Source organism: Euleptes europaea, chromosome 11 (assembly GCF_029931775.1).
Source record: "Euleptes europaea isolate rEulEur1 chromosome 11, rEulEur1.hap1, whole genome shotgun sequence".
Lineage (NCBI taxonomy): Eukaryota > Metazoa > Chordata > Lepidosauria > Squamata > Sphaerodactylidae > Euleptes > Euleptes europaea.
Genome location: NC_079322.1, coordinates 73,446,084 through 73,732,735, shown reverse-complemented (window position 1 = coordinate 73,732,735; position 286,652 = coordinate 73,446,084). Strand labels below are relative to the sequence as shown.

The window sequence follows — 286,652 nt, the reverse complement described above, 5'->3', positions numbered from 1 at the left end:
GTCTGGAACGCGCTACTAATTACCAAGCATAAGAGTCAAAATCCACTTGAAAACTACTGTTGAAGAGCGTTGAAAGTGGACTGAAAGTGCATTATTCAGCATGTGTGAAAGCGCCCTTAATCTGGAGAACACGGTTGGTTTCCCCACTCCTACACTTGAAGCCTGCTGGGTGACCTTGAGCCAGTCACAGTTCTCTGAGAACTCTCTCAGCCCACGCAGAGGCAGGCAACGGCAAACCACCTCCGGATGTCTCTCGCCTTGCAAACCCTACGGGGCCGCCGTAAGTCAGCTGTGACTTGACGGCACACACACAATGCCAAAATGACTTAACAGGGACAATCTAAACATTGCTTCATAAACCTCCAAGGCATCTGTAGGGACTCTAGCAATACCAGCAAACACGAGGATATTTATTCAAGCCTATTTTGAGAGGTTGGGGCAGGAAAGGAAGAGAAGATGCATCACGCCGGCAATCTGAAATGGACATCTGAAGCTAAACATGCCGTTCTTTTCGCTTGTTGTGGCTTCGTATTTGGAAAAGAAAAAAAAAGAAAGAATCCTATTTGGAAAAAAACACAAACCCACACAACTTGGAGTGGGAACAGAAACTTAACTGTGTCACAGCACATTTTTGAGTTTTAAGGAAGAGACAAAACAAGGTATATACTTCAAAAGAATCCAGCAAAGATGACAACGTTAATCTAAATTGGGGGAGGTGGCCTGGGACTTGCACCCGTCCTCCGCAACGTCACATCAAAAATTCTGACTGCCTTCGACGGGAAAATAATTAGAAATGCATCTGAAAATGGCTTCAACGTCTGATATCATGACTATTAACAATCCGATCCATTTGGTTGCCCAGAAAGACACTTGATGGTACAGCTGCAGGGCAGAGGCCAGGTGTCTGTGGGGGAGCAGTTAAAGAGTGCTGGATTTAGACCACAGAGACTTGGATTCAAATCCCCACTCAGATATGAAGTTCACTGGGCGACTGTGGTCTATTTCTCAGCCTGACCTACCTCGCAGGGCTAGTTTCACGAAAAAAAGAGGGTGAGAAACAACTCATGTTCAGGTGTAACAACAAACTATGGTTTGCAAGCCGCATTTTTTAACAAACTACAGTCTGAACACAATACAGTTCACTCTAATCTGGTGAACTGGGTTGGTTTCCCCGCTCCTCCACATGAAGCCTGCTGAGTGACCTTGGGCTAGTCGCATTTCTCTCCGAACTCTCTCAGCCTGACCTACTTTACAAGGTGGCTGTTGTGGGGAGAGGAAAGGATTGTGATTATAAGCCATTTTGAGACTCCTAAATGGTAGAGAAAAGCCACCTCTTCTTCTTCCTTTTATAGGTGACAAGAAGAAAGAGGAGGAAGAGGAGTTGGTTTTTATATGCCGACATTCTCTACCACTTAAGGAAGAATCAAACCGGCTTGCAATCCCCTTCCCTTCCTCTCCCCTCCCCACAACAGAAGAATTTTCTAACAGTTAGAGCGGTTCCTCAGTGGAACAGGCTTCCTTGGGAGGTGGTAAGCGCTCCTTCCCTGAAGGTTTTTAAGAAGAGGCTAAGTGGCCATCTGTCAGCAATGCTGATTCTATGACCTTAGGCAGATGATGAGACGGAGGGCATCTTGGGCATCTTCTGAGCTTGGAGTATGGGCCACTGGGAGTGTGTGGGGGAGGCAGTTGTGAATTTCCTGCATTATGAAAGGGGTTGGACTAGATGACCCTGGTGGACCCTTCCATCTCTATGATTCTATAGTTCCCAACTCATCCGGTGGTTGTCTAAGGCCTAGGGATGACACATATAAGAACATAAGAAAGACCATGCTGGGTCAGACAGCAGTCTGTTCCCACAATGGCCAACCAGGTGCCTCTAGGAAGCCCACAAACAAGACCACTGCAGCAGCATTATCCTGCCTGTGTTCCACAGCACCTAATACAATAGGCATGGCTCCTCTGATCCTGGAGAGAACAGGGATGCATCATGACTAGCATCCATTTGGACTAGTAGCCATGAATAGCCCTCTCCTCCGGTGAACATGTCCACTCCCCTCTTCAAGCCTTCCAAGTTGGTGGCCATCACCACATCCTGGGGCAGGGAGTTCCACCATTTCACTATGCGTTGTGTGAAGAAAGACTTCCTTTTATCTGTTTTGAATCGCTCAACCTCCAGCTTCAGCAGATGACCCTGCATTCTGGTATGAAGAGAGCGGGAGAAAAGCTTCTCCCTGCCCACTCTCTCCATACCATGCATCATTTTATAGACCTCTATCATGTCTCCCCTTAACCGCCTTCTTTCCAAGCTAAACAGCCCTAAACTAAGCCCTAAGCCCTACACATACGGAGCAATCCTGCCATTGGGCAACAGGAACGTCCATAGTCCCGGAAGAGGCACTCATACTTCCCCTTCTGGTTGCAAGCAATCATGGTTGGGGAAACGGTTGTGCAAACCGGCCTTACGCGACCTTTGTTTACAGCACCAAGATGCAAGTTAGCCCGCTCTCCGTACCAAACTCCTAACTCGGTCGGTCCGGGTTGCAAAAGTCGCCCAAATTCAGCGCCACTCAAAACGGGGCTTTCCTTTGCGTTCCAAGCAGTGCTGAAGCAACAAACGGGGCCTGGAGAATTTAATGAGTAATTTCTTTTTTAAAGGATTCCGCCGGGGGGGGGGGGGGATTCTTCTTTAAAAAGATTCCATTGCACTAACTTTCAGCAAGTTTCCGGGAGGCCTGCCAGGCAAAGCACAGGAGGTTTTGTGTGTGTGTGTGTGTGTTTAATGCATTGCAGAACGGTTCCAAAATATTATTGTCAGTGTTATTTTCTAGAGCTCCAGGGGCCCGTGGTGGGGAAACACTCCCACATGCAACAACCAAATCATGTGAAATGTTTCCAAATCCAAGACTCAGGAAGAAGTTTATGTATTTCCGCCCAGAAGGAGAGAAGGAAACGGCTTGGTTTGAAGGAGGTTTGGGGAGGGGCTGTGGCTCAGTGGTAGAGCATCTGCTTGGCATGCAGAAGGTCCCAGGTTGAGTCCCCGGCATCTCCAGTTAAAGGGACTAAGCAAGTAGGGGATGTGAAAGACCTTTCTCTGCCTGAGACCCTGGAGAGCCATGGAGAGGTGCTGTGGCTCAGTGGTAGAGCATCCGCTTGGCATGCAGAAGGTCCCAGTTTCAATCCCCGGCATCTCCAGTTAAAGGGACCAGGCAAGGAGGTGATGTGAAAGACCTTTCTCTGCCTGAGACCCTGGAGAGCCGCTGCCAGTCTGAGTAGACAATACTGACTTTGATGGCCAAGGGTCTGATTCAGTATAAGGCTGCTTCATGTGTTCATGTGTGAGATCGGTAGGGTTGCCAGGTCCCTCTTTGCCACCGGCAGGAGGTTTTTGGGGCGGATCCTGAGGAGGGTGGGGTTTGGAGAGGGGAGGGACTTCAATGCCATAGAGTCAAATTGCAAGAGTGGCTATTTTCTCCAGGTGAACTGCTCTCTACCAGCTGGAGATCAGCTGTAATAGCAGGAGATCTCCAGCTAACACCTGGAGGTTGAGCTGAGAGAAAGTATAGTAAGGGCTCTATAAATGACATACAAACTCTTATTCTATAAGCCAGTGAATTTAGTGACAAAAGTGAAAAAATTACATACAATCTAATAAAGGAAACTTATGAAAATAACTATGAGTACATGTGAGGCAATACAATAAGTTTATAGAATAAGAGTTTGTATGTCATTTATAGAGCCCTTACTATACTTTCTCTCAGCTTGACTTTTATAGTAAACGTGCCTTTTTTGCTCCAGCCAACACCTGGAGGTTTACTGATACAAAGCTAGTAAATCCCTAAGGAAATAATTTCAGTACACAGCCACTGATCGTTTTAACTTATGCAAATTTACTTATATTTTTTCACAATATGCACATGTATATGCGTAGCACTCTTCTCACTAACCCCGGGGGTTTGTATGTTCTGAGATGAATGTATTATTTGAAGAAAATTGTTTATGTACATAGAGTTTTAAGCCTATAATTTTCAACACGTTTAGGCTATTTGCAGCTCAGAACTTTAGTGAGAGGAGTGCTACGCATATACATGTGCATATTGTGAAAAAATATAAGTAAATTTGCATAAGTTAAAACGATCAGTGGCTGTGTACTGAAATTATTTCCTTAGGGATTTACTAACACCTGGAGGTTGGCAATCCTAGAGATCAGTCCAATCGCCTAGAGGATTAATAACAACATTTCAGAGTGTCCAGGGTTGTGCATCGAAACACAGATGGGGGTTAAGTATTGAAAATTAATTGGCGTGCATTGCAGTGCCGTTATGTCCATCTTCGGGGGGTTCCACATCTTGTAATCCATTGCAAAGTTTTGCTTGCTTCCTCTAAAAGGGAAGATCACAGGGCTGGAAAAGGGTACAGAAACGAGCAACTGAAGCAGTCTAAGTCAGGGGTCCGCAACCTTTTTGAGCCCGCGGGCAACCTTTGGAATTTTGACACAGGGTGGTGGGTGCAGCCACAGAATGGCTGCTGGAGGAGGCGGCGCTAGCCACAAAACGATTGCCACAGCTTAGCTTCAGTCTCACAGTGAAAATCCTTGTGCGGTGGTGGCGGCTGCAGCCAAAGCAACCTTTTAAAAAAATCTACACAGCCCATCAAATGCCTCGCTGGGAAAAAGCACCGCCTGGCCCCATCCACTTACTAAAAACACTTGGTGGGCGCCAGAAAAGGTGCCCGCAGGCTCCATGGTGCACCTAGTCAGTCAGTCATTTATTGGTGCAGCACACAGCCGGACACATACAAATAAAAAATAACCAGCAGTTGTCTAAAATCCCACTGACATTAAAACCTGAAATTCCAAGTATAAAATATACAGTAGACTACATAAAATCCTAAGAGGACACTACTATGTACATAGATAAGACAGGTCATCCCAACAATTTGTGCTTAATTTTGGACACGGCGGTGCAAAATTTAGCAGTGTCCACAGCAACCCTTGGGTTTTCATCTAAGAGCCGCTTCCTTGCCCACTCTGACTCTGCATCATCTGGGAGCGGCACCATGGGAACCATGTTGGAAGAAGAAGAGTTGGTTTTTATATGTTGGGGACCCCTGGTCTAAGTGGTTGGAACGCCACCCCTCAGAGCACGGGCTGGGATCCTCAGGAGAGCCTAACTAAACGTTACAAACAACAAGAGTTCGCCACTGGGATGTGCAAGTATACTGTAGCTGCTATTTCCTGCTGGAAACTGCGGGTAAATGCGCCGCAGGGCCTGATTTGGATCGGGACCGCTGTGAAGGAGAAGGAGGAATCCCTGCTTGTGCTGTGTTGCCTGTGCTGTTTTCAGTGGCTGAAACAGCCCGGGGGTGGGCTGCAGTGTTGGGTAGGGAACAATTTGCCCCACTGGGGCCCAGCATGCGCACTGAATGGTTGCACATGCTGGCTCCCCACCGAGAAAACAATGCTCCCACTTGTGGCCCCTGGGGCTGTTTCAGCCACTGAAAACAGCACAGGGGAGAAGGCAGGAATTCTTCATTCTCCCATGCAGCGGTCCCAATCCGAGTTGGGCCCTGCTGCAAGTTTAGAATCATAGAATTATAGAGTTGGAAGGGACCACAAGGGTCATCTAGTCCAACCCCCTGCACAATGCAGCAAATTCACAACTACCTACCCCTCCACATCCCCATGCATAAACGACCTTTATCTACTTTTTCCAATGCCAGTATATGTTTGTACACTCATGCAACTTCAATCTTTCTACATTTTTAAGGTACCGCCCACACCGCGCAAGGGCACACATTTCTATCACATATGACTCTGTAGTTTTCCTTGTCCCCTTCCCAAGAATGACACAGGAAATTTTCAAAATCAAAGGGTAGAGTGATTCAGGCCAGGGAACCCTCAGTGGAAACCACGAAGCCAGTGATTTCACTGTGTGGGAGGAAAAGGAAGGCAGAGAAACTTTCTCCTTAAAGACTGAGAGCGCTGCTTTAGCTCATAGACTGGCATTGTTGGGAATGGGGAATACGCCCGTAAATACAAGCAGTTGACAATGTGCACATTAAAGCTACTTACAGCACTATCCTAAACAGAGTTCCACCTTTCTAAGTCCAATTCACTTCAATAGACTTAGTTAGAAGGGGGTATGTAACTCTGTTTAGGATTGCTGCTAATTTATTAAGTAACTCAAGAATGCCATTTAACATAAAAATGTTTTTAAAAATTCATACGTTCCAGTAACCCAAAGGTTTATCTGTCTTCCCAGTGCCTTTGCACTCAACTGGATAGAAATGCTGGAAGCAGATTTACACCTCACTGAGAAACTGGGTAAAACGCTGGCTTCACATTTCCCCTTTTAGCTGCACAAGGAAAAGGACCGCAGGCTTAGACTTCGCTTTACAATGAAAATCCAGATCCTGGTTTACCACCAAGTGTCAGGCACTGCAGAGGTGTGAACCCAGAGCCAGTGGCTCCAGAACCTAGCCCTGCATGCCACCTGAGCAATGTTACCCACACCAAAGCTCCTTTTTCAAGGTAGCCAGCTGAAGCAGCATGCCCTCCTAGACTGATGCAATCAGAACTGCTGGGATCAGGTGACTGAAGGGTCCAACCAGAGCTAGCTTGGAGGCATTAAACCCCTTAATCTTCTACAAGCAAAACCTGTGCATAGTGTACACTGCATAGAGTTCTAAACTGCAGCACACAACGCTACCTTATCCCAGGTATCTTGGTTTTTGCCATCTGAAAGGTAGATAAGAAATAACCAGAAAGCACACATTTTGTAGTACACAAAACTAAGTGTGTTATTTGGACAGAGAGAGTTCTCATAGACGGGGTCCCCAAACCTTTTGATCCGGTGGGCACATTTGGTATTCTGACGCGGCATGGTGGGCACAGCAACAAAACGGCTGCCACAAGACGATTGCCACAGCTTAACTTCAGTAAGACTGTACATCCTTGTTCTGTGGTGGCAGCTGGTGCCAAAGCAACGTTTTAAAAAATTGGCATAGCCAATCAAATCGCCAATAGTCAATCAGAAGCCTTGCTGCGCAAAAGCCCTACCTGGCCCCGCCCACTTCCTAAAAACACTTGGCGGGATCCAGAAAAGGGGCTGGCATGCGCCATGGCATCCACAGACAGCATTTTGGGGACCCCTGTCATAGACTCACACAACAGGAGCATGTTTAGATACTGAGTTGTAATACCGAACTCTTCCAACAATGCATTAGCATCCCAAGCATTATAGGATGCTAATTACGGACATTTAAACAGCAAACATATCCTCACAAATATATTCTATACACCTACAGTATACCCAGGAATTTTCATTTTCAATGTCTTACCCCAAAGTCTTCATTCAACACATCCTAAGTAAAACCTGGAGTGAGTAAAAAGCATTTTACTCATTCCAAATGAGCAAATATTTCAGAGGAGGTACAGGGTGTTTTCAACAGCCAATCTAGTTTTGGTGTGGGATTGGAAGCGTTGCTGTATTTCCTAATGCCTGAAGTTGGAATGTAAAACCTCAACTAGCTGGAATATATACATTCAACTTTAAAGAGTTGCTCTTTTCTGTTTTTCGTCCAGCACGAACAAACATTCCCAGGAAACACTTTCCAGACTCTTCGCTGGGGCTTATGAAAGCGCTTTAAGATTTGCCTCGTCCATATTCCAGTGCGTGGGCTCCACTTATTAAGGCTGCAATTCAATAAACATGTGCAGAATTGTGCGGGGGGCCATACCAAGACTTATCCGTTCACCCATTTTTATCCTACCCTTCCTCCAAGAAGCTCAGTTTATGGTTCTCTCCCCCCCCCCCAACACATGCCATTTTGTCGTCACATCAACCTTGTGAGGCAGATTAAGCTGAGAGTGTGAGGCCCCAGGTCGCCTGGTGAACCTCATGGTTAAGTGGGGATTAGAACTCAGGTCTCCCACACTAAGCACCATATAGTACTAGCTATGCCACTGACAGCCATCAAATAGGGTTATTACACCAGTGTCACTCAGAGGCCATTTATGCAGGGTCGATTTGGAAGCTCGCTCAAAGCTCCTTTTTTAAATCCCACCTTTAAAATGCCTATTCACGGTCCCTATGCAAGAGGAGAAAGTCAAACAAATTCCACCACCCCCTACTCACCTGCTCCTTCGTTTGCACAGCCATTACTAATTGTCGTTTGCATAGCTAACCTGGCGGCTGTGATACTTCATGCTTCCTTGAGTGGATGCTTCGAGGCAGGGATGGAGCAAAGAAAAAAGGATACCTTTTATCCCACTACCCTCTTTTCTCTCCCTTTAAGGAGACTCAAAGTGGCCTACAATCACCTTCCCTTCCCCACAACAGACACCCTGTGAGGTAGGTGGGGCTGAGAGAGTGTGACTAGCCCATGGTCGCCCAGCTGGCTTCATGGTAGGAATGGAGAAACCAACCTGGTTCACCAGATTAGAGTCCGCTGCTCATGTGGAGGAGTGGGGAATCAAACTCGGTCCTCCAGATTAGAGTCCACCGCTCCTAACTACTACACCACGTTGGCCGCAGAAAGAAAAAGAAAGAACATATATTTTACCCTCCTCTTGCCCCTCTTCATCTGGTCGGTTAATGCCGGCTTTCAACTAGCAGGACCTGGGTTCAAATCCTCCTCAGTCAGGCTACTGGAGTCCCTTCTCACTGAAAGGCTTAGGATTCCCATTTGGATTTTAATTCAGTAAAATGTGTGAAAATCTATTCCGGGAATCTATTTCCTGGGGCACCTACTCTCAAACCTAAAGCAAGAATCGTGCGCTTTTAAGATGTAGAGGTAATTCAGCCAAAGCCTGCTTGACGTCGCATGGAAAAAAAGAACAAAAAGCCCCCACTGTATTTCCAGAAAATTCTCCAACTCTTTTATTTCCGCACGTAAAAAAAAAAACCCGAAACAAAACACCTCCCTTCAACTCCTCGATCGATACTCGTCGCTCAGAGCCGTGTTCCAATTTGCCCGACACAATCTTCCTTAACGAGCTCCTCCGTGTCACATTGGGCTGGTTAAAGCGGCAGCTTCTAATTGGCAGCCGAGGTCAAACACGCCAGATGCATATCGAGCGAGCCCTAACCCCGCGCATGCCGAGGGCACGTCCAGTTCTTGCAGAGACGGGATTTGGTTTTCAACTTGTTCGCGCTTGCACTAAAAAAAATAAAAATAAAAAATACAAACCTGACAAATCTGAAGAAGAGATGCCATCTGAAGAAGAGATGCCATCTGAAGAAGAGATGCACCTGTCTAAGCCCACTGATAACCTGTCTAAGCCCACTGATGCCATCTGAAGAAGAGATGCCATCTGAAGAAGAGATGCCATCTGAAGAGGAGATGCACCTGTCTAAGCCCACTGATAACTTCAGAAGGGCGTAACTCTGCTTTGGAGGGCACCGTAGGGTATAGATGAGGAAGTCTTGTTAGGCCAGTCCACGAGATGAGAAGGTGCAGAAAAGAGCAACCAAAAGGATCAGGGGGCTGGAGCAGCTGCCCTATGAGGAGCGGTTAAGACACTTAAGGCTGCTTAGCCTGGGAAGAAGGCGGTTAAGGGGAGGCATGATAGAGGTCTACAAAGTGATGGTTTGGAGAGAGTGGACAGGGAGAAGCTTTTCTCCCTCTCTCATAATACTAGACCGCGGGGTCATCTGCTGAAGCTGGAGAGTGAGAGATTCAAAACAGATAAAAGGAAGCATTTCTTCACACAACGCATAGTGAACTGGTGGAACTCCCTGCCCCAGGACGTGGTGATGGCTGCCAACTTGGAAAGCTTGAAGAGGGGAGTGGACATGTTCATGGAGAAGAGGGCTATCCATGGCTATTAGTTAAAATGGATACTAGTCATGCTGCATACCTATTCTCTCTAGTATCAGAGGAGCATGCCTATAATTTTGGGTGCGGTGAAGCACAGGCAGGACGGTGCTGCTGCAGTCGTCTTGTTTGGCGGCTTCCTCGAGGCACCCGGTTGGCCACTGTGTGGACAGACTGCTGGACTTGATGGACCTTGGTCTGATCCAGCAGGGCCTTTCTTATGTAGGAGCTATATGGTAGGTGTTGGCCTAGGATTGGACCTCAGGGGTCACCCGATTCTCAGGACCTGCAGGATTCTGGATGCAGGTATCCATATGGATTAATGTTCCTGCAGTACCCTCTGTTTCATATTATTTATTTACTTTATATCCTGCCTTTCTCCCCAATGGGGAACCTAAGCAGCTTACATCATTCTCCTCACTTCCATTTCATCCCCACAACAACCCTGTGAGGTAGGTTAGGCTGAGAGTGTATGAATGGCCTACGGTCACCCAGCATGCTCCCATGGCGCAGTGGAGATTTGAACCTGGGTTTTCCAGATCCTAGTTTGACACTTTAACCACAACACCGCGCTGCTTGGTCTCTTCTGACCAATAATCTCAGTGGCGTGGAGATAGCAGAGCACAATTTGAGTAAGCACACCTTGGAAGTGCCATGCATGTACAAATACCACGATTACTCATGCACAAGCGGAGAACTGATCCCCCCCCCACACACACATCCCATTCCTAAATTAAAAGAGAGCGAGCGTCGTCTAGCAATTTGCTTCCTAGGCTGGGGCAACAGGAAGCCAGATGAGGCGACCAACCGGAAGTGCACATGACTACCAAAAAGGAAGTCACGTTGTCGTCTGTTGGCAAGAGTCAGATGCCGGGGTTGTGAAGGCAATGATGAGCCTGTGCACAACTGTGGAGAACCGCGACTTAAACGCTTTGGCTAGCCTGAGTTCGCTGCCTTTGGCATACATCTCCTCCAGTTTTCGTTTTATTTTTTTTATATTTTTTTATAAATTTGTATAACAAAACATAAAAAACAAACAAATACAATGAAATTAACATAACAAAAAATACAAAAAGAAAAAGCAAAATACAGAAGGGTATCTATATATCTTAATTATTACATTCATGATTGCTTAATTATAAAATTCAAAAAAGATACCCCTCCCCCCTCCACCCACCTAAAAAAGTGACCCTTCACCCGACTTCCAAAGAAGTGTCTAAACAGTATTTATTATACTTAACAACACAAAAATATAATATAATATTACTAAAACTAATTTCTATAACTCGTTAATTAATACTGTAAAATCCATTTTTGCCCTTGGCATACATCTCCTCCAGTTTTCGTTTTATTTTTTTTATAAATTTTTATAACAAAACATAAAAAACAAACAAATACAATGAAATTAACATAAAAAATACAAAAAGAAAAAGCAAAATACAGAAGGGTATCTATATATCTTAATTATTACATTCATGATTGCTTAATTATAAAATTCAAAAAAGATACCCCTCCCCCCTCCACCCACCTAAAAAAGTGACCCTTCACCCGACTTCCAAAGAAGTGTCTAAACAGTATTTATTATAATATTGTCGAAGGCTTTCACGGTCAGAGTTCATTGGTCCTTGTAGGTTATCCGGGCTGTGTAACCGTGGTCTTGGAATTTTCTTTCCTGACGTTTCGCCAGCAACTGTGGCAGGCATATACAGGACAATACTTTTGCAGGACAATACTCAGCTCAAACCCAACCCCTTTCTGACTATATATTACTCTTCCTACACCCTTGACACTGAGAGACACTGTCCTTCAGTGTTACTACTCTGAAGATGCCTGCCACAGTTGCTGGCGAAACGTCAGGAAAGAAAATTCCAAGACCACGGTTACACAGCCCGGATAACCTACAAGAACCAGTATTTATTATACTTAACAACACAAAAATATAATATAATATTACTAAAACTAATTTCTATAACTCATTAATTAATACTGTAAAATCCATTTTTGCCCTTGGCATACATCTCCTCCAGTTTTCGTTTTATTAACTCTTAAAGACAGGTCTCCGCAAATCGCGAAGTCAGCCACGGTGCAGCCCTTCTCCCAAACTGCCCACAAATTACAGAAGCCATGGGACAGGAGAATACCCTGTCGTGCCGGGGAGCTGGAGAGGTGCGAGGTGACATGTGGGAACTCCGAAGGAGGAGGAGGAGAAGAAGAAAGAAGCGTGGTGTAGTGGTTAAGAGCGGTGGTTTGGAGCGGTGGACTCTGATCTGGAGAACCGGGTTTGATTCCCCACTCCTCCGCATGAGCGGCGGATGCTAATCTGGTGAACTGGATTTGGTTTCCCCGTTCCTCCACCTGAAGCCAGCTGGAGGACGCTGGGCTAGTCACACTCTCTCAGCCCCACCTACCTCCCAGGGTGTCTGTTGTGGGGAGGGGAAGGGAAGGTGACTGTAAGCCACTTTGATTCTCCCTTAAGTGGTTGAGAAAGTCGGCATATGAAAACCAACCCTTCTTCTTCTCCTACAACTGATCTGCAGTCTTCAGAGATCCGGTCCCCTGGAGGAAAAGGCTGCTTTTGGAGGTGGATTCTATGGCACTGTAAGCCTCTGTGGTCCCTCCCCACCACAAACCCTATTTCTTCCCAGGCTTTACCCCCAAAATCGCCAGGAATTTGGCAACCCAGAGTTGGCAACCCTATTTGGGAGAAGATCATGGTCTTGCTTCCAGTGGGTCTCTGGAGAGGGCATGGAGAGCCAGCGTGGTGTAGTGGTTAAGAACGGTTGACCCTAACCTAAAGAACTGGGTTCGATTCCCCACTCCTCCACATGAGCGGTGGACTCTAATCTGGGGAACCAGGTTGGTTTCCCCAAGCCTTCACATGAAGCCTGCTGGGTGACCTTGGGCCAGTCACAGTTCTCTCTGAACTCACAATTTATCTGTTGTGTGTGTGTGTGTGTGTGTGTGTGTGAGATTGTAAACTGGTTTGATTCTCCTTAAAAGGTAGAGAAAAGCAGGGTATAAAAGCCAACTCTTCTTCTTTTCCCCAGCAAAAGCGCCTGAGCCTTTAAACCACTGGTTCCCAACCGGGGGTCCTCGGACCCTCAGGGGTCCGCGAGAACTAAATTAAGGTCCGCGAAACAAAGTTATAAACCCATTTTCAATTAAAAGTTCTCTATTATAAAAAATATATTCAAATATTATTCTAAGTTTAATGTTTAACTAACAGTTATGATTAAAGTTTATTTTCAAATTCTCTGCATTTTTATTTTGAACCTTGGGGTCCCTGCACCGAACCAAAAAAGTCCTAGTGGTCCCTGGTCAAAAAAAGGTTGGGAACTGCTGCTTTAAACAGATGAACAACAGGCAGAAATTCAGCAGGGCGCCATCCCGTCGCTTCAACTACACGCCGAGGAGAAAAGCTTGAATCCCCGCCTGTTGTGAGCTGTTAAAGACCAAAGATCCTATGGGGCGCCCCTCAGAAGGAATGCCGGTGCGCTCAGATCAGTTACTATGGAGTCAGAATAATCATGTATATGTTGTGAGAGAGAAGTAGATTTTCCAGGCTGATTTCCCATAGCAACCAAAATAATCTAAAGCAGGGATTCTCAAGGCAGGACTGATTCATACAGCTCTTGGGGTGGGTGGGGGGTCTTACAATGTAAGGTCAGTGGATGTGGCTTGACTTTTTCTCTCCTACAGGCGTTAAACGAAGAGGACATTTGAGGTGGCCCCTTCACCACAGAAGAGCTTCTGAAGACAAGTCAAGCGGTGGCAGAACCCGTGCACCTCACAAGGAGAAACGCCAGGGATCAAACCCAAAGATCATCCCTTCTTTTTGGCCATTTATGCTTGGTAATTAGCAGCAAGTTCCAGACTGAAGTGCCCCGCATATTATTTTGACTTTTTCACACTGAACCCTCATTCAGGAAGTGTGAAGCCGGCGCATACCTGCTTCGTGTTTCTTAAGAGCCCCTTTAACGCAACCTTTTGTGCCTGCTCTGCCCCAGCCGCGAAGAATCCCCTCAAGGAAACATGCAAAATCACAGCCACACGTCAGCTTTGCACACGGTGGCTGCTAATGACGATGCAAAAAGGAACGAAGGAGCAGGCGAGTGAGGGGGTGGAATTTCTCCTTTTGCTTCGGGACTGTGAATAGGCATTTTAAAGGTCGCATTTTTAAAAAGAGCTTTGAGCGAGCATCAAAATTGATCCTGCATAAATGGCCATTGTTTTTGCAAAACAGTGGTCTTTTATGCATGGCTGTTTCCCTCGCCGTCACCTCTCCGACGACTTCGAGTCTTTGCGTTGATTATGCGTGCCGTTTCCAACAGTCAGAGGTCGCCTCGCTCTCCCCCTGCATTTCCCCGCGTTTTCAGAGACCTGTTTTATCTCAAATTTGAAAACGCGGGCAAAACGCGGGGAAATGCAGGGGGAGAGCGAGGCGACCTCTGATGCTTCTCCCATAATACTAGAATGCGGGGGCACTCAGTGCAGTTGATGGGGGAAAGGTACAGGACACACACAAGGAAACATTTCTTTACTCAATGATTAATTAAATAGTCGGATTCGCTGCCAAGGGAGGCAGTGATGGCCACTAGCACAGATGTTTTTAAAAGGGGGTTAACAGATCCATGGCTGATGTCCATCAATGGCTACTAGCCCTGGTGACTGAAGGGAACCTCCATATCCAGAGGCAGCAAACGTCTGAATCCCCGTACTAGGAGGCGACACCAGGGGAAGGCTTCAGCCCCTGTGCCCTGTTGTTGGCCCTCCAGAGGAAGTGGTTGTCTACTGTGTGAGACAGGATGCTGGACTAGATGGACCACTGGTCTGATCTCCACCCCCGTTCCTAGTTTTATAAACCAACATTCGACAAGCCAACAACCAAGCTGCATCATTTTTCATGGAAGTGGGCTTACGTTGAAGCCATTTCTGCATTTCATGGCACTGTAAGTGTTACAGCATGCACACGATCATGTTCAAATGCACTTGCCAGGTGGGCTGGCCGTTCATGTTAGTCTGCCAAGAGTTCCCTCACCCATGCCATCAATCACTGACATGCTCATGTTACAGGCAAACAGTCCAGGATATATGGTAAGAGCTTTGAAACATGACTAGGTGCTCATGAAACGCTTACGGGCTCTGTCTCCGGCCAGCATCCTGCGCAAAATGAGGCCTCAACTGTAATAAAAGCCTAGACCATGTAGACTGGAACGCAAGTCAAATGATGTCCGCGTGCGCACATGGGTACCAGACTCATGCGCAGGGTTTATTTCTACTGGCTTCTTTGTATTCAAAACCCCAGCCTTAATGTCTAACAGCCCAGAAAGCAGAACCTTATGGCTGAACTACACATTACACTTATAAAAGGTCCACCCAGGGGCTATCAAGCTGGCTTTTCCTAGAAGCTCTCAGATGCTAACTAAATTGTCAGGTGTATGAACTGGGTTGGGGCAGGGGTATTAGAAGACAACAGGCTTAGCCCACCCCTTTCCTGACCTGAAATGATCTCAGGAGACACTATTGGCCCTGTTCAGAAAACTCACATATTGCTAGGGTTGCCAACCTCCAGGTGGGGGCTGGAGATCTCCTGGGATTACAAGAATCATAGAGCTGGAAGGGACCACCAGGGTCATCTAGTCCAACCTCCTGCATAATATAGGAAATTCACAACTACCTCCCCCTCACACCCCCAATAACCCAATGGCCAGAAGATGGCCAAGGTGCCCTCCCTCTCATGATTTGCCTAAGGTCATAGAATCAGCACTGTTGACAGATGGCCATCTTGCCTCTTCTTAAAAACCTCCAGGGAATGAGAGCTTACCACCTCCCGAGGAAGCCTGTTCCACTGAGGAACCGCTCTAACTGTTAGAAATTTCTTCCTAATGTCTAGACGGAGTCTCTTTTGATTTACCGTAATTTCAACCCATTGGTTCTGGTCCGACCTTCTGCAGCAACAGAAAACAACTCGGCACCAGCCCTTCAAGTACTTGAACATGGTCATTATATCACCTCTGTCTTCTCCTCTGCAGGCTCAACATACCCATACAACTGATCTCCATACTACAGAGGTCAGTTTCCCTGGAGAAAATGGATCCAGCAACATCCCAGTGGCAGTCTAGGGAGAGGAGTGAAGGCAAACTCAGTCCTTCAATCAAAAAAAGTAGGGTTCCCAACTCTGGATTGGGAGTTTCCCTCCTGAATCTACAGCCCCATCTATTCCATTGGATGCTCTTGACTCCCTCAAGTAACTCGTCCATGTCCTCCAGGACTACTGCAACCAAAAATCTTCTATGGAAGACTGAGGTGAGGTGACATTCCCAGATTCACTATTAAAGGCAACTTTCACTCTTATATCTGGTTTCCCATCCAAGTGCTAACTAGGGCCAACCCTGCTTAGCTTCCAAGATCTGACAAAATCAGGCTAGCCTGGGCTATCTAGGTCAAGGCATGCTGAGATTCTAGGTATATAATTTAACTTTATAATAGTGTTTTTTACTGGGGAGGGAGTTCTGCTTCTGAATGACCTGTCGGCCATAATAAAGATTGATCAACCGGCTGACTGACTTTTCAAGGAATTAAATAAGGCCTTTTTTTATTTAATATTGGGTTTTTTCTTCTTTCCTTGGGTTGAAACTGGGGAGGGGGGAATTGCAATGTGATAGACTGCATGTTGTTTTTTTTCTCACTTAAAAAATGTGTTCAAAAAGTATTTCTTTAAAAAAATTAAGCATGCAGTTTAGCATACATTTCAAATGGTATATGCATGATATATAAAAACAGATATAACTAAGGCCTGTGGGGTGATGTAACACAGCCTGCGCTTAACCACAGGAGGAGGATCTATCTTATTTATCTTGGCTAGGGCTTTGCATCTCCTATGTTCTCTAGAAAGCTGCACCCGTCTTAGAAGGCTATGAGGGTGGTCCATATGATGGACCCATATAAGCCCACCTGACTTTCACATGGGACCATGGACTGCCTGGAAAACATGTTATTTACCAGAACTCCACAGATATGTTCCTGCTGTCTTCTCTCTCTCTCATATACGACCTGGACCACCAACAGACCGGGAAACGTAGTTACTCAAATTCACCTCCCGTTTGGACACTGGCTGCTGGCCATTTTCATAGAATTATAGTGTTGGAAGGGACCACCAGGGTCATCTAGTCCAACCCCCTGCACAATGTAGGATATTCACAACTGCCTCCCCACCGCATCCCCAGTGACCCCTACTCCATGCCCAGAAGATGCCCAAGATGCCCTCCCTCTCATCATCTGCCTAAGGTCATAGAATCAGCATTGCTGACAGATGGCCATCTAGCCTCTGCTTAAAAACCTCCAGGGAAGGACAGCTCCCCAGCTCCCGAGGAAGCCTGTTCCACTGAGGAACTGCTCTAACTGTTAGAAACTTCTTTTTAATGTCTAGACAGAAACTCTTTTGATTTAATTTCAACCCATTGGTTCTAATCCGACCTTCTGGGGCAACAGAAAACAACTTGGCCCCATTTTTATTACGAGGGGTGATTATTGATTATAGGGGGGTTGTGTCCAGCTTATTCTCAGGGGGGAGCAGAGATGGGGCCAGTTCAAAGCATCTACGGAACTATTATGATCACGGAAAACTGTGAGAGAGTATGGAAGGGACCCTGGCTCAGGGGCAGAGCGCCTGCATGGCCCGCAGAAGGTCCCAGGTTCAATTCCCAGCATTTCCAGTTAAAAGGATCTGGTAGCAGGTGACGTGATGCAGAAGGTGGGTAAGGCCTTTTATGCAAGGACGTTTCCCAGCGGTCACCCCCGCTGACTGCTTCGGGGCTTCCTTTTGATTATGCGTGCCTTTTCTGACCGTCAGAGGTTGCCTCGCTCTCCCCTCGGGTTTTGCCCGCATTTTCCAGAGTCTGGAAAACACGGGCAGAAAAATTAAAAAGGAAGCCCCGAAGCAGTCGGCAGGGGTAACCATGGAAAAACGTCCCTGCATAAAAGGCCTAAGTTTCTCCAACACGATCACTGCTTGTCTAGTACGTTACACTCTTCCTGCCAGGAGCTTGGAGAGGCATACGTGGTTCTCCCTTTCCAATTTTATCCTCAGAACAACCCTGTGAGGTAGGCGAGGCTGAGGAAGACAGCGAGTGTGTGCGTGGATTCTGTACGCTACTGATAAATCCCCTTTGGGCTTGCAAAAGAAAGTGGGTGATGCTTATTCAAAATTTAGGGCCATACAGATTTGCCTGTGAGGTAGGACAGGGGAAAAACGAGAGAGAGAGAGAGAATGAGAATGATCCGACTGTGTATGGAAGAAACAGGCTCATGTGTTTACTGGCGCAATTTACTTCTGCGTATTTAAAATATTATTTTCCATTGTTTCATCTGCTGCTCCTTCTATGCAATCTGGGTGGATGAGAACCCTGCAAATTACTCCTTCCAAAATCTTAGGCGGTTCTTTGCATTCGTTTCTCTCTCTCTAATCCTAGAAAGCTTCCTATATCCTGTTCCTCAGAGCTGCGCTTTGCGATAGCCAAGCTATATATCAGCCACCCAGCGTTTTACACGTTTGGAAATCCCCTGTCACTTTGCAAATCCAACCTCCGCCGGCCATTTACTAAAGAAACCAGATACTCCCGTCAGCCCAAGGAATGATCTCACCCATTCTCAGATCTTTCTGCCTGGCAATTTCATGACTCACGGAAAACAAGTCTGGTTGCTCGGGTAACTGGAAAAAAAGGAAGCACGTCCCTGTTGCACAAGACGACGTGTCCCACGTTTCGTGGAAAGCCAACAGGCCGGCCCACATTCTGCAGGGAAGTTCTCCTGCACAGCCACGCTGCGGCTCACTTTCATTTCCAATGGCTAAGCCTTGGCAACGAGAAAGGAAGGGAGACGGGTTTCTTGGCAGCGCCTCTCACGTGGTCATCTACGGCGAGCAGAAATCACCCCCAAGTAACCAGCCGTGAAAAAATTTTTACAGCTAGTTTTTTAAAGCCAAAATATCGACAAAGTCGATGAGACGACAAGAGTCACTGGAAAAGACAGTCACGCTAGGAAAAGTTGAGGGCAGCAGGAAAAGAGGAAGACCCAACAAGAGAGGGATTGACTCAATAAAGGAAGCCACGGCCTTCAATTTTGCAAGATCTGAACAAGGCTGTCAAAGATAGGACATTTTGGAGGACTTTCATTCATAGGGTCGCCATGAGTTGGAAGCGACTTGACGGCACTTAACACACACATTCTTTTAAAATCATGATTCATTATTGTAAGCTGCATTACAGAGGAAAACCCAACAAGAGATGGATGGACTCAATAAAGGAAGCCACGGCCTTCAATTTGCAAGATCTGAACAAGGCTGTCAAAGATAGGACATTTTGGAGGACTTTCATTCATAGGGTCGCCATGAGTCGGAAGCGACTTGACGGCACTCAACACACACACACACATCGACAAAGTGAACACATGAAGCTGCCTTCTACTGAATCAGACCCTTGGGCCATTAAAGCCAGTATTGTCTACTCAGACCGGCAGCGGCTCTCCAGGGTCGCAGGCAGGGGTCTTTCCCGTCACCTCCTTGCCTGGTCCCTTTAACTGGAGATGCCGGGGATTGAACCTGGGACCTGCTGCATGGCAGGCAGGTGCTCTCCAAACTGAGCCACAGGCCCTCCCCTAAGCGGCTGGCGAACCTTTCTCTGGTCTAGTCGTGTTTCGTAGACTAGTTTCAGGGCAAGGCAGGGCCAACCACAAAATGTCAGGGATCGTGGTTCTATACAATTCGAACAGTAACTCTTCAACATTTCAGGCAGCAGCTCTGTTTAACAGGAAGCTTTTAAATCTACACAGCCAATCAGAATCCCTGCTGGGCAAAAGACCCACCTGGCCCCAAGCACTTGGGGACCACCACGTTGGGGATCCCTGCTCTATTGCACGTGACCTCCCACGGTTGGGCCACCCACACAACCGGCAAATGCCTCCGTGGGGTTTGCGGCAACAGCTCCCACACCAACTACGTGTGGCCAGAAACCACGACACTGGCACCAAAATGTAGCATCCGGGGGGGGGGGGTAGGGGAGGGTCTTCTTTCCAGCGTGCCCAAATCCTTCCATGGAAGCAGCCATGAAAAAAGCCCTGCCTTGGTTCAAATGTGCAGCATTGGCACGTCTCCATGGTAACGGCCAGGGCTTCAAACTAGGTCAAAACCACCTGCGGATTGTGCAAACTAGTGTAGGACGTACAGGTGCGAAGCCATCTCTGCGTGAGGCGACCAGCAATACTCCGAATTATGCTCCGCTTCAATAAAAGATCTCCAAGTGGGGAGCATCAAACTGGTACTTAAAGCTCTTCATAGGGGTGCAAGAAAACCACAGAAAAGATGCAAACTCTTTTTCCTATTATCAGTCTTGGCACCGATCCAGGCGTTCAGCACAAAATGCAAGTCAGAATCCTTCCTAGGATATACCAATTTAGGCTCCAGGTAGGGCACCTGTATATATATATTTAATCCTCCCCCAAGTTAAAATCCCCCACATGTAGAAAACTAGCCCAGAATGAGGAGCTGTCTCATTTATGCGCTAGTTTTCTCAAAGCAAGAAGTCATTTTGTCACACAGGGAAGCATTCTTAACTACCACTCCATGGCTGCAGTCTGAAGCACACCGCAGTGGACGGCGTTGCGGACCAGAACACAGCGCAACCTGCGTTTAGACCCTTACTTCTACCACAGAAGCCCACTGGGTGACTTTGGGCCTGTCAGAAACTCTCAGCCTGGCCTACCTTGCAGGGTTGTACTGAGATAACGAAGGAGAGGAGAACGACGTTCCAATGCAACCCTGAGTCCCAACTGGGGAGAAAAGCGGGGTATAAACAAAGGTCATTTATGCATGGGTAGTTTCACTCACATTCACCCCGTTTCGGTTTTCCCTTGCAGTTATGCATGAGTTTTCCATCCATTCGAGATGACCTTGCTGCCAGCCTTCACAAACCCGGGACTTCCCGTTCCTCTGTTAACCCGATTCTTCCCTCTCCCCTGAGCTCAGCCCAAGTGAAATCCCCATGCATAATGCAAAGTGCAGGACACGCAAGCTGGGTTTCCCTCATAGCCAATTACAAAGCAGCGTGTAAAGAGGCGGAGATTCAAATGCTTCCTGGGAGCTCTTTCTGAGCAGAAGAAAGGATTTTTTAAAACAAGGTTTGGATCCCCCCCCCTTCAGATTGCTCCCTTTTTGTTTTGGGGTTTTTGTTGTTCTTAAAAAGCTTTTTTAGGTGGCAACTGGGTTTGGGGGGGATTTTCTCTCACAGTAACCCAATTACAAAGCAGCATTTAAAGGGGCGGGACATGATTTGAGCATGAAGACTGCTGGTGTGTAGATTTCCAACAGGAAGGTATGGGTCCAGCGAGTGGCGAACCTCCGGTAAAACTCCCGTGCGTAAATGACCAAAGAAATGGAAAAGGAATGCAATGAAGTGTCACAGTTCAAATTGGGACTTGAGCAAAGGGTTGCGGGAAGCTGCCCCTCTGCCCCCCCCCCCGAGGTCTGATTGCCCCTAGGCCATTTATTCATGGAAGGTTTTGCATTGGATTTGCCACTCTTTAGATGCACTTTTTCCCCATCCATATTCTCAAAACTCAACAATAAGCTGCCATGCAGAGTTTTGAGAATTCGGATGGGGAAAATGTGCATCCATAGAGTGACAAATCCAATACAGACCCAGCCACTCCCTCTCGAGCCTGACAATGGGAGAGATCTTTGCCCTTCTGTTTTCCAGCTGGGACTTCGATGCCGACCGCGGGAGACTCTCTTCCATCATCAGGCATTTCTTGCCGGACCAACCCCACAGTTCCTTGCACCAAGCATGCTACAAAAGCACCTCCGGCAGCTGGCCAATTTTGGTGTTGTTCTCTTTCCCCCGAGAGGTGCAAGAAAAAAGTTGCAGGCCAGTTGCCAGACAAACAGAAACGGAGCCGGCGAAGGCATTTCTTGACAGGAGGAGAGAAAGGTGGGGAGGGGAAGAATGTGCCTGTTAAATTCCTGCGCATCAGGTGATCGTCAGAAGTGCGGCAGGCCGGTAAACAAAAAGGCGGCTGAGAGTTCACCTGGCTCGGCTGCCAGGTAGACTTTGTCCCACACACCACGCCCTGGCCCACAGCCCAGTTTCAGAGGAGACTCCACCCCGGATGGCTTTCTCCCTGTTACCTTCTTGCCTTCTCGGAAGCGGCTACTCTGTGTTATCCCCACCCCACCCCAGTTCTAGAAGACGAGCACGCTGAACGTAACATAAGGACATAAGAAAAGCCACGCTAGATCAGACCAAGGCCCATCAAGTCCAGCAGTCCATTCACACAGTGGCCAACCAGGTGCCTCCAGGAGGCCCACAAACAAGACGACTGCAGCAGCACCATCCTGCCTGTGTTCCACAGCACCTCATATAACAGGCATACTCCTATGATTCTCAGAGACTAGGTATGCATCATGGCCAGTATCCATGAGAATATAAGAAAAGCCCCGCTGGATCAGACCCAGGCCCATCAAGTCCAGCAGTCTGTTCGCACAGTGGCCAACCAGGTGCCTCTAGGAAGCCCACAAGCAAGACGACTGCAGCAGCATTGTCCTGCCTGTGTCCCACAGCACCTCATAGAATAGGAATGCTCCTCTGATCCTGGAGAGAACAGGTATGCATCATGACCAGTATCCATAAGAGCATGAGAAAAGCCCTGCTGGATCAGACCAAAGTCCATCAAGTCCAGCAGTCTGTTCGCACAGTGGCCAACCAGGTGCCTCCAGAAGTCCTCAAACAAGACAACTGCAGCAGCATTATCCTGCCCATATTCCACAGCACCTAATATAACAGGCCTGCTCCTCCGATCCTGGAGAGAATAGGTATGCATGACTAGTATCCATTTTTACTAGTTGCCCGGCTTTGCTGGAGAGGGCGGGATATAAGTTTAATAAAATAAAAAATGAAGAGGGACAAACCCCTCCTGGGTGACTTCAGAGGCGCCTTGCTTATTCATTCATTCATTCATTGATAACATTTTTGTGCTGCCTTCCCACACAACCATGGGTCCCCAAGGCAGTGAAACAATCGAAACTCTGAAACATGCTTATATGACAATTAAAACCAACCATGACCAAAACACATGAACAGGAAGGAGGGTCAGAGGGGGAACACCAAACCAAACAGAAGAGCGTTCACCCACTGGCGGGAGGGAATTCCACAGTAATGGTGCCACGTCCGCCGCTCACGTCCAGGAGTGGGGAATCAAACACGGTTCTCCAGATCAGAGTCCTCTGCTCCAAACCACTGCACCACACTGGCTGGCATGGGGGCTTAAGTTTCTGTGTATTTATTTGTAAGGCTTTCCTTGCTGGAACTCAAAACTCACTTGTTCACCTCCGCCAATCTACACCGAATCCATGCATTAATCTTAGTGTCACGGGCCTAACTTTGTTGGCTATTGTACCAGTAAACAGGCTGAGGAGGAGGAGGGAGGAAGCAACAGCATCCTTCGGTTATGCATCTGCCGTGCCAAGACTGCTTAAACTGGGCAACGGTAGCATTTGAATAGCGGCAGCAGCGAATTCTTGGCCCGCAGCACAAGCTCGGCTTTGCAATTTGTACGGCAGACAGACATACCAGAAAATTTAGAACTGGCTCGAGGCATCTGCCTTATCTCTCCCTTCAGCATCACCAAAAGGCTTTTTAAAAACGCAGGATATGTAAATTTATTCCAAGTGTTACATCAAGCAGAACACAAAACATTTCCAAAATTGTTGTTCAAACTGTGCCAGGGCTTTGGGGAGGGAGGGGGTGCTGTCAATGTCACAGACACTAGCCAGGCGGCACCTGCGGCAACTGGTTCTCTCTGGTTTCAGCTCTGCTACGCTGCAAATTTGCAAGGCTCTTTTTTCATGGCTCGGACTGGGGAGGGTGGGGGGGAAAGCAATTACAAGATATATCAAGGGTGCCAAAATGCTGGTCTTCTCCCTAATATTGAGAGGATCCATATTCATTGGGAAGAATCCCTGAAGCCGTAAAAGAATCAGTCTGCGTCCCATTGCAATAACAGGTGTGAAAACCAGACAGCCGATGTTGGCCACTTGGCCGTGGAATCAGGCTCAGCTCTCGCGGCTCCAAAATACACCGTAGGCCTTTGATGTTGCCTTGGGCTTATTCTGAACTGGCCATTTCAGCCTGCCTTACTTACAGAGAAACAACAGAGGTTAGTAGGAAATCCACAAAGAGGCCTCTGTCGGGGGATCAGTGGTCCACATATCACTTTCTGGGAAAAGCAAATCGCGTGTCTGGAGTTTCTGAGCAAAGAAAATAACCGAGATGAAACCCATATTTCCTCCTCGGGCTCCTATAATCTATTTTCCATACACATGGGGCACAGAAAAGACATTCAGTCCGCTCCTTTCTGAAGAGGAAAGTTTGTAATTTAATAGTACACGGGAATTTTTGTAGCGGCAAACACCCCAGGAATAGAAACTGCACAGTCAAATTCCAAAGGAGATTTGTTCAAACTTTGTAGACTTAACCTGGGTGAAGGGGGAAAGAATGCTTTTCAGCCTTACTCTGGGGGAACACCAGATGCCCTACCCCATACCCACTGGAACCCGGCAAATGTCTCTACGGAGCGGGGCGGCAAGATCACACCTGCCTTCCCCTTAGCACAGCCCCCCCCCCAACCATTTTGAGCCTGTGGACATCTCTGGAATTCAGACAAAGTGGCTGCCACAGCTTACCAGTCTACCTTCCATCTGCCAACTTGGAAGGCTTTAAGAGGGGAGTGGATATGTTTGTGGAGGAGACGGGTATTCGTGGCTACTTGCAAAAATGGATACCAGTCACGATGCATAGCTATTCTCTCCAGGACCAGATGAGCATGCCCATTATATTAGGTGCTGCGGAACGCAGGCAGGATAATGCGGCTGCAGTGGTCTTGCTTGTGGGCTTCCTAGAGGCACCTGGTTGGCCACTGTGCGAACAGGCTGCTGGACTTGATGGACCTTGGTCTGATCCAGCATGGCCTTTCTTATGTTCTTATGGCTACTGGCCATGATGCATACCTATTCTTATTGCTACTGGTCACGACGCATACCTATTCTAATGGCTACTGGTCACGATGCATACCTATTCTTATGGCTACTGGTCATGATGCATACCTATTCTTATGGCTACTGGTCATGATGCATACCTATTCTTATGGCTACTGGTCATGATGCATACCAGACTGGATTGCGCTACATCAAAGTGCCGGGGACCGTGCCTTCAAGCCAACAACTCCCTGCAAATAGAACACTAGCCTGGCAGGCAGAAAGCTTTTCTTTCTCTGTTTGCTGTGCTCTACTCACAGACTTTTTAAACCCAGGGGGAGCGTTCCAAAGCATGTCCCTCTGTCTGCCGTCATGGTGAGGGGTCTGGAGACCAAGTCCTATGAGGACAGATTGAAGGAGCTGGGTATGTTTAGCCTGGAGAGGAGAAGACAGAGAGGGGACACGATAGCCATCTTCAAGTACTTTAAGGGCTGCCATATAGAGAAGGGTGCCGAGTTGTTTTCTGTTGCCCCAGAAGGTGGGACCAGAACCAACGGGTTGAAATTAAATCAAAAGAGTTTCCGTCTAGAGATTAGGAAGAATTTTCTAACAGTTACAGCAGTTCCTCAGAGGCACAGGCTTCCTCGGGAGGCGGTAAGCTCTCCTTCCCTGGAGGTTTTTAAGCAGAGGCTAGATGGCCATCTGTCTGCAATGCTGATTATAAGACCTTAGGCAGATGATGAGAGGGGAGGCATCTTGGCCATCTTCTGTGCATGGAGTAGGGGTCACTGGGTGTGTGTGTGGGGGGAGGCAGTTGAGAATTTCCTGCGTTGTGCAGGGGGTTGGACTAGATGACTCTGGTGGTCCCAGAGTTGCTACAGGCCAGTAGAGCACAACATGCAGAGGAAGCTGTGGGCAGGCTCTCACACCCACGAAACAGCCCAGCCAACACCGGCCGTCACTACGGAACAAAATCAGGCTCTGTCTGACAGCTCACATGAGGGCCCGCATTCCATGCGCTTCCACCTCAGCTGGCAGCAAGAAGCAAAACAGTTTCCCTCTTTTTGCAAAGTTTCAAGTTCCATCAGTCTTCTGCTCCCGGTCTCTGCCAGAGTGGATACCCCCCCCTTCCGTCCCTCCTCGGGGGCTCCAACCCGCCTTGGATATAAAGCCTCCCCTTTCAGCCCTGGCGCGTGCGGCGAAGTCGTGGGATTCCAAGTACTGAAAACCAAGACGCGGGGGCGAACGACCCCCAAAGACACCACCGCAACTTTAATAAAGAGAGAGACGGATAAAGAGGGCTTTGAAAAGCACAGCTGAACAGCGGCTCATTCAACGGTCTGTCCATGAAAACTGCCCCCGGATGCAATGTCCTTGATTTCAGCCGTGGCCTCCACCGAAGGGCTCTGTCCTGTCTGGGGCTGCCAACCTCCAGGTGGGAAACAAAGCAGACACCACCATGCCAGTACAATAAGGTTAGGAAATAGGTACAGGAGCGACACAAAACGAATGCAAGGTGCAAAAATAGTGTATTCAAAAGCTACTAACAAGTCACAAAGTGATAAACAATCTGTACAAAAAATCCTATATAAGTTCAAGTTCCTTTTCATCTGAAACATATCATTTGAACATCATATCCAAGAAGAAATACTTTTGATACTTTGAAATTGAACTTCTATAGGATTTTTTGTACAGATTGTTTATCACTTTGTGACTTGTTAAGATTTAGTAGCTTTTGAATACACTTACATTTGCACCTTACATTTGTTTTGTGTCGCTCCTGTATCTATTTCCTAACCTCCAGGTGGGGGCTGGAGATTCCCCAGAATGACAACTGAACTCCAGACAACACAGATCAGTTCCCTTGCAGATAACGGCTGCTTTGGAGATTGGAGTGTATGGCATTACACCCCGCTGAGGTCCCTCCACTCCTTAAGTCCCGCCCTTCCTAAGCTCCTCCACCAAATCTTCAGGAATTTCCCAATCTAGAGTTGGCAACCCTAGTTCTAGCCAAATGCTCTTGCAGTGCTGAATCTGTCCACCAAGCAAAGCAGCAAATGTATTTATTTATAAATGACTGAAAGTCCAGCTGCCCCCGTCCCGGACTAGTCACAGCTCTCTTAGAGCTCTCTCAGCCCCACCTACCTCACGGGGTGTCTGTGGGGAGGGGAAGGGAAGGTGATTGCAAGCTGGTTTGGTTCTCCCTTAAGTGGTAGAGAAAGTTGGCATATAAAAACCAACTCTTCTTCTTCATCATCATCCCTAGGGCTCAGAGCAAGTTCCACTCAATGGCCTCAAATGGGATGCTCTGCAGAACTGGCCCCATTCCCTTCCTCCCTGCGACACTGTCTGGAGGGAATACCACAGTCCAGAATCCCCCTGGTCCTAGGAACCTTGTGATCACCAGGAAGCCAGCCACTGCCTGCTAGAAAGCACTAAGATCTGCTTCCCTCCCCTGGTTTGGGCATTTGCAGAACAGAGAGTTCTCTCTTTGCTGTGCTTGACTTCCTCCTTACATCTATTGTGCTAGACATTTGCTACTTCTCAAGCCACAGTTGGGGGGTGGACCAGGCCAACCTGGGGAGGGGCCGTGGTTCAGTGGTAGAGCATCTACTTGGCATGCAGACGGTCCCAGGTTCAATCCTCAGCATCTCCTGTTAAAGGGACCAGGCAGGTAGGTGATGTGAAAGACCCCTGCCTGAGACCCTGGAGAACCGCTGCCGGTCTGAGTAGACAATACTGACTTTGATGGACCCAAGGGTCTGACTCAGTATAAGGCAGCTTCACGCATTCATAACCTTTCTGTCCAAAGGCATCCTTCCATCCTCCCCTCCAGCCCTTCCAGGCTGACACGGTGCGGTGCTGCAATTTCGTAGCTCTTGAAACCACACTATGTCAGCTACCGCCACAGAAACACAGCGCTGCACTGGACGGCGGCTGAACAATCAGCAGAATCAAGCGAGAAAGCCATTCTTGGCTTCTAGCCCTTCCTGGCTGACACAGAGCATCGCTGTGGTTCCCCAGCTCGAGACCACGCTATGTCAGCTACCGCCAGAGAAAGAGGACATACAGCCATCCTAGCGCTGCACTGAATGGCAGCTGAACAAACAGCAGAATCAAGCAAGAAAGCTTTTGAGAGCCAGCGTGGTACAGTGGTCAAGAGCGGCGGACTCTAATCTGGAGAACTAGGTTTGATTCCCCACTCCTCCAAATGAAGCCTGCTGGGTGACCTTGGGCTAGTCACAGTTTTCTCAGAACTTTCTCTCAGGCCCCAATATCTCACAAGGGGCACTTTCACACATGCCAAATAATGCACTTTCAACCCACTTTCAGTACACTGTAACGATCATTTGCAAGTGCATTTTGCCAGTTTACACAGTAAAATCTAGGTTCAAAGTGCATTGAAAGTGGATTGAATGTGCATTATTGGGCATGTGTGAAAATGCCCGGTGTCTGTTGTGGAGAGGGGAAGGGAAGGTGATTGTAAGCCACTTTGAGATGCCTTAAAGATAGAGAAAAGCGGGGTATAAGAACCAACTCGTCTTCTTTTTCTTGGTCTCTGCTACTTTGGGTTGCAGACGAAGGGACCCATCCCAGAAAGAAAGAGAAAAAAGCCCTCCTTGCATGTGAAAACCTAGCAGATCACTGAAAGGGTAAGGCTGAACCCTTGTCCTGACACACTGTCTTTCTATGGGCAAGGAAGTCTCCCCCCCCCCCCATGGTAGAGAGTTCAAATACGTGATCACAACACACACCTACAGACTGCACAAAGACTGGCCTGCATCAGGAACCATTTAGGTGTCTCTCTGGGTGCCCGCCAACACCTTCCCTGGAGCATGCCCAGTGCTCTTAGAAAGTGGGTGGGGCTAGGTGGGAATGAAGCAAGGAAAACAATGCTCCCCTCTGACGCAATAAGCCGAATGCAGCTGCATGGGTGGATCTCTTGCAGAAGTTTCCATCCTTCTAGAGAATCTTTACAGGGCTGGTACCAAAATCCCAGGAGAGGTCTTCCCAGACTCCCTGTGAGAGCAGCTTGACCCAAAGCTTCAGACGCCGAACCAGAGGTCTGTCGCGCCTAACCCAAGATCTTTGCGACTTAAAAGCCTCCTTGTATACTGGAAACCCCTTAAGGAAAAAAAAAACCAAAATCTGGCTGACTCTAAGTGCGGGTTACTTCACAGGAGGCAGAACTTGAACACATGAAGCTGCCTCATACTGAATCAGACCCTTGGTCAGTATTGTCTACTCAGACGGGCAGCGGCTCTCCAGGGTCTCAGGCAGAGGTCTTTCCCATCACCTACTTGCCTGATCCCTTTTTACTGAAGATGCTGGGGATTGAACCTGGAACCTTCTGCATGCCAAGCAGATGCTCTACTACTGAGTCACAGTCCCTCCCCTAATAAAGTGTCCCATGACTATGAACACATGAAGCTGCCTTATACTGAATCAGACCCATGGTCCATCCAAGTCAGTATTGTCTACTCAGACCGGCAGCGGCTCTCCAGGATCTCAGGCAGGGGTCCTTCACATCATCTACTTGCCTGATCCCTTTTTACTGAAGATGCCAGGGATTGAACCTGGAACCTTCTGCATGCCAAGCAGATGCTCTACTACTGAGCCACAGTCTCTCCCCTAATAAAGTGTCCCATGACTATGAACACATGAAGCTGCCTTATACTGAATCAGACCCATGGTCCATCCGAGTCAGTATTGTCTACTCAGACCGGCAGCGGCTCTCCAGGGTCTCAGGCAGAGGTCTTCCGCATCACCTACTTGCCTAGTCCCTTTAACTAGAGACGCCAGGGGATTGAACCTGGGACCTTCGGCATGCCAAGCAGAGGCTCTACCACTGAGCCACAGCTCCTCCCCATATAAACTAAAAAATGAATGGCCACCTGTATCCAAGACACTCTGCCATTGGTACGGCTGCTGTGATGTCACAGAATGTTTCCCCTCCCGCTCTAGGCCTTTGTAGTCTCTCAAACCAGGGCAGAAGGCTGACCTAGCTAGTTCCGTCAGTCTGAACACTTGACAATCATATTTATTTATTGACGGTGTTTCTTGTCTGCCTTTCTCGCTGAGATTCCACCCAACCTTTAGGAGCGAGACTGACCCCCAGTCATTCCTCCCATCTGTCTAGACATATCCCTTCCACCCGCCATTCTCCCCTTTGCCCCTTCCTGGCTGACATATTTTTTCACACATCAGCCAGTGTGGTGTAGTGGTTAGAGTGTTGGATTAAGATCCGGGAGATGCAGGTTCAAACCCCTACTCTGCCACGGGAGCTTGCTGGGTGACCTTCATCCAGTCAAACACTCTTGGCCTTGCCTACCTCACAGGGTTGTTGTGAGGATAAGATGGAGAAGGGGCGGATGCTGTAAGCCAGTTTGGGACCCTGTTGGGTAGAGGGGTGAGGGACTGTGGCTCAGTGGTAGAGCCTCTGCTTGGCACGCAGAAGGTCCCAGGTTCAATCCCCGGCATCTCCAGTTAAAGGGTCTAGGCAAGAAGGAGATGTGAAAGACCCCTGCCTGAGACACTGGACAGCCGTTGCCGGTCTGAGTAGACAATACTGACTTTATTGTCGAAGGCTTTCACGGTCAGAGTTCATTGGTTCTTGTAGGTTATTCGGGCTGTGTAACCGTGGTCTTGGTATTTTCTTTCCTGACGTTTCGCCAGCAGCTGTGGCAGGCATCTTCAGAGGAGTAACACTGAAGGACAATGTCTCTCAGTGTCAAGTGTGTAGGAAGAGTAATATATAGTCAGAAAGGGGTTGGGTTGAGCTGAATCACTGTCCTGCAAAAAGTATCAAAGGTAATGTGCTAATCATTGTCCTGTAAGTATCAAGATAATGTGCTAATGAGGGTGTGGTATGTTAATATGGAACCATTGTATCCTGAAGTGATCTGTTAATGTGTGAAATCCAAAGCTAATCTGCATGGCTATTGTGGACTGTAGTCTTTGTTGGTCTGGAGGTTTTCAGGACAGGAAGCCAAGCCTTATTCATTCTTAAACTCTCCTCTTTTCTGTTAAAGTTGTGCTGATGTTTATGAATTTCAATGGCTTCTCTGTGCAACCTGACAAAATAGTTGGTAGAATTGTCCAGTCTTTCAGTGTCTTGGAATAAGACCCTGTGTCCTGTTTGTGTCAGTCCATGTTCAGCCACTGCTGATTTCTCAGGTTGGCCCAGTCTGAAGTATCTTTCATGTTCTTTTATCCTTGTTTGTATGCTGCGTTTTGTGGTCCCGATGTAAACTTCTCCACAGCTGCAAGGTATACGATATACTCCTGCAGAGGTGAGGGGGTCTCTTTTGTCTTTTGCTGATCGTAGCATCTGTTGTATTTTCTTGGTGGGTTTAAACACTGTTTGTAGGTTATGTTTTTTCAAAAGTTTCTCCATCCTATCAGTGACTCCTTTAATAAATGGCAAGAATACCTTTCCTATGGGAGACTGTTTTTCCTGAGTTTTCTGATTTTTGTTTGGTTTAATGGCCCTTCTGATTTCATTTCTGGAATAGCCGTTTGCTAGCAGTACGTGATTTAGATGATTAGTTTCTTCCTTGAGAAACTGTGGTTCACAGATCCGTCTTGCATGGTCCATTAATGTTTTGATTATTCCTCTTTTCTGTCGGGGGTGGTGGTTGGAGTTTTTGTGTAAGTAGCGATCTGTGTCAGTTGGTTTCCAGTAGACCTTACTCTTCCCACACACTTGATGCTGAGAGACACTGTCCTTCAGTGTTACTCCTCTGAAGATGCCTGCCACGGCTGCTGGCGAAACATCAGGAAAGAAAATACCAAGACCACGGTCACACAGCCCGGATAGCCTACAAGAACCAATACTGACTTTGATGGACCAAGGGTCTGATTCAGTATAAGGCAGCTTCATGTGTTCAAAAGTGGTTTATAAATGATGTACCTAAATAAAATAAATACTTAAATAAATTTGTGGGGATCCCTATCACACAACATATGGTGACGATAGCCCCTAAACCAGGAAGATTTGAGAAAGGAATCTTAAAATGGGTGGCAGGCAGGTCTATCAACAGGGATTAGCCATAAGGGCTAAATGTTGAGGGGCAGAACACCTTTTAATATTTTATTTACTTCATTTATACTCTGCCTTTCTGCCTGATGTGGCCCGAAGCAGCTTACATTGTTCTCTTCTCCTCCATTTTATCCTTACAACCACCCTGTGAAGTAGGTTAGGCCAAGAGTGTGTGGCCCAAGGTCACCCAGCCAGTTTCCATGCCAGACTGGAGATTCGAACCTGGGTCTCTCGGGAAAACTGGGTCTCGGAACAGCTCATGACGAGCAACACAGTTTCGGCACCGCCAAACACCCAGTTTATGAAAGATAGCTGTCTGACTCCGTTGCACAAAAAATCCTGGATTAGATGAACTCTTGGCGTGTTCCAGTAGAGTAACTCTTATGAGAGCCAGCAGGGTGTAGGGGCCAGGGTATCCTTCTAGGGCCCGGGACCCTAGAGGTCAAACAGTCCTTAAACATGGGGGCCAACTACGCACTATCAACATAATTTACCTAGCAGGGTTCTTGTGAGGATAAAAGACAGGAATGGGAACCATGTTCTTCACCCTCCGTGGAGGATGGTCAGGGTAAAAATGCAACTGATAATAATGTCCTTAACCATCTACCTTGGAACTGGCCTACCACGTCAAATTCAAGAGTGAGTTTGGGCCTTGATCCCCACAAGCAAACAGCATTAGATGTTCCTCCAGGGGTTATTTTGGAATGTGCATCCTGCCGATGCCCTGTTCACATGCTCTTGGCATCCATGGGTATGAGATTTAGAATCATAGAGTTGGAAGGGACAACCAGGGTCATCTAGTCCAACCCCCTGCACAATGCAGGAAATTCACAACTACCTCCCACACACACCGCCAGTGACCCCTACGCCATGCCCAGAAGATGGCCAAGGTGCCCTCCCTCTCATGATCTGCCTAAGGCCATAGAATCAGCATTGCTGACAGATGGCCGTCGAGCCTCTGCTTAAAAACCTCCAGGGAAGGAGAGCTCGCCACCTCCCGAGGAAGCCTGCTCCATTGAGGAACCGCTCCAACTGTTAGAAAGTTCTTCCTAACGTCTAGACGGAAACTCTTTTGATTTAATTTCAACCCGCTGGTTCTGGTCCGACCTTCTGGGGCAACAGAAAACAACTCGGCATCCTCCTCTATATGACAGCCCTTCAAGTACTTGAAGATGGGTATCTGGGTCCTGGAACTGCTCATGCCCAGTTTATTATCACAAGGAGGACCAGGTACCAGGAGAACTTGTGTAGTACCCCACAATTCTCTGCTCTGCTGTCAAGAGAAGACATAATTATGTTCTATATGGTAGTGACAAAGGCATCCCGTGGAAGGGTCCCTTCCACAAACAGCCCAAAGGCCATAGTTTTATCTAGACATTTATGCCCTTGGTTTCCTTCCTTTCATTCTCCACGAAAGGCACAACTGGGCAAAGACTTTCCCCCTTCGCTTCTAGCTCTAGTTGCACAGACTGTGGCAACCTTGATGAGATTTTGAAACTTGGCCTCACAAGTCAGCTCAAAGGTGATTCACCCTCTGGGCAAAATGTACCCATTACTAGATCGATGCCAGGTACACAACGGATCGAACCTGTCCATCCAGCCTTCTGTAGTGAGGCAAAAAGCTGCCTCTTGGCCAACAGTGTGGGGTTGGCAAATTTTCCACTACAATTTTCCCCCTTCAGAAAAATATGTTCATTTCATAAAATTAATTAGTAACATCATGAACACAACCAATACCAATCCAGCTGGGCAGATTTGAGTGCATAATTTAACCTTTTTAGGTAGCTATCCCTAAGAGAGCCAGCGTGGTGTAGTGGTTAAGAGCGGTGGTTTGGAGTGGAGGAGTCTGACCTGGAGAACCGGGTTTGGTTCCCCACTCCTCCACATGAGTCGCGGAGGCTAATCTGGGGAACCGGGTTGGTTTCCCCACTCCTCCACATGAAGCCAGCTGGGTGACCTTGGGCTAGTCACAGCTCTCTTAGAGCTCTCTCAGCCCCACCTACCTCCCAGGGTGTCTGTTGCGGGGAGGGGAAGGGAAGGTGATTGTAAGCCGGTTTGAGTCTCCCTTAACTGGTAGAGAAAGACAGCATATAAAAACCAACTCTTCTTCTTGTGTGTGTATGTGTATATGCTTTTACATAGATAAAGAAATATATAAACCATTTATGCTCGCATAATGTGTATGTATTAAATGTGTTCCAATTATATTTTTCTCCTCAAAAATGTCCATACTCCAAAATATCAAAACTTTGAGAAGTAGTGTGGTATAGTGATTAGCATAAGATCTGGAAGACCCAAGTTCAAATCCCCACTTCGCTGAGTGACTTTGGGCCCGTCACTATCTATCAACCTTACCCACCTCACAGGATTATCGTAGTACAGTGGTTAGAGTGTCAGACTAGGGTTTTCCCAAGAAACCCAGGTTCGAATCCCCATTCTGCCATGGAAGCTGGGTGGCCTGGGGCTAGTCACGCCCACTCAACTTAACCTTCCTTACAGGGTTGTGGTGAGGATTAAACGGAGGGAAATGATTCCAGCTGCATTGGGTCCCACTGGGAAGAAAAGCGGCGTATAAAAGTAGTAAAATAAAATAAAAATAAATAAGCAGCGTCACTGTAAGGCTGAAATGAGGACGCTCTTCTGAACTCCTTGTAGGAAGGGTGGGATAAAAATGTGTGCAGAGACAGAACTACCCTGGGCTACTAGAAGGGGAAAAAAGCATTGAGCGATTGATAAAGCACGCTGAACTAACACAGCACACTTTTAAAAATTCAGCTTACTAAAGATAAGTAAAGCAAACACAGCACACTAAGTCAGATGGAAAACTGATCGGCACTGGAAACTTTCCCAATCCACATTTTCCAGACCAGCCGCACGGATGCACGGTGGAAGAAAATGGCAGGCTGCATCCACCCAACTTCCAGAGTGACTTGGAGCATGGAACCGGTATATCCACACTGCCTATGCCAGCCCTACCGCCTCGCCTATTTTACCTCCTGCCCTCTGCAACAGCCTACGTGTTCGCCTCTTCCGTCTCAGCTCTTCTTAAAACTGCCTTTGGTTGCAAAGCTCTCTTTCACGGCTTTGTAATCTGCCTGCCTCTCGGCTGTTTGCAGTTGTTGGAAGGTATCGAGATTCTTACGGGGAAAGGCCTTCTAAGGGTCTGTCATGAGGCTTGGTTATAGCACATACATGTGAGAAGATACATCCCCTTTTAATCGGCCTCACACTTTACAGCAATAACAAGGCGCAATATTTCCAGCAATGAAGCGCACAAGGAGGCCCTGCCAAACCTCCTTTCCAGCTTGACGTTCTGGGAGAAAAGAACAGTTCTACAACTCTGCATTAGAAACTAGCGGTGCATAGTGCCAACTGGCCAACACCAGTGAGGTCAAGAACCGATTTCTCCTCCCTTTCCGTCTTCAGAGTTCTAGATTTTATAAAAAGGGAGGGTCTATTAAGTAATTTCATCTTCAACGTTGTCTCAAAACCCAGAACCAACAACAATCACTGTTGGAGGATTTCTTTTTCTTAATGATTTATTTTATTCTCAGTTCACAAATTCCACCCCAACAACTACTACCAATGCTAATTTTTTAAAATCTGCACAGCCATGCAGAATAGAACCACATCAATATAAACCATGCGTTATAACTGTTAAGAAATACAGTCAGCCATCTACACCATTTCTAACTCTTTCCACGGATTCTGCGTACCAAACAGCGGCTGGAGAGAGTGACAGCTATAAAGCAATTAGCGCATGCTAAATTGCCCAGAAACTGCAAACTTGCACACGCTAATGAGCCAGTCATGGAGTTCCTGCCAGATTCCATCCAGTTCCCCTGTCAGCATGACGTTCGACTCCTTCCGCCCTCAAGTTTATGAGCAAAGTCATACCAAGAATAAGACTGGGTGTGCGTGGGGGGAGGAGAGATCCCACAACAAGAATTCCCCAGAGGCACCACGCAGAAGAAAAGCCATCAAGTTAATCCTGCACTCCTAGAATCACAGAGTTGGAAGGGACCACCAGGGTCATCTAGTCCAACCCCCTGCACAATGCAGGAAATTCACAACTACCTCCCCCCACACACACCCCTAGTGACCCTTAATGATTGTTTGCAAGTGGATTTTGCCAGTTCACACAATAAATCCACCTTCAAAGTGCATTGAAAGTGGATTGAAAGCGCATTATTTGGGCTGTGTAAATAGCACCATAGAGTTGGAAGGGACCACCAGGGTCATCTAGTCCAACCCCCTGCACAACACAGGAAATTCAAAACTGCCTCCTCCCCCAACACCCCAGTGACCCCTACTCCATGCCCAGAAGATGGCTGAGATGCCCTCTCATCATCTGCAGAAGGTCATAGAATCAGCATTGCTGACAGATGGCCATCTAGCCTCTGCTTAAAAACCTCCAGGGAGGGAGCGCTTACCACCTCCCGAGGAAGCCTCTTCCACCGAAGAACCACTCTGTCAGGTAGTTCTTCCTAATGTTTAGCCAAAAACTCTTTTGATTTAGTTTCAACCCGTTTGTTCTGGTCCAACCTATTTTTCTAGTACTAAATTTCCCATGCATACCTGAATTTAACGCAGCGTTGGATCTAGCCTATCGATTTTTTGCATAATCCCAAAACATATCTAAACTGCTTTGGGCCCTCATTAGGGAGAAAGGCTAAAGTAAATTTAAATAAATAAATACAAATGTAGAGGTTGCTAGCAACGTCAGAAAGGCACTCTGTGCATCCACAGAGGCACAGCTGTTGTTACTAGATCTCCATGGTTGAGCTTACACATTTAGAACAGGTTCTGGGTTTTCAGGACATGATGAACTTTGACCTAAATTAAATCAGAATCGCTCCCAAAATGAAAACTCCTATCCTTTCAACCTCAGGCCAATTGCTTGGAGTTCAGCCACACCACTTCCAGAAAGGAAACAACCTTAAAGTCTAACAGTATATACTGCAGCATATGCAAATTAACAGGGCTGAATTTTTTACTTCCTCTTAACAATAACAGGAGAATATTAAGCAATTAAGCATTTAAAAGCTGATTAAATATAATAAATTGCTGAAGTTCAAGATAGCCCTAGATAATCCTTGCTGTTAATTTCTGATTGGCAAACACTGGCTGTGGTTATTCTACAAGGGGGGGGAACCTCTGCACATGCACAAGAGCCTCCTTTTTAAATATGCCTGTTCTGGAGCTGAGCCCGGAACTTCTGGGTGAGAATTTCTACAGGTCCTTCAGTTCCTTACAACTGACTGAGCAGCCGATGTGGTAGAGAGGTTAAAATGAAGACCAGGATCTGGGAGACCTGGGTTCGAATCCCCTCTCTGCCATGAACCTCGCTGGGTCACCTTGGGCCAGTCGCACGCTCTCTGCCCCTCTCTCTCAGCCTAACCTACCTCAGAGGGTTGTTGCTATGAAGCCAAAACGGAGGACAGGAGAACCACGTCCATCACCCTGAGCTCCTCGGAAGGAGAGTTGTATAAAAACATTGTGTGTCATACTTTATTCAGTAATAAACAGGACTCTCGCGATGCCTTAAAGGCCAACAAAGTTTTCTTCCAGCGAAAATGTCTGCAGTTCTCCAAATGAAAAAGATGGCTCCAGCCTGCTATAGCTTGTACCAGGGGGAAAAACCACAAGTACTCAAAGTTGCGCAAAACTCCCACTCATTTTTGCAGCAACAGACACGGCTACCCCTCTGGAACTGAATTCTACGTATGTTCGTTCTTGTGTGTGCTTCTGTGTTATAACTATTGCACTAAAACTTGATAGAAAAAGGAGCCCAATTCAAGACCTGGCTGGGGTTAAGTTGAGCTGAATGTACCCAGTGACGGTCCCGAAACATCCTAGCTGCACACCCGCGAGTCCCACAGAGTTCTTTCGCAGAAGGGCAAGAATCCAGCAGCACCTTCAAGACTAACAAAATTTCTGGCAGGATATGAGCTTCCCTGAGCCATAGCTTCCTTCTTCAGGTATGCACGGCAGGTTTCGCCTTGGATATGGCACATTTCCCCCATCCAAATTCTCAAAACTTGACAGTGAGCCCCCAGGCAGAGTTTGGGGAATTTGGATGTGCATCTAGAGCAGTGGTTCCCAACCTTTTTTTGACCAGGGACCACTAGGACTTTTTTGTTCGGTGCAGGGACTCCAAGGTTCAAAATAAAAATTCTGACAATTTGAAAATAAACTTTAATCATAACTGTTAGTTAAACATTAAACTTAGAATAATATTTGAATATATATTTTTATAATAGAGAACTTTTAATTGAAAATAGTAATTTATTATGGGTTTATAACTTTGTTTCGCGGACCTTAATTTAGTTCTCGCGGACCCCTGGGGGTCCACAGACCCCTGGTTGGGAACCAGTGATCTAGAGAGTGGCAAACCCTCCCATGCGTAAATGGCGACAGAGTTCTTTCGGCGTATGTGTTACAACTGTTACAACAATGTGTTACAAATGTGTTACAACAGCGATGATCTATCCGCACGATGCTGACAACCCCGCTTTTACTCCGACTTTGGTTTATTTGGTATTTCGTTCCTCGAAAGTAACCAGATCCAGGGGCCGGGCGGGGGTTTGAGAGACCACGGAATACCTGGCAAGGTCTTAATTTGGGAAGGGGGGGAATGAAAGGGGCAAGGAAGCTCCAGGTTCTTCTTCTTGAAGAGCCAGCGCAGGAGGACAGGAAACGGAGAGCGGGGAGGAAGAAGAAAGTTTTGCACGCAGAAGGCGGCGTTGCCAGCAACAGGTTTTGCTCCGGCGAGCAGCAATGCAAACAGCAGCAATGCAAAACTAAAAATAAAGATAAAGCAACCCGTTTGGAAGGCGATCGTGGGAAGTTAATAATCGTGGGGGTTAATAAGACCCCCCCCCATTAAAGGAACCCCCGGGGAGGGGGGCTTACCTTGCAGACGCCGCCGCCTCTTAGCTCGCCCGCTCCATCGCCGCCGCTCCTCTCGCCGCCGAAGGGGGAAACGACCCCAAATCGCCGGAGAATCCTTCCCCCCTTTGCAAAAAAAAGCCAAAACCCCAAATGGGGGGGGCAGCCGCTCCTGCTTCGGATCCGGACCGTGCCTTGCAGGCCGTGCCCCCACAAGCGTCCCCAAACCTGAAGACGATCTTTCCTCTCCCACCCCCTTCCCAAAATTAACGGGGTGGGGTGGGGGGAGCAACAGACTGCGCCCCTTTCCTGGCTCGCCACCAGCCTTCAACCCCAGATCCTTTTTTGCAATGGCATCCGGAGGGGTGGGTGGGTCCGGGCGAAGGAAAGCAGCGCAGCCAAAAGGAAAAGGACCTTTTTACGCGCACCCTCTTCTTCTTCTCCTCCTCCTCCTCCTGGTCGGGCGGGCTGGGCTGGCAGCTGCGGCGCGGCGCTGGGCAAAGGGCCCGGGGACAAAAGCCAGAGGAAGGGATGACGGCAAAGGCCGGGCCGGCCAATGGGGAGGCGGCGCGCCGGAGCCCGGACAGCTCGCGCCGGAGCCCGGACAGCTCGCGCCGGAGCAGGGGCGCGCGCCTGGACCACCGACCCGCGTTTGCAGGCGCCGGCAGGGAGGAGCCGCGCACGCAGCCTCCCCCCGGCCCTGGGAGGGGGTCTTCCCACCTACTACAGAGACGGACGACTGCGCTTCTTCTTTTTTTGGGTGGGGACACACACACAATCCGGATTCCTAATGCGGATCCCAAGCGGAATTCGATAGCGGGGCACTTTTCAGACGTGCCAAATCACGCGCTTTCAGTCCGGTTCCAATGCGCTTTAGCGATCGCTTGCAAGTAGTGGATCTTGCCCCCCCCCCCAAAAAAGGCCCTGCCCTGGATGGCCCAGGCTAGCCTGATCTGGTCAGATCTCAGAAGCTAAGCAGGGTCAGCCCTGGTTAGTATTTGGATGGGAGACCTCCAAGGAATATCAGGGCTGCTGTGCAGAGGAAGGCACCGGCAAGCCACCTCTGCTAGTCTCTTGCCATGAAAACCCCATAAAGGGGTCGCCATAAGTCGGCTCCGACTTGAAGGCACTTTACACACACACACACACCCCCAAAGAAAACACGGGTAGAAACGATCAGGTCATTTGTCAGTATAGTTTTGCTGCTGCAAGAATTGTAATAGCTCAAGTTTGGAAGCAAATAAATAAACCTTCAATTAGGGGCTGGAGAGAAAAATTACGGGTGTTATATGAGGAGGGCCAAATTAACAGGATTCCTACACGGAAAAGATGGAAGAATTTAAAAAAAACATGGGCGAAGGCCGTCACATATTGGGATAAACTGGCAAATATGGATTTTACTAAATTAGTTGGTGAGTTATAGAAACAGGTTTTGTATATTCTTTATATTATTGTTAATAATGATATTCTTGAAACTGTTTAGACACTTCTTCAGAAGTCCGGTGATGGGTCACTTTTTATGGTGGGTGGAGGGGCAAAAGAGTTATTTGAATTCTTTAATTTTCTAACTTAGATTGTATTAATGTAGATTATTTTACTGATACTCTGTTGTATTTTCCTTTATATTTTTATTATGTTTTTTTTGTCTGTTTTACTTTATGTTATAAAAATAAAAAAATTATAGAAGGCAAAAAAAAAAGCAAGTGGATTTTGCCATTTCACACAGGCCATTTATGCAGGGTCAATTTTGAAACTCGCTCAATGCTCTTTTCTTTTTTTAAATGTGACCTTTAAAATGCCTCTTCACAGTCCCGATGCAAAAGGAGAAATTCCGCCCCCACTCGCCTGCTCCTTGTTTGCACGTGTGTGTGTGTGTAAAGTGCCGTCAAGTCGCAGCCGACTTATGGCGACCCCTTTTGGGGTTTTCATGGCAAGTGACTAACAGTGGGGGGTTGCCATTCCCTGCCTCTGAGTAGCAACCCTGGACTTCCTTGGTGGTCTCCCATCCAAATACTAACCAGGGCTTGACCCTGCTTAGCTTCTGAGATCTGACGAGATCAGGCTAGCCTGGGCCATCCAGGTTAAGGCTCTTGTTTGCATAGCCATTAGCAACCGCCAGTTACATAGCTAATGCGAGGCTGTGATTTTGCATGCTTCCTTGACGGGATTTGTCGAGGCGGGGTGGAGCAGACACAAAAGGTCGCGTTAAAAGAGGCTCTTAAGTAGTGTGAAGCAGGTCTGCGCCGGCTTTGCAGTCACTTCCTAAACAACGGTTCACCATGAAGGACTAAAAAAAATATGCAGGGCACTTCAGCCTGGAACGCACTGCTAATTACCAAGCATAAATGGCCTGTGGGGGGGAGGGATTTGGATTCTGAATCCGGATTCCAAGCGGAATCCTATAGGAGTTCCTCCTTCCTGGATTTTATTCCCCTATACAACTTTTCAAGGCCATTTATGCATGAGAGGTTTTTGCCTTGGGTTTGCAGCTCTCTAGGTGCACATTTCCCCCATCTGAATTGTCAAAACTCTGCATGGGGGCTTGTTTTTGAGTTTAGAGAATCTGGATGGGGAAAATGTGAATCAGCCCTTGAGCATGCCTGACAAGTGCTCGTCCAGTTGCTTGAAGATTGCCAGAGAGGGGGAGCTCACCACCCACCCTACGCAGCTGATTCCACTGCTGAACTACTCTCATTGTAAAAAAAATCCTAATATCCAAACAGTACCTTTCTACCCTAACCCCATTATTGCAAGTCTTATCCTCTGCTGCCAACAGGAACAGCTCTCTGCCCTCCTGCATTCTGTTAGCCTTGCATGAGTAACCCCATTTTAAAATTTTAAATGGCTATCTCCTGCCTAGCAATGCCAACTATAATGCCCCCCTTTTGTAGGGTCTCGTTTGCCTTTAAACTTTACATAGTTTCAAAGGGGGGGGAGTTGGTCAAATTGTAGGGTTGCCAACCTCCAAGTACTAGCTGGAGATCTCCTTCTGTTACAACTGATCTCCAGCCGATAGAGATCACTTCACCTGGAGAAAATAGCGGCTTTGGCAATTGGACTCTATGGCATTGAAGGCCCCTTGCCAAACCCCACCCCACTCAGGCTCCGCCCCAAAAATCTCCAGGTATTTCCCAACCCGGAGCTGGCAACCCTACAAATCGCTGGCATTTCAACCACTTTCTGTAGCTGTGCTTTTAGCAGTGGTTTTATCTGGGAAAGGACTGTGGCTCAGCGGTAGAGCATCTGCTTGGCATGCAGAAGGTCCCAGGTTCAATCCCCGGCATCTCCAGTTAAAGGGGCTAGGCAAGTAGGTGATGTGAAAGACCCCTGCCTGAGACCCTGGAGAGCCGCTGCTGGTCTGAGTAGACAATACTGACTTTGATGGACCGAGGCTCTGATTCATGTGTTCAACCAGTAAGTGAATAAGCAGAGGACCACAATCGGCCACAAGCAGAATGCGCTGTTTTCCTTCTGGTCAGTTGGCAATTCCAGATAGGGCTTTATAACAGCAGGAGCTTTTCTGAAGTAAAAAAGCCATTTCCCGCCCCGGTCGGCAAACTTCCTGCCCTTATCATCTAGCCAAGTATCAGGCTAGGATTGCAAGATGCGAGTTTACTTCTCGCTGAGATTTACTACTTTGAACTGAAAGCTGAAAATTCAGAGAAAATGCCTGGAATATCCAAGGTTGGGGGGGGGGACCTTCCCCTCCCCCTGCGGTTACAGCTTTAGAGGAAGTACAGCTTGTGCTTCCTTTCCTGTCACTTCTGTGGAATGCGAAAAGCCATTTACTGTTGTTTGCACATAAACCGTGTGCATAGAGCGCATGGGAAAAGAAACTCCAAACTGGAAGGTGGGAAGGCATACTCTGCCCAAGGTTGCCAGTGGGTGCTCGTAGAAAGAAAGTAAAAAACCCGGAAGGCAGAATACTACTATTCTCTCATGGCTTAATCCCAGCCTAATTTGGGATTACCATAGATTTGTTAGAGAAATCCGAGTTCATATCTGCATGTGCCACATGGTCGGAGCATAGGATTGACAACTGCCAGGTACTGGCTGGAGATCTCCTGCTATTACAATTGATCTCTAGCCGATAGAGATCAGTTCACCTGGAGAAAATGTCCGTTTTGGCAATTGGACGCTGTGGCATTGAACATAAGAACATAAGAAAGGCCCTGCTGAATCAGACCAAGGCCCATCAAGTCCAGCAGTCTGTTCACACAGTGGCCAACCAGGTGCCTCTAGGAAGCCCACAAGCAAGACGACTGCAGCAGCATCGTCCTGCCTGTGTTCCATAGCAACTCATATAATAGGCCTGCTCCTCTTATCCTGGAGAGAATAGGGATGCATCATGACTAGTATCTATTTTGACTAGTAGTCATGAATACCTGTCTCCTCCATGAACATGTCCACTCCTCTTCAAGCCTTCTAAATTGGCAGTCATCACCACATCTTGGGGCAGGGAGTTCCACAATTTAACTACTGAAGTCCCTCCCCTCTCCAAGCCCTGCCCTCCTCAGGCTCCGCCCCCAAAATCTCCAGGTATTTCCCAACCCAGACCTGGCAACCCAATTGGAGCAGGAGTCCCATCAGTTTTTCTGTTCCGACTCAATCTCAAACTGCAACATATAACTGGGTCATTGTAAGCCCCCTCCAGCCTCATCAGCCCCACCCCTGGTCTGCAATGCTAGACTACACTACAGGGTTGTTGTCGTTGTAATCCTTTCAGAATTGGCCCACCAGCCCTGCAATATGGGCACAAGATATGTCAGCTACACAAACACGCCCATCTGTAATATGGGGATTTTAAAAGGGAGATGTTTCAGAACTCAAAACAGTTCTAAAAGTTTGTTCACTTTCTCATAGAAAATAACTTATCTAAGTTTGTAAACAATTAGAAACCATTTATTGACATTTTGAATAATATGGAAAAAAATTGACGATTTTGAAGAGTATGGGTTTGAAGAATAGTAGAATAAGAATGTAGGCATGATAGGAGAAAGTTTGATTTTTTAGTTGTAAGGATAATTTAAAAATAATTTTGTATATGTAGCTAGAGAACAGGTTGTAATTTCTTAATTAGATTTATATTCGATACAAACGAAAATGGAAATATCTTTTTGTCTCTGTGTTTGTATTTTTATTTTTTCGCTTTCTTTCCTTTTCCTTTTGTTTATTGTCTTGATGTAATTTTGTTAACAATCTAGGGGAATAAACCATTCTAAATGTTTGTTCACTTTCTCAAACAACTCCAAAGGTTGGTGAGGCAGGACTTCCCTTTGAAGGCGCTATGCTGGTTTCTCCTCAGACGGCTTTGCTCTTCTCTGTGCCTGGCTAGCATTTGGATGGGAGACCTCCAAGGAATACCAGGAGCATGATGTGGAAGCAGGCCATGGCAAACCACCTGGGGTTGCCATAAATTAGCTGTGACCCGATCGGCAAAACAACAGGTATTTCGTAGCTTGTGTTGGTGGCATAGAAGTTTTGTCGGAAGGAAGAAAAAAAAACCAAGAAAATTACAGCCTTAATATTCCCAACAAAGAATCATGTCTGTCAAAATCCTAAGGTCTTGTTTCGAGACATGCCATGGCCAGTGGTCAAGGGAAGTCAATGATTGGAATCTCTGCTCTAGCCTCAGACTTTTAATCAAGGGGTTAATCATCTAACACTATTTGAGTCTGGAAACTTATTTTTAGCTGCCAGTGATCTGTTTTTATGGGCTATGTTTTTATGCCGGGCTGTGTTTTTTTAATGCTGGATTTTAATTAATATATCTTTTAATGTTTCATTTTTTTCATTTTAAGTCTGCAAGCTTCCTCGGGCAGGTTCCTGAAGAGGCAGAATTAATACTTTCTAAACCAATAAACCTCTGGTTCCCAACTTTTCAACTCGGGCTGTCCCTTTAATATCTGCAAGCAACTTCCAGGTGATGTTGTTTAACTTCATGACTTGAAAAGCTTTACCAGCCCATTTCTATGCATTAAACCTCTGTTAAAGGGACTGAACTCTTTTTCCTGCCCAGTTGGTATATCTGTCTAAAAAAAAAAGATCCTGGTAGTCTGGAGATCAGTTTTAATAGTGGGAGATGCCCAGGTGCCACCAGGAGGTTGGCGACTGTACAGGTAGGGAATGGAGAAGTCCCGGCATTACAACTGATCTCCAGACCACAGATAACAGTTCCCCTGGAGAAAATGGCAGCTTTGGAGGGTGGACTCAATGGCATTGAAGTCCCTCCCCTCCCCAAACCCCGCCCTCCTCAGGCTCCACCCCCAAAATATCCAGGTATTTTCCAATCTGGAGCTGGCAACCCTCACTCTACATGCAGTGGTTCCCAAAGTGGGCAGTGTCACCCCCTGGGGGGCGATGGGATTACCTAGGGGGGCACTAAGAGGCAAGGGGGAAGCAGGGGGGCGCTAGAGGTGGGCCCCTTCAACTGTGTTGTTGGATAGGGTAGGAGGACACCGAGGCTGAGTTTGTGGAACCAAGGGGGTGGTGCCCCAAAAAGTTTGGGAACCACTGCTCTACAGCATTAGATCCTGCTAGGTCCTTCCCCAGAGTCCACCCTAGGGTTGCCAGGTCCCTCTTCTCCACCGGTGGGAGGTTTTTGGGGCGGAACCTGAGGAGGGCAGGGTTTGGGGAAGGGAGGGACTTCAATGCCATAGAGTCCAATTGCCAAAGCAGCCCTTTTCTCCAGGGGAACTGATCTCTATCAGCTGTAGATCAGTAGTAATAGCAGGAGATCTCCAGCTAGTACCTGCATGTTATGATTTATCCTGCATAATATTGCACAGACAATGATTATATAATTGCATGTTAACTATATGCCTAAATTGAACGAAGACATACTTTGCATTTATTGAATGCTTGTTTTTCTGCTATTTTGTATTTGCTAACTAACTGTATAGCAGGCTAACCTTTATTTACCAGTACCTGCATGTTGGCAAACCTACTCCACCCCCAAAATCTCCAGGAATTTCCCAACTCAGAGTTGGCAACCCTAGCTCCGGTTGGCAGCCCAATTTAAACGAGATGCCCTGCAAGCGCCGTGCCCCACAAGTGAGCGCTTTGGCCTCAGTCAGCGTCCCATTTAAACTGGGCCGAAAGTTCTTTCACCCCCCCAGGAGGAAGTGAGGACGTATGGCTCCCGAGATAAGAGATTTATGCCCGCTGTCTGTCGAACAGCGTGGGCCACTTTCCATGCGAGGCCCTTTATGAAAACGAAATTTGTGCGTAAGCGGCCTGTCGGCTTGGGATTGTTTCTGTGATTTTTCCGCCCCTCGGCTGCGCTCCCCCTCCCCTCGCCGTCCTCTGTGCAGAGGAAAAGCTGCACATTTCCTGCGTAAAGATAATTTTAAAGTCCGGGGGGGGGGGGTTGGTTGGTTGATCAGTAGGTTGTAAACGAGTCAGGTGCTTTAATTAGAACGAGGCTGGTTTGAAAGGAGGCGGAGTCCAGGCCCGGAGGGTGTTGTGCAATAGACAGAAGTTTAAAAAAAATGAAATGGAATAAAATACAAAGAATACAGGGGCAGGCTGGTTTCACTTTCAAACCCCAAGGCCCGATCTTCGTATGACAGCAACCGATCTGCATCTTAAAGTCCAGATCTGCCCCATTCACATGCATAATGAAGTGTGGGGGTAAAACTTAGAGGGGCAGGTAGATAGGGGTGCAATTAGGGATGCCAACCTGCAGGTGGGGTAGGGTTGCCAGGTCTCTCTTCGCCACCAGCGGGAGGGTTTTGGGGTGGAGCCTGAGGAGGGCGGGGTTTGGGGAGGGTGGGGGACTTCAATGCCATAGAGTCCAATTGCCAAAGCAGCCATTTTCTCCAGGGGAACTGATCTCTATCAGCTGGAGATCAGTTGTAATGGTAGGAGATCTCCAGCTAGCACCTGGAGATTGGCAACCCTACATAGTCTATTTGCAAAATCGGCCATTTTTCTCCAGGGGAACTGATCTCTATCGGCTGGAGAACTTTCAGACGCTTCAGAAAGTTGTCCACATTATTGCAAGCTTATAAGCTTTATTCCCAAAAGGGTTCTATTGGCACACGGAAACATTGAAAGCTTGAAAAAGATTGTGAAATGGGGATTTTACCGGAAGCCCATTGCGGTTGAATAGTACTCCGTTGCCCTGTGATACTTACCAATTTTGGATGTTGGACTATTGCCTATGCATCATCATTTTTGTATTGTTGGATTTCTGACTGAATTGAAGATGCTTTTATTGACACCTAGACTTACCTTTGGGAAATTGTAACTGTACACCTATACTTACCTTGTGACTTTGATATTGTACTGCGGTCAGTCTTTGTCAGTTGCTCTGTTGAGCACGTTTTGTTGTTTGTGTTTTGTATATACAGGTCATTCCCCTGAATAGACCATTTTGCATTACACTTCAGTTTGTGCTTGTATTGCCAGCTTCGCAAGTGCATAATTTTGATTGCTAACCTCCAGGCACTAGCTGGAGATCTCCTGCTATTACAACTGATCTCCAGCCGACAGAGATCAGTTCACCTGGAGAAAACGGCCGCTTTGGCCATTGGACTCTATGGCATTGAAGTCCCTCCCCTCCCCAAACCCCGCCCTCCTCAGGCTCCACCCCAAAAACCTCCCACCAGTGGCGAAAAGGGACTTGGCAACCCTGCTGCTATTACATCTGATCTCCAGGCAACAGAGATCATTTCACCTGGAATAAAGGACCACTTTGGAAGGTGGAGTCTATGGCATTATACCCTTTGAAGTCCCTCCCTTCCCAAACCCCGCCTTCCTCAGGCTCCACCCCCAAATCTCTAGGTGTTTCCCAACCCAGAGCTGGCAACCCTAATTCTGACCCTCCGGACATTATTCCTCCAGGCCACTTTGCTTCCAATGTGAAAGGCCTGTCGATAGGGTTGCCACCAGGCCTGGAGGAAAAGGCCCTGTCCCTTTAACAGAGGCCTAATGGGATGTTGCTTATCAAGTGATGCCATTGACCTCCACACCATGAAAAGCACCCGCTGCCCATTTCCACACATTAAAGTTCTGTCAAAGGGGCAAGACTATCCCCCTGTTGGCAAACGTACCAGCTGGGAGGAACATCACTGGGAAAACAGGCTGTGGGGTGTAAAGGGTGGTCAGGAAGGGAGCTCAGCAGCCCTGTTTGTATACCCATTAAGCCATATTTCCACATGGACAGAAGGGGCCCACGTTTACAGGTGCCTGTCAGCTCTGCTGCCTTCCTAGGCGTGCCATCCTGCAGGTGGGACCTAGGGATCCGCCAGAATTACACCTCATCTCCAGACTAAAGAGATCAGTTCCCCAGGAGAAAATGGATGCTTGGGGAGGGCGGACTGTATGGCATTGTGCCCCATTGAGGTGGCACCTGGCAACCCTATGCCATCCCTTGAGCTTTTGCCTTTTGCCTGAGCTCTCCTGATGCCAACCCTGGGCATCACCATTGTCGGACTCGAATCTTCCTCCAAGAACTTCAGAACTCTCCATTTATTTATTTTTTGTTAGGGGATGTGATGCCATTGAGTCCAAACTCTGAAGCTGCCGTTTTCTCCAGGGAAATTTATCTCTGTGGTCTGGAGATCAGTCATAATTCCAAGAGAACACCCGATCCCATATAGTGGTCAGGAACCCTACAATATATGCAGTATGCATTGCTCACAGTACAAGAGGAGAAACTTATGACATCTGAAAAGTAGAAAGATGGATATAATTCACAGTGGATTGCGAAACATTCAATACCTTTACAGCCAGAGAAAAGGTGGAAGCCATGTTCTTACAGGGCAGCCGGAATGTACACAGCCCCAATTTTAGGTTTGTAGCATTACAGTTCTCACAAACCGCAATAGTCACTACGAAAGAGAAGTGCATAGGGAAATAATCTGAAACTCAGTAAGCATCCTTCAGCGCCACTTACTGGTTGTTTATCTTTTGACAACATGGTTTATCTTGGAGCCGCTGAGAGATTTCCCCCATGTCTTTATTTTGCTGCAATTTAATTTCACGGGATGGCAAAGTAGCTACCTGCACGTTTTCCTCACACACTCCAGCTCCGGTCAGCAACTAATTTTCAGCCGTGGTCACATTTCCAACTATGCAAAGGCCTCCTTCGCTTCCTCTCCCCAATGAGATTCTGGCAACGACTTCCGCTTGTTCCTTGCTCTTTTCCACCCATCCGTTTTGACAAGTCACACTTGGCAATGAACAGGTGAGGTGTCTAAGAAGGGGAAGGCTTTGCCCTGGACTTTCTTTCTGCACACGCTGCAAAAGGTTTTTGGTTTTTTTAAAGAGCCCTTTGCTAGAGGTTTTAAAGCAGAGGCTAGATGGCCATCTGTCAGCAATGCTGATTCTATGACCTTAAGCAGATCATGAGAGGGAGGGCATCTTGGCCATCTTCTGGGCATGGAGTGGGAGGTCACTGGGGGTGTGGGGAGGAGGTAGTTGTGAATTTCCTGCATTGTGCAGGGGGTTGGACTAGATGACCCTGGTGGTCCCTTCCAACTCTATGATTCTATGATAATACATAGTTTACATGGGTTGGCTTGCATAGCCTATTGGGTTGCATAACCCAGTATATTAGTAAGCGGGGGAGGGGGGTTCTTGGGATGAGGGATTGTGCTGGAGGGCAGATGGGAAGTCTTCAACTTTCCCTGCAAGACAGGGTAAATCAAAACGTATTTCCATGCAGGAAGATGTCTGTGAAATGGACTTTATAGAAGTTTCCATAAAATGTTTGTTGCCCATGAATGCAAACTAGTGTTGCTATGTTCCCCCGTGGCACTCCAGAGGCTGGTGAGAGTTTTTTGTTTTTTTTAAATCGCTATCAATGATGGTATGATATCTAAGAATTATCTAAGTATATCTAAGAATTACTGAAAATTCTATGATAAAACCATAGATACTCTCTAGAAAGGACTGATGTTACTTCTGGGCTTTCCCAGAAGTAACATCAGTCCTTTCTAGAGATAATCTATGGTTTTATCATAGAATTTTCAATAATTCTTAGAGAAGACTGACATTATTTCTGGGTTTTTCTGGGAGTGACGTCATGCCATCACTGATAGCGATTTAAAAGAATGCTTTTACCATAGTTTTGCTAGCAATTCCTAGAAAGGCATCACTCCAGGGTTTTTCTGGAAGTGATGTTGCACTGTCACTGATGGCCGCCCCCATGTCCTGCCCCACCCAATCTCCCACTTCTTCCAAAGAAGATCCAACCTTTCCCATGTATAAAAATAATGCCATTTATTTACAAAATTTGTATGCTGCCTTTCTGCCCAATCAGGGCCACCAACGCAGCTAACAGTTAAAACAAAACATTATAAAAACATATCATAAAAACAATTAAAACCAAAACTAAAATAAATATTAACAGCACATAGAAGAAGAAGAAGATGAAGAAGAGATGAATGTATATGCCAACTTTCTCTACCACTTAAGGGAGAATCAAACTGGTTTACAATCACTTTACGCTCCCCTCCCCACAACAGACACCTCTGAGGTAGGTGGGGCTGAGAGAGCTCTAAGAGAAATGCGACTAGTCCAATCTCACCCAGCTGGCTTCATGTGGAGGAGCGGGGAAACCAACCCAGTTCACCAGATTAGCCTCCGCCGCTCATGTGGAGGAGTGGGGAATCAAACCCGGTTCTTCAGATCAGAGTCCAGTGCTCCAAACCACCGTTCATAACCACTACACCACGCTGGCTCTCAGTAATTAACAGTAATTAAAACATGGAGCTAGAAGAAGAGAGAATTGAGGGAACACCAGACAAGACAAAAAAAATTCTTCACCTGCTGGCAGAAGGCAATGATAGAAGGGGACAGGCGAGTCTACCTGGGGAGAGAGTTCCCGAACTTCGGTGCCACTACTAAGAAGGCCCTCTCCCCAGTTGCCACCCGCCTAATCTAAGAAGGCGGGGGCACCCAAAGCAGGGTTTCATAGGTTCATATGGGAGTTTTCCATTTAAAAAATATGCCCAAGGCAGGTCACAACAGAAAGAAATGGTCCTTTGGGTAAGTTGGGCCCAAACCATTTAGGTTTTAAAGGTTAAACAAAAAAACAGCACTTTGGCTCAGAAACAGACTGGAAGGCAGTGCAGTTTGTTCAAGAGAGGTATTATTGGCCCCCATTATCAATCTGGCTGCCACATTTTGAACCACCTAGTGTCTTCCAGACTGTCTTCAAGGGCAGCTCCACGTATAGCACATTACAGTAGTCAAACCTGGATGTTACGAAAGAATATGTAACTGTGGCCAAGTCTACTTCGCAGCCTAAGCTGTATGAACTTTAGTGTTCACAAATATGATCAACAGCATTGGTTCTTGTAGGTTATCCGGGCTGTGTAACCGTGGTCTTGGTATTTTCTTTCCTGACGTTTCGCCAGCAGCTGTGGCCGGCATCTTCAGAGGAGTAACACTGAAGGACAGTGTCTCTCAGTGTCAAGTGTGTAGGAAGAGTCAGAGAGGGGTTGGGTTTGAGCTGAGTATTGTCCTGCAGACGTAATGTGCTAATCATTGTCCTGTAAGTATCAAGATAATGTACTAATGAGAGTGTGGTATGTTAATATGGAAGCAGTCCGTTGAGACTCAATCCACAGGATATATTAGTCAGTTTTGATGTTGTATCCCTCTTTACCAAGGTTCCAGTAAAAGACACAATCTCATTGATTAACCAGATTTTTCCAGAAGATATAACAGCCTTATTTCACCATTGTTTGACCACAAGTTATTTCCTATGGGATCAAGAATTTTATGAACAGATTGATGGAGTAGCTATGGGAAGTCCGCTCAGTCCAGTAATAGCAAATTTTTACATGGAATATTTTGAAAAGACAGCATTAGAATCGGCACCTTACAAACCTACAGTCTGGTTCAGATTCGTAGATGATACATTTACCATTTGGAGCCAGGTTGAAGAAAAATTAATGGACTTTCTAAACCATCTTAATAATATCCATCCAAACATTCAGTTTACCATAGAAAAGGAAACTGAGGGTAAACTCCCATTTCTTGATACCCTTGTCATCCGTAAAACAAACTTTCAGTTAGGTCACAAGGTCTACCGGAAACCAACTCACACAGATCGCTACTTACACAAAAACTCCAACCACCACCCCCGACAGAAAAGAGGAATAATCAAAACATTAATGGACCGTGCAAGACGGATCTGTGAACCACAGTTTCTCAAGGAAGAAACTAATCATTTAAATCACGCACTGCTAGCAAACGGCTATTCCAAGAATGAAATCAGAAGGGCCATTAAACCAAACAAAAATCAGAAAACTCAGGAAAAACAGTCTCCCATAGGAAAGGTATTCTTGCCATTTATTAAAGGAGTCACTGATAGGATGGAGAAACGTTTGAAAAACATAACCTACAAACAGTGTTTAAACCCACCAAGAAAATACAACAAATGCTACGATCAGCAAAAGACAAAAGAGACCCCCTCCAAAAGAGACCCCCTCACCTCTGCAGGAGTATATCGTATACCTTGCAGCTGTGGAGAAGTTTACATCGGGACCACAAAACGCAGCATACAAACAAGGATAAAAGAACATGAAAGATACTGCAGACTTGGCCAACCTGAGAAATCAGCAGTGGCTGAACATGGACTGACCCAAACAGGACACAGGGTCTTATTCCAAGACACTGAAAGACTGGACAATTCTACCCACTATTTTGTCAGACTTTAACAGAAAAGAAGAGAGTTTAAGAATGAATAAGTTTTGGCTTCCTGCCCTGAAAAACCTCCAGACTAACAAAGGCTACAGTCAACAATAGCCATGCAGATTAGCTTTGGATTTCACACATTACCAGATCATTTCAGGATACAATGCTTCTGTATTAACATACCACACTCTCATTAGTACATTATCTTGATACTTACAGGACAATGATTAGCACATTACGTCTGCAGAACAGTACTCAGCTCAAACCCCTCTGACTCTTCCTACACACTTGACCCTGAGAGACACTGTCCTTCAGTGTTACTCCTCTGAAGATGCCTGCCACAGCTGCTGGCGAAACGTCAGGAAAGAAAATACGAAGACCATGGTCACACAGCCCGGATAACCTACAAGAACCAATGAACTCTGACCGTGAAAGCCTTCGACAATGATCATCAGCAATTTATGTGATCACACTGGATTCCTTTCCCCCAAGATATCACAGCACCAAGGTTGTTCACAACTACTGAGATCGCCCGTTTCAGAGATTATATTTGTTCACATAAGCACGTAGGATCTGGCAAAACCTGAAACTGCCAAAGTTGGGTCGAGTGAATCATCTGAAAGGTGTTTATACCCAGCAGGAGTTTAAACTGTTTGGGAACAGCAATGAAGGAAAAGAAAACAGGCCCAGGTGAAAGAGTTAAATATCCTCTCTCCTACCAACACTGGATTTTTTTTTTTTAAGGGGGGAAAACAGGAGAAAGGGATTACAGAACTGCTCAGAATGTGTCATTCCATACACACCTGAACCCAGAGACACACAGAGAGAGATCACACAAATGAAACGTGCTTTTGCCCAGTTCCGGTTGTTTTATTATAAGAACAATTACGAAATCCAATCGCAGATGACGCTGGGGCGAGAGCCAGCCAGCTTGTGAGTTAAAACGATTAGCTCCCTGGCGAACAATAGGAGCATGGTCAAATATTTAAAAATAGCTCTGTGGCAAATAGGAAGCCAACAGGAATAGAGGAAACATCATTTTCTTTTCTTTTTAAAAATGATTGTATACACTTGGTGGCATTTTTGCAAGACTGTGGAAGTTACAGCACACTCTTAAGAACACTGTCCTGGGAGTAAGTCCCCTTGAATAGATCCAAGGAGGGTTCTAAGTAGACCTGCTTAGGATCACACTATTAGTGATATACAATATTGATTCATACAATCATAGAGTTGGAAGGGGCCATACATCTAGTCCAACCTCCTGCTTAATGCAAGATCAGCTTAGAGCATCCCTGAAAAGTGTTATCCAGCTTATCCCCGAGTGGGGATTCGAACCTGGGTTTCCAAGGTCCTAGACCGATACCTTAACCCCCCCACCATCCATAGCACTGCACTAATTTTAACTTTTAACTGTGTTTTTTAATTTTAAGCAGCTTTTAATGACATGTACTGGCTCTTAACTGTGTTTGTGTTTTTGTTTTGACTGGTTGGATCCTTACGATGTCCGATCTGGTAATTTTGATTCATTCATTAGCTACCATGAGTTTGCGGAGATTAGGCGGGGTATAAATATTGCCCTGACATGGGTGGCCCAGGCTAGCCTGATCTTGTCAGCTCTCAGACGCTCAGCAGGGTCGGCCCAGGTTAGTACTTGGATGGGAGACCACCAAGGAAGTCCAGGGTCGCAACGCAGGGTCAGGCAATGGCAAACCAACCTCTGCTCATCTCTTGCCTTGAAAACCCCATGAGGGGTCGCCATAAGTAAGCTGTGACTTGATAGCACTTTCCACCACCCATTATAGATATTTAAAATTAATAAATACATAAATTGTTCCTGCATTGCAAACAGTATCATAACGAAGTACTTTACTTCACGATATAGCTACTGCTGTCCTTAATGGTCTGTGACCATTAATGGTCTATATGAACGTGCATGGGCAACAATTCCCCTGGGACATTGTATTACATGTCTAACCATTACTAAATATAAAAACTTATTGTACCTCGTCAGTTCCTGAACCCTGTCAGCATGCATTAGCTCAGACTCCGAGTAACTGATGAGTCATCTTACACATTGCGTATTTTAATTATAGAAACAATAGGATGTAAATCAAGGAGACGCTCGAGTCTCAGCCGTTCTTTATGACTGCCTCTGGAATAAAGCTAGTTTCAGAGAGCAGGCTGCGTTGGTCTGCAGTAGAAAAGCTCGATTTGAGTCCAGCGGCACCAACTAAATTTTTGGGCTAAAAGCTTTCGAGAGTCAAAGCTCTTTCAATCAGATACCTGATGAAGGTCTCTAAGGTGCTACTGGGCTCATATCTGGAATAAAGCTGAAGTGCAGTTTCTCAAACTTTGTGAGCTACCCCCCCCCCCCAAATTAAAATTGGAGGCATATTTCACTCACACTCAAGAAGATTCACTTTTGGAGTGCGAAGGTAAAACCCCTGCTCTTGTTATCCTGGCGATATCACCAGATGGGCAATTGCTTAACTTCTGTAGCAGCCATGTTGTTCTGCGCCCACCATGCCATGTCCGAATTCCGAGTGTGCCCACAGTCTCAAAAAAGTTGGGGACCCCTGCTTTAAGGTGTCATTAGACTCCTTTTTTGTTTTTGCTACTACAGAATGCAAACCATGCTCTTGAAATTCAGTCCTGATTTGGATTGAATTTCCAAATTGGTATATTTCTGCAGTTAATCACTAGAGGGCTCCCTGATCTATAGAAACCTCCATCTCGTAGTTTGCAAAAGCTCAATTGGGCATCTCTTGTGTTTGCTCTTCAAAGAAAATTATAGAATTATAATTATAATAATTATAATAATTATAGAATTACTTTCTTTTAAAAAGTTCTCTTTTTTTTCCAGCACAGGACCTGTTTGTCTTTTACAAAAATTTGTGGAATGGATTAGGGGAGGGGCTGTGGCTCAGTGGTAGAGCCTCTCCTCTGCATGCAGAAGGTCCCAGGTTCGATCCCTGGCATCTCCAGTTAAAGGGACTAGGCAGGTAGGTGATGTGAAAGACCTGGTGGCAGCTGCCACTAAAACAATGTTATTTTAGTCTGCACAGCCAATCAGAAGCCTTGCTGCGCAGGAGCCACGCTTGACCCGGCCCTCTTTCTGAAAACATTTGGCAGGCACCAGAAAAGGTACTGGCGAGCACCACAGCACCACGTAGGGGACTCCCAATTTGCACCCTGGCTTGATGCATGATGTCCAGATTAATAGTGTGGGAGCTACCACAGAGTATGCGCATGAATGGGCATGCACGGTGGCACCTCCAAAAGGCTTTTGCCATGAATGCAGCTGCTGTGGTCTAGGGTCATTAAGGGTGTTTTGGTGATGTTCTGTCTGGTATTCTGACTCCTATGGATCCCATGTCCTAGATGAGAGTTTGAATTTACTTTTCTAGGCTATCTGAAGGCTGCAGCTAGTGTTGCCAGCTCTGGGTTGGGAAATACCAGGAGATTTTGGAGGCGGAGCCTGGGGAGGGCGGGGTTTAGGGAGGGGAGGGACCTCGGTAGGGTTTTTTAAGGCCATGCTGCCCACCTTCCAAAGCAGCCATTTTCTCCAGGAGGAGCATAATATCCAATTTAAATAAATAAATAATAAGCAATTTATGTAGTCTGGAGATCAGCTGTAATTCCAGATCTCTAGTCCCCACCTGGAGGTTGGCAACCCTAAACAGAACAATATCCCCCCTCCACAGAGAATTGAAACATGCATACCAACATGGTGTAGTGGTTAAGAGCTGTGGTTTGCAGCTGTGGACTCTGATCTGGAGAACCAGGTTCGATTCCCCACTCCTCCACATAAGCAGTGGACGCTAATTTGGATAACTGGGGTTGACTCCCCACTCCTCCACATGAAGCCAGCTGGGTGACCTTGGGCTAGTCACAGCTCTCTTTGAGCTCTCTCAGCTCCACCTACCCCACAGGGTGTCTGTTGTGGGGAGGGGAAAGGTGATAGTAAGCCGGTTTGATTTTTCCTTAAGTGGTAGAGAAAGTCGGCATATAAAAACCAACTCTCCTCCTCCTCCTCCTCCTCCTCCTCCTTCTTCCAAAGTGGCCATTTTCTTCGGGAGAAGCAGAGCATACGATTTAAATAAATAAATAAATAGATTGGCTATAATGTCAGATGTCCACCCCACCCCCCACCTGGAGGTTGGCAACCCTATCCAGGACAATATCCCCCTCTGCAGAAAACTGCAACATGCATACGGCAGGCTCAGACAAGCCAGCTGTGCTGTGCACAGACACCCACCCTCCCTAAAATAATTTTTTTTTTTTTTTTTTTTTTTTGCAACAATAAAACTAAGAGGCAAGGGACTCTCCCTAGAAAGGGGAAGCGGTGGTGGTAGTCATTATCTGATCCAGCACTTTTAACCATCCTATGGGTCTTCCTCCAACATCGGGGGGTTATGTCTGCAGCAATTACGGCAAGTGGCCCAGGAGAAAACAGGAAGTTGATCGTGTTTCAACAAGGCTTGGATCACGATGACAACGTAGGTTCTCACTATGGACTCTGCGCTTCCGTCGTCTGCCTCTTCCTTGCCAGGAACGAAAGCCCCATTTTGAGGGCTCTGATATGCAGCGCCAGAGGAAATCTGCGCAGTTGACCCTTTCGTTGCAGGAGCTCCCAAACAGCCCACCAGAAGGGGGGGGGCTAACTTTAGAGACATGGACTTTCTCGGCCGCTGGTTGAGGGCAAAGCGCTCAGCTAGACCCACTGAGATGATCTAGCGTCCTAGTCTTATTGCATGGCTAACGGGTTGTCTCCTGCTGTCTATCTGTGCTGGGTTTTTAAAAATTGTTGTTTGTTTATCCTGTAATCGACCTGTGGATGCCAGAAGTGTGTTTTTCCCTTGCAAATTTGAGTTGGTCCTTGCTTAGAAAGAGCAGACGTAGCCATTCTGAGAGCTGCTAACCTTGTAAGTGTCCTAACCTTGTAAGAAAGGTTTAACTCCAATTTTGCTGCGATCAGCCTTGATTTTTCTGCAAGCCCACCAGCAGTAGTCTTTTGCAGTCTTGCTACCTGAGAACGTTTCAACAAAGGCGCCAGGGGGTCAGATTTGGGACTTCAATGAAGTGATATGCTCTAGCCTTTATTTATATTTTTGTTAGTCTTTAAGGTGCTACTGGGCTCTTGCCCTTGACCTTTTAGACGGCCATGTGTCAGCAATGCTGATTCTTAATAATATTAATACATCCATGATTATAAAATTATATAGTTCAACAACCAAGATACCCTTCAACCCTCCACCCACCTTAAAAAAAAGTGACCCATCACCATATTAATAAGTATATAGATAGATACTCTTGTATTTTCTTTTTTAATTTTTTTTATTATTATTATTGTAATTTTTTTCTTTTTTATGTTATATATATATATATATATATATATATATATATATATATATATATATATATATATATATATATATATATATATATATATATATAAAGCAATGCTGATTCTGTGACCTAAGGCGGATGATGAGTGGGAGGTTGGACTAGATGAGTAGAGTCTAGTCTAGACTAGAGATCTATAAAAAAGCAATGCTGATTCTGTGACCTAAGGCGGATGATGAGCGGGAGGTTGGACTAGATGAGTAGAGTCTAGTCTAGACTAGAGATCTATAAAAAAGCAATGCTGATTCTGTGACCTTAGGCGGATGATGAGCGGGAGGGCACCTTGGCCATCGTCTGGACATGGCGCAGGGGTCCCTGGGGTGTGCGGGGGGGGGGAGGCAGTTGTGAATGCCCTGCATCGCGCAGGGGGTTGGACTAGATGACCCCCGGGGGGGGTCCCTTCCAACTCTAGGGTCCCCCGCGCGCTCCAGCTTCGCGAGCATCGCGGCGCAACCGTGTGCGGGTGGCTGGGGGAGCGGCTCACCGCGGCCGGGCGGGGCGCTTGGGAAGCGAAACCGGTTCGAGGCCGCCTTCCCTCCCCGTCGGGGAAGTTGCGAAAGCGGCGGCGGGGCCAGGAAGGGAGGAGGCGGGCGGGCGGGCGGAGAGAAGGCGAGCCCCGGCCGGGCCATGGCGGAGAGCGAGGCGGCGGCGTCGTCGTCGGGGTCCGGGGGGTGTCCGTGGTGGGCGTCGGGGGTGCCGCTGACGGCGCTGAACTACGCGGTGCGGCGTCGGCTGGGGCTGTTCCTGAACCCGCGCGCGCCGGTGGCGGCCGACTGGACGGCGCTGGCCGAGCGGCTGGGCTACGAGTTCCTGGAGATCCGGGGGCTGGAGGGCGACGCCGACCCCACCGCCCGCCTCCTCGCCCACTGGCCCGCCCGACGCCCCGACCGCGCCACCGTCGCCCACCTGCTCGCCCACCTGCGCGCCCTCCGGCGCCACGACGCCCTCGACGACCTGGCGCCGCGCATGGGTGGGTGAGCGCGCCCCGGGGACGGGGGAGGGCGGCTGGCCCGGGGGGCTGCGGGGCGGGGGGCCCTGCGGAGGTCCCGGGATGCCACCCTCCCGACGGGGGCTGGGGGTCGCCCGCTGTTGATCTCCAGGCGACAGAAGCACAGAGTTGGGAGGGACTACCAGGGTCATCGAGTCCCACCCCCTGCGCAAATCCGGAATTTCGCGACCGCCTCCTCCACACACACCCAGCCACCCCTATTCCATGCCCAGAAGATGCCCATCATAGAATCATAGAGTTGGAAGGGACCACCAGGGTCATCTAGTCCAACCCCCCTGCACAATGCAGGAAATTCACAACTACCTCCCCCCCACACCCCCAGCGACCCCTACTCCATGCCCAGAAGATGGCCAAGGTGCCCTCCCTCTCATCATAGAATCATAGAGTCGGAAAGGACCACCAGGGCCATCTAGTCCAACCCCCCTGCACAATGCAGGAAATTCACAACTACCTCCCCCAGCGACCCCTACTCCATGCCCAGAAGATGGCCAAGATGCCCTCCCTCTCATCATAGAATCATAGAGTCGGAAGGGACCACCAGGGTCATCTAGTCCAACCCCCCTGCACAATGCAGGAAATTCACAACTACCTCCCCCAGCGACCCCTGCTCCATGCCCAGAAGATGGCCAAGGTGCCCTCCCTCTCATCATAGAATCATAGAGTCGGAAGGGACCACCAGGGCCATCTAGTCCAACCCCCCTGCACAATGCAGGAAATTCACAACTCCCTCCCCCAGCGACCCCTACTCCATGCCCAGAAGATGGCCAAGATGCCCTCCCTCTCATCATAGAATCATAGAGTCGGAAGGGACCACCAGGGCCATCTAGTCCAACCCCCCTGCACAATGCAGGAAATTCACAACTACCTCCCCCAGCGACCCCTACTCCATGCCCAGAAGATGGCCAAGGTGCCCTCCCTCTCATCATCTGTCTAAGGTCATAGAATCAGCGTTGCTGACAGATGGCCATCCAGCCTCGGCTTAAAAGCCTCCAGGGAAGGAGAGCCCACCGCCTCCCGAGGAAGCCAGTTCCACCAAGGAACCGCTCTGTTAGAAAGTTCTTCCTAATGTCAAGATGGAAACTCTTTTGATTTAATTTCACCTTCTGTATGGCATTATACCCTGCGGAGGTCTAGGGGTGCCAACCTCCAGATGGTGGCTAGAGATCTCCCGCGGTTGCAACTGATCTCCAGGTGACAGATTGGTTCCCCGGGAGAAAAGGGCTGCTTGGGGGGGGGGGCTCTGTGGCATTGTACGCCGCTGGCATCCCTCCCTTTCCCAGGCTCTGCCCCCAAATCTCCAGGAATTTTCCTACCTGGAGTTGGCAAGCCTAGCATGACTACATTGGTTAAGGGATGCTGGGTGCCAGGTGGGACCTGGGGATCCCCTGGAATTATAGCTCATCTTCAGACTACAGCGAACAGCACCCCCCGCCCCCAGAGAAAATGGATGCTTTGGAGGGGGAGGTCTCTGTGGTATTGTACCCTGCTGACGTCCCTCCCCTCCCCAAACTCTGCCCCAAAATCTCACATGTAGCTGCTTTATACTGAATCAGACCATCAAGGTCCGTCAAAGTCAGTATTGTCTACTCAAACTGGCAGCGGCTCTCCGGGGTCTCAGGCAGAGGTCTTTCACATCACCTACTGCCCTGTCCTTTCAACTGGATGTGCTGGGTATTGAACCTGCGACTTTCTGCATGCCAAGCAGGTGCTCTACCACTGAGCCACAGCCCCTCCCAAGAATTTTCCAACCTGGAGTTGGCAAGCCTAGCATCGCCACGTTGGTTTAGGGATGCTGGCCTCCAGGTGGGACCCGGGAATTCCCCCGGAATTATTGCTCATCTCTAGGCAACAGAGATCCGTACCCCTGGAGAAAATGGCTGCTTTGGAGGGCTTTGTGACTTGTACCCTGCTGGGGTCCCTCCCCAGAGCCCACCCTCCGTAAGCTCCATCCCCAAAATCTTCAGGTATTTCCCACCCCAGAGCTTGCAACGCTAGTCACCAGCACTGCCGGCCCTTCCTCTTTTTTATCCCCGGTAAAGCTCCCGTGCGTTCGGAAGCCCGACTGGACCAGACCAGGGGTCCGTCAAGGGCCACACTCTTTTTAGCCAGTGGGGAACCAGCTGCCCCAGAGGTCCAATGAATGGGGCGCAGAGACCCAGGCCTTCCCCCGAGGTTTATTTATTTCATTCATTTATGCCCCGCATTACATCATTCTGCTCTCCTTCGTTTTGTCCTTGCAACAACCCTGTGAGGTAGGTTAGGCAGAGAGAGTGTAACTGGCCCAAGGTCACCCATGGTACAAGTGGGGATTTGAACCCTGGGTCTCCCAGGTACTAAGCCAGACACTCTTAACCACTATACCATGCTTCTTCTCCATTGCCTCCTAGCGCTGGCATTATTTGCTTCATGTATATCTCGCCTTTCTCCTTGATGGGCACCTGAAGTGGCTTGCACGGTTCCTTCCTTTTATCCTCACAACCACCCTGTGAGGTAGGCTAGGCTGAGAGGAAGTAGCTGGGCCTCACTAGAAACCCTGGTCCCTCGCAGCTGCCCCACCCCTGGGTATGCTAACACCAGCCTTGGCCGTGGGTGCGGCTTGTTCTCTTTACACCAAGAGGGTGTTTTTCACGCGCTTCCCCATCTGAAAAGAATTTTTCATCATCTGCCCTCCAAGACGCCAGCTCCCTTTCTTTCCCTCCCTCTGTAGTTCCTCTGTCCCTCCAGTCTTGTCTCTCCCTCTCTAGTTCCTCTAGCACTACTAGTCACATGAAGATCTTGCCTCTCTGGGGCCCACCGTTCAGTGGTACAGCACCTGTTTTTGCACGCAGATGGGTCCCACCGTTTGTCCAAAATAGGAGGCTCTCTGGTCAGAAGGACTGAGCTGAAACCTCAACCCCTGGAAGAAGGCAAGGGACAAGCATCCCCAATTCTGCTACCTGCAGGGATGCAGATTTGCTTACTGTTATTATGTTCTACTTGCTAATTGTGGTAGAAACAAATGCCATTTATGCATGGCTGTTTGCCTCACTGTCACCCCTACAATGATTTTAGTTGTGATTATGCATGCCGTTTCCGACCTATGGGGCCTTCTTCAGTGGCCATACAGTTATCAGGATGTGTCTATCATCAATCAATGATAAAGCATATTGACAAAATAGGAAATAAATTACAAGACCTCAATGTGAGCCAATTTAAATGGTGAATATTCCAGGCTTTACACCAATAAGTGACATCAGGCCACACAATGTAGAAGACAATTACTTTTCAGCATACTTTTCAGCATATTACTTTACCATTTCTTTTCAGCATATGTGTATTTCAGGATTTGTTTCTAAAATATGGAAATGTATGTATGACCACTGAAGAAGGCCCCGTAGGCCGAAACGCGTTTGGTTGTCTGTTGGTGATTTACGTATATTTATGGTCATCATCCATGTTCGTAAATTAGCAATTTTTTTAGAGTCTTTTAACTGATCAGCCTAATTTTTGAGCCTAGTGTTTTTAATTGGGTGTACACTATATAATAAATAATATCAGTATTTTCTATAAATTTGCAGCTCAACTTTTAGGTTCTTTGTCTCCCCAGGGATACTTCCTGTGGACGCACCTTGAACGTCAAAGGAAGCATTCTCAGACATATCTCTTTTGTTTTCTTTTCTTTTTGTATGCAACTCTTGCAGAAGAGGATTGTAAGCGGTACCTGGAGAGGAAACGGCAGGAGGCCGAGCAGCCCCTTCAGGTCCCTGCGGTGGACAGCAGCCAACTGAGGACACTGGAATCACATGGCATCACCACACAAGATGACCCCTTGGGTAAGAAGACCGGGAGAGAAGTCTGATGATGGGCGAGCGGTTTGGATCGGGGGGCTCTGTAAGCAAAACATATTGAGGCCTGTTATCTGTTTTTCTGTGCCTACGGTAGCCACCTTCTTTCTTTGGCAGGGTTCCTGTGCCTTCCACAGCTGCAGGGTGGTAAACAGTTCAACAGGTGAAGCTTCTCCCTCCAGTTGTATCTGCATTCATTGCATCTGTTGAATTTGCCTGCTGTGCTCATGTTAAAGGCTCATAAGAACATAAGAAAGGCCCTGCTGGATCAGACCAAGGTCCATCAAGTCCAGCAGTCTGTTCACACAGTGGCCAACCAGGTGCCTTTAGGAAGCCCACAAACAAGACCACTGCAGCAGCATCTATCCTGCCTGTGTTCCACCGCACCCAAAATAATAGGCATGCTCCTCTGATACTAGAGAGAATAGGTATGCAGCATGACCAGTATCCATTCTTACTAATAGCCATGAATACCCCTCTCCTCCATGAATATGTCCATTCCCCTCTTAAAGCCCTCCAAGCTGGCAGCCATCACCACATCCTGGGGCAGGGAGTTCCACAATTTAACTATGCATTGTGTGAAAAAATATTTCCTTTTATCTGTTTTGAATCTCGCTCTCCAGCTTTAGCAGATGACCCTGTGTTCTAGTATTATGGGAGAGGGAGAAAAACTTCTCCCTGTCCACTCTCACCAAACCATGCATAATTTCCTTGTGATGTCACTCATTGTTGGTTGTGACAAGCGACTGCTATACCTGCATGCTACATGCATGTTCTGTACATGCATGTTCTGTATTTGCATTTAATTAGGACTCGGGGACTTTTGTATTTCTTCTCCGTGGGAGAGCGTCTGCTTTGCACGCAGAAGGTCCCAAGTTCAATCCCCAAAATCTCCAGCTAAAAGGAGGGCAGGAAGGGTTTCATCAATGTTTGGCTCTTGTGTCCCTTTCTTGCATGCCCAGGGCAGTGCCGATCACCACTTTGGGGTCAGGAAACAAGTTTCCTCCAGGCCAGATTGGCCAGGGATCCTGGAGGGTTTTTGTTGCCATCTTCTGGGCATGGAGTAGGAGTCACTGGGGGTGTGAGAAAAAGGTAGTTGTGGATTTCCTGCATTGTGTAGGGGGTTGGACTAGATGACCCTGGTGGCCCCTTCCAACTCTATGATTTACCATTGTAACGTGCCTCCCCCACATTCTGCTTTTATTTTTATTCTATTTATTTATTATCCTTTGAAATTGGGCCTGCTTAAGTCAGTGAGGTGTAGTGGTTAAGAGCAATGGTTTGGAGCAGTGGAGTCTGATCTGGAGAACCGGGCTTGATTCCCCACTCCTCCACATGAGCGGCTGAGGCTAATCTGGTGAACCGGGTTGGTTTCCCCACTCCTACACACAAAGCCAGGTGGGTGACCTTGGGCTAGTCACACTCTCTCAGCTCCATTTACCTCCCAGGGTATCTGTTGTGGGGAGGGGAAGGGAAGGTGATTGTAAGCTGGGTTGATTCTACCTTAAGTGGTAGAGAAAGTCAGCATATAAAAACCAACTCTTCTTCTTTTATTTTTATTCGCTTTTGCAGGGCAAAACCCAGAGCTGTTTGACGCCTTCATTTGTTACTGCCAGAAGGACATTGAGTTTGTGCAACAGATGATCCACGAACTGGAGAACACGGATCACAAGCTGAAGCTCTGCGTCTTCGACCGGGATGTTCTGCCGGGGTCATGCGTCTGGACCATCACCAGCGAACTGATAGAGAAGCGGTGAGTGACAGAAGATGGGTGGGAGAAGCTCGGGCGAATGAAAGGGTGTGATGGGGGGCAAAGAGAAGAGTGGATTGTAGCAAACAAAATATTGGTGCCTCTTTTTAAAGCTGGGAGAGGCAGCTGGGGGAAAACCTGCTGTGCCATTAATATCCCATTACTTGCATAGCAGCTGCTTCTTTTAACTTGTTAGCATCCTAACTTTACGTATGCGACGCTGATGGGTCCGAACTGGCTGAGACTGAAAGATCTTGGGGTTGTAGTGAACAGCTCGATGAAAATATCGACTCGGTGTGCAGCAGTGGCAAAAAAAGGGGAATCTCCATGCAAGGGATTATTAGGAAAGGCATTGAACATAAAATGGCCAACATTATACAGGTTGAGTATCCGGACTGCTTGGGACCAGAAGTGGTGTGTATTTTGGATATTTCCGTATTTTGGAATATTTTTTTAATTTTGCAAATATATAAGAAGAAGATGAAGAAGTGTTGGTTTTTATATGCCAGCTTTCTCTGCCACTTAAGGAAGAATTAAACCAGGTTACAATCACCTTCCCTTCCGCTCCCCACAACAGACGCCCTGTGAGGTAGGTGGGGCTGAGAGAGCTCTGAGAGCTGTGACTAGCCCAAGGTCACCCAGCTGGCTTCATGTGTAGGAGTGGGGAAACTAACCCGGTCCACCAGATTAGCCTCTGCTGCTCATGTGGAGGAGTGGGGAATCAAACCCGGTTCTCCAGATTAGAGTCTGCTGCTCCAAACCATTGCTCTTAACCACTACGCCACCCTGGCTCTCGGGGAGACAACTTGGGGATGGGACCCAGATCTAAACGCAAAATCCATTTATGTTTTATATATACTTTATACACGTGTGTGTGTGTGTGAAGTGCCGTCAAGTCGCAGCCAACTTATGGCGACCCCTTTTGGGGGTTTTCATGGCAAGAGACTCACAGAAGTGGTTTGCCATTGCCTTCCTCTGCACAGCAACCCTGGTATTCCTTGGTGGTCTCCCATCCAAATACTAACCAGGGCTGACCCTGCTTAGCTTCTGAGATCTGACGAGATCAGGCTAGCCTGGGCCATCCACATAGCCTGAATTTAATTTTACACAATATTTTAAATATTTCTATGTATATTGAGTCATCAATAGGGCTGCTGAGGGCATGTGAGTATTGTCTTCAAGCCAGTTCAAAACACCCGGTTTTCGGATCAGTCTGGATATCAGAGTCTGGATACGCAACCTGTAATGCCCCTCTGTAGATCTGTGGGGTGGCCTCATTTGGAATACTGTGTGCAGTTCTGATTGCTGTATCTCAAAAAAGACACTGCAGAGCTGGAGAAAGTACAGAAGAAGGCAACCAAGATGATTAAGGTGTTGGACACCTTTCCTATGGGGAAAGGCTGAAGAGTCTGGGACCTCTTAGTTTAGACTAAGGGGGGGGACATGATAGAGTTCTTAAAATAATGCATGGGGAAGAGAAAGTGGATTGGGGGAGTTTCCCTCCCCCCTCTCCTGTAATACAAGAACTCAGTGGTACCCAATAAAATTGGGAAACGGGTTCAGGGCATCAAATTAAATTGTGGAATTCACTGCTGGTGGATGCAGTGACGGCCACAAACATGGATGGCTTTAAAAGGAAATTAGACAAATTCATGGAGCAGAGGTCCATCAGTGGCTGGTCGCCCTGGTGTTTGAAGTGAGTAAAACCTCTGAATCCCAGTGCAAAGAGGCAAAATTGGGGGAAGGCTTCGGCCTCTGTGCCCTGCTTGTTGGCCCTCCAGAGCAACTGGTTGGCTGCTGTGTGAGACAGGATGCTGGACTAGATGGACCGCTGGGCTGATCCAGAAGGAGGAGAGGCTGTGGCTCAGCACCTACTTGCCATGCAGAAGGTCCCAGGTTCAATCCCTGACATCTCCAGTTAAAGGGACTAGGCAAGTAGGTGATGGGAAAGACCTCTGCCTGAGACCCTGGAGAGCCACTGCCGGTTTGAGTAGACAATACTGACTTGGATGGACCAAGGGTCTGATTCAGGATAAGGCAGCTTCATGTGTTCATGTATTCAAGGGCTTTTCTTAAGGCCAGGAACTGGGGCTGGTCTCCTGGGAGAGGGACTAGCAAATACCATAAAAATAATAAACGTGACCCCCAAATTGTAGGTTGGGGGTTCAAGGCAAAGGCTGATAACAGGGGCTTTCAAAACACCAGAGGCTGGCCGCTGCAGGTCACAGGGAAGGGGGAAAATAGACAACCTCTTATCTCCCCTCATGACCTCTGAATTCAGGAATTTGAGGCCCAGATCGAGTGGACCACACTCCAGAGTCTCAATATGGACCAGTCCCTGATCAGGTTTGTCTGAGGCCCATGCTTGGGGCATTCACTTCTCCCACCGCCTTCTCCCCGACAACCGACACGGTTAAAAGCTCTTTGATGTCCTCCTCTCTTCTGTCGAATTCCAGGTGCAGGAGAATGGTGGTTGTCATTTCAGACGATTACCTCGACAGCGAAGAGTGTGACTTCCAGACCAAGTTTGCCCTCAGCCTCTCCCCCGGTAAGATCCTAAAAACGCCAGGATGGCTCTTGCTGTGGAGGGGGTTACCGCGGAGCACCGTTTATTCCTGGGAGACGTTAGATGGTCGTTGTCTTATCCAGTATTATCCAGTATTCATGAATGAAGAGTGCCGTGGCTAGCACCTTCTTGGCACATGCAGTGTTCCAAATTCAATTCCTGGCATCTCTGCTTAAAGTAAGGGTCTCCAGCATTTTTGAGCTTGTGGGCATCTTTGAAATTCTGCCCGAGGAGGTGGAGCCAGCCGCAAAATGTTTTGAAGCTGCTGAATTTTTGGCTATGCCCTGAACGAGGTTTCTTTGTCATGCAGCGGTAAGACTGGAGAGCGCATTCACTTGGCACCCCTCATGCCTGCTGTCTTCACCCAGCTAACAGGACCCTCAAAGACTCATCTGTGGCCATTTGGCTAAACAAATTACCCACCCTTTGTTCTGGCTCAGAACTTTACCCTTCCCCCTGCTTATTTATTTATTTAAAACATTTCTGAGCCACCTTTCCACCCAAATAGAATCACAGAATCAAAGAGTTGGAAGGGGTCATACAGGCCATCTAGTCCAACCCCCTGCTTAATGCAGGATCAGCCTATAGCATCACTGGCAAGTGCTTGTCCAGCCTCTGCTTAAAGACCGACAGTGGGGGGGAGCTCACCACCTCCCTAGGTAGCTCATTCCACTGCTGAACTACTCTTACTGTAAAAGGTTTTTTCCTAATATTCAACTGGCACCTTTCCACCAGTAATTTAAACCCATTATTGCGAGTCCTCTCCTCTGCTGCCAACAGGAACAGCTCCCTGCCCTCCTCTAAGGGACAGCCCTTCAAATACTTGCAATCCTGTCCCCCCTCAACCTCCTCTTCGCCAGACTGAACATGCCCAACTCCCTCAGCCTTTCCCAATCGGGTTCCTGAGGCAGCTTAACTCCTCATCTGCTGATGGGCAGAAGATGCAGGATGGACAAAAGGAAGTACTTGTCAATACAATGAGTGATTACAATGGGGAATTTGCTGCCAGAGGATATAGCAATGTCACAGGAATAGACAGCTTTGAAAGAAGATTAGACAGATTTGAGGAGGATCTAGCCATGGTGAGTAAAGGCAACCTCCACTTCAGAGGCAGTCATCCTCTGAATCCCAGTGCTAGGGGATGTCATCTGGGGAAGGCCTTGGCCTCTGTGCCCTGTTGTTGGGCCTCCAGAGGAAATGGTTGGCCACTGTGTGAGACGGGATACTGGACTAGGTGGACCCTCACTGGTCTGATCCAGCAGGGCTCTTCTTACGTTCATATCAAGGGAAGGCCTTGGCCTCTACACCTTGCTAATGGACCTCAAAGGGAAATGCTTGGCTACTGTTTGAGGCAGGATGCTGGACTACATGGACCACTAGTCTGATCCAGCGGGGCTCTTCTGATGTTCTTGTCAAGGGAAGGCCTTGGCCTCTATTCTCTGTTGTTGGCCTTCCAGAGGAACTGGTTGGCCACTTTGGGAGGCAGGATGCTGGACACTAAGATGGACTGTTGGTCTGGTCCAGCAGGGCTCTTCTGATGTTCTTATCAGGGGAAGGCCTCGGCCTCTGTGCCCTGTTGCTGGCCCTCCAGAAGAACTGGTTAGCCGCTGTGTGAGACAGGATGCTGGACTAGATGGACCCTCACTGGTCTGATCCCGCAGGGCTCTTCTTATGTTCTTATGCAAAGGGTTTGGGGAGATCACGCTTCCCGCTGTTGTTCGATTCTCCCTAGATCCTGTTCCCTTAGCTGACTTTCTCTCTTGTTCAGGGGCTCGTATGAAGCGGCTGATTCCGGTGAAATGCAAGCACATGAAGAAGACGTTCCCGAGCATTTTGAAGTTCATTACAGTCTGCGACTACACCAACCAGCACACCCAGAAGTGGTTCTGGATACGGCTGGCCAAATCCCTCTTGCTGCCATGATGCAAAGCAGCAAGGTTGGGGGCTTTGGGGAAGCGGTACGTGGGTCCTCCATCACTCTGCAGCCTTTGGCAGGAAATGGACCAGCTTGTGTCAAATCCAAGTCCCTGAGTCAACTTTCTGTCTCGATGCATCAGAAAGGAATGTCTAGGAGATAATCATTTTTCATTGCTGCTTCTGGAATATGTGTCTCATTCGCATACTACCATTTCAGCTGGGAATTCATTTGAGTGGGAGAATGTTAAACGGTTGCGGCAAGAGAAACATCTCTTAGATTCTTCAAGGTGCTGGACGGTGTCTCTTTCCGAAGACCGCAGGAGCACTCTTTACCGGCCCTCACTTTCCATTTGACCAGCCCTGCCATCCTCTGTGTAACAACGGTGAGTTCCAGTGGCAGGAACGGGCCAAGGGTCTGCAACGGTCCAGATCTGAACATTATCTGTGTTTTAAGGGCTGCCAGTGGACAATCAATGGCAAGGGAATGGGCAGACCTCTGGATTCTGGACCTGTTGGCTATGGAGTCATGAGTTTCTGGGCAAGCCAAGGAATGTAATTACCCTCTGCTAGACGTTTACGAAAGAAGAAGAGTTGGTTTTTGTATGCCGACTTTCTCTACCTATTAAGGCTTACAATTGGCTTACAATCACCTTCCTCTCCCCACAACAGACACCCTGTGAAGTAGGTGGGACTGAGAGAATGTGAGTGGCCCAAGGTCACCCAGCTGGCTTCATGTGTAGGAGTGGGGAAACAAATCCAGTTCACCAGATTAACATCTGCTGCTCATGTGGAGGAGCAGGGAATCAAACTCGGTTCTCCAGATCAGACTCCACCACTCCAAAACACCACTCTTAACCACTACACCACGCTGGCTCTGCATTTGAGGTGGGCCTCTACTCAACCCTAGATACTTGCCACTGCGGGTATGTGGGTTTACAATTGGCAGCAAGGGCAAAATGCCCCAAGAATCAACTTGCTACTGCCCTGAGTTTAGATGGGGCAATTGCTGATTTAAATACAGGTTTACACTGACCCAGCAAGTTCAGATCCTGACCTGGAAGGGCCAGGATAGCCTGATCTCATCAGGTTTTTGAGAAGCTAAACAGGGTCAGCCCTGGTTAGTATTTGGATGGGAGACCATCAGGGAAGTCCAGGGTTGCTACACAGAGGCAGGCAATGGAAAACTACCTCTGAACATCTCTTGCCTTGAAAACCCCACAGGGTTGCCATACGTCAGCTGCGATTTGATGGCACTGTCCACCAGCCAAGGAAAAGCTGTGTCTCTAGCTAGAAGAAGAAGAAATGGTTTTTATATGCTGACTTTCTCTGCCACTTAAGGGAGATTCAAACTGGCTTACAATCACCTTCCCCTCCCCTCCCCACAACAGACACCCAGTGAGGTAGGTGGGGCTGAGAGAGCTGTGACTAGCCTTAGGTCACCCAGCTGGCTTCGTGTGGAGGAGTGGGGAAAGCAATCCAGTTCACCAGATTAGCCTCCGCCGCTCATGTGGAGGAGCGGGGAATCGAACCCGATTCTCCAGGTCAGAGTCCACCGCTCAAAACCACCTCTCTTAACCCCTACGCCACGCTGGCTAGTCTCCACCTGTGCTACGTGGGTAGATTAGGATGTAATAACCACCAGGGAGAATTCTGAACTTCAGGCTGACCAGTAGCAACAGCAAATAGTCCATCGTGGTCACTTTGGGCCAAACCTATGTGAGCTCAGCTCGACACGTTTCTGCCTACCGTCAGCAATCCAGAGCCACGGCCTGTCAGGACTTTTCCCTGTAAGCTGAAGAGGCCGTTCCACCTCACTAACCCGTTTCCTAGATGTGAGAGGACCAACTACCGTTCTTAGCACCTTCAAAGGAAGGGATGGATGGAAACGTATTTTTAAAGTAATTGATGACTATACATGCATTTTCCCCCACTTTTAAAATAAAAGGGTTTTTTTTCCCCCTAAAATCGCCTCTTGTGGTTCGGGAAGTGATTTCCAGCAGCTGTAAGAGAGGCACTGGTGTGTGCTTTCGAAGGGTGCCTTTTCACAGCAGTCCTGGTTAGGCAGTGTCTAGCTGGGGCAAGTGGAAACTAATATAGGCCATTACAAGCCAACTGCATGATAAAATGTCCAAAGGAGAGCCAGTAAGCTTAGCAGGTTCCCATAAACCTTCATTTAGGTCTAAAGAACATTTCAGGTTTTTTTTTTCCATTGGTCTCTGAATAATTGACTGATTTAAAGAGGCGATTCAAAACGATCGATATATTGAAAGAGAGAGAAAGAACGCTGAAATAATCCAGGCCTCTTTCCAGTGATTTGGAGCTGACATCAAAACTGGGAAAAACTGAAAGCAGACATGTTTTTCAAAATTAGAAGAGTTGGTTTTTATATGCCAACTTTCTCTACCACATAAGAGAGAATCAAACCGGCTTACAATCCCCTTCCCCTCTCCACAACAGACACCCTGTGAGGTAGGTGAGGCTGAGAGAGCTCTAAGAGAGCTGTGACTAGCCCACGGTCACCCAGCTGGCTTAATGTGTAGGAGTGGGGAAACCAACCCTGTTCACCAGCTTAGCGTCTGCTGCTCCTGTGGAGAAGTGGCGAATCAAACCCACTTCTCCAGATTAAAGTCCACCGCTCCAAACCACCTCTCTTAACCACTATACCACGCTGGCTCTCCTTAGAAACCTGGTTTGTTTTCGTTTGAACTTTGAAAAAAACCCTAATAATTGCTGTGAAAGTTAACCAGTTTTCACCTATCAGGGGTGATGTTATAACAATTTCTGATAAATGCTATTACAAAATAGATAGCAAAATCTGCAGTCAAGAAGCCGTGTGGGTTGCAACGGCACGTCACCTGCTGGATACTGTCAAATACCATGACTGTCAAGTCCTGTCAAATGTTAGCTGTTGATAAAAGTATTGTTGGATGTCGAGCATCAAAGCCGAAGACTAAATATTCACCAAATGCTCCAGAGACCCTTCAGAGAATATCCACCACCATCATACACAGAATACTTTTTTCCGCTGGCAAACTCGTTTTAGCTCTATTTCTGTTTCACTCAAAAACTGTTACTGTGCAAACCATAGCATAAAAACATAAGAAAAGCCCTACTGGATCAGATAAAGGCCCATCAAGTCCAGCAGTCTGTTCACGCAGTGACCAACCAGGTGCCTCTAGGAAGCCCCCAAACAAGACGACGGCAGCAGCATTGTCCTGCCTGTGTTCCACAGCACCCAAGATAATAGGCATGCTCCTCTGATACTGGAGAGAATAGGGATGCATCGTGACTAGTATCCATTTTAACTAGTAGCCATGAATACCCCTCTCCTCCATGAACATGTCCACTTCCCTCTTAAAGCCTTCCAAATTGGCAGCCCTTACCACATTTTGGGGCAGGGAGTTCCACCACTGAACACTGTGTTGTGTGAAAAAAATACTTCCTTTTATCTGTTTCGAATCTCTCACCCTCCAGCTTCAGCAGATGACCCCATATTCTAATGTTATATATATAGAGAAAAACTTCTCCCTGTCCACTCTGTCCAAACCCTGCATAATTTTATAGACCTCTAACATAGCACGGTCATTCAATTGGCTATGCAAAGGGAAACAATCTGTCTCTCCCATCCTAGTCTGAAACTCTAACCACTATACCTCACAAACCTTTGTGGAGTGGCTGTTTTTGAACGGTAGCGAGCAACTGGGCCTGCCAGTGGTTACCGATGAGTCTGCCCTCAGAGGCCAAAACATCTCTGGAAAGGACCCTGCCCCTCTCCCTACCTTTAACTGACAGAACCCCCCCCCCCAAATCTCCAGGTATTTCCCAACTCAGAGCTGGCAACCCTAATGTTGTGCCACATTAGCCTCACCACGGATCGGACCCTCAGTGGTTCTACTTAGGTTTTTATACTAACAAAATGATGTTCCCCCGTGGGCTAGTGAACACAGTCCAAGGCAGCCGGGGCAGCAAGGAAACGATGCCTGGATACAATCCTTTTTCATGCGGTTCTGCTCGCAAAGGAGGAAATAAGGCACCGACATCATGCCGAGCTGGTCTTCTGTCCTTTTAGCTTCGTATGTACTGCAACTCCTCCCCACCAGTAGCACTGCCCAGCGGGATTAAATTTTTTTGGATCGGACTCAATTTTGGGGTGTGCATAATCCCGTAAAAAAGTATTTTGATAGTTTGATGTCCCTTGTTTTCCGTTTTTTTTGGCAACCTTCCTGACGTTCGTCCCACGTGATTTCCTGCTTCTATTCTGCACGCTGCTTTCTTTCTCTCTGAATACCGTATGTTTGATTCTAATCCTTCCTTGGTTTGGCTATACACAGAAAACGTTTCTATTTTTAGCAACTGTCAGTCAGCGAAGTGACATGGTCCTTGGCCTTCCAGCTACATAAGAAGAAGGGTGTGTGTGTGTGTGTGTGTGTTATGTGCTGCTGAGGCATTTTTGTGGTGTATGGGTTTGTCCACTAGGCAATTAATAGGGCTGCCAACCTCCAGGTAGGGCCTGGAGATCTCCCAGAATTACAACTGATCTCCAGATGACAGAGATTAATTCCCCTGGAGATAGGGTTGCCTGACCTCTGCCGGGAGCAAAGGATCCCCCACTTTGGGGGTCCTCTCCTATTTCCCCCCATTGTTTCTATATTTTGTAATCCCATCGCATGGTCAGATAACTCATGCTGCCACACCGTTTGATTGTATATTTTATACCATGGCATTCAGCATGTTACTTCTGCACCATATCGCCCGGCATCAAATTAGTCTGGAGAAGAGGAGGTTGAGGGGGGACATGATTGCTCTTTTTCAGTATTTGAAGGGCTGTCACTTAGAGGAGGGCAGAGAGCTGTTCCTCTTGGCAGCAGAGTATAGGACTTGCAATAATGGATTTAAATTGGGGGCGGAAAGGTACCAGCTGGATATTAGGGGAAAAAAATTTACAATAAGAGTTGTTCGACAGTGGAATCAGCTGCCCAGGGAGGTGGTGAGCTCCCCCTCTCTGGCAGTCTTTAAGCAGAGGCTGGACAGACCCTTGTCAGGGATGCTCTAGGCTGATCCTGCATTGAGCAGGGGGTTGGACTAGATGGCCTCTAGATACCCTTCCAACTCTATGATTCTATAAATGCCCTAGCAGAACACACAGTGCAGTCTTTTAAAGGAGGCATTTCCCGAATACCAGGTGAAAGTCTCAATATAAAGCTTGCTGGTTATATGTTCAATTATAGAACGTCACCACATTCTAGCGCAGGTTTATCTCCATCTGAAATGTTAATGGGCAGGAAATTGAGGTCCAGGTTTGATTTGTTACACCCATACCTGACAGGACATCGGCATCATAAACAACAGCAATGGAAATGGCGACATGACAGACAAGGAAAGCAACATTTTATTATGATTGGCGATACAGTATCGCGATACAGTATCGCGATACAGTATCGCGATACAGTATCGCGATACAAAAAGCTTTGGCTCGGGCCCTTTGTGGATGTCTGCTACTGTGAGAACGGTTACGGGCCCCGTATCTTATTCTGTCACGTTACAAGACAGAATGATCGTGCGGAGACATGTGGATCAATTGAGAAGGCGTGTCGCCTTGTCTCCACGTGCGCCTAGCGTCACATCCGAGGAGCGAGCCATCGGCTCTTAACTGTCCGGGGTCTCTTTCAAACTTAGGAAGAAGAAGAAGAGTTGGTTTTTATTTGCCGTCTTTCTCTACCACTTAAGGAAGACTCAAACCAGCTTACAATCACCTTCCCTTCCCCTCCCCACAACAGACACCCTGTGAGGTAGGTGGGGCTGAGAGAGCTCTAAGAGAATGTGACTAGCCCAAAGTTACTCAGCTGGCTTCATGTGGAGTGGGGAATCAAACTTGGGTCTCCAGATTAGCCTTCACCAATCCAAACCACCACTCTTAACCACTACACCACACTGGCTCTCCAATGATACAGCTACCGTATCTGGGAGCACAATCACTAACAGTGAGAAGTTGGACAAAATGGTATCTCCTGTTGTTCAAAACGAGGGGGACTTTGATCATCCTGTATCTGCCATAGGGTTGCCAACCTCCAGGTACTTGGGCTGCAAATTTGTAGTTATTCAACAGTAAGCAGTCACTATGGCTCAAGAACGTTTTTAAAGTAATATCAACCAATAACACAAAAACATGAAAGGATTTGTAACTTAAATTCTATTGGTCATTTGTTACTTCACAAAGACTAGTAGTCCATCAATTAAATTATAATATTTCCAACACGGCTGCTATATTTTGTCTTGTTTGATTGTTGTTTGATTGAATATTTACTTTCTGTTGTTTAAAAATGCTATATGCGCAAATTTTAGCAGCTGTGTTATATTTTGCTTGTTTGTTGTTTGATTGAATATTTACTTTCTGTTATTTTGTTTAAAAATGCTATATATGCACATTTTAGCAGCCGTGTTGGAAATATTATAATTTAACTGATGGGCTACTAGTCTTTGTGAAGTAACAAATGATCAATACAATTTAAGTTACAAATCTTTTCATGTTTTTGTGTTATTGGTTGATATTTCTTTAAAAACGTTCTTGAGCCATAGTGACTGCTTACTGTTGAATAACCTCCAGGTACTAGCTGGAGATCTCCCACTATTACAACTGATCTCCCGCCAATAGAGATCAGTTCCCCTGGAGAAAAGGGCCACTTTGGCAATTGGACTCTATGGCATTGAAGGCCTTCACCTCCCCAAACCCTGCCCTCTTCAGGCTCCACCCCAAAAACCTCCCACCGGCGGCGAAGGGGGACCTGGCAACCCTAATCTGCCACTATTATAGATGCACTGAAAATGCCACCACCTGTGGAGCTGCCAATACGTCGTTCTACACGTCAGCAATTTTACGCCTACTCATTTGAAAGATTATGTAGTGTAGAGTTCTTCATGTTCTTCATATTAATATTATTGTTATTGTATTTTGGTTTGGGAGTGTAGTTAAAACTTAATGGGGGAGGAGGAGATTGTAAAGCATACAAGAAGACACTAGGGGGCGAATTTCTGCTTTGCATGTCCTTTTAGTTTTGGCGCTACAAACCAAGGGCGAAAACGCATGGTCCCTTTAGCCTCCTTTATTTCCTGTTTCAGCCAGGATTCAGCCAGGATTGAACACATGCGTTTCGCCAAACATGATTCGATCCTGGCTAAATCCTGGCAGAAACAGGGAATAAAGGAGGCTAAAGCGACCATGCGTTTTCGCCCCATGAGGCCGACTAAAGAAAGCCAAGTCAAGGCGAAAACGCACGGTCGCTTTAGCCTCCTTTATTCCCTGTTTCAGCCAGGATCGAACGCACTTTCGGGGAAACGCATGTGTTCACTCCTGGCTGAAACAGGGAATAAAGGAGGCTAAAGCGACCATGCGCTTTCGCCCTCAGAGAGCTAAATTAAAAACCTTCTTAAGTGGAACAGAAGCCGATGTGCCCTGTTTTTCACAATACTACACCCGACCCCTGCCGGGAGCAGGGGATTGGGTTGCCAACCTCCAGGTGGTGGCTGGAGATATCTCGCTATTACAACTGATCTCCAGGCGATACAAATCAGTTCCCCTGGAGAAAAGGGCCACTTTGGCAATTGGACTTTATGGCATTGAAGTCCCTACCCTCTCCAAACCCTCCCCTCCTCAGACTCCACCCTCAAAATCTCCAGGTATTTCCCAACCCGAAGCTGGCAACCCTAGCGGAGAATCTTCTGCACTGGGGACCCTCCTCTACTTTTTTGCATTGTTTCTAATTTTTGTAATCCCATCACATTGTTAGAGACCTAGGGTTGCCAGATCCCTCTTTGCCACCGGCGGGAGGTTTTTGGGGCAGAGCCTGAGGAGGGCGGGGCTTGGGGGAGGGACTTCAATGCCATAGAGTCCAATTGCCAAAGCGGGCATTTTCTCCAGGTGAACTGAACTCCATCGGCTGGAGATCAGTTGTAATAGCAGGAGATCTCCAGCTAGTACCTAGAGGTTTGCAACCCCAGAGACCTCATGCTGCCACACTTCCACAATGCATTGTTTTATACCATGTCATCTGCCTTGAGTCTGTATGCTTGCCAACTCCAGGTTGTGAAATTCCTGGAGATTTGGGCTGGAGCCTGGGGAGGGCAGGGGCCTCAGCAGGGATGTGATGCCATATAGTCCATCCTCCGAAGCTGCCATTTTCTCCAGGGGAACTGATCTCTCTAGTTTAGAGAACAGTTGTGATTCCGGGAGAACTCCAACCCCCAACTGGAGGTTGGCAACCTGACATCTCCGTGAGAAAGCCGTGCAACTAATAAATAAATAAATTTTAAAGAGTTTATTATTATACTTTAAGCATGGAGGTAAAGCACCTTTTGAGTCATCTTATTCCCCAGTCATGGGCATATTTATTATCCATCATATGTATTCCTTTTAAATTAATAATAATGGTTATGAATTAAACCTTTTATTCAGGTGGATACCTATGTCTGGTATGAGTTATGGCAGTGGCACAGAAAATAAAATATGGTCTTCAATGGAGAAATGCAAAGTATTCAGCTCTGGGTTTTATTTTTTTTCCTTAAAAGCTCACCTTTCATTTCCATATTGGGATGATTTCTTTCTTAGTCAGAGATTGCTAAATTCTTGTGGGACAAGATCCTGTGGATGTAAAGCTGTGGCTTTCGATTTTATAGGGCTTTTAAATTGATGTTTTAAGGGTTTATTTTATCTTAACCTCTTGTGTAAGCCAACCTGAGCCCGGCCTTGGCTGGGGAGGGTGGGTAGAAGCTTAATAAAACAAACAAACAAATAAGATCTCGGTTCATTTGTTTATTTCTTAAAACATTTCTATCCTGCTTTTCCTTATGGTTTAAGGCTGCTTATGATAACAGTTAAAACATTTTTCTGTTAGATCCAAAAATAAAATAGCAAACCCCCAGTTTCTCCTCATTGTTAGGTTCAAGTGGGTATGGCCCATCCTTGAGATTTCTGTGTACAATACATGGTATGTACATCTGTGGATTTATTTTGGGTGTTTCTTGGCACGGCAAGGGGGCAGGGTAGAGACTGTAGGGTTGGCAAAGATCTGCAAAAAAAGAAGAAGAAAAGAAACGGAAGAAAGGAACTGGCACACCAACCGCGAGAAGCAGTCTGTTTGGCGTGTTCTGCATGGCACAGAATAAGCGGCGCAGGAAATGCCTTTGGCAAAATGGATGTTCAGTTTCTGCTCCTGTTTTGGAAGCCTTGCGGCGTGAACCGGTGGCTGAGGCCACATCAGCAACGTGCGTGGGGTAGAGAAGCATTCGCAGGCCTGGCTCTTTGCAGCTCTAAACAGTGTGAGTGTTTGGAGGAGGTTGCAAAAAAAGCGCGTGCCCGCCAGCTCCTTGCACGCCGTGCAGGGCTACAGGCCGACTTCTGCTTAACAGGCCTGAAAAATCTTTCCTTCAATGGGCGAACGGGAGACAAACGTTACACTGTGACACGGTCAAGCGTCCTGCTTGCCAATGCCCACTCGCCCTTTTGTGAGCGGAACAGAAGAGGCATTGTGCGCTCGGTAAACCCTAATCGCAACAAACAATGCCAGCCTATGACCTCCTAAGTTCAACCCATGAGAGTTTTCCTGCACCTTTAAAAGTTTAATAGAAGGGGGAAGTTAGGGTTGCCAGGTCCCCTCTGGCCACCCGTTGGAGATGGGGGTTAGGGTTGCCAGCGTCAGGAAGGGAAACTCCTGGAGATTTGGGGGTGGAGGCTGGGGAGGACAGAGTCCACCCTCCAAAGCACCCATTTTCTCCAGGGGAACTGAATTCTTTAGTGTAGAGATGAGCTGTAATTCCAGGAGACCCCCAGGTGTAACCTGGAGACTGGCATTCATAAGAGTGCTCCTAGAGGATCAGGGGACAGAGAGCATGAGACAACACAGACGAGAGGCTCTCAGCTCAGCATTGAGAGCCAGTGTGGTGTAGGGGTTAAGAGCGGTGGTTTGGAGCAGTGGACTTTGATCTGGAGTACCGGTTTTGGTTCCCCACTCCTCCACATGAGCAGCAGATACTAATCTGGTGAACTGGATTTGGTTTCCCCACTCCTACACATGAAACCAGAGGGTGACTGTGGGCTAGTCACAGCTCTCTTAGAGCTCTCTCAACCCCACCTACCTCACAGGGTGCCTGTTGTGGGGAGGGGAAGGGAAGGTGATTTTAAGCCGGTTTGATTCTTCCTTAAGTGGTAGAGAAAGTTGGCATATAAAAACAAATTCTTCTTCTTCTTAGGCCCCATGGTGGGCTGGCTGGCTTTGCCCACACCCAGCAGCACATGGAGAACAAAGCACACTCATGCTGGATCCCCAAATGTACCCTGAAAAAGCCACCTCTTCATAAAGGGGAGAGCACCACGTGACACCCAAGTGTGCATGCCTTTGCACTTAGGGCCTTCCCGTCACATGATGCTATAATGCTCAGGTGTATATTATGATAGCTCACACATGCACTCTAATGCTCAGGGGTATGTTATGATAGCTCACACATGCACTGTAATGGCAAAAGTAGCTTTATGGGATTTGGGGGCTGGGGGCTGGCAACTTTCAATTACAGCAGATAGTCCAGAGGATAAAATTGTGTTTTGGTCAGTAACTTTCTGTTGGGGCAGACTTGCCAGCTAGCGTGCCACAGATGGTCCCATGAATGAGCATGGAACAAGGTAGTTGTGAGTTTCCTGCATTGTGCAGGGGGTTGGACTAATGACCCTGGTGGTCCCTTCCAACTCTATGATTCTATGAAGGTATAGTGGGAACTCTGGATTAAGGCACCTTGTCCAAGGGTGAGACTTTGCATATATGATTCCTCTTCTCTCTCTCCTTCCTTTTCTCTCTCTTTCCTCACCCAGGTCCACTGTTACCATATCACCCTCCCTCAGAGTTGCAGTAGTTAACTTTCCATTGGACTATCCTTTACATCCTAAGACCTACTGGGCCATTCCTGTAGCTAAGAGGAGACCACAGAATAACCATATAAGACCAGGGAGTGGCTGGATATGGTTGAAATGGGACAAACAAGCCTATGCCAGATTAGCTGGTCTTTCCAGCCATGCTAGGACTGCACAAACCAAGGGCAGTCTATGAAACAAAAACAGACAGACCAGGGAATGGAGCCAGGCTGCCCCACAAAAGAGCATTAGACAGCTATCATGTCTCTGCATAGGGCTGCCAACTTCCAGGCGGCGCTTGGAATTGCAACTGATCTCCAGATGACAGAGGTCGGTCGACCTGGAGCAAATGCCTACTTTGGAGGGTGGACCCTACGGCACTGTATCCTGCTGTGGTCCTTCCCCTCCCCAAACCCCTCCAAATAAGTGGGTTCTAGATCAAATTGAGCCTGAACTGTCCCTAGAAGCTAAAATGACCAGAACCAGTTATTTGTGTTTTCGGTGGTCCACGGTATCCATAAAACTCTTCTCCAATACCACATTTCAAAGGAATCAACTTTCTTCCTTTCACCTTTCTTCATTGTCCAACTTAAAACCTGTACATAGTTATGGGGAATACTATGGTATGAATTATCTCGATCTTGGTTGCCAGCAACACATCCTTAAGAATCTTTTCTAGCTCCTTCATGGCTGCCCTTCCCATTCACAATCTCCTTATGATTTCTTGGTTGCAGTCTCCCTTTTGGTTGATGATGGAGCCAAGCAATAGAAAATCCTTAACAATTTCAATTTCTTCATGAAAGTTTATGCCATAATAAATGTGTCACAGTGCCATCCTAAACACAATTATACTCTTCAAAATCTAGTGGATTTAGAAAGGTATAACTCTGTTCAGGATTCCATTGCCAGTCTCCAAAGATGCCGCAAGATCTTCTTAGCATAATATGGCACTGATAACATCAAAGTGATTGTATTAAAATTAAGCGAATTAGATAGGCTAATATTGTCGAAGGCTTTCACGGTCAGAGTTCATTGGTTCTTGTAGGTTATCCGGGCTGTGTAACCGTGGTCTTGGAATTTTCTTTCCTGACGTTTCGCCAGCAGCTGTGGCAGGCATCTTCAGATAGGCTAATGCTTATCCAATGTTTTTTGAATGGGCATTTGTTTTAGGGTGCTTTCGTACATACTGAATAATACACTTTCAATGCACTTTAATGCTCTGCAAGTGGATTTTGCCATTTCACACAGTCAAATCCAGCCGCAAAATGCATTGGAGGTGGATCGAAAGAGTATTATTTGGCATGTGTGAAAGCATTTTTTTTGCTAGCGAGCGTTTGACTTTTGGGATCAATGGCACAGCATCTGGTTTGCATGCAGAACATAAGAACATGAGAAAGGCCATGCTGGATCAGACCAAGGCCTATCAAGTCCAGCAGTCTGTTCACACAGTGGCCAACCAGGTGCCTTTAGGAAGCCCACAAACAAGACGACTGCAGCAGCATTGTCCTGCCTGTGTTCCACTGCACCCAAAATAATAGGCATGCGCCTCTGATCCTGGAGAGAATAGGTTCCAGGTGCAATCCCTGACATTTCCACATCTAGGATCTCGAGTATTATATACTGGGAAAGATACCCTGGAGGGATGCTGCCAGTCATAATAAGCAATACTGGTGCATATTGACCATACTGGTATATAGGTCAATGGGTAGACCCAGCATAAGGCAGCTTCACATATTCTCGTGCAATATGCCTCCATTTTTATTTAGTATATGTATGGATTTTAAAGCCACATTTCCTTTGCAAGTCTGCAATTCCACAGCTACGACTTAGTCAGAACCAGCGCAAAGTACCAACGCCCATCCCACCCTTTTGCCCCTCCTCCTTTAGCCGAGGCGGGCCATCACCCGTTATTGGCAAGGAGCTATCCAATGGCTAGCAAGACTCCCCTTGACGCCCGACCCCTCCACCAATCATCATCGGCGGAACAACACTCCCCCTCCCCCCCCCAAGGCGTATCCTTTCGCTGTCCGTTAGACCCGCGAGGGCGAAGCCAGCGACGGCCGCCATCTTGCGTGTGGCGACGTCCCCTCAGCCTCGTCCCCCCACTTAAAAAAAAAAATTAAAATAAAACCATGGACCGGAGGATGTCTTTCGGCGACGGGGAGGCCAACCCCAAACGTCCTCGATGTCGACAGTTCAACGTCTGAAAAATAATCTTTTATGTGAGAAGGAAGGAAGGGGGGGGGGAGAAGGAAGGAAGGAAGGGAAAGAGGAAGGCCGCACTCAAGATGGCGCCGGCGCCACCCCCGCCGCGTCCCGGGCGGGGAAGGGCACGCGGCCTGCGCGTGACGTCACCGCGCCGCTGGGCATGGGCAGGTGGGCAGGAGCAGGCGAAGTTTGGCCCCTGCGAGCCGGAGGGAGTGGAAGGCGGAGGTCGAGGCGGGCGCTGCTCCGGCGGCTGGGCGCGGGGCTCCGGCGTTGCCGTTCCCCTTCCTCCGGGCCTGCCTTTCCCCTGCGCCTGAGCCTGGGCTGCTGCCATGGCTGCCGAGGACTCCAGTGCCCTGCCCTGGTCCATCGACAGGGATGACTACGAGCTGCAGGAGGTGATTGGTGAGTGGGGGCCGGCACGTGGCCGGGGGGGGGGGGAAGAGAGAGAGCTCGGCCAAGAGCGGGGGGGTGGCGCCGATCGCCTCCTGCTCGCGTGTTCGGAGAGAGGGGCGTGTGCGCGCGTCTCCCTGCGCGAGTTCCCCTCTTGCCTTTTGCAGCCGGAGCGAATGCATGAGGGCGTGTGTGCACGCGCGTGTGAATGTGCGTGCGCGTGCCTCCTCTTTCTGCACGAGTTGGCTGTTTATTTTCACACATTTGTAGCCCGCCCTCCCCGGCAAGTCGGCTCAAGGCGGATAACAGCATTTAAAACCTGACGATCGTGTAATAGTAGAAAAGGGCAAGAGCCCAGTAGCACCTTAAAGACTAACAAAAATATATTTTCTGGGAGGGTATGAGCTTTCGTGAGCCACAGCTCACTTCTTCAGGTATCTTCAGAGTGGGTAGCCGTGTTAGTCTGTTTGCAGGAGTCAAAAAGGGCAAGAGTCCAGTAGCACCTTAAAGACTAACAAAAATATTTTCTGGTAGGGTATGAGCTTTCCTGAGCCACAGCTCACTTCTTCAGATGCTTCAGATTCTTCAGATACTGAAGAAGTGAGCTGTGGCTCACGAAAGCTCATACCCTACCAGAAAATATTTTTGTTAGTCTTTAAGGTGCTACTGGACTCTTGCCCTTTTCTACGACTGCAGACAAACACGGCTACCCACTGTAATAAAAATAAAATTTTACCTAAAAACTAGTAATCAAATTTTGCATCCCGAGCTAATCTTCAGATACTGAAGAAGTAGGGTATGAGCTTTCGTGAGCCACAGCTCACTTCTTCAGATACTGAAGAAGTGAGCTGTGGCTCACGAAAGCTCATACCCTGCCAGAAAATATTTTTGTTAGTCTTTAAGGTGCTACTGGACTCTTGCCCTTTTCTACTACTGCAGATAGACTAACACGGCTACCCACTGTGAATGATGGTCTACTACTACTACTAATACCAACAATAAAATTTTACCTAAAAACTAGTAATCAAATTTTGCATCCCAAGCTAATGCGTGAGGGGTGCGCGCGCGTCTCCCTCCTCTCTCTGCGCGAGTGCCCCTCTTGCTTTTATTTATGTATTTATTTATTTTCAAACTTGTAGTCCGCCCTCCCCAGCAAGCCGGCTCAGGGCGGAGAGCATCATTTGAAACCTAACAATCATGTAATAATGACAGCAATGCCATCCAACGAATAAAATTACACCGAAAAGCCAGTAATCAAATTTTGCAGCCTGAGCTAATGCACGAGGGGCGTGTGTGTATGTGAATGCTCGTGCGCGCGTCTCCCTCCTCTCCCTGCACGAGTTCCCCTCTTGCTTTTGCAGCCGAGCCAATGCAGGCTCTGGCACCAGGGGGGTGTGCCCGGTCTAGCATGGACGGCGGAGTGTGCATGACGGCAGAGGGTGCGTGCGTCTGTGTCTGCTGGAGTGTGCGCCGCATTTGTCTGGGAGGGGTGGGATCAAGGGGCCTAGTGTTGCACACTTGGCGAGTGTTGTGTGTGTGTGTGTGTGCGTGCTTGTGGCCGCTCCTGGTGGTGCTAGGGCTACCCCTCTTGTAGCTGTGCTCCGGGAGAGTGAGCACTTTGCAGCCAGGCTTTGCATGGCATTTGTGGGGTGTAGCATGGGGGGGGGGCGTAAGAGCATGTGCCTGCTCCTAGCCTAAAATCCTTTTTTGGGGGTTCAAATATCTGAATTACTTCGTTGTAGAGGTCCTTCACACCTTAGGCCTAGAAAGGAAGAAGTTTTGTGTGTCCCTAGAAGTGCCAGAGTCTAGCCCCCAAATTATGACATCCACACGTGAAAAGACCCCACTGTTGCATGAACACATGAAGCTGCCTTATACTGAATCTGACCCTTGGTCCATCAAAGTCAGTATTGTCTACTCAGGCTGGCTCTCCAGGGTCTCAGGCAGGGGTCTTTCCCGTCACCTGCTTGCCTAGTCCCTTTAACTGGATATGCTGGGGATTGAGCCTGGGACCTTCTGCATGCCAAGCAGAAGCTCTACCACTGAGTGCCTACGAAGATCCAACCATGGTGGCATGTGCATGTAACAGGGTGAGACGTATTTGTATGCTTGGGGTTGGTATGTTCCTCCATCTGTCAGCTCTTGGTGACAGGAAAATCTCTTCTGGCTGTGTCTAATGCTGATGATTAGTGGGCTAGGTGTGTGTGTACATGCCTGTTATACTTGAGGGGTGTGTACGCTTGTGTGTGTGCATACACAAACTTGCAGAGTTTGTTTTTGTGTATGCCTTTATGATTCCCCTGTAGAAGCATGCGTCTGTGCTTGAAAGTCCCCCTTGAAAGTCCCCCTTTAATGACATCATTTGCATTTTGGAGACATGTTCCTGGTATGTGTGTATGGCAATGCTATTGCTTTTTAGTAGTTACATTGTTCTTTGTGTGAGAGACAGATGTGCCTCCTGAGTTTTTGTGTATGTGGGTACGCATGCTCAGACCAGCATGCTTCTTCAGAGGGGTGTACATCTTACAACTGCATGCTTCGTAAGGGGTACATAAAACTTTGTGTGCACTTTTTTTTTTCAAATGTGTAGTCCGCCCTCCCCAGTGAGACGGCTCAGGGCAGATAACATCATTTAAAACCTAACAATCATAGAATTAATAATAATAAAATCAACAATAAAATTAAACCTTAAAACCAGTAATCAAAGATATCCCTCTTTGGATGCGGTTAAAATAGACTAGTCCTTGGCCTTCTTCTGAAACTAGGCATAGTTAAATTGTGGAACTCCCTGCCCCAGGATGTAGTGATGGCTGCTAACTTGGAAGGCTTTAAGACGGGAGGGGACATGTTCATGAAGGAGAGGGCTATTCATGACTGCTAGTCAAAATGGATACTAGTCATGATGCATACCTGTTCTCTCCAGGATCGGAGGAGCAGGCCTATATTAGGTGCTGTGGAACACAGGCAGGACAATGCTGCTGCAGCCGTCTTGTTTGGGGGCTTCCTCGAGGCACCTGGTTGGCCACAGTGTGAGCAGACTGCTGGACTTGATCTGATCCAGCAGGGCTTTTCTTATGTTCATCTGTAGGTATGCTGCCTCTTCTGTTGTACACCTTGGTGGGCAGTGTGTCCTTACAAAGATCTGGAGATCACCGGGATCTGTTAGGGTGCTGTTCATGGTTTTAGGGAATCTGTTCTTTGAGGGGAAGGTGGGTGGTGCTGCTGTGCATTGTCTGTATGGGAGACACAGATTTCTGCTGTCGGTTGAACGCTTCAGGGATGGGGAGGTTTGAATACCTGTGGTTTAAAGTCTTTGAGGCTCAGGGGGTGTGGCTCTGCTATCATTAAATTTTTTTGGAATTGGGTTCTTTTTGTGTGTCCTTGGAGTTTGTGTCTGGCCAAAAGCCATGAAAATCCCACACGTGCAGGGGAAATTTGACTGGCTGTTTCTGCACCTTTACTTGCTACAATACCCACTGTCTGCTTTTGTTCATCTGCTTCTTCAGATCTCGGGCACGAGTCTGGAGACTCAAGGAGAAGGCCAAACTTACTTTCTAGGCTTTGGGTGCTGCAGGTTTCCTGTATGAATGTTGCATTGAAGAGTTTGTTATGGGGTTGGAAGAGACCACGCAGTGGTGCGCATCACATGGTGCACCCGAAGAGCCTTGCTGGATCAGACCAGTGGTCCATCTAGTCTGGCATCCTGTCTGACACAGTGGCCAACCAGTTCCTGGCATTGGTATTCATACGTTTACTGCTCCTGAACATGGAGGTTACCTTTAGCCAAGATACCTAGTGGGCCCTGATAAACCTGTCCTCCATGAATCTGTTTAATTCCCTTTTGAAGCCATCTATGCCTGTGGCCATCATGACATTCTCTGGCAGTGAATTCCACATGTTAATGAGAGCCAGCATGGAGTAGTGGTTAAGAGCGGTGGATTCTAATCTGGAGAACCGGGTTTGATTCCCCACTCTTCCACATGAGTGGCAGACTCTAATCTGGTGAACCGGTTTGGTTTCCCCACTCCTATGCATGAAGCTAGTTGGGTGACCTTGGCCTAGTCACAGTATTCTCCGAACTCTCTCAGCCCTACCTACCTCACAAGGTGCCTGTTGCGGGGAGGGGGGAGGGGATTGTAAGCCCCTTTGAGGCTCCTTAAAGGTAGTGAAAAGCGGGGTGTAAAAACCAACTCTTCTTCTTAAACACTTGCTGTGTAAAGAAGTATTTCCTTTTGTCTGTCCGGAATCAACTGCCCATCAGCTTCACCAGATGCCCTCGAATTGTACCGTTTTGGGACAGGGAGAAAAAGTTATCTTTGTCAACTCTGCCCACCACTTGCGTTATTGTATAACCCTCTGTCATGTCCCCCTTTCGTTATCTCTTTTCTAAGCAGGGCTCCTGGGGCTGCATCCCAACACCTTCTGTGGTGCAGTGATCCCACGGGTCAGCCGTGTTTGGTGGCATTGGAAGGGCTGAGGTGAACTGGTTGGCCAGTCCTTAAGAGAGTTGTGATGAAGGGGTGGGGGGGAGATGCCAGAGGCGTAGGGAGCCTGGAAGGATCTGAGAGCAGGGTGGTAAAAGGTTTAGACAACCTGGAGACATTCAGAGAGCCATTCGTGGGTGGTTAGGAAAAGAGAGCAGAATTGAGGGGGAAATGAGGGCAAAAGTAGGCCCATAGGGGCAGCAAGTAAGAAAAGGAAGTATTTCTTCACACAACTCACAGTTAAATTGTGGAACTCCCTGCCCCAGGATATGGTGATGGCTGCCAACTTGGAAGGCTTTAAGAGAGGAGTGGACATGTTCATGGAGGAAAGGGCTATTCATGGCTACTAGTAAAAATGGATACTAGCCATGATGCATACCTATTCTCTCCAGGATCAGAGGAGCATGCCTATTATATTAAGTGCTGTGGTACACAGGCAGGATAATGCTGCTGCAGTGGTCTTGTTTGTGGGCTTCCTAGAGGCAGCAGGTTGGCCACTGTGTGAACAGACTGCTGGACTTGATGGGCCTTGGTCTGATCCAGCAGGGCTTTTCTTATGTTCTTAAGTAGTAAGCCCCTGGAATATAGCAAGGGTTTGTGGAGCTGCCATGGCAGAAGAACAGATGGGGGGTGCTCTTGTGGTTCCAGCTGTGCAAGGTACTTCCAGTTGTAAAGGATGACCAGGAGAGGACCCACAAGCCCTGCAAAGCCTGTCGATTGTCCTTCTGGATGGCTTTTCAGGTAAGGCGGAATCTGGAACCTCTGCCCAGCTGGGCTCCAGGACCTTGGAGGGACCGGACAAGTTCTGATCTCCTCCATTCTTGGAAGTCACACTGGTTTCTCAAGACTGGATCTGGGGTCCCGAATCTATCCCTTGGGCTTGGTTTGCTGGATCTTAGCAGGCATTCTCACACATCTCCTAGTGGAGGAGATGGCCACTGGAAAATAACAGTGGGGTCTTTTCCTGTGTGGACGTCATAATTTGGGGGCTGGACTCTTGCACTTCTGAGGACTTTTTGATTTCTTGTCCGGTGTTGGGCTCTTCTTTTCTTCCGTCACTGTTGCCCTTGTGTTGTGAGAGCCAGCATGGTGTAGTGGTTAAGAGTGGTGGACTCTAATCTGGAAAACTGGGTTCGATTCCCCACTCCACATGAGCGGCGGGTGCTAATCCGGTGAACTGGGTTGGTTTCCCTACTCCTACACATGAAGCCAGCTGGGTGACCTTGGGCTAGTCACAGCTCTCTCAGCCCGACCTACCTCACAGGGTGTCTGTTGTGGGGAGGGGAAGGAAAGGTGATTGTAAGCCAGTTTGATTCTTCTTTAAGTGGTAGAGAAAGTCGGCATATAAAAACCAACTCTTCCTCTTCTTCCACGGCAAGCAGTGGTTTGCCTGCAACCCTGGCCCTTTCTGCTTCCTTTACATGTAATAAATAAGCTGTCCTAGCACAGCAGGATAGTAGCCAGGCTTACAGATAAATCACAGGGAGGCGGCAGGGTTCAAATATAAATGCCAGCAAGGGCCTGACGACTTCATTTTTGTGTCCTCTAAACGGTTCCTGCACATGCTGTCAAGAGCCCCTGTCTGCTGTCAGGGATGAGTGAGTCACTTGTGGGTCAAACTCCCGGGTTGACAGCCATGATGAATCCCCTGCTTTCTCTTCTGGGCTAGCCATTGTCCCTTTCTCAGGTGATGCCCTGTGGGTATGAAGACTGAGGCATGCTATGTATCTGGTGCACCCGGTGAATGGGAGGTCAGCGCAAAGCAAAGTACACAAGCTTCCTAATGCAGGGGGAGGTTAGTGGAGTGGGAAAACAGTCTGGGTTATATTAGCTGGAGTTCTGGAAGTCCATCGCTTTTTTAAGGTCTGCCCTGCGAGCAGCTTTTTCCTTTGCCATGCCCAGGCTTCGTGCAGTGTGGCGATGCGGCATTCTGTGTGAAAGCTTGGGTACATATGCGCAACTGAGATTTGGCTCTCGAGGTTTATATTGCTCTCCTTAGGGGGGAGCGGGAAGTAGGATCTTGTTGAAAATCCTCCCCCCCCCAGTTGTGTACATTGTGTAAACAAAATGTGGGAGGAAGAATTTTTAAAAACTAGCTAATAGGTTTATAGTTTTTATGTAATCATGAAAAGGTATGCAGACTTTTTGGTTACACAGAACTCTTATCAGTTAGATCAGAAAGCTATTGAATTTTTGCTATGTGCAGAATGGGGCTTCTTTGTAATTCAGGGGTACAAAGATGCCCCTTATGCTTATAGTCTTCACCTTGGTATCAGGGCCTTCAAAGACTCATCTGTGGCTGTTTGACTAAACAAATTACCCACCCTTTGTTCAAGTTCAGAACTCCCCTCTCCCTGCTTATTTATTTAAAACATTTCTGTGCCATCTTTCCACCCAAATAGGGTTCCCGAGGCAGCTTAACTCTTCATCTGCTGATGGACAGTAGATTCAGGATGGACAAAAAGAAATACGTGTTCATACAACGAGTGATTAAAAGGTGGCGTTTGCTGCCAGAGGATGTAGTGATGCCACAGGAATAGACAGCTTTAAAAGAGGATTAGGCAGATTCAAGGAGAGGCTACTAGCCACAGGGAGCAAGGGGAACCGCCATGTTCAGAGGCAGTCAACCTCTGAATCGCAGTTCCAGGAGGCAACATTAGGGGAAGGCCTCGGCCTCTACACCCTGGTGCCGGACCTCCAGTAGAACTGGTTGGCCACTGTGTGAGACAGGATGCTGGACTAGATGAACCCTCACTGGTTTGATCCAGCAGGGCTCTTCTTACTCTCATATCGCTGACTAAACCTAAGCCTTAGTTTATATAAACTGTATTTGCTTGCGTGCATCTGTTGAGACAAATAACATGTCATTTTATCTGTGCCCTTCTCTGAAGTGCCACGTGCACCAATGGAGCTACATAAATAATAATTAATTTGCATTTCATAATGACGAGCCAAGCCGATGCCAAATTACAGCCTGTAGGTTTGCTACACTTGTTCTACAACATTGTGAAATTGTCTCCCTCAGTTCTTTTTTCTTTTCTTTTTTTAACAAGTGATTCACCCCTTAAATTGGGAGGGACGTTTGGAAATCATGACTGGAGAAATCATGAACTGCCGAGCGCGTCCTCCCTCGTCTATTAGAAAGTGTTTCCGTTGCCTTTTCAAATGTCTCTGCTGCGGTGAGAGCTGGAAACATTCTTTTTTAATAAGCCGGTCTCTTCGCAGCTCTAATGGGCTTCAGTGCAAAAGTGCCTTAGTTGTCACGAGAACCTTGTTCGATTAGCAGGAGCTGATTTCTAACCAGCAGTTCTCCCTCCCCCAATGTGCATTTTTTGGGGCTCCTCAAGAACATCGGTCCCCAACATTTTTGGTACGGTGACCCAGAAGTCCAAATTGGGAGCCAGCATGGTGTAGTGGTTAAGAGCGGTGGTTTGGAGCGGTGGACTCTAATCTGGTAAACCGGGTTTGATTCCCCCACTCCTCCACATGAGTGGTGGAGGCTAATCTGGTGAACTGGGTTTGGTTTCCCCACTCCTAAACATGAGACCAGCTGGGTGACCTCGGGCTAGTCACAGCTCTCTCAGCCACACCTATCTCACAGGGTGTCTGTTGAGGGGAGGGGAAGGGAAGGTGATTGTAAGCCGGTTTGATTCTGCCTTAAGTGGTAGAGAAAGTCGGCATATAAAAACCAACTCTTCTTCTTCATCTGTAGGAGTGAGGAAACCAACCTGGCCCACCAGATTAGAGTCTGCCGCTCATGTGGAGGAGTGAGGAATCAAACCCAGTCCTCCAGATTAGAGTCCACCACTCCAAACCACCCACCGCTCTTAACCACTACACCATGCTTCACCTACCTGTATCTATAAATCGGCCTTTGCTCAGGTGGTGTGAGACTGCAGAGTTCACAGCAGGAAGCAAGTATTCTGGGATGAGTGGGCGAGCTGCTTAGCCTTGCATTGGCATTGTGCCTGGTAGGAAATGTAGCGTGAACTGGTATAGTGAGGCTCTAGGTTTGTGAGACTGGCCCCGGGAGGCGATAACAGCATTCTTCTGCTGTACTGAAGGCCAGGCCAGGCTGCCCTTAGACTCGGCCAGGCGAGGGTTGGATGTCGAGCCAATGCAGTGAACCGGGACCACCCCGGAGTGAGTTTAGTCACCTGTGTTGTTTTGCCAAGCGATGAGAAGGATGAGAATCTCCCTACTCTCAGTCTGATACTCTAACCACTGCCCCACATCATTTTGTAGGGATGGTTTAGTTTTATAATGGGGTGGGAAGGGGGAAAGGATTAGCATTCTTGCTCGTTTTGATCATTTTAAACGAAAGTTCATAACTCTCTCTAGAACGTGACTTGTATGTTACCAATGCACTTGGTCAGGTTCAGAGATTTCTGCCAACCTAAGGAGCAATCCCTCTGGTAGGAAGGCCCTCTTCTGTCAGGGGCAGGACCCTTAGATTGGTAAAAGGCTCTACACTTGGGACTGGTAGGGCACGACCTAGAGTTCCCTGCATCTGGCTGCTCAAATTAAACATTCTTTCACAATTTTGGACTGACAGCATATTGTACTTTAAAATGTGTTGAAATCTGAATTGAATTATGACATCTTCTCATCCCCCCTCCCCAATTTGTTCCGGCACTGAAATATTGGCATCCCGGATGTGACTAAATGCATTGCAAAGAGTGTATGTAATTTATAGGAAGTGGAGGGTCAAGAGTCGCCTATGGATTTCTTCCTTCCCAACTGGAAGTTTTGTAACTCAGACAGAGGGGAGCAAACCACCCTTTGCCTTATTCCCTACCCTTGCAAATCAGGTGTGCGTCCTCCCAGTACCTCGTACAATCCAAAAACTTCCATTTGTGACTTCCAGGAATCTAGCAGAGCAAAAAGCATTAAAGCTTTTGAGCTTCCTTCGAGCTGGCAGTGGCTGTGCAAACCATGTTGACACAAGTCACAATTACAGAGGGGAAAAATTTCCTCGTGCTGCTCCTCCGCCTGAAAAGTACCCACGCAGCGATCTCGTGTTTACTCCACTGGGCACCGTGCCATCTCCGCGCCACTGTTTGCCAAACGCTTCAAAAAGAGGAAATCCCCTTGTGAAATGTCCTTGCTTTATCTAGGGCGCGAGAGGGGAAAAAATCTGTTACTCAGCACGGGTCTGAATCATACTGTTTTAAGAGGTATGCATTATATCTGTGACACGATCCTAGATTAGCCTGAAATGACGGACAGCTGAGAAGCCGCTGTGGACTTAGGTCCGAGATCCTCGGAGTGTGACGAGGACAACTGTTGAACAAAGGTGCAGATCAGCTTGTGTATGTTCGTCTCCCCCCCCCCCCCGGGTGGCCCAGTGCACATAGGGCATTGTGTGCATATGTGCTGTGATTCTCTGCCCTGAACTGTGCTTCCTGGGAAGGCCGGCGTTTGTTTTTAAGCAGCCCGCATTTCTGGTCCTTAAGCCTGTGCCCACAAGCCGTGGAATGATGCAGGATAGCAAAATGTTGGAGAAATGTATTTATTTGTTTACTTCGTTTATATCCCACCTTTCCCCCCAGTGGGGCCAAAATCCTTCTCCATTTTAGCCTCACAACCCTGTGAGATAAGAACATAAGAAAAGCCATGCTGGATCAGACCTAGGCCCATCAAGTCCTGCAGTCTGTTCACACAGTGGCCAACCAGGTGCCTCTAGGAAGCCCACAAGCAAGACATCCTGCCTGTGTTCCACAGCACCTAATAGGCATGCTTCTCTGGTACTAGAGAGAATGGGTATGCATCATGACTAGTATCCATTTTGACTAGTAGCCATGGGTAGCCCTCTCCTCCATGAACATGTCCCCTCTTAGAGCCTGGGGTAGGGAGTTCCACAATTTAACTAGTTTATGCTGAGAGCATGTGACTGGCCCAAGGTCACCCAGCAAGCGTCCATGGCAGAGCAGGGGTTCACACCTGTGCTAGCCCAGTGTTCTAACCGCTACACCACACTGGCTCAAATGGGATGCTTGGTTAGGAAGACAGGCTGTGACCAATGAGAGACGGCTCTGAGGTTCAGAGCAGGGTTTGGATCCAGTATGTTGGAATGAGCGCAGAGTTAGAAATAGGTTTCTATTTGGATTTTGGGAAACCCCCTTGACAAAGCACCAGATGCAACGTCATATAGTGGCAGTGTACGGTGTAAACTTGATAGCTCAAGGCAACTGCTGTTTGCTAGCGATGCCACAGCCACACATGCTTCAAATGTTATGCTTTCCTCACGTTGAAGTTGCTTTCAGAGGTGCGTAATGTTGAGGTGTCACAGAGGAAGGAGTCAAGATATCCCTTCTACACTCGCTGCAGTCTGAAGTCAAACTCGCACATCCGAGAGCAGGAATAGAAGGAACCGGTTAGCTAGCAACACCGCCTTCTGCAGACCATGAGATTTTGTGGCTCTGCTAGGGTAGCAATAGCATGTGCCGCAAGACCACACCGGTGGTGTATGCTGGGGAAGAGCAATGGGAGGTCACAGACAAAGATGCTCTTGGACGTTCATTCCTAGAGAGTCCAGTGGGAGGGGCCATGGCTCAGTGGCAGAGCATTGGCTTTGCTCGTAGAAGGTCCCTGATTCGATCCACAGCATCTCTTGTCAAAAGGTTCAGGTAGTCAGTGAGATGAGGAATATCTTTACCTGAGATCCTGGAGAGGAGGAGAAGAAGAGTTGTTTTTTATATGTTGACTTTCTCTACCACTTAAGGGAGAATCAAACCAGCTTACAATCTGTTGGTGGGGCTGAGAGCTCTAAGAGAGCTGTGACTAGCCCAAGGTCACCCAGCTGGCTTCGTGTGTAGGAGTTGGGAAACCAACCCGGTTCACCACATTAGCTTCCGTCGATCATGTGGAGGAGTGGGGAGTCAAACCCTGTTCTCCAGATCAGAGTCCGTCGCTCCAAACCACCACTCTTAACCACCACACTACACTGGCTCTCTGCCAGTCATAGTAGACAATGCTGGCTTCGATATATGCCAGTATTTCTCATGCGCTAGCTCTGAGAAGGACCTGGCAGGGAGGATGCTGGAATCAATTATCTCAAACAATGTAATTGTGACTGATTGACGGGAGATACACAAGAGCAGGTTTTTAAAGTCTGACTTGGCAGGCTTTTGAAATCTCTGCAGAACTAGTGCATTTCTTTCCCTGTCCCAGCCATGCTTTTATAGTTTTTATGTTAGGCATTTTAAATGAGATTTCTGCGTTCAGTTGAATTTCTTATTCAGTGGCTTGGGCCAAACAGTGAAGTGTAATATTCTGAGTAGCCTAAGACAGCGTACTGATACCTTTGTGTGTTGAGTCTGGGCTGGAATTCTACCAGACTTTCAACAGCGCAGTTCTATTCTAGTCTAAACCCAATTATTTCAACGGACATTTAACTCTGCATAGGATAGCATGGTAAGTATTTAAAAACTGGTCTCCTGCAATGTAATTGAAAATTCAAACTGGTTAAATATATGGATATGAGAAAGAAATGGAGAAAGTTTCTATTACTATTGTTAGGATTAACAAGATTCTCTTATTAGCTATTATACCTATGACTTTTCTCTTGTACAACAGTGTTGGACTGAGTGATTGTGCTTTTAATATGCTTATGGCAAAACATTAATGGAAAGCTAAGCCCATTAACATGGTCCTGTGCCATTTGTCTGAAGTTGGATTTTAATTTAGCTGAGCTGCTAAAAGAACAGTTATTTAATGGGAATAGCATAATGAAAACTGCAAGTGAGAAAGATGTACAAACAAGATGTACTGCAAGCGAGAAAGATGTACAAACAAGAATAAATACTAATTACCCAACATTAGATGATATCGAGAAGGCTTTTTGAAGAAGGACTTAAGGCAGCTGAACAAAAGAAGATTCAGACATCAGAAGAAGCCAAGAGAGAATTGGATGCAAGAAACAGGTTGAGGCTGAGGCGAAAAGAGAAACTAAAATAATTGAAGAAATAATAGATTGGGGTGTAAAAATTAGGGTAAAGGCACCCATAGAGTATAGAGACCGTTGCTAGAAAGGTTTCCCAGAAGATATAGCAAGATTAGAATTCTTCTGTCAGATGAGACCCACCAAACAACGCGATTGGTTGCCCAGTTTTGCACCCAGGTCTATAATCACAGAAAAATTAAAAAGGGCCTTTAATCCTGAAGAGTGGCTGAGACTTTAGTTCCTGAAATGACTTAATCTCTAGTATTTGCCCAGGAGAATGTCGAAGTGTTAAATGGCTGACAGATTTGTGCAGTTTTAGCTGGTATCTATTAGGACTATCCTGTGTTTATCAAGATCATTTGTATATAAATTTTATTCTTTCTGTAATTAATGTTTCCTTTATATACCTCCAGTCATGGACTGTAGTAATAAAGAAATGAACTGTGTATAGGGATGAAGCATATAGCTTTGGAATATGAAATAGAAAAACTGGACAATGCAAGTAGGCAAATCAATATAAAAGCTATCGAATTAAGAGTGAAAGTTAAGAGCAAAGGTCCCCAACCTTTTTGAGCCTATGGGCACCTTTAGTATTCTGACACTGGGCGGTGGGCACAACCACAAAATGGCTGCCACAGGAGGAGGAGCCACGCACACAGAGGAAGCCCAAGTGCAGGAGAGAAGAAGGGTAATTAGAAACACACTGGGAAAGAGGGGTGAAAGACAATAAAATATTGTGGCGGTAGCTGCCGCTGAAACCATGTTATTTTATTCTTCTTTGCCGATCTGAACTTCAGTGGCCAATCAGAAGCCCAGGTGGACAAGAGGCCTGCCTGGCCCCAACCCCCTTTCGAAAAACACTTGGTGGGCACCAAGGAAAGTGTTGGCGGGCTCCATGGCATCCACAGGCTCCGCGTTAGGTAGGGTTGCCAGCTCTGGGTTGGGAAATATCTGGAGATTTGGGGGCAGAGTCTGAGGTGGGCGGGGTTTAGAGAGGGGAGGGACTTCAATACTATAGAGTCCATTTGCCAAAGCGGCCATTTTCTCCAGGGGAACTGATCTCTGGCACCTGGAGATCAGTTGTAATAGCGGGAGATCTCCAGTTACCGCCTGGAGGTTGGCAACCCTAACGTTAGGGTCCTCTGGGTAAGAAGAATCTTTAAATATTGGATCTGGTTAAAATGAGAATTCTGACGCAGCAAGCGTCATTATGATATATAGGTATATTATTATGATATGAATATTGAGTAGGATGCGTAGAGAAGTGGCATAGAGATTGTGTAAATGTCTTTGAAAATTGTCCTGGGGTGGGGGGATACAGTGCTCCACAGAATATAGGGAAATTTTGCAGCTAAAGTAGATGATGAACTCTGATCTGTAATTTAACTCTAATCTGTAACTTAATCTGACTTTTACTTTCAGAAAAAAAGTAACTCAAAGTTTAAAATATAATTTAGGATAAGAAAAATTGGTATAACCTGGGCTTCCGATTTTGTTAGTGTCCTGACCTGGATGGCCCAGGCTAGCCTGATCTCGTCAGATCTCAGAAGCTAAACCGGGTCAGCCCTTGTTAGTATTTGGATGGGAGACCACCACGGAATACCAGGGTTGCTGTGCAGAGGAAGGCACTGGCAAACCGCCTCTGTTAGTCTCTTGCCTTGTAAACCACATAAGGGGTCGCCATAAGTCGGCTGCCACTTGACGGCACTTTACACACACACATTAGGGCTATGGAGGAAGCTGGTGAGTTAATTGAAACTACAGAGTTGGTGGCCACTTAGAGATTGACAGCTGTATGGAATTTTTTTTAAAATTAGCAGATCTAACATGGCTATTCCCCTGGAATTAAAGTAATTAATGGACATAAAGAAAACTGCTTAGGTCTCATCTGTTAATCAAGTTGCTTTTATTGCTCTAGAACAGGGGTGGGGAACCTTTTTCCTGCCAAGAGCCATTTGCACATTTATGACATAATTCAGGGGCCATACCAGGTGTAGATCTTCTGGTGGGGGGGGGAAGAGGCGAGGGTTGCCAGGTCTCCAGCCACCACCTGGAGGTTGGCAACCCCAGGGGAGGTCACACAGAGAAGGCCTGCGGGGTGCCCCCCTCCCCCCTCCCAGGCGGAAGGGCAGCCAGCAGTGGGCCCAAGCAAACAAGGTGCCAGGGAGGCGCAGCCCACAGTTGATCGGTAAGGGAGGAAGGAAAACAGAAAGAGGAAAAGGGAGGGAGGGAGAAAGGGAGAAAGAAATGGAAAGAGAGGGAGAAAGAAAGAAAAGGACGGAGGGAGACAAAGACAGAGACAGAAAAAGAGGGAGAAAGAGGGAGAGAAAGGAGAAAGAGTGACAGAAAAAGAGGAAGAAAAGAGAGAAAAGCCTTCCCCCCCCCACACACACACTCGCTGGCCCCACGCGACCGGGCCCTAGCCTCCCTTGCCCACACACACCCGGTGGCGCACAGAGCCCCGCGCGACCCGGCCCCAGTCTCCATGCCCTCTCCTCCCCAGAGTCCACAAAAGGCCCCCCCGCCGAAGCCCAATCGGCTCCTGCATGCATGCTCTGCTGCCGGGAGCAGCCAGCCTCTTTCCCCCTCCCTCTTGCTGCTCAACAGCCGACAGTCGGCGAGAGGAGATCCAAAGGGCGCCACAGCGCCGCTGTAAGCCGTGGTGCCAGAAACACCCTCTGGGAGGGCCGGCCTGCGCCCCGCCTCTGCAGCAGGGTCCCAGAGCTCCCGAGGGCCACAAAAAATGTCCTTGGGGGCCGCATATGGCCCCCGGGCCTGAGGTTCCCCACCCCTGCTCTAGAAGTACATAGAGAACAATATCCATAGTTGAGCAGAAGGGCTGGTGGGTAAGCTTGAAGAATTAAACTCGTCTTTATTATTGTGTCGCCTGATGGCTGCATATAGCTGTTCTAACATCTTACTTGTGCACGATGTGTGTATCGTAGGAACGTATATGCATTTCCTGGATTATTTGCTTCTTCCTGGTACGATTCCATAGAAATCTTGCATCTATTATTTATTCCATTCACATTTATTAACCTCCTGTGAATGGAATGAGAATCTTAGAGAAATATTAGGAGTGTGCAGAAGGAGAAACTGTTCTAGGATGTAATAATGTATTTATGGATAACCAACAGAGCAAAAAGAAATAGAGAAAGTGAAATCTTAGCACATTATTTTTAAAAAGGAGCAAGGTGTTTCTGATGGGATGACATGGAGGCTTTGGTGCATAGAAGACAGTGGCTTGAATCCAAATTTGTGCATGTTAGACTGTGCCAGGGTTTGAGAAGTCCCAGGTGCCCTGGAATCTAGAAATTTCATCATGGTTCTTAGTGTTTTCAGCAGTCTTTTGTTCTGAGTGCACCTGGTTGAAGTATAAAGCTTATTTAGGTGAGTGGTAGAGGTTAGCTTTTTGTTATGATGACAACCAGGGTTACCCTGTATTTATTTATACTCTACAACATTTGTAATAGCTTTTTAAAAAGACAAGAAATTGGAAGAGTTTACCATTAGGTTTTGTAGTAGCAATAATTAGAAGCTATGGTAATCTGTATATCTAATAGCGGGTGTGGCTGCCATCTGCAGATATCAAAATCTCCAGATCATGCCTTTTAAGTTTATGAAGAAACCCCGAAGGTATTGCAGACTGAGATGCTAATTTCAGCACGTCCAAATAACTGGGCATGGCATGCCACAGATGTGGTTATCCATTTGCCTTTTCAACAGAAATTACCTCTTGTCCAGTTAGATCTCTTGGGCACCTCATTGCTTACATTATATGTCTGTCCCATATCAAATCAATGCCTGCAACATCCCTTCTGCCATATTAGAGGAGACATATCAGTAGGAATTTTAGCTTTGGTTTTGACTAGATCTATAGAGCCAATTAGGGCCCTCGTGGTGCAGAGTGTTGAGCTGCAGTACTGCAGTCAAAAGCTCTGCTCACAACCCGAGTTCGATCTTGGCGGAAGTCGGTTTCAGGTAGCCGGCTCAAGGTTGACTCACCCTTCCATCCTTCCGAGGTGGGTCAAAGGAGTACCCAGCTTGCTGGGGGTAAAGGGAAGATGACTGGGGAAGGCACTGGCAAACCACCCCGTAAACAAAGTCTGCCTAGTAAACGTCGGGATGTGATGTCACCCCAAGGGTCAGTTATGGCCCAGTGCTTGCACAGCAGACTACCTTTACCTTTGTAGACCCGATTTGGTGAATTCATAACTCAATTTTTAAATTTGGATTAATGTGTGTAATTGTCATTTTATCTCACCTCCTGTTCACCAATCAATGAAACATACATGCCCTTGCTCACACAATTCCTGAGGATAATCGGCTGGAAAAAAGAAAGCAACTCATTAATTGCAACTTTGAAACTGCCAAGTTTGGCTAATACTGCATTGGCAGTGGCCTTAATTCATTGTTTTGTGAGGCAACAAATCTGTAGAAATGGAAAAACTTTCGGCAGAAAAATGAAGCCCTGGAACATGTTCTGCTTTATGTCTCTGGCCTGAAGAGCTGAATACTAAAAGACGTTTGGCATGATACAATTGGCTGTGCCAAAAGTATTACAAGAAATTCATGGAGAAGGAAAATTGCCCAGATCCGTGGCCAGGAGATTGAGTGGTAGTAGTGGGAAATGATGGTGAAATTGAGTTAATAATTGGTCTCTTGCTATATGATCTTTCTCAGATTGATTACAAAATGTTAGCGGGCTTTTTAGCTGTGCTTATATTAGATCAGACTACTGAATTCATTAGTCGATCAAACTGACTTTATTACTACTTGAAACCTGACTTGTAGCTGTAGTGCGATGTGTAGTTTTTTTGCATTCCTCTGTTTTACTGTTTCTCGATTCAATTAAAATGTTTGCTAGATCAGATGGAGACCTCTCCTCCCTCATTTACATAAGTTTAAATTTGGAGACGCTTCCTTGAAAAAAGATTAAAGAATGTACCTGTGTCGGAAAGCAAGGGTTTTGATCAAATTTTCATTTCTTTGGTTCACTAATGTTACAGTCTTGTGCTGAGTTACTTCAGTATAAGCTAACTGAAAGCTTGCTGGATTAAGTCAGGAGTAAAATCATAGAGTTGGAAAAAGCCGTACAGGCCATGTAGTCCAACCCCCTGCTTAATGCAGGATCAGTCTAGAGCAGTGGTTCCCAAACTTTTCGGGCCACTGCCCCCTTGGTTCCACAAACTCAACCCCAGCGCCCCCTACCCTATCCAACAACACAGTTGATGGGGTCCACCTCTAGCACCTCCCCTGCTGCCCCCTTGCCTCTTAATGCCCCCCTAGGTAATCCCACCGCCCCCCAGGGGGTGGTACTGTCTGTTTTGGGAACCACTAGCTTAGAGCATCCCCGACAAGTGCTTGTCCAGCCTCTACTTAAAGAGCGGCAGTGGGGGGGGGGTGTCACCAACTTCTTCCTGTTAACCCCCCCAAATATCCAGCGGGTACCTTTTCTCCCACAATTTAAACCCCTTATTGTGAGTTTTCTCCTCTGCTGCCAACAGGAAGAGCTCCCAGCCCTCCTGTAAGTGGCAGCCCTTCAAATACTTAAAGGGAGCAATCATGTCCCCCCCATGATTAACTCGGCACAAGATTGCACTGTGAGCTTAGGAAAGAGTTACCATACATAGCTGCTTCTTCAGCCTCCTTTGCTTTACTGCCTTTTGTTTGCTCTGTATCAGAACGTTTCATGCAGTGTAATCAGGTCACCAGGGTGAGTTTTCCAGGTCTTTTGGTTAGAAGGGTGGCTAACAGTATACACCCCTTCCCCAAACTGTCACTTAAGCTGAAACTTGGAGAAGATGAGAAATGCCTTAGAGAAGGTGAGAGTCCTTAATGTTGTTTCTTACCCCCCCCCCCAATCAAGTTGCTGCCAACTTATGCGGACTTTGTGGGGTTTTCAAAGCAAGAGTCGTTCAGAGGTGGTTTGCCATTGCCTGCCTCCGCGTAGCATCCCTGGATTCCTCGGTGGTCTCCCCTCCAATTACTAATTAAGGTTGCCGGCCCCCTGCCGGGGTGGGGGATCCCCTACTCTGGGGACCCTCCCCTGATGCTGACTGCTGGTTAGCGGGGGACTCACTGGCAGCGAAAGGAGGCCTAGGCCTGCATCAGTGGCAATGTGGTGATGTCACTTCCGGCACACACAGGAAGTGATGTCATCATGCTGCCGGGGACGCTCTGGTATTTGGGCAAAACTCTCTGATGAAAATGACTTCTACCATAGAGTTTTTGTCAAAATACCAAAATGTTGGCAGTGATGTAATGACGCTTCTGGAATGCGCTGGAAGGGACACTGCTACATTGCTGGTCATAGTGACCTAGGCCTGTCTTTGCTCTTGGTAAGACCCCCCCCCCTCAGTTGTCTGGGTACCTGGCATCCCTAGTACTAACTAGGGCTGACCCTGCTTTGCTTCCAAAATTGAACAAGATCGGGGTAGCCCAGGTCATCCAGGTTAGGGCATCTTCTCTCTGTGTGTGTTAAGTGCTGTCAAGTCGCTTCCGACTCATGGCGACCCTATGAATCAATGTCCTCCAGAACGTCCTATCTTTAATAGCCTTGCTCTACTCAATCACAAATGAGGGAAATTGTTTCCTCTCCCTCAAGGCCTATATTTTCTGAAGGACCTGGAAGAGGTCAGGGTGAAGGGAACACACTATGACCGTAGGCTGTTCATGAGAGGGAGGGCATCTTGGCCATATTCTGAGTAGGGGTCACTGTGTGTGTGGGGAAGGTAGTTGTGAATTTCCTGCATTGTGCAGGGGGTTAAACTAGATGACCCTGGTTGTCCCTTCCAACTCTATGATTCTATATTTGGGACCGGCTGTGGCTCAGTGGTAGAGCTTCTGCTTGGCATGCAGAAGGTCCCAGGTTCAGTCCCCAGCATCTCCAGTTAAAGGGACCAGGCAAGTAGGTGATGTGGAAGACCTCTGCCTGAGACCCTGGAGAGCTGCTGCTGGTCTGAGCAGACAAATACTGACTTTAATGGACCAAGGGCCTGATTCAGTATAAGGCAGCTTTATGTGTTCATATTCCTGTGTAGTAAAAATGGCTATTGGAACAAAAATGCACAAAGGTTTTTCTATCACTTTCCACACTCAAAAGTGTGCAAGCATGCTATGAAATCACCTATGAGGTTGTTACAGGCCTCCCTTTACCAGATCTCCCTTTAAGAACTTGTTCGTCATGTGTGAAGAAACGACAATCCTCTTACTATACTTACACCGCAGCAAAGCATACATCTTAGCTTTTAGTGCGATGGTTTCCCAACGAACCTAGATTCAAGTCACACTTTCCATGCAGCAGAGGAGTTTGTGTATCACAGGATTCTGGGCAGGTCTGAGGAGGAACACGTGGTTCATGCTGAGCTGTGGGCAGGCTTAGGGGCCTTATTGTTGACCCCCCCCCATGAGCTCCATCTCCTGTGGGTGTATGTTGCAAAAGGAAGCTGGCACCAGTGGGCAAATTGCCTTTCAAGGCAAGCTTGTCGGTTGTGACCTTATGTGGGGTTCCACAGTCAAGAGCTCGGGATGCCTCTGAGTTCCCAGTGCTCAGAGCAACCATGCTCCAAATATCAGCAAACGAAAATGCTCTCAGTAACTGTTGGTTAACATCCAGAGAAAAAGGATGAAGGGGGGATATAAGCTTTAGATATGGAAGCATAATTTTCCGTTAAATGTAACTTGGTAACATGAAGACTGAATGCTGTGAATTCGGCATTTGTTACCAGTTATCTTCTGCAAAGACAGCTGTGGTCCATTACAGAGGGACCACGTCCTGTCGCTCTGTCAGGGGGAATTTACACTGGATAGTTTGGGTGCCCTTTAAATTGCCTTGGAAAGGATCACGGCCAGGGGTATGGAAGGAATACAGTTCATTCCTTCCTGATGACAAATCTAATTTGAACGGAGCCCCGGGGCGCAGAGTGGTACACTGCAGTATTGCAGTCAAAAGCTCTGCTTACGACCTGAGTTCGATCCCAACGGAAGTCAGTTTCAGGGAAACGGCTCAAGGGTGACTCAGCCTTCCCTCCTTCTGAGGTCGGTAAAATGAGTACCCAGCTTGCTGGGGGTAAAGAGAAGATGACTGGGCACTGGCAAACCATCCCCTAAACATAGTCTGCCTAGGAAACGCCGGGATGTGACGAAACCCCATGGGTCAGTGGGTCACTAATGACCCGGTGCTTGTACAGAGGACAACTTTTACTACCTTTATCTTTTTTTAAAATAGTGTTGTAAGTAAATAAGCAAAATGTGCCAAGATTAATAAAGTTTTTAGTTTCACTCCTTTGCTGTTTTCCAAAGCTGCCAATGGAGGGAAAGAGAGGTTTTTATTTTTTGGTACGTAGGCCATTTCCAAGATGCTGGAAGTATTTTAATATTTTCATTGTTGAGCTTTATGGCAGTGCAGGGAACCCTAGTTCTTTGTTTAGAATAAATGTTTGCAAATTGTCTTCAAGCTAGTGGTTTTGCAAAGGATGTGGATTTCTTTTTTTTTCCTGGGCAAATACTGTAGCTCCAGAGGATAAAATGGAAGCGAATACGGTAAATGGGTTTTGGGGGTGGTGGTAAAAAAACAAAGGAAGAATTGTGACCATGGCAGAGCAAAGTGATGTGCTGGGCATCTCTGGTTGTCAGAACCTGCTGGAGCTTTGTTCCCTGGGCCTCAAGTTTGTTTCATTCATGAGGTCTAGGAACTTGAAATCTGGGTCAGGATGCCAAATTGTTTGCTAGGTGCACTGTTAAGTATCTTTCTTGGTTGTGGGAGGGCATGTGTATGTTGTATAATGTTCTTGCTTTCCCTTTTGCATTGACATGGAAGAAAAGCTCTCATTGTACTGGAAGGGCTGTCCTACCCGGCCTTTGGCATCTTCAAATAAGGATGAAAACATCTGCTGCCCTTAGGGCAGAAGGGCACATGAGATTGGCACCCGGAGTCCTTTTTTTTTTTTTTTAGCTGTCAAGTCACAGCTGATTTATGGCAATCCCATAGGGTTTTCAAGGCAAGAGATGCTCAGAAGTGGTTTGCCATTGCCTGCCTCTGCATAGCTATTCTGGGTTTCCTTGGTGGTCTCCCATCCCAGTACTAATCAGGGCCGATCGTAGCTTCCAAGTCCTGATGAGATTGGGCTAGCCTGGTTCAATTAGTGCCAGGAAGGGATTAGTTTCATTGCTGGCTTTTATATTCTCAGGGGGGTATTTTTTGGTTCCCTGTCCCAGCAGTGTCTGGAGCATCAAAATCTGCTTTGCACCCAGAATAGACTAATCTAATTAAGGCTTCCACACCTCCACAACAAGCAGGATACGAACTGCAGACTTCAAGCTTTTCGTTATGTCCTGAAACATATTTTTCCCTTTCCCCTGCCCTCTTTTCCATATTATTTTATACCGAACATCCAGAATGGTGATGAATTCTAGCTGTTGGTGATGTTTGCTCAGCACCTTGTGATATTTTGGCTAGTCCTAATAAATTAAAGCCTTGACCTGAATATGGTCCAGGCTAGCCCAATCTCATCAGATCTCAGAAGCGAAGCAGGGCTGGCCCTGTTTAGTATTTGGACCAAAGTCTCTTACAGACATTTAAAAAGCAGATATAAATAAAGTAGAATGGTTTTTTTTTTTTGGTAGAGCAATTCAGAGAGCCTTTAGCTGCTTCCTGTTCTGCATCTGAAGTTAGTGGTGAGTTTGGGGCTCTCTGCCGGTCTCAGGCGAGATGTAACGTATGCATAAAGGTTGAGTATCCCTTATCCAGACATCCGATATCCGGAGTGATCCAAAAACCGGACCTTTTGAGCCAGCGTGCAGGCATTACAGGCCCTCAGCAGTGCACCGATGGTTCAATGTACACAAAATTATTTAAAAATATTGTTTAAAATTACATTCAGGCTATATATAGATAGATAGATAGATAGATAGATAGATAGATAGATAGATAGATAGATAGATATCCTGAATGTAATTTTAAACAATATTTTATATATATATATATATATATATATATATATATATATATATATATATATATACACACATACACACATATATATATATATACACACACACACACACACACACACACACACACACATATATATATACATAAATTATATTATATATTTTTATATATATATATATATATTATATATATATATATATATAACATTATATATAAAAAACATAAATGAATTTTGTGATTGGACTTGGGTCCCATCCCCAAGCTATCTCATTATGTATATGCAAAAATTCCAAAATATTCCAAAATGCAGAAAGATCCGAAATTCAGGCCACTTCTGGTCCCAGGCAGTCTGGATAAGGAATACTCAACCTATACTGGATGTCTACTGATCTCCTCATTTATTGATTGATTAAAACATTTTGTACTCTACCTTTCCTCATGGTTCAAGGCCGCTCACGATAATAGTTTAAAGACATTTTCGTTAAAGATCCCCCCCCCCAAAAAGAACCTTCTCTTCCCCTCCCCACAACAGGCACCCTGTGAGGTAGGTGGGGCTGAGAGAGTGTGACTAGTCCTAAGTCACCCATCAGGCTTCCTGTGGAGGAGTGGGGAAACCAACCCGGTTCACCAGATTAGCCCCTGCCGCTCATGTGGAGGAGTGGGGGAATCAAACCCGGTTCTCCAGATCAGACTCCACCGCTCCAATCCACCGCTCTTAACCACTACACCACACTTTGAGATTTCAGGCAGGAGCTCTTTTAAAATAAACACGTGGTTTAAAAATATTCTCCCTGACTGTGTGCAGCTTGCCTTCAGTCATGTGCTTATAGGGTGTAATCTGCCTTGAGTCTCAGTGAGAGAGGTGAATTATAAATAATGTAATTTAGAATAAAATGGCAGAGAGCCTTGTGCTGTGGTAGCAGCTGCTGTTGAAGCTGCTTTTTGCAAAATCCGCACAGCCAAACAGGAGCCCTGCTGGCAAAAGCCATGCCCACTTCCTAAAAGCGACTGATGGGTGCTGTGGTGCCCGTGGGCTCCACGTTGGAGACCCCTGCCTTAACTTTTCCAAATCTTCGTTTTGCGTTTTTTTCTTGCTGCGTACATTATGCTGCTTTCACTCTCATCTCTTCCAGAGCGCTAAGGTGCTCTTCCCCCCACCCCTTGTCTTCCTCCTGCCCCTCCTGAGGAATTTCACAATTAAATCCCATAGCAACGCAGCCGGCTTCTGGAATTGCAGCTATGCCTTTATTACGTTTTTCTCAGGCAGCCTGGAAACCTGGCTCGGTTTGGCCTGTGAGAAGTCTGGCTTGGTAGCTGCAAATGACAAAGTGCACGTTTGGTTGAGCGCCTTGGTGCAACTCAGATATTTTTAAATTCGTTCTCCAGACGATGTGAATGGGAAAATGGGAGGATGGGGGCAGTTGATTGTAGGATCTTCTCATTTCCTCCTCTGGAGGAGTCTTCCATTCCAGGAGTATGTAAGGAGCAGTTTCAAGCCAGTCCTGACTATTGGACCATCTAACCCACCTAGCCTAGTGGCTTCCTAGTGGGAGAGCCGGCGTGGCATTGTGGTTAAGAGCGGTGGTTTGTAGCGGTGGACCCTGATCTAAAGAACCGGGTTTGATTCCCCACTCCATATGAGTGGCAGACGCTAATCTGGTGAGCTGGATTTGTTTCCCCACTCCTACGCATAAGGCCAGCTGGGTGACCTTGGGCTAGTCACAGTTCTTTCAGCCCCACCTACCTCACAGGGTGTCTGGGGAGGCAAAGGGAAGGTGATTGTAAGCCGGTTTGATTCTGCCTTAAGTGGTAGAGGAAGTCAGCATGTAAAAACCAACTCTTCTTCTTCTTCCAGATCGTGCTGGGAGAAATTTAAATTCTCTGTATAGTAAAAACAAACACCTCTCTCTCAAAGGAGGTTCCCCACTGGATCACTGTATGATTCACTGGCCTGACCTCTGTGTGATCAGCCTCCACGGGGGTGAGTGATTCTGCCCCCAATCTGGTAATGACTGGGTTACCTGCCTCGAAGAGGAGGCACACCCAGGACAGTGACGCACACTCTCAGAGAAAGGGGAAAGCCCTGCTGGATCCAACCCAAAGTATGTGTGTTTAGTCAGGCAAGGATCTTGGAAGCTCACAAGAGAATAATGCCCTCCCAGCTTTTTGTCCCCAGTGTCTGAGTTTCAGAGATACTGCCACCAAATATGGAGGCTCCATTTAGCCGTCGGTTCTAATAGCTGCTCATAGGCTTGTCCTCTGAATTTTGTAAGCTCTCCTTCCCTGGAGGTTTTTAAGCAGAGGCTAGATGGCCATCTGTCAGCAATGCTGATTCTGTGACCTTAGGCAGATCATGAGAAGGAGGGCATCTTCTGGGCATGGAGTAGGAGCCACTGGGTGTGTGTGTGGGAGAGGTGGTTGTGAATTTCCTGCATTGTGCAGGGGGTAGGACTAGATGACCCTGGTGGTCCCTTCCAACTCTATGATTCTATGTCCACTCCCTCTTTTAAATCAGTCTACACTGAGTGGCCATTGTAAGAAAATCCTTGTCCGTTTTTGGCGTGTGATCTTTATAAAAAAATCTCAAAACCAGAAGAAGTTTTACAAATTGATTTCATCACCTGGTGTAGTGTAGCGAAGCATTCAAGTGGGCACATTCGATCTCGGAGTTTAGGATTCCAGTATATTAGAGATGCAGTGCACTGTAGCGGGCCGAGCATCCGGGAGAATCCCTCTCTTGGCTGTGGAAGCTTGCACACGCTCAGCCTGACCTACCTCATAGGGTTGGTTGTGAAGATATGAATGGATTAGGGGAGAACGATGTAAAAAACGGATCCCATTTTGGGGAGAAAAACAGGGTATAAATAATAATACATTTTTAAAAAAGAAATAGACCAGCTTTCATAGAACTTTTTCACTCTGAAGTTTGGCACACTTTGGGCCCTTTGGGGTGAAATTAAATCAAAAGAGTTTCCATCTAGACATTAGGGAGAATTTTCTAACAGTTAGAGCGGTTCCTCAGTGGAACAGGCTTCCTCGGGAGGTGGTAAGTTCTCCTTCCCTGGAGGTTTTAAGCAGAGACTAGATGGCCATCTGTCAGCAATGCTGATTCTATGACCTTAGGCAGATGATGAGAGGGAGGGCATCTTGGCCATCTTCTGGGCATGGAGTAGGGGTCACTGGGGGTGTGGGGGAGGAGGCAGTTGTGAATTTCCTGCATTGTGCAGGGGGTTGGACTAGATGGCCCTTGGGGATCCCTTCCACTCTAGGATTCTAAGTCAGTCATTAAAATCATTTTCCAAATCTTTGATCCTGTTGACGCTCTTTGTTTTTTCCCCAGTTTGTTCTGTAACTTGTAATTGTCTTCAAGTTTTAATTTGGAGGCAAAAATGTTGCTCCAGGTACCAGAAGTCTGGACAACAGTGTTTTACTCAATCCTTCTTGAGGGCCATCTTGAAGTTGTGCATGTGTGTAAAGTGGTGTCAAGTTGCAACCCATTTATGGCGACCCCTTATGGGGTTTTCAGGACAAGAGACTAACAGAGGTGGTTTGCCATTGCCTTCCTCTGCATAGCACAGTCCAGAAAACCTTTACCACTTTTGTTTTTCTGCTTCGTCGAACCATTTTTCTATATTGCTGGTAAGAGAGAGGCTCTTAAGATGGTGCCTTTAACAAAACAATCAATAAAAGAGTCGCAATCTAAAAAAAGTTATTAAAGCCAGAAAAGTTATTAAAGCCAGACAACACAACAGCTGCAGGAAAAATTATTTAAATGACAGTTTTGTTCAGCAGCAGATGGAGGCACTGAAGTTAAAACCTTTCAACATATACAAGTGGCAGAAAAGAGCCACAAACAGGACAATCATTTTAATACCATTTCTCAGCCAGAAAAAAGAAGTAAATCAAACGATCCAGGAAAATAAAACCCTTTCCCCATCCTGTTGCTTCAAGCTTAGATGGAGCTAAAGGAAATACCAGAGGAATGCAGTTCCATGGACATCTTCAGAGGCCCTGCTTTGGGTGCTCCCGCCTTCTAAGATCAGGCAGGTGGCAGCCTGGGAGAGGGCCTTCTTGGTCTTGGCCCCCGAAACTGGAACACTTTCCCCAGGGACATCCGCCTGTCCCCTTCTGTTGGTGCCTTCATTCAGTGGTTGAAGCCTTTTTGTTTCGTTAATTAGTGTTTTTGTCTTTGTACATATTTTAGCACTGGTTTTAATAGTTTTAATGATGTGGGTTTTTTGCGGGGGTTGGTTCAAAACAGAATTTTTAAAATGTATGTTAAAATTTGCTAGCTGCCTCAGTGGCCCTTGTGAGGGCAGAAAGGTGGGATATATATTTTGTAAAATCAATCAGTCAATGTCCTTCACTGTTCCTGCTTTGCTTCAGTGAATTGGGGGGCAGGAGGGTTATTTGCAGGAGGGCTTTTGTATGTGGTTGTTCCTATAAACTGGCCTCTAGACCTCTTTTCCAGCCCTACTGTAACTTCCCTCTGTATCATACTGGTAGCATTGGGAGCTGGAGTGTGAGGCGGACGTAGGGTTGCCAGCTCTGGGTTAGGAAATACCTGGAGATTTGGGGGGCGGAGCCTGAGGAGGGTGGGGTTTGGAGAGGGATGGGACTTCAGTGGCATAGAGTCCAATTGCCAAAGCTGCCATTTTCTCCAAATGAGCTGATCTCTATCGGCTGGAGATCAGTTGTAATAGGCTCCTCAGTACATATCCTTTTGCATTGTCCTTACATGTACCAATTTAGGCTAAAATGGATTATACCATGTTTTAATAAATGGTCCGCATTTTCTTGAGCCACTTTGGAGCAAAAGGTTCAGTTCCTCTGAGGATTCTGACCCTCAGCGTACTTATTTTGTGGCTCGTGTTTTGGAGGCTGCCGAGAAGAGTCGATGGGAGGTGTTCTTAGAGATGGGTCTTATTTACGTTTTATGGGTTTATTGTTCAAGACCTCGGGTTCTAAGAACAGGGGGAAAGAGAGAGTAATAGCAGGATATCTCCAACCACCACCTGGAGGTTGGCAACTCTAGGCGGACGCAGGGGCTTTCGTGTGCTGGGACTCTGTGCTGCCACTGGAACCCTCTTGCTAGGGTGGGGTGGGGGGTCTTGCATGGCGTTGTACGAGCGTGAGGAAAGCAACCCTTGACTGGAGTCTTCTGTGCAGCTCGGTAACTCTCCGTAAATAGCTGCTTTGTTTGGATGGAGCAACGCTTTCTAATCTGGGTTCCCACCACTCGAGCTTGCCTGAGCAATGTCAGTGTAGCTGCTGTGATTCTCTCCTCCCCCCCCCCCAGTCCCCAAGAGATAAACTTTGCTGGGTCTTTGCAACCCAGCGAGATTCTATCAGTCTGATGGCTGCTCTGTATGCTGTGTTTTTGCCCCCGGGAACCCTTCCTACATATAAAATCTGTTCCAACTTTAGCCCTTTACAAAGGGTGCCCGTGTAGAAGAAGAAGAAGAGTTGGTTTTCTTATGCTGACTTTTTCTATCACTTAAGGGAGAATCAAACCGGCTTACAATCACCTTCCCTTCCCCTCCCCACAACAGACACCCTGTGAGGTAGGTGGGGCTGAGAGAGCTCTAAGAGAACTGTGACTGGACCAAGGTCACCCAGCTGGCTTCATGTGGAGGAGCGGGGAAACAAATCCAGTTCACCAGATTAGTGTCCGCTGCTCATGTGGAGGAGTGGGGAATCAAACCGGGTTCTCCAGATCAGAGTCCACCGCTCCAAACCACCACTCTTAACTACTACACCACGCTGGCTCTTGTGTAGGCACGCGAACTTGTGTTTAGTACCTTTTTATCCCGCTCTTCCTCCAAGAAGCAGAGAGTAACCCACATGGTTCTTGAGCCCTTCGTTTGATGCCTGCGACAGCCTTTTGAGGTAGGCTAGGCAGAGAGAAAATGACCGGCTGTCCCAAGGTCATACGGTCGTTTCATAGTGACTGGATATCTGGCCTCCCCAGGCATGTTCTCGAACCAATTCACCACACCAGCTCTCTGCTTTTCTTGGCAGAATATCCACAAGCAGTGGCTGGGAATGGATCAGGCCCTTTACACATGTGTCTGTTGCAAACAGAGGCTGACTTCGACAGACGGGCGTCAACGGCTCACCTCGTGCATGTAGCACGAGTGCATGTAGCCCCCCTGGGTGCCAGAGAGCACTGCAACCAGAAACGACCTGATGTTCGAATGTGTTTCTGACCGAGTGTCTTTTGTGTGTTTCTTTTTCCAGGCAGCGGAGCGACGGCGGTGGTACAGGCGGCCTATTGCAGCCCGAAGAAAGAGAAGGTGGCGATAAAGCGGATCAACCTCGAAAAATGTCAGACCAGTATGGATGAACTCCTGGTACAAAAATTCCCTCACTGTTCTTGTACAGCTGTTTAGAGGGTAGACACAGCCACGCTGGTTAGATCGCCGGTGGAGAGGACTCTACACGGGTGTTTTTTAGAATATTGTCTTGTGCGATAATCGTTCAAGACTACAGACCATAGTTTTGAGAAATGGTCCGGTGGGCTTCTTTGTGGCTGTTGGCAGGGTTAGGGCAGGACCACACCCTTGATTTGTGTGGAGGAAGGGACTTTGTGGCAGACAATTGTCGTTGTCATCCCCCATCTGGTCTCTTGCCCAACGTCATCTTATCTCCTTGCATGCTTGCTTGATTTCAGGGGCAGGGACCCAACTGTTGGAGTTGGGTTCTGCTGTGACTTGACAGTGTTCTGGTTCAAGCCCACTGAAGGTCCAATAACCGGTTCAGCATAGAACATAAGAAAGGCCCTGCTGGATCAGACCAAGGCTCATCAAGTCCAACAGTTCTGTTCCTGTGTTTGACACACCTGCTCTAGCCCAGTGTTTCAACCTTTTTACCCTTGTGGAACCCTTGAAATAATATGCATGTCTCACAGAACCCCTACGTATGCTTATATATGATTGACGTATGATAAGCCTATTCATCACTGTTTCTCGAGGAACCCCTAGTGATTTCTCGCGGAACCCTTGGGTTTCGGGGACCCCTGATTGAGAAATGCTGCTCTAGCGTCTCAAGTTGAGGTCTTCCCCATCATTTACTACCTGGTCCTTTTCGCTGGAGTTGTCCGGGCTTGAACCTGGGACCTTCTAGTTGCCAAGCAGATGCTCTGCACCTGAGCCACCGCCCCACCCGTTCCCACTTTATGCCTTTGTAGCCATCATGTCAAAAGCCCCAAGTGGCTTTCAAGGCCACAGTTTTGAAAAATGGGTCACATTGAACAAAGTGCAGAGATATGGGTCACATGAATACATGAAGCTGTCTTATACTGAATCAGACCCTTGGTCCATCAAGGTCAGTATTGTCTATTCAGACCGGCAGTGGCTCTCCAGGATCTCAGGCAGAGGTCTTTCACAGCACCTACTTGCCTAATCCCTTTAACTGGAGATGCCGGGGATTGAACCTGGGACCTTCTGCATGCCAAGCAGGTGCTCTACCACTGAGCTATGGCCCTTCCCTTCTCTTGAGAGGGCAGGGGGCAGCAAGACTGGAATGGAGGCATCTGGGACCTTCTGCATGCCAAGCAGGTGCTCTACCACTGAGCTATGGCCCTTCCCTTCTCTTGAGAGGGCAGGGGGCAGCAAGACTGGAATGGAGGCATCTGGATCTTTTTGTTCCTTCGCCATGTTATGTTTTAGTGCCTCCCGTGTACGTTCAGCCATGCCTTCGTTTACTCCTTGCCTGCTAAGGCAATAGCACAGATTATTGGTTTTTGAATGTTCGCCAACTTTGGGCTCAAAGGGCCATTCAGAAAACTCTGCCGTAGAAACCTCGACATGGCATTGTTAGATGAACCCCCACCTCTAATTAACATCTTAATCTCCAGCTGACCCATTCCTCCAAATACCTTGTGTTTCATCAGCTAATGAATGGTACGTCGATGAATGGCCATTTTTCCTCCTCTCACTGGGTTCCAATTAGTCGGCCTGATGGGCAGCTGGTCCTTGTTTACTGGCTTTTTGGTCAGGAAGCAAACTCATGCGCTCTCCTCCCCCTCCCCCCCCCCCCGGCTTAGCAGCTCAACCATAATTCTCAGTTTTTAACACCATCTCATGATTTCTGACACTTCTGGGTAGCAGTGTGTGTAAACAAGACCTTGGTGTACGTGTGGACCATAAGTTAAATATAAGCAGCCAGTGTGATGCAGCGACAAAAAAGGCTAATGCGATCTTGGGGTGCATCAACAGAGGCATAACATCTAAATCACAAGATGTCATAGTTTCGCTGTACTTTGCATAGGTCAGGCCGCACCTGGAGTACTGTGTGCAGTTCTGGAGGCCCCACTTCAAAAAGGATGTGGACAGAATTGAGCTGGTGCAGAGGAGAGCGACGAGGATGATTGGGGCCTGGAGACCAAGCCCTACGAAGAAAGGCTGAGGGAACTGGGAATGTTCAGTCTGGAGAAGAGGAGGTTGAGGGGGGACAGGATTGCTCTCTTTAAGTATTTGAAGGGCTGTCACTTAGAAGAGGGCAGGGAGCTGTTCCTGTTGGTGGCAGGGGATAGGACTCGCAATAATGGGTTTAAACTGTGGGAGGAAAGGTACCGGCTGGATATTAGGATTTGTTTTTTTTTTTACAGTAGGAGTTGTTCGACAGTGGAATCAGCTACCCAGGGAGGTGGTGAGCTCTCGCTCACTTTCAGTCTTTAAGCAGAGACTGGACAAGCATTTGTCAGGGATGTTCCAGGCTGTTCCTGCATTGAGCAGGGGGCTGGACTAGATGGCCTGTATGGCCCCTTCCAACTCTGTGATTCTATGATATACCCCAATGGTTCGCCTTAGGGGTCAGAGGTGTTTTGTTTGCAATGTAGCGTATAGTGTGTGCTTTGTCTTTTTTTTTTGTAATAACCAATTAAAAATATATTAAAGTTTGGGAACTGCTGCTCTAGATCTATTGATTTCTTTTAGAAACTGTAGCACTGATTTAAAAAAGAAGAAGAACGATACCAAATTTTAGTAGAATTAATCAACTTGGTATGAACAAAGAATGCAGGGCAATTGAGGGCTGGATTGGTGCCAGCCCTGTTACTCTGAGAGCTGTTGCCCCCGTGACTCCACTGATGAGGGGGAGACTCCAATGCCCACTTGCCCGTTCACAACAGACATTCCATTCAGTCTCTAAGCAACACAATCCTGGCTTTTGTGCAGCATCAAAAAGATCTGGTCCGGCTAGCTGGGTGGGGGGTTGTTGGGAATGGAGGACAGAAGGGGTGGGGGTGGGGGACCAACTTGAAGAACAGCATGTGAAAATCTTCCAGATTTCCAAAGTAGATGGACTTGTGAACCCCAGTCCCTGCAGTTAGACTTCCTTTCCCATCCATGCCATTAGATTTCATAGAATCATAGAGTTGGAAGGGACCACCAGGGTCATCTAGTCCAACCCCCTGCACAGTGTAGGAAATTCCAAACTACCTCTCTCCCCCACCCCCAGCGACCCCTACTTCATGCCCAGAAGATGGCCAAGATGCCTTCCCTCTCATGATCTGCCTAAGGTCATAGAATCACCATTGCTGACAGATGGCCATCTAACCTCTTCTTAAAAACCTCCATGGAAGGAGAGCTCACTGCCTCCTGAGGATGCCTGTTCCACTGAGGAACCGCTCTAACTGTTCCATCTTGACTAGTATCTATCCTGCTGTAAGACTCCCGGAAGATTGGATCGTGGTTTTTCTCTGCATTTCATCTGCCATGACCCTTTATTTCTGAAAACTTTGCCGAATTACTTAGGCTGCCCAAATCCCTTTCCAACCCGAGAGGGAAACCAATTCTGCGCTACCATCCTGCAGATCTAGTTAGATTAAAAACAGTACAAATCGTGGCAATTAAATTCAGCGGTAGGCTCGGATAGACTGAAGGTTAGATTTAGGGCCTGTTTGGTCCTCCAGTTAATTTCTAAACAGCCTCATGCGGTTGTTCGTTATTTCTTAACGTAATTGGATCTCATACTGCAGGCTGAGTTTTAAATAAGATAATTGTTTACATAGAACAGCGGTGTCGGAAATTATTTAGAGATGAATAGCTGTGTTAAATCTCTTGCAGCGAAAGCGGCCAGGAGGATTTTGTGGCCCCTTAAAGACAGGCAGGTTTTTATTTGAGCATAACCTTTTGCAAACTAGATCCTGCTTTGTCAGATTGATAAAGCATGCTATATAGTCCGTGCAGGTTTATGCCAGAAGTAAGTATTTAAGGGATTTGGTATGAAGATTTTCAGATTTTCTTTTTGGTTTTTGTTTGTAGGATTTGTTTCACTCTCAAAATATACTCCAGGGGCCGTGTGATCTCCTATGACTCTCACACCTTGTCATCGTGTGGCGGATTGCAACAGTGACATGTTTATAATTAACATTTCTTGATGAATGTCATCTTCATACACCAGGGCAGCGTGTTAAATTTAGAAGGCCAGGACTTGACCACACTGAGGATTCACGTGGAAGGAGGTGCAGCTGTGGCATGAGCTTAGAGCTACCCAAGGACACTTTGGCTGTTGGGCAGAGTAGGGAGAAAAAAGAACATAAGAACATGAGAAAGGCCATGTTGGATCAGACCAAGTCCCATCAAGTCCAGCAGTCTGTTCACACAGTGGCCAACCAGGTGCCTCTTGGAAGCCCACAGACAAGACGACTGCAGCAGCATTGTCCTGCCTGTCTTCCACAGCACCTAATCTAATAGGCATGCTCCTCTGATCCTGGAGAGAACAGGTATGCATCATGAATGGTATCCATTTTTACTAGTAGCCAAGAATATCCCTCTCCTCCATGAACATGTCCACTCCCCTCTTAAAGCCTTCCAAGTTGGCAGCCATCACCACATCTTGGGGCAGGGAGTTCCACAACTTAAATGTCTCCCAGAAATGGGGGAGCTATGTCAGACCTCTGTTGAAATCAGATTTGAAGCTGGGAGTGGTGGGTGAGACGGTGCTCCCCCCACTCCAATTCGTCGCTGCCAGAATCAGCATTGCAATCCAAAGAATTTGCAAACCCCCTCTTTCTATACTAGGTGGTGTTTAGGTCCAGCTGTTTGAAGAAAGGGATACATTGATTTTAAAACTCCGTCAGTGCCCTTTGGTGAGCCTCAATTAATTCTTTGGCTCCTCATTCAAGTATCTACCTTTGCATAGCCCTAAATAAATGTTTCTAGTTTTTAGTAGCTGTATAAAAAGGCACAGGGACCTAAAGTGTTTTCAGTTCAAGGATGGCTGTGAGTGGGGAGGTTAGTACTAGGGGGAGATCAGGGATTGCAGCTGCACAATAAGAACCTAAGAAGAGTCCTGCTGGATCAGACCAGCGGGCCATCTGGTCCAGCATCCTGTCTCACAGAGTGGCCAAGCAGCTCCTCTGGAGGTCCAACCACAGGATATAGGGGCTGAGGCCTTCCCATGGTATGAACATCAGAAGAGCCCTGCTGGATCACACAAGCGGTCTGTCTAGTCCAGCAACCCATCTCACGCAGTGGCCAACCAGTTCTTCTGGCGGGCCAGCAGCAGGGCATAGAGGCTGAGGCCTTCCCTTGATGGTTGCCTCATGGCAATGGGATTCAGAGGTTGACTGCCTCTGAATGTGGAGGTTCCCAAGTGAAGCCCCCTGGTTCATATTCTGTGTTGGCATAATGATTGTTTGGAAATGGTTGAATTAGAAAAACCTTTGCCTTTGGCTCTTAAGAGACAAAAGTAACATTAGGCCACTTGTAAACGATCTTTGCTGTTAGATTCAAATATTGTTATCATTTTGATAGTATCATATTTTGGAATCAGTTGATTGAGTGAATAGTTCTGTCATACTCGTAGTCCATGGAAATAAATAAATGGAAATAAATAAAGGCAGTATTATTTCAACATTCCCCCCTCCCCCTGCCCAATAGCCAAGTGTTGCTTAACTGAAGTATTTAGGGTAGGAAGAATCAGTTAAGCTTGCTTAATGTGATTTAAATAGTATATTCAAAGCTATTGAAAGATTTACTTGGAAAGAGGCATTGTGCTCTAATTGTTCGGGTGTTGGACGAGAATTGGGGAGACATGCATGTGAATTCCTGGTCATGAAACTCAGTGGGTGATCTTGGACCAGTCTTTCGTTCTCTGGGTTGGTGTGAGGGAAGGACGGAGGATGAGAAAACAATGTGTTGGGGGTGCCTGAGCTCCTCGAAGGAAGAGCGCGGGATTAAAAATGTGATAGAAGGATGTTTGGTAAATTTTACCAGAGCCAGCGGGGTGTAGTGGTTAAGAGCGGTGGTTTGGAGTGGTGGACTCTAATCCGGAGAACCGGGTTTGATTCCTCACTCCTCCACGTGAGCGGCGGACACTAATCTGGTGAACAGGGTTGGTTTCCCCACTCCTACACATGAAGCCAGCTGGGTGACCTTGGGCTAGTCACAGCTCTCTTAGAGCTCTCTCAGCCCCACCTACCTCACAGGGTGTCTGTTGTGGGGAGGGGAAGGTGATTGTAAGCAGGTTTGATTCTTCCTTAAGTGGTAGAGAAAGCCGGCACATAAAAAGCAACTCTTCTTCTTCTTGTTCTTCTTTATTGGAATATTTGTTGATATATTAAGGCATGTCAACGTTGTTTAAACTTTTAGAAAAAGTCAAGGCTGCAATCCTCTTGCTGAGAAGAGGGCCAATAAATAGCTTAAATAAAATTAAAGCGCTATTGCTCGACAGTAGGTTCCCCTGAAAATGGCGGCGTTTGCTTTTGAGCGAACTTGCTTGGGGACGTGCTCCTCAGCACTGAAAGTTGCTGACTAATTCTGGTGCAAACACAGAGGCGTGCCTGCCGTGTTACTGCTATGTGTACTTTGGTTTTTATTTGTCAATAGGGGGACAAGTTGGCTGAGCATGTATCATATATAGGCTTGCTTTGTAGGGATAGTCACCCCCAATTAATCTCCCAGGAAGCCTCTCGCCTAATCTCACAAGATGGGGATACCCAGCAGAGGCCTTGGAAGATGTCCATAGCTGTTAGGTAGGTTCGTATTGAAGTAAGGGGTGTTGTACTATAGTAATTGGGACAGACTGTTGAATGATATTTCAGCAGAGTTATAAGACATGTACTTGCTGTGGATGGTTTCTGGGCGTTATTCAGAGGGCTGTTATTGTCCCATCCAGGGACAACTTGTAGTAAAATCCTCGATGTGTGTTTAAGACTTCGGCTCTTTTTGTGAAATTCCGTTCATATGTTGCTGTGGTAATTAATAGGCATTTAAAAAAAAATAACACCACATAATTGCACTGTTCCATGGTGATTTTGTGAGGATCTGCAGAACTGTTTGCTTCAGAGTTTCTAGAAATGTCCAAGCACCTGTATGGAGATGATATGTAGAAGTCCTTGTGTAGCCATCTGTCTACCTGTCTCATTCCCCCCCTTCCTTTAAAGCAGGGGTGTCAAGCTTAATTGTGACGAGGGCCTGATATGACATAAATGTTACTTGGTCAAGCCGGGCCATGCCTCGCCAGCCCAGGCTGGGGTGGTGGTGGCTGTCTCTGATAGCTTGCGGGCCGGATAAGAGCTCTCCAGGGGCCGGATGTGACCCGTGGGCCTTATATTTGACACCCCAGCTTTCAAGAGCTTGGGATGGACTACATGGATATTCCGCCCAGGCCTGGATGGGACAGGCTAGCCTGATCTCGTCAGATCTCAGATCTTTAAGCAGGATCGGGCCCTGGTTAGTACTTGGATAGGAGGCCACCAAGGAAGTCCAAGGTTGCTCTGCAGAGGCAGTGGATGGAGAGCCACCTCTGTCCGCCTCTTGCCTTGAAAACCCTACCAAGTTGCCTTAAATTTGCTGCGACTTGACGACACTTCACACACACATACAAACACACACGGCTATTCCCTCCTTGATTTTATCCTCACACCAACTCTGTTGGTTGTGACAATATAAGAAGAAGAGTTGGTTTTTATACCCTGCTTTTCTCTAACTTTAAGGAGTCTCAAAGCTGTTTACAATGGCCTTCCCTTCCTCTCCCCACAACAGACCCTTTGTGAGGTAGGTGGGGCTGGGAGAGTTTGACGAGAACTGTGACTAGCCCAAGGTCACCCAGCAGGCTTCATGTGGAGGAGTGGGGAAACAAACCCAATTCTCCAGATTAAAGTCCGCCGCTCATGTGGAGGAGTGGGGACTCAAACCCTGTTCTCCAAATTAGAGTCCACCACTCTTAACAACTAGACCACTCTGGCTCTCATGGCTGACCCAAAGCCACCCAACGCCATGGCTGGCTGGGGTTCTTAACCCATCTTCCCTCAATCTCGGTTTGATGCTTTGACCTTTGCGCCGGTCTGATGAAGCCTCTCCTCATGGAGACCTCAGAAACGGAAGGCTGTGGCACCCTGGGGGTTTCGCTGTAGTGTTCTAAACTCCATTGCAGGGCTAGAGAAAAAATGCGCGATGGCGGCAGCATCTTCATCAATAATTCATATCCTGAGCACTCCATTTTAGAGAGAGCTTTTTTCTCCTCTCTCCCCCATCACGGAATCAACCTTGAACAAATTGCTAAGTGTTTCCTAATAGATTCTTTTTTTTTTTTTTTGCATGAGCACATGACTGCAATAATTAAGGGCTGAGTTCTCTCCTCCGCCTTCCCCCCCTCCGCAGCCAACTTAGCTTGACTTCTGGAAATCAGAGATAATTACGCCAGTTTATTTATATTCCCCCATCTTCAAAGTTCGAGGCATCTCTCAGAAACAAATATAAAACAGTAAAATTCCCAGTATAAAATAGTACACGAAAACCCCTCAATGGTCAATGTGCAGAAGAACTACAGTGATTCAAACGTCACTCCAATCACAGCAGCATTCTGAAAGCTTCAAGTGAGCGGGCTTTGCTTTGTTTTCCTCATTAAATTAATAGCTTTATGACAGGGTACTTCCTCCGGAAGCGTCTTTCACAACGGCGAAAAGGCTCTTTCCTTCTCCTATACCCATTCTCTGGGGTTCCCTCTGTGTATAGAAATGAAGTTAATATAAAATTTTAAGAACAACACATAGAAGCATAGAGTTGTAAGGGACCACCAGGGTCATCTAGTCCAGCGGTTCTCAACCTGGAGCCATATGCCCCCCCGGGGCCCCCCAGGATATTCCAAGGGGGCCACAGGTGAAAATTGCTGTGTGCATTTTGTGTGGCTGTTGATGCTTCTTTGTTCCTTGGCTATTTACAAACAAAACATTTAAATAGCTACCTTTCTACCTGTAGGACGGGGCCACAGGAAGGAAACAAGGTCGGAAGGGGGCCACGATCGGAAAAAGGTTGAGAACCACTAGTCCAACCTTCTGCACAATGCAGGAAATTCACAACTACTCCCCCCCAGTGACCCCTACTCCATGCCCAGAAGATGGCCAAGATGCCCTGCCTCTCATGATCTGCCAAAGGTCATAGAATCAGCATTGCTGACAGATGGCCATCTAGCCTCTGCTTAAAAACCTCCAGGGAAGGAGCGCTTACCACCTCCCCAGCAAGCCTGTTCCAATGAGGAACCGCTCTAACTGTTAGAAAATTCTTCCTAATGTCTAGACGGAAACTCTTTTGATTTAATTTCAACCTTCTGGTCTGACCTTCTGGGGCCACAGAAAACAACTCGGCACCATCCTCTATAATGACAGCCCTTCAAGTACTTGAAGATGGTTATCATATCCCCTCACAGTCTTCTCCTCTTCAGGTTAAACACATGATTGCACAGGCTATACACATGACTGCATGTAGTGGTACTGCATACAGTGGTAGTAGCAACAAAATGGAAATTGGATGAAGGTCCCAATATAGAAGAATGGAAGAATAAATTGGCAGAATATGCTGTGATGGCAAAACTAACTAATCTAGTAAATGAAAGACTGAGTGAAGATTTTTTTTTTAAATTGGAGGCTTTATTATGCTTATGTGAGAACAGCATAAGCTACGAGGAGTCTGATGTGGATAATATTAAAAATGTGTTATTAAAATGTATTTTTGTTTAAGCTCAACAGAAACCCAGAAATACGGAAATAGAGAACAAATATATTATACTCTAGAATGTTAGAGGTTGAACTGGGACATAAGGTATAATCACACCCAGGGTAGATATATAATTTATTATTTTTTTAATATAATTGAAGAGTAAATACTCTGGGCATGGAGTAGGGGTCACTGGGGGTGTGGGGGGGAGGTAGTTGTGAATTTCCTGCATTGTGCAGGGGGTTGGACTAGATGACCCTGGTGGTCCCTTCCAAGTCTATGATTCTGTGATTCTATGATTTGATGCATTATTGTAATCCCCCATCCCCCCTACCCCTCCTTTTTTATGTTTACTTCTTTATTCTCCTGGAAAAAAATAAAACTTATTTCCAATAAAGAACACATATAAAGAAGCTGGTATTTTGAAGGAGGAGAGGCGGGTGCCATCCTTGGACAGGTCAGTTTCCTGTATATTTGGAGAACTTTCCTCTGTGTGCAAGTGTTCAGTCATCCACTCCCGTGCTGAAGTAGCGCAGCCTAGCAAGGGCTGTACCACGTGACGGTGCTGACCTTGTGACTCTACTTTCACGGCCTGATCCTGAAATTGTGCTTTCTGTGGATCTGTTCATCTGGTACAGTTTGGCGTTATGTGGCACGCTGTTGTTAACCCTGCAATAATGGCAGTACGTTTTTTAATGTTTTCTCTAACTTTTTTCTTTCTCTCTCTCTAGAAAGAAATCCAAGCTATGAGTCAGTGCCACCATCCGAACATTGTATCTTATTATACATCGTTTGTAGTGAAAGACGAACTCTGGTTAGTGATGAAGCTTCTTAGCGGAGGTATGTTTAAAATAGTTCAACAGGAGATTTCCCGGGTTCTGGCATTCCCCGGTAAAAAGGAATGGGTGGTGAATATTAGACATGTCCTTGACTCCTTTTCTTTCTGCGGTAACTTGTGGTTTAAGTGGTGATACACAAGAGTATTTTCTCAGTTATTTATTTTGCAAATATCTAAAATTTCCTCTCTGCAGCTTCTGTTCCATGTTGCACTCCATTATGGAATGTCCCCCAACCCTCAGGAGTGGTCAGGGGTTGGGGGAGAGACATGCAAAGGGAATGTGGCAGAAAAAAGGTCCGGGGGGAAAGCTCTTTCCCGGTCAGATTTCTTAGTGTGGTTTTTATGGATAAAAGAGAGCCAGCGTGGTGTAGTGGTCAAGAGCGGTGGACTCTGATCTGGAGAACCAGGTTTGAGCGGCGGACTCTAACTTGGTGAGCTGGGCTGGGTTTCCCCACTCCTATACATGCAGCCAGCTGGGTGACCTTGGCCTAGTCATAGCTCTCAGAGCTCTCTCAGCCCCACCTACCTCGCAGGGTGTCTGTGGTGTGGAGGGGAAGGGAAGGTGAGTGTAAACCGGTTTGATTCTTCCTTAAGTGGTAGAGAAAGTCAGCACATAAAAACCAACTCTTCTTCTAAAAGCGAATGGCTGCAAAAGATGCCTGACTGACATTCATTCTTAAAAGGGATGATCTTTTGTTTCCTCTCTGAGCTGCGTGCTGCAATTTACAGACACTAATAATATGAAACAAAGCCCCAGCCTCACTCACCCAACTCCACAATGTTTATCTCTTGATGACTGTATTCAAGTGCCTGTGTGTTTGTATACTCAGAAAAGTATAAATGGAAGCAGCAGAGAGGAAAAACCAGGATAACAGGCAATAAGGGGTGTGGTTGGGTGAAAAGCAATGATGCTCTCTTTGCCTTTATCTCTAAAGCATCCCTCTCTCCCAAAAGGTACATTGTGTTACTGGAAATTAGGGACACATCTTCTTGTAGCTGCTTCTCCGGTGCAGTATTTAAATTTAATTGGTTGAAAGGCAGGATGTTAACTGACAAATACTATACCTCCACCTATGCGTGGACGCTGAAAGGCCTTCTTGGCATTCAGCCTGGGGGACTTCCACATCAGCTTTCCAAATAATCGAGTCTCCCAGATGTGGAAGGGTTTCTAGACTGGCCATAGCTTCAGATCTATCTCCTTTTGGGGAATGTAATTGCCCGTCTCCGAGGGAACTGCAGTACTTACTCATGCAGGACTCTTTCCCCGTGTGTCATGAATCAACTTTTTATTGACCTTTTCCTGCCCTTAGTTGTCTCATTCATTTTTTAACCTGACATTTAAAGAGGGAGGGGTTAAAAGTAGTTTTGAGGCCGTGACTCCTTTGTATTTATTACTCTCTTCTTTGCAAAGTTTTCCAGTCATAGCTGTGCCAGTAGATTCATAGCAGATTAGTTTAAGTCAGTGATTCTTTCCCTCCCCCCCAATTTCCCTTCCATGAGCCCTTTGCATACTGATCTGTCTGCAGAGGACCCCGGAAAATTATGGGGTGCATTCTGGAGGGGTGCGCTCCGCTCACATGGCTCTCTTGCCAGGCAAGGGAGCCAGCGTGGTGTAATGGTTAAAGTGGAAAAGCCGGATTGCTTTCTCCCCCGGCTCATTGTGGCTCTGGTATGTATCAATGCACGCCAGTTAGTCTACAGGGTTTTATTGATTTTAGCATCATTTTTTTTGTTTTTAATTATACTATGCTTAATTGAAATTTTATGTAATAATGTTGTTCTGATTAAGGATTGTTTGCTGCTTTGAGCCCAGCTGGGAAACAGTGAGTTATAAATCTAATAAATAATAATAGTCATTGGCATGGAAGGATTCCATGTAATCCAGTGCGATCTCTTATTAGTCTAGGCCAGATGGCGCAGCTAGGAGAGTTGCAAACAGAAACAACTTTGCACCTTACTTGATTGCTGAACTCCCTGCCCCAGATGTGGTGATGGCTGCCAACTTGGAGGGCTTTAAGAGGGGAGTGGACATGTTCATGGAGGAGAGGGCTATCCATGGCTACTAGTCAAAATGGATACTAGTCCTGGTGCATACCTAGTCTCTCCAGGATCAGAGGAGCATGCCTATTATATTATTTTATTTGGAACACAGGCAAAATGCTGCTGCTGCAGTCATCTTGTTTGTGGGCTTCCTAGAGGCACCTGGTTGGCTACTGAGTGAACATTGCTAGACTTGATGGACCTAGGTCTGATCCAGCAGGGCTTTTCTTACATTCTGTGGTGACTAAGCTTTCTGGGGCAGGGCCTGGAGTGATATAGTGGTTGGTATTTGACTAGGATCTTGGTGACTCAGGTTCAAATCCCCACTGCCACAGAGGTCACTGGGTGCCCTTGGGCTTGCATGTCTCTCCCTTTCTCCCCTCCCTCTCTCTGCCTGACCATCTTGGAGGGTGGTTGTCAGGATATGACGGAGGGGAGAAATCATCTGTGCCTCCCAGAGCTCCGTAGAGGAAGGGTAGGATGAAAATGTTCTACATAGACCTATCTCATTGCTGAAGTCACTCTCTTAATAATTGGACATATAACTTCTGTATACATGTGAGAAAACAACATACTTTCCAGGGGAGAGGCAATTAGCATGTCTTCTGGAAGGGATGGTTTCACACGCCGTCAGTTCTCTTTGGAAAGGTTATGTGAACAGTTCGTTTCAGGGGCTGGTTTTCCCTGAACAAAATCTTCTGGAATGTGCTCACAGCCAAACGTGAAGTTTGAATTAAGATTTACTATGCAATGACCATTGGAATGATGGGGGAAATGAAAAAGCTGCCCTCAGGAGCTGAGGGGGACAGTTCTTGAGAGTGGCTAGGAACCAGCTGCTCCAGTATTACTACCCTATAGTTTCCCTCAGTAATCAGCTAGTAAAGGCCACTTAAAATGGACCAAGATTCCTGCATGTAGCTGGTTACTTGGCGAACGTAACGACCCCTGCTGGACCAGGCCAGTGGTCCACCTAGTCCAGCATCCCATCTCACATAGTGGCCAACCAATTCCTCTGGAGGTACAGCAGCAGGGCGTAGAGGCCGAGGTCTTCATTAGAACATCAGAAGAGCCCTGCTGGATCCAACCAGCGGTCCATCTAGTCCAGCATCCTGCCTCACCCAGTGGCCAACCAGTTCCTCTGGAGGGCCCCCAACAGGGCGGAGGGGCCAAGGCCTTCATTAGAACGTTAGAATTCAGACCGGCAGCAGCTCTCCAGGGTCTCAGGCTGAGGTCTTTCATATCACCTACTTGCTTAGTCCCTTTAACTGGAGATGCCGTGGATTGAACCTGGGACCGTCTGCATGCCAAGCAGAAGCTCTACCACTGAGCCACAGCCTCTCCCTAAAATATCAAGGGCAATGAATATATGAAAACATGACTCTGGCTTATACTGAATCAGACCCTTAGTCCATCCAAGTCAGTATCGTCTACTCAGACCGGCAGCGGCTCTCCAAGGACTCAGGCAGAGGTCTTTCATATCATCTGCTTGCCTGGTCCCTTTAACTGGAGATGCCGGGGATTGAACCTGGGACCTTCTGCATGCCAAGCAGATGCTCTGCCACTGAGCCACAGCCCTTCCCCAGTGTCCAGACACCTTTGTATGCTAAGCTAGAGCTACCTTCCTAGGAAGCCCTGTGAATGTGAGGAATTCCTAGGAGAGCTTGGGATTTCTGGAAAGCCTCAGGGCATACCAGCGCTACAGGCAGCGCTATAGGTGGTATAGCCAAAGGACACTCGTACGCCCTGTTCTGAACGACCCTTCTTTTAAAGTTGGGATTGCGGTCCCGTCCCATTTTAAATTCTACGCGTGGTTTTTTGCATTCCTGTGGAATGGTCTGTGAACGTACACTTGGATTTTTTCCCCTTTCCCTCCTCCACCACTCTATTTCTGTTTCGTGCATATATGTCTGGGAATTGGAACCTAACTAGCAATTTTATTGATGCGCGAGGCAGCATAAATATGCCTTTTAAGCCGTTTCTGTGGGTGCTGGAGGCATAAACATTTATCTCTTGGCAAATGCTGGTGATTCAGATGGCATTTGCCACTGCTAGAAGGTGGCTTTTTAAACTCCCATTATCTCTTGGCAGCTTTTTAAAATAATGTTGGAGAATATTTTGGGGGCTCTTGTGCTACACTCTTGCTTTTGTCGTGTCGAAAGAGCCTTCTTGCTGGTGCTTCTGTTTCTCTTTAAAAGTCTCAATCTTAAAACTGAATGCTAAAAATACCTGGAGGAAGCCAGATTTGCTGCTAGACATATATCACAGGGTGTATAGCAATTCCCTTTGAAGCTTTGCCTCTTTTTCTTTGCTATAAAGACACATTTCTTCTTCTAAAGTGCTTCTTACGACGAGCTGATTGGTTTTAAATCTCTTACAGGCTTATTGAGCTTTTACCCTCCTATATATGACTTTTGAGTGGTGAAGGCAGGTGCATGGCTTGGGGACATTTGGGGGGAGCCAGCATAGTTTACACAAAGAAAGAAAACCAGGCTTCAAATCTCTGCCTGGCCATGAAGCTCAAGCACTACTTGAGCAAGTTGTCTTGGATTAACCTACCTGATAAAGTGGTTGTGAGTGTAAAATAGCTCCCACCCTGGCACTGGGCCTTGAGATTCTTGGAGGAAAGGTGCCAAAGAGAAGAAGGAGAAGAGTTGGTTTTTATATGCCGGCTTTCTGTACCTTTTTAAAAGGAGAATCAAACCGGCTTACAATCTCCTTCCCTTCCTGTCCCCACTACAGACACCTTGTGAGGTAGGTGGGGCTGAGAGAGTTCGGAGAGAACTGGGACTAGCCCAAGGGACAGGGAGTTCCACAATTCAACTATGCATTGTGTGAAGGAATAACTTCCTTTTATCTGTTTTGAATCTCTCCCGCTCCAGCTTCAGCAGATGACCCTGCATTCTGGTATTATGAGAGAAGGAGAAAATCTCCCTGCCCACTCTCTCCATACCATGCATAATCTTATAGACCTCTGTCATGTCTCCCCTTAACCGCCTTCATTGTTTTGCACGGCTCGCAGCAGAGTTTAAACAAGACCTTGAGCCTGTGCAAAACCATTCAGGAAACCTTTTGTTTGTTTTCCTTTTGTTGGGCCTAAGGCCTAGTCCAACGAGCCGGGGTGGTGGTGGTTGGGCTGGTTAAGGTTTAGCTCCCATAAACAGTGCACTGCACCGCGTGGCACAATTGTCTTTGCAGCCGAAGGAGGTTTCAAAATCGGTTTCTGACAGAGCATGAAGGTCAGTTGGTCGGGGAGAAAGTGAAAGATACAGTAAGTTAGTGCAAACCCCTTGTTTGGGCCTAAGTAGCCCTTTGGACAGCAGACTTCTTGAAATAAGGTAGATATTAGCTGTTCACGAGGGCTTTTGGTCATGGGTCAACATTGCGGTAGAGCAGGTTTGTGCTGGATAGGGCTGTTAGTTAGCTCTGTGCTAAAAGGCTACATATAATCTGCTGCAAAATACCAAATGAATTGGCTGGAACGACCTGCTCTGCTTAACTTTATTTTGCGTTATTTGCATACTTCAGAAATTGTGCAGCCCTGTTGTAGATTTTGACTTTGCACGCAGAATTTGGGAGCTTCTCTAAATGCATTAGAGATCCACGTGGGTTGCAGAAAAATTAAAAGCTTGGAAAAAATAACCAAGGATGGAGGGCTAGGGTTGCCAGATCCAGGTTAGGAAACTCCTGAAGAATTGGGGATGGAGCCTGGAGAGGACAGGGACTTCAGTACAATGCCATAGAGTCCACCCTCCAATGCATCCATTTTCTTCAGGGGAATTGATTTCTGTAGGCTGGAGAAGAGCTGAAATCCCAGGGGATCCCCAGGTCCCACCCTGGAGGCTGACGTCACTACTCATGAGGGGTTGTTAAAAGGATAAACGTGGGATTGGGACCCTGAACTCCTTAGAAGTGCAGGGAACAAAAGGCTTTATTTCTAAAGTACCCAACTACCATTGGGGGAAATACTGCCAGGACAACCCTACTTGTGTAAGCACTTTTTTGTTCGTTTGCTGTGTTATCCCACAGGTTCATGGTGAAAAAAACCCCATTACTGATGTTGCCATGGCAATGAGTTAGGTACGTTTTAGGTCAAGCAGGGCCCAAGAGGCCTGAACGGAAGGTGAGCATGGAACATGTCCCAGAATCCTTTGCGACACACCTGGTTCTGTGGGAACAATTGTCTGAAAGCTTTGGAAAGCAAAACTCTGGTTTAGACTGTGTGGCGTGGCCCTTTGTAAACTTGCAAATCAGTCACCTGTCATTCTGGATTAATTCAGGCTAAAATAAAAATGAATACTGTTAAGTCTTTTCAGTAGGTTAGATTTAAGGATTCTGAGACTTTCCAGACTCCTGCAGCAAGCCTGAACATGCTGTCAGTCTCTTTATTCTTGCTCCCCCATCCAGCCCACCATTTTAATCCGCTAAACAAAACGAACACTCTTAACTTTATTTTAAATTAAGTCAGCGTTGTAACATTTGTTGCTTTATATGCATCCTGAGGTGTTTTTTTAAGGGGCATTTCGATATAAAATGATATTAGGGCCGAATCTTGGCATGCAGTTGAGGCAGCGACTGGATTTTCTAAATCTTTCCGAAAAGCCATTTCTGTTGCCACTGCTTGGTTAGTAACTTAACCAACAGTAGCATTATCGGTAGCAGTGGGGCAAACTCGGGGATGCTCAGGCCTGAAACTTACCTGCTGAACTCTCCTCCCTAGTACACATGTGGCTTCTGGAGCGGTGGCCTCTGATCTGGAGAACCGGGTTTGAGTCCCCACTCTCCACATAAGCGGCTGACTCCAATCTGGTGAATCAGGTTGGTTTCCCCACTCCTCCACATGAATCCTGCTGAGTGCCCTTGGGCTAGTCACAGTTCTCTTAGATCTCTCTCAGCCTCACCTACCTCGCAAGGTGTCTCTTGTGGGGAGAGGAAGGGAAGGTGATTGTAAGCCGGCTTGATTCTCCTTAAAAAAGTAGAGAAAATCAGCATATACAAACCAACTCTCCTCCTCCTCATTATGGAACTCACAGCCACAAACTGTGGTGTTGGAAATAGGTCTAAAGTAGGTCTTTTTAAAAAAAACAAAAACTAGAATTCTAGCCTTTTATTGGCTGACTTTATACTTCTGGAAACAGAGGGCAAAGGGGGTTGGTTCACCAAAGAAGCTTCTCCCACATGGCTTCTCAGCCACCCAGTTATTACTGACAGTGTGAACCATGCAGACAAAATCAAGCAGTATTGTCCTGGGATAACAGTGTAAATCGATGCTGTCTCTCCCTTGTTTTGTTTACTGGTGCTTCTTCTCCCATCCATCTAGGCTCAGTTCTGGATGTCATTAAACATATTGTGGCAAAAGGAGAACACAAGAACGGAGTACTGGATGAGGCGACAATAGCCACGATCCTGAGAGAGGTATTGGAAGGGCTGGAATACCTGCATAAAAACGGACAGATCCACAGGTGAGTCGTGGTTGCGTTACAGTCGTGGTTCATTTTTGTGGCATTTCTGGAAGGCTCAGAGTGCTTTGGACTCTGTCTTTTTTGTGAGGGGTGGTCACATCTGTTCCCAGTCTGCATGTATGGAGCATTATCTGTGCCAGGTGTCATCTTTGCACTCCTCTTGCCAGCTTCAAGGTGGCAATCGGCTGGTTGCTGTTGGAAACAGGATGTTAAGAGTAGGAGCATGGTCTATGCTTCTGGGTAATGTTTCTGCTGTTTAAGGAAAATAAAAAATAAAGAGTGCATGTTAGTGTCTGAGAAATGTGACTTTAATTCAGCTTCAGAAAATCTTTGTGCCTTCAAAGAAGGTACAGAATTTTATTTTGAGCCACCGAAATAGAGTTCAGATACACATACACTATGAAGGTGTCTCATACTGATCCAGACCATTGGTCCATCAAGGTATTGTTGACTCAGTATTGTCTATTCAGGCTGGCAACGGCTTTACAGGTCTTAGGTCAAAGGTCTTTCACATCATCGACTACCTGATTCTTAACTGGAGATGCTGGGAATTGAATCATAAAGTTGGAAGGGACCACCAGGGTCATCTAGTCCAACCCCTTGCACAATGCAGGAAATTCACAACTACCTCCCCCCCCACACCCCCAGTGATCCCCTACTCCATGCCCAGAAGATGGCAACAAAAACCCTCCAGGATCCCTGGCCAATCTGGCCTGGAGGAAAATTGCTTCCTGACCCCAAAGTGGCGATGGGCATCACCTTGGGCATGTAAGAACCTGGAACCTTCTGCATGCCACACAGTTGCTCTGTCACTGAGCCACGGCCCCTCCCGTACTACATAGTACATGACCTTGAGGGATTTGGGATATAGTCAGTACCTGTTGCTGTGGTCCTGTTGGAACTTTTCCCAGCTGCGATAATGACTGCAAATATATGATGTGTTTGTCCACACAAGTGTGTCCTCAAAGTCAGCCATTGCTGTGTGTGGGGGGGAATGTATTTGGGGAGCTGACTCCAAGTTAATGTTAGTGGACTATTACATTTACTGTCAAGTTAAATATGGAACAAACTAAGAAGAGGGAGAGGCAGAGCAAGAGATTGGGGGGGGGGTTGCGGCTCATTGGAAGCAATAAGCTCCAAGAAGCGTATCCAGTTCAGCACAGTAAAATAATTGTTCCTTCTCATAAGCTTTGCTCCAGCTTGGAATATGTGAGTCATAGATCTCACCTTAAGTCGAAAAGCTAGCCTGGGACAATTCGTGGCGTGGCCAGGGTAAAGGAGGTTAGCACATCTGTCCAAATTTGGCACCGATCTTATTGGCTGAGCAGGAAGGGGAGTGACTTCCTGGATTCGAACCTTTTTAGTTATGATGCATGTTGGGCGTGTGATTTGAAAGGGGGGGGAGAGCTGAGCTGTTGCAGTTAGCAAATGAGCACGGGTCTTTAGGAAAGGCGTGCCTGGCAATTAGACACTGTAGAATAGATGGCGTTAATTTAAATGACTCCTTTTAAAGAGAGAGAAGCAATGTAAGTTAAACCACATGTGTGGACAGCTTGATGAATGTTGCTGCTTGGTTGCCAGAACACATGCCACATTTACTGCATTGGTTCCCCCCCCCACTTGCATTAGTGTTGAATCTTTTCCCACCCGTCCTCCGCCTTCAGAGCAGGTTTAAAGGAATGATGCTAACTGAAGCCAGCTGTAAGGTGTTTTATTTAGCATGGCATCTCCTAGGAACCCTGGGAATTGAAGTTCTTTGGGGGGTGGGGTAGAGGAAGGTAGAAATGGAGCAAGAAAGCTATTGGTGTCTTTTCCACCCCGGTCCCTATTTTGTCCCCTTACTCTAAGGAAGAGGGAGCTGCTCTTTTTCTCTCCTTTTGACTCCTTTTCCTAATTTCTAAAAAGGATGCAGTTGGGGGATTAGTTTTCACATTGTAAACTTGTCAGCTTTGTCCTCCACCCTGAGAACTTTCCCTTGTAATACTTGTTGTGATGCTTTTTCAGTGGCCGCTCTTAATTTATAGAATAGCCTTCCCGAAGTTGGCAGCAAGGCAGCCCATACTGGATTCAGAACCCAGCGCTGCCTGCATATCCCCCCCCCAATAATAATCATGAGGTTACACAATTTCTTCCTTCCGAGAAAGGGATTCACTGTAGAATTTCCATGAAACCTAGCCTGCAGGCCATGATTAAATCCAGCTCCGGGTGTCAGTTTTTGTACGTACCTGTGAAAGATGTGCAGCGCCGCCTAGGAACCAGAGAGTGCTAATTGATGGAGCGTAACGAGTTTCTTAAAGGCCCTAAAGCAGGGGTGGGGAATTTCCACTGAGGGCCATGCCTATTATATTAGATGCTATTGAACACAGGCAGGATAACACTGCTGCAGTTGTCTTGCTTGTGGGCTTCCTGGAGGCACCTGGTTGGCCACTGTGTGAACAGACTGCTGGACTTGATGGGCCTTGGTCTGATCCCGCAGGGCTTTTCTTATGTTCTTATGCTCTCAAAGGGGTGGATAAAGACCACTCTTGCTTTGCTTCTGAAACGTGCTTAAGCTGGGGTTTTGGATTGCCTACAGGTGAAGAGAGTTCCATAAACACATTGTAGCATCCAAAGACCATCATTCTGCATTCAACTAGTTCTTTAGCTTGTTGCCTGGTTGGTATTTGACAAGGTGCTTTTGCTCACTCATGAATGATAGTCGAGATGACAACCCCGAGCTGCTTCAGCTCTCTTCAGATGTCATGGTCAAGTATGTCCCTGATTTGCTTTTGGGCAGATGTGCCTCCTCCTTTCCAGATGTGATGCACCACAGCCGAAGTCTTCCTGGTTGATCCAACTCCAGTTTGTCCTGATGTCCAAATGCAGGCACTGTAAAAAAAAAAAGGGGGGGGGAATTAGGGTTCTGGCAGCTGGGATTCTAAATCAGAATTAAAATTTCTCTGGAACAGGGAAAGGGCCTGGGCTGTTAACACGATCACCCCTAAGCACCCTCTCCCCCCAGACAGAGCCAAGCAGTGTCTCCAGTTCACTGGGGAGCTGACGGCAAGGAAACGGGAGGAATTGCAGCTGGAGCACCACTGGTGGAAAACTCAGAACGAGGCTGATCGAACGCACCATAGAGCCTACTTTAGTCTTCTGTGGCGATGACGACAGCGAAAGGGCAATATTTTTCCACCACCACTGCATGTGTACATAATCATCCAGCTGAAGAGCCAGCGTGGTATAGTGGTTAAGAGCAGTGGACTCTGATCTGGAGAACCGGGTTTGATTCCCCACTCCTCCACATGAGCGGCGGAGGCTCATCTGGTGAACTGGGTTGGTTTCCCCACCCCTACACACGAAGCCAGCTGGGTGACCTTGGGCTAGTCACACTCAGCCCCACCTACCTCCCAGGGTGTCTGTTGTGGGGAGGGGAAGGGAAGGTGGCTGTAAGCCGGTTTGAGTCTCCCTTAACTGGTAGAGAAAGTGGCATATAAAAACAAACTCTTCTTCTTCTTCTGAACTATTATGGAACAGCCCTCCTCAGGGGAGGTGCACCTGGCCCCCTCATTGTCGATCTTCAGGACTTGCCTTGAGTGCATTACGCAGGCATCAAGCCGAGAAACCGCCAGTATGTTCTGTGACTAAGGGAAAAGGAGGTCACTCCTGGGGGGGGGGCGTGAGTGACAAGCCTGCTGGCTCAGATATATTGCACCTCTCCCAGTTGGGGACACTCGACTTGCTCATGCATTTGATCGTGGATTATCAGGTGTCGGGTTCCTCGACAGATGATTCCACGCAATCTGTAACCACAGCAAACCGGACAGTGTTGGGAAAGGACCAAGCCAAGTCCAGAGCTCAAGGAAGCCTTTTTCAGGTGGTGCTTTTTATGGCTTTCTGACAGGCAAATCATTGTCGGCTTAATTGCAGGCAAGGCCGCTCGTTCTCTGAGCTTATGACACACGCTTGTGTAACTGAATGTTTAGACAAGGTTAGAGGAGAAGCAATAATATATAAAGCGGCTTTAGATGGCTGTACGGCTTCAAGAGGACATACTTTTGACATGTCGGGCTTTTTTGGCACAAGAGACCTCCGGAGTTTGTTAACGTGCGGCTGAAATGCAAAGGCTCACTATACAGTGTGAAAGCAGATAATGTGCATTGAAATGTGAGCAAGTGTAAAGTGATGCATTGTACAAATCTATGGTGACAACACACTTAGAAGACTGTGTGAAGTTCTGGTCACCACACCTAAAAAAAGATGTTGCAGAGCTTGAGAAGGTGCAGAAAAGAACAACCAAAATGATCAGGGGGCTAGAGTAACTGCCCTATGAGGAGCTGTTAAAAAGGCTGTTTAGCTTGGAAAGAAGGCGGTTAAGGGGGGACATGATAGAGGTCTATAAAATTATGCATGGTATGGAGAGAGTGGGCAGGGAAAAGCTTTTCTCCCTCATAATACCAGAACGCGGGGTCATCTGCTGAAGCTGGAGGGTGAGAGATTCAAAACACATAAAAGGAAATATTTCTTCACACAATGCATAGTTGAATTGTGGAACTCCCTGCCCCAGGATGTGGTGATGGCTGCCAACTTGGAAGGCTTGAAGAGGAGAGTGGACATGTTCATGGAGGAGAGGGCTATTCATGGCTATTAGTCAAAATGGATTCTAGTCATGATGCATACCTCTTCTCTCCAGGATCAGAGGAGCATGCCTATTATCTTAGGTGCTGTGGAACACAGGCAGGACAATGCTGCTGCTGTGGTCTTGTTTGTGGGCTTCCTGGAGGCACCTGGTTGGCAACTTTGTAGACAGACTGCTGGACTTGATGGGCCTTGGTCTGATCCAGCAGGGCCTTTCTTATGTTCTTATGTTAAATGGGGGATGGGGGGGCTTGATTATGTCCTGCATCCGTGACTTCTGATTTCGCGGTGTGTTCGAGTTAGTTGTCCCAAGGCTGCAGAATACTCCCAGTGGTTTAGGAATGCCCTTTGTTGTCTTGTGGTCTCCTCTCAACGTTCCTCGGCAGCAAGCCCAGCCTTTCCAGCAAGCGTACTCTGGAGACTTTGCAGCCAGTCCCAAGTACGTCTGTTTGATACGTAAGTATGCAGTTGCAGTTTTCACACCTTCATGCTTTACGTACAATGGCCGTTAGCTTAGATTATTTCAAAGGGGTTGCCGTGTTCATCTGACGAAGCAAAATAAAAGCCCTTAATGACTAACCAATATGAGCTTCTGTAAGTCGTAGCTTACTGTGACTCCCAAATGCTCATATTGAAATAAATTGCAGTCTCTTAAGGTGCTGCTGGACTCCTGTTTCAATAGCTCAGAGCCAGACTTGACTTAGCGGGGCAGCTGCAGCTCTCTTGTTTTTTGTTTTGTTTTTAATTTTGCTCCATTTATATCCCACCTTTCTCCACAATAGGGGACCAACGTGGCTTTGTTCTCCCCTCCTCCATTTTTATCCTCACAACAACCCTGCAGAGGTAGGATAGGCTGAGAGTGTGTGACTGTCCCAAGGTCACCCAGCCAGCTTTCCCGGCAGAAGTGGGGGTTCGAGCCTGGGTCTCCCATTTCCCAGCGCTGGCTCTTACCATACTGGACTTTGTTAACACGTCTTCCCCATTCTCGTGTGCAGTGGCGGTGGAGATGCAAGAGCCGTGTCGGGCTCTGATATGCTGTGATTTCCTTGTATTTCAACCCTGTGAAATTTCATTGCATCTTAACTTTGTAAGTCAGGGATTCTCTAGGCTGATACTGCATTAATCAGGGGCCTGGGCTAGATAGCCTGTATGGCCCCTTCCAACTCTGAGGTGATATGATAACCATCTTCAAGTATTTGAAGGGCTGTCATATAGAGGATGGTGCCGAGTTGTCTTCTGTGGCCCCAGAAGGTCGGACCAGAACCAACGGGTTGAAATTAAATCAAAAGAGTTTCCGTCTAGACATTAGGAAGAATTTTCTAACAGTTTGAGCGGTTCCTCAGTGGAACAGGCTTCCTCAAGAGTTGGTAAGGGCTCCTTCCCAGGAGGTTTTCAAGCAGAGGCTAGATGGCCATCTGTCAGCAATGCTGATTCTATGACCTTAGTTCATGAGAGGGAGGGCATCTTGGCCATCTTCTGGGCATGGAGTAGGGGTCACTGGGTGTGTGTGGGGGAGGTAGTTGTGAATTTCCTGCATTATGTATGTGGGTGGACTAGATGACCCTGGTGGTCCCTTCCAACTGTATGATTCTATTATTCTATGAGTGAGCAGCTGCAGTACAAATGTGTCCAGCCCCCTTCATGAAAGACCGACCATAGGTTTGAACCCAGGTCATCCTAGCACACCCTCCACTGCATTACATCGGCTCGCCAGTTATGCGCCAGATAACTTCTGTACACGCCCCTAAATATGTGCCTTACATCCCATTTCCTTTCCCCCCCCTTCTCCCACGCTGTTTCCACTACATTTCTGGAATATAGTTTTGTTAAATGCACCCCCTTCTTTCCGTCTCTCTCGTTGCATGTCAGAAATTCCAAATCCAAACTGCGAAAACATGCCGGGGGGGGGGGGGGGGAATGTAATCTCTTGCATGGTCTCCCCAAGAGATTTTGAGGCCTCTGGCAGTGTGGAAACAGAGCCTGGCTGTTCCATAGGATACCGGCTTGAATTTCTGCGATGCTGAGTAATGCTTTGACAAAGATTACTTACAGATGTTGCGGCTTTAGAAATTTTTAGAGAGGAGAAAAATTCCATTTGGCACAGGATGGCCGTGGAGGCTATACGAGACTGTGGTTCTTTTGTCTCTGCGATCTTCCCATATGTCCTTCTCTCTCCCCCCCCCTCCTTTCTAGTATTGGGTTGTTTTTGCTTAAGGGAAATCGTAAGAGGGAGGAGGAGTCCAGCGGGAGTAGGTGAGAGGTTAGCGCAAGAATGCGTGGAGTCTGGTGTTGATTCAAGGCCAGGAGAAACTGGAATTGATTGAGGCTGGCTGCTGATTGACAAGTCCTTGCTGCTACCGATGGGGCATCTACAGAACAGTGCGCATACTATTTAATGATGGATGAGAGGTGTTAGTGGACGCTGGGATCTTGCCCGTCCCCTGAAGAGAATTCCCTCCCCCTTAAGCTTTAGGTGAAGGATAACTCAGCAGGGATATGAACCATGCCTTGAGTCTAACCTGGTTTCTTCTCTTGCTTGCTGGGCTCAAGCCCTGGTTTCAAACCTTGGCCAAAATTGTGGAACCCTGGTTAATCTAAACCTGGGGCACACATAACAAACGTAGCACAATTGGATTGCACTCTCCAGTGTGGTATAGTGTTGAAGACCGGTGGAGTCTGATCTGGATTCCCCTCTCCTCCACATGAGTGGTGGATGCCAATCTGGTGACCTGGATTTGTTTCCCCACTCCTACTCAAAGCCAGCAAAGTGACCTTGGGCTAGTCACAGCTCTCTTAGAGCTCTCTCAACCTCACCTACCTCAAAGGGTGTTGTGGGGAGGGGATTGTAAGCTGGTTTGATTCTTCCTTAAGTGGTAAAGAACGTCGGCATATAAAAACCAACTCTTCTTCCTCCTCCTCCTCCTTTTTTTCTTCTTCCTCTTCTTCCTCCTCCTCTTCCTCCTCCTCCTCCCATCTGTGGGATCAGTTGATCTGTGGGATCAATGCCCACCTGTAGTAAATTGCATGGAGACGCTTAAGATCAGAAATGCATGTGTAGGGAACAGGGGTGCGGTTTCTGGCCGTGGGTAGCCCCACCCTTCTAGAGGTGGGCCCTTGGCTGAAGGAGCCATTTGTCTGTTTCAGTAAAGCTCTTTTATGCGAATACGAGTCGGAGGGCTCCGCTTTGGGAGATGGTGCCCTCAAACCTTGGCCAACCCTTTTTTGCACACACACAGGTACAGTTCCCACTGGAGGGAACACTGAAACTCCTAGACCAGCGCATGGCCCAGTCAGCAGCGAACAAATCTCAAGGCTTGGAAGACGAAACGTCTTTGCCTCCTGGTGTTTTGTGGCGGGCAGGGACATCCTGGTGGTTTTGCTGTGCTGTGCTAGCTGATCCCCTAAGAGTTCTGAGGCATACAGTGGAAATTCCCTTTTTTTGTCCTGGAGAGGAACCAAACCCTCCCCTCCCCTGTTCGGTTATGAAACACAATGAAAACAAATAGAGCTATTATTCCCTGGACAAAAGCTTTTGCTACTCTTTGGCACGGGGTGGAAGGGGAGATAGATGGCCAAGAGACAAAGAATACAATGGAGTTTTCCCTGGGTAAGTAGGTTCTTTTAAGAAAGGCCATCTGAATGTAGCCTGCTTCATTTAACGTGTAAACAATTACTTTTGTTGTAAGTTCGAAGGCTCTCTTGGCCATACTTGGTCATAAATGTATCTATAAACTTGTGGTGAAAGATGAGAGGTTCATCTGCTTAGTATCCAGGTTAGCAGCAAAAAGCATCTTCAAGGCGCAGCGGGAAGCAGAATGGCTGGAAGAGTGGGGAGGGCCTCATAGCTCACCAGGGACGGGCCATAGCTCAGAGTTAGCACATCTGCTCGGCATGCAGAAGATCCCAAGCTCAGTCCCTGGCATCTCCAGTTAAAGGATCAGGTAGTAGGTGATGTGAAAGACCTCTGCTGGAGACCCTGGAGAGCAGTTGTCCATCTGAGTAGACAGTACTAACCGTGGTGGACCAGTGGTCTGATTCATGTGTGTGTTCACCGAATGAGCGCATGCATTGTGTACTGAAGGGGAATGTTGTTTTCTTGCCACTTGGATTTTTTCAAGGGCCAGCTCTTGCCCCCTTTTCCCCACCTAAGCCAACTGTTCCACCAGAAGCGGAATAATCTCCACAAAATATGCTCATACACACACACACCTCTGCATAATTGTATGTTTCTTGCAAAAGCAGAATTTTGACTGGCATATTCACAGCCTTTGCATTAAGAAACTAACATTTCATCTTGCAGCTGATTACCGTGGGAAAGAAGAATGCACAACTAGTCCTTACAGTTGTGTGTGTGTGTGTTTTGTCTTCTCCAGGGACGTGAAAGCTGGAAATATTCTTCTGGGAGAAGATGGCTCAGTCCAGATCGCAGGTAACTTAATAAAAATTTGCCTCCCTTGTATCAGTCTGAAAGCAAATCACCACCCTCATAGCAATGTGTATCAATGTCCCCTCTCTTCCCTGTGCCCCTCCCACCTCCCCTTGATCTGGATTTAAAGATGAGGGATGTGTATGCAACGTATTGTATCCAACCCAGGTGCTGTTTTGGGGTTGGTCAGTTCTTAAGCCTATTGCTGCAATACTTCCTTGGCATGTGGTAGAAAGTGCCATCAAGTGGTAGCTGACGTAGGGTGACTCTGTAGGGTTTTCAAGGCAAGAGACGGACGGAGGTGGTTTGCCATTGCCTGCCTCTGCGTAGCGATCCTGGACTTCCTTAGTGGTGTCCCATCCAAGTACTAGTCAGGGCTGATCCTGTTTAGCTTCTGAGATCTGACGAGATCAGGCTAGCCTGGGCCATCCAGGTCAAGACAAGAGACGAGCAGAGGTTGGTTTGCCATTGCCTGCCTCTGCCTAGCAACCCTGAACTTCCTTGGTGGTCTCCCATCCAAGTACTAACCAGGGCTGACCCTGCTTAACTGTCAAGATCTGATGAGATCAGGCCAGCCTGGACCGTCCAGGTCAGGGCTTCCTTGACACGTACACACCTCTGTCTCTTATCTGGATCCCAACAGAATTGACTTGCTTGTTAAAGAAATTTTTGGGCTTTGTTCTGCCAGCACTGCCTCCTCTAGAGCAGATGCTTGGCCTTAGTCCAGAGAAAGCTGCTCTTTTTTGTCGTTTCCTTACTACGTCGAGTAGCAATGGGTGACCCTTCCCTGTGGATCAAAGGTTCTGCAAGGGAAGTGAACATTGAGGGCTAGGTTATGTGTGAGAGAGCCACCATGGTGTAGTGGTTAAGAGCGGTGGTTTGGTGCGGTACACTCTGACCCGGAGAAGCGAATTTTACTCCCCACTCCTCCACATGAGCTGTGGACTGTAATCTGGTGAACCGGGTCGGTTTCCCCACTCCTCCACATGAAGCCAGCTGGGTGACCTTGGGCTAGTCACAGCTCTCTTAGAGCTCTCTCAGTCCCACCTACCTGACAGGGTGTCTGTTGTGGGGAGGGGAAAGGTGATTGTAGCTGGTTTGATTCTTAAGTGGTAGAGAAGACGGCACATAAAAACCAACTCTTATTATTATTATTGTCGAAGGCTTTCACGGTCAGAGTTCATTGGTTCTTGTAGGTTATCCGGGCTGTGTAACCGTGGTCTTGGAATTTTCTTTCCTGATGTTTCGCCAGCAACTGTGGCAGGCATCTTCAGAGTAGTAACACTGAAGGACAGTGTCTCTCAGTGTCAAGGGTGTAGGAAGAGTAATATATAGTCAGAAAGGGGTTGGGTTTGAGCTGAGTATTGTCCTGCAAAAGTATTGTCCTGTAAGTATCAAGATAATTGTTTAAACCCACCAAGAAAATACAACAAATGCTACGATCAGCAAAAGACAAAAGAGACCCCCTCACCTCTGCAGGAGTATATCGTATACCTTGCAGCTGTGGAGAAGTTTACATCGGGACCACAAAACGCAGCATACAAACAAGGATAAAAGAACATGAAAGATACTGCAGACTTGGCCAACCTGAGAAATCAGCAGTGGCTGAACATGGACTGACACAAACAGGACACAGGGTCTTATTCCAAGACACTGAAAGACTGGACAATTCTACCAACTATTTTTCAGATTGCACAGAGAAGCCATTGAAATTCATAAACATCAGCACAACTTTAACAGAAAAGAGGAGAGTTTAAGAATGAATAAGGCTTGGCTTCCTGCCCTGAAAAACCTCCAGACAAAGACAACATTCAACAATAGCCATACAGATTAGTTTTGGATTACACACATTAACAGATCACTTCAGGATACAATGGTTCCATATTAACATACCATACCCTCATTAGCACATTATCTTGATACTTACAGGACAATACTTTTGCAGGACAATACTCAGCTCAAACCCAACCCCTTTCTGACTATATATTACTCTTCCTACACCCTTGACACTGAGAGACACTGTCCTTCAGTGTTACTACTCTGAAGATGCCTGCCACAGTTGCTGGCGAAACGTCAGGAAAGAAAATTCCAAGACCACGGTTACACAGCCCGGATAACCTACAAGAATCTTATTATTATTATTTCTGCAAAACTGGGGTAATCTTGAGGCTTGCAATAAAATATACTGAGTTGCAAAAATATATAACAGGCACCCAGGGGCAATTTAAAGACTAACAAAAATCTATTCCAGGTGCCACTGTGGTCTTGTTTTATTTGCTGCTGCAGAGTTACATGGCTACTCATCTGGGGGGTGGGATTAGGGTGTTATGGTGCCCCTCCATTGTAATAGAAGCTCCTTCTCTGTGGACTCTGATCCGGAGAACCAGGTTCGATTCCCCACCCCTCCACATGAGCAGCGGATGCTAATCTGGTGAACTGGACTAGCTTCCCCTCCTCCTACACATGAATCCAGCTGGGTGTCCTTGGGCTAGTCACAGTTCTCTCAGCCCCACCTACCTCACAGGGTGTATGTTGTGGGGAGGGGAAGGGAAGGTGATTCTTCTTTAAGTGGTAGAGAAAGTCAGCATCTAAAAACCAACTCCTCCTCCTCCTTCTTCTCCTTTCCTGTTAGTGTGGTGGTTGCGGCATAGAGGAGGGGAAAGAAGATGGCGAGGTTGCCATCGTCCCACACAAATGTGACCCCCAACAGCTGTCCAACTCATTGTTGGATGGGAGTTCTCCCCCCGCCCCAAGAATTCCAAGAAGTAAAGGAAGTTTCCTAATTGATGGTGTGGGGGTTGGGTAGACCAAGCCGTTGCACTGTACATTCTTAGTGCAGATCTCTTTAATATTTTTACGTTTTCCTAATGATCTCTCAATCTTTGGGGTTTTTTCTCTTTCAAAAGAAAGCGTGGAGGGGTTTATCAATCAGCCCTGAGTCAGTACGGGCTGCCGTATAAATGAAGACCTCTTTTTTTTTGTTTGTTTCATCTCTTTCCAGGATCGCTTAACTGCGTGAGATCATTTCAATATCAAACGCCTGCATGGGCTTCTAGACTTGCGTTTTAAGCAAGCCCTGAATCCTTAATGATGCTTTGACTGGGAGTCTATTGTCTGCACCCTAGAAGGGCCTTTGTGCTGGGAGCTGACAATTCCCCCTGCTAATGTGCTTTGATATCCTATCTAAAACCGCCCTTTGGTCCTGCTCATGTTGTGTTAAATGGGAAGAGAGAGAAGCCATCAAAAGGCTGTTTATGTTGGAATTAACCACGGCTCAGTACGTGCTGTGATTCTGCACAAGCTCATAAAAGAAGAAAAAAGCCACAGGGTTTGGTACTGGGAACAGAATTCAGCATCCGAATCATCTCATCTTTTCAATAAAATAAAAAAAAAAGTGGGCCTTCTGCCTGCTGAGAGGGGCTATAAAGGGTATCGGTGTGAAAATTTGAGAACTGGGAATGGAGAGTTCAGAAGTATTTCGGCAGGTCCAGAAGTAGAACCTGAATGTCTTGCATAAACTCAGTGTTTTTCCCTATACCAGAATCGTTTTATTTATCTATTTTAACCGATTTTGTAGTCACCTCCCCCCCCCCAATCCTAAACAATTCAAAATAAAACAATACAATTGATTACAAAAAAGCCCGACATATCTCAAAAATACAAACAAGCGTCAAATGATAAAACCAGACCTGGCAGGTGGTAATCAATGATCAAAAGGCGTGACATTATTTATACAAACTTGCTTAACGTGTGAAAGTTTATCCAGATTGCGAAATCTGGATATGTATTTTGGTGCTGCTGAATACGCACACATAGAATTAAGCATTGCCCTAGTTTTCCCGAGCAGATGGAATTGTTCTTGGGCAGCGCCACTGCCAATCTAAAGTGGTACGGTCCAGGAACCATAAATTAGGGCCCATGGTGTGGCGACTTGTTTAGAGCGACCCTTCCCTTATGACTATGGCAGGTGCCTTGTTGTGGGTGTCCTTGGGCAGGCCTGCCAGTAGACCCCCGCAAGTGCCTGTGAAAATCCCTGGTCCGTTCCAAAGTTCTGTATCCCTTCATGTCACCCGTATCTGTTCATCCCAGAGGACCAAAGGTATGCCTTGGCCTGGGTTTCCCACAGGAAGAGCGCCTTGATGGAAAGCCAGCTTCATGGCAGCCAGCTCCCCTGTTTATGCTAAAGAGGCTGTGGTTTAAGGAAGGCTGGGTGATCTGGTAATTTGAAAGGGGCCTAAGAGTTGAAATGTGGTTTCTTATCTTGCTAAATCAGATGTAATTCATATGCACATGCTGATTGGCTTATTTGCACTTAAGTTGATTATCTCATATTTAGTTATGAACCAATCAGTTATCTAGATAATGACCCCATGATTATGATAGAACAGATTTAGAGAAAGCTAAGATTGATATTTTTCTGTAAATATGCACTCCTGTGACGGACAAATCAGAGTTATCTGAAGTCTCAGAAGAAGACTAGGTGAGATAACTTGGTTTTTTTTGATAATCCCTAAAGCAGTGAGTCAACATGCTGAAACCTAATTTGCTTTTAAAACTATTACTTGCTATAAAATGATTAAGCAATGCTAGGACTTTGATCATTTTAGCATTTATTTTCACAGTAATTGTAGGGCTAACCCAGGGGTCGGCAAACTCAGTCAAAAGAGCCAAATATCAACAGTACAACGATTGAGATTTCTTTTGAGAGCCAAATTACTTAAACTGTATAGGTAGGTACACTGTTTATTAACTTAATAAACGTTAATTAAAATTTTAAGTCTTAATTAAACTATAGGTACACTGACTAAAACTTGATATCATACTTAATAGTGATCTTATTTATTGATAAAAATTAAATTGTAAGTCCCTGCCATTTCCCCCTCTTCGTCCGGAGTCCTCGTCTGGGGGCCTGATCTACCGCCATAAAAGCCTATTGGTAGACCTGGCCTCCGGCTCTGAGTCCCATTGGGAGGCCAGGTCTACCCATTGGCTTTCTTGGCAGTAGACCTGGCCTCTGGAGGCCCATAGAAGCCAATGGGTAGACCTGGCCTCTGAAGAGGGTCTTTTCCCCCTCCTCGGAGTCCAGGTCTACCGCCAAGAAAGCCAGTGGGTAGACACGGCCTCCCAATGGGACTCAGCTGAAGGCCAGGTCTACCAAAGGAAGCCCGCCGCACCCAGCAGCTGATGGGCGGGGGGGGGCAGGAACCGCCGAGCCGCCCTCCCAGCAATCGCACGGCTAGAGGGGAGGGGAGGCTTCCCAGCCATTGAAGGCAAGGGAAAGGGGGACCCGGCCATTCTCCATGGCGGGGGGGGGGGGAGAGACAGCGCGCCCACTCTCCTGCTCTCTCTCTCGCGCGCGCACTCGCTCGTTCTCAGGCGCGCTGGCTTCGCAGCCCAGCTGCCGGTGCGAGCTGGCGCGAGAACAGGGGCTCCGAACCAAGTTCGGAGAGCCGCACTTAACGGGCCAAAGAGCCGCATGCGGCTCGGGAGCCGCAGTTTGCAGACCCCTGGGCTAACCTTTTCATGCCTGTATTGTTTCCCGTCTTTGCTTAATACAAAGAATATTTTCTTATCTAAACAGAAGATAAAAGTTTCTACAGGTGTTCTGTCTGATTTGGAGGTTAATCATTCAAAGAACCCTCTTACCCCTTTGTATTATCAGAATTAAAGATTGTTAATCTCTCTTTAAGAGAGAGATCCTGGAGAACTCTGCCACTAAACAGTTTACAGATGCAACACTTTTGGAAAATGTTCAGGTGTGGGAGGGAATCTCTCATTACCTTAGAACGCCTTTCCCTCGGCAGTTTTAGTTTTCTGCAGGTGCAGCTCTTTCCCTGAGATGCTAATATTCCAGGAGCCACGCATGCTTTATAAAATATCTGATTTCAACAGAAAATGGAGCTGTTACTTGGATTGATGTCAGAACAATCTTTAGGCTTCTATAATGAAAGTAATAATGGTTTTCGCTCCCTTCAAAAAGTGCGTTGCTAGTGCTGTCAAGGTGATTTTTAATATTTTGACAGACTAAATTTGTAAAATATTAGGAAGCTACTTTTCACTGATGCCGGTATTTTGGTAAATGCAAACCCACGCTTAAGGGATAAGTAATTTCATTTTCTAGAAACAAGGCTCCTTGCCTGATGGTTTTTTTAGCTGCTTTTGCGGAACAAGTTGGATCCCCTCAAAAGTTTTGTCTGCAGAAATCATGGCAGCATATCTATTCTTTGGAACAGGAACAGTCTATCCTTCTGTAAATCTTGTGGTGTGTGAAGTGCCATCAAGTCTCAACCAACATATGGTGACCCCAGCAAGGGGCTTTCAAGGCAAGTGAGCAGCAGAGGTGGTTTTCCCTTGCCTTCCTCTGCAGAGCCTTCCTTTGTGGTCTCCTCTCCAAGACTTATGGATGCACAAGTAAAACCATCAGCATGCAATTGGATGCCAACAACGTGAAAAGCAGTAATGGCATAAAAAGCAACATATACTATAAGTCTACCATGAAAACTAACATACTATAAATCATTTTTAATGCTAAAATGCAAAAAAAAAAACCCCAACTACCCAGAAGAACAACACAAGTAAAACCATCAGCATGCCATTGGATGCCAACAACATGAAAAGCAGTAATGGCCAGCAGCGTTTTTGTTTATTTGATTATTTAAAATATTTATTAGCCACCTTTCTCCCTTGCGGAACCCGAGATGGATAACGCGCTACAAAAAGAAATACAAAACCTCAATTAAAACAACAATGAGAAAAAACCAATAAAAAGCGAACCATTAAAAAAACCCTCCAATTAGAGCCATGTCCTTAGGCGCCAGCAAACCATCGGTAATACGTGGGCCAGGAGCCCTCCCTTGGCAGGGCATGCTGGGAGCCCTGATGTTATCGAAAAGCCTGAACCGGTTGGGGGCTCACTCGCAAGATGAAGATGGCCTTAGATCTACAAACAATAAAGCACAACTTAGGATACTTCTGTCCTCAGCCCATTTTCATTCTTTAATGGCCAAAACCAGCGCTATGGTTATGGGAGCCAGGGACTAAAGCCTTCAGGGGGCGTTCGTGGCCGAGGTGAGATCAGATGGGATTCTTGACCCTTCGAGTAATTCCCCCTCCCTTTTTGCTGGAAATACTTTGAAAAGAAGATGAGTGGCATTTCCTTTATCCTTTAAACATGACTGTAGATAAAGATGAAAGGATAATTGGTATGCTCTTGTTTCGTGACATGCGGCGCCGCTCAGAAGGCATGCGCTCTCACAAGGCCGACTTGTCTAGAACGAGATTTGCTGACTTTTTTCTGTTGTTCTTAGAAACAATAAAGGCTTCATAAGTCGGTGCATAATAAGAGGAGAAACAACAATACCCGAATCTTGTGACTGGAAGATGTGGGGTTTTTAAAATGATTTCTGTTCAATTTAGGATGAGGGGGTGGTTTCTAGGGTCCTGGGATTATTTTCATGATTTAAAAAAAATAAATTTATATGCCAAGAAAAGAAGAAGAGGAAGAGATGTTGTTTTTTATGCCAACTTTTTCTCCCACTTAAGGAAGAATCAAGCCGGCTTACAATCACCTTCCCTCCCCCACAACAGACACCCTGTGGGGTAGGTGAGGTTGAGAGAGCTCTAAGAAACCTGTGCCTAGCCCAAGGTTACCCAGCAGGCTTCATGTGTAAGAGTGGGGAAACCAACCCGGTTCACCAGATTAGCCTCCTCTGCTCCTGTGGAGGAGTGGGGAATCAAACCCGATACTCCAGATCAGGGTCAACTGCTCCAAACCACCGATCTTAACCCCTACACCACGCTGGCTCTCCAACACACTGAGCTTTATCTGACGAAGGGGGCTTTGGCTTACGAAAGCTTATACCCCGAAAATGTTACTGAACTCAAATCTGGCTGTTGGGAGAAAACTGGGATAAAAGTATTTGAATAAATACATTAAAATATTTGTATTCTGGTGAGGGTTGAAGAAAGGCAAAAAAGTATATTGTGCAACTTAATAACCCCCCCCCCCCGTCCTCTGAAAACTTAATACAGCCACTATCTTTACCTGTACCCTTCCAACCTCACCTGTGCACCCATGAGGGCCAGAGACTTGGTTGTTGTTTAACTGGTGGCAACTGGATTGTGTATCAGATCGGTCATTCTGTGAGTCTTCTGCGCTCTCACAGGATATACCTATCACTCAGAAGAGCGGTTCATTGTCATGTCTTCTGTGCAGTCCCACTTGGGACTGCTTAGGTGCAGGCCAATGTGTCCTGCACGAAGACACTCGAACAACAGTTACAGGTAAGTGGTTCTTTTTGGCTGTCACTTCCTCCTGTAGCTGTTCGAGATAGGGTTTGTCGCAGTTTGCAGGACTGTCCAATAAACAAGAATATTTGTACTTCTAACCCTTGGTCCACCGTTCAGTGCGCAAGGGCGTTGCGGCTGGGTTTCTTAGATCTAGGGGTGGTTTGCTCAGCATGTGAATGCTTTCTCCTTTACTGGCCAGTCCACGCATTAAAAGAGAGAGACCTCTCATTTGGCCATGTTCTGTCTTTCTGATTCCTCGTATCTATGAGAACGAGCCACATCTCTTGTAGGCGTTTTATGTATCCGGCATTGACTTCGGTCCAGGGTCCAGTTCTGTCTACTAGGATTTACTTGAACGATGTAATGATTTTGTCAAGTGTCAGCAAATGAGATTTCTTCCACCCAATTAATTTGCAGATCAAATGTCATCCAGGGAGCGTGTCGTCCAAATACAAAAGTGGAATGATTCTTTTTTCTTTCTTTCTTGGAGGCGGGGGCAATCTGGTTTTCTTAAACAGCCTTTCTTTTTTGATGTTTCAGATTTTGGTGTTAGTGCTTTTTTAGCCACCGGCGGTGATATTACCCGAAATAAAGTGAGAAAAACATTTGTGGGCACGCCTTGCTGGATGGCACCTGAAGTTATGGAGCAGGTAAGCTTTGTTTTCAAGGAGAGCCTTTGTTGCTCCCACTAAGGTGTTTGTATATTTGCCAGGGTGATGTGTTCGGCTCCCGCTAAATGCCTGTCAAACACGATGTATCTTAAGTATGGGAAGTCTTCCTCCGCCTCTTTCCCAGCAGCTGGTCTGATTGGCTGGTGCGTTTGGTCCCAGACTTCCCACGGCCTCCCTGGCTCATCTGCTCATCCTACAATAAACACATACACTGATATCAACTGTGATCCTAAATAACTATCTGCTATACAATTAAAATCCTAAAGTTACAGAACGGTTCCAAATTCACCAGAACTCAGTGAATTCTGAGTGAGTTCTAGTGAATTCAAGTCACTACAGTTGCACTGAGCTGACTATGTGGAATTGTTCTGTAACTTTAGGATTTTCATTGTATAGCAGATAGTTATTTAGGATCACAGTTGATATTTAGGATCACAGTTGATATTAGTGTATGTGTTTATTGTGTGATTGTTGTATGTATTGGTTATATTATATTTTTGCATACATACATCATGATTTTGTAAATGATATTTCTTGAGGTTGGCTCATCGATGTGAATTACATTTGTGATTGCAGTACACTGTACATAGAGTTGGTGTGGTTGTTTATTACATCATCTGCTCGTCCACCATAAAGAAATTTGCCTGACTTGTCGTGAGCCAGCTGACCTGAGCATTTGAATTCCTTGTTCCTTTAAAAACTTTGGTGAAAGAGAATCCCTTCTAAATATTGTCGAAGGCTTTCACGGTCAGAGTTCATTGGTTCTTGTAGGTTATCCGGGCTGTGTAACCGTGGTCTTGGAATTTTCTTTCCTGACGTTTCGCCAGCAACTGTGGCAGGCATCTTCAGAGTAGTAACACTGAAGGACAGTGTCTCTCAGTGTCAAGGGTGTAGGAAGAGTAATATATAGTCAGAAAGGGGTTGGGTTTGAGCTGAGTATTGTCCTGCAAAAGTATTGTCCTGTAAGTATCAAGATAATGTGCTAATGAGGGTATGGTATGTTAATATGGAACCATTGTATCCTGAAGTGATCTGTTAATGTGTGTAATCCAAAGCTAATCTGTATGGCTATTGTTGAATGCTGTCTTTGTCTGGAGGTTTTTCAGGGCAGGAAGCCAAGCCTTATTCATTCTTAAACTCTCCTCTTTTCTGTTAAAGTTGTGCTGATGTTTATGAATTTCAATGGCTTCTCTGTGCAATCTGACAAAATAGTTGGTAGAATTGTCCAACTATTTTGACGCCTCTGGAAAGAGGGACACTTCGGGGTGCTGCATGAAGTGATCAGGGGAAGGTCTTAGCCTCGAGGGCAACATGCAGCCTCCCTTTCGGCTTTCTGTTTGACGTTGACAGGGTACTGGTACGAGGAAAGGCGCCAATTCCTGCTGCAAGAAAAGCCTTTCAAAAATGGCTTAATTCTCAGAAACGGTTCTTGGTTCCTGTCGTGGTTGTCACTAGCGCAGGAAACTGCCTTCATCAGAAGAAAGCAGACCGGCTATCTCATATTCTGGGAGAGCCAATTTCTCAAGACTCCATAAAGGCAGAGTGTTGTGGTGGCGGGGGGGAGGAGATCCTTCCCTCTTGCTGACACCCCCTTTCACTCCAAGGAAGCCTGTGAGCTTAAGGAGCTTCAGATGCCTGCAGAGGACTAAAAGAAGGGATTGCGGGGAGGGGTGGGAGGTGGGGAGGGATCAGCATTCAGGCATGAATGCAGCTAGTCAAATGAAGAATGTGTGTGTGTTTTTTTAAAAAAAAGATTAGAGTCTTAATTAGCAGAACGTCTCTAACCGAGTAAGGAGCAATCTAAGCAAGACGGGCTTAATTAAGAATCAGAACAGAGTTTCCTGTTGGTTGGGGGCGGGGGTTCCTGGGGGTTATGTGGAAGGGAATGCAGAGTATAGTTGAAAAAATAAATAGGACCTCAAGGGCATTAAAATAAACACCAACTACACCCAGATTGAGAGCCAGTGTGGTGTAGTGGTTAAGAGCGGTGATTTGGAGCGGTAAATTCTGATCTGGAGAACCAGGTTTGATTCCCCACTCTTCCACATGAGTGGCAGAGGCTAATCTAGTGAACCGGGTTGGTTTCCCCACTCCTACTCATGAAGCCAGCTGGGTGACTAGTCACACTCTCTTAGCCCCACCTACCTCACAGGGTGTCTGTTGTGGGGAGGGGAAGGGAATGTGATCGTAAGCCGGTTTGAGTCTCCCTTAAGTAATAGAGAAAGTCGGCATATAAAAACCAACTCTTCTTCTTCATATATTGCTGGACAGATTTATGAAAAACTGTTGCTCCCTTGAATTTTGAGAACAGCGACTCTCAAAGAAGTTTTACATGAAGCCGCTTCTTTTGTGTTAACAAAATGTTAAGGAGTAAGTGTAGTTTAGAAGAACTGAAGGATCGGGACCTTTCCCCCATGTGGTTTGGCAGTAAGGTTGGGTGTGTGGCTGCATCAGGAACTAAGCCAGTTCTGCCTCCTTGATAGATTTTTGTAAATATTCCGTTCTTCCTTCAGAGAACTCAGGGTCGGATAACTTTCATCGCCATTTGATTTTCACAACCACCCTGTACGGTATGCCCCCAAGGATCACCCAGTAAGCTTTATACCTGAGAAGGGATTTGAACCTGGGTCTTTCAGACTCTGACCACTACACCACCTTGGCTATTCTGTGTTGTGCAGCTCCCAGTCATTTAAAGGAGGCTAACAAGGTGCATGTCTCTGTCAAATCTGATGGACAAAAATTTGGCCGTTTAAAAGATTCAGAGGGGGAAGATCTGATCCTTTCCCAGTTGCTGTTTTTAAGACTTTTAAAAGGGCCCAAACTATAGTTCAGGGATTTGGCACCTGCTTTGCAAGCAGAAGGTCTCAGACATGACCCCAGAATCTCCAGTTAAAAGTTCACCTGTGCAGGTGCTGAGAGAAGACCCCTTTTCTGCCTGAGAGCAAGCCACCTGTGAGAGTACACTTCCTAAAAACACTTGGCAAACACTAGAAAAAGGAGTCAGCGGGTGCCGTGGTGCTCATGGGCCCCACATTGGGGACCCCTGGGGAAGACTGTCAGTGATACATACCTCCAGGATGTGCTCTGAACAAGGATCTGTATGTTTCCTTCACAAATTCTGGGGTTTTTTCGTGGACACCTAAAAAAGATAAAGTGTGAATCAGCCACTAGATCTGGTTGTACATGTTGTAGAGTAGCCATTGCTTAGTGACCTTTGATAGGACAGGGAGGGGGAGTGGCTCAGTGGTAGAGCATCTGCTTGGCATGCAGAAGGTCCCAGGTTCAATCCCCGGCATCTCCAGTTAAAGGAACTAGGCAAGCAGGTGATGTGAAAGACCTCTGCCTGAGACCCTGGAGAGCCGCTGCCGGTCTGAGTAGACAATACTGACCTTGATGGACCAAGCATAAGACAGCTTCATGTATTCATGTGACCCATATCTCCGCACTTTGTTCCCCCATGGGTGTGTGTGTGTGTGTGTGTGTGTGTGTGTGTGTGTGTGTGTGTGAAGTGCCGTCAAGTCGCAGCCGACTTATGGCGACCCCTTTTTGGGGTTTTCATGGCAAGAGACTAACAGAGGTGGTTTGCCAATGCCTTCCTCTGCACAGCAACCCTGGTATTCCGTGGTGGTCTCCTATCCAAATACTAACCAGGGCTGACCCTGCTTAGCTTCTGAGATCTGACGAGATCAGGCTAGCCTGTGCCATCCAGGTCAGGGCCCCCCATGGGTAAAGCAGGAATAATTCTGACCTACTACTATATGGTGGTTGGAAAGCAAGAAAAAAATTGCACAGCATGTCGCAAGTGTTACATTGACATTTCTTTAGCAAAATCTGGCACAATTTCTCTACATTTCAGTCAGCTTCCCACCAGGTCCAGTTGCCCAGCCCCTTGTGACACCAAAAATCTTGGGCTTCAGGGAAATATTTTTTTCCTCATCTTCTCTAAACAGCTGTTGATTTAGCAAAGCAGCTCCTACTTCTGTCCTATTTCCATGGATCTTAATTTTTGCAGCATATTTTCTTGTCTCTCCTTCGGCCAAGACTCTTTAGTCGTCTTAAGCTCTTATCGAAGGGAACATTTAGTGTTGTTTCTTTGCAGCCGGGAGAGAAATGTTCTGTTTAAAATACCAGGTGGTTACCCAAAGCCATAAAGGAAAATGGCTTTCTTGGAAGAAGAAGTGCTTCTGTATACAGCAGAGCCGAAGGAAGGTTTGCTCCTATTAACAATGTTGGCAGCTGGGTGTGTTCAAAGTCCGAGGGGGCCGACAACAATATAGAGGAGCCGAGAGGAACCTGACGGTGTGTGTCTTTCCAGGTGAGAGGCTATGATTTCAAGGCGGACATCTGGAGTTTTGGCATCACGGCGATTGAGCTTGCTACGGGGGCGGCGCCTTACCACAAATACCCCCCCATGAAGGTGAGTTTCTGGCGGGCTAGTCCAAACAGGTAAGCTGCTGGCTGGAAAGCTTCTCTGAGGCCATTTATGCAGGGTCAGTTTTGATGCTCGCTCAAAGCTCTTTTTTTTACATGCGACCTTAAAAATGCCTACTCACGGTCCTGACTCAAAAGGAAAAATTCCACCACCCCCACACGCGCCTGTTCCTTTGTTCCTTCCATTAGCCAACCGCTGTTTGCATCACTAACATGCGGCTGTCATTTTGCATGCTTCCTTTAGGGGATTCTTCACTGTGGGGGCGGAGCAAACACAAAAGGTCGCGTTAAAGGGGCTCTTAAGATATGCGAAGCAGGTATGCGCCGGCTTCACAGTCACTTCCTGAATGATGGTTCAGCATGAAAAACTCCATAGAATATGCAGGGCCTGAGAGTCAGCTAGTCTTCAACTAGGCTGCCTCTGAAGCAAGAGAAGTTGCAGTGTATGTGTTTGGGGGGGGGTCCCCTCTTTCTACACAAGCGTAGGCCATACACTGGAGCTCTGCATTTGAAAGACAAAACTCTCTTGCCAGAATTCGAAGCCAGCACTCTGCATACATTAAAGCAGTGGTTTTCAGGCTCCATTTAAGGGAAGTTGTGGGGGAGGTGTTCCTCGATGAGCAGAGATAGTAGACCAGCTTCTACTACAATAGAAGTATAGTGTCCAGATCACGCGAAGTGATGGTATTGCTTTACTCTGCTCTGGTTAGACCTCACCTAGAGGACTCTGTCCAGTTTTGGGCACCGCAATTTAAGAAGGATGTAGACAAGCTGGAATGTGTCCAGAGGAGGGCAACAAAGATGGTGAGGGGTCTGAAGACCAAATCCTATGAGGAAAGATTGAAGGAGCTGGGTATGTTTAGCCTGAAGAGGAGAAGACTGAGAGGGGATATGATAACCATCTTCAAGTACTTGAGGGGCTGTCATATACAGGATGGTGCCGAGTTATTTTCTGTTGCCCAAGAAGGTTGGACCAGAACCAACAGGTTGAAATTAAATCAAAGGAGTTTCCATCTAGACATTAGGAAGAATTTCTAACAGTTTGAGCAGTTCCTCAGTGGAACAGGCTTCCTTGGGAGGTGGTAAGCTCTCCTTCCTTTGAGGTTTTTAAGCAGAGGCTAGATGGCCATCTGTCAGCAATGCTGATTCTATGACCTTAGGCAGTTCATGAGAGGGAGGGCATCTTGGCCATCTTCTGGGCATGGCGTAGGGGTCACTGGGTGTGTGTGTGTGGTGGGGGAGGAAGTTGTGAATTTCCTGCATTGTGCAGGGGGGTGGACTAGATTTCCCTGGTGGTCTCTTCCAAGTATGAATCTCTGAACGGCTTGACCTCTTCTCATCTTCACTTATAGATGTTTGTCTTCAAGGCAAAATCTTGTATGTTTGGCTTTTCCCATAGCTTTTTGCCTGCATTAGGGTCAATTTTATGCTATTTTCTCATTCAGCTTTCTTTCTGTCCTCTAGCCTCACACCTCTAGGTTCATAAAAACATCTGGATTGGATCCCACAGACCCATTCCATTAGAGGAGACGCTTTTCTCTGGCAGAAGATATCATTCTCTGATGCAAACATCTTGCATCGGGGAAGATTCCTTCCAATCGAGGAAAGTGCCGTTAGTGGATTGGATCTGGGGAACTGTAACTCGCTTTCTCCATCTTTTCTTTCTACATCTGAAAATGCTACCTAGTCACCATTCTCCTCCTTCAAGAGCTTTCTAAATATATGTTTTTCCTTGCATTTTCTTAATTTTGTTTGTACATACCTCGTATTTAAAAGCTCAGTTTAAAACATGCAATGCTTTTAAAACCCACTTGATGAGTGCAGAACCTCATTTCTGTTTATATTGTAACCTACTTTGGGTCCGGACTTGTTTAGGTCTTAATGCAAAACTGCAAATGAACAAACCGCTCTAGTGCTTATTATTATCTCAGTGAATACCAGATGCTTGGCCTGAACAATGGAGGGGTGGTCCCTTGCCTTTGTGCCCTACTTGTGTCCTTCCCGGAGGAATCTGGCCGCCTCCTATAGGAAACAGGATGCCGAGCTAGATAGACCTTTGGTCGGATCCAGCAGGGCTGTGTGTGGGTTCCTTCCCTCAGTCTCCAGCCCTTTCACCTAGCCTTGTCTCGCCTCTCCAGTGAAAGCCTTCTAGGCTCTGTGGGGAGGGTCATGTGTACATCACCCCATCCCCAGTAGATCAGGAAGCACAAAGGCGAGGGCTTCTGGACCTTTCACGGTAATTTAAATTTGGGGAGATGGGTTCAGATTGTCGAACAGTTAGTTTGTAAAATGACCTGCTGTGATTTACATTGTCAAGCGTAGAGAACATAAGAAAAGCCCTGCTGGATCAGACCGAGGTCCATCAAGTCCAGCAGTCTGTTCACACAGTGGCCAACCAGGTGCCTCCAGGAAGCCCACAAACAAGACGACTGCAGCAGCATTACCCTGCCTGTGTTCCAAAGCACCTAATATAAAAGGCATACTCCTCTGATCCTGAATTGTTAATTACTTGGTTATGCTGTCGGCTCAAGTTCAAAGCAGCACCTCCAAGTTTTAAGAACAAATGCTAGGTTGCCTCATCTCTCTCTCTCTTGCATGGCACTCCTGCCTCTCCTTTACTCCCTCTCATTCTGCTTTGAGGAACAAGTTTGCTTACTCTCTTGCTTTCTCATTAACTTTCTATTAAATTCTCACCACTTTTAACTTGTGTATATATATTAGGTAGAGATGTTTGGCTGGAAGGGCAGCTAATTGAGGAAAAGGCAGGTAGCTTTCAAACCAGCGTGAGTTGATTTAAGTGAGAAATCAAAAGTTAGAGTCCCCGTTGACAGTCTCTCCTAATGCTCTAGGCTCATTCAAAATGATGACCCTTGATACTTTATTTACTTCAAAAAAAGCCAGAAACAATCATCTTGTTCTTGACTGTTGTAATTCTTCCAGGTCTTAATGTTGACGCTACAAAATGACCCCCCCTCGCTCGAGACGGGGGTGCAGGATAAGGAGATGCTGAAGAAGTATGGGAAGTCGTTCCGGAAGATGATTTCGTCATGCCTGCAGAAAGACCCCGAAAAAAGGTAGCGGAAGCGCAGCAGGGGTTGGATAGCCTAGCTCGGTCCTGCGATGGACCCGGGTTGCTTTCCGAAATTCTGGGGGTCAGGGGTCGGAACAGGGACACCACTGTCCGTAGGTCAGCTGGTTATATGCGGGGGGAAGGCAGTGTTAGGACTGCAAGCTGTATAAAATTGTGGGGAGCGGCCATGGACAGGTAATCCTAGATGTGATGTTCAAAGGCACAGTTTCCACTTTCAGAGGTGCAGCGTCTCCTCATCAGTTGTTGGAGAGCTGACATTGGGGGATGGGTACCAACGTCACCCCAACTTATGAACCACCCTCAGCCATCTGGGCAGGTGGTCCTAATAAAAGATATTGTGGGGATTGTGTTCTGATATTTTGGGGTTATGGTTTGGGACCTGCATGGCCGCTAACGACTTCTTTCTGGTCTAACACAGCCCCTCTGGTGGCCTTCCCTGAAATGAATAGAAATGCACAAGAACACATAGCAACCCTCTAATCTCGTGGAAGCATATAAAAGACCCATAAAGATGACAGCGTAAAGCCAGGCAGTCCTGTTGCATAGCTGTTCTCTTTATGAGCTCCTTCAGTACAGAAAGTGCTGTCAATGAAGAATCCGTTGTACAGCTGACATGTGGATTGAAATGTACACATCTGCAGGAAACGGGCGGTCTCTCTGCTGAGCCAAATTCTTATCTTATGACTCTTCCACCAGAGATGGGCCAAGCTATTTAAAGATTACTAGAACATAGTTTGTTTTGGTATATTAGGGAAAGCAGAAAGAATTCTAAAAAATGGTTCTCTTAATGTCTTCCCTCTCTTTCTTTTCCCTCTTAGGCCCACAGCAGCTGAACTCCTAAGACACAAATTTTTCCAGAAAGCCAAGGTACGCTTACCTACGTCTTACATGTATGCCTGGCATCGCAAACTGGCGCCTCCCAAATCTGATGCACCAAATGGCATCTGTCTTGATACCCATTAGAATTAAGTACACAAAAGGTCAAGAAAATATAAATACAAGTAAAAATCCAAAGCCCAAGGTTATACACTCTAGAAATTATGTAAGTACAAAATATGTGTACATTTATTACAGGATAAAATCTAATACCACATATAACACGTACCGGGGCATTACAATAGCCTACCAAATTGATGTACTCCTATAACACAGTAAGACATAAAATGACACAGTTATACTCTGAACATACGCGTTTCGGCCATACAGCCTTCTTCAGTGGTCCAAGCCGTCGACATTTCAGACTTAAAGGTATAAATAAATATATAAAAGATCTTTATGACTATGTGTGCGTTGTTACTGCAAAATAACATTTAAAATATAAAACTGCAACACTTCCTCTTAGACTTCCATCCGCAAGGAAAACTGATCCTTGTGTATTTATCCCTCTTAAACGAGGGGATGTAATATCGCAGCCATAAGGACAATATCTCATAGTCAATAAGTATTCATAAAGTCTGGAGTAGCAATCAGGAAATAACCCATTGGACCTTATCTGGTGCAGCAGCCAGAAGCCCTTGATTCAGAGGCTGCCGAGCGGGGGAGAGGGGCCCCTGCCAGGTTTAACACGCTCTCTGTCTTGAATTGGGCTAGGTGGTTGTAGCAGTCCTCACCTTCCTGTTTAAGCAGTTCTTTCCTTTTACAGAACAAAGAATTTTTACAAGAAAAAATGTTGCAGAGAGCCCCGACAATCACCGAAAGAGCCAAAAAGGTACAAGGGGCGATGATTACGGAGAGGGGGGGGGGCACCCAGGTTTGGCCTTTGGGTGGAACTCATCACAGGAATGGGTCTGCAGAGTTGAGGGGCAGCTTTTGAGGGGGCTCCTGTGTGGCGCGCGGAGGGTTAAGCTTAAGAGTGACATCCTTGGAGGATCTTCAAGGTCATCCTGGAACGGGTAGGTGGAGGAAAGGGTAGGTGGAGGAAAAAACGTTATGTTGCACCCAGACTGGTCGGGTGCTTGCTAGTTCGTATCCAGCATCGTGAAAGGAGCCCAGAAAGGACCGGCGTTGGGGTGCTGTGCTGCTGAAACCCTCTTCATAAAAATTGAGTTGGCCTCTTCTCTTGTCTGCCCTCCCCCACCACTTTCTTTTCTTGGCTGTTACAGCACACTGTCCTGCAAGCCTGGGACTGATTTATCAAATGGTAGGATTTTTTTTGTTCCTGTAGTAGGAGCCCCGTGGCGCAGAGTGGTAAGCTGCAGTACTGCAGTCTAAGCTCCGCTTAACGACCTGAGTTCGATCCCGACGGAAGTCGGTTTCAGGTAGCCGGCTCAAGGGTGACTCAGCCTTCCATCCTTCCATGGTCGGTCAAATGAGTACTCAGTTTGCTAGGGGTTAAGGGTAGACGACTGGGGAAGGCAATGGCGAACAACCCCGTAAACACAGTTTGCCTAGGAAACATCAGGATGTGACGTCACCCCATGGGTCAGTAATGACCGGGTGCTTTTACCTTTAGTTGTCCAAAACAGGAAACAATCTACTGGGGGCCCGCAGAGCAAATCTGTCTCCTCTCCCTCCCCTCCTCTGGCTGCCCAAGCAAATTTACTTGGCCCAGATTTCACCTAGCTGTGTAAAACAAATTCACTTGTAGTTCCATTTGTAATGCCCGTAGCGATGAATCTCTTTGCGTTTTCATATACATTTTGTCGCATTGCAGTTAAAAGGATCAGGAAGTAGGTGAAAGTCTGGAGAGCTGTTGACTTTAATAGACAAATGTTCTGACTCGGTATAAGGTTAGCATTGCATGTGCAGGCATGAGATTATTTTGAGGTGGGGCCACGGCACATTGGTAGAGCACCTGCTTTGCGAAAGGTCCCAGGTTCAAACCCTGTCATCTCCCATGAAAAAGATCAGGTAGGAGGCATGTTGAAAGACCTCTGCCTGAGACCCTGGAGAGCTGCTGCTGGTCAGAGTAGACAATACTGACTTCAGTAGGCCAGTGGTGTAATCCAGCTTCATGTGTGTTTGTGCTGAATTTCTTCTATGTGACTAGTCACCTCCGGCTTCCAAGACAGTGAGCCAGTTTCCCAAGGCTTCCCGTTTTGACTCACTTTTGGCTTTACTGTCCAGGTCCGGAGAGTCCCGGGTTCCAGCGGGCGTCTACACAAGACGGAGGACGGCGGCTGGGAGTGGAGTGACGATGAACTCGACGAAGAAAGCGAAGAGGGCAAAGCGGCGATCTCACAGCTCAGGGTAAGACTCGCCGGCTGCCTCCCAGTTTGAAATGAGCCCGTCCCGGGGAGGATGGCGCCGTTCGGAAACCTCTTTAAAGGATCTGCTGTTGCGCAGATGAGACCTCAAGTGTGATTTGCAATTTCTTCAGCAATACTGGGAGGAAATCCTCATTTAATTGTCTAGAGATTTGCGGAGCATGTTCAGACAACCTGCCTTGGGATCTGTCTGTAAACTGAATCCTTTGGGAATCAGGGGTCCAGCGAATGGGACCCCCCCTTTGGAATGGCCCAGGTTTTAACCATCACATGCAGTCATAACCATAATGCCATTGGGAGACCCAGGTAACCAGCATCCCCCATCCTGCAGTGCAGATCATCTTTGCTGTGATCCAGTTGTAGCCCCTCTTATGTTCTTGCATTGCAAAATAGCTTCAGCTTCTTCCTCTGTCAGCTTCTGTGCTGAAAGGGTTTCAGGATGATGTACTTGGAGGAAATGTCTGAATCAATCAGAGCACAATCTGGAATCCTCTCCTGAAGAGAGCTAAGTTGCCATTTAATATTTGTAGACGCAGCCAAGATTTTGCTTACTCGGGAAAACTTGCTGTTGCATCTCAAATGTGCCAACAAAAGGTATTAATTATTTAAAAACAAATAGCCAGTGTAGGCTCTTTTCATGCCCTCCGGTTTATAATTAATCTGTTCGGACATCTGGCCCGGGAAGTTTAAAGGCAGTTTATAGAGAAATATAAAGCTTTTTGGGGAAATGTACCTGGCTGAAAGATGAACTTGTGTGTAGTCACTGATTTTTATGTTATTCGCTGATGCTTGATCATATGTCATGAAAGGGCCTAGGCAAGCCCCCCCCCCCGGCCCAAGAAATCATGGGCTTTTCTGTGCCCCCTCTGCCCCCCCCCCCCCGGCCCAAGAAGTCATGGGCTTTTCTGTGCCCCCTCTGCTGGATTTTAGGGACCAACCTTCTGCCCCTTTCTTGAAAAAGTAATTGTAGTTAAAAAAAATTAATACAGTTTAGCAGGAGAGCCAGCATGGTGTAGTAGTTAGGAGCGGTGGACTCCAATCTGGAGAACCAGGTTGGATTCCCCACTCCTACACATGAAGCCAGTTGGGTGACCTTGGGCTATCCACAGTTCTCTCAGAACTCTCTCAGCCCCACCTACCTCACAAGGGAGGGGAGAGGAAGGGAAGGAGCTTGTAAGCTGGTTTGATTATCCTTAGAAGGTAGAGAAAATAGGCATATAAAAACCAACTCCTCCTCCTCCTCCTCTTCTCCTCCTTCCACTCCAAGCTGTCAGTGTTTATATTTAAAACACAAAATTAAATTAAGACAAGAGCTACATAAGAGCAGGCCCAACAATGTCAAACCCTAACTTTGCCTGGTAATACTAACGAGGTGTTTCCCCTTCCCATGGGAGAGGTTCAAGCAGGACCTACAATTCTTCCTCCCTCTCCTCAACCATTTTTTCCAGGAGATGGGTTCCAGAGCTCAAAGAATGTCTGATTATTGGGGGGGGGGGATAAGGTGTGAGGGGGGAAAATGGTAGGTGGGAAAAAGGATTAACTCCCTCCCAGCTGCCTTTGCAGATTCCTCCCTGCCTTGCTAACTGTGTTGATATTAGCTGGCAAACCAGGGTTGCTAGCCTCCATCTAGGGGCCTGGCATTCTCCTGGAATTGACAGGTGATCTCCAGACAACACCGACCAGTTCCCCTGGAGGAAATGATAGCTTTGGAGGGTTGACTGCATGGCATTATGTCCCTGCTGAGCTTTCTTGCCTCCCCAAACCATCACCCTTCCCATGTTGTGCCCCCAAATCTCCAGGAATTTCCCAGCCCAGACTTGGCAACCCTGGCTTAAAAGCATGTGTTTGTGATCTTGTGTACTCTTGCCTCAGATCTCCTGGCACTTAAAATTATGTAAATGTAGCATATAAAGTCGTATTTCTCAACAGAGTTTGATACCATGAAGGTTGTTCTGGTATTGCATGCAAATTATCGTTATTTTATTTTTCTCCTTTCTATCTTAGTCTCCCAGGGTTAAAGAATCTTCTCATAATTCAGAGGTAAGTTATTGATCAAACTCTTCATAATTTTGTCTTGGGGTCACTTTTTTATTCCTTTTGTTGTCTTTTGTAAAATGCCTGGGTGCTCAGTTAACACATAATAAAGTAGCATTTTTAAAATAATTGCTGCAGGCATAACAGCTTTTTATTAATATCCATTCATAATCAGTGATTGCAGAATTGGAGCTGGCGAGGAAGCTTTGTGTGCACTCAACAAAATGTTAATCCATGTTCTTTTACTATGTGGATTTTAAAGAAATGTCAAGAAAACAAAACACAATTAATGCCAAGTATTTCTTCTCTTACTGGGTGCATCATGCAGTTTTAAACAATTATCATTGTAACAGAATCATAGAGTTGGAAGAGACCACCAGGGTCATTTAGTCCACCCCCTGCACAATGCTGGAAATTCACAACTACCGCCCCCCTCCACACACACCCCAGTGACCCCTACTCCATGCCCAGAGGATGGCAAAAACACATACACACGCGCAAAACCCTCCAGGTTCCCTGGCCAATCTGGCCTGGAGGAAAATTGCTTCCTGACCCCAAAGTGGCAATCAGCAAAGCCCCAGGCATGTAAGAAAGTGCCACGAGTGCCAAAAACTGACGCAACCCCTTCCTGCCTTCCCTGTCATGGATCTGCTGAAGTTCACAGAATCAGCATTGTTGCCAGATGGCCGTCTAGCCTCTGCTTAAAAACCTCCAAGGAAGGAGAGCCCACCACCTCCCGAGGAAGCCTGTTCCACTGAGGAACTGCTCTGTCATAGAGTTCTTCCTAATGTTTAGCCAGAAACTCTTTTTGATTTAACAACTTTTCAACTTAAAAAAAATGCAAATAAGACATAACATTGACAAAACACATAACATACATTACCGAATGTGCCTTACTTAATTCAAAAATAGGTGGCTGCTAAAATAAGGTTATATCCACCAGCTCTTCCAAGCTAGTATTATTCTATCTCTATAGTTTCTTTCAATTTGACCTCAAAGCTTATAATTATACCTGTACTAAAATACCAGAAACATTTGATTATACTATGTTTAAATTTCTTATGCATTATATTAAGCTCTTTGCGTATTTCATTAGAACATTGACCCTTATATTTTAAGCTGAAGCATTAGTTAATTAAGATTAGCTATCTTTCTTGCTTTCTTTTTTGGTACTTCTAGCTCTTTCCATCAGCCGAGCCTACTGGCCCATTGCTCAACATCCCTGCCCAGGCTCCCGCTCAACTACCTCAGCCCGCAGGACAAGCTCCTGCACAGCCACCTCCAGCGGTCTTCCTTCCGGCTCCTCAGGCACCTGCCTCAGCTCTTCCGGCAGTACAGGTAAAGCCTCTCGAAAAGACATGTTAAAAACATCTGCAGGGTTCTTTCTTTATCGTAGAACCATAGAGTTGGAAGGGGCCAGGCAGGCCATCTAGTCCAACCCCCTGCTCAGTGCAGGATCAAAGGGATTGAGCTAAACACTATCTAATATAACAACCAGTAAATCTGTTTTTATTATATGTTGTGCACAACTGTATTTAAGAAAACACAGGGCCTAAAATACAGGCTTCCTAAAAAGCACAAACATAGTTGCAAATATTACCAACAAATAACAGTTGATGTTAGTACATACAAATGACCAAAATCTGGCTAGACACCCTGTGTTTTTAAATACAGTTGTGCACAATATATAATAAAAGTAGATTTATTGGTTGTTATATTAGATAGTGTTTAGTTCAACCCCTTTGGTTTCCTCTGACTTTTAGGTTGAGTTTCTTTGTTCCCCTTTTTCTTCAGTTTTTCAATGCAGGATCAGCCTAGAGCATCCCTGACAAGTGTTTGTCCAACCTCTGCTTAAAGACTGCCAGAGGGGGGAGCTCAACACCTCCCTAGGCAGCCGATTCCACTGTCAAAAAGCTCTCTCTGTAAAATTTTTTATTCCTAATATCCTACCAGTACCTTTCTGCCCGCAGTTTAAACCCATTATTGCGAGTCCTATCCTTTGCTGCCAACGGGAACAGCTCCCTGCCCTCCGCTAAGTGACAGCCCTTCAGATACTTTAAAAGAGCAATCATGTCTCCTTTGGTGCAGAAAATTTTATCCTTTTCTATTTTGAGGTCGAAGTTCGGTGTATGGCATCCATGTGTGCCCCCTTCATGGGGAACAAAGGGATTTCTGGAATAACTTTTGTTTCAAAAAATCCAAGGCAGAAATCACCAGAAAGCAAGCAAGCTTAGATGGCCTCAGGCACGCATACTGGTGTTCTTTGCCTTGAGCAGTCGAGGAATGACAATACTGGCCTACTGTACAGGGCTGTTCGGGGAACAGCTAAGTCACCTACGTATTGTGCTGCAGAGTGTTCAAAGGAATATTATTTTCCAAAATTGCTTATGTGGCTGGGAGGTTTTATTGAAGGGCCCACCTTGGAGGGGGCCTGAATAGGGTGAGGAAAAGAAAAATAAATTTGGCTTTTTAGATCCAGCAAACTCCTGCCAAAGACAACCTGTTTTGGAGCCATCTTCAAGCAGGTCCTGTAGCTGAGCCGGCTCGTGGCCCCCCTCGAGGCCGTAACTCCTGTATCCAAACAGACTAACAGCAGCTCTTGCTGTTGGGGTGAGGCCTGTAATCTTGGAAGCTTTCGCAGCCCAAGCCTCTTAACAGGCCTGCTGGGAAATCGTGGACAGAGTTTGTGGCTCAAGCAACGCTCGAGGGCTTCAGCTTTTTCCTAGAAGCCTTTTCATGGTTTTCGGAGCTGATATAACCTGGTTGGGCTCACTACAGGGTTCCCGTTGTGACAGCACATTAATCTTCGAAGACAAACCTTGACATCTGCTGTCTTGGACTGCAGGTGGCTGAAATTAAATAGCCTGTACTTAGCTCCAGTGTCTGCAGATGTATTTAAATGCTTCAGGGTCCCCAACCTCCATTGGGAAGAAGAAGAGTTGGTTTTTATATGCCGACTTACTCTCCCACATAAGGGAGAATCAAACTGGCTTACAATCACCTTCCCTTCCCCACCCCGCAACAGGCACCCTGTGAGGTGGGTGGGGCTGAGAGAGCTCTGAGAGAACTGTGACTAGCCCCCAAGGTCACTCAGCTGGCTTCATGTGGAGGAGTGGGGAAACCAAGGTTGGGTGGGTTAAATAAGATAAATTGATAGTGAAAATATAATTTATTTAAGGCGCTATGTCAAGATAAAAATTATTTTAAAAAATAGTTAAAACAGCACAGTGACATTTCCTAAGGTTGATACACTATAACACATGCCAGACGCATTTCGGCCTATTTGGCCTTCCTCGGTGGTCAGTCGAAACCCATGTAAAACATGGTCACTTATATAAACATATACAATTATATATCAGACCAGGCGTGTTTATAGGCTGTCTTGTATATTTCCAATTACACAAACGTCTGGTTTGATTGTCTACAAGTTGTTATACTGGGCTGTATATGCACACACATTTTATATGGGAGACATATAAATCAGACCCTTGGTCCGTCCAAGTCAGTATTGTCTACTCAGACTGGCAGTGGCTCTCCAGGGTCTCAGGCAGGGGTCTTTCACATCACCTACTTGCCTATTATGCCTATTATATTAGGTGCTGTGGAACACAGGCAGGATGGTGCTGCTGAAGTCGTCTTGTTTGTGGGCTTCCTAGAGGCACCTGGTTGGCCACTGTGTGAACAGACTGCTGGACTTGATGGGCCTTGGTCTGATCCAGCAGGGCCTTTCTTATGTTCTTATGAACCTGGGACCTTCTGCATGCCAAGCAGATGCTCTACCACTGAGCCACAGCCCCGCTCCATGGCCCTCCAGGGTCTCAGGCAGGGGCGTTTCACATCACCTCCTTGCTTAGTCCCTTTAACTGGAGATGCTGGGGACCTTCTGCATGCCAAGCAGATGCTCTACCACTGAGCCACAGCCCCTCCCCATATGAAGTTGCCTTATTCTGAATCAGACCTCTGGTCCATCACAGTCAGTGTTGTCTGCTCAGACCGGCAGCGGCTCTCCAGGGTCTCAGGCGGAGACACAGCTGCCTTGCCAGAGCTGTAAGGCCAGTGCCTGGATGGGGGAGACCTCCTGGGAAACCCTCATGGAGGCAGTCTTGAGTTCCGCAACGGTAGTGAATAAAGAAGGGACCTGCGAGAATTCGTGGGGATGGGAAATCACCCCTCCACCACCCCGTTTGGCTGCATCTCCGCTTTCCCTCCTTCTCTAACTCCCTCCCATTGGCTCTGCTTCCCTTGGTGATGGCGATTGCCTCCACAATGTCAGGCTCTGTTTTGGGCCACCATGGCAGAATGCCCGAACTCTGCCTAGACGTCACTAACTTTTTTTCCTTAAGAAAACTAACTTAAAAAAAAATCCTCAAGTTATGTGTCTTAAAAAAAAGAAACAAAAAGACTTTTCTGCCATCTTGGCTGTTAGATGTAAGGATTACATCTGGAACCTGGACTAGATGTTCTCATCCCTCCCTCCCCACCATTCTTCTGCATTTCAAGGTCTCAGACCCCTCCAGCTTCAGCGGTTTCATTCACTAATAAAGATTGTTCATTCTCTATTTTTCGCAGGCACCTTTGGCCCCTGCAGTGGCAGCCCCCACACAAGAAGATACGAAAGTTCCCATCAGCCTCGTTCTAAGGTTAAGGTAAGCAGGCTTCGTCAAAACGAAAAGGCCGCTAGGCCCAGCGGGCTGGTGGCTGTTAATCTGGGCTTGAGAAGCTGGGTGGGGTCTAGGGGGTTGGAACGTGGCTTCGTTCCAGGAGAGCTTGGGTTCAAATGACGTTCAGCTTCAGGTCCTGAACTCTGCACCTCCCCTTTCCAAAAAATTCACTTAAAGAGACTGAAGTATTCATGATCCTGATACTCATTCAGAGTGAGAACTACACAGATCTGATTGGCTGTGCGGTAGCATGATGTCATGATGCTTGCAAAATGATCCCTGCTTGGCTGGTGCTAAAACACCAATTGAGAAGCAAAACCGGCTAAGAGTAGCGGCAAAAAAAGCAAACAAAGATTTCAGGGAACCATTTTCAGTTCCCCCAAGTGATAATTTGGTCCGAAATGTTCGTTTATGCGAACATTTGGTAAAATGCTACTGGGCTGTAGAAATTCTTCCCCTCTGTTCTCAGTCCTTTTCTAGTTTCGAAGCCTTTGCCACACAAAAGCCCGTGTTGTGTTCTCTGCCACCGAGAGGATTAGAGGCTGAGCGTTCAGGATGCCAAAGCCGAATCTGAAGGATTTTGCATAGGAGTCCTTTAAGACACCCACATTAATACCACTCAATTAAAGGACTCGTCGTCACTTGCACTGATACGCCTTTTTCTGATGTTTTCTCTGTATTTGGCTGATTGACAGAGGAAACCGTGTCCCAGTTTCTCAGTGTATCCATTCAAATATCATAGATGAGTGGCATTAGAACTGAGAGCTTTTAAGTTGAAACTTGATTTGTTCTTTTGCATCAGCATTCTAAAAGTAGCTAACAGCGACAGGGTTGCCAGGTCCCTCTTTGCCACCAGCGGGAGGTTTTGGGAGCAGAGCCTGAGGAGGGCGGGGTTTGGGGAGGGACTTCAATGCCATAGAGTCTAATTGCCAAAGCGGCCATTTTCTCCAGGTGAACTGGTCTCTGTCGGCTGGAGATCAGTTGTAATAGCAGGAGATCTCCAGCTATTGCCTGGAGGTTGGCAACCCTAAACAGTGATGAGCCTTCCGCTCAGGGAGGGCCTGTTTTCTGTTGTCTTGGTCACAGCACTATACTGCAGATACTGGTCAGGTTCCATAATAACCGTTTTTGCCATGTAGCATTAGGGACTTTGGCTAAAGACCAGGGCTCTTATTTTCTTTCTGTAAGTAATATATGTCTCTACCTTTAAAAAAAGCACACAGCACCCTGGAACAATTAGTATAACTTAAGAGGGTGGCCTTTTCAGGGACATTTTCTTCCCTCTATTCACTGTTCTGCTGGCTGAAGCTTCAGATCCCTCCCCTTCCTCACTGTTGGCTCAGTTCTGAATCTCCCCCCCCCCAATTGCTGACTCTTGGCCACCTCCATCCCACCTCCCACTAGTGTTGGTGGCTACTGCTACAACAAGGGCCATTTTCTCTCCTGGAGAGCCAGAGTGGTGTAGTGGTTAAGAGCGGTGGTTTGGAGCAGTGGACTCTGATCTGGAGAACCGGGCTTGATTCCCCACTCCTCCACATGAGCCGCGGAGGCTAATCTGGTGAACTGGGTTGGTTTCCCCACTTCTCCACACGAAGCCAGCTGGGTGACCTTGGGCTAGTCACAGCTCTCTCAGCCCCACCTACCTCACAGGGTGTCTGTTGTGGGGAGGGGAGGGGAAGGTGATTGTAAGCTGGTTTGATTCTTCCTTAAGTGGGAGAGAAAGTTGGCATATAAAAACCAACTCTTCTTCTTCTTACAGCAAATAAAAATGCCCTCCAAAATAAAGGATTTATGGTGACATTTTTGTGTTCGAAGGTGTCACTATTAACCTCCTCTGAGGAGTTTACCTAAAATTGGTTTGTTTTTTTCTTAATTTCCCCACCTGGATTTCACCAAGCTTTGCAGAAACCAAAATTGTAGCCATGGCTAGCCCTGTTCTGTAGATTTCCTTATCCAAAAACAAGGGGGCAAAACCTCTGATAGAAGACAGAAAAAAATGTGCAAAGCACCAGAGGTTACAAGGCGTTTATCTAAGAACTTGTAGTTACTCCAAAGTTTTACAAAATAGTAGTCATAACAAAGGTTCAAATAAATTGCAAAACATGTATTACAGTATACAAACAATGAGCAAATGCAAAAAGCAAAAGTGTTGATAATAGAACACAAAACCACAACAGTATGAGCAAAAGCAAAAACAAGTGTTGATAATATAACACAGAAGCACAACAGTGATAGGTCTGCCAGCTAGTTTCCCGTTTCAGTATCCTTGTTCGGACTTTAACTGTAGCTATCATCAGAAATGAAGTAATTATCTTTTATGACACATAGGTCATATGTGTCGGTGAAGCCATAAATTCAATTAACAGGTGCAGTGTGTGTGTGTGTGTGTGTTTGTGTGTGTGTGTTAAGTGCCGTCAAGTCGCTTCTGACTCATGGCGACCCTATGAATGAAAGTCCTCCAAGATGTCCTATTTTGACAGCCTTGCTCAGATCTTGCAAATTGAGGGCCGTGGCTTCCTTTATTGAGTCAATCCATCTCTTGTTGGGTCTTCCTCTTTTCCTGCTGCCCTCAACTTTTCCTAGCATGACTGTCTTTTCCAGTGACTCTTGTCGTCTCATGACGTGACCAAAATACGATAGCTTCAGTTTAGTCATTTTAGCTTCTAGGGTCTGTTCAGGCTTGAATTGATCTATAACCCACTGATCTGGTTTTTTTGGCAGTCCACGGAATCCGTAACACTCTCCTCCAACACCACATTTCAAAGGAATCTATTTTCTTCCTATCAGCTTTCTTCACTGTCCAGCTTTCACACCCATACATAGTAGTAGGGAATACGATGGCATGAAGTCTTGGTGGCCAGTGACACATCCTTACACTTAAGAATCTTTTCTAGCTCCTTCATGGCTGCCCTTCCCAGTCTCAATCTCCTTCTGATTTCTTGGCTGCAGTCTCCCTTTTGGTTGATGGTGGAGCCAAGGAATAGAAAGTCTTGAACAATTTCAATTTCCTCATTGTCAACCTTAAAGTTGTGTAATTCTCCTGTAGTCATTACTTTTGTTTTCTTGATGTTCAGCTGTAGTCCTGCTTTGGCGCTTTCTCTTTTAACTTTCAGCAGTAGTCGTTTCAAATCTTCACTATTTTCTGCCAATAATGTAGTGGCATATCTCAAATTATTAATATTCCTCCCTCCAATTTTCACTCCACCTTCATCTAAATCTAATCTAGCTTTCCTAATTATATGTTCTGCATATAGATTGAAGAGATAGGGAGATAAAATACATCCTTGTCTAACACCTTTGCCAATTGGAAACCATTCTGTTTCTCCATATTCTGTTCCAACTGTGGCCTCTTGTCCAGAGTACAGGTTGCGCATCAAAACGATCAGATGTAGTGGCACACCCATTTCCTTTAAAACCAGCCATAGCTTTTCATGATCCACACAGGTGCAGTGTAGACGGCTATTAAACATTTGCAGCATTTGCAAACATGTGTGTGCTTTATCTAAAAGAGATGTAATGCCGAAATGTGGAATCTGTACAATTGGGAAACATTCTTAATTTCCGTACAATTTTTTCCCTGTTCTTAGACCGTAGTTTGGTGGTAATGATTGAATTGCTTTGAGGGTTGTGTCTGGCCTGCTGGCTGCCAGTTCACCCCTCTTTCCTTTTGATCAAGAATAACAACAGATTTGCATGTCATTTGGAGCACTGATTCACTTTGTGTTGGACGTTGCCTTTAACAGCTAAGTTCTACCTGTTCTTGTTTTCCCCTAACAGGAATTCAAAGAAAGAACTCAATGACATTCGATTTGAATTCACCCCTGGAAGAGGTGAGAATGTGGAAAATTGAACTTTGCTGTAGACACGCTGCTGTAGTGCAGAGGAGAACAACGAGGATGATCGGGCCTGGAGACCAAGCCCTACGAGGAAAGGCTGAGGGAGTTGGGAATGTTGAGTCTGCAGAAGAGGAAATTGAGGGGGGGGGACATGATTGCTCTCTTTCAGTATTTGAAGGGCTGGCACTTAGAGGAGGGCAGGGAGATGTTCCTGTTGGCAGTAGAGGATAGGACTCGCAATCATGGTATAAATTATGGGCGGAAATGAACCAGCTGGATATTAGGGGAAATTTCCCCCCCCAGTAAGAGTAGTTCAACAGTGGAATCGGCTGCCTAGGGAGGTGGTGAGCTCCCCCTCACTGGCAGCGGCTGGATGAACACTTCTCAGGAATGCTCTAGGCTGATCCTGCATTGATCAGGGGGTTGGACTAGATGGCCTGTCTGGCCCCTTCCAACTCTATGATTCTAGTTACATGGCATTTTAAATCTTAGAATAATTGGTGTGGGGGCACACACACAGTGTTGGAAATGCAGCAGTTGTGTTGACTCTATTCCTTCATTCTGCAACCTTGTGATGCTGGGACAGGAGGATTCTGGTCCACTCCTTGTTAGATGGGAACTTCCTGTCTTTCTGTAGCAATGGGCAAAAGAGACAGGAAGTCCCTCCTTTGGCTGCATGGTATGAAGGTGCACAACTAGCAAGTTAGGTGGTTGTTAGTAGAGAAAGTGGTAAAAGCTGCAAACTGCTACACTGTCTCAAATGTAGGCTGGTTTATTATTATTTTATTTAGGCTGTGCATGTGCTGCCTTCTACTTTAAGGGGGCTCACAGACTAATGCAACACAAATGTAGCTGTTTTGGTCTGCTGGGGGAGGCTAAAAGTCAGCTTGTACCCCAAACTAGTAGGAAGCCAGACTATAACTGCTGTGATGGTGCCCACTGCTGACTTCTGGCTTAGCCGCATTTAGAGAAATGTGCCCCGTGAGCAATACTCAGTTTACTTGAGTTCAGGCTCTGATTCTTTTTAAGTACAAAGATGGTGAGGGGTCTGGAGACCAAGTCCTATGAGGAAAGGTTGCAAGAGCTGGGTATGTTTAGCCTGGAGAGGAGAAGACTGAGAGGGGATTTGATAACCATCTTCAAGTACTTGAAGGGCTGCCATTATAGAGGATGGTGCCGAGTTGTTTTCTGTTGCCCCAGAAGGTCGGACCAGAACCAACGGGTTGAAATTAAATCAAAAGAGTTTCCATCTAGACATGAGGAAGAATTTTCTGACAGTTAGAGGGGTTCCTCAGTGGAACAGGCTTCCTTGGGAGGTGGTGAGCTCTCTTCCCTGGAGGTTTTTAAAGCACAGGCTAGATGGCCATCTGTCAGCAATGCTGATTCTATGACCTTAAGCAGATGATGAGAGGGAGGGCATCTTGGCCATCTTCTGGGCATGGAGTAGGGGTCTCTGGGGGTGTGGGAGGGGAGGTAGTTGTGAATTTCCTGCATTGTGCAGGGGGTTGGACTAGATGACCCTGGTGGTCCCTTCCAACTCTATGATTCTACATACAGTGGTCCTTTCTTTCCCAAACCACCAACCAGAATTAGGTCTTCCATTGCCTGACATTAGGGAGGCAAACTTTAAAATCTCATGGTGTTGCTTTCAGATGGGGTTGGAAACCTCCACTTTGAAAGAACTGGATCACTCTGTACCTATAAATTGTGGGATCTGAATTGTTCTGGAGCATTTGTGTGTACCTGTGACTATTTCTTAATTATATGCTTTCCAGATACTGCTGATGGTGTATCCCAAGAACTCATCTCGGCTGGGCTTGTGGACGGCAGAGACTTAGTAATAGGTAACACCAGATGCTGCTGAATTTCACTCTCCCCCTAACCTCTGCACTTTGGGGGAAACGGGTTGCCTTATCTCTTCCCTGGAGAAGGAGGGTACCGGCGCATTCCCATCTAGTGTTTTAAGGAAACCCCGTAGGGTTATCAAGGGAAGAGACATTCAGTGATGGTTTGCAATTGCCAGCCTCTGCATAGAGACCCCGGACTTCCTTGGTGGTCTCCCATCCAAATACTAACCAGGGCTGACCCTGCTTAGCTTCCATGATCAGATGACATCGGGCTAGCCTGGGGGAACCAAAGGGATTGAGCTAAACACTACCTAATATAACAACCAATAAATCTGTTTTTATTATATATTGTGCACAATTGTATTTAAAATACAGGGCCTAAAATACAGGCTTCCTAAAAAGTAAAAACATAGTTACAAATATTACCAACACATAACAGTTGATGTTAGTGCAGAAATGGTCCAAAATCTAACCAGCTGCGTTTTGGCTTTTTACAGGCTTTCCTCAGTGGTCATACGTACACAATTTTACAATACACATCCTGACATACACACAAACGTTGTACATGGTTAAATATATATAAGCCTTTTATTCTGTGTGGCTTTATATTAAAATAGTCCGTGTGCCTTAAACCATGGCTCACGGCTCACACCTTGTATACGGTGTCCAGCATTTTAGGATGTGTATAACATCAACAAACGTGTTTAGCTGAACCCCGTTGGTTTCCCCTGACTTTTAGGTTGAGTTTCTTTGTTTCCCTTTTTCTTCTGTGGTTTATGGGGCTAGCCTGGGCCTTCCAGGTTGGGGCCCAGATGCTGCACAATTTCACTCTTCCCTTAACCCTGCACTGTGTTTTGGGGGAAAATGAGTCGCCTTGTTTCTTCCCTGGAGAAGGAGGGTCCCTGCCACATTCCCGTCCATTGTTTCAGGAAATGAGCAATGTTTTGTTTGGAGTGGGAGCGCTTCCATGCCACCGTCTTGAAGCGTCTCTGTCCTGCCTTTGTGTTTTTTCAGTTGCGGCCAACTTACAGAAAATCGTGGAAGAGCCCCAGACGAACCGGTCTGTCACTTTCAAGCTGGTATGTCACTTTCTCCTAAGGGGGGCTTTCTTAGGGCACATGGCAGGTTACTGCTGTATAAATCTTTGTCCTTGGATGATCCATGGTGCAGTTCCAGGTGGTTCCTCCAATCCCTGCAGAAATCGAATAGGGCAAAATGCTGAAAATCTTTTTCCTTGAGAAAAGCCCAAACCAACTTCAGCATCCTGCACTGTGGTGCATCTGAGCCGGAGGCTTGCCCTGATGATTGCACCGCTGATGTGCAGCATGTCCATACTTAGGAATGCCTGCTCAGTTGCAAACAGTGTCTCCTTTAGCTTGGTCCTGTGCGTTCCAAACAGCTGCGTTGGAATGTAGGAGTTCTAACACAGTCTTCAGCTGGAGTGAACAAACTGTTGCTGGCAGAGTGAATTGTGTTCCATGGACATCTCCTTGTGCTCCATGAAGAGATTGGAAAGAAAAATACTGTCATTCGGTTTAGTATGTAGGTGCTAGGTGAAAATTAGTGACGAATTTCTCTCCTGAAAAGTGCTCCATGTCTCAAAAAGTTTGGGAACCACTGTCCTAGACAATTAAATGGCAAGCAAAGCTGGTATGTGCTCCTCTTCTCCCTCCTGATAATCTCCGTTGCCCTCTTCCTCCCTCTGTCCCACAGGCATCTGGCGTCGAAGGCTCGGACATCCCCGACGACAGCAAACTCATTGGCTTTGCCCAGCTCAGCATCAACTAAGATGACACTCCCAGACGATGGTCCCCGCGGGCGCGGCTTTTGAACGCTTCTCTTGGCCTAAAAGCAAAACCACTACTGCCAAAGAACCAGACTACAGGCCCCTCCCTTGGGAGCGTTGACCTTCCTTCTTCCCCGAGTAGCATCACACCAGTCGTCATCCCCCCGGCGTCGCCCCCCCCTTCCCTCACCCCACCATTAGAGACAGTCGACTCATCACCCACTCGCCCTCACTTTGCATTTCCTTCCTCTCCAATGTGCAGACTCCATCCCTCCGTCACCTGCATGTTTGTCGTTCATGATTGCCTTAACTATTTAAAAACAAGAAAATACTACTGAGAGTACGAAACAGGGGTTCCTCTTTTCTTAACAACTCTTCCGCTGCGTGTTGGTTGTTTCTGTTTGTTTGTTCGTACTTTAGACTGACTTCTTTTAGTTTGACTGCGTGGTTTTGTGCCACTGCAGAACGCTTGGGGAGTAGTAGATTCGACTCACCTTAACCAGGCAAAGTGGAAAAGCACATTAGTGCAAAGCAAACTAGTGGCTAAAACGTTAGGAATCCATCTAGTGAAGGCTTAGGTAGGAAGCGATCCTCTGCCTGATGGACCACTAAGGGTCCCTTTCGGATGGATTTAGGGCAGAAGAGAAAATGTTTTGCCTGCCTCCGTGATTAGCCTCCAGCTCCTCCTCCGTCTTTTTATTAACAGAAAGCATCTGGGGGGGGGTTGATTCTTAGTGAGGTTTTTTTTTTTTGTTGCTTTGTAATTTGGAAAGAAAAGTCACTGGACATGTCACTCTCTTGTGCCACTTGTCCACGTGCTTCTAGACATGCTTGTGGGTCTCTGTTTGATTGTGGCTCCACCCGTGTCAGGCATCATGTTGCTCTTCCCACGCATATCACCGTAATCAGAGGGGTGCTGGCTGCCAAGAAGCGGGTGGAGCCTGCAGGTGACAGTTAAGGTGCGGCAACTTTTTTTGTTTTGTTTTTTTGCAGTGAAGGAATCCTACCAGGGAGGGAAGCATAAAAATGAGGCAGTGGTTTGCTTCCAAAGTGGCATTTTTGAATTGCTCTTTGCAAGACCCTTTACCCAATGCCTGTTCTCTCACCTGGAATCGTTTCTTCACTGCTGGGGCTTCCCATGTAGAAAGGTGTCTGACAGGAGATGGTACCGGGAGGACTGTTGGTCACCAATATTCCTAATGATGCGAAAGTTCTCCGAGACCAACGTTTCTTTCCCAGGAATTTTGGCGTCTTGGTACGCTTCTCCCTGTTCTATTCCCTCAAGATCTTTTGATGGGAACAGTGCCCATGGTAGGCTGAAAAAAAGTTTTATGCTTCCTGTCATTTGACTTGCATCTTTACAGTGGAACATTGGGAACTGTAGTTTGATCAAGGAGCTAGGAATCTCTAACCCCCCTCTTCTCCCTAGCTGCCTACAGCTCCCAGAATTTGTTGGCGCAGCGTATCTGATTTGTCTCCGACAACGTAAGGGAATTCCTTAAAAAGCAGACTAGGAAGATGGGTACTGTTAACTCAAGCAAGGGTTGTTCTTTTGTTTTTTTTTGCATGGTTTAACTTCTTCGAGTAGATACGCCGATAAAAGCATCGTCATTTATAAAATTGGATGTTCTGAGCAAAAGTTAATCATGCAGCCTGGCAATCAGAATTAGTGTGTGTGTGTGTGTGTGTGTGTTTGTTTTGGAGCAAATCCATTTTCTGCAGCTGTTCTACTGGCATTTTCAAGATAAACATGGTCCCTCTTTCCGTGCAGATTGGTACATATGGAACCGCCCCTGTTCTATTTTACAGCAATAAAAAAAACCATATTGCCGGTAAAGTCATACCTGGCGAGATTAAGCTCTGGACAAGGTTGTCCCTCCTGCTGCACTAACTGCTTGGAATTTGCATTCCCCCCTTTTATACTCTCAGCCCAAGCATCAGAGTTTAATCAAGACGATGTAACTGAAACCAATATTACTCGTGTTTAGTATTTTTTAAAGCAAAAAGTATGTGGGGTTTTTTTCCGTTTTTTGAATTTCTACGTATAAATTATACTTTTTAGTTTGAAAAAACAACAACAATTGTAATGCAATATGTGAATAAAAAAATTGTGTTTGATTCCTTTTTTCCCCTACAGTTTTTTCCACCCCACAGCGGGCCCTTTTTGTGTCTATCTCCTTGGCTTTGAAGCATTTTATACAATGAAAATGTAAGCCTGTAACTAATTTTTACACACTGAACTAAAGGATTTGGGTTCTCAATTCTGCCTTCGATTGCGCACAGAGCATGCTGGATGCATACCTAAAGCTACTGATCACATAACCAAAAGAGATCAGAAGCTGCCTTGTGGCCTCCCTCTCCAGTGGGAATTCCCTCCTCCTTTTCTCATACACCTTAACCTCCATTCTGTCTTTGCATTTGCACCAAGTTTAGCTTTTGAAGCTGGTCAGCACATCCCCGTTTAAGGGAGACCTTGCTGACTGTTAACCACAGTTAAGCATTTGTGTCGATGTTCATACCAACCTTGTGTAAGACCACCAAGGCAGGGAGGAGAGAATTCACACTGGAGGGACCAAACCCACAAGTCCAAAGCTTTATGTCTGGCGGCTTTGAACCATAAGTAAAAGATCGGCCATGTTGTGCGCATGCACTGGCCCTCTGTAGGTGTGGGGAAAAAATGGGGAAACTGCGATTCTGTAGGGATCTTTATTTTCTAAGGCTTCTAAAATTATATATTTATATATTTTTCTGTATGGACATTTATGGAAGCTTTCTAGTTTATTCCCCGCTTCAGCATGGTTTTTGTGATATCTCAAGCCTGTAGTTTTAATATTGGCTAGATCCCCTGACAGGTCACAATCAAAGCTGCTGTAACGTGGAGATGAAATGAAGAAAAATGGGAAGAGGAGGAAGTTCAGTATGAGGGTGATGGGAGAGGTGGACAGGGCGGGAGAGGCAGGACAGGTATGCTGACCTATGGGGGCTTCTCTTTTGGATTTAACATACCTCTTGGAAGGTTTAACATTCCCAACCCCTCATTCCGAAGCACCGGATTTTCTTCATATTTGTTGCTTTGCAAGAGAGCGGATTGCAATCTGTCCATTCATGAAAGCCTGGGAGTAGTTTATAGATTTTTTTTGGAAAAGAAAACTTAAAGGAGGAGGGATAGCAATAAAACAGTCCTTGAGCAAAGTTTTGGGGTGGGCCTCCGTTTAGGGTGGGGGAGTATTGACAATGGGAGGGACCCTTGGAGGCTCCCAAACAATTAGAAGGTGTGAAATTCTTGTTGCCTTTTGGTTGGCTAGGATTTCCCTTGGAGCCTGTGATGTCACATCACTGAAGTGGGCGGTGGTTGCCTCGAGACCCACCCCTATGTATGATGGTGTGAAAATAGGTGGGGCTTGTTGAGGAAGTGGTTGTGGCCCTTTAAAGTTGAGAGAGATCGGGTTTGCTCCTGGAGTGGTGGTCGGGGCTGCTGGGGAATTTGTCATGCTCCTTCCTCGCCCTGTGCAATTTGCCTTCCCCATCTTTAAACCCTGGAGACCCAAGTTATTATGGTACAGTATTACTTCTCTTTTGCCATACCCTTTACACACTGGAGTACAAACTGGTCCAGTGAAGTGAAGCAGTATCTATTTATTTACTCCCGTCTTTGCCTAAACCAGGTCTAGCAGACAAGAGGATCCGCACTGTTTCCTTTTTTATAATGCTATACAAACCCTCAGCTACTCTTGCTATTAGCTTTGTAGGAACTCTTGGTAGTACTAAACTTTAATTATTATTTCCCCCCCTTGGGATACTAAAAATGCTAGGTGACTATTTTGTTCTTGAGGTTCAGAAGTGCCAATGATTTTGTTTTGTAAGAAATTATTTCTAACATTTTTACCCTTACGGATCAGAGGGTTTTTTTTTATCTTGGGTAAATTCTAAGCTTGAACCTAGTAATCGGGGTTTTTCCCCCTCCATTTTGGACGTAGTCGACACTCTAAGGATGATGGTGTATTAATATTACAGGATCTTCTACACAATTTTGGTGTACTGTAGATTTTAATGAGAGATGTAAAATATTCAGCCGTTTTTTCCTTTTGACTTTGTATTTTACTGCATGTATTTCTCTAATTTTTAATCAATAAAAAACGAATTGTCCATTGCCACAAGGTGGGGTGCTTTGTTCTGGGGACTGTCACACACTTCCCTGTGCGGTGCAGAGTTCCAGGGTTAGAAGAAGAGTTGGTTTTTATATGCCGACTTTCTCTACCACTTAAGGCAGGAGGTAGGTGAGGCTGAGAGAGCTCTAAGAGAACTGTAACTAGCCCAAGGTCACCCAGCTGGCTTCGTGTGGAGGAGTGGGGAAACAAATCCGGTTCACCAGATTCGCCTCCGCCGCGCATTTGGAGGAGTGGGGAATCAAACCGGGTTCTCCAGATCAGAGTACACCCCTCCAAAAAGAACCCCGCCTGGGCGAAATGAGCAGCCATTCAACTTGCCCGCCTTTTCCTTCTGGCTGTTGATCCTCCTAGCAGCCTCTGCAGTTGGTCAAGGAGAAACAGTGGCTGTTTTTGGGCAAATGAGAAGGGGAGGCATGTGGGCAGACCCAGTCCTCCTAAGGGTCAATGGCCAATGCCCAGAAAAGGGCTATAAAACGAGCTCTTCCTTCCAGAGGGCTCTGCTGTGGTGCTGACCATTGCGCCAGCCCTGCGAGGACAGATGCAGCTATGGTCTGACTCAAAGGAAGTGAGCTTCATCATCCTGAAAGCAGACTGTCATTCATTTGAGGGCTTCAGGGTGAGGATTTTGGGAAACAGCGGTGGTTCAGTGGTAGAGCATCTGCTTGGCATGTAGCAGGTCCCAGGTTCAATCCCCAGCATCTCCAGTTAAAGGGACTAGGCAAGGAGGTGATGTGAAAGACCCCTGCCTGAGACCCTGGAGAGCCATGGAGAGGGGCCGTGGCTCCGTGGTACAGCATCTGCTTGGCATGCAGAAGGTCCCAGGTTTAATCCCCAGCATCTCCAGTTAAAGGGACTAGGCAAGGAGGTGATGTGAAAGACCTCTGCCGGAAACCCTGGAGAGCCACTGCTGGTCTGAATAGACAATACTGACTGTGATGGACCAAGGGTCTGATTCCAAATAAGGCAGCTTCATGTGTTCAACCCAATGTTTGTTTTGGCTTATTAGAAACAAAAGCTGGGAATTAAGAGAACCTGCTTGACCTATCATTACAACAGTATATCAATAGTTTAGTGCTTTTTAAAAAATGCAGCTGTGATATCAATATGAGCATGCGCAAAAAACTAAAAGGCGGGTGTCGTGATGCCACCCATGACGACAGCACCCTCCCTTGAAAATCCCGGTGACTGAAGGCATGTACGGAAGAAAATAAATGGACTGCACAGCTGTGAAAATGCAGACGGAGGGCAGACGTACAGATGAACAATGCCCAAACTGCTTCCAGTGCTTGTGGATCAACTGCCAAGAAAATCAGGAGTAAGTCAATCATGCAGGGAAGCACTCGTATGTCCCTAGATAAAAGTTCAGCCCTTGTACGATTTGTGCTCCCAAGTCAAAAGCAAGATGTAGGAGAGTCTTCTCTGTGCCCTGACAATTTATAATCTGCCTTGGCTGAATTCAGCCCCCTGGGGTCAATCTGATCTCCCTTTCTCAAGAGGAAGAGAATACATTCTAGTGATTTGGCTGTTTCCATCTCTATCTCCCGGTGTCATCTTCCAGCAGGGTGTGGGGTGGTAAACCATTGTCCAACTTCGGCCAGAGTCATGAGCATAGCCAAGAGCTTGAACACACAGTCGTTGGAACTTGATGGCTCATTTCTTCAACCCCCTTCTTTCTGCCATCTATGAGTTGGCAACTGGGTTCTGGAGCACACGTCGAATGTAGTTGCAATGACTGAAATATTGGGGTGAGTTCTTGGGTAGAGGGTGTTTCTCCACACAGTGGTGTGGTGGTTAAGAGCTGTGGTTTGGAGCTGTGGACTCTAATCTGGAGAACCGGGTTTGATTCCCCATGCCTCCACATGAGCGGCGGAGGCTAATCTGGTGAACCGGGTTGATTTCCCCACTCCTACGCACAAAGCCAGCTGGGTGACCTTGGGCTAGTCACAGCTCTTAGAGCTATCTCAGCCCCACCTACCTCCCAGGGTGTCTGTTGTGGGGAGGGGAAGGGAAGGTGCTTGTAGGCCGGTTTGAGTCTCCCTTAAGTGGGTGAGAAAGTCGGCATATAAAAACCAACTCTTCTTCTATCTCCCTTTATGGCAATTTGAACTTGTAATCTCCTTGGGCCAATGGGGTCTTGTGCTTCATGAATCACTGTTCTAGCCTTATATATAAATTTTTGTTGCCGTCAAGATACAGCTGACTTATGGCAACCCTGTAGGGCAGGGGTGGGGAACGTCAGGCCAGGGGGCCGTATAAGGCCCGCAAAAGCATTTGGTCTGGCCCTTCGTGGGTCCTGGCAGATCTCTAGCTCAGAAGGATCTAAGACTGGTGATCCGCCCCCTCCCGCGGACAGGAATAGCCTGTATTCAAGGCAGATTTGAGTTTGTTTTGCCAAGAAAAGGAACCTTCCCCCCCCCCTTGAAGAAGAGTCATTAGCTATGGAGCTGCTAGGACTGCCCAAGAATATAGCAGGCTAATTTTAAGTTGACAATTTTGTAAGGCCCGCCAATGATATTATAAATATCCAAATGGCCCTTGGCAGAAAAAAAGGTTCCCCAGCCCAGTTGTAGGGTTTTCAAGGCAAGAGACATTCAGAAGTGGTTTGCCATCGCCTGCCTCGTCTTCATGCCCCTGATATTCCTCGGAGGTCTCCCATCCAAATACCAGCCAGGGTCGAGGCTGAGAGTTATGTGACCTGCCCAAGGTCACCCAACAAGTTTTCATGGTAGAGTGGGGATTTCAAATTTGGGCTTCCCAGACCCTAGTCCGACACCTTAACCACTGCACCACGCTGGCTCTCAAAGGCCTTATAGAAGTAAAAAGTAATCAAGAGTTTTAACCCAGTCAGTTAACAGCGTAATTTAACGAGAGGCTATTTTTTTTTTTAATCTTGCTCTGGGGCATCTTTTCCTAATGCCCAGTAGGCAAACAATTCTCCAGAACCGAGGCTGTTACCTCTGTCTCTTCCATCCACTAGGCCTGCTGGCTCTGGCCTTGCCTACCAACCTGGAGGAAAGGCAGTGAAGAGGTTACCCAAATGCTGCTGCAAATGTGTAACCCGTTAGGACTGTATTAGCAAAAGGTCCAGTGACTCTTCCCCCCCCCTTCTAGATGCCATCGGAAAGTTTATTCTGGGTTTAAATATTAATTCCAGATGCCGAGTGGGAAAGTCTCTTGGGGCAGAGCAGAACCATAGAGGGAAGAGTGGAAAGATGGAAGAGACAGAGGTAACGGCCTCGGTTCTGGAGAATTTTTTGCCTACTGGGCATTAGGAAAAGAAGCCCCAGAGCAAGATTTTTTTTTTTTTAAATAGCCTCTCGTTTAATTAGACTGTTAACTGACTGGGTTAAAACACTTGATGATTTATTACTTATATAAGGCCTTCGAGAGCCAGCGTGGTGTAGTGGTTAAGGTGTCGGGACTAGGATCTGGGAACCCAAATTTGAAAGACGATGACCGGAGTAGGGGAAATCCTCAAATCGCTGAATGAGTTTGGGCGGTTCCAGGTTTGGCTGGTGCTACTGATCACTCTGTCCTCCCCCAGCATTGGCTTCCACATGTTTAGCCAGTTGTTCATGGTTGCGCAAGAGCCCCATTACTGCAACACCGGTTGGCTTGCCGATATCAGTTTCAACCTGACCGAGGAAGAGCGGCTGAACTTAACGCTTCCGAGGAAGCTGGATGGGACGTTTGAGGAATGTCTGATGTACGCTCCGGTGGACCAGGACCTTGAAGCGATTGTGCGATATGGGCTTAATTCTACCGAGAGGTGCCGGGATGGATGGGTATACCCTTCTAAGCGGGAGCCCTCGTTGGTCACGCAGGTTTGGAATTGTTGACGAATTAATGTTGGTTTCTCTTGGCTTTGTGGGCGATATTGTAAAGTCTGGACAAGGAGACGACGAAACAGACATTGATCATGATGGGTAGCCGTGCAAGTCTGTCCGTAGCAGTAGAAAAGAGCAAGAGACCGGTAGCACCTTAAAGACTAACAACATTTCTGGCAGGGTATGGAGCTTTCCTGAGCCACAGCTCACTCCTTCAGATACAGCTAGAAAGTGAGTCCATCTATCCTTAAGTAGAAGAAGAGTGAATTAGACACACAATGGCAATGTAAATGTCAAAAGCAAGTAAATGACATTAGCAGGTATGATTGGATTAGGTGTGATATGCAGAGGGGTGGTAGGCGTAGAGAAACCGGCATTGGTCATGAGACAGGAATCCCAGGTCTCTATTCAATCCAGGAGAACATATTGTCTTGAGCTTCATTATTAGTTGTAATTCCGCAGTCTCTAATCTCCCTTTGAAATCCCTTAGTTAGTAAGAGAACTGCTACGCTTAAATCAGCAACTGAATGTCCTGGAAGGTTAAAAAGTTCCCCCAGTGGTTTCTGAATGTTGTGGTTTCTGATGTCAGACTTATGTCCATTTCATCTTTTTTTAAAATATTTTTTTTAATATATAGGATACAGAAAAGAAAAAGGGGGAAAACAGTTTGAAAAATATAAGAAATACATCATGCCTGTGCCTATACAATACACTCTTAATCAAACCTCTCTTAAGTGCAGTTACTCTCTGAGTCTAGGTCAGGCCTCGGGATTCCATAGTACTTGTCTCCCCTAAACTATGCATTAGTTATTAAGTCATGCTATTAACCTATAAATCACATTTTTAAAACAATCTATGTCCATTTCATCTTTGTCGCAAGGGCTGGCCTGTTTGTCCAACGTCGAGGGTGGAAGGAAAACAGACATTGTACGGGATGAAATTCCACAGGGGAATTTACAAAAAGTCAGAGGATTCTTTACTATTTGACGTTATCAATGCCCATGGATGGACCCCTTGTGAACTGGCAGCTGACTGCTGACTTCCAGTCCGCACATAAATATGCCAGTGTCTGGCTCTGCCAACCTCAGATGGTGACACTGGCCCTGTGTGGTTGCCACATTTGAAATGGGAGGCGGAGGTGGAGAGGGAGAGAGAAAGGCTTGATTAAGGCCACTATTGATGGTCAAATTTGAATTCCCTTGATTTGTAGCTTGGTTGCTCCAACATATGCCATTGTTTCCCCCTCCCCGTCAGATTTCTCTATTTTTGTCTTTTCTGCAGTTTGACCTGGTGTGTGACAGAAAAGATCTAAATGATATCTCGCAGTCCATTTACATGATGGGTCTTCTCTTCGGAGCGCTGGGATTTGGCCCCTTAAGTGACTGGTAAGGAAGATGCTAGCCCGTTCTTGTCAGATCTCAGAAATTAAGCAGGGTCAGCCCTGGTTAATACTTGAATGGGAGACCGCCAAGGAAGTCCAGGATTGCTATGCAGAGGGAGGCACTGGCAAAACCACCTCTGTTCATTTCCTGCCTTGAAAACCCTATGGGGTCACCGTATGTCGTCTGCCGCTTGATGGCACTTTCCATCACCAAGAAAGACGTTGGAAACCATCTTTCAGAGCAATGGGCATCAAAGTATTGATTGGCTGGGATGCCCTCGGTGGAGGGGATGGTGTCATTCAGCAACGGTGGCCTCAACAGAGAACCTTTGGTTGACTGCAAGTCCTTTTTTATTTGTTATTTATTTGTTAAATTGGCCGTGATTGCTGATAGTCTCAGAGACTGACGGCTTTATGGAGGAAAGTTAAGAGGTTCTTTCCCCCCCTAAAGGGCCTGAGGAGTCCAGACATGGCTAAAGGAGCAATCTCTTCATAGTTGATTGCTGGGCTTTTCCTGGTTTATATTTTTGTTTTTTGTATCAGTGCTGTAATACAGCTGAATTTAAAGATGCCACCGTTTTAAAGCTAGATTTGAATGGACCGTGGGAGAGGTTTTTAACTGGGGCTGCTGTACTGCGGTCTCTGTTACTCATTCTGTCTTATTTTATTTGATGTTGTAATTTTATTTCTTTTTAAGTCGAAGGATGGGATAGAAATCTTTATGTGTGGATGAATTTGGACGTACACCTTGAATGCAGCCCATTCCATTTAGGGGGAGGAAACATGGCTCAGTGGTGGAACACCTGCTTGGCATGCAGAAGGGCCAGGTTCAATCCTGGACAGCATCTCCCATTCAAAGGCTCAGGTGGCAGGGAATGGCTAAGCTCCTTCTCTGCCTGAGATGCTGGAGAGCTGCTGCCAGACCAAGTGAACAACACTGACTTTAGTGGACCAATGGTCCGGTTCAGTACAAGGCAGATTCATGTGTTCATGTGACCTGGGAGACCCTGGTTCAAATCTCCACTCTGTTGTGGAGTGGGTGATCTCAGGCCAGTCTATCTCTTGCCTCACAGGGTTGTTGTGAGGTTAAAGAAGAAGAAGAGTTGGTTTTTATATGCTGACTTTCTCTACCACTTAAGGGAGAATCAAACCAGCTTACAATCACCTTCCCCTCCCCACAACAGACACCCTGTGAGGTAGGTGGAGCTGAGAGAGTTCAGAGAGAACTGTGACTAGCCCAAGGTCACCCAGCTGGCTTCATGTGTAGGAGTGGGGAAACAAATCCAGTTCACCAGATTAGCCTCCGCCACTCATGTGGAGGAGTGGGGAATCAAACCTGGATTCTCCAGATCAGATTCCACCGCTCTAAACCCCTGTTCTTAACCACTACCCCTCGCTGGCTCCCCAGTGTGACAGGTGTGCACCATCCTGAGCTTCTGGGGAGTGGGATAATAATGTGACAGGGAAGAATTCAAATCAAAACAGATTTTATTGATTTATTTTATTTATTCATCAAATGTATACTTCACCACTCCCTTGGTTCACTCCCGTGGCTCAGTGGTAGAGCATCTGCTTGGCATGCAGAAGGTCCCAGGTTCAATCCCCGGCATCTCCAGTTAAAGGGACTAGGCAAGTAGGTGATGTGAAAGACCCCTGCCTGAGACCCTGGGGAGCCGCTGCCGGTCTGAGTAGAAAATACTGACTTTGATGGACCAGGGGTATGGTTCAGTATAAGGCAGCTTCGTGTGTTCTTCTTGTGACAAGTGAGGCTCAAGTGGCTTACAACAAAGTAAAATACAATTCAGCAGACAATTTTAATAAATAAACGTAATACAATTTAAAACCAACCATATAAATCTCCTATCGGAACACAGCTGCGTCCAACAACCGAACAGTAAAATGATCCGGTGAGAACAATACAAGAATTTCAAGACATACATGACGACTAATTAAAAGCCCCTTGGTACAGCTCTGTCTTGCAAGCCCTGCGGAAGCTGACAAGGTCCCCCAGGGCACACATCTCCTGGAATTTCTGGCTCTCCCAGTATTTCCATGAATGTCGCTGCTTTTCAGGTCCAGAGAGTTGGTGTTACCTGCTGAGACAGTAAAATGCATTTTGTCCTCCCAGGTTCGGACGACGGCCCATGATCTTGTGGTCTTTGCTCATGCAAGGTGTATGTGGAATCGCTGCCGCCTTCGTCCCGAATTTCCCTCTCTACTGCGTGCTCCGATTTCTCTTGGGCTTTGCTATTTCTGGACTCACAATATCTTCTCTAGGTCTAGGTAAGAGTCCCCTGACATACAAGGCTGCTTTTCATTGCTAGGAGCATCTGACGTGCCGGACGTAGGCCCAGCAGTTCTTAACATTAAATCCACTGCCAACTGCCAAGCATGCAGCATGATCATTGAACGTCCCCACAAAGCCACAAAAATTAGGACACAGGAACAACGCCCCAGACAAGGTGCCTTTATGTAGGTAGAGTCATGATTTATGTTCATGGTGCATCTGGATGGCCCAGGCTAGACTGAGCTCATCAGATCTCAGAAGCTAAGTAGGATTGGCCCTGGTTAGTACTTGGATGGGAGACCACCAAGGAAGTCCAGGGTCGCTATGCAGAGGCAGGGAGTGGCACAAACCACCTCTGTTCGCCTCTTGCCTTGACCTAGATGGCCCAGGCTAGCCTGATCTTGTCAGATCTTGGAAGCTTAAGAACATAAGAAAGGCCATGCTGGATCAGGCCAAGGCCCATCCAGTCCAGCAGTCTGTTCACACAGTGGCCCAACCAGGTGCCTCCAGGAAGCCCACAAACAAGACGACTGCAGCAGCAGCATCCTGCCTGTCTTCCAAAGCACTTAGATATTAGGCATGCTCCTCTGATCCCGGAGAGCTTAAACAGGGCCACCCCTGATTTTTACTTGAATGGGAGATCACCAAGGAAATCCGGGGTTGCTACATAGAGGCTGGCAATGGGAACCACCTCAGAACATCTCTTGGCTTGAAAACCCTACGGAGTTGCCAGAAATTGGCTGTGACTTGACAAGCACTTTACTTACACACGCGTGCGCTTATGACACATGGACATCACTCGATGAGGCCCATGCCTGACTGGTGTGTTAATATGTTAGGCTTGATCCCTTTTTGCGGAGTGCCACTTCTTAAGCGCCCGAGGGAGAAATTTGGGATTTTATACTCAAGCCAGGGCAATCCGTATAAAATGGCTCTTTGCTGTTGACTGTTGAAAGCCATTGCAGGGGAAGGAAAGCTGCTGTCTTAAATCCCAAATGCCCCCCAAGTTCTGACTACCTCTCAAGATTTGCAGATCACCTCCAGGGAAAGGGGTGGCACATGGCCCATGTTGAGAATCGCTGATGTAAACTATAATGTGCATCTGGCTGGAACACTTCCAGGTAATGCTGGTGCTGCGTTAGGCACAGATACATGCAAATAGGTGTTGAATCAGCTTTCTGCACATCAGCTCGCTTGTCCCACCTGTGCTGCCTTTTGGAGCATCGAAACTGAGCTCAACCATTTTGTTCAAAATGGACCTCCACCCACATAAATCACATTTGCCTCACCGATTTTGATGTCTGAGTTTACCAGGCTGCTTTCTCCTAGCTCAAGTAAAAAAAACTGGAAGGCCTAGGATATACTCGCAAATCTATTGGGGTGGCCAGACCAGAAGCATTTTCTGAAATATGGTTCCTTAGAAACTAAAAAAGATTCCATCTACTGTGCAAAGTCACTTTATGATAAGGGAGGGGCCACTTTCCCAATAGTACAACTTGTTATTTTGGAATAATCTGTGTCTAGTTGTTCCAACTCAGGGTGGAGAAATCCCTAAAAATGTTATGACTTTTTGATCTGTGATGCATCCCACTTTTTGTGTAAGGCAAGCGGATCATGTCTTCTTCAAAATATCAGTAATGAGACTTCATGATCTGAACATTAAAGTGCTACAAGACTCCAATATTTTGCTTTTGTAAGGTTTCATGAACTACTGGCTTTGACTAAAACTGGCATCATGCAACTGAAAGGTGTCTGGCTCGGTCCGAAGGTCATGAGAAATAGGGCTGCCGGCTCCAGGTTAGGAATTTCCTGGAGATTTGGGGGTGGATCCTAGGGAGGGCAAGGGTCCCCAGCAGGATATAATGCCATAGAGTCCACCTTCCGAGGCAGCCATTTTATCCAGAGGAACTAATCTCTGATGTCTGGAAATTCACTGTAATTCTGGAAAACCTCTAGGCCCCACCTGGAGGTCGGCAACCCTAACTGAGAAAGCTACTGTTGGAAATCTAAGCAGGTGTGGATCTGGTCAGCACTGGGTGGAAGACTTCCAAGGAATTCTGACTTGAATTCAGTGTTGGAGAAAAGGCAAGAAATAAATGTAATTTTCTTTAAAACAAACAGAAAACTCCAAATATGTTCCAAGTCACACAGAGTGCAGACACTCATCAAGAGTTGAAATTGTTGTGTAGGAGCTCCAACTAGTATGCCTCTGACTGCTTCTGCTTCAACTACTAGTGCTCATACAACTGTCCCAGAATTTGCAACCCCCTCACTGTGTCTTAATGCCCCTTAGGTACTGAATGGGTTGGGGTCGCCTACCGTCCGCACACGGTCATTGTCACCCACGTGGGCTTTGCCGTGGGGCAGATGATTCTGGCCGGCTTAGCTTATGCCATCCGCGACTGGCGGCTGCTGCAGGTGACTGGGTCTGCGCCCATATTTATCCTCGTTTTCTACCTCTGGTGAGTGGCAGATCAGACTAATTCATTGCACCAGACCAAAGAATACCCTTCCTCAATGTGTCACGTATGTGGGCAATCAAAATTCTTGCTCTGCCGGGAGTTGTAGGAAGCCTTCCAAAGATGAGTTCCCATTGGAGAAAAGAGCACTGGGGACTTGGGGGGTATATCAGTGCTACCGATCTGCTTTTAGGATCATTCGTTCACTCAGAAAGTCTGGGTATTGCAGTTTAATTGTTTTCAAGATATTGAACATTGTGGTATAGCTAGGGTTGCCAACCCCCAGGTATCAGCTGGAGATCTCCAGCTATTACAATTGATCTCCAGTCGATAGAGATCACTTCCCCTGGAGAAAATGGCCACTTTGGCAATTGGACTCTATGACATTGAAGACCCTCCCCTCCCCAAACCCCGCCCTCCTCAGGCTCCGCCCCAAAAACCTCCCGCCGGTGGCGAAGAGGGACCTGGAAACCCTACAACCCAGTGGTGAAGTTGAGCATTCAGACCTACAAACCCAGCCACACTATATAAAGTAAATGGGAGTTTATGGCCAGTCCACATAGGGTTGCCAACCTCCAGGTGGTGGCTGGAGATCTCCAGGGATTACAACTGATCTCCAGCCAATAGAGATCAGTTCCCCTGGAGAAAATAGCCGCTTTGGTCATTGGACTCTATGGCATTGAAGTCCCTCCCCTCCCCAAACCCTGCCCTCCTTAGGCTCTGCCCCAAAAACCTCCCGCCGGTAGCGAAGAGGAATGTAGCAACCTTAGGAATAGCCAGGACTTTAAAAGGGGTTGTCACGGGAAGGGGTGGGGCCGTTGGAAAGGGAGCCTCTTCCAACAAGCCCTCCAACTCTACACCCTCTCCTTCCTTCCTGCCCCGGACCTTAACTGGCTGCCACCACTCTGGTTCTAGCTTTGACGGGAGGGTGAAGGTTGCCAACTCTGGATTATTAAATTCCTAGAGATCTGGTGGTAAAGTCTGGGGAGGGTGGTGTTCAGGGAAATAAAGAACCTCAGCATCCACTTTCTCCAGGGGAACTGATCTCTGTGGTCTGGCAATCAGTTGTAATTCTGGGAGATCTCCAGGCCCCACCTGGAGGTTGGTAACTCTAGGGAGTGCCCAGAGCACCCTGCCTTCCCAGACAACCCCCCTCTTCAGTCAGGGCATGCCCTGATGTATTGGCCAAGTATGAGGCATGAAGGGCCCAATCAGTAGGGTTGCCAGCTCCTGGTTGGGAAAGATTTTGGAGAGGGTGGGGTTTGGAGAGGGTTTTTTGGGGGTGAAACCTGAGGAGGGCGGGGTTTGGGCAGGGGAGGGACTTCAATGCCAAATTGCCAAAGTGGCCATTTTTTCCAGGGGAACTGATCTCTATCTACTGGAGGTCAGTTGTAATAGCAGGAATGCTCCAGCTAGTACCTGGAGGTTGGCAACCCTACTATGCCCTGGTAAAGATTGTATGTTGACCAGTTTTAGCCTGAATCATGTTTTCCATTAATTTGGCTGGGTCAGAAGTTAAGCTGGTGAATTTGCCATTGGAAGGCAGCTCTTCTGCGTTCTTCTTTCAAGCTAGGTGCTAACACAATCTGTCTTCCCTAGTCTCTGGACAAGAGGCCAGTTTTAATGATGAATTAGTAACTAAAATGATGCGACGTAACACTCTTGAGGTCAAAGGTTCTAGGATAGGAGCCATTTGGCCTTTGCAGCTTGTTAATTTTTGATTTGCCAATTCAATCTGACTATTGTCAGCTCTCTTCGATGCGGAACAGACTTTGGTTCAGGTTGGGTTGTCTCTCTAGGATCACCTGCTGTGAGCAAAAAAGGGCTTCTGCATCTCTGCAATTTATTTACTTCAGTGTTACCTTTTACATTTTGGGCATCTAACGGCCCTATTGCCACTAGGGCAGCCATAATGGGGTGGGGGGTGGGTTTCAGCTTCACGCTTGACATCATGGAAGTGAAGTCATCATGTAGCTGAGACGCTCTAAGATTCAGCCAAAAAGTTATGGTCAAACCATTGAGTTTTGATGACTCCTACAGCGCTGTGCCAGCATGATGACATCACTTCTTATTTGCACTGGAAGTGGTGTCCCGGCATCCGTATGCTACTGGTTGGTTGGGTCCCTGCCCCCTGCAATCTCCTGTTGGTTGCCAGTACTAATTTCCTCCCTGACACCCTTCCAGCCTCTAAGGAACATAAATGCACGCTTTATTCGAATAACATTAGCAATTTCAAAGCCCTTCTTTCATATCCATCTGCCTTAAAAAGGTAAAGGTACCTTGGTGCAAGCACCGGGTCATTCCTGACCCATGGGGTGATGTCACATCCCAATGTTTACTAGGCAGACTTTGTTTACGGGGTGGTTTGCCAGTGCCTTCCCCAGTCATCTTCCCTTTACCCCCAGCAAGCTGGGTCCTCCTTTGACCCACCTCGGAAGGATGGAAGGCTGAGTCAACCTTGAGCCGGCTACCTGAAACCGACTTCCGCCAAGATCGAACTCGGGTTGTGAGCTGAGCTTGGACTGCAGTACTGCAGCTTACCATTCTGCACCACGGGGCTCCATCTGCCTTAGAAAAGGATTATATTTTGGTTTGCCAGACTTGGCCTCTTGGCCTTCTTTGTGACTTTTCTCACCTGATTTATTGTAGCCTGTATTATCTGTCCCCAGGCTTCCAGAAGGGGGGTGGCTGTTTATTGATTGATTTCAACAGTTTGCATCTCAGGCTGTTCACATCATAATAAAATAAAACTTCATCCAAGCTCACAATATAAATAACCCATAAAATGATTTAATTCAGACTCCCATGTCCGTTATAGCAGCATATACATTGACAGACTGCCGGGCGCGCGGGGTTAATATTTTTTTGCCAGTATATGGTGGTGTGGCCAGTGTGCTGGACGAGGACATAGGAGACCCAGGTTCAAATCTCCGCTCTGCCATGGAGCTTGCTGAGTGACCTTGGGCCATTCACACAGCCTAACCTACCTCATCGGGTTGTGGTGAGGATTAACTGGAGGTGAGGAGTACTATGTAAGCCTCTTTGGGGCTCCGATGGGGAGAAAGGTGGGATAAAAATGTACAACTGGTAGGGTTGGATGCAAAATAGAAATGACTGGTTTGTACCCCTGCATCTTTTCCAGGCTTCTCCCTGAATCCGCTCGGTGGCTCGTGACCAAAGGGAAGGTAGAAGAAGCCAAAAAGCTTCTCCAAAAGGCCGCTGTGATGAACAAACGGACCATCCCAACTGAACTCTTAGAACAGGTGAGGGAGGTTTGGATTTAAAGTATCCATTGTCTGCAAAAGATTATTTTAGTGACTGACAGGCCCAAAAAGTGAATAGAAATGCACTCTAAGGCCATTTATGCTTGGTAATTAGCAGCGCGTTCCAAGCTGAATTGCCCCACATATTTTTTTTTAGTTTTTCATGCTGAACCGCCATTCAGGAAGTGACTGCTAATACCTGCTTCACATTTCTTAAGAGCCCCTTTAACGTGACCTTTTGTGTTTGCTCCACCCCTGCCTCGAAGAATCACCTCAAGGAAGCATGCAAAATCACAGCAGTGCGTTAGCTATGGAATTGCGGTTGCTAGTGGCTATGCAAAGAAGTGAGGGGGTGGTGGTGGAATTTCTCCTTTTGCATAGGGACTGTGAATAGGCATTTTAAAGGTCGCATTTAAAAAAATAGCTTTGAGTGAGCATCAAAATTGACCCTGCATAAATGGCCTAGGAGTTTTGGAAGAGGGTTGGGGTGAAAAAACACAGTTTCTAAGTGAAGGGGCAAAGGTTAAAGAATCTCTCTTTCTTATGGATTGGTCCTTTTTTCTAGGGTTGATTCTGGTGGTGTTGGGAAGTGCCGTCAAGTCACTGCTGACGTATGGCAACCCTATAGGGGTTTCAAGGCAAGAAACGTTCGGCTGTGGTTTGCCATTGCCTGCCTCCGCGTGGGCTGAGAGAGTTCAGCGAGAACTGTGACTGGCCCAAGGTCACCCAGCAGGCTTCATGTGGAGGAGCGGGGAATCGAACCCGGTTCTCCAGGCATTGGGAGTGGGGCCAGAGCATAGAGTCGGAGAGCTTGGCTTGAAGCCTGGTGGCTGTTGTTGGTCCTGAGTCACAGCAAAGCTGTCATATTTGTCTCTAAAGCATAATTAAGTTTTTTAAAATCACGTGACTAAGGTTGCCAATCTCCAGGTGTTGGGTTTTTTTTGGGTGGTGGTAGAGGGAGTTCAGCAGGATATAGTGCCACAGAGTCCACCCTCCAAGAGAACTAATCTCTGTCATCTGGAGATCAGTTGTAATTCCAAGAGATCTCCAGGCCCCACCTGGAGGTTAGTAATCAAATAAACAGCACTGGGGCTCGGATATGCAAAAAATCTATTAGGACAATCACTTATATTACTATACAGCACTGTATCAACCTTACAATAACTAATAATCTATAATACTACAAAAACTACATTACTAAACTAGTGCTAGGAAAGAAGTCCAAATAATCTCCAAAGGGAGAAAATGCATTCACAGTTCCAATCCACTAGTGAGAGTAGTCCTCTTTGTAGAATTTATACAACATCCTAACGGACTGAAGGCAGCGTAAGGAAGCAAGCGGTTCAAAGCAAATGCAGGAAACGCGCCCTCCGGAGTGGGTCAATCGCTTTCACCACTAGTCTTGAAAGACTAGCTAGATAAGCTTGAAAAATAAGGAAGTTCCCTGCAGTAAAGAGAAATATATGACGAATGCTCTATTTGCTTTGACATTAGAATTTAAGGTTGTTGAAGCCACACAGTGGTTTCAGGCAGGAGTGACGCTTCTTTTTGCTGACCGCTAGATGGCGAAGTCCAACAGAGTTCAGCGTCGCATGAGTCAAATATAACCCCTGATCTTGTTTGCCAAAGGTGAACATGGGGTTGCCAGGACCCTCTTTGCCACTGGTGGGTTTTTTTTGGGGGGGGGGGCGGAGCCTGAGGAGGGTGGGGTTTGGGGAGGGGAGGAACTTCAATGCCATAGAGTCCTATGGCATATTTCTCCAGGTGAACTGATCTCTATTGACAGAAGACCTCCAGAATCTGTTGTTTGACATGTTCGTATATTTTGACCTTTCTTTCTTTCTTTCTTTCTTTCTTTCTTTCTTTCTTTCTTTCTTTCTTTCTTTCTTTCTTTCTTTCTTTCTTTCCTTCCTTCCTTCCTTCCTTCCTTCCTTCCTTCCTTCCTTCCTTCCTTCCTTCCTTCCTTCCTTCCTTCCTTCTTTCTTTCTTTCTTTCTTTCTTTCTTTCTTTCTTCCTTCCTTCCTTCCTTCCTTCCTTCCTTCCTTCCTTCCTTCCTTCCTTCCTTCCTTCCTTCCTTCCTTCCTTCCTTCCTCCTTCCTTCCTTCCTTCCTTCTTTCTTTCTTTCTTTCTTTCTTTCTTTCTTTCTTTCTTTCTTTCTTTCTTTCTTTCTTTCTTTCTTCCCTTCCTTCCTTCCTTCCTTCCTTCCTTCCTTCCTTCCTTCCTTCCTTCCTTCCTTCCTTCCTTCCTTCCTTCCTTCCTTCTTTCTTTCTTTCTTTCTTTCTTTCTTTCTTTCTTTCTTTCTTTCTTTCTTTCTTTCTTTCTTTCTTTCTTTCTTTCTTTCTTTCTTTCTTTCAAAAAAAGCTCCAACCGGAGGTGAAGGCCAGCTCTGGGAGTATTCTGGATCTCTTCAGAAATCCCCACTTAAGGAAGGTGACTCTGCTCATGTCATCAGTCTGGTGAGCCTGCCCTGTATGGTTACTTTAGCAGACTTCCTGGCTGAATAGGGACACGGGATTCTTATCTCACTACAGATTCTAACTTTCCGCCCCCAGGCAGTTCCTCCCCTCCTGCCAAGTTCTAATCAAGCTGACGACATTGTGCATTATATCTTTCCATCCTGAATACCTGGTTTGCAACATCCCACCTTCTGATTGGGATAAAAAGACTCAAGGATCTCCATTCCTACTTGTGTCTAGTGAAGACAGCTTTGGCTCTTGAAATCTCATATCCTGAAATTCTCATTGGTCTTTCTCTAAGGTGCTGCTTGACTGGAAACTACCTTTCATATCAGGTGGCTTTACTCAGTAGTTGCATGCTCGGCCTGGAGACCAAGCCCTGCGAGGAAAGGCTGAGGGACTTGGGAATGTTTAGTTTGGAGAAGAGGAGGTGGAGGGGGGGGTCACGATTGCTCTCTTGAAGTATTTGAAGGGCTGTCCCTTAGAGGAGGGCAGGGAGCTGTTCCTGTTGGCAGGAGAGGAGAGGACTCGCAATAATGGGTTTAAATTACAGGTGGAAAGGTGCCAGTTGAATATTAGGAAAAAATGTTTTACAGTAAGAGTAGTTCAGCTGTGGAATCAGATACCTAGGGAGGTGGTGAGCTCCTCCCTCACTGTCAGTCTTTAAGCAGAGGCTGGACAAGCACTTGTCAGGGATGCTCTAGGCTGATCCTGCATTGAGCAGGGGGTTGGACTAGATGGCCTGTATGGCTCCTTCCAACTTGATTCTAAATTTTAAAGTCACATTTTAAAAATTTCTGCCCCCATGAGGACTACAAACTTTTAAAAAGAAAAGCTCAAGACTGCAATTGCTAGGACTCCATATACAACAGACTTGGACAGTGTGGGAGGGGAGCTGTTCTGTTGGCCACTTGTTTCTATCTGTGCATTTTTACCCCACTCTTCCACCAAGCAAATTGGGGTGGTATACTTGGTTCTCTCCCCAATCCCCATTTTAATCTGCAAAATTGTGACTGTCTCAAGATTATCCAATAAGCTTCATGGCAGAATGGAGACTTAAACCCAGATCCTAGACCAGCAGCCCCATAGGGCTACCTACCGCCTGGTGGGGCCTGGGGAGATCTCCCAGAATTACAGCTGATCTCTAGACTACTGAAATCCATTCCCCTGGAGAAAATGGCTACTTTGGAGGACTCTATGGAATCATACTCCACTGAGGTCCTTCTCTAAACCCAGCCTGCCTCAGGTGGCACCCCTACATTTCACAACCTGAAGATGAAGATCACTGTGACACTCATGTTGCCAACTCCAGGCAAAAGAGCCAGCATGGTGTGGTGGTTGAGAGCGGCGGACTCTAATCTGGTGAACCAGGTTGGTTTCCCCACTCCTACATATGAAGCTAGCTGGATGACCTTGGGCTAGTCACACTTCTCTCAGAACTCTCTCAGCGTCACCTACCTAGCAGCCAGCGTGGTGTAGTGGATAAGAGCGGTGGTTTGGAGTAGTGGACTCTGATCTGGAGAACGGGGTTGATTCCCCACTCCTCCACATGAGCGGCGGAGGCTCATCTGGTGAACTGGATTTGTTTCCCCACCCCTACACACGAAGCCAGCTGAGTGACCTTGGGCTAGTCACAGTTTTCTCTTAGAGCTATCTCAGCCCCACCTACCTCACAGGGTGTCTGTTGTGAGGAGGGGAAGGGAAGATGATTGTAAGCCGGTTTGATTTTCCCTTAAGTGGTAGAGAAAGTCAGCATATAAAAACCAACTCTTCTTCTTCTTCTACCTCACAAGGTATCTGTTGTGGGGAGAGGAAGGGAAGGAGACTGTAAGCCGCTTTGATTCTCCTTAAAAGGTAGAGAAAATTGGTATATAAAACCCAGCTCTTCTTCTTTATTGAAGCACAGTCTGTTCTTGCATTCAGGTTTGTCAACAGCTTGGCATACTATGGCTTAAGCCTCAATGTGGGCAGTTTTGGCTTGGATATCTACTTGACACAGCTTATCTTCGGTGCTGTCGAAATACCTGCCCGCATCACCTGTATCTTCCTGCTCCAGTGGCTGGGGAGGAAGAAATGCCAGGCGCTCTGCTTACTCCTGGGTGGAGCTGTTTGCCTTCTCATCACGGTCGTTCCGAAAGGTATCCGTCGGCGCAGCAGAATGCACTTAGAGAGGTCCCTGGAGCACGTGCCCCAGTTTGTCAGGTGGTTTTTGCTTCGACTTCTGCCAGGTTTTGGCCTTCTTTGTCTGGAAATCTGTTGGTTGGGTGACTGGGGAACGGGCAGAGTAGTTTGCACTGGATTCATTTTTTGAAATCGCACTTTTCTCGTAGACTTTCCCAGGCTGTTCTAGCTGACCTCCCAAACATACTCCTCGGTTATCTTTGTAGTTGACTGTGCTCCTACACATGGCTATTCCTTCTTATCTTGACCTGGATGGCACAGACTAGCCCTGTCTTGGAAACTAAGCAGGGTTGACCCTGGTTAGGACTTAGATGAGAGATAGGGTTGGCAACTTTCAGGTACTAATCAAAAAACAGCTTGCAAGTGCTAAGTAGGGAGTGTGGAAATCAAGAAAGTAGCACAGACAATTCTTTCTATAATAAGAAGACCAAACTATAGCAATTAGTGCTATTAAGAATATGTATTGAAAACATACAAAGAACAAAATTCTGGAGCAAAAAAGTATCACATAGGTAATTAAGACCCCAACTTTCAATAAGGGCTTTACAATACAAATATGAGCCCAAATTCTCAATCCTTATTCAGTCTACATAAATAATTTCATAAAGTGCATGAGTGAACCACGGGAACAATACTCAGTCCTTATAGAGTCCGCATGAATAATTTCATAAAGTGCATCAGTAGGTCGCAAAAGCAAGATGAAGGGCAATGGAAATCCGGTATAATTCCATTTCGTGCAGTCCTTCCCTCGTGGCAGGAGATTTTTAAAAACATGACTCGCACAGTTGATACTTGGGGCTTTCCTAGTTGTCTGCCAGAATTAAATATACAGCTTAAGGATGCTGCGCATTTCATGGCAAACGTGTTCAGCACTTGAGCTTATCGTGTTGATCAGTCATTAGGTCTGTTCAGCTTGCTATTGAACAACCGGAATGCTTTGCCGAACAGGTTTGCAGTTTTTGTTTTTGCAAAGCCGTGCACGTGGAAAAATATCACTGATACAAATAGGCTGGCAGCCATTAGTAATGCTATGAAAGGAGGGGCTGTGGCTCAGTGGTAGAGCATCTGCTTGGCATACAGAAGGTCCCAGGTTCAATCCCCGGCATCTCCAGTTAAAGGGACTAGGCAAGTAGGTGATGTGAAAGGCCTCCGCCCGAGACCCTGGAGCGCCGCTGCCGGTCCGAGTAGACAATACTGACTTTGATGAACCAAGGGTCTGATTCAGTATAAGGCAGCTTCATGTGTTCAACACAGAACACTGATATGAACACAGAACACTGTTCAAACCCCCCACCAGAGCATGTATTATGACCAATTTTCATTCAGCTAGCAGCTCAAAGAGTGGACTGACCAAACACTGTAGCCATTTTGGGCTCAATAGGATTGTGTGAACAGACTCTGAGAATTGAGAAGCTAGAGAGCTCAGATCTATTTCATGTTGCATAAATGTACCTACATCAACATGTCAATGAACTGCAATGTAACCATGCAGGTGGAATTTAATTGGTTTCCATCTACATATTTAGACAGTCTTGGGCAGTTTAATTTTACCCACAATGAGACTGGGTCCACATACGTTTCTACTCATTCCATGCAAGAACATCCAAGGAAGTCAGATACGTACGGATCCTACGTAACAGGGCTTTGGAAACCACAATAAGCAGGAAATGACCAAGCATCAAGGGGAGAAAGAGGTTTGCCTTCAACAAGGATATCTCTCATGCATTGGGTTGCCAGCTCCAGGTTGGGGAAAGACCTGGAGATTTTGGGGGTGGAGCCTGAGGGGGGCGAGGTTTGGGAGCTGGCAATCCTAGTTGAAACTGAGGTGGTGTGGGGACCACGCAGATTTCCCCACCAGTCTTCCAATGACTGAAATCTCAATGGGGTATAATGCCATGAAGTTAGGGTTGCCAACCTCCAGGTACTAGCTGGAGATCTCCTGCTGTTACAACCGATCTCTAGCCGATGGAGATCAGTTCACCTGGAGAATATGGCCGCTTCGGCAATTGGACTCTATGGCATTGAAGTCCCTCCCCAAACCCCGCCCTCCTCAGGCTCCGCCCCAAAAATCTCCAGGTATTTCCCAACCCGGAGCTGGCAACCCTACGTAGAGTCCCACCCTCCAAAGCATTCATTTTCTCCATGTGAACTCATCTCCGTCTCCTGGAGATCAGCTGGAATAGTGGGAGATGCCCGGCCACCACCTGGAGGCTGGCCACCCTACTCATGCAGTCAGGAGCCCCATTCCCATGTGACAGCGAATGAATGGCAGCATGACATAGCAAGGACACCCGGCTTCTTATCATCTACAAAAAACAGATATATACTAGCGCCTCTCTCATATCTTACGGAACTAAGCGTAATCAAACTACGCTGAACCTTTACACTAGCTAGATGCGATGTACTACCACCTGCTGAAATGGAAGGTACGTATAATAAGATTCTGCTTGCGAAGAGGATCTGTCCATGCGAACTTGGAGAAGTTGAGACTAGGGGGCATATTTTCTTTAAATGCCCTATTTATAATCAGCATCGACTTGCCATATTATCCCCACCTTTGGAAAATCTATCTGGTTACTCTAACAAATATAAACTTGGAAAACTATTGGCGGATGAAAACCCTTCGACCACAAGACAGGTTGCCAAATTTTGTGTTGCGGAGATTAAAGTAGGTAGTAAATCAAAAAGCAAAGATGCAGATAAAGTTGAGCTTAAACTACTGGATGTCAAAAGTGGAGAAACCTGATGGCTGTTTTGTTTATAGGAAAGAGATAATTGTCAAATTACTATGCGGTAATCTGATTTTAATTTTGATAAGTTTTTATATCCTATTTAATTTGACATGCTGTAAGATTGCATTTAAAGAGCCCCGTGGCGCAGAGTGGTAAGCTGCAGTGCTGCAGTCCAAGCTCTGCTCAGGACCCAAGTTCGATCCCAACGGAAGTTGGTTTCAGGTAGCCGGCTCAAGGTTGACTCAGCCTTCCATCCTTTCGAGGTTGGTAAAATGAATACCCAGCTTGCTGGGGGTAAAGGGAAGATGACTGGGGAAGGCACTGGCAAAACCACCCCATAAACAAAGTCTGCCTAGTAAACGTCGGGTTGTGACGTCACCCCATGGGTCAGGAATGACCCGGTGCTTGCACAGGGGACCTTTACCTTTTAAGATTGTTATATATAGTGTGTATTTATTGGTCTTTGACCGCAAATAAAATTAAATCAATGTGACAGCGAATGTGTGTGTGATCCATCTATCTATCTATCTATCTATCTATCTATCTGTCTGTCTGTCTGTCTGTCTGTCTGTCTGTCTGTCTGTCTGTCTGTCTGTCTGTCTGTCTGTCTATCTATCTATCTATCTATCTATCTATCTATCTATCTATCTATCTATCTATCTATCTATCTATCTATCTATCTATCTATCTAGTACGTACATTTCTTTGTAAGAAAGACCCAACATGTGTTCACTTTACAAATGAGAACAAGGACCAGTACTGGGATAAATGCTTTACGTTCAGTACGTGCATTGGATGTAACATGAGACGTGAGCATTACTCAATGCGCGTATAAATAACAAGCCATAGATCGTACATGCATTTCCTGTAACTTGTGAACAGGGCTAGAGCGGTCTGGAGCTGGAGTTGGTGGTCAGACTCAGTCAGCACTTAATCGACAATTTACCTGATTAGGCCGAAGGGCCGTGGATCACTTTTTTTTACTGTCCCAAACTCCTTGAATCCTTGCCCCCATACACCACACCCATTTATATCACATTCAGACTTGTCTTCTTAGTGGGGTTTTGTGGCCTTTGTGTAAACTGGGGATTTTAGTCATTGGAAGACAGGTGGGGAAATCTGTGTGGTCTCCTCATCACCTCATTTACAACATGAAAAATAATATATTTTTCTCCTCAGACTTGCCTGTGGTGATAACCGTGTTGGCCATCATTGGGAAGATTTCCATGTCTGGTTCCTTCTCTACCTCATACGTGTACTCTGCAGAGCTGTTCCCTACGGTCATCCGGTGAGGTTTCCTACGTTATTTTTGTAATATTGATGGGTTCAGACTAGGGTTGCCAGGTCCCCCCTCTCCACCATCGGGAGGTTTTTTGGGGTGGAGCCTGAGGAGGGGGGGTTGGGGAGGAGAGGGACTTCAATGCCATAGAGTCCAATTGCCAAAGTGGCCATTTTCTCCAGGGGAACTGATCTCTATCGGCTGGTGATCAGTTGTAATAGCAGGAGATCTCCAGCTACTACCTGGAGGCTGGCAACCCTAGTTCAGGCTAACAGGTGGTCTGAAACAAGTAGTCATTTCCCACAAAAGCGTTTTCAAATGTGAAGTTTGCCCTTCACCATGTTTCCAAATGGAAATAACAGCAGCAACCCATTCTGTCGCCTTACACTGGAGTCCGATTCATACCTAGGGGTTCCCCTTTGCCCTCCTGCTTTGCTGTGGAGACAGACAAGGGGTCAGACTAGAGTGTCACAGGCAAGGATGCCAAACTCCAGGGGGTGGCTGGAGATCTCCTGGGATTACAACTTATCTCCAGGTGATAGAGATCAGTTCACCTGGAGAAAATGGCTACCTTGGACAGGGGACTCTATGCCATTATACCCCATTGAAGCTCCTCTGCTCCCCAAACCTCCCCTCCTCAGGCTCCTTGAAAACCCTGTGGGTTGCCAACCTCCAGGTAGTAGCTGGAGATCTCCTGCTATTACAGCTGATCTCCAGCCAATAGAGATCAGTCCATCCGGAGAAAATGGCCGCTTTGGCCATTGGCCTCTGTGGCATTGAAGTCCCTCCCCTCCCCAAACGCTGCCCTCCTCAGGCTCTGCCCCAAAACCTCCCGCTGGTGGCGAAGAGGGATCTGGCCACCCTACCTGTGCGACACTGCCATAAGTCATGCAACTTGATGGCACTTTCCACCATCTCATTAGGCAGGCTAGGCTAAGCGTGTGTATCTGTCCCAAGGTCCCAGCAAAGTGGTGACTTGAATCTGGGTGTCCCAGATCCTGGTTCAACACTAACCACAACACCCCACTGACTCTCTGTGTCAACTCTCAGTTATGATAAAATGCTGAGATTGATGACGAGTAGCTCGAAACTGTATTGGATATACTGGAAAAGTGGAAAGCAGGAATATGCAGAAATAAGGGGTGTCTTCTCAAAAGGTGGCGATACCGGTTTGGGTCCATATTTCACTGGGTTCTGTGTTTCGCTTCCTTCTCAGGCAGACGGGCTTGGGAGTGTGTTCGGTATCCGCCAGAGTGGCCGGGATAATCTCACCTCTGATTGGTCTCTTGGAGAAGTACCACACCTCCATCCCTGTGGTAATATTTGGAAGCACAGCAGTGGCTGGAGGAATCCTTTGTTTCCTTCTTCCAGAGACGCGCGGGAAAGACCTCCCAGATTGGGTGGATGACGTTGGAGGGAACAGGAGGTGAGTCCGACTGGTCTTTTAAAAAATAAAAAAAAATAGGAGGGAGAAACCGCTGATAGAAGAAGGAAAAAACGTGTGCAGCACCAGAGGTTGCAAGACATTTATATAATGAATTGTAGCTACATACAAAATAGTTGTAAAAAAGTTCAAAGAAATGGTGAGACTTGTATTGCAGTACACATAATGATCAAAAGCAGAAGTGTTGATAACATTACACAAAACCACAACAGTCAGTGTCTAAGGATGATATTCTTACTCTGCATAGCCAGTGGAGAAAATGGTAATGAAAAAAGATTGAGCTATCCTGATTAGAGGTGGGATGTTTTATGAAGAAGCAGAAGCAGAGTTGGTTTTTATATGCCGACTTTCTCTCCCACTTAAGGGAGACTCAAACTGGCTTACAATCACCTTCCCTTCCCCCCCACAACAGACACGCTGTGAGATAGGTGGGGCTGAGAGAGCTGTGACTAGCCCAAGGTCACCCAGCTGGCTTCATGTGGAGGAGTGGGGAATCCAACCCGGTTCTCCAGATCAGAATCTACCGCTCCAAACCACCACTCTTAACCACTTACACTATGCTGGCTTTCCTTAGTTTGGAATTAGTACAGATTCTGGCTGATGTGACAACTCTGATAGGGTATCCACAGTGTTGAAACTTCTGAGTCAGATTCTCAGCTTCCATGTCATACTCAAAACCAGATGTGGTATTCCGTTTAATACAAAAAGAGGACCTGAAGCATCATTGTTCCTGCTCTCTCCCCACTCATATTGACTTATGCCTAGATATTGCCATCTGAAGAGGGCTGGTGATACAGGGTTGCCAGCTCCAGTTTGGGAAATACCTGGAGATTTGAGGGGTTGGAGCCTGAGGAGGGCAGGGTTTGGGGAGTGGAGGGATGTCAACGGGGTATAACGCCATAGTCCACCTTCCAAAGTGGCCATTTTCTCCAGGTGAACTGATCTCTGTTAAGAACATAAGAAAGGCCCTGCTGGATCAGACCATCAGGCCCATCAAGTCCAGCAGTCTGTTCACACAGTGGCCAACCAGGTGCGTTGTGTGAAAAAATACTTCCTTTTATCTGTTTTGAATCTCTCACCCTCCAGCTTTAGCAGATGACCCTGTGTTCTAGTATTATGGGAGAGGGAAAAAAACCTCTCCCTGTCCACTCTCTCCAAACCATGCATAATTTTATAGACCTCTATCATGTCTCCCCTCAGCCGCCTTCTTTCCAAGCTAAGCAGCCCTAAGCGTCTTAACCGCTCCCCATAGGGCAGTTGCTCTAGTCCCCTGATCATTTTGGTTGCTCTTTTCTGCACCTTCTCAAGCTCTAATAAATATCCTTTTTTAGGTGCGGTGACCAGAACTGTACACAGTATCCCAAGTGTGGTCTCACCATAGATTTGTACAAGGGCAGTATGATATCAGCAGTTTTATTCTCTATTCCTCGTCTAATTATGGCCAGCATGGAATTTGCCTTTTTTACAGCAGAAGCTGTTGCCTGGAAATCAGTTGTAATAGCGGGAGATCTCCAGCTACCCCCTGGAGGTTGGCAACTCTAGTGATCTATGTAATGGCATAGCCACAACTGCAAGTCATCACCTGGAATCGCAGTCATCACTTGATAGCCATGAATGTGTGAACCAGTGTCGGTTAAGTTCTTTTTGTGCCAACTGTAAACGTGCCGTGAAAAAGAGTAGCCAGTTAACGACTGGAGAATTTCCCTTCACTAGTCACTAGAATTCCTCCGTCTTCTGTCACTTCTGCAAAATTATTCTGAACCTAATATTTATATATAAAGAAATGTAACCTTTTTCTTTGTCCCTAGGACCTGCAAGACCACCAACATAAGCTTGGAAAACGGACAGTTAAAACCGAATGAAGACAGTGAGGTTATTGAACAAACGCTAAGCACTCACTTGTAGGCAGGGCAGCGAGTTACCCTGATTAAAGTAAAAGGAAGATTTGAGAGATTCTTTGCAACTGTATTCTGAGTGGATACAAATCAGTACTTAAAGTTTAAAAAGGATGGTTTTAAAAATAACGTTTTTTAACTTAAAGTTCAGCAATATATTTATTGTTGCTTTTAAAATATTGGAATGTAATTTGAGCGAACATATTAAAACCAGCATGCAAATTCTTTTCAAATCGAATTCATTGAAGTCCCTCCCCTCCCCAAGCCCTGCCCTCCTCCGGCTCTGCCCCCATAACCTCCCGCCAGTGGCGAAGAGGGACCTGGCAACCCTATCTCTTTAATACAGGAGCAGCAGTTTAGGAGGAGTTCGGTTTCTGGAAAGCTGCCGGGGCGTGCTTTCGAACAGAAAGGTGGGGTTAAAAAAATGCCCTGGAGCCCTTTCTCCTGGCATGCTGGGCTTTTAGGGCCCTACAATCCCTCCTTCCCGCAGACACAAGCAGTGACTGCCTTTGGAAAGTGGGGGGAGGAAGAAAGACAGGCAGCTTTTCTTTGCCTGGAGGGGCCAGCTTTTATCAGTGAAACCGTACTGTGGGGGAACAAGATTAAAGCGCCATACCAGGGACTGCAATTTACCAGTAAAAACGTACTGGGAAGGTCTTAGAGATCTTTAAGCCCTTAGTAGGGCTGCCAACCTCTGGGTACGGCCTGGAGATCTCCTGGAATTACAGCGGGTTTCCAAGCAGCCGGGATCAGTTCCCCTGGAGATAATGGCTGTTTTGGAGGGTTTAGAACATAAGAAAGGCCACGCAGGATCAGACCCAGGCCCATCAAGTCCAGCAGTCTGTTCACACAGTGGCCAACCAAGTGCCTCTTGGAAGCCCCCAAACAAGACGACTGTAGCAGCACCATCCTGCCTGTGCTCCACCGCAGCCAAAATAATAGGCATGCTCCTCTGATACTGAAGAGAACAAGAATGCATCATGACCGGTATCCATGAGAACATAAGAAAGGCCATGCTGGATCAGACCCAGGTCCATCAAGTCCAGCGGTCTGTTCACACAGTGGCCAGCCAGGTGCCTCTTGGAAGCCCTCAAACAAGACGACTGCACCAGCACCATCCTGCCTGTGCTCCACTGCACCCAAAATAATAGGCATGCTCCTCTGATACTGAAGAGAACAAGAATGCATCATGACCGGTATCCATGAGAACATAAGAAAGGCCCTGCAGGATCAGACCCAGGCCCATCAAGTCCAGCAGTCTGTTCACACAGTGGCCAACCAGGTGCCTCTAGGAAGCCCCCAAACAAGACGACTGCGGCAGCACCATCCTGCCTGTGTTCCAAAGCACCTAATATAACATGCTCATTGCTCCTCTGATCCTGGAGAGAACAAGTATGCATCATGACTAGTATTCATTTTGACTAGTAGCCATGGATAGGCCTCTCCTCCATGAACATGTCCACTCCCCTCTTCAAGCCTTCCAAGCTGGCAGCCATCACCACATCCTGGGGCAGGGAGTTCCACAATTTAACTCTGCGTTGTGTGAAAAAATACTTCCTTTTATGTGTTTTGAATCTCTCACCCTCCAGCTTTATACTCTGCAGAGGCCCCTCCCTCCTAGGGTTGCCAACCTCCAGGTACTAGCTGGAGATCTCCAGCTATTACAACTGATCTCCAGCCGGTAGAAGTCAGTTCGCCTAGAGAAAATGGCTGCTTTGGCAATTGGACTCGATGGCATTGAAGTCCCTCCCCTCCCTAAACCCTGCCCTCCTCAGGCTCCGCCTCGAAAATCTCCAGATATTTCCCAGTTCGGAGCTGGCACCCCTACTTCCTCCCCAAATTCTGTCCTACAGGTTCCACCCTGAAATCTCCAGTAACGTACCAACCTGGAGTTGGCAACCCGAGGTCTTTGCTGAGTGGCTCTTGTTACTCTCTATTAGCCTAAACTACCTTGCAGTTAGGGTTGCCAACCTCCAGGTGGTGAAAAAATAGTATTCAGCTCACACTAATTATGCAAAAGTGCGATGTCGCACTTTTGCATAATTAATGTGAGCTGAATACTATTTTTTCACTTAGCTAGTCTATTTAGTATTTGGTGCTAATTTTTGCTAAACCTCCAGGTGATGGCTGGAGATCTCCCGCTATTACAACTGATCTCCAGACGACAAAGATCAGTTCCCCTGGAGAAAATGGCCGCATTTGTGGCATTAAACCCCATTGATGTCTGTCCCCAAACCCAACCCTCCTCAGGCTCCACCCCCCAAATCTCCAGGTATTTCCCAACCCGGAGCTGGCAACCGTAATCGCAGCACGGTATGTGTGGTTGCCACCTTCCTCTGTATGCAAGTTTTCTTCTATTTTGAACATGGTGAAGCATTCAAAAGTGATTACCGCCCGCTTCAAGGGGAGGTGGCGTTGTCCACTCTCCTTAGGATGCTACCCCACACACCCCTTCTGCTTCATGTGTAAACCAGGCCAAATTTCAGTGGCGTCCGTGCACACACACCTTCCGTGTGCCGGCCAGTAAGAGCCGAGGACACGAGAATGTGGGGACGTCTGTGAGCTTTTCTCTCTTGTGTCCTGGGTCTTTTCACAGCCACATTCCCTCCTACCCTTCCACACATGAAAATAAGGATCCTCTTGTGTTTCCCGAACAGCCCTGATCTTTCACCAAGGAGCCGCCGCCTGACCTCTCCCCACCCACACATTGCTGGTGGCTTTTTTCCCCTCCAAGGGCCGTAGGCTGCATTCACGTTTTGCAATTGCCCTGCAGAAGCACCGGGCTTTGAGAGCTCAGGCTAGGCGCACAGAGACGGCTGCTTAAAGCAGGATCTGCCGAAGTAATTTTTAAAGGTAGGGGTGTCTGATTTTTAACACTGAAAAGGGATGGGGGCTGTGAGGGCAGTTGAATTATGGTTTTTTCTCCCCCACTCTGGGTTGTTCTTTTCCTCAGCTGGGCTTGCTTCCACTCTGGACCATAAATAACATTTTGGATGTGACGTCCAAGTCAGCGTGGGTGAGATGAGCAGGGCTGTCAGCTCCGGGTCGGGATATACCTTGAGATTTTGGAGATGGAGCCTGAGGAGGGCAGGGTTTGGGGTGGGGAAAGGGGTATAATGCCATAGAGGGCGAAAACGCACGGTCGCTTTAGCCTCCTTTATTCCCTGTTTCAGCCAGGATTCAGCCAGGATCGAACGCACAGGGAATAAAGGAGGCTAAAGCGACCATGCGTTTCCCCCCAGAGTCCACCTTCCAGAGCGGGCATTTTCCCCAGGGGAACTGAGTAGGGTCGCCAACCTCCAGGTACTAGCTGGAGATCTCCTGCTATTACAACTGATCTCAAGCCGATAGAGACCAGTTCCCCTGAAAAATGGCCACTTTGGCAATTGGACTCTATGGCATTGAAGCACCTCCCCTCCCCAAACCCTGCCCTCCTCCGGCTCCACCCCAAAAACCTCCCGCTGGTGGCAAAGAGGGACCTGGCAACCCTAATTGCCTGGAGATCAGTTGTAATCCCAGGAGATCTTCAGCCATTACAACTGATCTCCAGCCGAGAGACCAGTTCCCCTGGAGAAAATGGCCACTTTGGCCATTGGACTCTATGGCATTGAAGTTCCTCCCCTCCCCAAACCCTGCCCTCCTCAGGCTCCTCCCCAAAAACCTCCCGCCGGTGGTGAAGAGTGATCTGGCAACCCTACTGGAGGCTGGTGGGTGAGAGATTTTATCAGCAAAAGAGAACAGTTGCAAAACGCTGTCTCAACAAGAGGCCAAATTAACACGTCGGTCTGACCCTGTTGATCTTCCCGGGTCAGAGGCCACCCTAAGTCATTGAACCGGGTGAGGTTCAGTTGATGTGATGTGGCTGAGAACAATAACTACTGTCATGGCCAACCGGGAGCTGTTGCCTCCTCTTAGGCCAATAAATGGGTGCTATGGGTGTGCTCTGTCTTCACTGGTTCTGAGTCTTCCACCACCTCCCCTTCACTGCAATCCTCTAGTTTGGGGTAAGGGCTGGGCCTCGGCTGGTGCTGGCAGAGAACTGCAATATCCGATTGGCACATCCAGGTTTCAGTGATGTCTGCCAGGTCCACTTGTTCTTCGCACAGCAGGTCTGAGAATGTAGAGATCTTATCTATGCAAACCTGGCATTGCACAACTAGGGCTGCCGACTTCCAGGTGGTGGCTGGAGATCTCCCGCTATTACGACTGATCTCCAGGTGACAGAGATCAGTTCTCCTGGAGAAAATGGCCGCTTTGGACATTGGACTCTATGGCATTGAAGTCCCTCTCCTCCCCAAACCCCGCCCTCCTCAGGCTCCCCCCAAAAAACCTCCCGCCAGTGGCCAAGAGGGACCTGGCAACCCTACTCTCCATCCACATTTCTTTGGACAGGGCAAAGATTAGACAGACAAGCATTACAATCACACTTCCCAACACACTTTCCACAGCCACATCCCACTGCCATGTGAAGATCCTGGTTTGACCTTTTACCTTGCGGAGGTCCCTCCCCTCCCCAAACCCCTCCCTCTACAGCCCCCACCCCAAAATCTCCAGGTATTTCCCAACCTGGAGCCTGCAACCCTATTTTTTGTAGTCTAAGGTTTGTGCTCATAGGGGTATAATTGGTTGCTAGTGAATAAATGACACGTGTGGTGAGCTGCAGTACTGCAGTCCAAGTTCTGCTCACGAGCTGAGTTCGATCCTGACAGAAGTTGGTTTCAGGTAGCCGGCTCAAGGTTGACTCAGCCTTCCATCCTTCCGAGGTCGGTCAAAGGAGTACCCAGCTTGCTGGGGGTAAAGGGAAGATGACTGGGGAAGGCACTGGCAAACCACCCCGCAAACAAAGTCTGCCTAATAAACGTTGAGATGGGACATCACCCCATGGGTCGGGAATGACCCGGTTTTTGCACAGGGGACCTTTACCTTTTTTAGTGAATAAATATTTCATTTAGGCTTTTTATGCATGGCTGTTTCCCTCACAGTCACCCCTCCTATGAATTCGGGTCTTTGTTGTGGTTATGCATGCCGTTTCTGACAGCCAGAGGTCGCTTCACTCTCCCACTGCGTGTTCCCGCATTTTGCCCGCGTTTATAAATTTGAGATAAAACAGGTCCCTGAAAATGCAGGCAAAATGTGGGGAAATGCAGGGGGAGAGCGAGGCGACCTCTGGCAGTCAGAAACGGCATGCATAGTCACAACAAAGACCCAAAGTCGTTGGAGGGGTGACAGCGAGTGAAGCAGCCATGCATAAAAGACCATGGTCTGAATTGGATGATTTACATTGCTTTTTCTCTGGGCACATAGCTCTGTAATAAAAAAAAAACCCTGTATACCCTGATAAAAGATCCCTTGTTTATCCATCTGGAAACCCAGTAATAACCTAATCCCTCCACTTCCCGTGGTCCAGTTTGGATAACAAAACCACTTTAAAATATTGTTGAAGGCTTTCACGGTCACTTTTTGCCAGCAGCTGTGGCCGGCATCTTCAGAGGAGTAACACTGAAGGACAGAGGAGGGTTACTCCTCTGAAGATGCCTGCCACAGCTGCTGGCGAAACATCAGGAAAGAAAATACCAAGACCACGGTCACACAGCCCGGATAACCTACAAGAACCAAAAAAAACCACTTTAGTTCTTGAAATCAACCCCCAACCTTCATTGTTTGGGGTGAATCCAGGTTTAAGGAAATGGGTTGCCTTTGCGTTCTCGTTTCAGCCTGGGAGCAAGGCGTGTTAAGATAATGCCCACAATGATTGCTTTCTAACAAAGTTGAATTTCTAATAGCATATTTAATCTCATGGTGGATCTGATTATGTTTATTGCAGAATACTTGCTACTCATCACATTGCTGTTGAGAGAGGCAGTTAGGGGAGGATGGAACGGAAGCAGGTTGCTGACATTCTAAGTGTGTCCATTTACACCAGGGGTTCCCGGCATGGTGCCCATGAGTACCCTGGCAGGGATTTTGCCCAGCAAGGTTTCTGATTGACCATTGGAGATCTGATTGGCTGTGCAGACCACAGCACAAGGATCTTCATTGTGTGACTGAAGGTAAGCTACGGCAGCCGTTCTGTGGCTGGCTCCAGCGGTGCCCACAGGTTCAAAAGGTTGGAGACCCCTGGTTTTCACATACAATAAAGTTGAGCTGTATCAGCCCCTCACTTAAGAGATCTGGGAGAAGGGGCTGAGATAGGGTTCCCAGTTCTCCCCTCTTGGTCAGCAGGAGGTTTTAGGGGGCAGGGCTGGGGCGGTTTGACTGCTAAAGCAGCTGTGGCAATGCGGTGCGTCCTGGGGGGGGGGTAAACCCGGAAGTGACGCCATTGTGTGTGCGCGGCCGCCGCTCCAGAGCAGCTCGGTGGATTGGCAGGCGATTGCCCGCCGAAACCACCCACCTGGCAACCCTCGGCTGAGATCTCTCCAGTCCTAGTGTGCATTAACAAAATTTTAAGAAGGTACCCTCCATCTCTCCCCTAAATCTAGGAGTGGGGTTTTATTAGAGAGGCATCAGAAAATAGGGATTGTTCCCGATACAGATGGAGAGGGGCAGGGTAGAGAACCACCCCCAAACTTGTACATAAGGCTTATCCCGCTTTTGCAATCTTGAGACCTGTTTTGTTTCACCCACGTAATTATATTGAAACATCTCATGTGTCGTAAGAGGAACACCCTTGGCTCTGGCTGGCAGGTGCAGTTCTTAATGCCATATACCAACATTAGATATGTAGCCTTCCACATGACTGGAAGGGTGTGTCGGCCACCCACCGATGTCACAGGCCCCTCAGCTGATCTGCGCGTTCTTGTTGCCTTCGAAAAGCATCCCGTGCCTTCTTACTTTCCTCTTATGGAACCGGTGGGAAAGGCGGCAGGACTCGCAAGGTAAGGACTATGGCTTGGGACTTGCAACTAGGCAGGAAGGTGGAGATGTGCAAATGGGTGCTGCTGGCGGACAACTGACTTATGGGAATTTGTGAGGCTGAATGAGCTACGAAGGTAGGGCTTAATGTTGGGGGGGGGCACAGGGGGTGATGCATGGGCTTGGGGCTTGGAGAGGTGTTAAACTATCAGGGGTAGGAACCTCAATTAAGGTTGCAAAGTCTTGGGAAATTCCTGGAAATTTGGGGGCGGAGCCTGGGGAAGGTGGGGTTTGCGGGGGAACCTCAGCAGGGTATTATGCCGTGGAGTCCCTCCATAAGAATATAAGAAAAGCCATGTGGGATCAAACCAAGGCCCATCAAATCTAGCAGTCTGTTCACACAGTGGCCCACCAGGTGTCTCTAGGAAGCCTGCAAACAAGACGACTGCAGCAGCATTAACCCCCCCTGTGTTCCACAGCACTTAATAGCATAGGCATGCTCCTCTTGTACTGGACAGAATCCAGGTCTGCATCATGACTAGTAGCCATTTTTACTAGTAGCCATGGATAGCCCACTCCTCCATGAACATGTCCACTCCCCTCTTAAAGCCTTCCAAGTTGGCAACCATCACCACATCCTGGGGCAGGGAGTTCCACAATTCAACTAGAAGGCCTTTTTGGCAAATGCATGAAGGGTACTTACTTGGGTTGCCAGCTTTTAAGCCCGTCCCTTTAGCTGTTCCTTGAATATCAATTTGATCTTCAAGCAATTATCAGGTGACATTATTGAACTTCGTGCCACCAGAAACTTCAGCTCCCCTTTTCCACTCACTAAACCTCTGCTAAGGAGACAGTCAAAAGCTCTGCTCACGACCTGAGTTTGATCCCGACGGAAGTCGGTTTCAGGTAGCCGGCTCAAGGTTGACTCAGCCTTCCATCCTTCTGAGGTCGGTGAAATGAGTACCCAGCTTTCTGGGGGTAAAGGGAAGATTACTGGGGAAGGCACTGGCAAACCACCCCGCAAACAAAGTCTGCCTTGGAAACTTCGGGATGTGACGTCACCTCATGGGTCAGGAATGACCCGGTGCTTGCACAGGGGACCTTTACCTTTAAGGAGGCAGAGCCCTGCTCAGGATGTCCCAGGCTAGCCTGATGTAATCAGATCTTGGTTGCTGAGCAGGGCTGGCCCTGGTTAGTAGTTGGATAGGAGGCCACCGAAGACGTCCAGGGATGTTATGCAGAAGCAGGCAAGGGCAAACCACCTCTGTTTGGCCCTTGCCTTGAAACCCTATGGGTCTGCCGTAAATTGGCTGCCACTTGACAGCACTTTCCACCACCAATGTTACAGGACAACATCCCTAATGACTGGATGAGGCAGAAAATGGCAGGAAAGATCTTCACTCCCGACCTCATCCTCTTTCGCCTGCTCTCCTTGATATCTGAGAGAATTGCCTCCTGGAATGCTTCTGTGATGCCATATCTCTCACTTTCTCCAAATCCTTCCTCAAAACATTTTCCCCCCTGCAAAGTTCCTTAGTTCCCCTGCAATCAATACATTTTCTTCCCCTGTTTATCCTCCCTTTCCATTTCTCTCCACCGTCTGCTTTGTCTCCGATTTTTAGATCGTAAGCTGTTTGGCAGGCTTTTAAAACAAACTTTAAAAACTGAGCCACCGTCTCCAATATTTGGGGCGAACGGTTGTTCAATAAATAGAGAACGTTAAAAGAATCTGAGACATTCAGTCTATTTACCAAACAGGGGGCTTAATAGTTCATTACGAGATTCTGTGTCGAAACTGCAATAGAATAAGACGTGAGCAACGGTTTCTATACAATTATTGTCACAAGCGCAAAGCCTGTCAGACAGAGGAATTTTCTGAAATCTGCCTTTGAGTAGCGCAGATGGCAAAACATTAAATCTGGCCAGAGAGATAGCTCTGCATCGAGATGGATCACACAGGTGAGATCAGTATGGGGAGGGCTGGTAAACGTCAAAGGGTACCCCTAAATTTAACGGGGAGCATGTTTTATTGGCAGCACTATTTAGATCTTGAAGTCCTATATCTAATAGTCTGCGTCTTATCCTTTGGAAAGCTTCTTCCTCAGTAAGCATAAGCAAGGAGTCAAAATTAAGGCTGATAGATTTAATTTTTGCTCTCAATATGTTGAAACCACTTAAAAGGGCCATCTATCTCTCCGTTGATCTGATTTTTATTCTGCCTTAGCAAGGCAATAGGAAGCGGTATTGTATGGTAGGGTTAATCATTAGATACATTCTCTTACATTGGTTAAGGCACAGTAATTTCGGGACATCACTTGGGGTTGTAGTAGTTGAAAGGGAAGCCTGGCGAAAGTGCTGAGTCACTCCAGGGATGAAAGTTGGGTTTGGAAATTGCCTTTGATAAAGGTCACGGCTTGGTCTCGAGGGTCTTGAATGGGGATGCCAGCCTCTAGGTGGGACCTGGGGATCCCCTGGAATTACAGCTCAGCTCCAGACCGCAGAGATCAGTTCTCCGGTAGAAAACGGATGCTTTGGGAAAGTGGGCTCTATTGCATTGTACTCCACTGAGGTCCCTGTCCTCCCCAGGCTCCACCCCCAGTTCTCCCAGCCTGGAGCTGGCCCCCCTCCCCCCTCCCCTGCTGTTGGCCAGGGGGGACCTGGCAACCCTTGTCTTGAATTCCCATTGATGCTTTCCTGTGGGTGCTCAAGGTTACTAGTAGATAGTCTCTTGATGACCTCTGTACCCACCCAAGCTTAGAGAAGGATACTAGTTCTCCCCCCATACCCCTTTTTCTAAGTTCTCAAACTTTTTCCCACACATTTTTGTAGTAATTCTGCAGCTCTGCTGTAAGTCGGATCGTCATGATCTTCTTGTTTACAGACGGGGAATCGAGGCTGTGAGGGACAGTGTGGCTTCCCTAAGTCTTCCCAACCTGGAGCTGGCCCCCCTCCCCCCCTCCCCAGAATATGGCTGAGCTAACATTCAGAGGAGGCACTTTCCAGCTTATTACTCGGGTTCTTTACTACTCTATTATATCCCTTCCTTGAGTTATATGTAAGAAAGCTTGAAAGTCTACAACTAGGATTGCCAACCTCCAGGTGGTGGCTGGAGATCTCCTGCTATTACAACTGATCTCCAGCTGATAGAGATCAGTTCACCGGGAGAAAATGGCCACTTTGGCAATTGGACTCTATGGCATTGAAGTCCCCCCCCCCTCCCCAAACCTCCTTAGGCTCTACCCCAAAAACCTCCCGCCGGTGGCAAAGAGGGACCTGGCAACCCAATCTGCGACCCATCTACCAACATTAGGAAGAATTTTCTAACAGTTAGAGCCGCTCCTCAGTGGAACAGGCTTCCTCGGGAGGTGGTAAGCTCTCCTTCCCTGGAGGTTTTTAAGAAGAGGTTAGATGGCCATCTGTCAGCAATGCTGATTCTGTGACCTTAGGCAGATGATGAGAGGGAGGGCATCTTGGCCATCTTCTGGTCAGTAGGTGTAGGGGGGAGGTAGTTGTGAATTTCCTGCATTGTGCAGGGGGTTGGACTTGATGACCCTGGTGGTCCCTTCCAACTCTATGATTCTATGTACTCATGTTTTATGTAATGGAGCTGATATGGGAATGAACGAGTTTGGAACGCTGCTTACTTTGAACCTTTAATGTAAAAAATTAGATTTGAGTCCAGTAGCACCATAGAAACAAAAAAGATTTTTGGGCTATAACCTTTTGAGAGTCAGAGATGCTCGAGTCTTTATGTCTCAATCTGAGGGTGGGAGGGGTGTTGCGTAGAAGGGATTTGGGATCCATATGTGGAATGCACATTGTAGTTAGCTTGTTGACGGCAGAGGAGAAATGCTTAGGGGCAGAAAGTTAGCATCTATGGTGAGATAAGAATTTAAACAATATAGCTAATGTTGCAGTGATGCTGTTGCACATGCTTAACTGCAAGTTATGAAAGATTTCGGAAGCTAAGCAGAGTCAGCCCTGGTTAGTTTTTGGATGGGAGAAAAGCATTGGCAAACCACCTCTGCATAGCAACCCTGGTATTCCTTGGTGGTCTCCCATCCATGCTAACCAGGGCTGACCGTGCTTAACTTCCGAAATCTGATGAGATTGGGCTGTACCATGCTACCTTCCCTCCCAGTTCACCTATACCAGGGGGGAAATTGGCTAGCCAAAAGACAAATAGAATGGTTACCTGTGAGAATACTCATTGATTGTTAAACATGGACAAGTAAATTCCCCTTAATGAGTGATGGTGGAAAGTGCTGTTGAGTCGCAGCTGACTTATGGCAACACCGTAGGGTTTGCAAGACAAGAGATGAATAGAGGTGGATTTTGATCTTTTGTTTCTTTATAGCTGTAATTGTGTTTAACCATTAATTACAAGACCCAGATGTGACAAAGATACATGCCAGTCACTGGTGAAGACAGAAACATGGAATTTGGAGACCTCTTGAAGGTGATTGGGGAATTTGGGAGGTTCCAGAAATTGCTGGTGTTCCTTCTCTGCATTCCGAATTTCCTCACTCCCTTTCACATGTTTGGCCAAGTGTTCATTGTCACGGACGTACCTCACCATTGCAACACAAGCTGGATCCGCAACCTTAACTTGAACCTAACAGAAGAGCAGGAGCTGAACTTGACAATTCCCAGGAGACCAGATGGATCTCTCGAGGAATGCCGTATGGTTACTCCTGTGCAAGAGATTCAATCAATTCAACCGAATTCCACCGAAAAATGCCAAGACGGTTGGATCTATCCTGCAGAGGTTCTGCCAACATTGCTTACAGAGGTGCGTAGTTTGGATTTGTTGTTAATGTAAGAAGCTGACTTATATGGAGTTTGAACTTTGGTCCAAGAAATTCAGTACTGTGTATTCCAACTCACAGTGGCTCTCAGGCAGAGAAAGGTGTTTCTCAACACTTTCTCCCTTTAATTAGGGCTTGTTCTCATGACCACTTTTTTTTGCCCAGAACTGAAAGGGGGAAAGCCATGAACCACGTCATGGCAGTGAAACAAAAGTGACTTCCAAGACTTCTGTTCACAATATAATTCACTTTGATGGAGAAATCCCATTTTTTTGTATTTGTAATGCACCTCATTATGAGCCCCGTGGCGCAGAGTGGTGAGCTGCAGTACTGCAGTCCAAGCTCTGCTTACGACCTGAGTTCCATCCCGATGGGAGTCGGTTTCAGGTAGCCGGCTCAAGGTTGACTCAGCCTTCCATCCTTCCGAGGTCGGTCAAATGAGTACCCAGCTTGCTGGGGGTAAAGGGAAGATGACTGGGGAAGGCACTGGCAAACCACCCCATAAACAAAGTCTGCCTAGTAAACATCGGGATGTGACGTCACCCCATAGGTCATGGGTCGGGAATGACCTGGTGCTTGCACAGGGGACCTTTACCTTTTCAATTTACCTCATTATCATTTCGGGAGGTGGTAAGCTCTCCTTCCCTGGAGGTTTTTAAGAAGAGGTTAGATGGCCATCTGTCAGCAATGCTGATTCTGTGACCGTAGGCAGATGATGAGAGGGAGGGCACCTTGGCCATCTTCTGGTCACTAGGGGTGTGAAGGGGGGAGGTAGTTGTGAATTTCCTGGACTTGATGGCCCTGGTGGTCCCTTCCAACTCTATGATTCTATGTAGTTTGTACAGAAGAATCCTAACACCTTTGATACTTCAAGTGAGATTGTTAATCCTCCAGTTTAAGGGTCAATGGAGCCTATTTTTCACAAGCATAGATAATGGATTATACAGGTTGGGTATCCTTTATCCGGACTGCTTGGGACCAGAAATGGTCTATATTTTGGATTTTTCCATATTTTGGAATTTTTCCATATACATAATGAGATATCTTGGGGATGGGACCCAAGTCTATATGTTTTCTATATACTTTATACACATACCCTGAATGTAATTTTTTAAATTTTTAATCATTTTTTGTACGTTGAACTATTGGTGGCACTGCTGAGGGCCTGTGAGCAATGCCTGCACGCTGGTTCAGAAGGTCCGGTTTTCGAATCAGTCTGGATATCTGATGTCCGGATAAAGGTTACTCAACCTGTATATATTTTTATAGCTGCTAAGAGCCCCGCCCTCGAATCCAAGTCTGAAGAGGCAGCAAAACTCCCACAACCCAACATTCCCTCCTTATATCCAGCTTGCCTTATTCTGTGCTATAATATCAGTTTGGGGTACAATTTGAGGAGAAAGATAAGATTTGTCAGTATATTTCTACTGACCTGATTTCCTTGGACTATAGATTGAATAAGTGTCAAGGCCTCCAGCTTATCATGAAGTAGAATAATAAGAACATAAGAACATAAGCAAAGCCCTGCTGGATCAGACCAAGGTCCATCAAGTCCAGCAGTCTGTTCACACGGTGGCCAACCAGGTGCCTCCAGGAAGCCCCCAAGCAAGACGACTGCAGCAGCACCGTCCTGCCTGTGTTCCACAGCACCTCATATAATAGGTTTGCTCCTCTGATCCTGGAGAGAAGTGGTATGCATCATGACTAGAATTCATTTTGACTAGTAGCCATGGATAGCCCTCTCCTCCAAGAACATGTCCACTCCCCTCTTCAAGCCTTCCAAGTTGGCAGCCATCACCACGTCCTGGGGCAGGGAGTTCCACCACTTAACTATGCGTTGTGTGAAGAAATAGTTCCTTTTATCTGTTTGGAATCTCTCACCCTCCAGCTTCAGCAGATGACCCCGTGTTCTGGTATTATGAGAGAGTGAGAAAAACCTCTCCCTGTCCACTCTCTCCATACCATACATATTTTTATAGACCTCTGTCATGTCTCCCCTTAACCACCTTCTTTCCAAGCTAAACAGCCCTAAGTGTTTTAACCACTCCTCATAGGGCAGTTGCTCTAGTCCCTTAATCATTTTGGTTGCTCTTTTCTGCACCTTCTCAAGCTCTGTAATATCCTTTTTTAGGTGTGGCGACCAGAACTGTACACAGTATTCCAAGTGTGGTCTCACCACCGTTGTCTGTCATTATTTACATACACTTGGATCTTATCACTCATGTCATGAGACTTTCCCATTCCCATTACTGTGCGACTGAACATAAGCTGCAACAGTGATTTTGTGGCCGGCCCTGCTTCCTGCCGCAACCATTTGTGGCAGCCATTTTGTGTCTGCGCTAGGGTTGTCGGGTCGTTTGGATTGGCGGGCAATTGCCCACCAATCCATCGCCCGGCTAGGGTTGCCAGGTCCCTCTTCGCAACCGGCGGGAGATTTTGGGGGCGGAGCCTGAAGAGGGGCTTCAATGCCATAGAGTCCAATTGCCAAAGCGGCCATTTTTCTCCAGATGATCTAATCTCTATTGCCTGGAGATCAGTTGAATTAGCAGGAGATCTCCTGCTACTACCTGGCAGTTACTATAATAAATGGCAGCACATGGCTTCAAAGATAATGTAATGTGAAATATAACAACTGAAAAAGAAAACAATATTATAGAATATAATAATTCTATTTTTGGGAAAATCCAAAACACAACATATATTCATAAACACTGTGTTGAAAGCCACACAGAAACCTCACTGGGTCTGAAATAACAAAAAATGTATATATACAGATTGCTTTTAACAACAAAACATGAACAACATAAATTCAAGAATTATTTCTGTGTTCGTATTGATTTGTCTGCTGAGTACCTTTATGAGTTGCAAAGAATTCTAGGGATGCCTTTCATGACACAATAGGAGGTCACATGAAGTACCTGCCAAACCTACAACAATCTCAATGCCCCCTTTGAGGCCACATATCTGCAGGGGAACCAGAGAATTGTGGGGAAATTCTCTTCAGAGAACTGGGTCATTTATGCACGGTCGCTTTCACCTCCTTTATTCCCTGTTTCAGCCGGGATCAAATTTTTCAGCATGCACGCTATCTCAATACTTGGAAGCTCAACGCTGTTTCGATGCAAAACGAACCCGGTTTTTCCCATTCCTCTTCTGGCCCAAATTAAATGGTCTATCCTGGCTCATTCCGGAGTCACAGAGCGTGCATACTGCATTGGGGGAAACACAGAAGATTGGCTTCGCCCACAGCCAATCACGAAGCAGTGTGTAAAGAGGCAGGGATTCAAGGGCTTCCTGCTACCTTGGAGCTCTTTCTGGGCAAAAGAAAGGCTTTTTAAAAATGAGGCTTGGATTTCTTCCCCCCACCCACCCCTTCTTTCAGATTGCTCAGTTTTTTTGTTCTTAAAGTGCTTTTTTATGTGGCAGTTGGGTTTGGGGGGAAGGACATCTTCTCTCATGGAAAGCCAATTACAGAGCAGCATTTAAAGGGGTGAGACTTGATTTGAGCTTGGGAGACTGCTTTTCTGTATTCATGGCTCGATTAGCACACAGTTTCATCCCTGATCATTCAAGCCAAGGCATAGTTTCCCCCAAATCGAGTTACATTAATGTGCATTGAACCCAGGTCCAACCATGGAGATCCAGCCCATGCATAAAAGGCCCTGGTCAGCCTTTACTGCCATTCCAACTGAAGCTAAGTTGAGGTCTATGTAGTTAGCAGGCTTATAATGATATCGAGACACACTAAAGGCAATGGTTTGCCCTGAAAAAAGAAAAGGTGAGGCAAAAGGAGAAAAGGGACCTGCTGTATGCAGAAGGAAAATATAATGCTGGTGCTGGCATGAGGCTTAATAAAATGATTTTGTGTTCTTCTTCTGCTAGTTTAACTTGGTCTGTGAGCGAAAAAACTTAAACGACATCTCTCAGTCCATTTTGATGGCGGGCGTTCTCGCGGGAGCTCTTGTCTTCGGTCCACTGAGTGACAGGTAAGGAGATACGCATCTCCGTGGTGACTTGGCTGTGCTTTACCCTGCAGCAAATATGCTGTTTCAGGGATTTCATGTGCACACAAGCAATGTGTTCCATCTCCATTCATGGTAGATAGGGTTGCCAACCTCCAGGTACTGGATAAGGAAGACTCACAAAAACTGTAAGGTTGGCTAGAAATAAGGAATAGTAGTAGGCTCAGCACTTGTAAGTAATCAACAAAACTCAATTTGAATGAATTCTTAAATGAGCACAATGTATACAAACAAGCTTAAAACTTTCACTGAAAAACTCCATGAGAGATGCAGCCCGCTTGGAGAGCATATTAATGATTTACTGACCATATATTGAAGTCTCAAGCTTGTCTGGCTGAAGATGCCACTTTCAAGTGGCGAAAGCACTGTGAATTTCCGGAAAGACGTTTCCTCGACCATCTATGCCTGATGCAACAAAGCGATCTGCGACAAGCCAAGCCGTTTGCTTTTGGAGTGAGATTCTCCGCTCCAAAAATCTGTTTTGAGCTTTTGTTGGCTGTCTGCCGTCCTTTACGCTTATTTATTGTAACGCATTTATTGCCTCTTTGTACTGTCCTTGCTTAGTGACTTTGGAGCAATGTTTGTATACATTGTGCTCATTTAAGAATTCATTCAAATTGAGTTTTGTTGATTACTTACAAATGCTGAGCCTACTACTGTTCCTTATTTCTAACCTCCAGGTACTAGCTGGACATCTCCTGCTATTACAACTGATCTCCAGCCGATTGTCATGGCCCAGACTTCAACAGGCGAAGCATCATCAGAGGAAGAGCCAGAACAGGGAGAAATAACTCCACAGAAGCAGGACCCACCCAGCTCACCTGAAGCCACTCAACAGCACAGGCAAAAAGGGAGAATGGAGTTGCAAAGTAAAAGGAGGAGTGTGCACCTACAGACACTAAGAAGACGGCTCCAAGACTGTGAGTTGTCTGAGGATGAGAACTAAGGCAAAGAGAAACAGCTTAAAACCATTCTTGGAACAGACAGACGTTACGAAAGCAATTGTTGCAAAAGGATCTCTGACTTTTGTTTCTGACGCTACTAGACGTTGATAAATGGACTTCTGACCCTGTGGACCGGACTTTTGACTTTGCCTCTGCACGCTGACTTTATCTTGGTTTCCAGCAGCTCCTGGCGTGACACCCCCCCCCCCCGGATTCCTGCATTCCTGAACTACTAACAGCCTGTTCTCAAGACCAGTAGCCGGCAGTAACCTGAGATGACCTGGCCTAGCACACCGTTAGAGATCAGTTCACCTGGAGAAAATGGCTGCTTTGGCAATTGGACTCTATGGCATTGGAGTCCCTCCCCTCCCCAAACCCCGCCCTCCTCAGGCTCTGCCCCAAAAACCTCCCGCCTGTGGCAAAGAGGGACCTGGCAATCCTAATGGTAGAGCTTCAGGTTTGGCCTTGTGTCCTCCATGTTTCCATACTTACTGTGCTGCAGGCATCGTAACTGGTCCAAGAGCAGGGTGCATCTCGCAAAGAATCTGAGTTTCTAGCTGCGCCCTTTATCCTTTGCAAGGCAATGGAATGAATTATGCAAAATATGTACCTGTCCTAGGAATGTTTCCTGTTCTTCTGGTTGCAAACAAAAATAGACTTTAGGGCAGCGGCTCTGTGGGTGTGTCTTAAAAGCCAGAGCATACTGCTGGGACCAAGAACCCAACAGGAAAGAAATCTCATCTCTTCTTGTGTTGACTGCACCCTGCCTGAGTTGGCCTTAAGTTTAGCTGTGGCTGCCTCTGGCTTTTCTTTCATGGCGCTCAAAGCATTGCATGGGGGTTGCTCAGAGGGCCTCCCATCTAGGCGCTGCTCCATTAGTAGCTGGCTTATTTTCCCTAAATGAAACCGTGCTGCCTGTGTGCAAATGACCTCTGTCCAAGACTCACTGCATTCTCCAAGTGGTCATGAAATGCAGAATCCCGCATAGGGCTCTGCAAAAAAAACACAAAAGATTTTTGGGTCAATTTCAGGTTTATTGGCCTGATTTTTTTTGGGTAAACCCAAATTAAGCTGAATACCCATACCGGTAAATGGGTATTTGGCTTTGGGGTCCATTATAATATATATGGATTTTTTTAAGGAGCTCTGGGGGGTGTTTTTCAATATAGAGTCACCAAATTTTCAGGGTAGCTGCAAGGGACTCTCCTTGCACGAACCCCAAAGTTTGGTAAAGTTTGGGACAAGGGGTCCAATTTTATGGGCCCCCAAATGGGTCACCCCTCCTCTATAGAAAATCATTGTAAACTTTACAGTGCTTTCCTATGGAGAATGGGGGAAACCCTTTTGGGGGGCCATAACATTGGACCCCATCCCAAACTTTACCAAACTTTGGGGTTCACTCAAGGAGAGTCCCTTGCAGCTATGCTGTGAATTTGGTGTCTCTACTTCAAAAAAATGCCTCCCCCAGAGCTCCTTAAATTATACCCAAAAGAAGCTGAAAAGGTCTTTTTCAGGTTTATTTTCGGTTCAGGTTGGTCGATATGCACAGCCCTAATCCTGAACTGGGTTGCCATAATTATGGATATTTTTCTCTTTGGAAGCATATGAAGATAGTAGGGGTCCATTTACTTTAATTGGAAGAATATCCTCAGGGTTTCAGATGGGGCTTTATCAAAAGGTAGCCGGCTCAAGGTTGACTCAGCCTTCTATCCTTCTGAGGTTGGTAAAATGAATACCCAGCTTGCTGGGGGTAAAGGGAAGATGACTGGGGAAGGCACTGGCAAACCGCTCCGTAAACAAAGTCTGCCTTGGAAACGTCGGGATGTGACATCACCCCATGGGTCAGAAATGACTCGGTGCTTGCACAGGGGACCTTTACCTTTTTTTTAAACATGGGGTATAAAAACCAGCTCTTCTTCTTCTAGATTGGGGTGGGGGGGAGAGATAGTGAGATTACCTAATAAGGTCCCTTCCAAACCAATATTGCCCGTTTCTAAAGCTAAAAAGCAGCCATCTCTTAATATACCTGTGTATATATAATGTTCACTTGTGTCCAAGTAATGACTTTCCTCTACTGACCACCTGGCATTTCTTCCCCACAGGACTGGGAGCCGAAACATGATCTTGCTCACCCTTCTCTTGATGGGCTCCTTTGGCGTCGGGGCAGCCTTTGCACCCAATTTGTATGTCTACATCGCCTTGAGGTTCATTGTGGGTTCTTCTTTTGCTGGAATCAGTATAAGCATGGCGGCTTTATGTAAGACTTCCCGTACCTGAGCTTCTTTGTGATAGGTTTGGCCTTGCATTTAAAAGTGACAGCCCCTGGAGTTCCAATTTATGCTCCTTTTCCTGTTTTTAAGAATATTTCATTCTAAATGCATATATTGCAGGTGTGAGCCAAGAAAAAATTCATTACTGCTTTGGATCCGGGCTTAGGGAGGTTTTTTTTTTTTTTTTTTTTTTTTTTTACTGTGATGGTTTTATTTTGTGTAGGGTATTCCCTATTACTCTGTATGGGTGTGAAAGCTGGACAATGAAGAAAGCTGATAGGAAGAAAGTAGATTCCTGTGAAAGGTGGTGTTGGAGGAGAGTGTTACAGATACCGTGGACTGCCAAAAAAACAAATCAGTGGGTTTTAGATCAAATCAAGCCTGAACTGACCCTAGTAGCTAAAATAACGAAACTGAGGCTGTTGTACTTTGGTCACATTATGAGAAGACAAGAGTCACTGGAGGAAATAATCATGCTAGCAAAAGTCGAAGGCAGCAGGAAAAGAGGAAGACCTAACAAGAGATGGATTGACTCTATAAAGGAAGCCATGGCCCTCAATTTGCAAGACCTGAGCAAGGCTGTTAAGGATAGGACGTTTTGGAGGACATTGATTCATAGGGTCGCCATGACTCGGAAGCGACTTGACGGCACTTAGCACACATGCACACAAATTAACAGTTTGGGTTAGATATCCATGTAGTGTTTTGCGGTCCTGGATTTCTGGAACCATTTTTTGCACACGTACACTGCAGACACGGTTCATTTCAATTGGCGGCCAATTCAAGGGTCTGGGGCGGCAGTCATTAAAGATAATGGCACCAAAATTGCACATAATGCAGTCTTTCCTTTGCTCTCACAAACCCTTGAATTTCAAGCAAATGCAACAAAGGGGGACCATTTTGCTAGACCCCCCCCCCCGAAAGTAGCTCTTTTTTGTGCACATGCACCATTTTTTTCAATTGCCAGACAATTCAAGGGTCTGGGCTGAGAGTCATTAAAGATAATGACACTGAAATCACATGGAACACAGTCTTCTCTCTCCCCTCAAGACCCTCCAAATTCTAAGCACATGCACTAAAGGGGCTCCATTTTACCAGGCCCCAAAGAACGAGCTAATTTTCTATTGCTTGCAATGTCAGGAAAACAATAGGCAGCGAAGGTGATTGGGTGGGAGAGCTAGATTATGCTCCTTCCTTGGTATAATCTCATTCAGCGGTTCCCAAACTGTGCTCCATGGAGCACTTGGTGCTCCGTGAAACATTTCCTCGTGCTCCGTGAAGAGATTGGAAAGGAAAATAAATAAAATAAATGGGACAAGATCTCAAAATTGTGAATTTTTGCAGTCATGAACTGTGTGTAAGTATTGAGTAGAAATTATTATGCCCAAATGCTTAAACTACCTTCCATCATCAATACTACTGTCATTTGGTTTAGTATATAGTGCTAGGTGAAAATTAGTGTTCTGTGTCGAATTTCTCTCTTGAAAAGTGTTCCATGACTCAAAAAGTTTGGGAATTGCTGGTATGATTGGTAGGAAAGATGCCATTGCCCGGGAAAACAAGCAGAATCAAAGAACAACATGATGAGCACAAGCTGCTGCTGGCTTGCTAAGCACCGGAACTTGAAAACAAAGTGGATTTATTCAGGGACAGTAGTTTCATTTAGCTAAGAATCTCTCTGATTCCTAATACCATTCCAGGAAACAGTTGTCATGACCTGAAACAATCGTGTAATTTTTTGTCTTGGGAATTGTGCTTTGTACAACCCAAATATATATGCTTTCAGGTTAGTACTTATTATCTGAAAAGAGAAATACTAGAATGTAAAACTTTTTAGTCCAGAGGGGAGCCTTCCATGAGGTGAGATGAAGTATCCTCCCTTGTGCAGATATTAAGGTACCATTTTTTGGGCTGCGTGGAAACCAGAGACCCTGAAATTAGGAGGTTAGGGGTGGAGCCTGGTTGATCAGGACATGGAATTTGGTAAAGCAGGGGCGGGGCCCAGTGGTACCTGTCAGAATAAGTCCCTAATTGTGCTGGATTCCTCAGGGTAGCGTCTGATGGAGTTGTAGAATAAAGAAATAAGCTATTTTGGTTTTCCTTGCAATTCAGACACTTGCCCTGAAGATTGTTTCTATACATTTTGATTGCACCCCTCCTCCAAGTATGCTAGATTCTCCTCTCCCCATATAAGAAGAAGAAGAGTTGGTTTTTATACCCCAGTTTTCTATACCTTTAAGGAGTCTCAAAGCAGTTTACAATCATCTTCCCTTCCTCTCCCCACAACAGATACCTTGTGAGGTAGGTGGGGCTGAGAAAGTTGTGAGAGAACTGTGACTAGTCTACGGTCACCCAGAAAGCTTCATGTGGAGGAGTGGGGAAATCAACCAACCCAGTTCTCCAGATTGGAGTCCACCTCTCATGTGGAGGAGAAAGGAATCAAACCATTGGTCTGTCAGGGTGAACACTGTCTGTATCTTTGCTTTCAGGGTTTGATTGTCTCTGTACCCTTCTAGGTTCTGAGTGGGTCGGGGCTTCCTACCGCCCCCTTGCAATGATTATCACTCACTGTTGCAATGCTTTGGGGCAGATGGTCTTGGCTGGCTTGGCTTACGGCATTCGGGACTGGAGGCTGTACCAGATTGTCGGCTCTGCCCCTGCGCTATGCCTCTTTTTTTACATATGGTGAGTGTGTGTATGGCTATGTTAACAGTATCTGGATGGCTTATTAATGCGAAGTACATGGTCTGAGATGTGCTCGATATAAACGTGTTCGATGTAGAATCGGCCACTAGAGGAAGCAAAGCATGGGCAGAACTGCCTCTCCCCAAAAGAATCGGTAACTTACAAGCGAGGAAACTGAGAATGCGGGAAAGCCCCATGTCAGAGCACAGAGCGTAAATAACAAAATAGCAGTACCTATAATAAAATAAAACAAATATTTTCCAAACATAAATCACTGTTGGTTTATATAGTATATGGGTTTCTAACGTTAAACACACTATCTAATGTACATTGTTCAAAAAATAACTGTTGATTTTCACCATATGGAGCAGCATTTCTCAACCAGAGTTCCCCGGAACACTAGGGTTGCATGAGAAATCTCTAGGGGTTCCGCGAGAAATGGTGATAAATAGGCTAATCATATGTAAATCATATGTAATCATATGTAGGGGTTTCCTGAGACATGAATATTATTTCAAAGGTTCTGCAAGGGTAAAAAGGTTGAGAAACACTGGTATATACATTTCCCCTGCATAACACAGTTCGTTAATATAAATTCAACGTATATATATCTTTAAATCGATCTAAATACCTTTTGCTAGTTACACGAAAGAAATCGCAAAATACAAAGTAAAGCCTACTAGTATACAGGTTTAAAGTAATACATTCTTTGATCAGCTTGAAATACTCATGGAATTGAAATAGTATTCGCTCAAATCATCCGGTAGTTAATTCATCAGGTAATGTTCAACTCAGCTCTTTCCCTGGCTGATTCACTTGCGGCTCTTTGTGAAATTCCCCTCTTTGGCAGGGTCCTGCCCAGTTCTGCCCGATGGCTTCTGATGAGAGGGAAGGCAGAAGAAGCAAAGAAGATGATTCGGAGGGCAGCGGCGATCAACCACCGAAGCGTCTCGGAAGAAATGCTCAACAAGGTGTCAGAGGCTTGGATTTCTAACGCTCATAGGTTTGCCAGCCTCCAGGTGGGGCCTAGAGATCTCCCGGAATCACAACCAATCTCCAGAAGATAGAAAGCAGTTCCTCTGCAGAAAATGGCTGCTTTGGAAGGTGGACTGTATGGCACTGGAACTTGCTGAGGTCCATCCACTCCCCAATTTTGCCCTCACCAAGCTCCACCCCCCAAATCTCCAGGAATTTTCCAACTTGGACTTGGCAACCCTAAATCTCATTTTTCCAAAAAGTTTTGAAATCAGAGAAAATGTAGTTTGCGGGAGATCTGGAGGAAGAGATGAGTGGTTGTTGTTTTTAGCTGGATCTAGGGGCAAAGCATAGTTAAAAAAAAAATCTTCACCTAAAATGGACAGTGGGGAGAAGAAAAATGTCCCTGCCATTTGCTTTTCTAGCAACTAGTCCCACTGCCCCCCAAAAAGAGTTCAGGCTGTTGGTTGAATGTTGTTATCGTAAGCTGTACATAAGGTTGCCAACCTCCACATGGGGCCAGACTACAGAGATCAGTTTCCCTGGAGAAAATGGATGCTTTGGAGAGTGGACTCCGTGGCATTGAGGTCCCTGTGCTCCCCCTGTGAGGTCCCTGTGCTCCATCTCCAAATCTCCAGGAGTTTCCCAACCTGGATGTGGTAACCCATCACCCCCAGTTGCTGCCAGTGGCAACCCTAATGCTACTGCCCCTCTCCAAAACCCACCCTCTCCAGGCCCCACCCCACAAATCTGCAGGTATTTCCCAGCCCAGAGCTGGTAACCTTAGCTGTGCTGCATCTCAAAAACTTTATTGAGAAACAAAAAAATGCACGGAGGCCAGCAGCGCAAGCAATAAATTTTAATCCTGTATTGCAGACCTTTAGATTCTGGCTGACATTATATCTTTTCCATTTTTTGAAATTTGAAGCTGGTTCCAGAAAAGAAGGCCAAAGCTGGAAATGTCCTGGACCTTTTTAGGAAGGCACACCTAAGGAAACTTGTTTTAATTATGGCCTGGGTATGGTAAGTCTTCCTCACTGTGCTAAATCAGTAGCAATAAAAACACACATACATTTTGCATGTGATGTGTGGATGGGGTGTTGCTTCAGTTGTCCTTGGTCTTGTGTCTCTGTCAGTAAAATGGGCATAACTTCAACCGGAAACTTTCCACAAGATAGAATAAGAATGGTCTGTTATTCTGTGGCTGCCAAGCAGTAACTGCTTCCGCACAGCATATCTGCATCCTGTTGAGCGGCTTTATTGCTCGGTGCAAAAAATAAATAATCAAAGTAATGTCTTTGGGAAACAGGAAGATGGCTGCCCTGGAGTTATACATTATTGCAAGGATTAATAATGACACAGAACTCCAAATTCTTGGATCCCATCCTTGCTGGAAACGACTGTTTCATCCATACCATAGTCTTTTGATTGGTAAATTCTAACTTCTCTGTACCCAGCTGTTCCTATCTGCATTTTATTATGTGGGGCTGTACTTCAGTGAAAGAGCACACACTTTGCATGGGAAAGGTCCCTGGATTAGCCACTGGCAGCTCCAGGATCACAGGTGGAAGGTGCTAGGGGAAAAAAAACCTTCTCACTTGAGACCCTGGCGTGCTGCATCCAATAATAACAGACAATAGTTGTGATAAGTTAGGGCTTAGTCATCCGAGGGACACGACAAAGTAAATGAAATAGTTCATTGCCATACAAACACCACATTTTCCTAGCTTCCCTGAATGCTTTCTAACCCCTACCACCTGTTGGCAGAGGAATTAACAACGAAGGTGCACAACCTGATTAAAGTGTAGATAAAGCTTTCATATTTGATAGTGAAGAAGAGAGAGACAGGTACTGTCCTGACCACATCACTAGCTGAGAGAGAGAGAGAGAGAGACCGTGTGGAACTTCTGAGAAGGAGGAGGATATTGCTAGGGCTGAGCACCATTGTTTCGGTATTTTTTGGGTTTGGGTTTATTAAACCTGGAATTTTTCAAAAAATCCGAAAAAGTTGAATATAAAGGATTCAGCTTTCTCGAACAACTGAAAATTTTCAGGTTTAATTAACGTGAACCCCCCAAAATATGGGCTTGTCACAGCTTGAGACTTTTTTTTAAAGCACAGGTTCTTATTTTTGTTGGACTTGGACTTTATTGCATGTCTTCGGATTATAACAGGGCTGCGTGTAGTCTGTGCTGGAGGAAATTTTACAATTCTGCACCAAAAAATGGTAAAGAACTGTGAGCGATCAGTCCTGCAAATGTAAGCAAATGCATGGCATTCCTCTCATTTCACATGATTAATTTGGGTTTTTGCTCACATTTGGAGGGACATAGAGCTATACAGGGCACCAAAGCCCTGTCCCCTCTGGTTAATGGAAATCTTCAGCCACTATTCTGGACTTCTGTTTCTGAACATATAGTTTCAAGCATTTCTTTGCTGCTACAAAAAATGAAAACTGAATTTTTCAGGAAGCTGAACTTAGTGTTCATTCGCTACCTTTAAGGATTCTCACTGCACACACAGGCTGCTGTTGTTATAACCTGCACCAAGCCACAGTAGGGATGCCAGACTCCAGGTGGGACCTGGAGATACCCCGGAATTACAGCTCATCTACTTATTACAGTTCCCCTGGAGAAAATGGATGCTTTGGAGGGTGGACTCTACCATGCTGAGTTGGGATGCCAGCCTCCAGGTGGGATGTGGGGAACCCCAGGAATTACAGCTGATCTCCAGACTACAGAGATTAGCTCCCCTGGAGAAAATGGATGCTTTGGAGGGTGGACTTAGTGGCATTGAGGTTCCTGTGCTCCCCAGGCTCCATCTCCAAATCTCCAGGAGTTTCCCAACCTGGATCTGGCAACCCTACCCCCCCCCATCCTCTGCCAGTGGCCAGGGTGGACCTGGCAACCCTAAGCCAGAGATGTTGAGGTATTGAAATTAAAATGGATAGAAATGAACCCAGGACCCAATCCTATTTTGCTTTCGCTGTCAGGTTTGTGGACAGTCTGGTGTACTATGGAGTGAGCCTCCACGTTGAGGATTTCGGCCTGGACATCTACACAACCCAGCTTGTCTTTGGAGCCATTGAAATACCAGCCCGTGCCTCCTGTATCTTCCTGCTGCAGTGGATGGGGAGAAAGAAATGCCAGGCCAGCTGGCTTCTCCTGGCAGGAGTCATATGCTTGATCATCCCTGCAATTCCAAAAAGTACCGTCATCCTTTACATAAAACATGAACTTGTCAGATGAGGGGCAATCTGAGAGTGTGGTTATAGTGGACTATAGGGTTGCCAGGTCCCTCTTTGCCACTAGCGGGAGGTTTTTGGGGCGGAGCCTGAGGAGCAGCTGTGGCTCAGTGGTAGAGCATCTGCCTGGCCTGCAGAAGGTCCCAGGTTTAATCCTTGGCATCTCCAGTTAAAGGGACTAGGCGAGTAGGTGATGTGAAAGACCTCTGCCTAAGACCCTGGAGAGCTGCTGCCACGCAAATAGGGCCGGATGATAATACTCCCTTCCAAAATCTTATAGGGAATTTTGATGAATCTTTCCTGAGCTCCCTATGGTACACTAGAACTTCCAGGGATTCAGTAATTAACTCTTCCGGCTTAAGTCTGGCCCAATTCGCTATCCATAGAAACCTAATAATAGTAAATGGGCGATCGCGGGTTGACCCTAATGGAGACTTTACTTTTTTTAGCCAAAATGGTGCCAGTGTTATCGATTATTTTCTGGTTTCACTCTTACCTTTAATTAGTAATATGGAAGTCTGTGATTACATGGGCAGTGACCATCTCCCTATTTCTCTTTCGGCCAACCTAACATGTGTTCAACATCTGACATCGTCCCACCATCAAACATTGCATCAGTCCCAAAAAGCCCTAGCACGTGTTTACTGGAGTCCTGAGTTTGACTCCTTGGTGCGTGGCAGAATGCAGCTTCTGGAGGTGACTCCGTTGAGAGCTGCCCTCCTTGGGCAACAGTCTGCAGCTACTGTCCTAAATGTTTTTCTTTTCAGATTAATTGATTTATCTAAACCCTTATTTACTAAGGAAATTACTCAAGCTCACATGCTTTATCCAAACAAAATTCTTGGTGTAACAGTGAGTGCAGGCTCCTCAAACGAGCAATAACCAGGAAACATAGAGAATTCAAAAGGAACAATACTATTTCAGTATTGAAGGAATTGCTAACCATTAAAAAGAACTACAAGGACTTGGTAAACTGGAGGAAAAAAGAGGCCTTATATAAAAATTGGAGGAGCTTGATTACAGCTATAAACAACAATGATAATTCAACCTTCTGGTGGACTGTGAATTTTCTAAGTAATGGCTATGTCAGAGTCTCCGCATGTATCCCGTCATCGGTCTGGGTAGCTTACTTCAAGAGCCTCTTCTCCTACTCTGTGGAAAACCAAGGACTTATACCTGTAGCACCTTCTATTTTGCTGAATTCCTGGCCAGATGTGTCTCCTAATGAAATGAAACAGCTCATTGATCGCTTACACTCAGGGAAAGCCCCAGGTTCTGATCTAATCCCCTACAAATGTTTTAAAGTCAATAGTAAATGGTGGGCCGACATTCTTGCTCCTGTATTTACACAAATTAATGCATCAGGAGCCATTCCAAAATCTTGGAGACATACTATTATCATCCCAATCTTCAAAAAGGGTCAGCGCTCTGACCCAAGCTGTTATTGTCCAATCAGCCTTTTGTCTTGCTTAGGCAAACTGTATTCCTCCTACTTATTAAAGAGGCTGTTGGACTGGGTTGAGAGTAATGACATCCTTGGCTGGGAGCAGATTGGCTTCAGAAGGGGTTGGTCTGTTACGGACCACTGTTTAGTGCTCTCTCACTTAGCCGAGAAATATTCCTCCCCCCAAAATGGCACCCTTTACGTGGGTTTTATGGATCTTAAGGGAGCTTTTGATACCAACCCGAGGGAGAGGCTATGGTTGAAACTATGAAATTCTACTATGGATAGGAGGTTACTATGGCTCATTCAACAATTTCATACTGACCTCACAGCTCAGGTTCGTTGTGGCGACCAAGGAGTACTAACTGAGTCCTTTGAACTGGCCAAGGGAGTTAGACAAGGTTGCCTCCTTGCTCCTCTCTTGTTTAATCTATACCTGAATGATATGGCAACCAATTTCTCAGAGTCTTGTCACCCCACAAAGCTTGCAAGTCATCCCACCCCAATTCTACTCTATGCTGATGATGCATGCAGTTCTGTCCCGCACAAGAATTGGTTTGAAAAGATCTTTACAAACCTTCTCTGAGTACTGCTCTAGGGAAGATCTTAAAATAAACCATCATAAATCTAAGATTATGATCTTCACTAAGAGGAGAAAAATGCCTCTTTTTTGCTGGGTATTCGACGGCTTTGAGGTTGACCAAGTCAAGGAATTTGTTTACCTTGGCATTCTTTTTTTCCCATAACCTAAATTGGAATGCCTTTTAAAAAGCAGTGTCCAACAAAATTAAACCTGGGGTTGGTGCTATTGTCAACTCTTTCCACACCAAAGGTGGCAAATATATTCCAGGGGCTATTCAGGTTTTTAATCTAAAAATTATCCCAATTATTCTTTTTGGTGTTGCCATCTGGATAACAGTTGTCAATGAATCTATAGATCGTCCATTGCTTCAGTTCTTACGAAAACTCCTAAACAACCCTCAATGTGTTGCTGGCGTTACTCTTCGTTCCGAGCTTGGCCAAATGTCACTCGAAGCTAGGGCATGGTTGGCCGCCTTTAAACTATGCCTTAAACTGTGCTTTAGCACTGAGGGGTTCCTAGCTTCTCTGAAGCACGACCCTTTTAAATCCTCATGGCAAAAAGTCTTAGATGAGAAACTGTCATTGTTGGGCTTCTCGCAGGATATGTTATTAGATCTTGGGAAAACTGAAGCTTTCACCAAAATTAAAAAGCGCATTAAAGAGCTCGATTATAACAGCACTACTTTTTGTGCTCGCTGCATTTGTTCATCCCAGTTCTTCGGAATACCACCACCACGTGGTTTGCCTGCTTATACATATTATTTGACGGCAACTCGTCTTTCTAGAGCCTTTTGTTTAGCTAGATTGAATGCTAACCCCTCTATGGTTATGCAGGGCAGAATTTTGAATATACCATATCCAGACAGGATCTGTCCTTGCTCTTCTGGCTCTATCGATTCACTAGCTCATGCCCTCTTTAAATGCCGCTTTTACGAGGAACTTTGATCACGTTATATCTCCCCCCTTTTAACATACAAATCTAATGCCTCTGTGTCTGACATAATGCCTTTTCTACTAAGCGATAGGGACCCCAAGGCTACATTGTCAGTGGCAAGATTTGTTTCAGTCCTTATATCCCTCAAACAGTAGATATATGCTGCTCAAGATCAATGGATCAAGGAGCTTCTAAGGGATAAAAGGAAAGGAGAGCTGCTGCCGGTCAGAGTAGACAATACTGACTTTGAGTAGACAATATTGACTCTGATGGAGCAAGGGTCTGATTCAGTATAAGACAGCTTCATGTGTTTGTGTGTTCATGTGAGGGTGGGGTTTGGGGAAGGGAGGGGCTTCAGTGCCATAGAGTCCAATTGCCATAGTGGACATTTTTTCCAGGGGAACTGATCCCTGTCACCTGGAGATCAGTCGTAACAGCGGGAGATCTCCAGCCACCACCTGGAGGTTGGAGCAACCCAAAACAGCACTATAACATTGGGTTGCTCCATTATCCTTACAGCACTGAGCCTTCTCTTTTTTATGGACCACCTGGAGGTTGGCAACCCTAAGGGGGCAGTAACCCTTAGTGAGAGAATGGGGGCGTTACATGCATAGGAGGGTGGTGGGGCCCACCAGGTTGAGCAAAATCTACTTGTGTTATATCCCAGCCTGCCAGGTGTCCAACATCTTCCCTGTTTTTAATCTCTGGGCAAGCAGCAAAGACCAGAAGCTTATCCTATTTGTGGAGGGCTACCGTATACGGCTAGTAGGCTCTGTGAATGCACTTCTGTGCCAAATTCTTGTGAAATGGTAGTAGCCTTTCCAGGAAGGCAATCGTGGTTTATCTCTGATTTCTGTCTTTTGCGCAGCGTTCCCCGTCATCGTGACTGTGCTGGCGGTTATCGGCAAGGCCTCTCTTGGGGCCTCCTTTTCAACCACCTATGTGTTCTCTGCAGAAGTGTTTCCCACAGTTGTCAGGTGAGGATCTCATTCTGCCTCACATCGATTTAGAAATAGTGTTCTTTTAAATGTCCCCCCCCCCCCACAAACACTTGTTTTTATATTGCTGTTACTCGCTTTGGGCCTGAGATGATTGGGTGGGCATATAAATATTTAAAATAAATAAACTTTAAAATTATCTTTTTAGTGCATGTTTCTTCGAAAGAGCCAGCATGGTGTAGTGGTTAAGAATGGCAGTTTGGAGCGGTGGACTCTAATCCGGAGAACGGGTTTGATTCCCCACTCCTCCACATGAGCGGCGGAGGCTAATCTGTTATTTCGTTTCCCCACCCCTACGCATGAAGCCAACTGGGTGACCTTGGGCTAGTCACAGCTCTCTTTGAGCTCTTTCAGTCCCACCTACCTCACAGGGTGTCTGTTGTGGGGAGAGGAAGGGAAGGTGATTGTAAGCAGGTTTGATTCTTCCTTAAGTGGTAGAGAAAGTTGGCATATAAAAACCAACTCTTCTTCTTCTTCTTCTTCTTCTTCTTTTTCTTCTTCTTCTTCATCATCATCATCATCATCATCATCATCATCATCCTCTTCCTCTTCCTCTTCCTCTTCTTCTTGCCTTGCTGTTCCTCTGCAAATGATGCCAGCCGATCTCAGCCACAACTTTCTGTGTTTTGCTTCCTCCACCAGGCAGACCAGCTTAGGTTTGTGCTCCATGTCTGCCAGAATTGGCGGCATCCTCGCCCCACTGGTCGGTCTTCTGGATGAGATCCACCCTGCAATTCCAATGGTGCTACTTGGAAGCACGGCGTTGGTTGGAGGAATCCTCTGCTTCTTTCTTCCTGAGACACGGGACAGAGATCTTCAAGATGACACCACCAAGGCACCGTCAAGCCAGTGAGTGGCTGAACTCTGTAAAAAAAAGCCCTTTGCGAGAAGCAAAGACCCTCACCTGAAATTCCAGCAAATTAAAACACAGCCAGGGAGGGACTTCTTAGGGACTGCATTTAGCGTGATGGTGAATCGGACCTTCTCTACTGCTGATGTTAACTTTGTGCTGGAATAAGGTGGCCTGCTCCGGGTTGGGTAGGGTTGCCAACCTCCAGGTAATGGCTATAAAAAATATACAGCACGAAGGCTCAAATTAAACACCGGAAAACTAGTTCTACATTTACTGATAGGAATAAATTAAAGAAATATATACATACATTCCCAACGGGAAAAGGAAATTAACAAAGAAGGCATTAACTCTGGTTCTAGAAATGTAATGGAGCATACGTGTAAACCATTGAAAACCGGACACAGCTATGGTTTTCTATGGTTTACACGAATGCTCTATTTCGTTTCTAGAACCAGTGTGGATGCTGGTTGTTCTTTATGGTACTAGAACCTTATTTTCTGGCTCATTTTTTAAACTTTTTTCAACTGATTTCTGTTTAGATGGTTAGTCTGCCTTTTTGTTTAGATGATTTGTCAGCTAAGCATATTGTATGCTAAGGCATGAAGTTAATGCCTTCTTAGTTAATTTCCTTTTCCCGTTGGGAATGTATGTATATATTTATTTAATTTATTCCTGACTATCAGTAAATTTAGAACTATTTTCCTGGTGCTTAATTTGAGCCTTCGTGCTGTATATTTTTATAGCTGTGACTACTTTCAGCACAGGTTTTCGTTTAGGGTTGCCAGCTTCCAGGTAATAGCAGAAGATCTCCTGCTATTACAACAGATCTCCAGCCAATAGAGATCAGCTCACCTGGAGAAAATGGCTGCTTTTGCAATTTGACTCTATGGCATTGAACTCCCTCCCCTCCCCAAACCCTCCTCTACTCAGGCTCCACCCCAAAAACCTCCTGCCAATGTCAAAGAGGGACCTGTTAACCCTAGGGTTGGGAAATATCTGGAGTTTTGGGGGGTGGAGCCTGAGGAAGGCAGGGTTTGAAGAGGGGAGGGACTTCAATACCATAGAGTCCAATTGCTAAAACAGCCATGTTACCCAGGGGAGCTGATCGCTGTTGCCTAGAGATCTGTTGTACTAGTGGGAGGTCTCCAGCCAACTCCTGGAGGTTGGCAACACTATGTTGGCAGTTGATGGGTGATGCAGAGAGAGGCTTTGGTTAGTTAACAGCTGTTTTTTCCTAAACTGTCAGGTTTGTAGCCACTGCAGTTTTTGCTCACCCAACCGCACACATGTGGTCATGTTTGTTGTTAGCAACACATGAAAGCAAAGAGCCAACTCTCTTTCAGTTTACAAAGATGCCACTTTGTTTGGTGATTTGGGGGGGGGGTCACTGAAGGCACCTTCTGGAGTGGCTATGAGAAATTTTGAATTGGTGAGATTATCGTGCAGGGAAAGGATCTTGTGTGTTATGTGCCCTCGAGTTACTTCCAATTTCTGGAGACCCTATGAATTAATGGCCTCCAAAATGCTCTATCATTAACAGCCTTTTTCAGGTCTTGCAGTCTGAGGGCCACTCTTTATTGAATCAATCCACCTCGTCTTGGGTCTTCCTCTTTTCTTGCTGCCTTCAACTTTTCCTAGTGTTATTGTCTTTTCCAGTGAGTCCCATCTTCTGACGATGTAGCCAAAGTACGACAGACTCAGTTGAGTCATTTTTGCTTCTAGGGAGAATTCAGACTTGAGTTGATCTAGAACCCACTTATTAAATATTGAATTCTTGGTGGGGGGACCCCTTTCCTGACATTTAACAACATTCTTTATCTTTAGATCCAACAAAGTCCAAAGTCATATTGAAAATGGACCTGTGGGAGAGAAAGATGGGAACCAGATTACAGAGACCACCATGAGTACATACCTGTAGTGACAAGATCGAATCTCCTGGCTTTGAAAGCAAAGATCGAATGTTCCATTTTTTTAACATGAACTTTATTTGGCAAATGTTCTGGGTATCCTCCTTGATTCTGCCTTCATGCATGAAATGGTAGATCTCTCCACCATTACTGAAAGCAAATGCATAGTCCAGCAGGTCTGGATTAATCCAAATCATATTTGGGGAACTCTTGAATCTTTTTACTTTCCCCGCCCTATTAGCTTTGTACACCCTCATGCTCCCAAATCATGGCTGCTATTCCTTCATGCAGAGTTCCTCACAGTGGAGTTAAATAAAATGATAGCTCATCTTCCTGATATTTGGTGTGATTCAGCGTCACTCTGTGCTGTTCAGGAAACTCTGAAGAGTGCCAATAAAACTGCGGAGCAATATCTTAATTGCCGTGAAGTTTATGGCTACTGTTTAAGCATTGTAAACTAAGGAGAAGTGACAAGACGAAGGGTCCTTTGTTCGCTATGGGACTTCGAATGGCTGATTGAGGTGGCTATGGTGGGGAGATGATCTTCTTTCCATAATCCCTCACCGAAAGTGCGACTGTTCGCTAAATTTAGGGCGAAAATGCATGGGAGGTTTTGCCTTGGATTTGCTGCTCTCTATCATAAGGAGCCCTGTGGCGCAGAGTGGTAAACTGCGGTACTGCAGTCCAAGCTCTGCTCACGACCTGAGTTCTATCCTGATGGAAGTCAGTTTCAGGTAGCCGGCTCAAGGTTGACTCCATCCTTCCATCCTTCCGAGGTTGGTAACATGAGTACCCAGTTGCTGGGGGTAAAGGGAAGATGACTGGGGAAGGCACTGGCAAACCACCCCATAAACAAAAAGTCTGCCTGGTAAACGTTGGGATGTGACATCCCCCCATGGGTCAGGAATGACTCGGTGCTTGCACAGGGGACCTTTACCTTTACCTTTAGATGCACATTTCCCCCATCCAATTTCTTAAAATTCAAAAATAAGCCCCCATGCAGAGTTTTGAGAATTCAGATGGGGAAAATGTGCATCTAGAGAGTGGCAAATCCAAGGCAAAACCTCCTATGCTTTTTCGCCCTTAATCTGATTTCAAGGTACTGTCTTGCCCAAAAGGTCTGTTTCGTCCTAATACTTCCTTTCGTAAGAACATAAGAAGCATTCTGCTGGATCAGACCAGTCTAGCATCCCCTTTCAAACAGTTACCAACCAGAAGCCCCAGGACAAATAAGCCAAAGCCTTCCCCTGACATTGCCTCCTGGCAGTGATAATCTGAGGTTTACTGCCTCTGAATGTGGAGGTTCCCTTTAGTAATCATGGCTAGGAGCCAGCTGCTTTCAGTGGAGGTTGTGAGTGATATATAAAACACACACATTTACATGGTTGACCTATGAAGCTCTCTGCCACCAAACATGGTTGTTAGGGCTGCCAACCTCCAGGTTATGGCTGGAGATCTCCTGCTATTACAACTGATCTCCAGCCGATAGAGATCAGTTCACCTGGAGAGAATGGCCGCTTTGGCAATTGGACTCTGTGGCATTGAGGTCCCTCCTCTTTCCAAACCCTGCCCTCCTCAGGCTCTGCCCCCAAAATCTGGCGAACCTAATGGTGATGGCTAGTCATGGTCTAAAACAGGGGTGTGAAACATAAGGCCCGCGGGATGGATCCGGCCCCTTGAGAGCTCTCATTCGCCCCTTGAGCAGGCTAAGGCAGTCACCCCTCTCGCTCTCCATCTGGGCTGGCGGGGCATATGGTCCAGCCTGACCAAGTGACGCTTATGTCATAACCGGCCCTCGAAACCATTGAGTTCGACACCCCTGGTCTGAAAACTTTATGCTACAGTCATACATTTGCCAGTCTTTAAGGTGCCACATGATACTTCTCCTGTTTTTGCCACAACAGACTTAATATAGCTACCCCTCTCCGGCACGGGTACCCGGCGGCTTCATATGTTTGCATGACAAAACCAAGGGGGAAGTCATATTTCTGCTGCCCATGAGGTTAGGGGACACGGTCTTTCCAGGTTGCAGAGTTTGGCCTGCAGGCGGAGGTGACCTCTGGTGACGCCCTTTAATGGAATTAGCTGGGGAGAAGTAGCAAGTATTTTCCAGTGGGGGAAGAAGCAACCACCAGACTGGGGAGGAGCAACATCTCAGGAGCAGAGCACACCCCTGGCACTCTGAGGGTCCTCGTTCCAATGCCTCTGCCCAACAGCCTGGCTAGGACTAGGCTATTTGAAGAGCTGAAAAAGAAGAGTTGGTTTTTATATATTGCTTTTCTGTACGGCCTTTTATGCAGGGCTGTTTCCCCGCGGTCACCCCCGCCGACTGCTTTGGGGCTTCCCTTTGATTATACATGGCTTTTCTGCCAGTTAGAGGTCGTTGCACATTTTGCCCGCATTTTCCAGATGCTGTTTTTAGCCAGAATCTGGAAAATGCAGACAGAACGCAAGGGGAGAACGAGGCGACCCCTGACGGGCAGAAAAGGCATGCATAATCAAAGGGAAGCCCTGAAGCAGTCGGCGGGGGTGACCGCAGGGAAACGTCCCTGCCTACCTTTAAGGAGTCCCAAAGCGACTTACAAACACCCTCCCGCCCACGCACACACCACAGGCGCCTTGTGGGGTGGGATGGGGGGAGTGAGAGAGTTCTGAAAGAACTGTGACTGGCCCAAGCTCACCCTGCAGGCTGCACGTGGAGGAGTGGGGAATCGAAACCAGTTCTCCAGGTTAGAGTCCGCCACTCTCATTTGCATCCGCTCTCATTTGCATCCGTGACTCAGCAGAAAGCAGCTTTCCTTGTTCAGAAGTCACAAGAAGGGACCGTCACTGTGCCAGACGGAACTGAGGACGCTGCCAAGAAGAGGCATTCCATCAATCACCTGCGTGGTCTCCTGTATACACACAGCTCCAGAGTTAATGCATAACCTGGAATAAGAAACCTGGGCTCTCCAGAAGGGCGGGCGTCCTGGATACAAAGAACCACCTCCATTGCTAACTGCTATAAAGTGAGAAATGATGGAGAGTTTGGGATACCACCTTTCGAAGCTGGGCCTACTCCTCAGAAATTCGGCGCTGGGTTGGATTGTACTACTTGCTCAGTAAAGTGCAGAGGCTCAGAGCAGTAGGATCCAGCCCATTAAGCTTATAGGGTTTTGCCCATATGTCAACCCAGGGAAACTCTGCAAGGTTCAATGAAAGTTATTTTCAGGCTTTTGACTGGAATGGATATCCAACATAAGAAAAGCCCTTCTGTATCAGTCCAATGGGCCATCTAATCCAGCATCCTGCCTCCTCAGGTAGGGCACTGAAGGACACCTCCTCTGTTGAATGACATCTGCTTGCCCACTCACAGGAACAGTGGCAGAGGTGTGGCAACAGCTCCTGCTCCTCCCTGCTTACCTGCTTGCAGTGTGGGCGGCAGGAGCTTGCATTCCTCCTCCCTCTGCCAACCGCCTGTCTGGCTGGCTGGTGGAGTGATGGCTATTCCTTGCCTGCCTATTAGATTCATTTGGCAGTGGCTTTGGCCTATCAAATTCATTTGGCAGTGGCTTTCTCTCTGCCTGCCTGGCTGCTTGCCCAGCCTGCAGCAATGGGGGCTCTGCCTCCCTCCTCTGGCCACTTCCAGGCCACAGAATCACACCTGTACCTCTCTATGGGGGGATTGAACCCCCCCTTTTAGTTTTCTCATTTGTTTTGCAAACCTAGGGGTCCCCCACGTCAGCAGAAGAATTCCCCCATATCTGAACCTGGCTCCATTCTCTGGGTTTATCAGTCCGCATGGGGGCCAGGTTTAGAATTAGATATCGGATAGGGTGGGCTTGATGAGTGACCTCAGACTCCTTGCAGCTAGAAATCTATAACTGGTTCACATAGGCATGCACATCACTTGATTATTCTCAACACTTGGTAACTTTCAGTCTAAGATGCCTCCTCTGAAAGGAGTTTTCTCTGAGCTGATATGAAACCTCTATCGGTGTTGCTGATCTGTGATTCTCTCTTTCATGTGCATCCTCTTGATTACACACAGAGATTCACCTGACTCTGCAGGGACCGATCAATGAGCATATTTGTTTTATTTATTTTAATTTTTTTTTACATTTATAGTCCGCCCTCATTCCCGGCAAGCCAGACTCAAGTGTGAACAGAGCCAATTTGCCTAGAATAGCTACTAAGACCAGGCCACATATAACTGTATTTTAGGAGAATCTCATCATTGGTAGACTGGTACCATATGGGAGCAACTGCCTGTGTGAATCAGTTCCCAAAGCCATTGCTCTTCAGGGCATTTTGAATACATATAGCCCGTCAACACATTACTCAGAATAAGGTTATAGAACTCTGGACTGTACCAGGCTAAACTGAAGTTAAGGGGAGCTGTATTTTGATCAGTGGGGAGGGGCTGTGGCTCAGAGGTAGAACCTCTGCTTGGCATGCAGAAGGTCCCAGGTTCAATCCCAGGCATCTCCAGTTAAAGGAACTAGGCAAGTAGGTAATGTGAAAGACCTCTGCCTGAGACCCTGGAGAGCCGCTGCTGGTCTGAGTAGACAATCCTGACTTTGATGGACCAAGGGTCTGATTCAGTATAAGGCAGCTTCATGTATTCATGCGATGGTCTCCATCTCATAAAGAGCTGCCTACGTGTACCTTGTAGGGGAGGGTGGTAGCAGAGCCCTCCCTCATTTTCTACTTGATGTCCACACCTTTTGTGACTTAAAAATGTACCAAGATCAACACATACCATTTCTACATGCGCAAAAGACCCACTGTTACCTGAAATATTACCTGGTAGTCAGTGATAAAAAGAGAACACAGAAAGGACACAGACATATGGATCATTCCATTAATAAGTGGAGCTGAAATTTACAGAGATCTAATTTGCCACCGGTAAGATCTTTCCAGGAATTGAAGCCACGCTGGCCAAGTGGAGACTTTCTAGAAGGTCTTGCAGAATCCTAGGTTCTGTCGATACAGGGCAAGTCATAAGACTAAGCACAGGACCTGTTGTATATATGCTCTTGAGATTTGATCGACCCTCCTCAGCCATAACTCTAAACACAGGCATGAATCAGAAAAGTGGTTTCATCTCCTACTTGGGATGTTCAAGGTAATTTCCCTATCCTCAGGATAGTAAATGTTTCCAAAAAATAAATATTAACCCTTGGCTACTGTGATAGGATAGGCACCGTCCGTGTAATTGAAGACAAGCCCTGATTAATTATTCACCTTGCCCTTTTTGATTATTGCTTTGCAGACTTGATTGTGTTTAACCGTTTATTTAAGTCACCAGACGGGATGACGATTCATAGCAGTGAAGTCAGAGTGATGGAATTTGGAGACCTCTTGAAGGAGATCGGGGAATTTGGTTGGTTCCAGAAATGGCTCTCGTTCATGATCTGCCTTCCAAATTTCCTCAACGCCTTCCCCTTGTTCGGCCAAGTGTTCATCGTTATGGACGTACCTCACTATTGCAATACAAGTTGGATCCGCAAGTTTGGCTTGAACCTGACCGAAGACCAGGAGTTGAACTTGACAATTCCCAGGAAGCCAGATGGATCTCTCGAGGAGTGCCGTATGTTCACTCCTGTGCAAGGGAATCTTCAATCGATTCAACTTAATTCCACGGAAAATTGCAGAGATGGTTGGGTGTATCCTGAAGGGCTCCAGCCGACATTGCTAACTGAGGTGAGTACTTCACAATTTGTTATTCATGTAAGAAGTTGCCTCATACTGAGTTCAACCTACAGTCCATCAACTTCAGTTTTTGTTACTTATCTTTTAAGATATTTTATTTTTAAACTTATACATAATAACCAAGACATAACATAAATACACAATCTAACATAAAATCAAGTGTGCCACATTTGGCTGCAAATCTACTATCTGTTAAAAATTATTCAGTAGTAGTAGAAGAGGAGTTGATTTTTATATGCTGACTTCCTTTACCACTTAAGGCAGAATCAAACCTGCTTACAATCACCTTCCCTTCCCCTCCCCACAACAGACACCCTGTGAGGTAGGTGGGGCTGAGAGAGTGTGACTGGCCCAAGGTCACCCAGTTGGCTTCGTGTGTAGGAGTGGGGAAACCAACCCCGGTTCACCAGATTAGTCTCCACTGCTCATGGAGAAGTGGGGAATCAAACCTGGTTCTCTCCACTGCTCCAAACCACTGCTCTTAACCACTACACCATGCTGGCTCTCATCATTTCTTCAAATCTATACTTATTAGTTATGCTTATTGGTGACAGAGTATTATCTGCTTTGAAGTACATGAGAAAGAAAGCGTTTTAGTTATATTTTACTTATATTTTAGTACAGCTGTAGTGATTTTTTACGTTTTCATTTAAATTCCTAGTCAATCTATTCTTAACTAATATATCATTTAATTATTATAGCTATATTATCTTTCTAAAATATTAAGTTATTTGCTAGCATTAAAAGTTACAAGTTCTGCATAATCATAATATGCTTTCCATTTTCTTTGCCGTTCTTCCATTGGTCTTTTGTTCAACAATTTGGCCATCACTGCACACTCCACCAGTTTCTCTTGCCAACTGTCTATTTCTGGGGTTTCTTCCTGTTTCCACTTTATAGCTAGTACATCTCTGGCAGCTGTTATCATGTAGTTGAATAATTCTCTTTTGTCTTTATCAGTATCTGGTGGAATTAGTCCCAGTAACAAAATTTTCGGGTCCAGAGGAAAGTTGATTTTTATGGCTTAGTTTTTATTATTTAAATATTCATTTATTGAGATATTTATATCCCACTTTTCCCCCCAGTGGGGACCCAAATTGGCTGACACCAGTCTCCTCATTTTATCCTCGCAACAACCCTGCAGGGTGGTTTAGGCTAAGAGTGTGTGACTGGCCCAAAGCCATCCAGCAAGCTTCCATGGCACAGTGGGGAGATGAACCTGGATCCCCCAGATCCTAGACTGATGCTCTAACCACCACACTACACTGATTCTCATACAGTGCTCTTTGTGCTGGCTGGTGGTAGCTCTCAGGCAGAGAAAGGTGTTTCCCAACACCTGAGATGCCAAGGATTGTACCCATGACTTTCTTGCATGCAAAGCAGGTTCTCTGCCACTGAGCCATGGCCCCTCTTCAATTTCATGATTCTGTCTTAGAATCATAGAATCATAGATTTGGAAGGGACCACCAGGGTCATCTAGTCCAACCCCCTGCACAATGCAGGAAATTTACAACTACCTCTCCCACACACACCCAGTGACCCCTACTCCATGCCCAGAAGATGGCCAAGATGCCCTCCCTCTCATCATCTGCTTAAGGTCATAGAATCAGCATTGCTGACAGATGGCCATCTAGCCTCTGTTTAAAAACCTCCAGGGGTGGAGAGCTCACCGCCTCCTGAGAAAGCCTGTTCCACGGAGGAATCGCTCTGTTAGAAAGTTCTTCCTAATGTTTAGACGGAAACTCTTTTGATTTAATTTCAACCCGTTGGTTCTGGTCCGACCTTCTGGGGCAACAGAAAACAACTCGGCAGGCACCATCCTCTGTAAGACAGCCCTGTCTTGAAATGTGTCTACATGTGGAAACCATATGGATTCCCCCCGCCGAGCAGAACAGAACACTGGGTTCTGTTCTATCTTTCAAGCTGTTTAACCCGTAGGTGCAGCCCTTGAGGGTAATCGTCTGTAGTTTTCTGGTTGGGTATGCTATGTATTCTGTTTTACCTGATCAGTATGCTATGTATTCTGTTTTACCTGATCTTCCTCTTTCTGCATCTGTATTCTTTTTAAATACCCCAAGTCCATGCTGAGTAATGCATGTTTTTCCTCCACTTTCTGTCGTTAGTGCTTACATCACACCTTCAGGAATCACATTAGCTTGGGAACCAGCGACCAGTTTAAACAAGCCAGTGGTTTCCAGGGCAATAGTCCAGTCATACATATGGGTGTTTTTTTTTTTGAGCTGCTTTCTCAGTACAGTGGCAAAGAGATTAATTTTGTTGGTTGTTGCAGTGTTTGCCTCTTTTCCCAAATGCTGGACATTGCTCCTGTTCTGTTCACCTGGACAGAGTCGCTTCCTGTATTTTGCAAACCCTGAATGCTGTTTCTAATATCCAGTCTCCATCTTCCAGCATTTAACTACAGCAGTCAGAAAAGGGAGTCGCGTAGGCAGAAGGAAAATATAATGTTGGTGTTGACAGGAGGCCCAGTAAAGGGATTGTCTGCTCTTTCCCCTCTAGTTCAACTTGGTCTGTGAGCGAAAAAACTTAAACGACATCTCTCAGTCCATTTTCATGGCGGGCGTTCTCGCTGGAGCTCTGGTTTTTGGCCCGCTGAGCGACAGGTAAGCCGATGTGCATCTCCATAGCTACTTGGAGGCAGCTGGTTTGCTGAAGTGACCCTGTTGTTTTATCAATTTTATAGATCTGCTCCATTCTCATGTATGCTGTCACTTCAGCTGGGCTATGTACCCTTCCTGGTTAGGGTTGCCATCTCTGGGTTGGGAAATAACTGGAGATTTTGGGCGTGGAGCCTGAGGACGGTGGGGTTTGGAGAAGGGAGGGACTTCAATGCCATAGAGTCCAGTTGCCAAAGTGACAATTTTCTCCAGGGGAATTGATCTCTATTGCATGGAGATCCATTGTAATAGCGGGAGATCTCCAGCCACCACCTGGAGATTGTAAACAATAAACAACAGAAAGGCAAAACCACAAATAGTATGCAAAAAGGGAGTGTTGTTATCAAAATATCAAAAAGTGTATCAACTACAAAGTGCAGGAATATATGAAACAATATACAGCTTGTATACAAAGTACAAAGGTGTCCAAGATAAAAAGTCCTTTTAGGTCATAGCATGAATCTTGTAAAGGTGCCTCCAGGACAATCCACCAGTTTGCTATGTAGCATACATTCTTGGACATATAATGCTGTTTTGGGGTTCCCTCCTTGACCTGTATCAAGAGTGTAGGCAAACAGGGATCCGGTAATCTTCCTGTTTCGATGGATAATCTTCCTCAGACCAGGACATCACGGTGAACTGATGGAGATCAGTTGTAATAGCAGGAGATCTTCTGCTATTAGCTGGAGGTTGGCAAACCTAGTGTCCTCAGTTAAGCTTTATCGGACAAAACGAATGAGCTACAATTTTCACAGCTTGGAGGGAGGGGCAGACCCTCCAAAGTGACTTCAGAGGGATTTTAAGCCCAACCCCCAAAGTGATTTTCAGGTAAATGAAAGCAGTGCCATTTTCAGTATCATGGGAGCCGCAAAATGTCATTATCACCAACTAGCTGAGCCTCCCTGGTGTGACATCTTACTGTGTGCAAGCAAATCACCTCCGTACAGAGACATTCAAGAGGTCTTGAAGTACAGAATCCTGCATGGGCCTGCCGTAATTATAGACTGCTAAGTAGACACCGAAGACTGATCCTGGGATCTTTGCATGCCAAAGATCTCTTCTACCACGGGGCCGCAGTCCCACATTTTGTACACTTTTTTAAAAAAATCATTGTAACTGCTTTTCCCAGTGAATTTGGGAGGGGATGATTTGGGGCTCAGCAACGTTCCTGCCCCAAATACCTCCCTCACACTCGGCCACCCCATCCTCACCCTTCAAGGAACTGAGAGGAGGGGCGTGGCTTGGCTGTCGGGGGCGGGAACAGAGAGCCCGCTGGCTGTCACACCGAGGGTTGCCAACCTCCAGGTACTGTGGTAAACAAAGGTTAGCGTGCTGTAGGATACTCAGCAAACTAGAAACAGCACTTCACAAGCTAGACACAATGATTATAAAGTAGTGGTATTTAATAACATATCCACCACTGATAGTATATAGGCAAAAACATGTATTGTTGATTATTGCCTTAAAAGTAACACCAAAGAGAGGACTATGCCTTGTTACAAACAAATAGCAGTATTATAGATAAGTCCATGAAAGGGGGTGCCAACCTCCCTTTCTTCCACAGATATGCTTCTTGAGAGTAGCAATTCAGTAGTGCAGTTGTTCTCAACAGAAGCCCGGTGATCTTTCTGTTTCAGCAATTAATGCCTTCTTCAGGGACCACTATATCATAAATTAGTACATAATGCTAATTAACAAATAATAATTAATATAAATATGCTAGCAATTGGCTTAAACAAGGGAGAAAATAGAGAGAAGATAGAGCATCATACTCACACGCTGGCTGTTATTAACATTCTCTGCGTTGGCAATTTACCAAAGATACTGCCCTTAATTTTAAATGGTGCAGTCACATGTGAGAATTAACCATTAAAGAGACAGTTACATTTTGCATTACAGAAAAACTGAATTCAATTAAAGAGACAGCTGTTACATGAATTATGTTACAAATAGCATGCTAAATCCATCGAGGTGTTCAGTCCTTTAGGATACAAAGTATCAAACATGTGGATGTATTTAGATTCTTGACGCCTTAATATGAGATCCACATCAGACCTATCATATTTCTGTTGATTGAATCGCCATAACACAAAAAATGAAAGATCCTCATCAGTGTGATTATTGTCAAGGAAATGCTGTGTTAGTGGGGCCTCCAATACACGTTGCCTAATCCTGGACCTGTGTTCACTTATGCGATATTTGAGTTGTCTATGGGTTTTTCCAATGTACCAAAAATGGCAAGCACATTTTATCGCATAAATTAAATGTTTGGAATCACAGTTATTAAAACTCTCAATCATGAACTTTTGGCCAGTAGCTGGATTAATGATTTCTTTGACTGTTAGCATGAACCTGCAACTTTGGCAGGAACCGCATTTGAAATTACCCTTAGGTAAGTTGGCAACTGACTCCTCACATGCTTTATTGCTTATTAGAATGTCTCGGAAAGACCTGGTTCTTTTATATGCCATTCGTGGTAAAGACTGGCAGCCAGGCAAATGTTGGACTAAATGCCAATGTTTGTGAATCACCTGTCTAATTAAAGGAGATAATGAAGTGTACTGCAACACGCAAGTAACGCGATCCGAACGTTGTGCCATTGATTGAGATAATAGTTGAGTTCTAGATCTATCTCGTGTTCTGGACATGGCTTGCTTAATAATTTTATTCGGGTACCCACGTTGTTGTAATTCAACACTAAGCTGATTTGCAGCCTGTGAGAAATCTTCATCATTTGTAGAATTCCTTTTAAGGCGAAGTAACTGGCTGTAAGGTAGGTTATCCCTTAAATGGGGTGGGTGAAAAGATTCATAATGCAACAGAGTGTTGCGTGCCATTTCTTTTTTATAAGGACGGACTCCCAATTTACCGTCCTGTGTCTTAAAGACACGCACGTCCAAAAAGGCTATTTCCAAGCTGTTGTTTTCTCCACTGAATTTAATATTCGGATCACGCTCATTGATCCATATAAGGAATTCTTTGAAGGATTCTGCATCCTGCATCACCAAAAAAAACATAATCAACATACCTAACGAAGAGATGGATCTTATCACTGAATGGGTTATTATGATAGATATAGGCTTGCTCAAAAGCAACCATATAGATGTTTGCAATTGACGGCGCGCATGCGCAGCCCATTGCAACGCCGTGAATCTGTAAAAAAAATTCCTCATTGTACATGAAATAATTTTTCTCCATGACAATATCCAACAAATTAAGTAAAAATGAAGTTGGGGGTTGTGGATCAGGTCTAGAGTCTAACAACCCAGCTATTATACTACGGACGGCTTCAAACGGCACATTCGTGTACAGGGCATTCACGTCCATTGTGCACAACACTGAATTTAAAGGGACAGAAATATTTTCTACTTTTACTATGAAATCACGAGTATCTTTGATAAATGCACTGTTTTTAGTGGTATAGATGTTCAAAAAGGATTCTAAGTACTTAGCCATTGGTTCTAAAATCGATTCAATACCTGCCACAATAGGTCTGCCCAAAGGGGGTCGGGTTGGTTTGTGAATCTTGGGTAAGATATAAAATCTGGGAATTTTGGGATGCTGATTATACAGATACTCCGCAGTCTCCTTAGAGATCTGCTCCAAGGATGACGCTTCATTAATTACAGTCCGGATGATGAGCTGTATCTCATCCGTGGGATCATGTGAGAGGCGTCGGTAAAATGCTGTATTAGTTAACTGCCGTTGCACCTCAAGATCATAGTCCTTTTTAGACAATATCACAATTGCCCCGCCCTTATCCGCTTGTTTAATTACTATGTCAGGGCGTTTGGCTAATTTACAAAGTGTCTCCCAATCTTCCTTTGAGATGTTATTTCTTCTGTGCATTTTTTGCCGTTCTAAAATGGCAATGTCACGACTTATTACTTCCTGAAAGGTTGCAATGAAATGGTTAGAGGAAGAAGGGTTAAATTTGGATTTGGGTTTAAACCTTATCATGGGAGACTCTGCATTGTCACAACCAAATTTCTCTTTGAGCTTTAATGTACGTATCAATTTAAACATTGCTACTGAATTGCTACTCTCAAGAAGCATATCTGTGGAAGAAAGGGAGGTTGGCACCCCCTTTCATGGACTTATCTATAATACTGCTATTTGTTTGTAACAAGGCATAGTCCTCTCTTTGGTGTTACTTTTAAGGCAATAATCAACAATACATGTTTTTGCCTATATACTATCAGTGGTGGATATGTTATTAAATACCACTACTTTATAATCATTGTGTCTAGCTTGTGAAGTGCTGTTTCTAGTTTGCTGAACCTCCAGGTACTAGCTGGAGATCACCTGCTATTACAACGGATCTCCTGCCGATAGAGATGAGTTCACCTGGAGAAAATGGCTGCTTTAGCAATTGGACTCTATGGCACTGAAGTCTCTCCCCTCACCAAAGCCTCCGCCCTAAAAACCTCCCGCCGGGTACAAAGAGGGACTTGGCAACCCTATGAGGAGAGCGGGGTTCGAGCCTTATTACCATTAGGGTTGCCAACTGCCAGGTAGTAGCAGGAGATCTCCTGCTAATTCAACTGATCTCCAGCCAATAGAGATCAGTTCCCCTGGAGAAAAAAGGCTGCTTTGGCCATTGGACTCTATGGCATTGAAGTCCCTCCCCTCCCCAACCCCGCCCTCCTCAGGCTCCGCCCCAAAAATCTCCCTCTGGTGGCGAAGAGGGACCTGGCAACTCTAATTACCATCCAAATCTCTATTGCCCCTTTCTCAAGCTAAAAAGCAGCCATCCTTTAATATACCTGTGTGCGTGTAATGTGCACTGGTGTCCAAGTTCTGACTTTCCTCTACTGGCCTCTTTGCATATCTTCCCTCCAGGATCGGGAGCCGAAACACGATCTTGCTCACACTTCTCTTGATGGGCTCCTTTGGCGTCGGGGCAGGCTTTGCACCCAATTTCTATGTCTACGTCGCCTTGAGGTTCGTTGTGGGTTCTGCTTTTGCTGGAATCAGTATAAGCATGACCGCTTTAGGTAAGACTCCCCTTACGAGAGCTTCCTTGGGGAAAGGCTGGCCTTGCATTTGAAAGAAACAACCTCTGCAGGGTCATAAAATCATAGAATTGGAAGGGACCACCAGGGTCATCTAGTCCAACCCCCTGCATAATGCAGGAAATTCACAACTACCTCCACCCTACACCCCCAGTGACCCCTACTCCATGCCCAGAAGATGGCCAAGATGTCCTCCCTCTCATGATCTGCCTAAGGTTATAGAATCAGCATTGCTGACAGATGGCCATCTAACCTCTTCTTAAAAACCTCCAGGGAAGGAGAGCTTACCACCTCCTGAGGAAGCCTGTTCCTCTCAGGAACTGCTCTAACTGTTAGAAAGTTCTTCCTAATGTCTAGATGGAAACTCTTTTGATTTAATTTCAACCCCGTTGGTTCTGGTCCAACCTTCTGGAGCAACAGAAAACAACTCGGCGCCACCTTCTGTAAGGCAGCCCTTCAAGTACTTGAAGATGGTTATCATATCCCCTCTCAGTCTTCTCCACTCCAGGCTAAACATACCCAGCTCCTTCAACCTTTCCTCATAAGGACTTGGTCTCCAGACCCCTCACCACCTTTGTTGCCCTCCTCTGGACATGTTCCAGATTGTCTACATCCTTCCTAAATTATGGTGTCCAAAACTGAACACAATACTCCGGGTGAGGTCTAACCAGAGCAGAGTATTGCAATACTATGACTTCTCATGATCTGGACACTATACTTCTGTTGATACAGCCCAAGATCCACTTTGTACTTTTTTAAAAAGCATCTTTCATTCTAAATTTTTACATGGTTCCACATTAGTACCTGTTCAGCTGCAAAGATAAGTGCTAGACTGTTAAACTTTTTAATGTAGAGGTGACCCTTGTGTGAGGCAAGGGGAGTCATCCAACCTCATGTGGAAGAGAAGACACCATTTTGGGATCTGTGGAAACTAGGGTTATCAGGTATCCAGTTTCTATCCATCCAAAAATGGTTCTTGATCTTTAGATTTGCCAGCTCCGTGTTGGGAAATACCTGGAGATTTTGGGGGTGGAGCCTGAGGAGGGCTGGGTTTGGAGAGGGGAGGGACTTAAATGCCATAGAGTCCAATTGTCAAAGTGGCTGTTTTCTCCAGGGGAACTGATCTCTGTCACCTGGAGATCAGTTGTAATAGCAAGAGATCTTCAGCCACCAACTGCAGTGGTGATATGTTATACCTGCTAGTAATGGTAGCCAATGACTGGGGAAGGCACTGGCAAACCACCCCGCAAACAAAGTCTGCCTAGAAAACGTCGGGATGTGACGTCACCCCATGGGTCAGGAATGACCTGGTGCTTGCACAGGGGACCTTTACCTTTACCTAATGGTAGCCAAGCAGGTGTTTTGATAACAAAGACTACCTTTTCTGAGATCCTATAATTCATCTATTTAAATGTTACTGACAAATGCCCTAATTTAATTGGTTGAAACCCCGGCAGTTATTGAATCAAAATCATGTTCTTGTTTGCACGCTGTTATGCATCGTTCTTAAGAGTCTGACTGTCTCTGTACCTTTCTAGCTTCTGAGTGGGTCGGGGCTTCCTACCGCCCCGTCGTAGTGGTCATGGGTCACTGCTGCAACGCTATGGGGCAGATGGCCTTGGCTGGGTTGGCATACGGCATTCGGGACTGGAGGCTCTATCAGCTTGCTGGCTCCCTGCCAGTTTTCTGTCTCTTTTTTTATATATGGTGAGTGTTTGCAAGCTTGTGATGCAGGTACGATATCTGAACAGATTTTGTTGCATAATTTAAGACCGGTAGTAATTGGGGATAAGGTATGAAGATGTGTGATTTTAGTCGGGTGGGGACATTCCTGTATTCTGTGATTCTGGGTTGCACATTGTCAGGGAGTGGACTCACCCTCCCCCCCCCCTTGCCAGAGCAGTCCATGGACTTTCTCAGGAGTCACAGGATTGCCTCCCCCAGTCATCTACGCTTTACCCCCAGCAAGCTGGGTACTCCTTTTACCAACCTCAGAAGGATGGAAGGCTGAGTCAACCTTGAAACCAGCTTCCGTTGGGATCGAACCCAGGCTATGAGCAGAGCTTTGCAGTACTGCAGCTTACCATTCTGTGCCACGGGGCTCGCTTGAAGATAGTTAACCTGCAGTTTTTCATGATTCCCCCCTCCTTTGCAGGGTCCTTCCCAGCTCTGCTCGATGGCTTCTGACAAGAGGGAAAGTCCAGGAAGCAAAAAAAGAGATTAGAAGGGCAGCGTCGATCAACAAGCGAAGTGTCCCGGAAGTATTGCTTAGCAAGGTATCAAAGGCTGGGATTCCTAATGTTTGTTTCCCAAAAAGATTTTGGACAGAGGAAAATGTAGTTTTGGGGAGACCTGGGTGGGATGCCCAGTAGGTTTTTGGAAGTCTGGGGCAGCTTTTGCTGGAACTAGAGTTCAAAAACTGCTTTTCACCAAAATGTACAGTGGGTTAGAAGAAAAAAATCCAGGGGTCCCAACTGCTCTTGACCCCAACCCAAACAAACAGGCTGTTAGCCAGCATGCTATAGTGGTTTAAAGTGTTGGACTAGGATCAGGGAAACCCAAGTTCAAATCCCCTCTCTGTCATGGAAACATGTTGGGTGACTGTGGGCCAGTCACATACTCTCAGCCTAACCTACCTTGCAGGGTTGTTGTGAGGATAAAATACAGGACAGGAGAATCACATAAGCTGCTTTGGTTCCCCATTGGGGATAAAGACGGAAAATTGAAAAACCCCGATAAAAGTAATTGGGAAGCCTAAGAACGTTGACATTGTTCTTGATCATAAATTGTACTCCATCCCAAGAATGTATTTGCCACTGGCAAAAACTCAGTATAAGAACAATGAAAAACCTGCCAAAGCCCAGAGCAAAGATAATGTTATTAGTTCTGTAGTGCACACCTTTAGCTGACGTTTTCTCTCTATCGCTTTGTAAATTTTCAAGCTGGATTCCCAAAAGAATGGCAAATCTGGAAGCATGCTGGATCTTTTAAAGAAGCCGTATCTAAGAAAAATTACTTTGATTGTGGCCTGGATTTGGTAAGTCTTCCAAATGAGCTAGATCAGGAGCAATCAAAACCACTCACATACTTTCTATTTGATGAGTTCTCAGAAACCAGAATTTTGTGGCAACATATTCTGCTCCCGTGCAATCTCATTGCACACTAGTTTTGCCAGTTCTGGGTTGGGAAATTCCTGGAGATTTTTGGGGTGGAGCCTGAGGAGGGCGGGATTTGTGGAGGGGAGGGGCTTCAGTGCCTGAGTCCAATTGCCAGAGTGGCCATTTTCTCAATGGGAACGGATGTCTATCGGCTGGAGATCAGTTGTAACTGCAGGAGATCTCCAGCTAGTACCTGGAGGTTGGCAACCCTAGAGGTATCTCAGCAGGGTATGATGCCACAGAGTCCGCCCTCCAAATCAGCCATTTTGTCTGGAGGAACTGATCCCTGTTGCCTGAATGTCAATTGTAATTCCGGGAGGTCTCCAGGCCCCTCCCGGAGGTTGGCAAGCCCATTGCACACATTAGGGTTCCTGTATCCTATACCAAGCTTTAAGCGGTAGAGTGGCTTAGAAATTATAATGCACAAAAATGAACCCAGGACCAAGATGTATTTTGCTTTGCTCTCAGGTTTGCGGACAGTATGGTGTACTATGGATTGAGCTTTCATGTTGGGAACTTTGGCCTGGACATCTACATGACCCAGCTGGTGTTCGGAGCCGTCGAAATACCAGCTCGCTTGTCTTGCATCTTCCTGCTCCAGTGGCTGGGGAGAAGAAAATGTCAGGCCTGTTGGCTTCTCCTCGGTGGAGTCGTATGCATGATCATCCCTGCGATTCCCAAAAGTATAGTTCTCCTTGAAGTAAAATGCAAACTTGGGAGATGTGGGCCAATATGAGAGTATGGTATGGTGGTTAGAGTGCCGTATTAGTTCCTGTTCAGCCAGCATCCGGAAAACGCTGGGAAAATGTGCAGAAAAATGGGAAAGTCAGAAAATGCATGCATAATTAAAACAAAGCTTCAAAGTAGTCAGGGGGTAGGGTTGCCAACCTCCAGGTACTAGCAGGAGATCTGCTATTACAACTGACCTCCAGCCGATAGAGATCAGTTCCCCTGGTGAAAATGGCCGGTTTGGCAATTGGACTCTATGGCATTGAAGTCCCTCCCCTCCCCAAACTCCCCTTCCTCAGGCTCCGCCCCAAAAACCTCCCGCCGGTGGCGAAAAGAGACCTGGCAAGCCGGGGGGGGGGTGACCATGAGGGCAACAGCCCTCAAATTTCCACTCTCTTCTCCTGGAAAAAATGGCTGCTTTGGAAGGCATTATGCCCTGCCAAGTTCCCTCCCCTCCCTAGACCTCACCCTCCCAGGCTCCACCCTCAAATCTCCAGGTATTTCCTAACCTGGAGTTGGTAATCCTACTGAGATTTGAACCCGATTCTCTTGGATCCTAGTCCTTCCCTTCAATGACTACATCACACTGGCTCTCATTTCCGGTTGTGAAATGGTGACGGCTTTCCAGGAAGGGGCGAGGCCGTGGCTCAGTGGTAGAGCATCTGATTGGCATGCGGAAGGTCCCAGGTTCAATCCCTGGCATCTCCAGTTAAAGGGACTAGGCAAGTAGGTGATGTGAAAGACCTCTGCCTGAGACCCTGGAGAGCCGCTGCCGGTCTGAGTAGACAATACTGACTTTGATGGACCAAGGGTCTGATTCAGTGTAAGGCAGCTTCATGTGTTCATGAGTTCAAGGTGATAGTGGTTGATCTCTAATTTCTTCCTCTGTGGTCTGTCTTTGCCCAGCTTTCCCCGTCATTGTGACTGTGCTGGCTGTTACCGGCAAGGCCGCTCTTGCGGCTTCCTTTTCAACCACCTACGTGTTTTCTGCAGAGGTGTTTCCCACAGTTCTCAGGTGAGAATCTCATTCGGGCCACAGTTCATCTCAATTTAGGGTTTGGCTATGGCTGGTGGGGTAGGTATCCCAAAGTGTGAAACAGCTCCAGACCAGACACGGAGCACACGTTAGGGGCTATTCAGGTTTTCAACTTAAAAACCATTCCAGTTGTCCTATTTGGAGTTGCCATTTGGATAACTGTTAATGAATCTATAGATCGTCCATTGCTTCAGTTTTTACGAAAACTCTTAAATGCCCCTCGATGTGTTGCTGGCGTTACCCTTCGCTCCGAGTTTGGCCAAATGTCGCTCGAAGCCGGGGCCTGGTTGGCTGCCTTTAAGTTACAACTTAAGGTGCACTTTAGCACTGAGGGGCTCCTAGCTTCTCTGAAGCATGACCCTTTTAAATCCTCATGGGAAAAAATCTTAGATGAGAAATTGTCATTGTTGGGCTTCTCTCAGGATACGCTATTAGATCTTGGGAAAACTGAAACTTTCACCAAAATTAAAAAGTGCATTAAAGATATCGATTACAACAGCACTACTTTTCATGCTTTGTTTGTTCATCTCAGTTTTTCGGAATACCACCACCACGCGGTTTGCCCGCTTACACTTATTATTTGACAACTCCTCGTCTTCCTAGAGCCTTCTGTTTAGCTGGACTGAATGCTAACCCTTCTATGGTTATGCAGGGCAGGATTTTGAATATACCATACCCAGACAGGACCTGTCCTTGCTCTTCTGGCTCTATTGATTCATTAGCTCATGCCCTCTTGGAATGCCGCTTTTATGAGGAACTTAGATCATGTTATATCTCCCCCCTTTCAACATACAAATCTAATGCCTCTGTCCCTGACATAATGCCTTTTTTATTAAGTGACAGGGATCCCAAGGCTACATTGTCAGTGGCAAGATTTATTTTAGTCCTTATATCCCTCAAACATTAGATTTACGCTGCTCAAGATCAATGGATCAAGGAGCTTCTAAGGGATAAAGAAAAGGAAAGGTGCACACGTTAAACTGTTGCCTGGATAAGATAATGGATGGTGGACATAGATTTGCCAACTGGCCAGTCTTCCACTGCTGAACAATGGCCACCAAATGGAATCTCAGTGCACAGAAAAGTGAGATACTCTTGGTTACTGTTGGCATTGACTTTGGAATTGAGAGAAAGCCTTCTCTGGATGAGGGTATGCCTCTTCCCCCCACCCCCCCCCCAGTCTCAGCCCCATCTTTCTGTGCTTTGTTTCCTCCATCAGGCAGACCTGCTTAGGTTTGTGCTCCATATCTGCCAGAATCGGCGGCATCCTCGCCCCGTTGGCCGGTCTTCTGGATGAGTTCCACCCTGCAATTTCGATGGTGCTATTTGGAAGCACGGCGTTGGTTGGGGGAATCCTCTCCTTCTTCCTTCCTGAGACTCGGAACAGAGATCTTCCGGATGACACAACCGTATCTCCTCCAAGCCATCGGTGAGTTGTGGGGAATTAGGAAAAAGCCCTTTGCAAGAAGCAAAGACCCTCACCTTTTGAACACTGGGAAACTCCATCTAGCTAAAGAGCAGCCAGGAGTCTGTACTATGGAGCTATTAGCATAGCGGTTAATCTGGCCATCTCTACTGTTGATGTAAACTACACATTAGCAGTTAATGGATGAAGCAGATGAAGGTTTTATTAGGTTAACAGCTTTTCTAATCTTCATGTATTTAGCCGTGTACATATTTACTAGCCCAACTGCACCCATGTTCTGGCCTTACTTGTTTTCTAAAGTTGCCAACCTCTGTGGGTGGGAGGGCTTCCTCGGGAGGTGATGAGCTCTCCTGCCCTGGAGGTTTTTAAGCAGAGGCTAGATGGCCATCTGTCAACAATGCAGATTCTATGACCTTAGGCAGATCATGAAAGGGAGGGCATCTTGGCCAACTTCTGGGCATGGAATAGGGGTCACTGGGGGTGTGGGGTGGAGGTAGTTGTGGATTTCCTGCATTGTGCAGGGGGTTGGACTAGATGACCCTGGTGGTCCCTTCCAACTTTATGATTCTATGGTGGTTGAAGATTTCCCACTATTACAACTGATCTCCAGGTGACAGACATCAGTTCACCTGGATAAAATGGCTGCTTTGGAAGGTGGATTCTATGGCATTATACCCCATTGAGGTCCCTCCCCTACCCCAGACACCACCCTTCTCAGGCTCCACCCCCCAGAGCTAGCAACCCTATTGTTTTCTGTGGTTCATGGGGGTCCTGAAAAAAACAGAACCAACACTTTTTCAGTTGACGAAGATACAGCTTACAGGGAACTTGATGGTTATTTTCACTCATCAAATGCAGCTGAAGGACCAGCTACTTGAAACCCTACACTGGCGATGTGCCGGTGCTGGAAAGAGATATTGGATTCTAACTCCCCCCCCCCAAAAAAAACTCTCTTCTTTGATATTTAACAATATTCCTTTTCTTTAGATCCAACACGACAATCAACGGCGTCTTTGATAGTGGACCAGCGGAAGAGAAACATGGAAGCTGGATTAAGGGAACCACCAAGAATACATGCCTGTAGCAGAAAGTGTTAACCCCCTGGTGTGGATAGGAATGTCAGAACGTCCAGTTTTCTAAGGAGGTCTTTGAATGGCAACTTTACTGGGCTTCCTTCTTGATTTTAACTGTCACTGTAAAAAGCACACCTGCTCTGATTCTCTCAGCAGCAAGTGCATAGTCCAGCAGGTGCATATTAACCCAAATCACACCTGCTCATTCTCCCATCTTGTTACTTTCCAGCCATTTTAACTTCTGTGCTCTCAATCCACAAATCAGAGCTGGTATTCCTTTATTCAGAATTCCTCACCGTGGGTTTAAAGTTATACCAAGGGTTGCCAACCTCCAGGTGGTGGCTGGAGATCTCCCGCTGTTACAACTGATCTCCAGGCGACAGAGATCAGTTCACCTGGAGAAAATGGCCACTTTGGCAGTTGGACTCTGTGGCACTGAAGTCCCTCCCCTCTCCAAACCCTGCTCTCCTCAGGCTCCACCCCTAAAATCTCCAGGTATTTCCCAACCTGGAGCTGGCAACCCTAGTTATACCCCATCTTTGTCACTGTCAGTAAGAAGGGCGATGGCTTTAATTAACCCCATTGCTTAGTTTATAAAACTCTATGGACTGACATTGTCAGAAAGAGCCAGTGTGGTGTAGTGGTTAGAGTGGAAGACTAGGATCCAGGACACCCAGGTTTGAATCCCTGCTCTGCTTTGGAAGTTTGCTGGGTAACCTTTTGCTAGTCACATACACTCCATATAACCTACCTCACAGGGTCGTTGTGGTAAGGATAAAATGGAAGATGGGATCTCCTTTGAGTCTCCATTGGGGAGGAAAGTGGGATGCAAATATCTGAATTAAAAAAAACTTTGTGTGGTTCAGTGCCGTTCAAGAAACTCTATAGCGTGCACTCAGTAGAGTGCAGAGTAAGAGGTGAAATGACTAGCCTGGGGGTCTTTCGTTCACTGTGGGATCCTGAAGAATGCAGACTTTTTCAGCATTATTTGGGGCCGCTTTAGCCCCGCCACCATTCCCCTCCCCTTCATCCCTCTCCCCCTCACTTACCTGCTGGCTAAGTCGCCGCCGCCACTGCCTATGAAGTCCATGTGGACTTCGGAGGTGGTGGCAAGCTCAATGCTGGGCTCCTCAGCTCCGCACTGAGTATTTCTGGGTTCACGTTTAATAAACCCAAACCATTTCAATTATTTGAAAAAAAGCCAATATACGGATTTGGCTTTTTGGGAGATTTTCCAAACATTTCCGGGTTTTTTAAATCCAAACCCAAAAAATACCGGAAAAAATTGGTGCACAGCCCTAGTAGCCACTCTTCAGGTATGTTGGTTCCAAACCATAGGAGATGATCATTCTTCTGTAATCCCCCATCAAAAGTTCAGCTGTTCCCTAAACATAATCTGATTTCAAGTTACAAGATCACCACAAGTGGCTCTTTCATCTTAATACTTCATTTCAGTGGCGTCTGTGAGAGCCTAACTACACATATATGGTTGACCTAGGAAGCTCTGGCCAATAGATGTGGCAGTGGCTAACAGTGAATTGTATAATCCAAATATTTGTAATTATAGACAAGAGATATTTCAAACAAGATATCATCTTGGATCTTGAACAATGTAATGCTGCCTGTAAGGACCAAGTGCCATTTTGGATAATGTCAGAGGAAGCTCTTCCCCTCCAAAGAGGAACAGTACCAGGCTACTAGGTGCCATGGAGACATTATTATATTTCTAACTTTCTAACAGTTAGAGCAGTTCCTCTGTGAAACAGGCTTCCTCAGGAGGTGGTGGGCTGTATCAACAGAAGTACAGTGTCCAGATCACGCGAAGTGATGGTATTGCAATACTCTGCCTTGGTTAGACCTCACCTGGAGTATTGTGTTGAGGTTTGGACACCATAATTTAGGAAGGATGTAGACAAGCTGGAACATGTCAAGAGGAGGGCAACAAAGATGGTGAGGGGTCTAGAGACCAAGTCTTATAAGGAAAGGTTGAAGGAGCTGGGTATGTTTAGCCAGGAGAGGAGAAGACTGAGAGGTGATATGATAACCATCTTCAAGTACTTGAAGGGCTGTCATACAGAGGATGGTGCCAAGTTGTTTTCTGTTGCCCCAGCAGGCCGGACCAGAACCAACAGGTTGAAATTAAATCGAAAGCATTTCTGTCTAAACATTAGGAAGAACTTTCTAACAGAGAGCTTCCTCAGTGGAACAGGTTTCCTCGGGTTGTGGTGAGCTCTCCTTCCCTAGAGGTTTTTAAGCAGAGGCTAGATGGCCATCTGTCAGTAATGCTGATTCTATGACCTTAGGCAGATCATGAGAGGGAGGGCACCTTGGCCATCTTCTGGGCATAGAGTAGGGGTCACTGGGTGTGTGTGGGGGAGGTAGTTGTGAATTTCCTGCATTGTGCACGGGGTTGGACTAGATGACCCTAGTGATCCCTTCTAACTCTTTGATTCTATGATTCTATGATCTGTCTCAGGCAGTGAAGTTCTAGGAGGTTTTGGTAAGCTGGAAAAGGATTCAGCAAAAGGAAAATGAGACCATTGAGTGCCTAAAATATTGAGGGGCAATTAACCACCAAAGCAGAGTTTCACAGATCTCAGTGAGCTACAATAAGCTGGAAGAGAGGCGGAGAAGTCCCACTCTGAAGTCCCACTCTGTGCATATTACAAACATTTTGTAAAACAAAAATTCCACATTTCAATAATCAACAAAACAGTAGAATTTTCTATGAGACTGTCCCATTTTTTCTGCTACCGCCAAAGGATACTACAGTTTCCACCAAAGACTGAATTTTTCATGTTGTTGATCAGGATTATATATTATAAGCTCTAATTACTGAGGAGGAAGGAGGTATATCTAGAGCTAACTTAATGCAATATTTATGCTATGTTTCTATTGGAGATTCCACAATAAATTTGTTTTTAAAATATAATTCTGTTTTGTTCCTTTTTAACCAGGTGAATGTCCATGTCCATATAAATAGAACAGAAACTCCATGGCACACTCTCCCTTTTCGAAACATCGCTAGGAAATGGGGTTGCCAGCCTCCAGATGGGGCCTGGATATCTCCCCGAATTACCACTGATCTCCAGGTGACAGAGATCAGTTCTTCTTAGGACTGCCAAGACCCTGGTGGGTGCAGGGGATTCCATACCCCCAGGTCACATTGCCCACGACTGAAGGGTTGGGAGGACGCACAGCATCGAGTAGCAGCGAGAGGAAAATAAAAAATGCATCCTTGTGTACTTACCAGAAATTCTTACTGGAAGTGATAAAAGCTTTCATCTCCTTGTGAGCCCTGATTGGGTGGAAATGTGGCATAGAAATGTTTTATATAATAAATACATAGCTCTAGGAATTGTTGGGGACGGTATGATTTTACTCAACGGTCTTACCATTGTGGTGTAGTGGTTAAGAGCGGTGGTTTGGAGTGGTGGAATCTGATCTGGAGAACCGGGTTTGATTCCCCACTCCTCCGCATGAGTGGCAGGGCCTAATCTGGTGAACTGGATTTGTTTCCCCACTCCTCCACACAAAGCCAGCTGGGTGACCTTGGGCTAGTCACACACTTTCAGCTTCACCCACCTCACAGGGTGTCTGTTATGGGGAGGGGAAGGGAAGGTGATTGTAAGCCGGTTTGAGTCTCCCTTAACTGGTAGAGAAAGTATGCATATAAAAACCAACTCTTCTTCTTCTTAATATTGTCGAAGGCTTTCACGGTCAGAGTTCATTGGTTCTTGTAGGCTATCCGGGCTGTGTGACCGTGGTCTTGGTATTTTCTTTCCTGACATTTCGCCAGCAGCTGTGGCAGGCATCTTCAGAGGAGTAACACTGAAGGACAGTGTCTCTCAGTGTCAAGTGTGTAGGAAGAGTAATATATAGTCAGAAGGGGGTTGAGTTTGAGCTGAGTCATTGTCCTGCAAAGTATTAAAGGTAATGTGCTAATCATTGTCCTGTAAGTATCAAGATAATGTGCTAATGAGGGTGTGGTATGTTAATGTGGAACCATTGTATCCTGAAGTGATCTGTTAACATGTGGAATCCAAAACTAATCCGCATGGCTATTGTGGACTGTAGACCTTGAACCTTTCACCTTGATGTAAGGTCTGGCTTAGGTGTGGTACATGGATTCTCACTCCTGATCTGGATGTTAGCAGTTAGCAGCATCTAGAGAGACCTCTGTTTTACACAAGTCTTGAAAGTTCTCTTTCTGATTTCAGCTGCCACCACTTTTGCTGTCCTAAGACCAGTGTGAGATATGAAATCCTATACAGAAACGCATAGCAGAGGACTGCCAAATCAAATTACCCCTGGGAAGCGTTAGAGTTTTTAAGACACTCTCACTCTTCTCTGTGTTGGTTATCATACTTATCAATGTTTTCTAACACTTAATCTAAAGTACATGCTATAATGGCATGCTGAGTTCTTTTATATGATTTGAAGTTAGCGTGTATTTTAAGGCTTTGTAAATCATTTACCTCTTGACTAAATGTGCAATTCTAATATTATCGCTTGTCAGGTGCTGGTTTGCGACAAACAGAATGCCATGCGCCTAACCACAAGGAGAAGTTACAAAAGACTGGTTTCGCATTGAGACAGCTGCAGTTGCTTTTTTAGCCTGTTTCCAGCTTCCTATTCTCTCTTCTCCCGGGATCTCCCAACAGGAGTTTAACTAATAATTATCTAAAAGCAAAGCTTAGTATATATACTTATATATGTTTGCATTATTTTGCCATAGGCGAACATGTGTCTCCCTCACCACCTTTCAAAGCAGTCAGTTTTTCCCCCCAGGTGAACTGATCTCTGTCGCCTGGAGATCAGTTGTAATACCGGAAGATCTCCAGCAACTACCTGGAGGTTGGCAGCCCTATCTCCAGGATCCCGAACTCAGTTCCCTTGGAGAGAATGGCTGCTTTGGAAGGAGGACTCTATAGCATTATACCCGCTGAGGTCCCTCCCCACCCTAAACCCCACCGTCCCCAGGTTCCACCCCTTAATCTCCAGGTATTTCTCAACCCAGACCTGGCAACGCTACTCTACCTCCAAATCTCCAGGAGTTTTCCAACCCAGAGCTGGCACCTCTACTAGGAAATCACATTTACATACTGTTCCTCTACTTAAAGACCAATGGATTCACATTCTAGCTGTATCTGAAGAAGTGAGCTGTGGCTCACGAAAGCTCATACCCTACCAGAAAATATTTTTGTTAGTCTTTAAGGTGCTACTGGACTCTTGCCCTTTTTGACTACTGCAAACAGACTAACACGGCTACCCACTAGGAAATCTGCTTTCTTCTTACTATCCCAGAGGCTTATCCTGACAGTAAATTCAAAAATGCCCAGTTCTTTCTCAGAACCTGGAAATGGTTCAGACATAAAAGATGGTGTCTTAGCTAATACTGCATTAACACATGCTGAGACTGAGGGGCTCCATAGCATTACAAAAATGACAATTGAGTAGGCTTTTTTAAATTTAGAGGCCACTCATAATCTGAGGTCCTAAACTGTAGCTTACATTAGGGTTGCCAGCTCCAGGTTGGGAAATACCTGGAGATTTTAGGGGTGGGGCCTGAGGAGGGCAGGGTTTGGAGAGGGGAGGGACTTCAATGGCAAAGAGTCCAATTGCCAAAGCAGCCATTTTCTCCAGGGGAACCGATCTCTGTCACCTGGAGATCGGTTGTAATAGTGGGAGATCTCCAGCCACCACCTGGAGGTTAGTACAGGAGCAAAACATACAACAAGGTGCAAAAGTGCAAACTTTATATGCTACAAAAATTCACAAGAATAACAAGGCGTCTATATGAATACACCAACAGTTCTTACTGTTGGTGTATTCATATAGTCACCTTGTTATTCTTGTGAATTTTTGTAGCATTTAAAGTTTTCAGGTTTGCACCTTGTTGTATGTTTCGCTCCTCTACTAAGTTCCTTATGTTTTGATATTGGTACAGTGGTGCCTTTTTTTCCTCCACCACCTGGAGGTTGGCATTCGGCAACCCTAGATTACATAGCTTGTGCATAAATCCAGCTCTGGTATGGTCACCAACCTCCAGGTAGTAGCAGGAGATCTCCCGCTATTACAAGTGATCTCCAGCCGATAGAGATCAGTTCCCCTGGGAAAAATGGCCACTTTGGCCATTGGACTCTATGGCACTGAAGTCCCTCCCCTCTCCACACCCCGCCCTCCTTAGGCTCCGCCCCTAAAACCTCCTGCCAGTAGCGAAGAGGGACCGGGCAACCCTAAGCTCTGGTCCTGGCCTACCATCTTTAGATGCTGAGGAATGGTATGTCACCCACTATCTTATTCTCTGCTGCCGTCTGCTGTTTCCTTGGATCACATTTTCTGCCACCTGCGCAATGTAGTTTTCTGACCTGCTTCAGCAGCCAGCTCACCCAGATGAAAGTATTTCTCATTGACGACTGTCATCCGTTTATTAGGACAACATAAGTTTTACTTCTTGCTCAGAAAAACCAAGATATGGGGTCACACTCTCTGCAACTGCCAGTAACTGCCATCCAAGTCTTCCGGGCGGCTTCTTTCTGTTGGATGCCCTTGCAAAGCTCCAAGGTATATATGTGAATGTTCTGCTGCAATAAGGTGTTTCACGCCCATTTTCTTGATAATTCGGTAGCCCTACTGTAAGTTAGGCCAGTTTTTATCTTCGTATTTATAGTGGGGGAAATGAGGCAGTCAGGCATAGTGGCTTTCATAAGTCCACCCAGCAAGGTTATGGCTGAGCAGAGATTCAAATCTGGTACTTCCCAGCTCACAGCTCAAGTTGTCGTGGGACACCCGTTCCTCAGGTTCAGTGCAGGAAAGCTCTTGAGCCTGCAACCCGTGAGCATATTGTTTAGTGTGATGTAAGTCAAATTTGATTCAGGACTTACTTCGTGGAGTTCAGCTGGTATGGGGATGAATGAGTGTGGAATCACAGCATATGCTGAATTCTTAACATAGATAAATGAAGAACTAATGCAGGATGACTCTGATGCCATTACATGCTTTGAAGGCATAGTTCAACTCCTCAGACCTCTGCTTTCTGATGGCAAACCTTCTCTCTCTCTCTCTTGGATAATTTTATAAAGCTCTCTCATTACTCTTCCCACTCATACTCCCAGGACTCAAATGTCTAAGCGTTTTACAGGTTCAAGCTCAATCTTGATTCAGACTCTTTCCACTCATCAATTGGAAAACCCTAGATTCTTCAGCCTTTCCTAATAGAAAAGGAGTTCCAGCCCCTTGATCATCATGGCTGTTGTCTTCTGCACTTTCCCCAGTTCTGCAATATGTTTTTTTTTTAGATTCAGCAACTTTAAGTCTACCCTGTGGGTTGGCTCCAACCAGCTTTTCCCATCAAGGGAATCAGAAATGCTATGATGAAAAATCACGGGACCTGCATGGACAAAAGATAAATGGGATGGGGGCTGCAAGAAGGAAAATAACAGGGCAATATTCAGTAAAAACCTGGCTAGATCCATCCCACCCAGTGATCCAACCCAGTATCCCGAGTGTGGCCACGCTATAGATCTCTTGTCAGCTACTGTGATAGGATGGGTTTCCTACATTGAATATAGAATAAAATCTGGTTTTATTGTCCTTTCTGATTATTTTTTTGCCGACCCTATTGTGTTTCAATATTAATTTCGGCCTTCAGGTGTGACAAAGATGTCAGTCACCGGTGAAGCCAAAGGGATGGAATTTGGAGACATCTTGAAGGTGATCGGGGAATTTGGGAGGTTCCAGAAGCTGCTGGTGTTCCTTCTCTGCATCCCAAACATCCTCACTGCCTTTCACTTGTTTGGCCAAGCGTTCATCGTTAAGGATGTCCCTCACTATTGCAACACAAGTTGGATCCGCAAGTTTGGCTTGAACCTGACCAAAGACCAGGAGCTGAACTTGACAATTCCCAGGAGACCAGATGGCTCTCTCGAGAAGTGCCGTATGTTCACTCCTGTGCAAGGGAGTCTTCAGTCGATCCAACTTAATTCTACGGAAAAATGCAGAGACGGTTGGGTGTATCCTGAAGGGCTACAGCCAACGCTGCTAACCGAGGTTTGTTCTTTACATTTGTTGTTCATGTAAGAAACTGCCTTATCCTGCATGTGAGCTTCAGTCTACCTACCTTCAAAAAGGTCGTGGACAGAATGGGGTGGGTGCAGAGGAGAGCGACGAGGATGATCAGAGGCCTGGAGACCAAGCCCCGTGAGGAAAGACCGAGGGAGTTGAGAATGTTTAGTCTGGAGAAGAGAAGGCTGAGGGGGGACATGATTGCTCTTTCAGTATTTGAAGGGCTGTCGCTTAGTGGAGGGCAGGGAGCTGTTCCTGTTGGCAGCAGAGGACTCGCAATAATGGGTTTAAATTACAGGTGGAAAGGTACCGACTGGATATTAGGATTTTTTTTTTTTACAGTAAGACTTGTTCAATAGTGGAATCGGCTACCTAGGGAGGTGATGAGCTCCCCCTCTCTGGAAGTCTTTAAGCAGAGGCTGGACAAACACTTGTCAGGGATGCTCTAGGCTGATCCTGCATTGAGCAGGGAGTTGGACTAGATGGCCTCTATGGCCCCTTCTAGCTCTATGATTCTACTTCAGTTCTGTCTAGGGTTGCCAACCTCCAAGTACTAGATGGAGATCTCCTGCTATTACAACTGATCTCCAGCCGATAGAGATCAGTTCACCTGGAGAAAATGGCTGCTTTGGCAATTGGCATTGAAGACCCTCCCCTCCCCAAACCCTGCCCTCCTCAGGCTCCACCCCAAAAACCTTCGGCTGGTGGCAAAGAGGGACCTGACAACCCTATACTGATCTTCTGACTGAGGGTAAGCTCCGGTGGTCTAGGTCAGGGGTGTTGATCTCCATCATTACGAGGGACGGATATGACATAAATGTCACTTGGCCAGGCCATGCCTCACCATCCCAGATTGAGGGGGGGCTGCCTCAATTGGCTTGTGGGCTGGATAAGAGCTCTCAAGGGGCCAGATCCAGCCCTCAGGCCTTACGTTCGACACCCCTGGTCTAGGCAGTAGGGGTTTATAATGATAATGATGCACGTTACGCGGAATGTCTCACAATAAAAAAAGGAAAAGCTAAAGCTGAGGAAAGGGAGTATGTGGCGCTGCTGTATGCAGAAGGGAAATATAATGTTGGTGCTGACAGGCGGCTCGATGAAAGGAGCATGTGTTCTTCTTTCCCCTTCAGTTTAACTTGGTCTGTGAACGAAAGTACTTGGGCGACATCTCTCAGTCCATTTTCATGGCGGGCATCCTCATTGGAGCTCTGGTCTTCGGGTTCCTGAGTGACCGGTGAGTCGATGCGCGTCTCTGTGGCGACCTGGCTGTGCTTTCCCCACCCCCGGGGGTTTCATGGTAGCGCTTTCAGTGGGTTATGTCTCCTCCCCGTTTCCCTAGTTGTTCTGCCACAAGCATCGTAATTAGGGTGGCCAGCCTCCAGGTCCTAGCTGGAGATCTCCCGCGATTACAACTGATCTCCAGCCGATAAAGATCAGTTCCCCTGGAGAGAATGGCCGCTTTGGCCATTGGACTCTATGGCACTGATGTCCATCCCCAACCCCTCCCTCCTCAGGCTCCACCTAAAAACCTCCAGCCGGTGGCGATGAGGGACCTGGCAACCCTAATTGTAATTGGTCCGAGAGCAGGGTGCATTGGCCTGAAAAGCTGAGCAGTCTGCTTTTCAGAGGGCACAGCGGCTTTGGCAGAGGGTGATGTGGAGGCAGGCAGCTTTTCTGCAGCAAATCATACCCTCACACAGTGCTGCTCAATGGAAGTGCATAAGCACATGAACACATGAAGCTGCCTTCTACTGAATCAGACCCCTGGTCCATCAAAGTCAGTATTTTCTACTCAGACCGGCAGCAGCTCTCCAGTGTCTCAGGCAGAGGTCTTTCCCATCACCTGTTTGCCTAGTCCCTTTAACTGGCGACGCCGGGGATAGAACCTGGGACCTTCTGCATGCCAAGCAGATGCTCTGCCACTGAGACCCAGCTCCTCCCCTTAAAACTTCCTAAGACTGCATTGAACACATGAAGCTGCCTTATACTGAATCAGACCCCTGGTCCATCAAAGTCAGTATTGTCTACTCAGACCAGCCGCGGCTCTCCAGGGTCTCAGGCGGAGGTCTTTCCCATCACCTACTTGCCTAGTCCCTTTAACTGGAGATGCCGGGGATTGAACCTGGGACCTTTTGCATGCCAAGCAGATGCTCTACCACTGAGCCATGGCCCCTCCCCACAGGGTGGACTGACATTTTTCAGGTACGTTCCAGTGTGGATTTCCTGTACCGTGTAGTGGGGTGGGACTAGACAAAGGCCTTAAAACTCTTTCCAACTCTAGGGCACTAAATAACCACTGTCTGAAGCTGAAAAGCAGCCATTGGTCCTCTGCACTTGTGACCCCGTAATGAGTAGGCTTGCCAACCTCCAGGTACTAGCTGGAGATCTCCTGCTATTACAACTGACCTTTTGCAATTGGACTCTATGGCATTGAAGTCCCTCCCCTCCTCAAACCCCGCCCTCCTCAGGCTCCGTCCCCAAAACCTCCTGCCAGTGGCAAAGAGGGACCTGGCAACCCAGTGGTAATGACGAGTTGAGGCCCGTGTTGACCTTCCTTTATGGAGTGCTTTGCATTTTCTTCCCCGCAGGATTGGGAGCAAAAGCACAATCTTGCTCACCCTTCTGTTGAAGGGCTCCTTTGGCGTCGGGGCAGCCTTTGCACCCAATTTGTACGTCTACATCGCCTTGAGGTTCGTTGTGGGCTCCGCTTTTGCTGGCATTTGTATAAGCATGGCGGCTTTAGGTAAGACTTCCCATACCTGAGCTTCTTTGGGAAGGGGTCGGCCTTGCATTCAAAAGGGACAGCCTCTGAGAATCCAATTTGTTTTCTTTTGCTGCTTTTAAAAATCTTCCATCCCAAACATATACAGTTTCAAGTTAGCACTGGTTTCACTGAAAAGGTTGGAAACTTAAATCATTCTGCTCTGCCGTCAGCCCTGCCCAAAGCAAGGTGAAGCATTCTACCTCATGTGAAGGATTGTAAACTGCCATATTACTAACATATGGAATTAAGGATTATCAAGTCTCCTGAGATGCAGGAGTGTTAGGTCATTTATGCATGGGTACTTTCACTTATGTTTGTCCCTGGTCTGTCTCGGTTGTTCCTTGGGGTTAACTCATGAGTTTTCCATCCATTAGAGATGACCTCTCTGCCAGCCCTCACAAATCCCAGGACTTCCTCTGTTAACCCGATTCTTCCCTCTCCCCTGAGCTCAGCCCGGGTGAAATCTCCATGCAGAAGGCAAAGTGTGGGACACAGAAGCTCGGTTTCCCTCACAGCCAATTACAGAGCAACATGTCAAGGGGCGGGGGTTCAAATGCTTCCTGGGAGCTCTTTCCTAGCAGAAGAAAAGCTTTTTAAAACCGAGGCTTGGATTTCTCCCCCCCCCCTTCCTTTCAGATTGCTCAGTTTTTTGTTTTTTGTTCTTAAGATGCTTTTTTATGCAGTAATTGGGTTTGGGGGTGGTTTTTCTCTCACAGTAAACCTGTGGTGCAGAGTGGTAAGCTGCAGTACTGCAGTCCAAGCTCTGCTCACGACCTGAGTTTGATCCCGACGGAAGTCGGTTTCAGGTAGCCGGCTCAAGGTTGACTCAGCCTTCCATCCTTCCGAGGTCGGTCAAATGAGTACCCAGCTTGCTGGAGGTAAAGGGAAGATGGTTGGGGAAGGCACTGGCAAACCACCCCGTGAACAAAGTCTGCCTAGAAAACGTCGGGATGTATTGTCACCCCATGGGTCAGGAATGACCCGGTGCTTGCACAGGGGACCTTTACCATTACCTTTACGCACGACAAAGGAAGCCAATTACAAAGCAGCATTTAAAGGGGCAGGGACTTTATTTGAGCTTAGAGACTGCTGGCGCATAGATTCCCGACAGGAAAGTGTGGGTCCAGCAAGATCCCTGTCTGACACTCTAACCACCACCCCACATTAGCTCTTCTTGCTTCAGCTGATATTCCTGATTCAGATAATGGCACACGTAAGTGGAGATTTCTCATCAGCCAGGGAAGTAAAGGACCAGAGTAAAATCCAGCTGCTCCCATAGTGCAGTTGGATGTTTTGCTACACCTGCAGCTGACCAAAGGCCCACTTTCTAAAAACACTTGGCGGGCACCAGGAAAAGTGTTGTCGGGAGGCATCGTGCCCACGGGCATCATTTTTGGGACCCCTGACTTACTATTTACAGCGTGTTCCTAAGCAAAGTGACACCCTTCTAAGCCCAGTTATTCATTCAAAATAACACTCTTGGTTGCAAACTGTCATGTCTTTATGTTCTTAGAGTTTATAATCTTCTCCAAACCCTTCTAGCTTCTGAGTGGGTCGGGGTATCCTACCGCGCCATTGCAATTATTATTCCTCAGTGCTTCCATGCTGTGGGGCAAATGGCCTTGGCCGGCTTGGCGTACGGCATTCGGGACTGGAGGCGCTATCAGATTGTCGGCTCTGCTCCTGCGTTCTGTCTCTTTTTTTATGTGTGGTGAGTGTACCAAAGTATCCGATGGAGAATTTGTTGGGGCTGAGTTTGAGGTGTGATTAAATACAGTGGCAATGGGTGACTAGACGTAATTATAAGTGATTATAATTAGGTATGGAGGGGACGAGCATATTCTGTGGTTCTGGGCTGCATATATTCTGTGATTCTGTGCAATCACAGAATTTGATCTACCTGACTCTGAGATTCAAAGCCGTCTTTTAACTTAAAAGTTCCTTATTGCTGTGAAAATGGGAAGTATGTATACAGTGCCAGGTGAAATCTCGGAAGCTGGCCAGTGGGTTGAATATAGGCTTACCAGGTCCTCTTGGTCCATGGGCAGGTTTCTTGAAGCGGGCGGTGCACGCGCATGCCTGACACGATGCTCCCACGCATCCGCACATCTACGTCACTTCCAGTTTACTTGGAAGTGATGCGGATGCTCTATGAATCTCGGCTGAAACTCTGTGGAAACCATAGAGTTTCCGTCGAAGTTGCTAGAGCGTGCACGTAGGCTCATTGTGCGTACGCCCGTGCACGTGGAGCCCGACAGCCCTCATCTGGTCAGTGGGCAGCCTGGTGGATTGGCGGGTTTTTACCTGCCACCACTGGGTACTTGGCAACCCTAGTTGAACCGATCATCTCCATTGCACATCTCAGTTTCTTGGCTCTCCCTGTGACTGTCAGTAGACGAAGAAGAAGAGTTGGTTTTTGGACCCCACTTTTCTATACCTTTAAGGAGTCTCAATGCGGCTTACAATCTCCACCCTTTTCCCTCCCCACACCTTGTGTGGTAGGTGGGGCTGAGAACTCTCTGAGAGAACTGTGACTATCCCAAGGCCACGCAGAAGGCTGCATGTGGAAGAGTGGGGAAACCAACCCGGTTCACCAGATTAGAGTCCGCCGCTCATGTGGAGGAGTGGGGAATCAACTCAGTTTTAACATCTGGTCTTAACAGCAAAGAGTTGCCAGACCACAGTTGCCACCCAGCAGGACACTGCAAGGGGCAGGTGCTTACCTTTTTGGTGACATGCCAATGCCATGACATCACTTCCGTCATGAACAGGAAGTGACATCATTGCCCTGGGGAGACTCTCCAGCATTCACCCCAAATTCATACTCCAAACTCGGTCCCAACTCATGCCGGAAGTATCTTCATGCTGTCAGGGCAATGATGATGCCAACCCAATTTCCCTGGCATTTCCCCCCAACTGCTAGGGTCGCCAAGTCCCCCCTCTCCTCCGCCGGGAGGTTTTTGGGAAACCGGCCTCTGTAGTCTGGAGATCAGTTGTCATTCTGGGAGGTCTCCAGTCCCGTACTGGGGATTAGGAGCGTTGGACCCATATGAACATAAGAAAAGCCATGCTGGATCAGACCAAGGTCCATCAAGTCCAGCAGTCTGTTCACACAGTGGCCAACCAGGGGCCTCTAGGAAGCCCCCAAACAAGACGACTGCAGTAGTATCCTGCCTGTGTTTCCCAGCGCGTAATAGAATAGGCCTGCTCCTCTGATCCTGGAGAGAACAGGTATGCATCATGACTACTATCCATTTTTTTTAGTAGCCATGAATAGCCCTCTCCTCCATGAACATGTCCACGCCCCTCTTAATAGGGTTGCCAACCCCAGGTACTAGCTGGAGATCTCCTGCTATTAACTTATCTCCAGCCGATAGAGATTAGTTCACCTGGAGAAAATGGCTGCTTTGGCAATTGGACTGTATTGCATTGAAGCCCCTCCCCTCCCCAAACCCCATCCTCCTCAGGCTCCACCCCGAAAACCTCCCACCAGCACCGAAGAAGGACCTGGCCACCCTACCTCTTCAAGCCTCGCAAATCGGAAGCCATCACCACATCCTGGGTCAGGGAGTTCCACACTTTAGCTATGCATTATGTGAAGAAATACTTCCTTTTACCTGTTTTGAATCTCTCGCCCTCCAGCTTCAGCAGATGACCCCGCGTCCTAGTATCACGAGAGAGGGAGAAAAGCTTCTCCCTGTCCACTCTCTCCATACTTTGCCGTTGTCCTGGGCGATCCGGCAACTGCCAAGATTCCCTTCACAAGGCTAGTGGCCCTGAAGGACACAGCAAACTAATCAACTTGTCCTCTCCTTTCCAGGGCCCTTCCCAGATCGGCGCGGTGGCTTCTGACAAAAGGGAAGGTGGAAGCAGCAAGAAAGGAGATCCAAAGGGCGGCACGGATGAATAAGCGCAATTTCCCAGAAGAACTGCTCCATCAGGTGTCAAAGGCTGAGATTTCTAACGCTCATTTTCCAAACAAGATTTGGGACAGAAGAAACGTAGTTTTGGGGGAGGCCTGTGTGAGGTGCTAAGTAGGGTTTTGTTGGTTTGGGGCATTCTTCTTTTTTGTGTGTTTTACTGACCTGGATAGCCCGGGCTATCTTGTCAGTTCTCGTCAGATCTTGGAAGCTAAGCAGGGTTGACCCTGGTTAGTATTTGGATGGGAGACCGCCAAGGAATACCGAGATTGCTATGCAGAGGCACACTATGGCAAACCACCTCTGAACGTCCCTTGCCTTGAAAACCCTATGAGGTACTGGCTTTGCCACTGGCTGGAGGTTTTTGAGGCAGAGTCTGAGGAGGGCGGGGTTTGGGGAGGGGAGGGACTTCAATGCCATAGAGTCCAATTGCCAAAGTGGCCATTTTCTCCAGGTGAACCGATCTCTATGGCCTGGAGATCAGTTGTAATAGCAGGAGATCTCCAGCTAGTACCGGGAGGTTGGCAACCCTACCACAGGGTCACCTTTGGTCAGCTGCGACGTGATGGCAAAAAGGGGGAGGGGCAAAGCCAAGTTCTTAAGAAAACTGTTGACCTGAAATATACCAAGGTCATCATTATTAATGATAGTGTTAGGTCTGTATTGCACACCTTTAGTTTGTGGCTGATGTTTTGTCCCTCTCATTTTGTACCTTTTGAAGCTGACGCCACAAAAGAAAGGCAAAGCGGGAAGCATTCTGGATATTTTCAGGAAGCCGCAGCTGAGGAAAATTATTTTGATTATGGCATGGGTCTGGTGAGTCTACGTCAGTAGCAATTAAAAACTGCCATGCTAACGTGTGGAAGGGTTACTGCTGTAGCTGTTCGTTGGTATCTGTAGAATGGGCAGAACCCTTACGTTCAACCCACGCCGTGATGTTTGGTATGACTTTGGTCATTTCTGCATGGGAGTTTTACCGGAGGTTCGTTGCTCGCTAGAGCACACTTTCCTATTGGGAATTTATGCAATGCAGCCTCCCCGGCTCAAATCAAGTCCCGCCCCTTTAAATGCCGCTCTGTAATTGGCTAATTTCACAGTGCTCATTGTGAAAGATAATCACCCGAAAACCCAACTGCCGCATAAAAAAGCATTTTAAGAACAAAAAACAAAAAATGGAGCAATCTGAAAGAGGGGGGGGGAGAGAAATCCAAGCCTTGTTTTTAAAAAGCCCCCCACTTTTTTTTGCTCAGAAAGAGCTCCAAGGTAGCAGGAAGCACTTGAATCCCCGCCTCTTTACATGCTGCTTTGTGATTGGCTGCTCCTGCTGCTTTCCCATCTGCCCTGAGATTTGAGCCGGGCTGAACTCACGTTCAGAGGGAAAAGTCGGATTAGCAGAGGTTTGGGAAGAGCTGGACATTGTTAGGGCTGGCAGCGATTTCATTTCTCGTGGAAGGAAAACAAGTGCATAATTCCAAGGAATATCCGAGTCAGACAGGAAGCGAATGTGAGTCCAGGTACCCATGCATAATAGGCCTTCGCGTGGGAATGGTTCATTATTATGCGGATAGTCTAGGGCTACCAGTTCTGGGCTGAGAAATTCGTGAAGAGTTTTGGGGTGGAGTCTAGGGAGGGCAGGCTTTGGGGGGGCAGGGACTTCAGTGGGGTATAATGCCCTAGACTCCACCCTCCAAAGTAGCCATTTTCTCCAGGGGAACTGAACTGTGTTTCCTGGAGATCCCAGGAGATCTCCAGCCACCACCTGGAGGTTGGCAACACTAAAGTGTACTAAGGTGACTTATGCGTGGGAGTTTTACCTGAGGTTCATTGCTCGCTAGAGCACACTTTCCTATTGGGAATCTATGCACCAGCAGACTCCAAGCTCAAATCAAGTCCCTGCCCCTTTAAATGCTGCTTTGTAATTGGCTTACTTTGTAGTGCTTACTGTGAGATAAAATTCCCCTTCAAACCCAATTGCCAAATAAAAAAGGGTTTTAAGAAGAAACCAACAAAAAAGGGAGCAATCTGAAACGGGGGAGAGAAATCCAAACCTTGTTTTTAAAAAGCCTTTCTTCTGCTCAGGAAGAACTCTGAGGAAGCAGGAAGCATTTGAATCCCTGCCTCTTTACACACTGCTTTGTAATTGGCTGCATGCTTTCTGTGATAGAAGCCAAGCTTGGGTATCCCGCGCTTTGCCTTATGCACAGGGATTTCACCTGGGCTGAGCTCAGGGGAGAGGGAAGAATTGGGTTAACGGAGGAAAGGGAAGGTCTGGGATTTGTGAGGGCTGGCAGCGGGGTCATCTCTAATAGAGGGGAAAGTCATGCATAACTCCAAGGAACAACCAAGACAGATCGGGGGTGAATGTGAGTGAAAGTACCAATGCATAAACGACCTAAGAATAAACTCAAGACCAAGTTGCATTTTGCTTTGCTCTCAGGTTTGTGGACAGTATGGTGTACTATGGAGTGAGCTTTCATGTTGGGAACTTCGGCCTGGACATCTACATGACCCAGCTGGTGTTCGGAGCCGTCGAAATAATAGTGCGCGTGTTCTGCATCTTCCTGCTCCAGTGGCTGGGGCGAAAGAAATGCCAGGGCGGCTGGCTCCTCCTCAGTGGAGTCATATGCATCATCATCCCTGCAATTCCAAAAAGTATAGTTCTCCTTGAAGTAAAAGGCAAACTTGGGAGCTGAGGGACATTAGAAGGGTGGCCAACCTCCAGGTACTAGCTGGGGATCTGCCACTATTACAGCTGATCTCCAGCAGATAGAGATCAGTTCACCTGGAGAAAAAGGCTGCTTTGGCAATTGGACTCTATGGCATTGAAGTCCCTCCCATCCCCAAACCCCTCCCTTCTCAGGCTCTGCCCCGAAAAACTCCTGCCAGTGGTGAGGGACCTGGCAACCCTACCTTTCTTCCAAGGAACTCAGGGCAGCGTACATTGGTCCCTGCTCCTCCATCCCACCTGCACAACCACCCTGTTGAGAAAGTATAAGTGGCCTGAAGTAGCCTAAGGTGGTAGATAGCTAGGGTTGCCAACCTCCAGGTGGTGGCTAGTGATCTCCTGGGATTACAACTGATCTCCAGGCGATAGAGATCAATTTACCTGGAGAAAATGGCCACTTTGGAAGGTAGACAGTATGGCATTGTACCCTGCTGAGGTCCCTTCTTTCCCCAAACCTCACCCGCTCCAGGCTCAACCTCCAAAATCTCCAGGTATTTCCCTACCTGGAGCTGGCAACCCTTCGTAGCTGAGCAGAGATTTGAACCTGTTTCTCCTGGATCCTAGTCCTACACTTTAACAACTGGATCACACCGGCTCTCATTTCTGGTTGTGAAATTAGGGCTGCCAGGTCCCTCTTCGCCACCAGCGAGAGGTCTTTGGGGCGGAGCCTGAGGAGGGCGGGGTTTGGAAAGGGACTTCAAGGCCATAGAGTCCAATTGCCAAAGCGGCCATTTTCTCCAGGTGAATTGATCGGCTGGAGATCAGTTGTAATAGCAGGAGCTCTCCAGCTAGTCCCTGGAGGTTGGCAACCCTATGTGAAATGGTGGCAGATTTTCAGGAAGGTGATTGTGGGTGATGTCTAATTTCTTCCCCTGTGGTGTATCTTTGCCCAGCTTTCCCCGTCGCCAGGACCGTGCTGGCTGTTTTCGCCAAGGCAGCTATCGGGGCTGCCTTTTCAACCACCTACGTGTTTTCTGTGGAGGTATTTCCAACAATTGTCAGGTGAGGATATTTTTTGGATATATTTTTTGGATATATTTCCCGCTTGGTTATACCTGAACCCTAGGGTTGCCAACCTCCAGGTACTAGCTGGAGATCTCCGGCTATTAAAACTGATCTCCAGCAGATAGAGATCAGTTCACCGGAAGAAAACCCTGTCCTCCTCAGGCTCCGCCCCAAAAACCTCGCACCGGTGGCGAAGAGGGACCTGGCAACCCTACCGAACCCCCATCCCTTCCAGTAACCCACAAGGTTACTGATTAATGAAGACAGAAGTTTCCTTCACAGTATATGATTGTATTCTGGCACCCTGGTTTCGGAGTGTGGTGATGCATGCATGCATGCATGCATTTCTGTTGCCACAGATGTAGAACTGCTTGGGTGGTAGTGAATACACCTAGGGTTGTCAGGTACCCCCCTCTCCATCAGTGGGAGACTTTAGGGGGCGGGGCTGGGGTGATCGCATGCGCAGCCATGCGAGACGCGATTACGGCACTTCCAGGGGATGAACCTGGAAGTGAGGTAATTGCGTTGCACATAGCTGCGTGTGCCTGACATGCCCACTCTGGAGCAGCTTGGTGGATTGGAGGGTGCTTGCCTGCTGAAACTGCCTGCCTGTGTGTGTGTGTGTGTGTGTGTGTAAAGTGCCGTCGAGTTGCAGCTGACGTATGGCGACCCCTTATGGGGTTTTCAAGGCAAGAGACTAACAGAGGTGGTTTGCCAGCGCCTTCCTCTGCAGGGTCGGATTTAGGTTTGATGAGGCCCTAAGCTATTGAAGGTAATGGGGCCCTTTATATGTCCAGCTGTCCTTTGTCAACAACAAATTGTCGCTGTTTTTTTGTGTTGAATATACGCTATATGGTAATTTATGGACCTAATAGGTATCTAAAGCCATTTGCACATAGCAAAATGTGTATTTTATCAAAGTAACTGTTGAACTGAAATACAATTAAGAAGAAGCATATTAATAGTGAAATAATTATTAAGCTCTAACTTAAAATGATTTTTATTCATAACAAACTTAATAATGCAGTGATATTTTAGGGAGCAGGCTAGCAGGCGGGGCCCATTACTTACATCATAGGAGCCTACGCAACACAAAACACTGTTGTTGTATGTAGGTTTTATTTTATTTGTTTTTTTATATTATATTTTGGAAATGTACATCGTTTTTTTCCCTTTAAATTTTTTGGGCCCCCCCAAGAGAGTGGGGCCCTAAGCTATAGCTTGTTTAGCTGATACATAAATCCGGCACTGTTCCTCTGCATAGCAACCCTGGTATTCCTTGGTGGTCTCCCATCCAATTACTAACCAGGGCTGACCCTGCTTAGCTTCCGAGATTGGGCTAGCTATACCATGCTGCCTTCCATCCAACCGCCCGCTTACCATCCCTAAATACACCCCAAATAAAAATTTTGTGGGTTTTAAAGACATTTTTCAAGAACAGTTATGATTTTGCCCTGTCAGTTTCACATCAGGAATATTCTTGATTAACACGTCTCCTTGATGTGTACGTATGTCATGGAGCTAGTGTGTTCCTCTGTCAGGATGCCCACCTAGGGTTGCCGGTGTCCCAGTGGGGGCAGGGCATCTTCTGCTCCCAGCTAGCATTTCCCATCACCACTCAGAGTGGCAACAGGAGAAAAATAAAATTAAAAAATGGCAATTGGGCCTGTGGTGTAATGTCTTCCAAGGGAAACCTGGAATTGGTGTCACATCTCTCTAGGAAACCTAGAATTTAGTGTCATACCTTTCTAGGAATCACTGGAAACTCTAGTAAAACCACGGAGTTTCCAGTAGTTCCTAGAGAGGTCTGGTGTCACATCTGGATTTCCCCTGGAAGTGATACCAGTCCTTTCAAGGAATCTCCAAAAACTCTGGGGTTTTGTCTATAGTGTTTCCAGTGATTCCTAGAGAGGCATGGCATCACTTCTGTGTTTTCTCGGAAGTGAGGTCATGCCATTGCTGTCAGCATCTGCCCCATGTCCCACTCCAGGTTTTTATGCCCACCCAATCTCAGCCATGACTTTCTGTGATTTGCTTCCTCCCATCAGGCAGACCAGCTTAGGTTTGTGCTCCATGACTGCCAGAATCGGTGGCATCATTGCCCCATTGGCCAGTATTTTGGATGAGATTCACCCTGCAATTTCGATGGCGCTATTTGGAAGTACGGCGTTGATTGGGGGAATCCTCTCCTTCTTCCTTCCCGAAACCCGGAACAGAGATCTTCAGGATAACACATCAAGAGCACCATGGAGCCTGCAGTCAGTTGCAGAAAAGCTCCAGCTAGAGGACTTTAGCTGTGAGGTACTTAGCATAATGGTTAACCTGAATTTGGTGATTTATGCATGGGAGTTTTACCTGAGGTTCGTTGCTCGCTGGACCCACTCCTTCCTGTTAGGAAGCTATGCACCAGCAGTCTCCAAGCTCAAATCAAGCCCCCACCCCTTTAAATGCTGCTTTGTAATTGGCTTACTTTGTAGAGCTTACTGTGAGAGAAAATCCCCCCCAAAACCCAATTGCTGCATAAAAAAGCATTTTAAGAACAAAAAACAAAAAACTGAGCAATCTGAAAGGGGAGGGGGGGAGAAATCCAAACCTTGTTTTTAAAAAGCCTTTCTTCTGCTCAGGAAGAGCTCTGAGGAAGCAGGAAGCATTTAAAACCCCACCTCTTTACACGCTGCTTTGTAATTGGCTGCATGCTTTCTGTGATAGAGACCAAGCTTGGGTGTCCTGCACTTTGCCTTATGCACAGGGATTTCACCCAGGCTGAGCTCAGGGGAGAGGGAAGAATCACGTTAACATAGGAACGAAAAATCCGGGGTTTGTGAGGGCTGGCAGCAAGGTCAACTCTAACGGAGAGAAAACTCATGCATAACTCCAAGGAACAACCAAGACAGTCTGGGGATGAATGTGAGTGAAACGACCCATGCATAAACAACCTTTCTCTACTGCTGAGGCTAACTTTGCATTTGCAGTTGATGGGTAATACAGACAAAGGCTTCATTAGGGTTAACAATCACTTGTTTGTGTTTCTTTTACCTGGCGAAACATTTACAAGCCCAGTTGCCACAATGAGGTTAAGCTTATTTGTGGCACATGGATGGCCTGAGAGAAAAGACCCAATCCTTTTTCATTGGGCAAAGATGCTACACCCTGGTCGCTTGGTGATTGTTATTTTCACTCACCAAAGGCAACCAGGGAAGTGGATACCGTATTTTTCGTTCCATAGCATGCACCTGACCATAACGTGCCCCCCCTCCAGCTGGCCGTTGGGGCGGGGAAAGCCGGCTCGCGCTGGAACGACGCGAGCTGGCTCTGTGCGCCCCGCCCGCCTCCCAGCTGGGAGGTGGGTGGGGGAGGCCAGCTCGCTGTTCCAGCGCACCCAGCCGGCTCTGTGCTGCCTCCCAGCTGGGAGGCGGGCGGGGAAAGCCAGCTCGTGTCATTCCAGCGTGCCCAGCCGGCTCTGTGCGCACATTCGCTCCATAACACGCACAGACATTTCCCCTCACTTCTGAGGAGGAAAAAAGTGTGTGTTATGGAGCGAAAAATACGGTAAGTGAACTCTTGCATTGATGAAATGTCAGCACAGGATAAGGATGCTGGATTCTGGGAGGGAAAAGCCCCTCTGTGATATTTAACAATATTCCTTTTCTTTAGCTCGAACAAGACAGTCAATGGTGTCCTTGAAAATGGACTAGTGGAAGAGGAAGTTCGAAGCTGGATTATGGAAACCACCAAGAATATACTCCTGTAGCAGCAACAGCAAATCCCTCTGGAGTTGAAGGAATGCCAGAATACCTAAGGAAAACTGTAATTGGCAAATGTTCCAGGCTTCTCTCTTGATTCTGACTCTCATGTATCAAAAGGTCGATCTCTCAACCCTGCCTGACCTGGTTATCACACAAGGAAATGCGTAGTCCAGCAGGTCCGGATTAGCCCAAATCAAACCGGGGTAACTCTCCAGTTCCACTATTTCCCAGCTAATTTACGGTAGCTTTCGCCCTCTTCTCCCTTCCCCCATTGAAAAACCAGGGTGGCCATTCTTTTATGAAGCGTCACAGACAGTGGCATTAAATAAAGCATTAACCCTTCTTTTTGGACACTTGGTGCTCTTCACTGAAGTTCAGGGGTTGTACCATTGATAGATTTGCTAATGAAAAAAATTAGTCGTGTAGTTATAAATTAGGTTTATGGCACTTGCAGAAAAATCAGTTTCCATTCATTACCTGTACTGTTAACATTGTAAAACATTTTTCTTCCATTAATGCAATTCTCAGTTTACTTTATAACACAAAGGGCTGGATCCTAACATGGCATTTTGCTGGTAGGGCAAGAGTTATGCTGGCAGAATGGCGTTTCCATTGGAGGAAGAGGGAAGGACGATTTCCACAGGTGCCCCATGCTGTTGTTGAGGATCCGTTGACCCCCCCAAGATTCGCCTCCGTTTTTCCTCCACTTCCAAGTGGCATCTGCTTGTGGGAGACCTGGCAGCCCCAGGCCGACCTGTTGCCCTGAAGGGCCAAACAAAGAGGGTACAGAGGTCAAGTCCTTCCCCTGGATGCTGCCTCTTAGCATGGATCCAGAGGTTTGCTGCCTTGGTATAAGGAGATTCCCTTTAGTCAACGGCACTTCCATTCGTACAAGAAGTGGGCATTTGTCCTATATTTTTCTTCCCAGTGTAGCCCCCAAGATTTTATCCCCGTGAATCCTTTGACTCATAGGAGTGGTTGGGGGAGTGTAAAGATTCAGGGGCCACAGCATGGAAGGGGAGTCAGCAAAGATCCCTTCCACGAGCTGTGCTCTGCTCAGTTCTTTGGATCCAACCCAGTATCTTTCCACTGTGAATTTATTAATTTGTTTGAATTCTGTAGGTTCCCCAGTCAAGTGAAGCCTTTTTTATTTGCGTGTTTAATACCTTCCTGATGTGTGCGTGTGTGTTAAGTGCAACCAAGTCTCTTCCAACTCATGGCGACCCTATGAATCAGTGTCCTCCAAAACATCCTATCCTCAACAGCCTTGCTCAGGTCTTGCAAACTGAGGGCTGTGGCTTCCTTTATAGAGTCAATCCATCTCTTGTTGTGTCTTCCTCTTTTTCTGCTGCCTTCAACTTTTCCTGGCATGATTGTTTTTTCCAGTGACTCTTGTCTTCTCATAATGTGACCAAACTACGGCAGCCTCAGTTTAGTCATTTTAGCTTCTAGGGTCAGTTCAGGCTTGATTTGATCTATAACCCACTGATTTGTTTTTTTGGCAGTCCACGGTATCCGTAACACACTCTCCCCCAACACCATATTTCAAAGGAATCTACTTTCTACCTATCAGCTTTCTTCAATGTCCAGCTTTCACACCCATACATAGTAATAGGGAATATGATGGCATGAATTAACTTGATCTTGGTGGCCAGTGACACATCCTTACAATTGATAATCTTTTCTAGCTCCTTCATGGCAGCCCTTCCCAGTCTCCATCTCCTTCTGATTTCTTGGTTGCGGTCTCCTTTTTGGTTGATGACGGAGCCAAGGAATAGAAAGTCTTGAACAATTTCAATTTCCTCATTGTCATCCTTAAAGTTGAGTAATTCTCCTGTAGTAATTACTTTTGTCTTCTTTATGTTCAGCTGCAGTCCTGCTTTGGCACTTTCTCTCTTAACTTTCAGCAGTAGTCGTTTCAAGTCTTCGCTATTTTCTGACAGCCACGTAGTATCATCTCAAATTAATGTTAATGTTCCTCCCCCTAATTTTCACCCCATCTTCATCAAAATCTAACCCAGCTTTCCTAATTATATGTTCTGCATATAGATTGAAGAGACAGGGAGATAAAATACATCCTTATCTAACACCTTTGCCAATTGGAAACCATTCCATTTCTCCATATTCTGTTCTAACTGTTCTTACAGAAACCTAGCCTCTTGTTCAGAGTACAGATTGTGCATCAAAACAATCAGATGTTGTGGCACACCCATTTCCTTTAAAACCTGATGTACAGTGATTGATAAAAGTGGGTTTGTGTCTTGCTGTGTGATTTCTATATTGTTACCAATCAAGTCTTTATCATATGGTTTCTCCCCCGTGACTAAAATTTTGAAGTTGTTGATTAGGATTAAATTACATCTCCAATAACTGTGGTGGAAGGAGATATATCTGGCATTAACTTAAGGTTTCCTGGTGATTCATGGCTTTAGTCTGCCGCCATCTGCTCTTCATGGTATCTTTCCACGGCAGTTCCTCTTTCTTCAGCCTGGCCCTGGATGGTATCTTGAAGAAGCTCCGGGATAGGCTGCAGGGATGGCAGCAGTGGGGGAAAGTCGTCTCTGCGAGAAGGGTAATTATCAATAGTGGCTTGATTATCATGGGGGCCTAATCCAAAAGGATCATCTGCATCGGCATGAAAGCAAGTTTGTTGGTTGCTATGCTGAAAAATCTCAGAATTTCCAGTTCCTATAATATTTTTATTATTAACACTTTCAGTTGCTGCAAGGAGCCCAGAGTCTGATAATTCATGTGGGGTATTTCTTTGCAATAAGTTCTCATTCTGAAGAACTCAATGCACGGCCAGGTTTCTCTTTCATTTGTGAGCCTCCCCCGACCAAACCTGGAGTGAACTCGGGATCTCTTCCCTAAGTAGTCACAGATCTGCCTTCCCTCATCGAAAACAGAAGCATGTCAGGAACTTGATGATCCCTGTCAATTAAACAAGCATCATCATCTCTTGAAGCGCACAAGAAAGAAACGTTTCTGGCTTTTAGCTTTAAATCCTGACTGTCCAGGTCAGGGGAGGCAACTCTTCATGGTGAAGATCTTGGCTGGAGGCAATGTTAGTTATCGAGCATTTTTCCGCTGAAGACCTCACACAACATTGTAGTATATTCTCTGTCGTTAGAAGAGGATTTTGAAAACTGACAGAAGGGGAAGATTTGGCTTCATCCTGTGGTATGGTTTCCTCGTTCAGCTCAGACGGTTTGGGAATTCCAAGGTCCATTGTTTCAGGTCACACTGGAAAGCTGCTTGAATTACCTGTGTCCAGAACCGCAGGAAGTGTTTTGGTGCTGAAAAATTCAGTATTGACCAAAGGAGGAGATATTTCCCTTTGCTCTTCCCTCGCATGGCTTTGATAATTTTTCTCCAAATCCAGTAGGTTTGTTTCTGAGTTCCTAGACTGAATTACAACTTGGGAAGTTTCCTTGGTGTTTGGTGGGCTTGAGAAACATTCAGCCTGTAACTGTTTTTCATCCATTCCTTCCACCATTAAGGGCTTTCTTATTGTTTTTCTTGGCTGTTCCTTTTTATTTTTGTCTTTATCCGAAGAATAGCCGAACAACGTAACTAAGGCAGATTGTTTCTTGCTCACATTCTTGGCCCGTGCTGGCTCTTTCTTGGGTGAGCGACCTTGATTTTTAGAAGTAAAAACTCTTGCGAAAGGGTTCCTTTCTTTCTTTAATGGTAGCTGTCTGGAAGAATCATCTGTAATATCTTTGTTGTGGGTAGCCTGGAAAGTTGAACCGTCTTTATTCTGGATTTTCACATTCGCGTTCATGTTTCCTGTTGGCTGATTTTCTGTCCAGTTTGCTGCTTCACAGCAGCTGAACATTTCAGCCTTCTTGACCTCAGAAGTACCTTCAACAGTATCTCCCCAGGATTGAGGATGAAAAGTGTTTTCATTGCTGGCCTGCCCTGGGAAGTCTTCGTTCTTGTTGGCCACCATTACAGGTTGTAGGTTTCCATTAGCAGTCGGTGTAAGGTGGCAAGTCAGAAAGGTGAACTGGGGGTCACTGCTTGAGGGAAAGTCACTATTTTTAGGGTCATCTGTTGGTGAGGTAAATGCAAAATGACCATGTTCTACTTCTGCTACATCTTCTACAACGGACGCGATGGACTCTGGTCGAGTGTCCTGAGAAACCTGATCAGGAGCACAATATAGAGTTTCTACTATGTTCCCAGGGACCTTGTTCTGGCCGACTTGGTTGTATGCACCATGCATTTCCAGTGAATCAGGGTAAGAAGCCAGCGTCCAGTTGACATGGCCTTGTGTTTTATGGCTTTCCTCATCTTTGTGCTCAGTTGGGGATACTGAAGCTTCCAGTTTAGTCTGGGATGGTTCGTGATCCTCCATTTCACGCTTCAGTTCAGGGCCAACGGGACTGAATTGTTTGGACTCTTCAAGTACAAGAGGGAGCAACAGGTTAGTCTCGCCGGCTGCGGGATCCTTTCTGTCCTGTCCGTTGTCCAGTTTCGTCAATGTAGGCAACTTAATCCTGGCTCGGAGGAGGGGTTCCGTTTTCTGCAGAGTCTCTTCTTCGTTTCCTTCAGCGGATGCATCCTTGCTGGAGGAACGTCCACTGAGGCTGTAACCCTTAGAAGGACCTTTTGCCGGCTTAGCACCATGCGGCAGAAGAACATCTGTTTCTGCACTGGGATTTGCTTTGGCAGTCTGGAGAGCTTTCAGGTGGAAAGGGGATAAACCAACAGCTGAAGGCTTATCAGGGATTGGTGTTAAAGGTGGAATGGCGGGAATGCTCCTTCTCAGTGTGAGCATGTTGGCAGGCTGAAGCGTCCTGGCCTTTTCTGAGATGCCAGGCTGTGATTTCCTTGCCTGAACACCTGGAATTTTTCTATCTATGGACGACAGCCTCTTTTCTAGTGCTTCCAGGTTCTCGCTCTCACTCTGTGGTTTGAACTGGCATGAAACACAGTCCCTTCTGTTTGGAAATGTGACTCTGGGTAATATTCTCTGTTTCTTTTCCGTATGAGAAGTTTCTGCTATTGATTTGTGTCCAGGAGCCTTGTGGGTAAACCCACTTGGTCTGCTCTGTCGAAACAGAGCGCTGTCCTGCGGTAGCTTCTTGCTTATTCCAAATTTGCCGAGTTCTCTGCCTGCATCCTCAGGATCAGCCGCTCCCTTTGAAGGCGGCCAGCCGATTCTGAGCTTGTTCTGTGAGGCAAATCGTCTCGTTTGCTCAGGGGATCTCCAACCGTCTTCTGGATGTAAGCTGCAAACCCGTGGCGGCATTTTCTCTCTCATCAGAATCTTTCCCGTTTGATTGTTTCGAGTCCTGGGTTCCAATCCTGGATTAGGCAACGCAGCTGTTTGCAGTTGCTGATGCTTTTTTTCAGCGCTGGCATTTTTGTCTTGGCTCCCTCCTTTAGCAAGCAGTTTATAATGGACTTGACAGTAGAATGCACCACGTAAGATTGCATAGTTGAGCAAGCTGGCAAATATACAGCAGAAAGAATATTGTCAGGTGTAGACGTACATGCCAACTGCCATCCCACCAAAACAAAAATAAATAAAACCCTCAGGATGCAGCTGTGCAGAGGAAAGGGAACTATGTGGAAAGGGATCAGCCCTACATGGAAAGGAATCTGGTATCCTCAGCTGCTTCTATTTAATTTCATGGCCTGTAATCTATGATACGGTACAGGATGTTGTTATAGCAGGCTAGCTTAGCAGCATCATTTTGCATCATCAGTTTAAAACATTGCCTGTGATGTAGATTGGTGGTGTGGGCTGTAATCTGGAACACAACTAAAATGGGGAAATCTGACCCTAACTCTGAACACCTGTAATAGGGGACAGATTATCTTTCACTTTGGTAGTGTCCCTAAGAACACCCTTATTTCCCCATATGTGTGAATAAGAGAAAATAAAAAGTGGTACAATTGTGGGCTACTCTGCAGCTTAATCTAGATCGGGGCCCCCAGCAGGATGCCCATGGGCAGTGTGCCACCCACCAAGTGTTTTTAGTAAGTAGGCAGGGCCAAGAAGCGGGGCTTCTGATTGCCCACTGGAGATGTGATCGGCTGTACAGGTTTTTTAAAAGTTGCTTCAGCGACAGCTGCCACCACAGCACAAGGATCTTCACTCTGTTACTGTACGTGTAAGCATGAAAACATTTTTAAACAATATGCTTATTTCATAGAATCATAGAGTTGGAAGAGACCACCAGGGTCATCTAGTCCACCCCCCTGCACAATGCAGGAAACTCACAGCTAACTCCCCCCCCCCAGTGACCCCTACTCCATGCCCAGAAGATGGCCAAGGTGCCCTCCCTCTCATGATCTGCCTAAGGTCACAGAATCAGCATTGCTGACAGATGGCCATCTAGCCAGGAGAGCTCACCACCTCCCGAGGAAGCCTGTTCCACTGAGGAACTGCACTAACTTACTTGAAAAGGCATCCTGTTAAGCAGTGTTTCCTCCTGAAATACTGAACAGTTACCTTTAGTTTTTCTAGCTATTGCTGAACAAGGATAATGCTCCTTGGAAACACCATACTCCACTATACCATCCTAGATAAGGTTGCCAACCTCCAGGTGGTGGCTGGAGATCTCCTGCTATTACAACTGATCTTTAGGTGATAGAGATCAGTTCCTCTGGAGAAAAGGGCTGCTTTGGCCATTGGACTCTATGGAATTGAAGTCCCTCCCCTCTCCAAACCCCGCCCTCCTTAGACTCACCTCCAAAATCTCCAGGCAATTCCTAACCCGGAGCTGGCAACCTTAATTCCAGATTATTTGCTTCAGCCCTCAGGGAGCGACTCCAACCTATGCGATTGGGTCTACAAAGGAGACACCTTAATAGATAGCTATTCAGTCACCTGTATGAAATTCGCCCCATGGTACTGTCGTATAAAAAAAATACCATCTTAGAGCTCCTTATCTGGCTGCTATAACAGCTCACAGTCTTAGGGCAGCATTTACCTTGCCGCAATTTCAAACCATGGCCACAGAGCTTCTTGCTGGTCACGTCTCAAAAAACCCCCCATTGGCTCAATGTATTTGTATATGCGGCAGCTCAGCGGAAGATCTGCCCCATTACGTCCTGGCTTGTCCTCTATATTTTGAGCCTAGGAATAACTTCCTGGCCAATATATTAACTGCTCTTTATCTGATGCTGATAAATTAATTTTTTTTATATCAGATGTGGATTCTTTTGTCTCTCGAAAAATGGCGCTTTACGCTTTGGCGGCCAGAAAAATTAGGGCAAAGAAAGCCAGTGGGGTAGAATGCCATAGAGTCCACCAGGCAAAGCAGCCATTTATCCAGATGAACTGATCTCTGTGGCCTGGAGATCAGTTATAATCCCAGGAGATCTCCAGCCACCACCTGGAAGCTGGCAACCCTATCAGTAGGATAAGTAACCTATGCAGAAGGATGGCCCAGGCCAGCCTGATCTTGTGTAGGGTTGCCTGGTGCCTGTTGATGGCAGGCAACTGCCCGCCAATTAGTAGGACTGCCCACTGCTGGCATGGGAAACAGGCCAGCTAAAAGGTGGCACAATAATGTACCTTCTGAGATAAACCTGGAAGCAACAGGGACGCTTTAGCATGTCCCTCAAAAACTCTGTGGTTTCCATAGAGTTATTAAAGGGATGTGCTACAGCTTGGCCGTCACTTCCAGGTTTACCCCGGAAGGGACGTTATTGAGGGTGCGCTGCAAATCCCCCCCGCCAAAGCACTCACCGATGGCAAGGGGGGACCTGACAACCCTAATCTTGTGAGATCTCAGAAGCTAAGCAGGGTCAGCCTTTGTTAGCGTTTGGATGGGAGACCACCAGAGTTAGTGACCAGGCAGCCAATGGCAAACCACCTCTGAACATCTCTTCCTTTGAAAACCCTACAGGGTTGCCCTAAGTCGGCTGCGACTTGATGGTGCTTTCCACCAGCAGCTAATTAAATCTGTACCGATATCTTTGTGGAAACCTCGTTTAGGGGCGCCATTTGTTCCGCCGCTCTCTCCTTGCTCACCTTAACTTCCTCCCACAGCATTTGCAGTAGAAACACGACTGGTGCAGAGGAATGTTCTGGATGGCCAGGTGCTCCGCAGGGTAGACAGGCTTGGCGCATGATGCACACTCGTCCTTCGCTCCGGCCTAAAACAACAAGGCAGCTGCCAGCCAATGTGCTCGATAATGTGCTTGGACGGTACTGGACTGTGTTTTGGGCCAGCGAGGCAGATCTCTTGAGGGGAAATGTGGGATGCAAGTAGCATCAGGACTTTTGATTTGTGAAAGAAGAACCCACCTGGGAGGAGGAGGAGGGGAATGGTCTTTCTAAGTCCCTTCTAGACAGCATCTAGAATCACTGGTGGTTACTGGTCAAGGGCACCCAGTTCGGCTGTGAATCTGGTATGGGAGGGGGAACTCAACTCTCACCCTGGAAAGTTCCAGTGATTGGTTGAGGAGGTTAAGGGGTTACGGCCAGTGGTTTTCTATAAAGATAGTGAGAGAGAAGAATCCTTATCCCTTTACCTTTTTCTTCCCACCCTTCCTTGCTGCCAGGAGGTTGTTGTGAATTTCCTGCATTGTGCAGGGGGTTGGACTTGATGGCCCTGGTGGTCCCTTCCAACTCTCTGATTCTATGATTCTAAGAAGACATTTGTATTATGCTCTGGAACTCGGTTTTAAGAACCAACTGCACTGTGTTAGGACTCCAGTAACAGCTAGTTACAGTTTTGTTATTTTTGTGCATTTCACTGCTGCTGAACTATGAGTCTTGTTTTTAATACATTTTCTTGAATTTCTTCAGTAAAGTCTTCTTTTGCTTTATGGGTAGGGTTGCCAACCTCCAGGTACAGCGTGGAGAAAACAAAGGCTCAGTGCTGTAGAAGTATTGGAGAACCAAAACAGCACAGAAACAATATATGCAATGCTTAAATATGCAATGCTTAATTGTCCTAATGGAGACCTGAATAGACATTGCTGCTGGTCCCTAATGAGATGCTACCTACTAAGGTGTTTTGAAGTTATACTTTTGGATACATGTAGCTGATGAAGCCATATGCGAAACGTGATTGATTATGATCTAGACAACACGTCCTGTCATCCTTCATTGTGGCTGTTGCTTGACTTCCAGCATACTGAAATATCTGTCATCCTTCATTGTGGCTGTTTGCTTGACTTTTAACATACTGAAATATAGTCTGAAAAGACATACAACTGATTCCCACAAAGGAAATATTCTTCCTATATAACTACTGGACATATTGGACTTACATCTGAATGGACTTGAGAGGTTTCCAAGTCCTGAATATGCTGGATTGAGATATATTACTTACCTGTATCTTGTTGTATTATATTGTATATATTTATTGTCACTTTTGCACTTTATTCACTTATAAAATTAAGCATTGCATATATTGTTTCTGTGCTGTTTTGGTTCTCCAACCTCCAGGTACAAGCAGGAGATCTCCTGCTATTACAACTGATCTCCAGCCGATAGAGATCAGTTCCCCTGGAGAAAATGGCCGCTTTGGCAATTGGACTCTATGGCATTGAAGTCCCTCCCCTCCCCAAACCCCACCCTCCTCAGGCTTCACCCCCCAAACCTCCTGCCAGTGGGAAAGAGGGACCTGGCAACCCTATTTAGAGGTATGTGTTACTCAAGGAGTCACTGAGACCAAACCCGGGTCAAGCTTGGTTATGTTACTGCATCAAGACAGGGTCAGCCTGGACACCAGGAGTTTCCGGTTAAAGGATCTCAGGTAACTGGCATTTGCAAAGACCTGCTGCCAGTCAGAGTAGACAATACTGTGT

The 286,652-nt window shown here is 46.6% G+C and overlaps 6 protein-coding genes across 6 annotated transcripts; all 6 read left to right on the top strand.

The window, feature by feature from the left end:
* The first annotated feature begins 58,457 nt into the window (after positions 1-58,457).
* MYD88 (MYD88 innate immune signal transduction adaptor) lies at positions 58,458-68,923 on the top strand. Its single transcript, XM_056857134.1, has 5 exons — positions 58,458-58,800; positions 62,520-62,651; positions 64,236-64,416; positions 66,870-66,961; positions 68,748-68,923. Exons 1-5 carry the CDS (start codon positions 58,458-58,460, stop codon positions 68,900-68,902), a joined length of 903 nt encoding a protein of 300 aa, XP_056713112.1. The 3' UTR covers positions 68,903-68,923.
* A 13,401-nt stretch (positions 68,924-82,324) lies between these two features.
* On the top strand, positions 82,325-172,080 carry OXSR1 (oxidative stress responsive kinase 1). The gene is made up of 18 exons (XM_056857376.1): positions 82,325-82,400; positions 111,013-111,125; positions 121,448-121,556; positions 128,912-129,053; positions 138,044-138,099; positions 146,926-147,035; positions 151,372-151,473; positions 154,428-154,561; positions 155,397-155,445; positions 156,221-156,286; positions 157,645-157,767; positions 159,789-159,824; positions 160,998-161,156; positions 164,388-164,464; positions 168,257-168,309; positions 170,091-170,159; positions 171,177-171,241; positions 171,876-172,080. Exons 1-18 carry the CDS (start codon positions 82,328-82,330, stop codon positions 171,948-171,950), a joined length of 1,611 nt encoding a protein of 536 aa, XP_056713354.1. The 5' UTR covers positions 82,325-82,327; the 3' UTR covers positions 171,951-172,080.
* Positions 172,081-179,569: 7,489 nt separating this feature from the next.
* Positions 179,570-201,331, top strand: LOC130484232 (solute carrier family 22 member 13-like). The gene is made up of 10 exons (XM_056857133.1): positions 179,570-179,941; positions 181,226-181,329; positions 183,454-183,608; positions 185,906-186,074; positions 189,214-189,334; positions 191,696-191,790; positions 193,714-193,928; positions 197,883-197,991; positions 199,199-199,408; positions 201,235-201,331. Exons 1-10 carry the CDS (start codon positions 179,570-179,572, stop codon positions 201,329-201,331), a joined length of 1,647 nt encoding a protein of 548 aa, XP_056713111.1.
* Positions 201,332-212,572: 11,241 nt separating this feature from the next.
* Positions 212,573-231,932, top strand: LOC130484231 (solute carrier family 22 member 13-like). Its single transcript, XM_056857132.1, has 9 exons — positions 212,573-212,965; positions 216,864-216,967; positions 220,050-220,204; positions 222,734-222,902; positions 223,753-223,873; positions 224,806-224,900; positions 226,870-227,084; positions 230,950-231,058; positions 231,722-231,932. Exons 1-9 carry the CDS (start codon positions 212,582-212,584, stop codon positions 231,930-231,932), a joined length of 1,563 nt encoding a protein of 520 aa, XP_056713110.1. The 5' UTR covers positions 212,573-212,581.
* A 7,202-nt stretch (positions 231,933-239,134) lies between these two features.
* LOC130484230 (solute carrier family 22 member 13-like) lies at positions 239,135-254,656 on the top strand. The gene is made up of 10 exons (XM_056857131.1): positions 239,135-239,524; positions 242,051-242,154; positions 247,051-247,205; positions 248,762-248,930; positions 249,379-249,499; positions 250,166-250,260; positions 250,850-251,064; positions 252,017-252,125; positions 253,366-253,575; positions 254,560-254,656. The coding sequence occupies exons 1-10, from the start codon at positions 239,135-239,137 to the stop codon at positions 254,654-254,656; spliced, it is 1,665 nt and encodes a 554-aa protein (XP_056713109.1).
* Positions 254,657-262,310: 7,654 nt separating this feature from the next.
* LOC130484229 (solute carrier family 22 member 13-like) lies at positions 262,311-276,877 on the top strand. The gene is made up of 10 exons (XM_056857130.1): positions 262,311-262,697; positions 263,843-263,946; positions 265,301-265,455; positions 267,019-267,187; positions 269,297-269,417; positions 270,118-270,212; positions 271,834-272,048; positions 273,015-273,123; positions 275,175-275,384; positions 276,781-276,877. Exons 1-10 carry the CDS (start codon positions 262,311-262,313, stop codon positions 276,875-276,877), a joined length of 1,662 nt encoding a protein of 553 aa, XP_056713108.1.
* The last annotated feature ends 9,775 nt before the right edge of the window (positions 276,878-286,652 follow it).

What these genes read in the sequence shown, in the direction of transcription:
- LOC130484232 (XM_056857133.1), top strand. Translation starts at nt 179,570, where the DNA reads ATGACCGGAGTAGGGGAAATCCTCAAATCGCTGAATGAGTTTGGGCGG. An exon ending in AGCCCTCGTTGGTCACGCAG is followed by an intron (nt 179,942 to 181,225) that starts GTTTGGAATTGT and finishes TCTTTTCTGCAG; the next exon opens with TTTGACCTGGTGTGTGACAG. An exon ending in GACGTTGGAGGGAACAGGAG is followed by an intron (nt 199,409 to 201,234) that starts GTGAGTCCGACT and finishes CTTTGTCCCTAG; the next exon opens with GACCTGCAAGACCACCAACA.
- LOC130484229 (XM_056857130.1), top strand. Translation starts at nt 262,311, where the DNA reads ATGTCAGTCACCGGTGAAGCCAAAGGGATGGAATTTGGAGACATCTTG. An exon ending in AGCCAACGCTGCTAACCGAG is followed by an intron (nt 262,698 to 263,842) that starts GTTTGTTCTTTA and finishes TTTCCCCTTCAG; the next exon opens with TTTAACTTGGTCTGTGAACG. An exon ending in CATCCCTGCAATTCCAAAAA is followed by an intron (nt 272,049 to 273,014) that starts GTATAGTTCTCC and finishes ATCTTTGCCCAG; the next exon opens with CTTTCCCCGTCGCCAGGACC.
- LOC130484231 (XM_056857132.1), top strand. Translation starts at nt 212,582, where the DNA reads ATGCCAGTCACTGGTGAAGACAGAAACATGGAATTTGGAGACCTCTTG. An exon ending in TGCCAACATTGCTTACAGAG is followed by an intron (nt 212,966 to 216,863) that starts GTGCGTAGTTTG and finishes TTCTTCTGCTAG; the next exon opens with TTTAACTTGGTCTGTGAGCG. An exon ending in CGGAAGAAATGCTCAACAAG is followed by an intron (nt 223,874 to 224,805) that starts GTGTCAGAGGCT and finishes TGAAATTTGAAG; the next exon opens with CTGGTTCCAGAAAAGAAGGC.
- MYD88 (XM_056857134.1), top strand. Translation starts at nt 58,458, where the DNA reads ATGGCGGAGAGCGAGGCGGCGGCGTCGTCGTCGGGGTCCGGGGGGTGT. An exon ending in CGACCTGGCGCCGCGCATGG is followed by an intron (nt 58,801 to 62,519) that starts GTGGGTGAGCGC and finishes CAACTCTTGCAG; the next exon opens with AAGAGGATTGTAAGCGGTAC. An exon ending in AGCGAACTGATAGAGAAGCG is followed by an intron (nt 64,417 to 66,869) that starts GTGAGTGACAGA and finishes GTCGAATTCCAG; the next exon opens with GTGCAGGAGAATGGTGGTTG.
- OXSR1 (XM_056857376.1), top strand. Translation starts at nt 82,328, where the DNA reads ATGGCTGCCGAGGACTCCAGTGCCCTGCCCTGGTCCATCGACAGGGAT. An exon ending in ACAAATACCCCCCCATGAAG is followed by an intron (nt 151,474 to 154,427) that starts GTGAGTTTCTGG and finishes TAATTCTTCCAG; the next exon opens with GTCTTAATGTTGACGCTACA. An exon ending in CAGAAAGACCCCGAAAAAAG is followed by an intron (nt 154,562 to 155,396) that starts GTAGCGGAAGCG and finishes TTTCCCTCTTAG; the next exon opens with GCCCACAGCAGCTGAACTCC.
- LOC130484230 (XM_056857131.1), top strand. Translation starts at nt 239,135, where the DNA reads ATGACGATTCATAGCAGTGAAGTCAGAGTGATGGAATTTGGAGACCTC. An exon ending in AGCCGACATTGCTAACTGAG is followed by an intron (nt 239,525 to 242,050) that starts GTGAGTACTTCA and finishes TTTCCCCTCTAG; the next exon opens with TTCAACTTGGTCTGTGAGCG. An exon ending in TGTCTCTTTTTTTATATATG is followed by an intron (nt 248,931 to 249,378) that starts GTGAGTGTTTGC and finishes CCTCCTTTGCAG; the next exon opens with GGTCCTTCCCAGCTCTGCTC.